This window comes from Scomber scombrus, chromosome 5 (assembly GCF_963691925.1).
Source record: "Scomber scombrus chromosome 5, fScoSco1.1, whole genome shotgun sequence".
NCBI lineage: Eukaryota > Metazoa > Chordata > Actinopteri > Scombriformes > Scombridae > Scomber > Scomber scombrus.
The window spans coordinates 15,182,145-15,468,069 of record NC_084974.1 but is presented as its reverse complement, the minus strand read 5'-3'; the positions used below and the strand labels follow the sequence as shown (position 1 = coordinate 15,468,069).

Here is a 285,925-nt window from a genome sequence, read left to right as displayed (position 1 = left end):
GTGAGAGACAGCATGGCAGGCTGTAAGACACGCCTCTCTAACCACACACACTCTCTCTCTCACACACACACACACACACACACACACACACACACACACACACACACACACACACACACACACACACACACACACACACTCACTCACTTGGCAGGGCTGGGTTGTCTCCCTCCAGGCCAATTCATAGCTAGATCTTCACTAAAAACTGAGGAGCTGTAAATTGTTTCCCCTCTCTCTCCTCAACTTAACTGCCAATTACCCAGATCTGACAATAGACACTTTACCAACACACACACACACACACACACACACACACACACACACACACACACACACACACACACACACACACACACACACACAATGTGTGTGATCAATTAATCATGATCTAATTACATCCCAAAATTTAAATGAGAAATAAATATAAATGTGTTCCTCTATGACTATCTTGATTTAAGGTATATAAATATGAGAATATTGAGGCTGTCAGGTCAAATTTTCATGAATAGAGGATTCAGGATTGAGGTGTGGAGATTGTTGGTGCGCACCTAGCCTTCTGCAAAATCTGTTATGACACAATGAACTCCGGTTTCTCTCTTACATACATGCACAGAAACTTACAATAAGTGCAACACATTTGCTGGTAACGGACTGGGTGTGGATGGTTCAGAAGATTTTTTTGAGATTAGACCTCTAACAGGTGAAATGGGAGAGCTGGGACCAATTTCCCACTCTAGTCACATACCCATAATTGGCCAGATCGATGAAAACAACACACACACACACACACACACACACACACACACACACACACACACACACACACACACACACACACACACACACACAATAATTCAATCCACTAGTCGTACATTTCCTCATATGCAACATGTAACCTCTCCCTTTCAGGATAACTGTACACATTTGGATATACCACATAAATACGGTAGAATTTAACACTGAACTTTAAATGAATGACACTATCTAGGTTAAATACTAGAAAGCACACGATGTCTTAACTATAAACTCCCTTCAGTACAACAGACATCCTCTGAAAGCCTATAAATTGATGAGGAATATAAGCAGCAAGATGTAAGTGTGTTTTTGGTGGGAGATTTAGGCAAAAACGTGACTTTCACTTTGATTAAAAAACTGAAATCACTTCATCCGACCTGCGCCTTATATTGCTTTTGACACAAACAGTAAACCTTGGTGGCTATGAGCGTCTGTTACCAAAAATAAAGCACACGATTTCAGGCTCCACCAGACGCCCCGAGAGTCACAACTGTTGCTCAATGAGCGCAGCCGGAGCTGTGGCGCTGCCCTCTCCGACACCACTTTCACACCATCTAAAAAAGCGAATCTAAAAGCCATTTCTTCCCAGATCAGGTGGATGCTGACCATTTTAAAGAATCATACAGTAACTTACATGTTTAAGTTCTTGCATGCGGTCTTTCATGGTGCGTTATTTCGCCGCTGAATCACTCTTAATCCGATAGTTGACGTTTTTCTTCTGGATGTGTTTGATGATGGAGAGGAGGGGCGGAGACCGACAGGATGATGGGAGAACAACCGAGGCGAGGACGTGCGTCTGACGGCTATAGAGGCGGTGATATCCCCCCCACCCCCTCCTCGGTTTGGATGCTGGGTGGTGGGATCACTTGATCACTTCACAGAGCTGGGTGACGCGCACAAAGGTGAGTCGAGGCCTTCCGCCGTTAACCCATTACACTCCCGCAACTTCCTCAATCCGCACTAATTGCCACTTTAAAAAAAAAAAGTACTGTGTCCTCCAGGTGTCTTTTTTTGCTCCGTTAACGTCAGTCTGGCAGCATGTAGCTCACTTTCACAGAGAAATGACCACCACAGAGAGGCTGGCTGAGTGGTGAAATTGTGTTGAATTTGATTATCGATTGGACACGTTCATAGATAACGCCCAGGTGGATTGCACTGTGCCAAAGCACACAGCGACCTCTGTCGGCCACACGATGTGCAAAGATAGCGTCAGAAATCTTCAGCATGAATTGGACTTTTCTTACATTGTGTAAAGGCTTTGCATAAGAAAATATAGCCTATTAATCCATTTGTTGTTTTATTGGTGAGATACTTTCATAATCCCCTTTTGTTTTGTTTTACCAGCACATTCCTATTTTTAAACCATGTATAAAAACTAAAGATTAATGTCAAATTCCCTCTCAATAGCATAAACCACCACATATTTTTCACATTTACTGTCATTTTTTATTTAATTCACTTACATTTCCTCCTGAGGTCCATTTAAACAAACTGACTCCCCCAGTCTGTAATCCTTATAAACTGAATTAAGTTTTCTCATACACATCTGCATATGTAATGAATGTGTTATTCCATATTGTATGCAGGGAAGTATTTGTAACATAGTATTGTGACACTGAAGTTTTGTCAATTTTTTCTATATTCTGGAAAAATAAACAGCAAATACAATGAAGATTTTATATTTTTGTTTAATTTCGATTGTTAAAATATTGCAGATAATACAATAAACAGCTGATCAGAGACAGAAGATGTAACATTTGATCGTTTCAATTTAATTCTGTGACACCATTGTTGCCAAGTCTGTCTCCACTGTGTTTTTTCACAGCAGTGCACAGTACAGATGTATGTCCATGCATTTGGTTCCATCCTCATCGCCATATGTCAGAGAAATTGCCAAACACTCGACCAGATATAAAAACAATTGGCCATAATAGCATTTCGCTCTTGCGTCTCATCCACTTGAATTAAAGAGCTCCATTAATTGAGTCCAAACACTGTGCAGCTCCAGAGGTGATTGTGTGTGTGTGTGTGTGTGTGTGTGTGTGTGTGTGTGTGTGTGTGTGTGTGTGTGTGTGTGTGTGTGTGTGTGTGAGCACAGACAAGAGCTAATCAAGGCATGAGTCAGAGCTAGAAATGAGGTCTTCTCTGACGTCCGGTGTATTTTGTGTCGGCTCGAACCTCCCTGTAGGACCACAAAACACACAGCAGAGAGAGAAGAGCTGTCAGCAAATGTTACAGACACAACCCCTAAAAATAAAAGCCAATTTAAAACACAGTCATGTAACATACCGCCCCTGTCTCCTCCTCCTCTCCTTTTTCTCCAGGATCCAATCTCGTCCCTTCTTCAACGATTTCCCCTTCATGTTTTTGAAACGGCATCTTCACAAAGACAAAGTGTGGCTTATTTAAAATGTACCACATCCAAATCTGTGCCTACATGTGAAAGTGTCTTGTGTTACAAGGAGAAGAGACTTACACATTATTATTATGTCAAAGGGAGGAAAACCCACCTGAGAGGGTTTCACCTCAGGCAGGACGACAACCTTTAGTAAGATTTCTCTCGGTCTTTTGGCTTCATCAGTCCAGGTATGACTGAACCTGTACGTATGAATGCCAAGACCTGTTTCCTATCCTAACAGCTGGCAATAAACAGGAATGTTTTTATCTTTTAATACTTTGGATTTACTTAATTGGGTACATTTTATAGCCTGTTATGAATTCTTTTCTTTAACAAGCAATTATTCAGTAAAGGTCACAGACAATGCTGACGTAGACAGCAGTAGTGTGTTTGTGAACATAACTGATCCATTTGCAACCAAAAAAACTACAAAAACATTTGTGGCAATTCTTTCATTTCAGTAGGAAAATAAATAACCACTGTGCCAAAATCTGTTGTTAACACATTAACAAACTAAAAATAAATTAAAAAAATATCTTAATATGTTTCATTTGATGCACACAGGGCCCCAGGCTGCATCTAATCACATCACATCTCTCTCCAGATAATATAAACCAACAAATAAATCTCTATAATTTCTGGTTATTTGCACTAACTTTGCGTCAAACTGTGTGTGAACAGTTTCATTAAACTATCACAATCATCCTGGTATCATATCCATATAAACACAACCAGTCTCTGTATCTTTACCTCTGTCCCGAGAACTGAACCTGGTTTGAAACAGCTCTGTCTGATGTTTCTGATCCCAAACCCTGAAATGAAAAAAAAAAAAATCACAGCCACCATAAAGTGACTAATACGACAGGTAATATCTACAGCGAATGCCTTTGTTTCTTACTTTAGGAAGGACTCCTGATATTCCAGCAAACAAACACAGGAAGAACCTGTAAAAACCAAACCAAAAAAAAAAGAAATGGAAAAGGTGCATGAGAGGGTAAATCATTCTAATGTGTGACAATTTATCACAAGGCTAATGTGCCAAACAGTTGTGTCAATATTAATGTCATCCTGTTCTAATTAGCCCTGTGTTGCGAGTACACTGCTACTAATTTCACAGGCTGTTAAGAAGCAATTAATTGCAGACGGCTGCAGCTGAACATGTGAGAATGAAAGCGCCACTTCAGAGAGCAACTGACTTTTTAGCCTTGCTGCTGTTGGGGTAATCCACCACCATCCCTCCACTGAAGCCCGCCCTCATGGCCTGCGACGTGATCAGCTCAAGCTTTAGAGAGGGGAAGAGGAAGACTGGAGGTGAGTGAAGGAATTCTGACATCAGATTGTAAACACATCAATACACAACCATCATAAAACAAAGAATGACACCATTTTTTTTTCACCTGTTCTGAGTTCTCTGGATAAAGCTGAAAAACAGCACGTGCGCCTCTTGACTGGAAGACAAAGAGCGAATTGAAGTGAGTAAAGGTCTTCATTGTAAAATGTGGAATCTGGATATTTTTAATTATATCAACAAGATTCATAAAATCTCACCAGAGAAGAGTAAAGGGTAGTAAAGAAGGTGTAGAGTCTCTTGGGAGGACTGTGTGACCTCTTGTCAGCATTGCAGAGCCACTGCAGGGCAGAGATACTGACGAGCAATAAAACATAAGATCAATGGAAAAACTCAGAAATGACTGCAGTGATAGTTTTTTGTTGTTTTTTTTAAACATAAGTTCGCTATGTTCTTTACCTGATGCAACCGTCAAAGGTGCCCGGTCGGAAAGGCATCCCCTGCCCCATGTCACCCACTAAAAGGTCTCCGTCTACTTCTCTGTCGAGTGCAACATCTGTCACAGAAAAGACATTTGATCACTGTCTCAGCAATTTACTCACATCACCTTCACAAATAAATGCGCAAACAAACAAATCCTAAATATATATAAGAAATAATAGGTATTTTTGCATAATGTCACTCTCCAATTTGATCAGTGTGTATTATTCAAACTATCATCAAACTTTTTGTAAAAACTATTTTAAGAGTATGATGTTGATGTTATTTTGTGTACTTGTGATTCTTAGTCATCTATAAGTAACACAACTGATCACTGGACTTTGGATAAGGAAACAACCTCAGACAAGTCTCATCAAGTGCCTAGAGTGTTATCTTTTTAAAAATACATAATAAAGTTGGTTTAACATCTGGATTAAACTATCTGGGAAACACTCTTCTATCACAATATTTTAAGAAAACTATGAATGTTTTCACACAATATCAATAATCATAATAAGTGATATGATAACACAGCAGGTAGAGGCATTAACTGTTCATTTCCCTCAGCTAAGTTTTTCAGAAAGTGAATTCATTTAACTGTGATTTAACTTTTATGACCACAACATATAAATGATATCACAATATTAAGATCTCACATGATATCATGAGTAATAGCACAATATTGATATTACATTGCTACATCATCCAGCTCTACTTTCACTAACCCAGCATCGCAGTGCTGATGTCGACTCCGACCCAGTAGTGTCCTTCCTCTGACAGATAGTCTCCACTGAGCCCTGAACCACACCTGAGAGACAAATGACAGACTGAGTTCTTCACATCACAAACACACATGATCATTATTCTGGATCTGACAAGTTTATACAGTTTACTGGTTTACCAGTGTGTTTATCTTTGTGTTGATTTAGCAAAACATCTGTACCGGAAGAAGTTGTTTTTGCAGCTATAATTAACATTCAGAATGCATGTTTCTTTTTGTAATGTAAAATGTGTAAACACGTCTAAACTTCCCTTCCCAACTTCCCACCCTTCATGAGAATACAGCATGTACATCTTAATGTGACTCTGATCAGGTTCAAACATTTCTCTTAGCATGGATATTTCATCCTAATTTTGCATTAATCAGGTTCATAGTGGAATAGAGAAGTTCATGTAAACATAAGACTTTGTCACACGCTCACCCCACATCCAGCAGGTAGCACGGCTGTCCCTCTGGCAGGCTCAAAAGCTCTACGGCTCTCTCCGACATCTGAGTCTGAATCTCAATCATACGAGAGCTGTGAGGCAATACAACACACAGACATCTTCACATGTGACTTTTGAGAATAGAAACATATTGTAAGACAACCTCACAACAAGATGCCACTAAATCCTACACACTGGTCCTCTGAAACTAATTTGGGCAAAATAAACATTTTAAGCGGTCATTTAAAATCCAGACTCACTTCTGGGAGTATTTCTTGGCCTCCTCTTCATTGTAGAACTGTGGAGAAGAAAGAATATCAAATTATCAAAAGAATATCACCTCAAGAAAACTGTCCTTGACACCAGCTGATTCTTTCTACTCCACTACATTTATTTGACAGCTTTAGTTCATTTTCAGATGAATATTTGACACATCTTACAAAAGGCAGTGTGTAGTCAGGGTCACATTTCAGATGTCTATGAGTTGTTAACAGCTCCACCAAATAGTGATTTTTTTCCTCTAAACTTCTAACATAAATATTCAAACGATCCAATATTTCACCAAAAATCAAAGATTAGAGAAAAAGTCCAAAAACTGGAAACAGATTTATGTATCAGAACTTTGCTTTTTCTTCATTTTTCTCCCATAAATCATCTTACTTCCCCTCACATTTATCTGGTGACCCTTGGGAAGGGCCTGACCCCTAGGTTGGGAACCACTGGACTACACTAGTTCCACCTCCAGCAGCTACAACAGTAATATGCTGCTTACACACTGATGCTACAATATTAATAATCTAATGATGTCATATATAATAATATATCAGTCAGGGGGACCAAACCACTGCTAAATCCACAGCTGTAGCTCTATTTGTACCCACTGTGTATTATCATTATGCGCCACTAGTAGAAGAAGTATTCAGATCCTTAAGTTAAAGTACCAACAGTAATGTAAAAAAAAATCATTACAAGTAATAGTCCTGCATGAAAAATCTGACGTAAAATGACAACAATATTAGCAGCAAAATACACTTATAATATTTAAGTTAAAGTAGTCGTTTCATTTTTATGACTGACTTTTATAAATTCTTTGGGTTAATGTTACATTAGACACTGTTAGCATAGCAGCTACAAAAAGGACTAAACCGAGTCACTGACCACATCTGGAGGAGCCGAGTGCTCCGGCCGTCTACAGCTGGATGCCATGCTTCCCCTTGTGTTTATGTACTGGTTTCTGGAGAATTAAAGATGAAATCGGTCCAGTAAAGAGATAAAATGTTGTGGTAGCAAACCACATGTGTAACACAACTTCTTCTCCCTCTTTTATTGTTTATTTGTAAACAGCTTCTAGGTGCAATACCGCCATCTTCTGGATTGGAGGAGGTTGTGACTCAGAACCATTTATATACCGTTTCTACAATACTACTAAATTAACCTTTAACAACGTTTCCCCCCAACTTTTTCCATTCAATAAAAACAAAATAACACACACGAGGCAGGGAAAATAAGTTTATAAAATAATAATAAAGGGGTGCAAATTAGTATTTTTATTTTATAGTATTTATCAAAAAGTTATATTCAGAAGATTGCACTTTTCACCAAAAGTTTAAAAAAAAAAGAAAAACTGAGCGAGCAAATAACAATACCAAAAAACAAATAAAAAAACCACAAAAGGTCAGTCAGGAATCAATGTACAGGTATTCATACAGATACAGGGCTTTTTTCATTTTACATTTTACATATTTTTTATAAAATGATATTTCATTTAGATATGCGTCAAATATAGGAGTAGTTTTTTTTTTTTTTTAAAGACAATGTTTGAGTATAAAATATTTTGCTAAAATAATTAAATTATTATTCCCAAATTCTATTTGCTTGTCCTCTGATTGTAGACCAAATGTTATATTTGTATGTGCTAAAATCAAAGTATTTTGAGCATTATAGTTATTATCCAATATTAAAAAGTCTCCCAAGGTCCTGATAATCTACCAGAGAAAAAAATATGTTCTATTGTTTTAATGTCTGAGTTGCAAAAAGTAAAGATATTTAAATCTAGATGAAACCTTTGGTGTGAGAAGTCATTACAGGTCTCCTTCATCATTTTAAAAATGAACTTTAGTTTTAGGTGGAACTGGAAAGGAAAGATAACTGCTTCTTGTCTTATTTACATGCTTATTTATAACACTGGGTGCAGATTTATATTAAAATGAGTTCCTTCATATAGAACTTTTTTTTCTTTCATAACATCTTTTTTCTTTCATATATAACATCCACTGAGGTATATCACAGGAGATGACGTAACCGTTTATGGTCGATGTTTCTGCTCAATGATTGGTCGGCTGTGATAAGTACTTCCTGTAAACAATGGTTCTGATTGGTTCTCCGCTGTGTGACGCCGCCGGATGCTGCAGCTGTTTTCCGGCTTGTCTGCTCACCGGGTCCGCTCTGGGTAAGATGGCAGAGGTCGGTCAGAGGCTGGGCAGCGGGGTTTACCGGCTGACAGCTCTCAGAAACAGCCAGAGTAGACCGGTCTGCTCTGGAGAACGTCCCGGATCCCTGCTGGTCACCTGCACCGTGACTGACAGCCGGATAAAAGAGGAGTCTGCTCCGGATGATCACCCAGAGTCAAAAAGAGCAACACGACGCAAATCAGAGAAACTTTACAGAGTGAGAAAAGGTAAAAGTGGACAGCTAAATGGGACCTTCGGCTCTTTGGACCTGGATTGCCCTCGTTTTATTGGATTTGTTAAAACCAGAGAGAGCTTGCAGGACTATAAGGCTACTCTGTACCTTTCATCAACAAGACTGCCTCCTCTCCTGCAGGAGACCCTGGTGCCTGTCAGGATGACACCATGGACCAGAGGAGCTGTCTCCAACCACCCTGATGCCTTCAGGTCCCCTCAGCAGCTCCGAGCTTTCTGCATGGTGGTCTTCATCCTGGCAGAGCAGGGATCAGGGCAGACCAGATGTGGACTGAGGCGTCTGAACCTACATCCTAGTACTCTGCCCTCATCCACAACAGTGAGAGGCTACAGCTGGAGGGCTGGTGGCACCTCAGGAGATGGTCTTCTGCTGTACAAAAGCAGGACGGCCTATTATGACATCCTCAAAGTGACCCCCAATGCCACTCAGTCCCAGATCAAGACTGCTTACTACAAGCAGTCCTTCATCTACCACCCTGACAAGAACCCGGGAAACAAAGAGGCCACGCAGCGCTTCTCTGAGATCAGCGAAGCCTACACGGTCCTGGGCAACATCAGCCTGAGGAGGAAGTACGACCGGGGCATCCTGAGCCAGTCAGACGTCCAAAATGCAGGAAGGCCCTCCTCCAAAGAGGCCTCAAGTAAATCCTCAGGATCTCCACAGCAGCAGCAGCAGCAGCAGCAGCATCAACAGAGGTCCAGGAGGTTCTCCCAAGCTGGGGGAAAGACCATGTTTGATTTTGATGCCTTTTATCAGGCTCACTATGGGGAGCAGCTGCAGAGAGAGAGGGAACTGAAAGCCAGGAAGCAGCGCATGCAGGAGAAGCAGAAGGAGAACTACAGAAAGTGGGCAGATGGTAAACTAATGGAGATGACTGTGATGGTGATGCTGGTCACTGGAGGGCTGCTTTTAGTCAATATCACCAAGTCCTGAAATAGAAGCAGCAGCAGCAACCGGACGCTTCCCCTTCTGGGGTTACATGTCAGGACTCCCAGGGCGAAGGAGGTGGAGGTGTTAGGGGTGCTACCTTGGACTGTTTTTGCAAGTGTTTGCACAGTTTCTGACAGTTGAAGGTGATGATTATTTTAGTGTGTTGCAGACATAAATATAATGCCTGCTTACTGAGTCCCAAGCCATAGGTAGGCTTATGTTTCATTAAAATAATCCACACACATGACGATTAAATGAGCAACTGAACACAAAATGTCTTTGTGTATATACACACCAACACTTACCTGGAAATGAATGCTGGATCAAAAACAGTCATTTCAAGTAGAAACTGGAAATGTGGGATTATTTATTGCTGCAAAGTTTTCAGCATGTTGCTCTTCCAAAGATCTCAAAAGCACCTGATGTAAGAAATGTTTCACAATTGAAGGCTTTGTAACATTTTCAGCTGAAATAATTAATAGATGAGTCCCTTGACAGAAAATGAATAAGCAGCTATTTTGGTCATTTTTCACAATTTAATTGGCTCTAGCGTCTAAGTTGTGACGATTAACTCCTTCTTTTTGTTTCGTGTGATAGCAAACTGAATATTTTGAGGATTTAGACTGTTGAGCAAAAGATGCTATCTGAAGTCATCACCTCGGGACTTTAGAAAACTGTAATGGGCATTTCTTTGCCATTTTTTGAGATTTTATAACCAAACAATTAACCGATCAGTTGAGAAAATAGTCAGAAGATGAATCAATAATGAAAACCTAATCAAATTAGATGCAGCCTTAAACATTTCATTCATTATAAAACTGTTTTAAAGACTGTTATACTTGAATGTTCATGCTGGTGTCAGAGTCACATCATCACAGAAGTGTGAAGCTTTATGTGTTTTCAGATGTAACAAAACCTGAAAACATTTGTGTACATTGGAGGTTCAGTCTTTGTACACCAACAGTTTGTTTTGTCATTTCTAAAGATGTACTGTGACCCATGTCATTTATTTAGCTTTATTATTAAGTCAGAAGCCAAACAACTTTTGACAACTTAAAAGGGTATTTGTCCATCCAAAGACTGCGAGTGGAAAAACGGATGGAACAAATGTAATTATTAATGCTGAACGATCCACAATTCCTCTTTAACTATACACTGGCTCTGTAATGTAGAAAATGACTTTGAAGTGTAGAGTTATAATTTATTAGAATATTGGTGCAGATTGCAGGTGCTGAAATGTGTATATGTGTATGTATTGTACATATGGGATGGTACATTATGTAATGTGTCATAAAAGATGTCAAAATGGTTTATTTTGTTTAATAGAAACTGTATTAAGCAGATACAATAAAACAGTTTGATTGTTGTTGTTGTTGTTTTTTGTATTCTCTGACCTGTAGAGGGCATCTGAATACATCACTGAAGTGACTCAGTGAGTTTAAACTCTATGGGTCAATACTAATGCTCGTTATGGAGGTCTTGGCCTGCAGAAGGTTGCTGTAGACAATAACATATCTCATCTATTTCACCCGGTTTCCTCACAAATCGACACATTTATGAATGAAAAAAGGAAAAACAGTTTGTTCACATTTTATTCACAGAAATATAAAGTAGTATGTCAAGTACATCACTTTGTACAAAATTGCACAGACTCTTCAAAACTCAGTCAGACAACAGAAAGTCAGCTTTAAGAAGTGATAAGAAAATAAAAAGGGAGACATGAGCAATCTATGATATGTGAGATGGGCTCCTGCAACAAGCGGGTTCCACTGAGGATGTTTCATCAAGAAGAATCAATCAATTGTACATAAATAAGACTCGATAGGAAAAACGTAATTTACAACGGCTGTGAATAAATATGTTTCAAAAAATAGGATTCAAATTGGCACATGAACTGCTCTGCCCGCTCCTCCACTCAAACTGAACTTTCACCTTTGCAGCTAAATGGCCGTGCTTGAAAAGACAAACGTTGGTGGCTTCTCGATATGTTTATTTCAACTGAACAAAAGGAAATACTATACATAGTAGCTGCTTTCTTAGTGGCTAGGTTTATGGTTCTTAAGTGGGTTTTACATGCTTTGAGGGGCAATGTTATATGCCAATGAATGTCCTGGAATGAATTATTTTTATTGTAAATATTTGGAGGTGTGACAATTAGGTTTGAATGTCTTTTTGAATAGCTAACTTAAAAGCCTAAGCACAATACTAAGTCAGCATAAAGTAAAGCATCAACATCACATCTTTCCATTCAAACATGGCCATTTAGTACCTTTTATTTCACTGCTTGTACCGTTCCAGTTTACACAAGTTCACCTGCAGGCCGTGCAAACAACACGCAATACTGCCACTGTTCTAAAATTCAAGTCCCAAGTCCCTCCGATAAATGCTGGATTTAGTTTAAGAATAATCTTCAAGGCATTACGTCAAACTGAGCTCCTATAATAACAGTATATCTAATCTACAGGTTATCGATATGATGAGCTTGAATACAGAACCAGCACCAGACAGAGGGACCTTGAAAACCATGTTTTAGAAACACTACTGTAGCACACTGATCATTGAAAAATACTTGGACTCTAATACACCACCACACACTCATAGAAATAACCCAGCATGACACCAAAATGGGAGCCCACCCGCCATTTCCATACAGACTGAACAGAATCTTTAACGTTCGGTTTAACATTTTGAAACTGATGTTTTGTGTTGATGTTGCAGCCATCAATAAATGTGTGAGAACAAAACCGTGTCAGTATGCATGTTCAGTGTGTTTTAAACAGAAACCGACAGTAAAAAGAGTCACCTGCATTTAGTTTTTGGGCTGTTGTGATTATGCAAGATCCTCCTCCTCCCCGACATCGTCACTGACAGTAGCTTTCTGTGTCGCTATGGGCAACAGTCCGTTCGCGTCCAAGGTAATTGTCAGGCACTAAGACCCTTTAGGCTGTACACGTTTAAGAAAAACATCTCCGAGCTAACACTAACACACCCATGATTGCTGTGCTGATGTTAGAGTAGAGCAGACCCAGAGCAGGACTTTGTAGGGAAACCCCACAGGGACAGTGAGGATATCCGGAACAGACTCAAAGCAGCTTTACAAACATTAACTGGATGCTCTCGGGAGCTCGGAGGAGCTCAGAGGGGAAAGAGTGCTTCTTTGGGGTCATTTCAAACCTCTCGATCCGTCAGCGGGGTAGTGACACAGGCCCTGCTCCCAGGGAACTACGAGTTAGATGAACAGAAAGTGGTCAGATGAGGTGAATCAAAGCCATATGACTTGACTGGATGACTTCCTCTTGCTTTCTGCACCTACACCCATCTTCACTGCTGTGTTTTCTACATCTAGGTCTCAACACGTCCTTTTTTTTTTACCTGTAGCACACTCTTTCTTTGTTCACAATGCCTTGACAGTTTTGTTTTGAATTTCAGCTGCACATCCTGAGGGATTTATCAGTGTGAACACAGTGCTCCTTCATGATCTCACCTCCCAAATCAGAGAAACAGGAAATTGCCTTGACAACTAAAACAAACAAACAGAACAATGTGTGTTCCAGTGATTTGGACCACTTTCACCATCAGCAGAGCGTCCCGTGTCACCTCCAACTTTCTGTGTCTCATCCAATCAGAACCTACGACTTAAGCCTGCCCTGGGTCATTTAGTAGAAAGAGTACTGGTTCTCTACTGCTCGGGCCCTGCGAGTCCCATCAGCATCGTGGTAGTCCTCAGATGCACCACTAGAGGCCTCCAGTAGGCGTTCAGAGCTGTTGCTCCGACTCTGTAACCCTCCTCCAGTGCCTGGGTCACTGCGGGAGAGGGAGGGGAGGGCAGTGGGTGAGGAGGAGGTGCTTGAGGAGAGGGGGGTATCAGGAGGAGGCCCTGTGGAGGCTGTGATCCCAGGGGGGTGGAGAGCTGGCTGAGCTGAATCTGTCCGGCAGCCTGCATCTCTGGGTGGAGTGAGGACTGGAGGCACAGTCACATCTGTAGCAGATTCAGGGAGAGTTTGTGGGAAGAAGAAATCTTTTAACATGAGAAATATCAATAATATAGATTTATCTGTGCTGCTGATAAAAGATCATCGGTTTAGCTGAGAAATTAGTGAGTAAAAGGCTCCTTCATAGAGCAGCATGTAAACACAAGCAGGCTTGGCTTCCTTTATTATCTTTTCTCTTGGTGGGCAATAACACCAAAAACACTGGTGCCAAACACACGTCTGACCAGTGTATCAATAAAGCCTTTTACACCCTGAATCAAACACTCACTCTATGTAAGTGTGTGCATGGGAATGAGTGTGTGTAGGTCCAGCATTTGGCGAAACAGAGGGCGTCTTTGTGACAACGAGGGTGGGTTGGGGCCGGAGTCTCGGCCTGCATGCAAAACTCCTGCGGTATAATCGGCCCCTCACTCTCCTGTACAGGATGGCATTCATCCCATGCCAAGAGAGTGGAGGGCAGGAGCAGTGTTAGCATGGAGGAGGGGGGGGCAGGTTCAGTGAGTTTCAGCTCAACCTCCTTCTCTAAGGATCCATCAACACATCCAACTTTCCAGAAGTTTCCAATCACCCTCCATTATCCTGGTGACCTGAGAGGGCGATTGTCAAGCTGAGATGCTTAAAAAAAACATGGTTTCATATAAGTCCTTACTTGTGTCATCTCGCTTTTCATTTAAATCATGAACTTATTTTACAGGTCTGCAAGTCAAAAGCTTGAATATCCTGTGTTTTAGCGTTTTTGGTTAAAGTGACTCTTTGTGACGCAGCCACAAAATTAAACATTTGTCTTACAATTCATGACAGCACTGCTGGATTTTAAAAGTCTAACAGATCTTTAGTTCATCCACACAGGGATTTTTATTGAATTGCCTGATTGCACATTTTAGATGAACCTAAGACTTTACCATTAGTGTAGGACTTTGGTGACCTCAGGTACCTCCCATCACAACTCCACCAAACTTCCACACGAGACCTAATCAGCCAGAAAACATCTCTGTCTTTAAAGGAGGAGTTCACAAGTTTTAAGTCTGTTTTAGAACAACAGTCAGGTGCCAAAGTGAACACTGAAATAGGTTATTCTTGCTATAATCATTCCTCCTGTTCAAACTAACCATTAGAAGATCCCTTATTAAGGGCCAAAATTTAGTCCTCCTTCTGTGCAAAAATGTACTTAAAAGTTTATTTGAAGTTAAAATGAAGCTTCAGCCATCCAAATGAGTCAAATCAAGTAAATATCTTTCAATGTTACAGGCTTATTAGTGCTAGTCCCTCTTTTTGTTACTGTACTTCAACCACAGCTCAAGAGGGAGACATTTTATGCTAAAAAGACTGTAAATGAGCCAGATATCCACTTGATATGATTAACTCAGACAGCTAAAGCCTAAAGCCTCAAATTAAAAGTCTATCTATTAGGATCTGAGAATTTTCCAACAGGTCCTTACCTACAAATATTAGGCCAATGTGTAACAGTTTAAAAAGAAAACTCTGAAAATGTCTTGTGTATGTTTAAGAATTTCTAGAACAATCAAAATCAAGGACATTTCCAGTTAGATCAATTATTTTAAGTTTGCGTGTTGTGTACCTGTGGTAGAGCTTCTCTGCACTTGTACATAGGAGCGTAATGTGATGTCAGCTGAACCTCCAGATTCGAGGGGGATGGGATGGGCATGGAAGTGTCTCAACATGTCCGACACGGTGTGGAACCACAAGTGGTGGACGTGGCACTGCCCGTTCTCATTCACCGACAAACGCAAATGCTGGGAGGGAGAAGAAAGGACGGAGGGGGAGACAAGAAATCGACAGGAGAAAGTCAGTTGATTACAAGCAGTGAAGGAGAAAAAGGTGGTGAAAATGAAATGAGGGAAAGTGAGAGACCAAAGAAAGAAAGGTAGAGAATTAAAGAGGGAGACAAAGTGAACATCTGAAACAGACAGACCAAGACAGAGGTCAGGACATTATCTGAGAGGCGTCTTGCTGTGGGAGCAGCGTGACAGAATGCCAAGACTGACACCAGAGGAAGAGGCGGCAGCTGACACTTCCTCAACACTGCCGGCTGGCAGGATGTGATGTGCAGGGATCGTGTTACATAAGAGGACACAAAGTGTTGACATTACTGCATCTTTCCAGGGCCTGGGCAGCTTGGTCTACTACAAGCTACAGCCTCAAATGTCACACTGTAATACTCCTGAAAACCAAGACAATAGGTGGGACATGGAAATGATGTATTCTAGTGTGGAAATTATATGTAATCTAATTATTTAGAGTTCTGAATAATTTTCAAGTACCAATACCAAAACTTTGCTGGTTTGTGCTTCTCAAATGTGAATATTTCCTGATTTTCTTGACTTTATATGACTTCTTATTGACTAGCTTTGGGATTTTTCACTGTTGTTGGATATAATAAGCAAATCTAAGACACAGATTTGGTTTCTGATAACTTGTAATAATCATTTGCTGTAATATGTCCAAAGACTCAATCACATACTGTAACAAGCTGCTACTAAACAGTTTTGTTCACTCTCTTCTTTCTGCTTTCTCTAATCTCCTCACCTTGGCTTTGCCCTGGAAGTTGAAGGTCAGGACGTACTCGCCCGGCCGCGTTTCACTCTGGCGAATCACAAAGAGCCCGTGGCTCCTGGCCCCCCCTGCAAGCACCAGCTGAGCAGCACGCACACGGGACAGTGTGCCATGGAACCATGGGTAACCCGCCAGGCTGGCATCACCATCTGAGTCTTTCGCACCTTCACTGCCACCTGAGTAGAGCCACACACAAATTCATGTTTCTTTTCTTTACTTGTAATCCTTTTCTGTTTTCCTGATAATTCACTAACTTTGATATCGAGTTTCTGGAAAGAAAAAAACAAATGTATGTGTGATTACCTGCTGCAGTGTTGGAGCCCTGGGCCTCTGGGGCCTGGAGGAAACGTTCTAAAGGCATGTGGGATGGGTGCTGGGTGAATGGAGGTTCCCTGCAACGCACTGAGGGGGCACTGTAATGTTCTGCTGCTGCTGCTATAGGACATGACCTCTCTGGAGCACGGTGCACACCTAAACATGTTTTTCAATATATTTGAACACATTCATCTGGATCCAAATATTTGAATGTTATGTAACATGAAGGTGCTGCTGGAGAAAAAGTCTTTCTCACCCTCAGACAGCAGCTCACAGCTGCAAGAGGCCACCATGGAGCAATCTTTGGAGGCCTGACCATGAGGACATGACGCCAACTCAATGTCATCACCGCTGTCACTGTACACAAGCGGGCAGGTCAGGAGAACCGCAAGAACGTATATACAACGCACACACACGTACAAACAAACACCACTACGCCCTAACACACAACTCAACACACATCCACATCCTACAAACACGGACACAAATAATCTCTCTGTTTACGTCCTGAGCTGCTCTGACAAGCGTCCTCTAACCCGGGGAACTGAGGAGGAATGTCAGCTGTGTGAGTGTGTGTGTGTGTATGTGTGAGAGTGCAAGCTTGCCCATGTTTGTGCTAAGGAAACCTGTCAAAAAACTCCACTAATTGAATGATTAATGACTGTGTGTGTTACCCCTCCCTTCCCCCTTCCCATCCACCCTTTCCCCTTCTCTCCATCCCTCTGTCCCTGTCTTCTCTCCACCTTCAGCCAATAGCAAATATTTATCTGGTGGTTTACCCAGGGTCTAAGCAGTCCTGGATGTCAGCAACCCAGGAGTTTTTCTGCAGCGAGTCGATGGTTTCCAGGATGTACTCACCCCCGTTTTCCACCTGTGGAAGCAGCCAAACACTGTGATCACACACTGAGCTCTGTTTGAGGGACTGCATCAGGGTACAGAACAGGGCAAATCCAATGTTAACTCAGCAGAGGCTAACTTATTTTCCAACAACTTGTTCTTTCAACAAACTATGTTTTCAAGTACATCTATGTAGCTTTTTTTCATCAAAATGGAGTATTACCAAGCACTTAGATCTGAAACTGAGTCAGATTCAGTTATGTACATGTGGCTGTAAAATGGAGCAGCTTCTACCTTAAGAACAAAAGTGTTGTCCTTGTCTGGCATCTCAAGCGGCATGGTGGTCCTCACCTCCACGATGGCTGATAAAGGAATGCTCACCTTTGGTTTTGAGGACTGGAACAAACATGCAAACAGACTCATATTAATTGGGTTTTTTCTACTTTTCTAGTAACAACATGGACATAAAGAATCAAATTCACAACTGCAGTATGTTGCTCTTAAGATCAGTGGTTTCTTGGATGGGAGGAAATTGGGTCGGAGTTCTCTGATGGTACTCGTATATTTGTTTATCTCTTTATTATGTCCCTTCTAAGTCTCTTTAACCTGGATATTCTGCATCTGGAGCAGGCTATTGGTGAAGGTGGGGTAAGGTGACTGTGAAATGTCAACAGGGCAGGTACAGGTACCATGCACTCTTTATGGTACACACAATATATACAGTGTGCTGCAGATGTTGTGGTTATACTGTATTGTCTCACTGCATCTTCGCAGTATGTGTGTTTCAAGTACTTTGTAAAAGCAAAATTTGATCAGTGGTTTCCATGCTGAGAGTGGATCACTTACAAGGTTAGATGAATCTGAGATTGATCAAAGGGTCGCTATTTCCAAGATTATAACCAAGGAAGAAACCCAAATTCAGCTGCACAACAGTACATTTATTTTCTGACATGTCTCTAATATTTGTTTTTTTCTTAGTGTGGCATTTTATAATATGTATTTTAATACCAACAGACCTCCAAAATGTATCAAATTAAACCATTTTACAGGAAACAGGAAAATGTGCTTGATTTTAACTGCTGAACACTTACAGACAAGCAAACTGTGACAAGAGGTCACAGTTAGAGTATGCTGTATGCTTCATATTGAAGCATCACATGCAGAAAGGGTTGGGAAACACTGCTTTAGATGACATTAAAAAATAACTAACTATTTGCTGCCAGAGTGGATCAAGAAACACCTGCATCGGCATGACTTCTAATCATCTATGTCGCTGGATGGTAGTACAATTTTGTTCCTGTGTACTTTCACCAAAAAACAGCACAAGCAATTATGAAGGGTCCAAAGTTAAAATAACTCCTTCATTACATCCTGTCAGAGGTAACTTGTAAAAGTTGGACCTTTATATTTCACTACAAAAAAAATCCCCATTTAGAACTTTAAATTAGTGGTGTAGTTTTAAACAGTGCCTCTACATCCCCTGTCTCTAGTTTGAACTGCACCCAACCCTCTAAATTGTCCCTCACACATGATAATTAAGGGGTAACAAGCAGTCTGAGTTATTGCTACAGCCTTGCCAGCAATGAGCTACACGTCCTGTCAGGTGGCCTGAGATCAAACAACCCCTCCCAAACATATATGAATATAAAAGAGAAGTAAGAGTTTACAGAAGACTGCACAATTTGCAAAATTACTCTGCAGCTCTCTTATTTCTCCCTGCACCCCTCAGCGATTATTCCTGCTGACTGACTATAACAAACATAACACAGGAAGAGTTTACAAGAGGGTGATCACAGAAAACAGCCTGGCCTCAGTTTGCCCTCTGCAGAGAGTTGGATCCAGACGATAATCCTAACAGATCCAATGAGTGTGTTCGAAGTGGTGAGCTGTGTGTGCGTGTGTGTGCGTGTGTGTGCGTGTGTGTGTGTGTTCGTGTGTGTTTGTTTGTGTGTGTGTGTGTGTGTGTGTGTGTGTGTGTGTGTGTGTGTGTGTGTGTGTGTGTGTGTGTGTGTCAGGAGAGGCGAGAGAGCGAGAGAGAGGCTGACTGATGGTCTGGCAGAGGCTTATCAGCTGATCTGTCTGGAGTAACACTGTTCTCATCTTGATATGCCTGTGCAACTGGCTGCCGTCCACGCCCGCAATTCCTTACTGAGGATCGGATGTCAAAAAACCACTTCCTGTATTAAACCGTTTGACCATTTCCTGTACCCCTACAGTGGACAGTGCACGCCTGATCTCTGTGGCTATTGTCTGTTGAAATGTGTAGTTGATGCAAGCCAGTGTTAACCAGTGACCATGACGATGTTTGCTCCACCACAGAGCATTTATAGTCTCACAGGAAATGAAGTTTGTAGACAGTGTTAGCTGTAAGCAAAAAGGAAAATCAGATATCCACTGTTAAACATCAATCTTGATCTTCTCAATTTAAAAAAAAGTTGGTTTGTCCAAGTTACAAAAAATCATTTCATTCTCCCTCATCTCCAGTGGTATTTAGTCATACTGACAGTTTTGCATTTATTTGTCCATGTTTAGAGATATTTGTCATTGTAGTGGTAGTTGCAGTAGTAATTGTGTGTCTAGCCATCACACAAATGTAAATCCAATCTGCCTTTGATCTCTACTAACTCCTCAGAGAATATTTTGCTCTTTAGCTGCTAAATGCTCCACTATGTTCACCAGATAGTCACTAGTTTGGTGCTGGGCAGGTAGCAGTCAGCTTTCGGACCTTTTTTTCTGAGCAGCTGCCAGCTGCATCCAGAAGTAACACTGACAAAAGTGGTGAGACTAAACCAAAGCAAGAAGGTTTAGGGGTGTAAAACCAAAACAAGCTAAAAGACACTATAAAGCTCCAGAGATCAGAGGGAAACTGCATAGTTGGACGGTAATTGTCGGTTTCATCACTATGAGTGACCCCTCTCAGATTACTCATATTATGTGAATCATTATTCATATAAAAATATTGATTAGTGCAGCTTTAAGTTCAGTATTTCAATTAAAACAAGGTGAAAATCTCTGAGAGGATGTTTCAAAACTCACTTCAGCTGAGGAAACCAAAACTGTCTGCATGATTAAATACCACAAGAAATATATTTTCCTGCAAGTTGGCCGAACCTACCCTTAAAACAAACAAAACCGACAACACTAACCAAATGAGGGCCAAGTTTTCTTCACAGCCAGTATGGAGAGGAGGAACAATAACAGCTAGCAGTAACTCTTCCAAAGTGCATTTAGGCATGTGAGGATTGTTTTATGACAGACTATCCTTTAATACGTATAACAGTTACGATTGTCACATCCACAGTAATGGGTTTCCATTTCATTTGGGCCAATTATCAATAAAAATAAGACAAGCTCTTCAGCAAACAGAAGAAGACAGTTTTTAGTTTGTCTTTACTTGGAGCGGTTGGGTGCTCTCAGGGCCTGCTGCTGTGTCATAATGCAGGCAGTTAGCGTGCTGCAGTGTGCTGTCTCTGCCACACAGAGCAGCCGGCAGATTGATGGCCCTGACGGGGACGGAGCCAGAGCTAGTCAGCCAGGAGCAGGCAGGAGTGAGATTTTATGAGTCAGTTTATCTTTCCAACACTGTTGTCTCTGCATTGTTATGATTGGTAAGACCTGAATAGGACAGCAGTGATAAAACAACTTGGAGAGTGTCTGTGGGGCATGCCGCTCTAGATGTGTGTGTTAAATTTATGTGTCAACAAGGCTGTAACCGCTGATCTGAAGTCTCTCCTAATCTCAGTCTTATCCGTAGCTGATAATAATTTTCCCACGTGTGGACGTTAATAGAACGGAACAGATGAAACTGCTGAAGCACAATTATTAAGTTTCATTTTATATGTTCCCCTTGTGGCTCTCACTTGGCAGAGTTTTGAGTGACTCACAAACTATTTCGGTTCCTCTTCAGTTTGTCACCGCGGCCAGTTCGCCAGAGACGGAGAACCAATCAATATTTATTTTTTGCACATGTAAGGGAAACTTTTGCGATCCGTTACGCTTACTGAAATCAATGTAACAGCTTCCTCTCTCTCTCTCGGCAGCGTCCTCTCTCTCTCTCTCTCTCTCTCTCTCACTCTCTCTCTCACACACACACACACACACACACACACACACACACACACACACACACACACACACACACACACACACACACACACACACACACACACACACACACACACACACACACACACACACTGTCTCTGGATCTCTATCAGCTCTTCCAACCCCCTCCCATGCCTGCCTCCCACCTGTCCTTACACCCCCCCCTCTCTCCACAGCCTTATCCCCACATTCCCACCAGCCATGATCAAAGGACAGTGGCAGATTTACACACACTCAGCTGCACAGCCTCATGGCCTTCTTAAGGTCAGGGGCAATGATCTGGAAATCCCATATAGACAAATGTGAAGCGTGCATGCATGCATGTGAGTGTATGTGTGTGTTTCGGCTTCAGGCTGTGTCACTCAGGGTCAAGAGGAGGCTGGATTATCAGGCTGAATTTATGTCTTTCCATGTTATTTTCATTAATAATTAACGTGTTGATCATTTTTTCAATTAATCTTTAAATCTAATCCTCAATTAGAAATTGACAAACTGGGAATCCGCTTGTCTGTCTGGTTTGACACAGAACCTGGAGGAAATTACTTTCTCCCATACCTGGAAAATGTTCACTCTAATGTAACTGGCCCTGTTGAAAAGTTTAACAAGTTTGGGGACCATTTTTAATTTCTCTTAATATAACATGGACCCCAAAGGTAACATTTTACTTGAAATCCCTGTTTAGTATTTATAAGCAATACATAAACCTTTTGTAAATAGGTTATAGCACATTATAATACAGTTGTGAGCAGATATAAAGACATACATAGATATAAGTATATAAGTTTTCTTAATGTACAATGTTATGCAGATGAATGAATGAGTAACATATTTTATATTAAATCATCTCAGGACTATATCCATGTTCCCTAACTGTTCTCAATGTCTGTATGTGTTTCTGTACCTTGGGTGGTACGTAGAACTCCAGCAGGAATCTATCCCCTCCTTCCTCCCTCTTGGTCTTCCTCAGCAGCAGGCGGCATTTCTGCCACTGTGCAGCACCCATACAGTTTGTGTCATCGGCCACCATGTACCTCAGCGCTCCCTCTCTCTGGATTTCCAGCAGTTCGGCCTTGTGGCCCTGGGAACCCCTGGGAAGGCGCAACTTTTGAGACCACCTCTCTCCCCCTGCTGCCTCCCCTCCTCCTCCTGCCACGTTAGCTCTCCTGGCCCCGGAGGGAGCGTCAGGTTCAGGGGAGGCCCGTCGGTGCCACATCTCCTTCACGCCGTCCACCACACACAAGCTCATGTTCCTCAGGGAGAAGCCCTTCTTGAAGCGAGCTTTGGGATGACTTACAGACACATCCTCTGAACTGCGGGACTGTCCCAGAGCAGACACCTTGTGGGCCGGCTGGGGGCCTCGGGAAGCGGCAGTGCCACTACCTCCCCCATCTATCCCTCCCCCTCCGCTGTCCATACTGTCCAGGGATTCACTTGAAGCCCCAGCGTCCTTGCGTCTCTGGTAGAGGTCGTGGCCGTAGGACAGTGGGCAGCCCTGGATTCCCAGGAAAGGAACGATGCTGTACTTTGGTGCTGCGCTGGAGCCGTCCTCCCCCGGTGAGGATGCCTGGTTCTCCCGGGCCTGGGTCAGCGCTGCAGAGAAGCACCCCAAGAAATGGTGGGCAAAGTGCTGTGAGAAGCTGGAATCAGCACCGGGCGAGTCGTAGCACGGGTTCTCAGACAGGAACCGCTGGAACTTGTCAGCAAAGTCTGCAGCTGAGGCTTGAGCATGGAGCTCACAGAACTCTCGCCAGTCAGGCAGTGGGCACGAGGAAGAGAGCTCTGGGCTACCGGGCACCACCGCTCCGTTCATCACTGGGCCATGCCAATCCACCGAGGAGAGGCTGGACAGAGAGAGAGAGAGTACAGAGTTAGTGTGGATGCAAGAAAAAGATTGCAGTATGTATTTGTGTAACTCCTGGCTTTAGATGAGACAGCCTGCATGTGTGATGACGGAAAGAATAAGGCTGTGTGAATGAAGCAGGCTGCTGAACCAGCTTGTGTCTGTCATTATAATATTTATATCATGACAGACTGCACTTAGGCTTAGTTTGCTTTGAGCTAAATGCTAACATTAGCATGCTAACATAGTGTACTGTTAACATACTGATGTTTAGCATGTGTCTTCTGGGGACCAAATATATCTGTATTAAATCTCACTGCAATCCATCCGTAATCATGTAATCACAACATCCCTGGTTTGAGTCTGGCTACAAGTAATCTCTGTTTGCTTATTTCCTGTCATCTCTTTGCTATCCCTGTCTAATAAAAGCAAAAGTGGCCCCAAAACTGTTGATTGAATTGAAAATTGATCATTTTTGACAAGCACTCAGATTATCTGAATTATCTAGAAGTGTATTCTGTCAGAGCAGGTTAACAGCGACATGGATTTAACAAAGAGTGATCGTATGGTTCCTTTTTATGTCCCGTCTGTCTCACTCACTGTTGTTTCTCTAAATAATGAATATTTTTTCAGACTATAGTTGCTCTCCTCAAATCATCCTTACATTCTTCTATTACTCTTTGTGTGTAGGCTTCCCTCTCTGGGCCACATCGGGGCCAAGTAGTGCCAAACCACATCACATCACTGAAAAAATTCCTCTTTCTCTGGTCTGCGGTGGGGATTTAACACAGAGTCATACCACCACTGTGTCAGTAGCAATATCCAACGCCAGTTTTACCCCCTTCCTCTCTCTCTCTCTCTCTCTCTCTGCCTCAGCACATCAGTGACTAATACAGCTGCAGATCAGCGTCACACAATCAAACACATGTTGGTTTTATTATTGTCGTTTGTAAATACTGCACATAAAAGGAAATTGTCTGAGTGGGCAGGCTGGGCGACATACGCACGGGGATGGCCAACACTCCCCAAGCTGTGAAAGCTTATTCTCAGAGCTGCTGGGCTCCTCTTGGCAGCTCACTCACAAAATGTTTGCTTCTGAAATTGCACTCTTAAACCAAATCATGCAAGCATACACGCTGACAACACTGCAGAGTTTCCTGGAATTTCTCCTGCAAGCAGCTTTATTTTCATTTTCAAAAGCATCCGTGTGGGTTGTCTTTTCATAAAGGATTAGCTCAAAACTCTCCGGTCTCCACTGGAATTAAGTCTGACACACACATTCAACTATAAGCCAATCTCTCTCACTCATTCCCTCTTCTGCTTCCCTCTCCCCTTCAAAAATCATAGATCTGAAACAAACAATATGCCAGATCAGAGGCAGGATATGATAAGGGAAAGTACACAGGAGTCCCTGCTCTTTGAAGGACTATCTCTTAGCTCATCTCGTAGAAACTCCTGGATGCTTAAACCCGGTGTTAGACTTTCAGAGGAATGTGGCGATGGATTGAGAAAGTAAAGAAGTGGGTGAGATTAGAGAATAATAAAAAAAATTTGAAAAACAGAGAGGGAAATGTCACCCTTATCTATGTCCCAGTGGAATCTTAAATGCAAATTTAAGCCGAGTCCTGCATCATGTTGCTGTATGACTTTAAATGTTGTGCAGAGGTGGGTGGCCGAGGGTCCTGATTTGGGCTGTTTTGATGGGACGTGTGACATTTCTGAGATTCTTTCACTGTTTGAGTTGTCTGAACATTGGAGGAGCATGCATGAGCTGTATTGTGTTGTTGTTTTTCTCCCACGTTCAAGCATTCTAGCCCCGAGCTGAATCACAACCAAAGGTCCCGAGATGGGAGTTCTTTCATAACCTGTCATCAGGCGACAGAAATACATCTTAACAGGTTTCAGAGACTTGCTGCACAGAGACAAAGGGAGAAGTTTGAATTTGTGACAGAGAGAAAGAGGAAAGAAAGGAAAAGAAATATACTAACATTTGTGGTTGAGTTTGGGGTTCTACTATCTAATAATGTAACAAAATGCTTTATTAATGGTTAATAAAGCTCAATAGTAATATGTTGGGTTGCCGGGACATGAAAAAGTCTCTTTGATTGGTTAGAAAGTTTGACCACCATGAAAGCAAAGAAAGGACAGGATTTTATGAGCAGCTAATTATGAAGTCAAACCGCTACTCAATACCTCATGTTGAAATTTGAATACCATTGAATTTATAGCACTAAATTGAATTTAACGGAATCTGAAAAAATTTGAATATCTGTGCCACCAAGGACAAGATAACCATGGATTAGACTTCTGATCTATCGGGTTATGTTAAGTGATTATTTTAAAGAGGGGAATTTAAACCACATACATTGAGACAGCGGGTAAAACTGTACATTCAGTCATATCTAATATCCAGTAGTGGTTCGGTTTAACAATTAGGTATTTGATTGCTCATAAAATTCAAATAATTATGTCCCCTTTTAGTTACCATAGGCCATTTACCTTCAGGAAAAGGGCTGCAGAAGATGTGAACTGAAATCCATTTATTAATGATTCATACAAGTGCAGACTAGATGTATTAAGAACCCTTTATTAACAACATAAAAACATTCATAAATAGATTGTGGACATTTAAAACTGTGTTATTGACCAATAGAAAGTATAGAGGTATTTTTCACAACCTGGCAATCAATGGCATGTAAATGTTTTATTAACCATTAATAAACCAGCTAGTTACAACTTATAAAACCCTTTTTAAAGGGTGCCTTATTAGAAAGCAGTACCGAGCTGATAAATGTATGGAAGAAAAGGTAAGATCACTTTCCACTTTAAGGACTTCATTCATGAATCCATTACTTCATTCATCCAAACATTCACCCATTCAGTCATTCAAGCCTCATGAGATGTGTAAACTAAACTGCTAATCACCAAGTGTTGTAATAATTATCTAGCTCCCCATGTGAGTTTGTGTGTGTGTGTGTGTGTGTGTGTGTGTGTGTGTGTGTGTGTGTGTGTGTGTGTGTGTGTGTGTGTGTGTGTGTGTGTGTGTGTGTGTGTGTGTGTGTGTGTGTGTGTTATCACTGGCTGCGAGGAAGTCAATACCCATTCAGCTATTTAAAAACCTGCACAGGGCTAACTTTCTACTCATTCAGCAGAAAAACAACAACACACACTGAGGTGCATTTCTCAAACTCTTGCCCTTCCGCAAAGATGAGGATGTGCTTCTCTCAAGGATACTGAACTGACTGTACACCGCGCCCACACACACACACTCACACACACACACACTCGCTCACCGAGTCAGCATGAAACTCAAGCCATGAGGCGCTGGAGGAAGTGGACAGCATTAGGGTTTTTCAGAGGCTCAGCAGACTACATGCTGCAAAGGCACACAGGGGTATAAAGCAAAAATGATTGGCAGAGACAGCGAAAACAGGAATTGTGTGTTGGGACTGACTGAAAGAACGAGCAGCAGAGGAGAAAGAGAGGAGGGAGGATTCAGGGAGTGGGGAGGGGGCATGTTTTTGCTCCTTAGGACAGCTGCTAAAACAATCAAGGAGTGTGTTGAAGGGGGACAAGGGGATCATAAAGGGAGACGAAGAGGCATCCCCACGACTCCCCTTTGCTTCAGGTCCAATCAGAGCGATTTTCACCTCCATCCTTCATCCCTCAGAAGCCTTTTCCCCTTCCTGTATCTCTTACCTATCTGTTGTAAAAATCTACCACTACTGTGCCCCCTCCAGCTGCTCCTTTACCCAAGGGAGCGAGGCTGATGTCTCTGTCAGATGGTTGGGAGTTCTGACTGTAACAGTAAACTGACTGAGGAGGAGAGGAAAGAGACATTACAGCGCAGGGAGAAGCTATCAACTGCAGCCTGCAAAACACATTGTACAAGATCCGTTCACTTGGTGTACTTTGTAGAGCCCTCACAGGACTGAACTGTGCAGAGCCAGGAATTACATATGCCTGATTAATACTGCGGTGTTGTGGGCAGTACTATAGAGCTACTGAGGAAATGGTACTCTAGCCAAGCATAACGGATGTACGAGGACTGTGTTTTTAAAGCTGTGTGTACACATACTGTACCTCCATGTCCTCGCTGGGATAAACATGTACTTTAATGTGTACTAGACTGTTATTCCCAAACACACATGTTGCTGCGAGCGGTTTCATGTCAGCAGCACACCCTCCGTGATTGGCTGATGAGGATGATTGGTGATGTTGTGCTCCCACCCCGGGGGAGTTTTGGTCCAGCCATGTTTTCTAAGATTAGCCTGCTCCACAGCACAGCACAGCACAGCACAGCACAGCACAGCACAGCACAGCACAGCACAGCACAGCACAGCACAGCACAGCACAGCACAGCACAGCACAGCACACAGCTAGCAGCACACTCAGTACAGTGCAGCGCCGCACATACACAACGTACAACGTCTCCAACGCCACGTGAATACGTTAATTATGTTTTCTTATATAAGATGTAAATATTGCAGCAGTTAAATGTGGAATGAGGACATTTGAACATGTACAAGCTGTTATATCAGTCACCCTCCTTTTTTTGATGGATCAAATAACCTAAAAAAAAATCACAAAAGTTGATTTATTTTCTGTCAATTGACAAAGCAAAATTGATTAATCAGTCATTTTTCAGGCAAACACCAACCACCTCCTTATTCATGCCTCTCAATTAGGAGGATGTGCTGCTTTACTTTGTCTTATGTGAAACTAATCTGAATATATTTAGGTTGTAAACTGTTGGTCAGACAAAAAATATTTTGAACTGGTCACTTTGAGCTTCAAGTAGCTGCAATAGACATTTATAGGCCAAATGAATAATTGATTAATTGAGAATAAGAAATTGCTCAGTCACAAATATTACTTGCAGTCGTAATAATAAGGTACCTCAGCACATTAAATATGTGACATAGACAGGATCAGGGCTGCAAGAAGTATCAAATCTGCTACTAGAACTAAAATTAAGATACATTTTGCAGCACAAACTTTTATATGACAGTGATGCAGATATCAGCACGCAAATGTCTGGTTTTGTTTTGTTTCTGTGTACTCTCGCAGAAGGAGGAGCTGCACTCCAGCTACAGACACAAAACCAGACACTGACACTGGAGGGAAATCACACACTGACTCACCTCCAGTCAAGTCAAAAGACAGATTATTACAGTAGACATCCAGGTGTGTGTGTGTGTGTGTGTGTGTGTGTGTGTGTGTGTGTGTGTGTGTGTGTGTGTGTGTGTGTGTGTGTGTGTGTAAGAAGGGGAAGTATGTAAACTGGCTGCATGAAGAGAAGGATGTTGGAGGTGGAACGAGAAACAGAGGAGATGTAGACGGGAGATAAAAATCCCATGAGGGGTGAGATAGCAGATAAAAGGGTCGGATAAGGGAGGAGATGAGAAAAAGCAGAAGTAGGGGTCAGCAGTAATAGACCCCTCCTTTACCTATATTGGGATTTGTGCATACGGTCACCGACCTTTGACCTGGCAGCTGATGACCTCGTCCCTCCCTGATGTAACTGAATGTTGTATGGAATGTTTCTATCAGTACAAACGCAGCACACGACCACCAGAGAGGAGAGCATATACCTCCGCTGTGAGACTAAAGGATATGACGTGCACACAGGCAGACATTATGAAAGGTAGACAGTCCTGATCCCGACACTGATACACCCAGCTACATAAAGGTATCAGTGTGTGTGTGTGTGTGTGTGTGTGTCTGCGTGTGTGTGTGTGTGTGTGTGTGTGTGTGTATGTGTCCCTGTGTGGGCAGATCGAGACAGATGCAACCAGTGATAACAAACCAGATGTGATGAGAAGACGAAGAACATTCACTCCTGAGCATCACATCACCAAAAACATAACACACATAAACAAACTGATCAGTGCACAGCCGTCTCCCTTTGGGTTTTTCAGCCCCTTCTAATGATGTCGGTAGCCGGGCCTCATCACATAGATATTAAACACATTAATTAGCGTGTCCTCTACCAGCAGGCTCTCTCTCCTTCTCTCTCTGGCGAGCAGTGACAATGTAAATATTGAGTGAGCTCAGGCATCCATATGGCAGCCAGTGATAAAGGATGGAGCGCGTGGGAGACGCACATTCCGCTACGGACTTCCATTTCCTGTCTCTCACCCACCAGGGTCTAACTAATTTCACAGATGACCACAGTCCTCTCGCACAGACGAGAAATACAGCAGAACCTGTGTGAGCGTCAAGTGTGTCGCTCACTGAAATAGATGAGTTTTTAATTCAGTGTCACAGAGTGGAGCTGATATAATAAACAGCTTGATGACGGTCCCAAGAGGGGTGGACAAAATAGTATGTATGCCTCTATGTAAGTATAGGATGTAACTACATAACTAGTAGGGCTTACAATTAGTCACTTACTTTATCAACAGAAAGATAGAAAGTATTTTGATAATCAATTCATTGTTTAAGACTTTTCTCAGGCAAAAAGACCAGACTTTTCCTGGTTCCAGCATCTGGATTTCACTATCAGTCATTAGTTGCAAACCATGGAGGATAATTTTCATTATTGATTAATTTATTGGTTATTACTAATATTAATCGATTCATTGTTAGGTTGATGAAATGTCGGAAAATTGTTCATGAATCCCAAGATGCCACAGTCTAAAGATAGTCAATGAAATAAAACAGAAAAAACAACAGTTATTAAAATTGTAGTAAATTGATTTTCTGTTTATCACCTAATTGACATAAACTGACTGTTTCTGCAGTAAAATCAATCCACTATTTTCTTTTTCTTTTTAATTCATTTAATACATACAAGCACAGTTGGAAAAAATACACAGTTGTTTCAGCTATGCCTTCTTCAGGGTGCAACAGAGGGGGAAAGCAAAGATTTTTGTGGTGCTGTTTGTATTAGATTGTATCATAATATTGTAAGGTGTTCTTATTATTCTGTCCACCCCTCTGCAGGATATATAGCCCTCACCTGAATGGAGTGACATCACTTGGCATCAGCTCTGAAAAGCTTAAGTTTCAGTGAAAGAAGTGTTGCATCTTTGTGACATTTGAGTTTTAGAGAGATGCAAAACAACAATAGAACTGAATCCAATAACAAATGTCTAATTAACACCTGCCTAGACTCAATACTGCCTCATTTGAGTATTATCATGATACAACAGTGCTGTAAACGCCTTTATACTGTTAAGATCAGATTTATTAGGCTTCATATTAACTGACTCGTGTAGCCTATAAAAAGATACATGAGAGAAAGTCAATAGCAGGCCTAAAACAGGCCTACTGCAGGCCCAGCGAGCCTATTTAAAGCCAACAGAGGGTCGTTGTGCAGGCTGCGTATACTGGACTTCATGAATGGGAAGCCTCCTGCTGAATGGCTGACAGATCCGGGTCCAGAAAGAAGGCGATGAATGGGAGGCTGCGTGCGTTGGAGTCACGAGTCGGTACACTGATTTTTTTGGATAATCTGGAGCGGGCATATAGATCACATCACATCAGTTCACATCACATCAGGCCCCTTGATCCGAGCCGTCCCTGTCACTGACCAGACTTTTTTCCCCTAAAGGCTATTAAATGGATTATCGGAGAAGCCCCCTTTCACCACGACCCCCCCTCAAAAGTCTCACACGAGAGTCTCAGCGCACTGCACTTGTTCTCCACCGTCTAATAAACGCAGATCTGGTTTAACACCGACACACTCTCCTCTGTCCTCCTCAGCACCTGGATGCGTATTGTGATCATCACTTAAATATGAGCCTGTTTCTCCTCACATCAGCTGCACATGAAAACAGAGGCTCTATAATAAAAACACATCTCACCTCAATACAGGACTGGTTTCATGACGCTGGTGAGGTCTGAGACGATCCTGGCTTTGCTGTGAAGATGCTTTTCTATTCAGAATCAAACATGGTTATCTCCTCTCTTCATCTGCTGTCCTCCTCTCCGGTTTACGCGAGCTCGCCGCCGGCCAGCTCTCCCTCCATCTCTCCGATCGACGCACTGTGCCTCAGCCGTACCTCTGCCTCTGCTGCCCACCGACCACCGTCAAGTCACCAAGAGTCACATTACGCGCTACTTCCGGCCGGTTCTTTCCGAATAAGCTTCCAATTTTGCCCAGTGGCCACTCGAGGTATTGAAATGAAGAATCCCTCTGCAGCCCCAAAAACCAAAGCCTGTAAAAATATACTGCACGGTGCCACCTTGACGTCTTCCGTTATTTTTGTGGACTCCATGTTTGAAGCTTAAAGTTTGAACTTTGATTGTTGCCTAGGATTTTTGGAGGCAGAAGTGATCATGGCTGTGTGGACTTCACTCCCTTTTAATTCAATAGTACACCACATTTACCCTCAGGGGAGGATCTACGAGATGACAAGATCAGGGATAAGCCCAGGGAACCCAGAACCAGGTACAATTTTTTTAGATGGTTCAGATGCACAAAATGTAATTGTACTGCATTGTATGACAACTGCAAACAATAGTCGTAGTATTAGTCATTTATTTTGGTCCTTATGACCTATCTTCCAAAAAGAAAGCACATAGAAATGAATACATAACAATACAAAAGGACAAAACAACAAAAAGGAAAATAAAAATATTACATTAATTCTTAACTACTTGATTTTTTTTTTTTTAATAGAGAATGAGAAAACATTCAGGGCTGTAGCCCCAAAAGCCAACCCATAACTTCACCCCTGTTTACCCTCTGCCATTGTATTCGAGTCTTCAACTGCTGAGTGTGTAAATATGTCCACAATATAGTGCCCCAAAATTCTACAGTCGTGCAAAAAAAAGGAGTGTCATGGATGTATTATAAGAGCTGGATACCACACCAAAAATGGTGCCCATTCAATGTGGCGCATACGCCAAAAAAAGATTCAAGCTCCCCGGTTTGCTTCTGCATTGTACGGCCCACTGAATATGCACAGTAGAGTTTCCCCCACTGGACCTGCTCATGGGTTCGTGCTCGGCCCATAGACTTTGCATTGTAATGACATCATAGATTTTTTAAATCGCTTTTCTCTGCTCAAGGAAGGTTTTACAAATATAAAACCTCCATGGATCACGAAATCATAAATCACTGCATTTTTGCAGTTTGAGGTGTCCTGTCACTGTCTCTTTTTCAATGGTGGTCTATGGGGAAAAGGATTTTTGGGATGCTTTTTTTTTGCTGCAATACCCCAAGTGACCACTGGAAACATTTGGCTGATAGGCTGAGTGGCAGTGCCCTATCCAGCTCTTAAAATACATCCATAAGATCCACACTGTCTGCTAACAATCCCACAATGTTTTACTACACATTTTAAAGATGTGACAGCTATTTTCACACTACTCTACAGCTGATGGTGATGACACAAAATGACGACTATTAATTAATGTCCAAAATCTTGATTTGTTCCTCACTATGGAGTAAAGTATCAAGTGTCTATTACATAGCGAGTAGTAAATGAATAAGGTTAATAAGGGAGTGATTTCAGACACAGACCATATTTGGATGAGAGGTTGGAGCTGACCCTAACGCTACCTGAAAGATTGGTTAGCATGGTGCATTTACAGTCTATGGTTACCTCATAATGCTAATGCTATCCAACATCCAACTAAAACATTTTTAGGCAACAAAAATGTTCCAATGAAGTATCATGAGATGAAAACACATTGGAATACCGACAGCTATGAATACACCTGTTGTTGAGGTAACGTAACCATGGTGTAATCCCATGGTTACACCACTGTCACCGTGGTAGTCACTTACCAGTGACGTTATCAACCTGTCAATCAAAGTGGCCACACTCTTAATTAATATGTATAACTTTAAGCCTTAATACATTTTAAACACTTGAATTATATATATAAAAAAATCACCACTGTACAGTTGTCATGAAGGGTGAAATTGGCTGTAAACATGTTTATTTCTAATGTAAAGTTGAGCATTTCTATATGATGGTCTATGGGGATTAACTCACATTTGGAGCCAGACTTAAGTGCTACTCTTTCTAACAAGAACCATAATGAAAATTAATCTTTAACTTTACTGTAAAAACAGCATTTTTAATTGTATGCCAAAGTGGGTTTTTTGTCATGTGTTTATTACTGCAAAATATCTCTAAAAATTGATTAATCAAATGAATTTGCACAAATATCAAATGCAAAATCATCATGTCAGTAGTCATTGTTGGGATAACTGTAACAGCTGATTCTTTCATCCATCTACAGTAACAACGAGTTCAGTATGATTCAAAGCAGGAATTTAAGGAAATGCAATGTTTTAATACAAAGGTCTACAGTATATATATAAAGGTGCAACACTGATTGTTAGGCCCTGTGCTCTAAACATAAAACGTAATCATTTTTAATTAGGGTAAAGGAAATAATATATTTGTAATTACCTATGAACAAGGACATTGTTGAACATTTTTAAGAAAAACAAGAATAATGTAAACAAGTCAAGTCTATAGTTTGTGTTACTTTAGTCCTGATTGACAGGTTCAAAAAGTAACAACATTCAGAGTCAATTTACACTGAAGTTGTTCCACATTTATACAAAATAGCACCTAGTACTGACAGAACATGTTATTTATTTATCTCAACAAAATGTAGTTTCTGTCACATTATCCTTTAAAATGTTTATCTGAAAAGTGTGACTTTTGTCCCAGTTTTCCCCTTCTCCAGTGTAGGAGGCTTTCATGTTTTAATTTCACTTCAGGGATGAATGACAAATAGAAAGTGGCATTTTTTGTGAGTGTGGATATAGTGAAGTGAAAATATTTTTGAAGAAAGCATACAAGTGATTCATTCACACAGCCCTCTTTGTTTCACAATCGTCAACTGACATGGTTTGACGTTTTATTTCCTGAAATGCAAAGCACTGATTCTGCTGGCTTTATTTTGAAGGAACTGGCATATTGTGTGTGTGTGCATGTGTCTTTGGCTGAATTGACCTCAGCTTCCTTCACTGGTGTGTGTGTGTGTGTGTGTGTGTGTGTGTGTGTGTGTGTGTGTGTGTGTGTGTGTGTGTGTGTGTGTGTGTGTGTGTGTGTGTGTGTGTTTCACTGATCTATTTAACAGCCACCGATGACTGCCCTTAAAGGAGCCACGCCCTTTTATTGTTGCCATACTCACCACTGACACAATAATGGAAGACGTGTGTGTGTGTACTAGTGAATGAATGAGTGAATTTAACCTAATAAAACACAAACAAACAAACAAACACACACACACAGTAGCAGTATTGACTTAATGAATGAGCCAGTAAGGCTGCTCATTGTGTGTTCTCACTAATATTGTTTCAGACTGAAAACAGCTCACTGGGGGCTTCTGGGAGGAGGGTCGGGCCAGCTGGACCAGGAGGGTCTGTCATCGTCACACACACACACACACACACACACACACACACACACACACACACACACACACACACACACACACACACACACACACACACACACACACACACACACACACACACGATTACACTCTCTTCTGTGTGTGCTGTGTGGTCAGAGTTGACGTTGTTGATCGGAGAGATGCAGATTGGTGACTTCTAATGTTCAACTTACAAGCCAGACCACAACTGAAACCAAAATGTTTGTTTCTAATGAAGAGGTGACTTAACCATGAAGTCATGCATACATGTCAGATCCACTGTGCTTACAACACTGCTGCTCTGAAGACCACAATAACATCGGACAGTAACAAAGAAATATTCAGCTCATATTTGACTGAACTGCCTAAACAACCACATTTATATCTTATGATATGATGTATATAGGGTAGTCAAGAGGTTTAGTATTCATTATTAGATCTTTAAAAAAAGAATCTTTAAAACTCATAATGCAAGTAAATATCCTGTTTGAATAGACCTTTCCTACCTAGTAAATGCACATATCAACTCCACACCTCCATAAGCATAACAGAGATATAGATGCACAAACATATAAAACATAACAGAAAACAATTAGGAACCACCCTAAAACTGTCCCCAAAATTGTATTGTCACAGCTAATATAACTTTTGTTTAAACTTCAGAAAGGTCATTTAGTGCCTCAGTACTTATGTGACTGAGCAGTAAGAAGAACACATATTTACAGAATCAGCCCCATTTGTTATAATATTTTTTAATATATTTATTAATGACCTCACTTTGAATATTCAAATGTTGTAATTATTGGCTATAGTGCAGCCACGTGCCTCGCAGGGTGTTCAGAGTGACATCATCACAAACACTTTGTTTATCTCTGTGACAGCTTGTTGATGTCTACCACTTGGTTCATGGCACAGAGACTCCAGCGTAGCACACCTTCACTACTAATCCTTTCTGAGAGGATTTACTCTGTGGCTTCATGGTGGGGTTAAGGGCTAAAATAATAACCTTGGTCAGGCTGAGGACAGGTGGTAGTAGATCACATTTAAACCACAGACCCCCCTCAGATAACATAGCCCAAAGTCCAAATAAATATTATCCGAATGTTTTATTGGCTGTTTTATGAAACGTCTCTCTAGTAGAGAGTTATCAGGAAGACCTTGTAAAATCTTAATAAATCATCATTAATCATAAATGAATACTTCCTCTTACTAATTCTTTATTTCCCTGGTAACCCCTTATAACCTTTTCAAGGGCTAATGTTGTTCTACAGACCAGAACTACTAGTTTACTTTTCAGGGTCTTTCCTGAATGAAAATGTGTTTTGTTTGCTCTTGTTTGGTGAAGGAAGAGTTTAAAGTTGCAGTCTGAAATATATAGGCCCTCCACATGATAAAAAATATACTTGTGTAACTTCTGTAATGCATTACACATTTATTTGACTAATATACTTATATTATCCTGCTTCAAAACCTCCTTATTTCAGCCAGATTTATAATTTTTTTCTCTGTTTTTCTTTAAAGCACTTTCTAAATGTACCATAATCATTATTAAACAATTAAAACATGTTTCATTTTAAGCTAATAAAACCAGATTTCAGGTTGTTGGGAAATTAAATGTTTCGGAGGAGGAGGCACTATGATGTTTGTATTTTCATTGCTGACTGATGCTGATGACGAAGCCTTTAAGCTCATAATTCTCATTTCCAACCCAGAATAGAGCGAGGAGCTGCTTAATGAAGCAAAAAGAGACCTGGGCTGGGCGAGGGCTCTCTCTCTGCCTCTCTCCAGAGACCCTCGCTTCTTATTGATCCTCGCACACTTCCTGCCGGAAGGATGAATCGACGGGAGCCTCGAGGGATGCAGGGGCCGTTTCAACCTCCTGCTTATCTACAAGCACTGTCTCTCCCACATCACCTCTGTTTTAGTCCCTTACATGTCTCAATCCCTCCAATCAACTAACAATGTATCACACTGTTTCTTTTTAATTCCTCACCAGTAAAAGTCACAGTTTTCAGTCCTTCAGAGAAACTTTTCTATCCCTCCCTCTGTTCAGGCGTACAGTACAGTTCGATGGCAGAGCAGAAAACCATAACATAACACTGCACACAAACAACACGGACTCCTTGGTAGGCGCCATCGATCAGGAGTTCAAATATATACCACATTTAGACTTCAGAGGGGTGAGACAGGGGCGGTTGGATGGGCTGAAAGACAAAAGAGGAGGAAAAAACAGAGATGCTTTTGAGGTGATTTCCTGTGAAAGCATCTGAAGTGGTTGAGATGGAGATTGGCCTCCTGGGGCTGTTTGAGAATCAATGTGTCCGCAGGCTTTAATAAGAACTGCCCTTCATTGTCTCCTGACTAGGAAAACACAGCAATGAAGTACTCAGCATTGTCTGCTCACCTTTGAAGACGACATTGTATCCAACATGGCATAAACGCCACACTTCACCTGGACCCAGCATTGGCAGAAACGTGTGAATACTTGAATGCATGCTTTAATTGCTCATGGGAAGTGTTGAAATGCTTTAACCTGGAGCTCCTTTGACAGAATCCCACATGGTTCATCACTTGAGCTTACTTTAATAACATGATTTGATCCTCAGATGTTCATCAGGCAATTTCACACAGTCCAAATTAACCTGACAGGAGGTACCATCTCTGACAATAGGACTTTTCTTTCATTCATAAATACCAGGTATACCCCATCTTGTTGTTGGAGCTCTCTGACTCCCCCAACTCTTTGATTTAACATTTATACAGAGGAGTGTAACCCTTGCTAACTGTTTTTTTGCAAAGGTTTGTGCGTGTCAAATACTCAGAAGTATTTCACATAATTTGTGACTATGACCCTGTTTTCAACACAGTTCTCTCTGAGTTACCTGCTGGGTCAAAATATGTTGCTGCTGTGGGTGTCTGGGTGGCTTAGTGGTTAAGACGTGTATCATATATTGTAACTGCAACTTTACCCCCATTTGGTTACAGCAGAGCACATTTAACGCTTTAACATCACAGGTCACATTCACCCATTCACACACACATTCATACGCTGATTGCAGGGGCTGCTAACCTTTTGCCAAGCACAAATATGTAACTTTGGATAATTTTCCTCAATAAAAAAATAAACAGTGTACGTTTTTCGACTCATTTGTTTAATTGACATCTCTATCTAGTTTTAGGACTGGGATGGAAATCTGATCATGTTTTAGGTCATATTGCAGAAATAGAGAAAACTGTAAAGTGTTCACAAACTTTCAAGCAGCACTGTATGTTGTGATTTGTAGCACGAGCTCTCCAAGCTCTGTAAACAGTAGCACGTTCCCGCACATGTGCAGTGCCGTCTGCCAAACAAGGTACTAACCATCAAGAGACATAAAATGGTTGCTGTTATTAGTATTTGGAGCCATTTCTAAACAAAGCTAGGATAAAAATATTTTTAAGCTTTTGGGATTACAAACTTATTCACCCTTCATTTTTCTACCTTTTATACATTGATTTACATGAATTTGCATTTGACCAATAAACAAAATATATTATATTGTGGAGAGCGACTTTTAAAAAAAGCAGCTCAAATTTTGTGAAACTGGAAACACTGAATGTGTTGTTTGAATATGTTAATTATTTTGTAATGGCTGCACACTTTCATCTATTGTCTGTGAATTAACATGATCTGAAGTGTCACTTCTCATCGCCTTCCCTAGTAGAGGTGAGAAGACGACAGGGTGGGGATGACGGGGGGGGGGGGGGGGGGCTGAGAGACTGGAGACTGGCTGAGCCATGATCACGTGGGCCAAGTGATTCAGCCAGGCGATGTCAGAGCAAATCAGAGCGGGGAGCATTAGCATGGAGCCACCTGACAGAGGAGGTCTGTTTCCATAGCAACACCCATGGGGAGGGGGTATGGGGGGGGCGGCGGGAAGGGAGAAAGAGAAAAAAGGAACAGACATGGTTTTGTGGGTTAATGCATAACATGAACACACACACACACACACACACACACACACACACACACACACACACACACACACACACACACACACACACACACACACACACACACACACACACACACACACACACACACACACAAGTTTGCATAGCTATGGTTAGGATTGCATTGACTTCCATTCATTGTGGACAGTCCAATCAAAACCAATTCATGCCTAACCCTAAGGTCAACCTGACCTCAATTTACACCATACCCCTAACCCTGAACAGAATCCCAGATATGATGTGTTGTCTCGATAGGACTGGGCTTTGGGCCCCACGGGGACTCCTGGTCCCAGCAAGGTTGGTTTTTATACCAGAAAAGCTCCCAATGAGGTAACAAAAACACAAACACACAGACAGACAGGCAGACAGACAGACAGACAGACAGGCAGGCAGGCAGACAGACAGACAGACAGACAGACAGGCAGGCAGACAGACAGACAGACAGACAGACAGACAGACAGACAGACAGACAGACAGACAGACAGACAGACAGACAGACACACACACTCTTTGTATCCATGCAACAGTCCTCAGCAGTTTATGATCTCAGCTACTTAGCGACACAAAGAGAAAAATCCTGAATGTGTGTGTTAGTTCAGTGAATGCACTGAATGAGATTTTCACAGCCACCGAGAAATGAATGAAGAGAATGCCTCTGAATGGGAGGGATGTCTAGGTGGAGGAAAAAAAACCTCTTACCTGCCAAGATGAAGCCGATTCATTCTGTTTACATAATTCCTCTCTCACCAGGACTGATCTGCAGCCTCAAACTCTCCACCAAAAACAGCTGGTTCCTCTTCACTCATTCAGCGATATCAGAGCAATTTATTTACATAAGGTGCCAAACAACTGTAGGCTCAAAACCTACAGCTGATATGTACAAGTCTAATCCAAACATGCTTTATAAAACCCATTTGCTCATCAAAAATGTTTGCAAAATTTCAGAAACACTCAATGATTCCAGTTCCTTAAAAATATAAAAATGTGCCGTTTTTCTCTGGCTTAAATTCTAAGGTCAAGTATTCATATTTCACCTGCCTAAGAAATTGTTCACAACTCTATAAAATGTTGTGAGTATTGTTGTAGTATAAATCAATGTTGTTGAAAGTCTCCTCTACACTACCAAAGCCTATTTCAGATTAATCTAATTGTTAATGAATTCGTTTGGTGCCTTAACTGTCAAATTTGAAGATATTCAGTCTAAAAATGATAAGAATCTTCTTTAAGGGATGCTGTAGGTTCACATTTGTCTCTCCTGCCCATTTGTTCACTGAAACAGGTTTCGGTGGATGTGATTGCTCTTCCTGTCCAAAGTAGCTGTGAAAACACAAACCTAAGTAATAAGTGACAAATTATGTGTAAAAATGAATTCTTACGTTTAGCTGAAGTTAATATGAGTCCTCAGCAGTTTGAGTTTGACAAATTGAGTAAGTCTGTGTTACTCTCCCTCCAACGCAGCTCCTGTCTGGGAGAGAAGGAATCTGGCTCTAAAAAAACAGAAACTTTGGATGATCCACATGAGATTTGACTAATTCAGGCTGCCGAAGCCTCATTTCAGTTTTGGCTAAACTTTTAGAAAGTATTTTTCACAGGGATCTTAGATTATGTCCCCCCCTAACCCCCACACTTTAACTGCACTATAGGAAGTGATCTTTTCACAGCCAATATCAACAGGAGAATTGATTATAGTGGCTGCTACCTATTTAAATATACATATCTGTATGTTCCTTTAAGGAAAAATAAGTGTAAACATACATAAACTCTCTGTAAAATTCCCAGAAATATTACAGAGGAAATGATCTGAGTGTCCTCAGTGGAAGCGACAGCCCTGATTGGTGGGACAAAACAAACAATTTGAAGAAGACATCTTTGGAAAAAACTATAAATCAATGAATTGCACAGAAGATGAACTAATAATGAAAACAATTGTTGGATGCAAACCTAAACAGTTCCTTGTTTACAAAGCCATCATTGGAGCCAGAAGTGTCACAACCTAATGCTGAAGATATATAACAGGAATATCCAGTAAGTATGTCCCATTAAGACAGTAAATAGCCTTTTCTTTCTTTTTCATTGCTCAAGGGGACAAAGCTGTGAGCAGAGACAGACAGGAGGGACTGGAGTCCGGAAAAGTCAGCTAAATAATTCATATTCATAATAAAACATAACTTTACGGCTCTCTGCTGAACCCACAGCGGAGATGAAAAATTCAGACCATGACACAAATGAAATAACCCAATATTCTCCTCTGCTTTCTCCTCTAACAGTCAGTCTCGCTCACCGCAGGATGACATTTGCTCCTTGGAGCAGTCTCAAGACAAACATGACATGGCAAAAATTTAAAAATAAATAAATAAATAAATCGCTGACCCATCAGTGTGCTGTCATCAAAGAAAACTCTCTGACCGAGGATCAGCTCATGTGAAATGACCCCACTGCGGTAAAAATAACATCGAGCCATTAGGCTTACTTAAGACCTTTGTTATTCCACAGATGGAGGTTGTTAATATTTATGGGGCTGTCGGAGCTGGGGTGAAGGATGTGGAGCGAGACAGTAAAAAGGTGTGTGAGTGGTAACATTCCCAAGTTTGGGGTGAAAGGTGAATGGCGATCTGGAGGGCAGAATGAGGCTGTAATTGTGCTGATAGCTCAGGGTCTGCTCTGATTGATGAACAAAAACAGGCTTAAGATGGAGGTAAAAGTGCACGTGTGTGTGTGTGTGTGTGTGTCTGGCTGTGGTCTGGCAGTCTCTTTAGTCTTTAATGGCTGTGAGCTGAGGTAGTCTTTAAGAGGAGGCCTCTCATGAATAATGCAGTCTAATTCAGTCATACTAAGATGCAGGCAGCTATCAGTGGGGCTGCTGAGGCTCAACTCACTGATCAGCACATTCATTCCCTCCGTGTGTGTGTGAGCTTCAGTGCAGACATTAGTCAGCCCCCTCCTTCTACTCCTGGGTCAGCTGTTCACCAGACCTTTCCTCGCTGAGTGCTCGCTATCAGCCCACATTTGTATCTTTATTATCACGACTTAAGTCAGAGAGAATATTTCATTTTATCATCGAAGTAGGTTATGAGTCAAACTCTCAGGAAAAGACCAAAACAAACACTATTTTAAGTTCATCTCCCAACACTTTGACTTCTTTATAAACACATCATGAACACTTCTTTTTAAAAAAAAAAAAAAAAAAAGGTTTAGCCATTTCTGTAGTTTTCAGCAAATGTTACCCACATGGTAGTGAGTGGTGCATATGTTGGGGGCTACAGTCCACACAGCAAGTATTTGGACACTTCAACACTTTTAGTGTTGCTGCACCTCATTCCATTTGAAATAAAATAATAATGGATACTTACATCAAAATGCCAAGTCTCATTTGAGTAGGTTTACATTAATATTGAAAGGACTGTGTGGCTTGTAGATATTTTTAGATAACGATGTGCATTTAAATATACAAATCAATGGTGAAATGGGTGATGGCTAAATCACACGGAAAACTAAATCCATCCTATCATCTTTATTTGCCCCAGGGACAGTAAGTGTTCCCAATTCTAATACATTACAAATGATCATTTATTCTTTTAGTTATGGTTTGCTCTTGTTTTTCCAGATGTTATTTCACTTATTATTTATTATGTTTATATTGTATGTGTTTGTGTTTCTTTATGCTGCAAAAAAGGAACTTCCTCTTGTGGGACAATAAAGATCGGAACTGATATGATGGAGGTCTGTTGCAATGAGGAATCAGTGAAATCAGGCTTTATTTGGGTTTTTTTCATGGGATTTGTTGACAGTTGGGGAAAAAAAGAATTCATCCATTTATAACTAAAACTTCAAATGTCTTTACTGCAAAGTGTAAACCTATTCTCACTGAACCAAACATTCACCCTAAAACAAAAAAAGTCTAAATGTCGATGACACAAGACAAATTGCTGCATAGTCTTTATTTGAAATTTTTCCACAAGCCCAGCCAGAAAATGATTGAATAAGTAGTTAAACATGCAAGATAATATATGTAAAAGAATATCAGGGTTCACACTTAGTAACCATTAGTGTGTTACTGCTTTCATCTGTATCATCCATCAGCTGAGAAGCAAACGGTCTCTTTAATAGCGCGTTACAGTAACCAGGTGTTTTCGGCACTAAAGACACAAATCATTAAAAACTCATTTCTTACTTAGATATACTGCTATACTTACCGATCCATCATTATGATCTAGTAAAGTAAACTCATGACTACTGTATATAATTTCCACCACCATAATCTCACCTTTTCCTCAGTAAACCACCTTCATAGTGCACTTTCCAACCAAATATAAAATAATATTGCTTACCATAATCACCTGTAATCTTATATCAACTACTTCTTAACTAATTCAACTCCCAAATTATTTTGTTTCCAGTTTAAGTTAGAAAAAAATGAGTGGTCCCTTTGGTACAATAAAATCTTAACTTCATTAAAGTTTTGCTACACCAGCACACACAACATAAACTATTAATGATTGCTTTTTCAGTATTGTGTTAATATAGATGTTAGTCTTTGCTAAACTTATATTAATTGTAATTTAATTAGGATAAAGTAAAATAACCCATTTTGGAATCACTAAACCCCTTTGATTTACAGTTAACAGCCCAAAGCTGCCCCCTGGTGGAGATGTTAGCTTCTGCAAGAGCAAAAGCAAAGCTACATCTCACAAGGAGCCTAAATAGAAGTAAAGTTAAAGTGTTATCCATGCATGTTGTTGAATGTTTAATCAGCCCCGTCTCACTGGGATGTGATGACATCACTGTGGGACAGCTTAGAGGTTTTGGTCGTTCTCATGGAAACGGTGGAGATGGTCCTGGTACCTAGGAGCGGCAGAGAAAAGGAGAAAATTAGGAGCTAATTCTCACACTTAGGGCAAGAACCATAAAAAAGAAACTGTACTAGTAGCTCCCGACAATTTAAATTGTGCAATGTTTCGATCTAACAGAGATTGTGAATGACAATGCCTAAAGAAGATGCCTGACTCTTTTGTTTGATTCTTACCTTTAGTGTGAATTTTTGATTCAGCACTTGCAAAAGTGTTATTTGGAGGTGTGAGCTCTACACCTTGTTTGTCACCATGATAAAAAAAACTGCACTAATCTGAAACATTACTCACTTTTTAGCGCAGAAAACTGAGCAGTCTCTGCCGATACTCTCGCTCCAAGCGGTCTTGTACAACACCTGAAAAACCCCAGTGAACAGGTCAGATCTGTTTCACTGAAACTGACGACACAGAGACACTAACATCAGACCTACCAGGAAAACCAAGCAATGCAGTAACAAGGTGTAGAAGAAAGCAATGGTCCTGGCCATCTTATTGGAGAGAATCACACGTCCCTGAGAGACAAATAAAACCATAAGGGTTACAACAGCAGTGTGTGTGTGTGTGTGTGTGTGTGTGTGTGTGTGTGTGTGTGTGTGTGTGTGTGTGTGTGTGTGTGTGTTTGAGGCTTACCAGGCTCAGAGTTGCTTTATCCCAGGGGCTGAGGCTCAGGTATCGACGCTGACGCTCCTGTAAACAAAATAACAGCATAGTAAGCCTCAACAAAAAGTATGTTGTTTTTTTTTTAATCTAATGTTTAGGTATGTCATTTAATTATTTTTCACTATTAAAAACTGTTTCAGGTGCTTTTACATTTGACACACTGGCAGTCTGCAATCTTCAGTGCATCTGACAAGCTATTTTGAGGTGTAATTATTCTCTGCGGAGCCTCTACCTCTACTCCAACGTTTTCCGAAAGAGAGTTGAGACAAAGCTCTGAAAATGAGCAGCAGCTCATTATCATCATTTGTGTGACAGTAAAACAGTAAAAAATAGCAATGGCAAAACTAGAGCTTTTTCCAGTTGGCTGCTTACTGGAAACACATACGAGTGCAGAAACTGGCGTTATATCACAGATTATTTCTGGATGAATGTTGGTGCAAAAATGGTGCATCTACAAATTAGAATTTAGCCTTTGATTATGTAGGAAATCAAACTGTATAGTGTGTCAACAAGATGACACATCAACCATGTTTGTTCAGTTATCAGAATGAGAGAAAAGTAGAATAAACTGCAAAAAATAGCAGCAAGAAGTCTCATTTGATGTGTGTGTAGTGAAGCTTTGCGTGTTGTACCTTCTTGCTGAAGGAGGCAAAAGGATCCAGTCTCTCCTCATACTGAGAGGAGTAACGCATCACTGTGTCGTCACTACCTCCAGCCTGCAGCACAAAGACAAACAGAAGAGTCAACAGACAGATTTGACTCTGAAGACTTCAGTTTCCACCAAAGCAAAACTTCAAATTTAGAGCACATTCATTCATTAATTCACACACACGCACTCTTCCAGGGTAGCTCTGCAGGAATTTGATTTTCTCGTAGAGTTTGATGTTGTCTGCTCTCAGGCTGTCCAGCTCGCTCCGCAGAGCCTGCATGGTCTGCTGCATGGAGCGGTTCTCCTGCAGGGGACACAGGAAACAAATGGATTAGTTCTCCTACAGAAAGACAATGCAATATGTGTAAATGCATGTGAATGTGTGTGTCTCTCTCTCTGTGTGTGTGTGTGTGTGTGTGTGTGTGTGTGTGTGTGTGTGTGTGTGTGTGTGTGTGTGTGTGTGCGTGCGTGCGTGTCTGTGTGTGTGTGAGAGAGAGAGAGAGAGAGAGAGAGACCGTGACTCACAGCTTCCAGCTCCTGGTTGCGGGAGCGGAACCTCTCCCTTTGGCTGGAGATGATGGAGAGCAGAGAGTCCATCTGGCCTTGAGGCAGCTCAGGATGGGGGCCCACGCCTGAACCTGGAGATGACACAGAGAGGACAAATACAACAACACTTTAATGACTTCAAGATACATGTTACAAGATAGTAACTTTTTTTAAAATCAGTCAGTGTCAGTCTAACAGTAGTGAACACCTCAATGAGTGGCACTTAAACCTCTCTGATCAGGCTAGTTTGAAGTATCTAAACAGACAAGCCCCCTGCAGAGCCTCCACTCAGCAGGTTTACTCCATTTCAATTAGAGAAGTTGTGCTGTCAGCAAGTCAGACTTCAGTATTTTTACTGTTGTGCCAGTGAGGACTGACACTGCATTCATGTGCTACCACCTCCATCAGAAGAAAGACTTTCCAACATTCACACAACGTCAAAGCTGGCTGATGAATTCAGAGGGTTTGTCTTAGTTTTAGAGTTAATACACACTGAGGAGCTTAGAGGGTCAGAACTGAAATGTGAATAAAATTATAATTAATATGAATATGTTAGTTTTGGAAAGAAATACATGCTGTGCCATTAAATGAAATGCTGCAGATACTTTCAACCAGCATATGAATGTGCATTTATTGTTTAATATAACATGAAACATATTTTCTGTCTTTGCTCTTCTCACTGGTTTGAAGGGGCTAGAATCAGAATTTGATGATGGTTGTGAGTTTGTTATTACAGTTCAGTCAAATGTGATCCAACCACATCCACATAGCCAGTGTTTAAGCAGAAAGCAGAACTAGATTACAGCACATAATGTGTGCCAAAAAAATGAATATTTCAAAAAGGTGAAATCAACACCTCTATTAATAAAGAATATTTAATGAGAAAAACACTACTTTTTAAAATGTTTTTCAATAATTTTGGCACTAAATTCGCTTGTATTGTGTGAATTGGGGGAATGTGTGAAAATTATTATTCCATTAACACTTGCGGTTAAAATTAATTATAAAATAAGATCTCAAATTCTCTGTGCAGTTGTAGTAACGTTCAGCCCTCCTCACTGCCCAAATCATTTTTACACCCTCCGTTATTGCTATTCAGGCGTTTTAAAATTCATACAATGACCACCTGTTCAACTTCGTAAATTCAGGGACGTACCAGCAAACATTGCAGTGGCCTCTTTGATCGGGTCTGGGATGTTCCCCATGTTGCCGACCTCAGAGCCGTCTGCGTCTGGGCGCGGCAGGGAGGACATGGCCTGGATGGTGCTCAAGTCATGCTCCAGCTTTAGGATGAGCTCCTTCTGCTCCGCACTGTTCCGCACGGCAGCTGAAAACTCCACCTGCAGCTCTGTGTAGCGGCCTGTCAAGGAAGGCAGAGAGGAAAGAAAGATTATTTTTCAATCAAATTCATCATTTGTCTTTAGATTTATTTAGATGTATGACTCTCAAAAGGACTCACCTGTGGCAGCTGTAAATGGCAGAAGCAGTCCAAAATCCCCAAACATCTCTGAAAACCCCTTCTAGATTCTTTAGACTCCCTTTTATACCCCAAATCCTTACTTTCTGAGCCTTCCCTGTTTTTCTAACCACCTGAACAGACCTCTTTCTCTGAGAATACTTATTTCACAGAACAATCCACATGTTCAATAACAATACATTTCCAACAAGAAAAAAAAAACAAAAACTAACACAGCACACTTTTAGTATTTGTATAAAAGAGATTTACTTCAATTATCACACCTAGGGTGCATGTGAATAATAATGATGATGAATCAAATGTCAATCATAACAAATACATTGTGAACGTTTCATACAGTGATATTGCTTTTCAATGTTGTAGAAGGGACTGTTTTACAGTGCTGAGAACAAACAACATGATACGTTTAGTAAATAGAAAGATAAAGAAACAATGATACATGAGGAAAAACGAAAGGGAGGGAGACCCCAAAGGAGAATAAAAGCATCTCAGGAGTGACAGAAGTGCTAGGGGGAGGGGGAAACAACTTTCAAAAAAGCATCTTAACCATCCCTTTACAGTCATGCAGCCTTTTGTACTACAACACACACGTATGCGCACACACACACTCGCAAAAGAAGCAGTGGGAAAAGTTATGAGAGTTATTACTTCCACGTTGTTGACAGGTTGGAAAATCATCTAAAAACACTCTGAACTTGCTAAAGTCTCAACAAGCATCTTAAAGCTTTCCAAAGCGGGGGGTGAAGATCTCCCCGGGTCATTTGGTTGTCAGACTACACTGTGGTTTAAGCTATGGGTGAACTGAAGCGACGACACTAGGTAGCAACATACAGAAAACTGTCAGCAACCTTTCAACAGAGGTGGATAACTACTTCACTATTTGGCTTTTTGCTTCCTCTTTTAAGTCTTGCGAGTTATCGTTGAAATGTTTATTTTTCCAGAGTTGATCTCTGGGTGTTAATTGTACAGTTAAGCGTGAAAATAAATTGAGAAGATATATGAAGAAATGGCTTAAGACTTAAAATATGCTGAAGCCAATGTGAGAGGTGATTGAAGAAAAAAACCAAAAAAAACAATAAAAAGCACGCAAGTAAAGTGGGTGGGGTTGGGAGGGGGGTTTAAAGGATGAGTGTATTGTGCTGTATTGTGTGTGTATGTACTACTGAGTGTGCTATGCATACAGCACCACTGATTCGGAAAGTGTTTCCTTACAAAACCCACTTCATAAGATATATTCTAAAAGTATTACAAAAAACATCTGAGGTTTTTCTTTCTTTCTTTCTTTTTTTTTTTCCTGAATATGGTGACCAGTGCTGCTGTTCGGGCTTCCATTACAACTAATATGTCAAATGAATAACCACTACTTCAACAGATCATACAGTAAAGCTTTACGACTTCAGAAAACATGATATGATATACAGCATCTGTTACACCTTTACAATGTTATTCAACAGTGTATAGAATCATCTGATTTAAATTTGTAGAAAAATATCTGTGGATCATGGAAAAGTCCTGAATCGTCCCTTCTCTCCTCCTGCCTTCAAACAAAAGCATACTGTGACAATAGTGAATCAATAGCTACTTGATCGACTGTATTTACACGTCTCTTTTCCAAATAACCATTAGAATTGGCACACGTCATTATCAATACCTGTAGTGCCGTTATTAATGTCACAGCAAACCTGACACAAACAGAAAAATACAAAATGCCCTATGAATAAATTCAGTGTTATTACAGTGTACGCTGTTTCTGCATGCTTCCTCCTTCATTCAATGCTCTGGCCTTTCGCTGCTAGTAAGGTATGTACAACGTAAGAAATGCATTGTGGGAAAACATGTCTGAAATAAGACCCGGACCCAAACACGTCTGCAGGTCAGTCATAAGAATACACAAGTTCGTTCATCTTCTCTTTCTTTCTTTTTTTTTTTTTTTTTTACTGTTTCACTGCACTCCAGCAATTAAACAGTATACAACCCTCTCAAGAGAGCTGAGAAAAGTCAACTTTTAAGTACCAACATGAGGTGTATGAGAAATAAATTCTGGATCAGGATGTGGGAAATATTATGAAGAAATCAGGTGAAATCGTCAACATCTAATGACATCACTAGTTTGGTGCCCTGCTTGGCAGTTAAAGGCACAAATCTGATGATCTCACATGGTTCAGGTGAGTTGATGGATCTGGCTATAAAATGGCTAATGGGTTAAGTGCTTATACTTTACAGTAGCTATTCATCACCATAAAACATACTGTGGTTGTCCAGTCCAAGCAGTCCAAAAGAAGGCAACAGGCCTTCAGTATTCTGCAGAGAGACAGATGTTTTACATCGGTCATCCACAGGAAAAGCCAATGTTTGAGGAATTTTACAATTGCTAGATACATTAGAAAATCCAATTTTAACTAATGAATCTTAATGCAGTGCAATGAGGTTATCAGTATCTTTTGACAGGCTGCAAATATATCTGGATGTACATTCAAGGGAAATGGGAGGTTTAAGGATGGACTGGATTTGGGATAGAAACCAAAACAGGAGGTTATTAATAATATCTACAACTGTACAGGACAATGGCCCGTTCTGTCACACAGTTATCTGCAGTTTGAAATACGGGGGTTACTGTATAAGAATACAGTTCATCATATAGAAAACATGGATTCAGCTATCTTATGCTTGAATTTTAGTGTTAGCATGCGGATGAGAGTCTGTGCTTGGTTCACAACCACTTTTTAAAAAAGGCATACATTTCCCAGGATCCTGGGATCGTACTTGTGTTGTAGTGTTTGCAGACCCTGTCCTAGGTTAAGTCTTCAAAAAAGATCCTAATAAGTGCTTTGCTATGGACTGCTATAGAAATTCTGCATAATCATAGGCTGGCTATCTGTTCAATCTGACATAGCACACCTGCTAGCTGGTACACTTCTCTAATCTCAATTTGGCAGATATGACCTCTGTCAAGTTAACATGTATTCTCAAGTTTAGGTAATTTCATTTGACCTATTTGACAAAGTGTATACATTTGGACCTGATAATTATGTTGATGTGATTAACGAGTGGGCGAAATCTATCTAAAAGAAGCTGCATGCCCTGCCGAGCGTTAGTGTTGGGCTTGCCCAAGAAACAGCTGAACAAAAAAAAAAAAAAAAAAAAAAAAAAAACATTATTGGAGATAGAAAACAGGAAAAGAGATATGCTATCATATATTCACCGATCTTGATATGTCCTTTGATTCTCTAGCTAGCAATTTAAGAGCATAACTGTTGTGGTAAAAGCTTTATGCTTACGGGAGCATGAACTGTAGCAAACACATTTTTCAAAGCTATTGAAATGACACTAAACTTTAGGATTCATGAATATACAAACAAATGAGAACTAGTACATCTTTGTAAATATTAACCAATACTGCCGGCAGTCTATACGTCTAATAAAAATGTTACTTGCCCTCAGGAACAGTATAATCCCTTAAAAAATAGACAACTCAAATGATAAGACATTAAATGAAAAATACAGCACCTATAAATAAGCAGAATAAAAACCAAACTATAAATGCAAAATAGCAATAAAACCAAGCTACAGTAAATCATAGTATTACACTACTTTGTGAGAAGATTAATGTAATGGTAACGCATCAAACAGCTTAAAAAGAAGGGTGTCAGTTGTGCACTAGTAGTGTGTGCAAGTAGATACGAAATATGACCCCACTCATTGGAAACACTGAACACTCCTCAAACGCACACGCTTGTGCACACGCATGTATTGACTGGCATACGTGTACATGCACCCACGCAAACACACACACACACACACACACACACACACACACACACACACACACACACACACACACACACACACACACACACATACACACACGCACACACAAAGGGGAGGCAGTGGGCTGACAGGCACTGAGGGCTTGTGTGGGACAGGGAGGAAGTGATATGCCTTATAATTTTGTAGTGTATACAGTAGAATTCAATGCAAAAGACTTATATCCCTGGATACAGGATAGACTGGAGGAGAGTGGTAACTACTCACACCAGGGTTGGGGTGAATTCACTTTCATGGCGATCAACAGGAAGTACAGATTAATCAAACACTGTACATTGCAATTCATTCGCCCTTTTTTTTTTAAGTCAAGAATTTCATTTCAATTTAATCTTAAATTTAATTCGGAGTGAATTGACCTCGACCCTGACTTACATGCAGGCAAGTACAAATGCACACGAGACACACAAACACACAGACAAACAAACACACACACACACACACACTCTTCCTGATTTTGGCCTATAAAAAGATGTGTGTTTGTGAACAGAGAAAATTAATTGGTGGTGCAGACACACAAACACCCAGCAGGTCCAGTGCCAGGTAAAGCTGTGACGTGCACAACCTAAAAACAACAAGAGACACGTATAGTATCACCATGTCAGACAGCTACAGTACTACGTGAATTCATTGTATCGTATTTCAACAATGCAACATTATTCCATTCTAATTTGTTTTTTTTTTAAAAACAGTAACTCATTATTCTCTTATTTTCGTTTCTTATTTCGTACTAATTAAAAATGCTTCCTAAAATTCCCTATTTTGTACTCTTTAGAGTCAATAGACTGTGCAATCTCTTATTGGCAACCAAATTGCAATATCAAAAAAAGAGATCATCCTTCATCCTTAAAAGAAGGGTTTAAGGAGGCAAAAAGAGGGTTCCTTCCTTCCTTCCTCTTCAGATGAGTGCGTGTGTTTGTGAGGAATTAAGAGATCCTTCTGGCCATCACATGGCTGTCAGCAGGATAGGATATGGGACACAACAGGTCAAAGTTTATCTTTCTTACATCAGTAACCATGGCAGCTCAGCCGGCAGGCCTTCCACTACCCTCTTAAGAGTGTAGGAGTGAGATAAAAAGAAAACATGCTGCCATTGAGAAGAGAACACACACACACACGTTCACACGTGCACACACACACACAAACAAACAGGTACACACACACACACACACACACACACACACACACACACACACACACACACACACACACACACACACACACACACACACACACACACACACACACGCAGTGAGTGAAAAAGGCAAAGGGTTTGTAACAGTCACTCTACAGTGTGAAAAATGAGGCGTCTCACTGAGTGAGGGGAGGTTTGTGGACACTTGGGAGGTGAGAAGAAGAGCGGAAAAAATCTCCTTTAAGAAAGTGAGAGTTCTTGTAAGAGAGTTCCTGTCTCTATCTATCATCTATCAGTGTCTATCACTGTGACAGCTGCTGTGTCAGGCCTTGCCTGTGTTACTGAGTCCAGGTTTCAACCCCAGCTGTGGGTCAGACCCCAGCTCAGGACTAACCAGTCTGGTGCACCAGTGGCTGGTGATAGGGGGAGGTACAGCAGGGCCGGAGGCCAGCAGGACGGCTAAGTGCTTTTCTCAGTACAAAAACAAAACTCAGTTAAAAAAAAAGGAGAGACACTTAAGTTCTCTTATTTTGTTCTTCTAGGTATTCAGTAAATCTTCTTTTAAGGGTTTTGCCAACCACTCTTTGTTTCTTTCCTCTTTCCGGAAAGCTTCTATGTAACAAAAATGGCTGCTGAGCTTGACTTTGGCTGTGTCCACTCTCCAACTGGAACAGAGCAGGAGGGGTCCAAGGTTAGAGGTCGTGAGGTTATGAGACAAGAGGGATGAAAGATGGTCAGGGGGAGCTAGAACTCCCACTCTGAGGGATCCTCTTTGCTGGCAGCCTTCTCCAGCCTGTGGATGATGTTATTGAGATTGGCTGCTTTCTTCTTGCGCAGATTGTTGTCCCTGGGGTTTCTGGCAGGGCCAGAGGATGGGATGTTATTACTAGAGGCAGAGCTACTGGAGGATGCCTCTGTGAGGCTGAAGAGCCCCAGTCCTCCCTGTCCACAGCTGGAGCCTGGCCCGGCTAAGCCTGAGGTGGTGCAGTCTATCTGAGCAGGGGAGTTATTAGAGCCCCCTGCCTCAGACTCAGCCTCCATGTCGTGGTCTTTGCATGCTCCTCTGTGATCCTCCAGGCCGATGCCCAGTCCCTGGCGTGTCTCCACTGTGCCTTCAGATTCTGTCCCATCACAGCTGTCCCCCTCTCCTGATTTGGACCCGCGGAGAGAAGGGGAGCCCCCCTCACTGCCAGGCCCCATCCCTCCAGCTGCCTGGATCTCCTCTATGAAGAGCTCTCGCCGGATACGTGACCTGGTAGAGACACATGAGTTCAGTCACGCTACTCAAATCCTGAAATTCAATTTGTCAGAAATAACACATCCTAACACTGAAAATACTGTGTACTGCTGTCCTCATAAGGGGAACAGGCTGGTAACTGAAGGCCATGCTGGTTGTGGCTTTTTTTAAAAACATTTAACAATACAACAAGATTTCTCAAATGCAAAAAGATAATAGAGTAGGAATTTAATTTAACAAAGTGAAGTAATAAACTGCATCAAAGCTATTTTTGTATAGAAATACAATAGCTGTCATGTAAGTTAGACTAACACAAATGATATCAAATCGCTTTTAAAAAACAGTCCTGTCTCACTCAACTTTTACAGCAAACACTAGAGGACAATGTAATGGTGTCATTTTTCCCAAATGCTGACCTATAATTATGGAACCAGTTGATGACAGTACTGGTCTTCAGGTTAAGCTGGGAGGCTAGTTCCTCAATGGTTTTGGGGGAGGGATAGGGCTTCTGCTGGTACGCCCTTTTCAGGGCCTCCTTCTCCTCGGGGCCCAACACCACCCTGGGCTTCTTCAGATGCTGCTGTCCCGGGCTCTGGGAGCCCTGGACGTAATCTGGCCCGATTAAACCCACGTCCACAGAATGGTTATCACTCAAGGAGCTCAGCCGCCTCTTCATGTAAGCTGAACAGTCACAAAAAAACAAGGTGGTCAGTAGTAAAACACATTTATGTAATAAACAAGTATTGAGAATTTCAATGATAAAATTATATATGTAGCAGGCTGGTGATCTATATTAAAATATCCTATTTTAGTCAATCATTCAAACTTGATGTAGGAAACATAGGCTGGTATCTTCACAGATGTGCATGCAATTTGTCAAGCAATATTTATATATTTTTTGCCTGTATTGTTATAAGCATCAACACAAGTGTCCTGGGCTCGATTTCAGTGCTTAGCAGACTGCAGGTGGGTCACAAAAAGTCTATAAGGTGTGGGTCAGAGTGTATTAGTCAGCAGCATGTCATCACAGTGCATATTTCCTCTCTGACAAATGCGTGCCACCTGTGCATCTGACAGTGCTGAGAAACAGAATCCTGTCGGTGTCAGTAAATGACACTAGGGGGTGCTATAGTCTTTCTCACAAATCCTAACAATGAAAGCATCTCTTCCATTTTATAGCAAACAAGTAACACCATTCACTTCGGGCACCAACGGCTGAAAATGAACAGCTCATGGCAGCTACGCATTGAGGTTGACATTTTCTCAACCCCAATACATGCTGCGAGATATATTAGTGTTGCAGGGGGAAAAAACCCTCAGAGCAAGGTTAGACCACTCTGAAAGTTGTGTGCTACCTCGCAGGCTTGTACCACGAGGGTGAGAGGTCAAATGTGGTTACTCTAGACTAGGTCCATGTCTTTCCTCTGGGCTCTGCTGTTGGCCAGGACTATTCCCTCGTTGCTATTTGGATGCATTACTTTGGGGTCAATAATCTAAAATGAAGTTGAATGGAGAGTAACCCCACTCGTCCACCCCCCAAAACACACTGGCGTGAGGTCGGTTATGTTTTTTGCCCTTGTGTGTAGTTTGCGTTATCAGGAGGGTAAACCGATCCTGGATGCTTGTGCCTACTGGCAGGCTCGAATATGTGTATCCTGTCTCCACAGAGAGGGCTTCAAGTGGGCAGTCAGGGGGTCACTGAGGCCGCTAGGAGGCCTGTTGGCTTTGCTGATTCTTTAACGCATCATGCAAACAGAAGGACAAAAACAGAATGATGGAGTGATAGAGTGGGCTATGGGCGAACAAATGATAAAAATACAAGTTTATAGACACTGATGATTATTATGATGATGACGATGATGAAGAGGAGTGCTGATGACTGTGAGTAAGCAGGCCCCCGGCAGTCCCCGAGCTGTCACATCTAATACAGTATGTGATGTCTGCAGTCCTGATTGGTACTGACATCACACCAAGATGACTGTGATCTGCACAACATGCTCTGCTGTCCTGCACAAAGGATATTGTGTGTGCAGATGTGCATGTGTAATTCAAAGGCTGCTGCTTGTGTTTTTATATGAGTGTATTCATAAAATAAATGCATGCTTAAGCACATGCCATGAAGGTTCTTCTGTTTTTCATGTCTGATGGCATGCTGGTCTGTAGTGTGCATTTATTTCTCCTCATTGAGCTTTCACTACACACCTTTCTTCTCCAAGCGTTTCATGTCCATGAGTTTCTCCACACTGTGTGGGTCTTGGAGCCAGAGCTGCATGCGGACGAAGGGCTCCCTGCCCTTCAGACTGAGCTTGTGCCAGGGTTTGGGCCTGGCCAGCAGGTCTGAGACAGAACCCTGAGTCAGACCCAGGATAGTCTCCCCAAACAAACGCTGACCTGATTAGGAAAGAGACAAGAGAAACAGTCATTTTCAGGAAACAGGAAACGGAATCGTTGGCTGTGCCAAAGTTACAACAAATAAATCAATAAGGAGGAGACGGAAAAGGGAGGGAGCAACCAAACTGCACATTGCTGCATTTCTTACCAAGGTTATTATCAGTCAGCACCTCCTTAACCTTCTTAGTGATGGCGTAAGTATCAAGCTCAGGAGACATTGCAACCATCTCCTGGATGCTGAGACCCGAGTGACCAGGCAGAGGCAGCGGGGTGCCGGGCTGAGACTCCCCACCTGAGGGATCCTCAGAATGAGTTTTGAGACCCGAGGACTGTGAAGCGAGTGGATCGCCTGTTAGACCGTTGACAGACTCCTCAGCTGAACTGAGGGGCGACTCTGGAGCAGGGCTGCAGCTTGCTGATGTCTTGGGAGTACCCTCTGCTTGAGGAGAACAGACAGGGCAAGTAAGATCATGCAGGTTAGGAGACATGTTACTATGTGAGAAAACAAGAGTTTTATCTCCTCTCCCTGCTGGGTTTGGGAATGACTTCACTCATACTACATCAACTAATTTAATTCCTGTTGAACAAATAGCAAAGGTGCTTAAGTTTTCAGTTTGAAGCTTTTTTGGCTTTCTCCTCCTATTCCTTCATCTCCCTGTCTCTGTCTGTGTAGTACTGCTGTGCAGCTCAGCAGGCTGGAAGAGAGCAGTCATGAGGAGCTGTCAGTGTACATTAGCTGCTGTTTACACCCCCAGAGAGAAAGAGAGACACGCACACGCACGCACACACAAACACACACACGCACGCACAGAGCTGCCATCTGGCGCTGCAACACTAACTTGTCTATGACATGACAAACCAGCAGCTTGCTGGCTGACACTGCCACAGCACTGGGGATGGGGGGATGGTGGGAGGAGTAGGGACAGAGGGGGTGGAGGGGTAGGAGAGAGAGAGGGAGGGAGGGAGGGAGGGAGGGAGGGAGGGAGGGAGGGATGAGTGACAGACTGACAGTAACAACTAGCCACTAGCTCTAATCAGGCTTTCAGAGTAATGGTCTAGCCCAAGGAGCCTGGTTGTGTGAATCCATATACTCGATGTGCTGAAGCGCGTGTGTGCATGTGATCTGTTTACCTTGGTTCTGAGCTTGCTGGATGTGTGAGTTTTGCCCCTGGTCTCCATTGAGCCATGGCTGCATGCGGAGGTATGGCTCCCTGCTCCTCTGGTTCAGCTTGTTCCACGGTTTGTGTCGAGACAGACTGTCACTCAATATTCCCTAAAACACACAACGGGAGAATAGGTCAGACATTTGACTGCTGTAGAGTGAAAACAGAGAAATAAAAGCAGAAAAACCAAACACAAAAGCTTTTAGTTTTGCCTCCTCTCACCTCTTTGGAGTCCTCCAGGTTGTGGTTTTCCTCTCCTATCTGGTTGGATATAGTCCTGCGGGGGTCTGTCTGCATGTTGCTCCACCACTGCTCTCTCCAGTAGCCCACTCCTCCAGCGCTTCCAGAGCGGCCCAGCCCCTCAGAGCTCCGACCCAGCCTGAGAGCTCCGTCAATTGACAAGTCCATCCCTGAAGAAGCCCTGCCCTCTCTCTTCACACTGGAGCTGAAGTCCAGGATCGGAGACGGGGAGGAGGGGGAGGACAAGAGGGAGCTTAGAGGCTTTTTGAGGGAGAGTGACAGGGGGTTGTAAGGGGGGAGGGGAGCGGTGAGCGGAGAGCTCAGGACGTTCCTATGAGATAGTGATGCTAGGGAGGACGAGGAAGACGAAGCTTTGAGGATGGGCTCCAGTGCAGCTTGTTGGGCCTCCATCTCTCTCCTAGCTTGCTCTAGGATGGAGCGGATAGCCTCGTCTGATCCGCTGCCCCCTCCACCTACACATCCGCCTCCACCCCCTCCTTTCAATCCTGCATATGAGGGTTGAGCGTGGGACAAGTCTGTTGAAGGAGGAGAAAAAGGGCTGTCATGGGACACCGACAAACACACAGCCACAATGCATCAACTTCACAGCCTTGAGTCCTCTGGAGATGAGAGATATGCACTCACCAGCTTTCTGCACCTGCAGCTCTCTTTTGGCCTGCTCCAGAATGGATTTGATAGCCTCGTCTGAGCCTGCCTCTGGGGTGCGGACGCGGGCGGTAATGTTACCTGGAGGGAGAGAAAGAGGTAAAGGGAGGAGGTGAAAAATCTCATCAGAATAAAAAGCAGAGCAGGTAAAGAGAACAATAACCGAGCCTATAAGGACGTCAGGTAATTACACCATAGCACAGCACAAAGAACAACATTCCCAACACTGAGCTACAAGGCAACTATACTGAAGGGACTGCTGTAATTTCTCTAGTCCCTTTGGAGCTCACACATGCATACATGCTACAGGGTTTGTACAGTAAACACTCCCTAAATACACATGCTGGCTTTTCCTTTGACGCAAGTCACTGTAACTGTGCGGCTACCTTCAAGGCACATTTATATCTGCGTGCTTGCCCGAAAAATGAATAAACGCCACACACACGCACACGCACACGCACACACACACACACACACCATAGATACAGTTCACCCCGACACAAACATGCCACACAGACAGAACGTGCTAGAATCTCTGTGTGTGAAGGGGACAGACCTGTGTGTGAAGCTGTATTGGAGAGGGCTCTCCGCTTCGGAACATCCTGAAACATTCGGCTAAGCTGGGGCTGGCCTGAGCCCTCTGTTAAAAACAATATACCACACACTATGTTACAGCACTTGTGTGTTTTGTTTCTTTTCTTAAAGCTAGACTATATGGTGCCCTTTAATGCTCTGCAAATATATGGAATGCATTGTACATCCAAAGCATATTATAGTACCATAAATGCATTGATCTTCAGCATCTGTGGCCCCAGTAGGAATCAAACCTCTACCTCTAACAGGAATATTAAACCACTACTAAAATAGAGTAGTGTGGAATCAAATATTTAAAAGTATATATTAAACAGGAGCATACTAACTGCAGCCTTATTTTTAACAGTGTCTAGAACTAGGTGGTAAACTTTCTGTGTACCACTGAGACCACCTTCAATCAGAAATGTCCTGATGCGTTAACAAAAGCAGGCCCAAGCTAATCGAATCTACCCGTAGTTAACAGTACCCCTGCCTTCCTCCTAGTTCACACCGATCAATAATATTGATGTGTGAAAGGTTTCTGTATTGACCACGATAGCTAAGCGAGGCTCTTGGGATCAGTGCGTGACTAGGAACTCACTCAAAACACACAGGTGTGGCACAGGATGGGAGTAAGGAAAGAGAAAGAAAAATAAAAAGCTAGTCCATATTGACAAGCTAATCAATGGCTCTGTGCAGGGCTGTTCACATACACACACATGCTACACACACACACACACACACACACACACACACACACACACACACTGAAGATGCACAAACTCACCTCTTTGCCGTCCCTGGATGCTGCGCAGCGCGAGGATGTTCTGCTCATCGGCGAGGAACTGCCTCATCTTGTGGAAAGGCTCCTTCCCTCGGATGGTTAGCTTGTTCCACGGCTTTGGTCTGGCCAAGATTTCGCTGACTGAACCCTGGGACAGTCCCAGCACATAGTGGCCGAACACACGCTGACCAATGTTATGCTTGATCAGCTGCTCTTTCACCTGTCGGGCAATCTCTGCTGTGTCCATGTCCTCCCCGTCCAAAACGCTTCCTGTGGTAGCATCAGAGTGGCTGGGTGATGGGGACGGGGCGCTGCCAGCAGTGCTGCTCCCATTAACGGGAGCCATGTCTGGGCTGGCTGGAGGTGGCTGTGGGCTGCTGGCTGCCAGAGGGATAGCAGCAGACCCAGAGCCAGGGGTGGAGGTAGGGATGGAGCTGAGGGTTGGAGTGAAGGGGGTGAACAGTAGGGCCCCACTGGGGATTCCAGACGACTCCTGCAAGGCTTTGGAGTAGAAGGTCTGGAGCAGCTGCCGCTGGATCAAGGAGTTCAAAGCCATCTTACCACCCACCATAGGGAACACAGGGGAGTAGAAGTCCTGTCCAATGCCCGTAGGAGTGAAAGGGTGCGTTTCGCTGCTGCTGGTGGTGGTGGTGGTGGCAGTGTTGAGGGGATCCGTATAAGTGCGAGACAGGGGGAGCTGGGAGGAGGAAGGAAGAGAGGGAGGGGGAGGAGGGGGTGAAGAAGAGGGGTCGCTGGGCATGGTCTCCTCCTTCGGTGTGGACTCTTCTGTCCCTTTTTGACCGGCTGGCCCTACAAGAAAGGTCAAACACACCATGCATTATGGGGGAGCCAACAAAAAAGGGGTTCCAAAAAGAGAGAGAAAAAAATAAACAAAAGTTGAAAGTTATCTTAATCAAGTCTTTTTCCAAATTAGTGAACTTTGTTTTCCTTTTTTGCCAACCCCCCCAGACAAAATGCCCATGCATTTGTGATTTCAACCTTTCTTGTAAGCCACAGCCTGGAAGAAAAAAGGACAACAAAACAATTGACACTGTGCCACTTAGGCAGATTAGCTTGGCCCAGGGCTCAGTCTCTCTCTCTCGCAGGCAAAGTGGAAGTAACTGGACAAAATGATGTCCACAGATAGCCAATACACCATGTGGGTCCTCCTCCATGCTGCTGCAGTGAGTTCCTAAACACTGCATTATTCCATTATTCCATTGTGGACGCAGTACCATAGTCTTTAGTTCATAAAAAAATACATCCAGGAAAAAAATTAAAATAAATAAAACGCAAACACTGTTTATGGCTGAACAGAAAACAGATGCACCAAAAACAGACTGCACAGCTCTGCTGGCTCCGAGTAAAGGCCTAATTTCACTTTTTTTCCCCCAAATAGAAACTTGGTCTGATTCAATTTGTACATTCACCAAAACAAATATAGATAGAAACTATATTTTTTTCAGTATTGTAACTACTAGAATCCATCTTGATGATAAGTGCTTCGAGAAATATTATTCTAATGCATAACCATTGAGACTTAACATGATTGAATAAGACAGTAAGCTCCTCTTACTGTGAATGTTAATCAATTCAAAGCTATTCAGCTATTCAAGCCTAAAGCCATGACATTTCAAACCCATAAACACTGTTGCAGAGGGCAGGAGTCCTGATGTAGGGGACATTGTATGGTGTCCTCATTTTTTTTGTACTGCAACTTTGTTACTGTTCAGGTTGACCTCATGCTGAGGTATTCAAAGACACCACAGATACCATCCTTTCTTCTCTATGAGGACTAAAGCAACAATATTTCTGTTACATTTGCATTTTCAAACCATTTTCGTTTTGAAAGTCATCCCAATAACATGTGTAAGTGGTTAAGTATTCTCAGAGAAAAATAATCTATAATGCATTTATGTCCACATGCATATCTATACAGTCTCTACATTGCTATCCCTGCACAGTCTTACCTGCAGCTGAGCCCTCACCTAGCCTCTCATGAACACTGGACTCAACCTCTAAGGGGCTTTTTCCCCCACTTTTGTTATGACTGCAGGTTTTATGAAGGTGGAGCCGGGTCTGACCAATGTTGATGAACCCAGCCCTTACTAAAACCTTACATTTCATGCAGACTTACCGCTGAGCTCAGTATTGGAGATACGCAGAGCGGCGCTCTCAGATTGTAGACTACGGTTCCTCTCTAGCAGCAGCACCTCTAGAGGTTTGGATGAATCCTGAATGAGTGAAAGAGGGGCAGGTGGAGAAATAGAACAGAAATTCAAGATTTTATGTCTCTGCCTTCCTCTTTAAATGTACATTTTTACTGTTATAATTGTATAATCTTGTTTTTATCAATAACTTAATTATTGTATCAGGTACATTGCTACACACAGCTCCCGTCTGTAAAGACTGTCACTGTAACTTTTACCTGCACAGAGTCAGAAGTTCCAAACTCCATAGACTTGAGGATACTGTGGATAAAGAGAGAGAAGAAAAAAGAGGGAAAAAACAATTTATTTCTACATTTGAACACCCCGCAAAGACACACAAACCCGCATTCACACATACAACTACGCTGTGGCATACTGGCTTTTATTTCTGTCTCTGTAAGGACAAAGAAAGGATAGACAGGCAGTGAGAGAGTGAGAGAGAGTGAGAGAGAGAGAGAGAGAGAGAGAGAGAGAGAGAGAGAGAGAGAGAGAGAGAGAGAGAGAGAGAGAGAGAGAGAGAGAGAGAGAGAGAGAGAGAGACAATATAAAGCTACAGACATACAAGCTTCACCTGCATAAGGGCACTCAATTGAGTTACACATCTTAAATGAAGACACGCATCTTGTTTAACATCATTTAAGACATTAAATGCATGCAATAAATAGATCTGTGCTGGACACACACACCCACACACATATATACACACACACACACACACACACACACACACACACACACACTTTTACTGTATTTGCTCCTCACCTCAACTCCTTCTTTACCTCCTCATAGTCAGCTTGCTTCTGCAGTTTTTCCTCCAGTTCCTGCAGATTACAAAGAGATGAAATGGCATGAAAAATAGATGAAATAATAAAAGCAATCCTTGGATCTTTAGATGTCATGCACTGATTTCAGTGATTTAACTCTGATTAAAGAAGATGTTACATGTGAGAAGATAGTTACAGGTGTGACCAGAATACACAACAAAGCAACACAAATAAGATGAAGACAGAAATAGTCCTATTAAGAAGATTAATGGCTAAAATTGTACAAATTAAATGTAAAAACTGCAGCAATATGTTCTTTTGGTACCTTGAGAACGGCAGTCTTGCTGCTGAGCTGCTGCTCCAGCTGTGTGATCTGGGAGCTGGTGGTCTCTCTGAGTTTGGTCAGGCTGGCCTGCAGTCTCTGGACGTCCTCCACCAGCTGTGCAGTCTCCCTTTCTTTGGCCCTGAGCTCTGCCTCCAGACTTGAGTGGGATGCCACCTCCACAGCCTGTTCCTGAAGGCCAAATAGGACACCAGTTTAATCCAAGAGCAAACCGAAACCATACAAGTATTCATTAAACTACCCATCAACAGCACTGCAGAGACGACTGCAATCAGTATTTGTATTCCAGAAAGACGCTGATTATGAGGTCAAACGGTCTGCTCCTTTAGACCAATAGTCAGTAATTCATCAACCAATCACAACCCTGATCAATGAAGCAGATACTTTTGTGTAGCAGTCAGTCTCCAAGTTAAAACTAAGTCCTAGATCTGCCAGATAGGTCCATTAAATCAATACAGTTAATCAATGCACCAATTATCTATTGATGCCATGGCAACCTTTCTTTGAAAATCAATAGATTACTCAACAAATCAATGCATTACTGGCGACTGACCTTGAAGATTAATGACAACATTGATCAATAAATTGTAGCTTTAATCAGCTGATCACCTTTGATGTAAGAAGGCCAAGCTGATCTTTAGCCTATCAATACCTCTTTGTCAGCCGTGCAGTAAACGGGTGAAGCTGTGAAATGTCTTACCGTGTCGGGGTCAGCCTTGGTCGGGCTGCCAAGCTGCTGGGATTGGTTACTCAAGGACATCTGCTCTCTGAGCGACTCCGCCTCTCTCTGAGCTGCTTCTGCTCGCTGGAAGAAGAAGAAGAAGAAGAAACGCTGAAGGAAAATCCACCAGTGGAGATTCATACATTGTCAAACATGATCAACCTAATGTTCAATTCAGTGCTGCTGTGTAATGTCTTTTTCTAGTATAAAAACTTTTCTTCAATTTGTCTTGAGTTTTCCACTTGAGACCTTATTTAATACATGTAGACGAACAGAAAGAGCAGAGTAAAACCAAGAAAGCAAGAGTTCTCTCTCTTATTAAGTGCCTGCATGCCCTTTACTTAACATATAATCTGTCTTTTGAGGATGGAGTTGGTGCAGAGAAGGTTGGTGATAAAACATTAACAATAATTATCATTATCGTGTTCTTCATATTGATTTCTTTTTGTAAAAGTACCCAGCAGAATCCCTCAATATTGTATCAGAAATAGAACAACTGGGCAAGTCGCGCTCCAAAAAGACACTCAAATTTAAATAATTAAGTTTTCCAGCATAAACAAATATAAACTACTGCGTGGAGGATGGCAGGGAGAAACGCTAAGTAAAAGTATGGCATGACGGCTGAGGGTGGATTTTTCCTCCAAGTAGAGTCTGTGAAAAAATTAAATTAGCTCTGAGAATTGAGATGATACTGGCTGCCTTGTATTTATGGCCAAACTGCCATGCTCCAGTTGGGAATCATCTGCAACACAAGCCAACTTGCCATCATTAGAAGTTACAGAGAGCCGATTCCATAGTGTTCCTAATTGCAACCATATTGAGAGCTGTTATTGACTGTGTGGGAGTTGGACTGCTAGTCGCAAAAGAAAAATCCTGTTTTCCATTTTCTCCTTATAAAAGCGTATAAAAAGTCTGTGACTGAGCTGGAGGCCATGCTGTCATCCTCTGTAAACCTCAAATCAGAAGTGTGAATAGTGTGTGTGTGTGTGTGTGTGTGTGTGTGTGTGTGTGTGTGTGTGTGTGTGTGTGTGTGTGTGTGTGTGTGGCATTATAGTTGGAGCGCTAACCTTTAGGCTAATATTAACATTACATGCCTATGCTACCCCTTTAGCCACAAATCATACTCTTGGGCTAATAATGAAAGTTAACAACAATGACATTAACAGATACCACAGGAATATTTACAACACAAGGGCAGAGGGCGTGCCAGGGGGCTTATTTCAGCTGGATGGGTTTAGTAGGTGTGTAATAAATGTAAAACAAACAGCAGCCTGCACAGTGATGAAGCCATTCTTTGTTCATATAAGCTATGTCATTGATTTTGTGCAGATAAGAAGATTTTTTACTGTAAACCATACGATTGGTGATGTTCTATATTTTTCTCAAAGTCAACTAATCTTAAGAGAAGACCAAATCCACCTCAAAATACTTTCTAACTTCCCCAGCTTCAAAACGGGTCATGAATATGTGTTCATTTTTAAAAAAAACAGGGTAAATAATTTCCTAAATGAGCTGGGCAGTGTGGTTTTCAGCTAACATTACAAATCAGGAGTAAAGAGTACATTTTTTAAGAACTATTTTCAGCCGTAATGAAGGAAAATTGTCACCAAGTGTGACCATGTGGCTCCCTGATATCTATTTAGAGGAATTTGGACAACAGTGCTTTATGGGACAGAGGAATAAGCTGTATCAGGCCTAAGATGCATATGCAATACTTCTAACAAGTATTAATTAGTGGTTGGTTTTGGCTTTTATGAGACATTTGTTGACAAGGTAAAATATTAAATATCATCAGCCTAATTTTGAAGAAAATTTCCAGTGGTCACATATCTCTTTTTATCCTATATTAAAAATAAAATTCGCTGATTGAAGCTGATGTGATGGGAAGTTTGCACAATGCTAGGTAAAAAAAAAAACAGTAAAGAATTGTGGCAGTGGGGTTACCTGATTGGCTCTTTCCAGGTCTGTCATCACCATCTCAATCTCATCGGCTCTGAGGAAGACATACAGTTACTACAGAGACAAAACCATAACGCCATTTACAAGAGACTCGCTGAAAAAAAACATCACACAAATAGAAACAAGGAATGGATAAATGCGGATGATTCCCAGAAAGAAAAGTACACTCTGCACTCATCACGTGTGTGTGTGTTTGTTCGGAGAACATGCATTTTAGAGAATGCTGGAGTCGTGTCCATTAAGCTACTGTCTAAATTTCACCTTAATCCATTGATTGTGAACTCCATAACCCAAACAGCTTGTATGTGTGTGTGCATACATGTATTTAAGTGTGTGTGTGTGTGTTTCTATGTGTGTGGGTGTGCACATGTAAGCCCCTAAACCCAGGCCACACTAAAACAGAGGGATTACATTAATAGAGCTCTAAGTCCTAATACAGCAGACTAATCTGCTATGAAGCTGTGTGATTGTGTCTGACTAATGGTCTGGATGGAGGCCATGGTTCACCTCTCACTTGCTAGAGGTCAGACAGCAGGAATACATCCCCATGATACCACCTCTCATTGGACTTTTGAAAAAGTGTTTAATAATTCTCTTTCATGAGCGACATGTTTACCTGTCACTGTCCTGCAAAGACTGACAGATATCAAAGTAACTTCAGGGACAAGGCTGAAAACAACACTCAACACAGATACACAATGAATTTATTTGCATTAAAGTTTAGATTATAAACCATGAACTCTTTAATTGTCTAAATATGATTACACTCTGTGTTAATTAGTTGCAAGTGTGTGTGTTTATGTGCACTTCACGGTATGGTGGAGGACTTAAAATAAAGAAATACAATAAACATGCTGACAAAATTCCACAACTAGTGTTCACTGTGGTGCAAAGGCACAGAGTGTGTGAGTGTGTGTGAGTGTGTGTGAGTGTGTGTGTGTGTGTGGGTGTGTGTGTGTGTGTGTGTGTGTGTGTGTGTGTGTGTGTGTGTGTGTGTGTGTGTGTGTGTGTGTGCGTGTGCGCGCGCACGCATGTTTATTTAAGACATTATTTACTGATAAAAATACACGGGCGGCATTGAGTGCAAAGATGTGAGAGCGTATGCACACTGCTGTGTCCATTAAGACCTTTTGATTTCACTGCAATCTTTTGATAGGGAACCCAATAACCCACACTGCTTTTGTATTTGTGTGTCACAGTATGAGAAACAGTGTTATGTCCCATAGGCTTGAGTACTACTGATTTGAATGTGTTTAACAAAACAGACACAGTTGATATTAGGTCAACATTGTGCCACAGGCGATGCAGCAAAAAGAATCAGATGTGGGTGGGAGAGCTTTTCACTCTCCGCTTTTATACTTTACCTAACAGTTAAAAGGATCTAGTATGCATTTAACCAACATAATAGTACACTACCTTACCAGCTTTTATCCTGTCTTAAGCTATAGTGTGCGGGACCCGCGTGCGCGCTCAATCGCGCTCCCACACACACAAGTGTAAGGTCAGAGAGCCAACAAGCCAGAAAAGCTTGTAATGGAGAGCGTTTATGGGTAGTAATGCAACCCAAATACACCACCGCTCCTGCTCCAAATGTGATCATTTAATCAAAGTACAGATGCACAAAGTCTTCTTAAATAACCTTTGGATTTGGCTGTATTTGGGAATTATAAAGGCAAAGCTAGAGGCTGAGGGCCAAAGCAGATCACAGGGAAGGGATTTTCTGCATATCCTGATACAGTCAGTCACTGGGCAGAGTAGGAACTGTCCATGGCCAGCCGACGTACCCGTTGGAATTAATTCATCAAACAGTAAAGGGAGGGTCATCTGTAATAGTAAAGCCTGATTTTTTGTTGCCACCAAAACTTAATCTATAAACATCTATATAGCAGCCACAGGGAGGAGCTATAGAGTAGATGTACAGCCGCACTGGAAAACGTAACATGCATATGTACATGTACACACTTACACACACACACTCTCTCTCTCTTTTGTACCATGAAAGCCATTGGGTGAACCCAGTGACATCAGTGAGTACTGTAGGACTTCTGAAACAAGCCCAGAGCCTCTAAGCTCCTACTATATACTTCCTCCATCTCAGACAGGCCTTTTCATCTCTTATCATCTTCTCTCTCTTTCTCCTCAGTCAACCGCCCCTTTTCTTTTTTTCACCCTCTGCCTGCTTCTATCCTTTCCCCTCAACCCCGTTCCCTTCCCATTGCCCTCCGCTTTCCTCCTTTCATCTTTCTTCCTTTCCACCTCCCCTCTCTCATCTTTCACCCTCTCTTCCTCGGCCTCTGTCCTCGGTGCCAGCAGGATATTCCCCTGATTTAGATTTTCATTTCCCTCCTCTATCACACTCTTATCCCTTCTTCCTCACTGTAGCCTCCAGCCCCTGGCTTGCTTTTTGCCCTCCAGCTTTCATCACTCCATTCCTTTTCTTTCCTTAGCCTTCTCCACATTGCATTTTCACAGCGTGTTACCTTGGGGATTTCAAGGAGGCTTAAAAAGAAGCTAGCTGTGAGAGTGTGTCTGTGTGTGTATAGTATGCGCCATTTTGTGTGTGTGTGTGCTCGAGATGGACACAGGAAAGAAGAGCCTATTGACTGTTGCCTAATTATAACCAATTAAATGTGTTTTTCCCCCCAAAATAGTATCATGCCTTTACACTCAGTAAGAGTACTCACAAGCAAACGGAGGCATGTACACACACACACACACACACACACATACAAAGCATCCTGTGGGGCTTGGGATCAATATATCATTAATCTTTAACAGGGACTAAATGGTAAAACGTGGCCAGCCAGACCCTCACAGCGCTAACACAGAGAGGGGGCTACGCTACATCTGCAGCACCTCCCGCTGAAGCTCACACACTCCGGGCACTGCAACATCGACCAAATTCTCAGGGAGTGTGTGTATGTCCCTGTGTGTGTGTTACTGTGTGTGTGCGTGTGTGTGTGTTAGTGTGTGTTTTAAAAGGCAGATTACCCAAATGCAGCAAGAGGATGGGGGATTTGTCACGCAATGTCCTCCTTAGTGGAAAGTTTAGAGCAAGTGTGTGTGTGTATGTGTCGGTGCGAAAAAGCCTGCGATATGTATGCTTTTGTGATTCTGCAGTGCCAAAATATATGCAGTCAAAGGGTTAAAAGTTGTGTTCAGCCAAACACTGGCGATTTGCTCAGCCAAGCAGTAAACGGGGGAAGGACTCCAAGGACTGGGAGGGTGCAGGGTTAGAGAGGGTTTGTGTGTGCTTTAAAGCGTTGCATTAAAATTTCAGATCACAGCACGCCACATAGTCAAGGACCCTGACTGCCTCAGGCTCACGAGTGAGTGAGCGAGTGTGTGCATTTGTATGTGAGCATGTGTGTGGATGTGGGCGGGCATGTGTTTATTAGCTTCTGTAAGCAAATGGGGCCTACTATATGTGTCTTTTCAAAACGTGTTTTCTTCCTACATGAAAGAGGCAGACAAGGATGGAAAAAGGAAGAAGGAAGTCTAAAGAATTGGGAGAAAGTAGAGGAGAGGTGCAATGTAATCATGGGGGGAGGGTGGGCTTCAGATGGTCTATGAAACCTATTGATTAATGCCATTACACTGCGTGCAATGTCTTCCTGTGGCGTTTTCTCTTACACTCAAAAATGTACAACGAAGGAGATAAAAGACAAAGTGTGGGAGTGAGGGAGGTAGAAAAGAGGGGGGGGGGGGGGAAGTATTGTGCGGAAGAGAAGAGAAGAGGGATCGATCTGTTTTTAACAGCCAATCAATTTAACAACTCTGTTAATGGAGACGGTGAGTTTGGGGCATGTTGAGTGGGGTGAGGGAAACCTTAAAAGCCAAGTTGATACACTGGCGTACTTTGTGAACATGGTGTATGCAGGGTGCCCTTGACTATTTTATAAAAAGTCCTGTATTCAAAGAAAGAGTTCATGTTTTAACTAATCACTAAAACAACATTAAAGCATTTGTTTTTCTTCTCAGAATTTTGGGATATTTTCCGAATGTGGTTCGGTTGTGGTACTGGATGCTCGAGTGGTTCTGGTTCCTACTACAAACCCGAGGGAACGAGGAGTGTGAATGTCATAAAGTGCCACTTCTTGGTGTGGAGTGCTGACATGGAAAAGCTTCTGTTCTCATCCCCGCCACCACTATAAGATCAATAATGATAGATGCCCACAGCTCTAGTAATTGAAGCCACCTTATCTTACAGGTCCTGTTAGAAGGCTGTGTGGCTTTAAGTCTGACATCTCAAAGTGACCCTCATCGGCCTTGCTTCTCTGTCATGACCCTGATGAATCAGAGAGCGCTTTAACCTACACTACGAGGAAATCTCTATTTTTGTGCTCGCTGCGGCTGCAGAATGCATTACAATCCCTTTCAGTATTTACAGTGTGAGGGTAATGCTGGGATTTGGAGGCTGCTGAGTGTTGTGGGAGACAATCCAGCTGTTAGGAGAGCAGGGGGGAGTTTCCAGGCAAGGAGATTCACTAAGCAGGATGATTATGTCAGGAACAGACTATGGAGGAGCCAGAAGGGAGAAGTCACCCACAAAACACACACATAGATCAGCGAGACACATACTTCGCTGTGGACTCCTCGTCATACTTTGTCTTCAAATCAAAGAGCTCGGCCTGAGTTGTTTCAAGTGCTGTAAAAGAGAGGGGGGGAAGTCAGTTTACCCATTACAACAGTTTTGAAATAAATGTGTAATTTTGTTAACAATACTTTTTTTTTTAAAAGCCATTTTATTGGAGCTCATTAAACAGTTCCCTGGTCTGTCAGACTAAGTAGGCTGGTACCTGTCTGAAGGGACTGGGCCTTGTGTTCGGCCTCTTCCAACCTTGAGGACATGGAGTCTTGGCTCTCCTGGAGTTTCCTACAGAGGCAGACAGAAGGCAAGAAACAAGAGAGCAGGGAGCAGAAAGTCACACATAGAGATACTGAGTCAGTAAATCTTGGGTTCACACTTTGTGGCAACTGCAACTATTCTCTATTTTCCCACCATTTCTGAAGTGTTTTCCCCACTAAAATCCTCCCAACACAACCCACTCCTCATTAAGCAGCCCTATTAGGCAGGAATGTCTGGCCACTGGGGCACACAGCACCAGGGGGGGGGGGGAGAGAGAGAGAGAGAGAGAGAGAGAGAGAGAGAGAGAGAGAGAGAGAGAGAGAGAGAGAGAGAGAGAGAGAGAGAGAGAGAGAGAGCAAGAGTTGAGTAAGAGAGGGGGAGGGGGCTAGAGAAACCACAAGGATAAAATAGATTCATTCTTAGCATATAAAAAGTTGGGCTCTGCTGAGAAATTGCCACTGCGTGTAAAAACATCAATAATCTAGCACAAAGACGGTCTTTATGGCACTCTTTGATGCCCCCCTTCTCCGCCAATCTGTCTCTCCTGTCATCTCTATTTTTCTGCCCTCTACTTCATCCTTTCATCTCTCTCGCTCTCCCTCCTTCCCTCACTCCTTGCAGGGTAAAATGTATCAGAGGTGCCATCCATTTACTGCCCCTCTCAGACACAGGAAGTCAGCACTCTGCAGACAGGAAGGGGCCTATAAAACACTGACGTACAGGAAATACAGTTGGACAATTGATCTTCTACTGTACATTTGAAAGGGGCAAAGAGCGTCAACAGGGCTTTGCACAGTAAACATTATGATTGACACTTAAGAAAATATCGTCTTTTTGTGTGTGTGTGTGTGTAATGTCACACACAACTCTTATTGGTTCTCAGCTTTTTAAGGGAAGCCTGAGACTTTAATCAATATGATCACTAATAATGATTCTTTACAAAGTGCTTAAACTGTAAGTTTGATGTTTGTTGAAAATCAGTAGCATTTGTTTACAATGTTTGGTATCTTGAAACTAAAGCAGGGCATAATGCAACTGTTACTAAGTAAACTAAGTAGCTGACAGACAAAGTTGATTAAAAAAATACATGATTAACCACAAATGAGGACATCGCTTCATGTGTAAACAAATGAACTGCCACAGTGGAAAAATGGGAGAATATTTTCCACTCTACTTTTCCACTCTCTCTCTCTCTCTCTTTTTCTTAAAAAAAGGGACATATGTAGCCTTCCATGTTCTTCTTTAGTTTTTCGGTGATGGAGAAATGAGTCACCATCACTTAAGATTACAGCTGAAATCTGTAATGGGTTTGAGTTAATACATCATTATTATATCTGCATGGAGGAGTCTCAGACACTAAAAAATACCCATTAACAAGGTTGGAGGCGCTCTTCATACTGTGCCGTTGAGTACTTTTACTGACATACTGAATTTAATATGTTGCTTTGGAGTCTAGTATTTCATTTCCTACTTAAGATTACATTTTTAAATTTGATACATCCACCCTAGCCTTTACCTCCTGCTCACCCACAGTGAAAATATGCTGACTCTTTAAGCCCTGAGGCTGCACCAGCTAATCATACGAGTGCTCATCATTTTGACTCTTCACATATGTTTATTTATCCCTTTAATTCAAAATAGGAGCACATAGTTATCCAGGATAACTACATTTAAGAGTGGCAGGTTAACTCTCCATCTGCACTTGAAAAACTAAACTGAACGTGAATTCACAAGATAATTTGAACTGGCTACCATCATATTACTGGAGTAACGTAGGAGGAAAGGAGCACAAGTCTGTTGTTAAGTGAAACTGTATTATGGCTGGCCGTATCTGAGGCAATTAGTTTAATTGTCTTTATGTTGAATGGGCTCCTTCCTGAGAAAGGACAGTATCAGAGTGACTCTTAAGACATTCAAGCCTTTGTGAAAGGTGATTTAATTTCAGTAGTCAGAATCATTTTTTATGTTCCTAAAATATCTGGCAGCAATTCTGAGTTTATTTATTACCGCCACAAGCTTCCTGTTTGACTGAAAAACACTTTAAAATGCACACTTGGAAATGGGTTTACGAAGGAAGTAGCCCATTAAATTGAAAAGAATTATAAAGCTATATTCAACTATACTAAAATAAAATAACACCTACACTATGTGTAGCTTTTGTTATTGTAGTTATTTTGGAGTTTATTTAGTTCCACGTTCATAAACAGAAGAGGCCGGTAGGGGCAATGAGTCCAAACAAAATGGCTGAAATATATCTTGGTGAAGACAGAAAATAGTAGTCTGAGGTGCTGATTCCGATCAAAGAAAGAATGGCAAGCACCCACATGACAAAAAATGCTGGCATTGTCTTTTATGTAAGTTATTTTCCATTCCTGCATTCATCTGCAGGAGGAAGGCAATGTGGGGGGAAGCAATAAGCAACAATTTGTTGATTAAACTGATAACTACTAAATAAAGTCCCAGGACTATTAGCTAAACAGAAATGATTAAGTCGTGAATAGCTCTGCTAAATAAAGTTAAAAAACGTAATCCTTATCGTTCAAAGATTAGAATCGCAACAGTTCTGCATGAGGGCAAAATGACCTGAAGTTTTAAAATGGCAAAATAATGCAGAGGTTTTTACTTGAAACACAGCTGCAGGCGCACACACACACACACAGGCACACACACACACACACACACACACACCTCTCCTTCTCTGCATAGTCGTTGTGTAGCTGGAGCTGCTTTTCTTGCGCCAGGTTCTCAGCTTGATTCTTCAGAGACTGTTCGTACTCACGGATCTTCTCCTTCAAGGCCTTAATGGTCACCTCTGGAGAAGGCATTGAGACAAAAGGAAGGAAGAGTTAAAATATGTGTAATTAGCAGAAACGTATAGAAAACAGACCACAGAGCCGTCCTAGTTGTGATATATGGCAGTGATGACGATAATGTTTTCGGCTGGGTATTTGACCTTTGCTTAAAGGAACTGTGTTTCATATCCCACATTCTTCCTTTGTCAGCACAGGCGGAGGACTTGGCCCCTATGGCTCCCGCCTAATCTTTACATCCACCACTGGTATAGAATATTCAACATTCGCCAACGGTAGATATGCTGTATTCATTAGGACTGCATTAGTGCTGAAACCCCATAACCTGCTGACGGCTAAGCTCTGTATGGGGCAGCCTGAAATAAATCTAACACATAACTGGGGTAATAAATAGGCCTCTGTCCGTGTATGTGTGTGTGTATGTGTGTGTGTGTGTGTGTTTCTCAGAGAAAGATATAAGTGAGTGAGACAATGATAAAGAGCATTGCTGCTTGCTGCCTTTGACTGAGGGCTCTTAGCACTTTGTGGACGTGTGTGTGTGCGTGTGATTTAAACTCCAGTCTCACTGCTCTGACACATAATCAATAAAGGAGAGTCCCCTCAGAGCCCTCTTACCCCTTAACTGCTTAACTGAACTTTAAACATTTAGGTTGCAGGGATCAATGGCCCCTGCACTCTTTATATGTGTGTGGGTGTACGCGCGCGTGTACGCAAGTGTGCAGGCGGGTCCATGTGTGTGTTTAACAGGAGTGGGAGTTCCACAGTGTGTTTTGGGGTTTAAATATCCCCCATCTATTGAGGCGGTAAGGAGGGATAAAGGATGAGGGAACAGGAAAATCAATGGCAGAATGGAACCCTGCCGCTATCGAGCTGTTCCAATTAACTCTCACTGAGGAAAGGGGGGATTCCAAAACATTCCCCGCTCGCTCACTCCTCCTTTTCGACTGAAATTACACCACTTTTATTACTCCTTCTCACTCATCTCTCTGCTTTTGTCAGTTTTTCCATCTTTCTTTACCCCGAGGTAGCCTGTCGTTTTTTATTCATGACACTGTGCCTCATGGTTTTTTTTCTTCTCTCCCCTGAAAACCTATTTTAAAATGTAAAACCTTGTACATTTTTTGTGTTTTTTTAAAAATTCATGAGGCATTAAAATATGTTCAAATGTGGCCTCTTACTTTTGAAAAGGGTCTTCTAAATATGTTCTGTTGACCCTTTCATATCATCAATAAACAGACAACTTGTGGAATCTCAACATTTTAGTACTTTTTCTCAGTTTTACACAAAATAGTTAAATTTCTCACTTGAACATTTTCATCATGTTATGCATTTTTACTGTTAACCATCTTTACTATTATCAGTGCAAACTCTCTCAAAGTTAAAGCAGTTAAAAAATCTCACACAGTACTACTTTAGGTGTAGCTAGTGGTACACAAACTGCCAGTTTCTTGTCATCATGCTGTAGAGTCACATTACTTCCAAAATAAAACACTGATCAACTAAAACCATGTTCCTGTTCATACATTGACTCTATGTCACTGAGTAGGTTTTCTCTTTTCACCATCTCAGTTTTTGTTTTAGTGACAAACATTAACTCTGTACACTTAATGGTTCTAACTACCGCAATGGGATGCTGGATTGAGACTACACAACTCATTACGTGCGATTATCTATGATTAACTGTGTAGCCCCACATCTGTGCCTCTCCGGAAGTCCTAAATGTGTGTGTCTGCATGTATCCAGTCTCTAACCTTGGTTCTTGACCTCTGCAAACTCTTTGTTGTAGTCCTCCAGTGTCTCTCGAAGTTTGGTGTTCTCTGTCTCAATGTCGTGCATCCTCTGGAGCTTCAGCTGCAGCTGCTGAGCCAGCTCCAGCACAGGTACAGGATCTGGCAGAAGACAACACACCACGTTAACACAGTGCGAAGCAGATTACACAAACAAGGGTGTCGATATGGCGCGGGGAGCTCGGAATAAACGCATTCAAGGCCTTGTGAGAACAAGCGTTTGCCCTGGTGAAGTGTCCTTGAGCAAGGCAATGAATCTCTAACAACACCAGGAGCGCTGTTCTGGAGCTGACCCTGACCTTTGCTCTCCCTAAGGAGAACGACGAGTGCCAGCAAGGACCAAAAAATATCACAATTGCTTGAAATATTATGATAAGGTTCCATGTACAGTCACTGATGCATCAGACTGCTGTGGACTAGAGTTTGACTGTATCTGTATATGTGAAATAGGCCATCGTTTTTCAACCGGGGGTCCGCACATCCTTGTTGGTCCATGGTGTAATTACAAAGGGTTGATGAAATAATAAAATATATATATTAAAAACATCTCATGGTTTTTACAAACCTACTGTATTTCCTCATATAGTGACCTTTATTCACCTCCACTGACAGGCCTTTATGTCTAATTCCTTTGGTTCAATGAGTATAATTGGTCATATTTTAATATGAAACCTTGTTTTGATCAGCTCCTGTTAAAGTTGCTGCATTACACTATTAATACAAACTCAATGCTTCCTGTATCCATTTCAAAATAAAAGCCCTATAGTCTTTCAATGGACAGAAACCCTTCATTTCTTAACAAGACATTTTTTGGTGAGACATTTGCAGGAACATGTTGTGTTAAACTTGTTGACTTGTCGGTTCAGAAAGGCACTTGAACTGTAGCTACAAGCAAACATATGAACACAAAGAGGAAAGCGTAGCATTAGCAATATGTACAAATGACTACAACTCCACAAACGGTGTCTGTTTTGGACCCTGATCAAACAGACTAGTCCACAGGAGAAGAAAACCAAGACAGAGAGAGCAACAAGAGTCAAAGAGGGATAAATCATGTTCATTGTGCTTTTTCATGCAGTTGTTTTACAATAGAGCAATGTAGATTTTTCCCTACAATTATGTCAGGGGTCCAGTACCCAAAACAGGTTGAGAACCACTGATAATCACTTCATTATCAGCTCATACTGGATTATGACGGTTGTATACAATCTGTGTATGTTTTAAGAAAATAACAACAACAACAAAGCAGCAGTGCAATGAACTGCAGCAATAACTATTTATCCTTGACTTGTATTTTCATTATTTTAAAATCAATATTTGTATTGAAAGTTGTTCAAATTATATATGCGCTAGGTATGGACGCTTATCGTGATCTTGAACAACCAAATTTCCAAACTGGTTGTATATATTGTTCAATAATACTGTTATCAGCTTCCAAACTCCAGTATCAGTCAGGCTCTACTGTAAATACTTACAAAAAGTTTGAGCACTTCACTGATTAGGAAGAAAAGAACAGAACAAAGATTTGGCTTGTTACAACAGTTCACATCACACAGCGCAGGAAAGGTCACGGTTAAGTTTTCACATTCTCCATCAACAACACTTTATCCATAAACGCTATTGAATGTTACACTATCAGCCATTGTATCAACAGAGACTATTGCTGGGGTATGAGATAAACTTTGGTTTAGTAGGAGGGGGAAAAAAACTAATGTGTCAACTGCTGACACAGCGAGAGAAATGGATACCCAGAGAGAGACACAGATAGAAACATAGATGAGACACATGTACAACAGAGATTACTAGGCTATGATCGGTTAAAGTGTTTCCTATGATGCAGCTTGAAAGCAATAAAAAAAACAGAGAAACATGGGAGCAGACAGATGGACAAAGCAGAGCTGTAGAGTAGGTAAATAAGAGATCAAAGAAACAGAGACAGAAGGAAGAAAGACAACTTTCTGGAGGCATTTTACAAACATCTCTGTGAACACACAGCAGGGTTAACTGTCAGTGTGATGAAGAGAGCCCCGTCAGTCAGGCCAATCACATCTGATTGGTGCTCATGGGTGGCAGACTGGTGACAGGCAGCCAAGAGACGCAGGCGACGCTCATCAGCATGCCAGCTAAAAGAGCAGTTTGTGTATGTGTGTGTCTGTGTCTGTGTGTGTTTATGTGTGTGTTGTACAGATAAGAGGAACTGACAGCTTACAGCTGGGGGTAAGGGGTGTGTGTGTGTGTGTGTGTGTGTGTGTGTGTGTGTGTGTGTGTGTGTGTGTGTGTGTGTGTGTGTGTGTATGTGTGTGTGTGTGTGTGTGCGTGTGCGTCTGTGTCTCATGTCTGACGCAGTTAGATATCTTAACTATGCTAATGAGAGATCAGCAGAGAACGATTGGGGAATTTCATGCTGATTTTGTGCTGTCAAGGTGACACACCATGCAGGGCGTAGCTCAGACACACACACACACACACACATAGACACAAACACACACATATGTTCACTTACAGGGTCTCACACAAATACACACAAGTACAAACAAACACCGTGTAACATAGCTGTATGCCCTGAATTTGGTCTCCTATCTACGTTGGCGCCCTTGAAAAGCAACTTTCTCTCCCTCTTATCAAACCTTTGTCCTTCACATAGGCCCCCCTCCAAATCAACTCTACGGCCTGTTAAAAGCAGTTTGACTTGTGGGCCACTGGTGCTGAATGCTCTTGCCAGACACCTTTAATCTAAAGCAGAGCACACTGGGCTGACTAACCAGGCCTTCAGCTGATAGAAGACAGAACAAAACACACTGTTTCCTCTTTCAAGACTGCTGCATTAGTCAGGCTGGTCTGTGTCTGCGTGTGTGTGTGCATCAGGCATTACATCATTGTCTCGCTGCAAGTTAAGAATAGACCCGTCAGAGCTGGTGCTGACTTATTGGGAGCAGTACAATCCAAAGATATTACTGTAGGTCTATCCATGTGGGAATATGATGACCTCCTTATGCTATAGATGAACTCAACTCCTCGTTCCAACGCACACGGCCCCATCAGGGCTCCCATACAGCTGAAAACCTCTAACCAGTAGCGCTGTTACTGTGTGTGTGTTCTGCAACGCTCTGTGCTGCGTGTCCCTCCTCGGCCTCAGTGTGCTGAACGTGACTGCTCATGTGTGCACTTCGCGGCAACCAATCACGGGCGCACTTGTCATCCGTATCAGGGCACACCTTCTGTTAAGGCCCTCTCTAAAGGCTACACTAGTGGGGATGAGACCTCATGGGGACATATTAAGGCGTCGCACACGCCTGGATGGACAGTGAAGGAGCACCAGAGGGACGGTGTCATGCTTTTTTTTCTTCCCCTGTTGGTGCTGTCTGCATGGATAAAGGGGTCTCCTGATAATGTTTTCTGGACTGGGGAGGCATCCGGACCAACACACTGACACACACACACACACACACACGGCTACACACACACACACATCAAACATAGTCTTACCTGGGACATCGATTATTTTCTTGTAGACGTTCAAGAAGGCGGCCTCTGCTTCTTTACTTCTCTTACTCAAAGCGTCAATCTGCAGGGAGAATAAAAAAAAATAAAAAAATGTTAATTGTCAGTTACACCAACCACATCTGAGTGTCACATCCACACACTGTAAAAGGTAGGCCTGTTTATTTCCACAGTGATAGACACAGACTCGTCTACATATCCGTCTATCCTCACTATGTGTCGGTATGTTGCATGCGATCGCGGTTGTCTTGACAGCGCCTCCGTTGGTGTTTCCTTCCCGTGAAGTCGGTTCAGCTGTTCAGCTGATGACGGATGCATTTCGTTTGCCGCGTGCCCGTGCCTGTCCGCGTCTGTCTGTCCCTCGAGTGAGTGCGCCCAAGTCCGTCAGTCGGTCAGTGTGTGTGTGTGTGTGTGTGTGTGCGTGCGTGCGTGCGTGTGTGTGTGTGTGTGTTCGTTTCCCCTCCAGCACGCTGACATCATTAAACAGCTGGCTCAGTCTTTCCAGCCACAGCAGGGGCAGATTATTCAGTCAGCTCTTAGCAGCAATACAGTGTGGATCCATTACTGATGCAGCCATTAACACAAGAAGGCACGGCATGCATTCCATCACCGATATTATTGAAATGGACAGCATTAGAAAGGATCCATAAGAGATTAATTCTAAAATCATACAGGAAGAACTTTAAATGCTGTTGTCAATGCTGAACCACGAGGCAAAAAAGCTTTACTATAGTCTCTGTGTCACACTTCCAATATGAGAAGCAGACAGAGTAGGCGAAAACGCATCTGAAATCAAGTCTAAATCGAGGGAAACAGATGCCAAATAAAGACATTCAGATGGTGCTACTGTACTGGGCAGAGCTACAGCTGACTACTCTGGCTCACGCACTCAGACTAAACAGCCGTGTGTTTCTCTTCCAACTCCTCCAGCACATTCACTGAGAGAAAAGGAATAAAGACAAAAGCCTATATAAGTCCAAATATAAAGTCTTCACATTCCCAGCCAACCCAGTAGTATAGTTGATGGGTGGTTTAGGGGTTCTTGCCACTGTAAACAGAGCGGGCTACATGTAATACTGCCTGGGCTCCTATGGGAACCTAATAAATCTCTTCACATGGCTTTGATTCATCTCTAGTTTTTTAGCCGCAAAACATCTGGCCCTGAGTAGGCTGGTGCCAGCACCCCTCCCTCTTTTCCCCCTTTTTATTTCTCTCTGTCTTTCTCTCTCTCGAATTCTCCCTCCTGTCACTTCCATGTTCTCTGACTCATTTTTTTTTCTTTCCTCTCAATCTTTTTCAGTGTCTGTCTTTCTCACATGTTTCTCTGTCACACTCATGTCTCTCTGGCGTGCACTGGGCTTCCGTCTCGCCCTCTCTCTCTCCTCCCTCACATGAGACACTGCTATTAGATCTCATTCTCGCATCAAGCTGCATCATGTACTTTACCCTCTTCATGTGCTGTGTGACATTGAGCAGTCAGGATCCTCAACTGCAGGGCCACTAATGGCAGATTACTGATGCTGAGTACTAATACCTCTCACACACCAACACCAAACCTGTTCACCAGCGTTGATATGTGTGTTTATGTGTGTATATATAGATATAAAGTATGTGATCAAAGGTTTCAGAGCACCACAACGCAATCTCATGATAAAGAATAAACACGCACACATGCTCACGAACCAACGCAAAAAATGATCTGCCGATGGCAGTGAAGGAAGCCAGCTGCGTGACTGTACAATGACTGGGCCAAGGTCAGTGGTACAGCAGCTTTATATAGCCCAACATGGGAGGCAGGAAATAGACATTTAATGTAGGACACACCCTACAGTTAGAGGCAGGTTAACTGCAGGACCAGAGCCATTAGAAGACCACCCAGGATTTGCAAATACAACCCTGCTGTTCCCAACTGCAGCTCTTTCAACCAATCCCAATGACATCTGCTATTACATGCTCCCCTGCCCCCATCCCACACACACACAGATACACAGACCAAGCAAAACAAATGAAGTGACACAAATGATTCCTCACCAGTATCAGTAGGTTACCGATGAGAAGTGCTTGCAATTGCAAAAGGTATCCCTGACACATCCACACACACAAACACATACGTACATACGTCAGCACCTTGTGCCACCATCACTCAGCACTGCCTCGCTCCCCTATCTAACCCATAGTGTGTGAAGGGCATCAGGCTGACCTGTGTGTGTGTGTGTGTGTGTGTGTGTGTGTGTGTGTGTGTGTGTGTGTGTGTGTGTGTGTGTGTGTGTGTGTGTGTGTGTGTGTGTGTGTGTGTGTGTGTGTGTGTCTGTCTGTCTGTGTGTGTGTTTGTGTGTGTGGCCCCAGTGGAGTCTGATAAGGGGAGGCTATGGGAAGCAGAGACTGAAGCCTTGGATAATGGAAAAGCTTATCTGATCGATGGACCAACAAGGAACACTGAGCATGCAACATACACACACAAACACACGTACACAGACACACACACAACACGCGCACATAACCCGTTTACCAAACTGAGGCCTTGTGGAAACAGTACTGTTATTGGTAATAATTATGACCCGAGGGCATCCACCTTTCAATGACAAAGATTAAACAGTACCAAGACCTCCAAGTTCTTGGGCGAAAACTTTTTATTGTTCTGTCTGGATTCTACATTCACTTAGTAAAGATTCAAGCTGCCAGGCAAAATGCTTAAGGATGAGATACTGTGGCGCTTCAACAGGAAGACCCCTCTGCTTTCTGGTGCTGTCTTGTCCTTGATCAAAGGATCGAGGGGTAAGCAAACAAAGCCAGGCTAAAATTACACATTCTCAGAGCCGCTCATGTTGTGGCATGCAAGTGCGCAGAATAGTCGACTGATTGATGGGCTGCTCTAAGACTGGCGCGGGTGTACAGTATTATCTCAATAATCATAAGATAATGTCTTTCTCAGTTCCGCGACCACCCACTATGCGTCTCAGCGTGTTCTGGTGTGCACGCCGTCGAGGTGTGTCAACATGAGGACGGTGGAAACAGCTGACAAAGCCCCAATTATATTGCTGCCGTTTCTATTCTCTAAATAGACTGTGGATCATCAGCAGAACATGGTGGAACCACTATAAATTACAGCATTTTTACATAACCACTGGCTGTGGTTGCTGCTCTAACACAAGAATATGGAAACTAACCCAGTGTTAAACTGTTATATTCTATGGCCAGTAGCAAAGCAGCCCTGTCACTATCTATTCAGATTATTTTGTTGTGTGTGTGTGTGTGTGTGTGTGTGTGTGTGTGTGTGTGTGTGTGTGTGTGTGTGTGTGTGTGTGTGTGTGTGTCTGTGTGTGTGTTCGTATGCTAGGGCTGAATGCCCACCAACTCTAACCCCAAATAACGCCTCAGTCTAAACCAGCCGCTTCCACTCCTACCCTCTGACTTTCACATATGGGAGTGAACTGGAAATGCATGACTGCCAGAGAGGAGGAGTCATGATGGAAATAGGCCAAAATGATGGAGGAGGAGATAGAGGGAAAAGGTGGGAGTATGATATAGCGCACGCACACACACACACAGAAGTCACCTCTTATAGGTCAAGGTACATAAAAACTTGAGGCGCACCATTAAATTGAAAGTCAATAAATGTATGAACTAAATGGACTAAAATGTCTCCCGATTCACCTGATCAACTAAAAGCAACAAATAACCCCACCGAATCATGCAGACAAACAAAGTCTGAGGAAATAGCATTTGCTGAGTTGTGACTGGCTACAGCCAGGGCTTTGTGGTGCCTTTTTTTGCAGGATGCAATTTAAACACACCCTCAGGCTACAGGACTTCATGAATAGGACATAAAATCAAGAGCAGAGCAGAGAGAAGAAAAGAGGGAGAGGAAAGAGGGGAAATTAGATAGTGGCAAGAGAGAAAGAACAGGAGATGGCGGAGAGAAGAGGGGAGAGAGGGAGAAGTGAGAGGGAAAGAGAAGACGATTTAAGAGGAAAGACAAAAGCAGGAAAAAAAAAGGAGAGGATGGCACTGAAAGAAGGAGCCAGGCCGGTTAACGAACGTCACACCAGCTTTTAAAATACATTTTCCAAACAAGTGCTTTATCATGTATGTCAATATAAATCCCCAATAACACTCACCTCTCCTTGGAAGCTCTTGAGCAAAGGGGCAACCTGTTTCCGTAAATCCTGAAAAATGAAATAAGGAAGAGGTTAGTATATGTGTGTGTGTGAAATGACAATCTTCATTCATTTGAATCCTGAACATTAAACTTAGAAAGGAATGTGTGGCAGGCATGTTCAGAAACACTGAAAGGTTTTATATTAGCAGAACATGTTGTGATCAAATAAGTCACTCATTGAAATCAAGCAGCGACCAATTTAGCCACTACCAATGAATAATGAGTGGTGCGTGAGTGAGTGATGAACATGAGGGTAGGGAGGAGGCCAGGTTTGTACCCTGAGGTGCTCTGGCGGACTATGTTTCTCATAAGAACAGGTGCAGCACCACCTGGGCCACCCAGAGGCACCACTAGTGCGTGTGAGACAGGGAGTGAATGAGCCACTGAGTAGGCCTACCGTTAATGCAAATTGTCTCCACGCACAACGTTTTTACTATAAAGCAAACGCTTTTCATCCTGTAAGTCCCATTGCATGACTTTCCAGTACGAGTCAGCGGTTTCAGATTAGATAGCCAGTTGAGTATGTATCAGGGGAACATGCAAATCACCATGCTGTTAGCTGAGCCTACATCCTGACAAACTGAACTGGAGCGTACGGTAAAAAGCACAGCAGAATAGGACATTCTGTACAGGAACATATGATTTGCACAGTTTGTGGGCACACACATACTCACAAAACTGCCTAATGAAGATGTGAAGTAGGGCAACAACAGATGTGTGCTCGAGAGATTCTACGCCTTTTAGAAACCTCTGTTTAAAAGACCTAACCAATGCTGTGGGGAGTTTTGCATCCCTAACTGACCTGGGACCAGTGTCTGGGGCCGGCCTAATCTGAGGTTGGTCCAGACAGGCCGCTTGTCTGGGGCTGAGGACAGGTCGTGACCTCACTGACCCTGCCCCATTGTTACCTCATCAGGGGTCGTTGTGGCTGTTTGTCTGGGCCAATTCAATATTCCCCTGCTGGGGATAATGACCTCCGCTCCGCCCCTGCCCCCAACCTCTTCCACCCCCTCCCTGCTCTGGCTCTCCCTTTCACACACACACACACACACACACACACACACACACACACACACACACACACACACACACACACACACACACACACACACACACACACACACACACACACACACACACACACACACACACACACACACACACACACACACACACACACACACACACACACACACACACACACGATAAGCATGTACACAAAAAAACACAAGAGAAGTGTCAGTTCTATCATTTGCATTAGATTCTGATTATACTCCCAATTTTCCATTTATGAAGCCAGTTTCCTTTCAGTCAGTTTTTAAACTGTGGCTTTAAATTTGTGTAATAATATTTATATATCCACAGACCATAAAAATAGAAATCCCTGTATAATGTAATGCAATCCAGACTAGTAGTGCTGTCATAACCTTTGTTCAAATTATAATGTTCAACTTTTGTTGAGACTGTGTCTGCAAAAAAGAACCGACTCAACAGTACCATCACTTTACACAATAGACTGAGCTGGTGTTGTAATCATCATATTGAGTTTTAAAAGCACAGTGTATTAAATTTTTAATGCTATTTAAGTTCAGATGTTTATCTTATCATCTTGCATTTTTGTAGTTTTAAGTTTTGGAGGTGACTAAATACTGCAGCAATTCTGATGAGCAAGCACAAACACAAACACACACACACTCTTTTTCCAAAATGCACACTGAACTCACTAAAACAAACACATTCAAATAACATGCAGAGACAAGCTACTGCTTCTGCTCAACCCCTTTGGTCCACTCTTCAGTGCTCAGCCCCCTGCCCCCTGCCCCCTCCACTTCCAAAGATTTATGACCATATAACATAACAATGCAAAATGCATAACAATCTGTGTGTGTGTGTGTGTGTGTGTGTGTGTGTGTGTGTGTGTGTGTGTGTGTGTGTGTGTGTGTGTGTGTGTGTGTGTGTGTGTGTGTGTGTGTGTGTGTGTGTGTGTGTGGAGGGAGCCCGGCAGCAGGAGATGGATGGCTGGTGTGTGAGCTGCCGGCAGACAGCAGACAGGCCAGCCCGAGGAATCCTCCAGGGAGTATGGAACTCCCATTCGCTGTCTGTCTGCCCTGCAGCTAAACACAAACGTGTGTATGTGTTTGCGTGCGCACACCAACACACACACACACACACACACAAAGTTGTTTTACTACCACTGCCTCTGGCTAGCAATCTTTGGGACATTTTACAACCATTCCCACCCTTGCCTTTATAACAGTGTAGTAGAGGAGTCTTGACTAACTAAAAGGAAATTAAGAACTGGATGAATAATTCAGGCAACTTAGGAAGCACACTGAGATGTAGTCTCAAAAAAAAAAATTTCAACAGTGTGTCAGTCCTAATGAATTATGAAAACTTTGTTTTCACGCTGCATTTCTTTGCACTACTTTCAAATGCTACAAAAGCCTGTGTGTGTGTGTGTGCATGTGTGTTATTATGCAGACCATGAGTGCAATTCACGCCAGTACAGCTCAGCAGACTAGACACAGTCAACGTGGGCCGGTCTCCTGGTTGTTGAATAATGGATCAGAGACGGACTCCCGCTCAGCCTAATGCAGTCTGATCTGATGTGACTGTGATCTCCGCTGACTGGTGCGGACCACAGAGAGCTGACAGCCTGCTCTATAGACTGGTCAACCACACGCAGCCACACACGAGACGGAAAAACACAGCTCCGCAAACAAGACGATCTGGGCATTTTTAATCAAGTGTGGGCCATCACGCGTTATGAGGCAGCCTGTTTGGTAGGCAGTCGTGATGCTTATGCGCTTCCAAACGCCAGGAGTTTTTAGGGCTGATTCCTATTGAGCCTGTTACAGCCCTGTAATGAATCCTGTCGCTCGTCTGGCCTGGCTCAGATTCCTCCTCCACATACCAGGGAGATGCCAGGGGCCACACAGACGCCAGAGGAGCCTTCCTAAATCACAGCCTTGTTACACTGATGAATGTGTGTGTCCTGTTCTGTGATCTAGGCTATCTGCCTCTGTGTGTTTGTGTGTGCGCGCCTCTGCTTCTCAGCATGTTTTCTTTGTGTGCATGTCTCACTCTGCCACTGTGTGTGTGTGTGTGTGTGTGTGTGTGTGTGTGTGTGTGTGTGTGTGTGTGTGTGTGTGTGTGTATGTGTATGTGTATGTGTGTCTCTCTCTTGCCTCCCTGTGTGTGCTGCTAGTTATGTGGTTATACTTGAAAATGAGATTAGAGATGAATGTGTAGGGTGAAGTGAAATTAGTGTCTTTTGTATGAAGGTACGGTTTCCTCTGGTGTATATCCGTCTGCACCGGGTGGGCTACACGCTCAAGTCAATAGTCACAATCCTCATCCTGTGGTAACTATAATAGGCCTACTGTCAACTCCGTGGAGAGTTGACAATTTTCTATCCACCGTCTACTCCATTCATACATAATTCATACTACCATCAATAATTCACCATGGTGACATTACCAATAATAACACAACAATACTTTGTTTTCGCTGTGTGGTTTAAAACGAGTTGCCATGGTAACAGAGATGAAACAAATAATCCCAGGAGGAGTGAAGGGAACACAGGAACAGGACAGAATTCCCTCCTGATCCCACTTAGTAGTGTTGTCACACTCTTTCTTTCTCTCCCTCCTGCTCTGCCTCTCTCCCTTCCTCCCTCTCTCTCCGTCTTTCTCCCTCTCACATACACACTCACGGACCACACTTTCTGCACGCATAAAAAACTAGGTCAGATAATACAAACTCCTGAGGGGTTTTCTGTTTTGTCTCTTTAGGATTTCAGGGAAACTAATGGAGAGACTATTTTTGGGAGCCAAGCCATCTCTGCTCCGTCTCCTCCTCCCCTGCTTTCTCAGTAAATAATCACTGCTACATTTATGAAGAGGAGAGAAGATGCAGTGAAACTCGGAGGCAAACAATGATTGTCAAAAGAATTGCGGGATGTGTATGTAGTTGTGTGTTGGTGCGTGTCTGTGAATATCTGATTCTCTCACCTCTGGTGTGTTCTTCTTGAACTCGCGGCTCAGGTCGATTAGTTTCTTCCTGGACTGTTCACTCTCGTCCTGTCTGTTGGCAAGCTGTGTGGCGGTGGCGTCTAGTTCTTTCTGCAACATAAACACACAACTTTAGGTTCATAAGAGGAGAGCCACACATATTTTATTGCTCTTATCGTCAGTGTTACTGTCATTATAATCATTATCTTTGTTATCACTCATGATAAAAAAGACAGTAGCAGGTTTCTGACTAGACGGCAGACTCCTTGACCCATCTGGCATGCTGCTGACTACTGGTCCTGCCTCAGCTGAACTTGGCCAGTATGTTGCAGCAGCAGAGGCAGAGAACAGAACCACAACACCGATGTCCCGCCAAGGAAAACCCGTCTACACCAGCAGTTTGATCTGCTACCAGCACGAGCAATATCACAGCCATTCAGCCTGTCAGTCAATCAGTAACCACTGTGTCGGGCATGACGACGTCTGTAGCAATAGACTACACGCGCAGTTCACAACAATTATTGACTGTCTGGCCCAGACGACCCCTCCCCTCCGTGCATAACAACAGCACAATTAACAACAGCGGTGTTGTCAAGGCTGAGGCAAAGCCTGCCTTTATCCACATGCATTTTGCATTGTTATTAATAGCTATTTATGGGACTTGTTCCAGATGATGGGCCAAGTACTGACATTAACAAGACGTTCAGGCCTTGTAAAGATTGTATCTCTCTCTGCTGAGTGTGTGAGTGTTGCTGGATTATGTTTCTGTTGGATTCCTGCCCTCTTGTCACACTCACTCCTTTTTTTTTTTTTCCTCCCGCATTTTTCCACTCTTTACAGATCATCCACTCGCTCATTCAACCAGCAGTACCTTCTCCTCCATTTAAATCGCTCTCTTCTCCCATCACTCTGCCTCTCCCTCCCCCTCCCCTCCCCCCCATCAACCTCCTGTGAGGCCGCCCACCCCTGAGAGTGATTAAACGCTGCTGAAGGGCCGTTATGCTAACTAACACACTAATCATTTAATACACACATTACCACAGGGGCCCTTGTTGCTCAGTCTGCTGACAAGGTCCCAAAACACACTCACGCAAACATGCCCACCTCCCCATATTGCCTGCACCCCCGCCCCCCCAAAACGCACAAGAAAATACAATCCTCTAAAGAAATAGTGTGATCAAGTACTAATTAGGAGGTCGTCGTCCCCCCCCCCCCCATCAGCTTTAAATTTAATTCCCTGACCAGCCATGATCTCGTTTTATCCACAAACCATAAAAAAACAAAACAACATTTTAAACAAATTTTGCGCAGTAGCACAGGACGAAAAAAAAAGACAAGGAAAAAAAAACACTGCTCACTTGCTTACATGCCATCTTGCTCTCGCTGCCCATGGAGCAGTTGATGTAGCAGCCTGTCTGCCCATGGCCATGGAGCAGCTGCACTATCTGTTAGTGAATTCGAGCGTGCGCAGAAGCTTGTGCAACGCTTGATGAAAGGAGGAACCTAATAAATTTCAATCATGTTAAATTAATTGTCAAAAAAATGAATGCTCAGTTCGTGAACAGAGGTGTAATTATTATATTGGTAAAGATTAGCTACAGGAGCAAGAATACACGGGACCCAGTTGGTTCGAGATACTAGCATAAAACAAGCAGATATTAATCACAATATGACGCGCTGGGCCTTGCGGCTTTCTTTTCGGTGGGGTGGGGCACATCAAAACCATTTAAACATAACAACTCAGTGGAAGCCTGATTTGAATTCAGAAGACACGAGGATCATTTGAGGTATATCCCAAAAGCAAAGAGATAACGCAGTTAAGCATCCAAGCTGCCCCATTAAACAGTAGGAATAAGTTTGGAGAATATTGACTCTCCCGGGGAATAAGTTTTGTAAATATTGAATGTCCCTGTGAGAGTACATGGTCTGAATTACGACAGCAGTAACATGCCATAAAAGACCAGTACTGTACAGGTTTTCTATTACGAGGAGAGAGTGTGTGTTACGCACCTCAGGACACAATTAATCAACCATTAAAAACACTAAACTTTGAGTAGCTTCATTAAAACTAAATATAGTAAGATGAAGTCTGGTTAGGGAAGGTGTCTGCACTATTCTTTTACATTTGTGCTATAACATAATATTATAACTGGTCACACATTGTACACACTAAATGCCAACAGATTCCACTTACCAACAAAATACTGTCTAGATCTTTTATTATTTAATCTTATTTTGAGTACAAGTGTTTAGAAATAAGGGACAAGCCTTCAAGCTACACTACTATTAAATAATAAACTGTTTTGTTCCAACGTGTGCTGTCATTTTAAAACACAGTAGATGCAGTCTTTGAAATAATAACATGAAAATGAGTCCACACTTACTTAAGGTGACTTTATTTTCAATGCTCGCTCACTAGAATTATCTGAATGTCAGAGGAATTAAATACAGTGAGCCAAATTGATCGTATATCCATATAAAATCATTAATAAGCTCAGTTTATGAGAAAAAAAGGGGGAAAAAAACAGTCTTCCACTAGGCCTCTGCTTTAGGAGGTCATGTGCCAATCCCTGACGCCCTTGATTCTGTCCAATCCCTTTTCAATACCCTGCACATATCCCAATGTGTTACCAAATCCCCCTTCCTAAAAAAGAAAAAAAAAGAAAAAAATCTCACTGCTAAGCTAAATAAACATCACACATGAAAGAGGATTGATTCAATGCCAAGTGGGCAAGTAATTATGGGCATGGTCTCACTTAAACATTTTTTTTTTTAAAAAGACCCTCAGACTCAGTCAGGTTTTGACTATGCAGCAAACTCTCTGCCCACATCAGCAGACACAGGCAGACTTTACACTCATCTTGCTGATAGAGCGTAACATCCGAAAGTGCACAATCCCCCACAGCTACACACACACACACACACCAAATCTTACTGACCATTAGGGAGACCGACACTATTCCCAGTTTAAGCTATACATTATTTTGCATGATAAGTTGTCATATTTAAAAGGCTGTAAGTTAAATAATGAGCAAATATGTTTTTATGGTTATTTGCTCTGCTGGTTGCTGCTTTTTTTAAAGTGTGTTCGGTACTGAAATGTGGTCTTATTATTATTAAATGCTGCTAAAGTGCATCTTTAACCCAAAACACACCAGAGCCAGATGTCCTTTAAAAAAAAAAAAAACATCATAAAAAGCACATTGGTGCAAACGTTGGGCTGATTTTTCAGTGGATGACAAACTCGAACTTCCGAAGTGTTTCATACGGCAGAAGTGGAGAACTCAAGGTGTCAAATTGACTTTCTACATTTGCTCTTAAGCTGGTTTCATTATAAGAACATTTAAAAGACAAACAAATCTAACATTGTCCTTTTTCTCACAAGGTGATATTCTCAAGTTCATAATATTGCACTGACATCGTCCCACGATTAAAATCAGTTGATATTTACTTTAATACAAGACTGCAGCATGTCAATATTATTTTCTAAACACTGATAAGGATAACCGTTTGAATTCATTGAAGTGACGACTGTCAGTGCCCAATCTGTCCAGCTACCTGATCCCTGCTCTCACCGACATCACAGTTTATATTACTGACATGACTAAAGGCAGCAGCTAGCTACATTAATAGATAGCTAAACAGGAAGATGAAGACCTTTCGTTTTCATAGTGACCAGAATGGTGACATCTGTCGCTATCTATCTAAAGTCGTGACAGGGGACGCAAACGGCAACACGGCGTGCAGACTGAGCACGCTTAAGTTTGAACAAAGCTGTGCAAACGTGTCCTGCAGACTATTGTGTCTTGTGTGTTGTTTCAGAACAAGACTCAAAAGTACAAATCAAAACATCCTTAAATAATACGTTATGTTGCATATTTTTAACTATATGACCTATCTGGTGTCATTTATTACAGGATGTCTTCAACTAAATAGCTCCCCTGTAAGGCTTTATTAAACTCCAAACTTTTGGAGGGGAACACTGTTAGCGTTAGCGTACGCTGCTCTACAGGGGTTCAAGCCATCTGGCATACTGCTGTGTTTCCACTCTGTCATGTTCGGCATAAATGATTGACATAATGCTACTTTGATAAACCTTATAAAATGATGTGTTTGACAAGGAGCCAAGACAGGAATAAAAAAAACAAACTCTAATTAACAAATGAAAAAAAACATGCATACCACATTATGAGGCTGAATTATGATGAAATTGCCAGTGCTTGTGTTGATGCTTCAATATGACGCCTGCAGTGCAGCACAGAGCAGCAAACAACATGCATGAAAAAAAACAAACTTGTGTCCAGTCTGTTAAGAGCTTTCAGGCTCAGTCTGCGAGGTCAACGCTCTCTGGCTGTCCTTGGCCTGACTTTGCACATTCTTTTTTTTTTTTTTTTTAAATCTGAAAAACAGTTTAATTTGCTGGTGAATTAATTAAATCGTTAACTCCAGCACTATTTTTAAATCTAGCTCTGGCTGGTTAGGGCTGCACTGTGTAGTTTAGCAGAGGATGGAACATGGTGTGTGCAGGGGAGCATTAAGTGGGCTGTAATGTCTATGTGATTGCTGTAACAGCCCTGCTTGGCTTGGCTGGACTGGCCCACAGCAGCAGTCCCTGTCCTGGTTCATTTGGTCGTCTGGTCAGCTGTAAAGACGATTGGAACAGATTGCCAACACTCCCTAGAGAGACTTCAACACCGACTTGGCCAAGAAGCCTCCCGCACACTGCTCCACACGCGTGTGCTCTCACATGAATGCACAGACGGGCCGCTGCAGTAACTTGGGGAGCCCAGTCTTTCCACATTCTTTTGAACTCTGTTTCAAAAGAGGAAGCCTGCTAACATGTTCGCCCAGCAAAAATTTGGCACGGTGAGCCATGTTCGCGCTGGGAGGGGAGGTCGGGCCAAACGGAAATGAGTATCTCTCCATCCTACCACTGTGGTAATAACACTAATCACCGATAACAGTCACGGGTAAACAAATCCTATTACCACTGGCCATCAGACCCAAGGTGTATGTGTGTGTGTGTTCATCTCTCCTAATGAAATTCCTTCCACTCGTCTACAGGCAGAAAGAGAGGCCTTCTATCTGACTAATTGGCTCTAATTACTCTAATGAGCCACAGGTGATGATACAGTGAGACTGATTAATTAAATGGGAGGCACCAATCAGGCATGTCTGATTATGCCAATAATATCGACTACAGACTAAATGAGATAACAGGAGACAGATGCACTTTAATTGAGGTATCAAAACTTCATGGAATTTCTTCTGCCCTCACGCTCCGACGATGCCGAGACAGATAGGCCGGTGGAATGACAACAAAGTTATTGTTATGTACACAGTATGAAGTCAATCTGCAGCTGCCGTCTGCGCCGCCACGGTGACCAGGAGTGCACACAGAGGAGAGCACACCACACATGGATCAGCCTCAGATCTCATTCTCTGTAGAATAATTGGGACTGTAACAGCTAGAAGCACTTTGTTTACACCTAGTCTGCAGTCAGACAAGCCGAACAGTCTGCCACTCCTGCTTTAGTCCAAACACAATGTAGGTTAACTGCTCCACATTCAGTGCATGTTTTACACATTAATCTAATGAAGTGCCTCTTTTGAATCCGAGCCAGGCATAGAAAGAGACAGACAAAAATACTTCTTCTCAGTAATACCAACACCATATTAGTCACGCTACAAAGAGGCTAATATTTTTAAAATAAAACTTTTCTGTGTGCATTACAAAGTGGAAAGCCTTTAACAGCCTCTGCACTTGGCAACATGACACAGATGTTTAAGAGATGAAGTTTTCTGTCCTGCCAGTGCAGTCACTAATCTTTCCTTTTATCTCCGACAAGTCTGAGGCTGTTATGTGGTTATGATAGTAAACAGTAAAAGGCGTCTGGAAAGATGTCTTATCTGAAATCTACGAGGCCTACCTTTCAAACTCCCCCTCCATCTCCCCTCGCAGCGTTCCACCTCCAATGCGGCTGACTGTTTTGTATGCCAAACCTACTGTGTGGGGGTGGAGTCGTGGGGTGGCGGCTCAGTCGGGAGCGACAGCCACGCTTGCTACAACGACACGGTACATGATCACAGATCACAGGCACGCCCCCTCAAAACACAGCAGCGCAGATAAGAGACTACAATCCCGGCTGCCTGTCTGCCTTCCTACCTTTGACATAGCAGGGTGCAGCACTTTAAATGTGCCAGCAGACGCAGTTTTCAGAAACCACACAGGGTTTGAAGACGCAAGTCATATCCTCCTGAATCTCCGTCTTTTGCTTTTCCTCTCACCCATTTGGAGTCAAAGCCACAAAGTTTTCTTTTACCACAAACTAACACAATAGTTTCACTGTGACAACTGAGCTCTAAACACCTTTTTTGTGTGTGTAAGTGCTCCTGTGTATGTGTATGTGTATGTGTATGTGTGTGTGTGTGTGTGTGTGTGTGTATGTGTGTGTGTGTGTATGTGTGTGTGTGTGTGTGTGTGTGTGTGTGTGTGTGTGTGTGTGTGTGTGTGTGTGTGTGTGTGTGTGTGTGTGTGTGTGTGTGTGTGTGTGTGTGTGTGTGCGCGCAGAGCATTTGGGGGCGTGGGTCAGCCTACCACTCTCTACAGTCTAACAAGACGCTTGTGGTCCCTGAGCGTTTTGCTCCTTTTTTTGAACACAGATCCATATCTACCAACAGCACAGGAGCTGTCAAGACTCACCTCACTGACGCTGACGCAAGCCTGGATCAAAAACAGCCTTTTCACACCGCAGCCTTGTTCGTATTGATCCATGTTTCTCTGCTGAGAGACTGGTTGTTGTTTTATCTCCCCAACATCCAAGCCTTAACTCTCCTGAAGCTTACTGAGAGCTAGTCATTATTTTGCTCGACCTATTGTCTGACAAGGGGTTTCAGAGGCCAGGCCTGATCCTAAATACAAATATAATGAGACTAAGATGGTTTCTGGCATGGAGGAAGTGCAGCTCACTTGGTATCATTTTGCGGAGTTCAAATTTAGCTGGAGGCCTGTGTCACAAAGGGTGAGTGGTGTGGAGTGTGCAATGGGAGGAGAGAGGGGTATGGCGATATGCTAGGGTGTAATGCATTGGTGAAAGGGCAAGATTTTTCATCCCTGCGTTTACAGGGTGGAACGGCTAGGATATTGAGATCTGAGATAGGATCAGAGGGTAGTGAGCTGTTTCAGCTACGATAAAGGCCACGCATTACAAACAGAGCACAGATAGAGAGAGGGAGAGAGAGAGAAGGAGAGAGAGAGAGAGGGAGAGAGAGAGAATCACACCTCTCATCCCTGAATTAATGCCTCCATTCTGCCAGGAAGCCATTCTGTGCCAGTGAGAGGAGATTGGGGAGGGGATGAGTGCACAGATACGGACTAAAAAATGGAAACTGCGATCATGGAGAGGGGCGATAGGGATTAATCAAGTCTGGAAGAGGAGTGGGGCTCTCCAGGCCCTGAAGCACACATACAAGCCTGGGACTCTGGCAAAGCAACTGACATCGCCGCTATTAGTTTATATGATATCAAATGCACATACAAGTAACCATCGGTGGATAGTGACAGGGTCACAGGTGCAGGCTAGCTACACAGCGATGCTGAAGACATCCACTCATCATCCCACACTTGTATGCGAGCGAGTCTGTTTGGCCTATAAAGACTATGACCCCTTCACAATGAAGCAGTGTTCAAAGTTGCTCTAACTTAGTTGAGATTTGATCTGTTCTCAGTTCGTTAACCTATTTGATTTGTTGTAATTCACTTAGACTTCCATTTAAGGACGACTAGCAGCTTCATGCTATTAGCACAGTTATACAGGACGCTCAGAAAGATCTGCATCACTCTCATGTGCCTCTACCACATTAAATCCCTGATTTGCATGACGCCCTTTTTCCACGTTTTAATTTAGCCTCGTCTATCTGTTGTATCCAGTAATTTTCTCGACGCCCTATTATGATACATCAGCATGAGCTGTGGCGCAGCCTGTAAACACAGCATGTTGACTTGTGAGCATAAATTAAAAGCATATATCAAAATGCCCCATTAGCTTAGATGCATACACTCTTTAATGTGTCCAGCTCATACTGTCACTATTTTCTAGCGTGGACTGGACTTCTGACTGAGTTTGACACCCGTGGTATATACGATCAACGTCAACAGAGCGTGTCCTGGGGCTAAGTCTTACTCAGCCTTTATGAGTAAGAGTTTTCTGCTCTGCTTGCACAACTTTGGCGAGTAAACGGCAGAGAAACACAGTGAGAAAGAGAGAATGAGCATAGCTAATCCTTACAGTAATGACAGAATAATTAGCTTGCGTTAGGCTAAGTAATGGGTTGTAATTATATCATTTATTCTGTGTTGAAAGAATGTGATATAAAGCCTGCACAATGAAGGAAGAGGAATTGAGCTCAGTGGGAAGTAGGATGGAGCATGTGTAAGAGCTCAGGCTCTTTCTATTGATTGATCCAAACATCAAACGAACCACTGGAGTAATGGGGGAGTGAAGGACAGCTAAAAGCTATTTGGAGCCTTCACTGCATAAAAGACTTGACCTGTTCCGCGCAGCCTACATATCAAAACCATCAAACAGCAATCAATAGACCAAAGCGGTCAACTCAACAAACCGTCACCCTACTAAAACATCAAACCCCCGGCCCAAGCGTCAGATGATAGGCTACACTCAGCTTATCCATTACCATCAGATAAAGAGGAGATAAAACACAGAGCCTAATCCTTTCATGTGTCGTGACAGCCACAGCAGCCTCCAAGGCATTCCTTCAGTCTGGGTCTCAAATAGTTTTATGGCGGAAGGCAGCCATTCAGTCAGCCAGCCAGCCAGTCAGGGCTGTTCTGGTGTGTTTGTCTTATTTCACAGTTTACACGCTGTTTTATAGGTAGTTATTATGGTCACCATGGTGATGCCATACGTTTTTATGGTCTTTTGGTCTGAGGGCAGAGAGTGTAATAAACGAAAAAAACACACACACACATGAAAACAAAGACTCACAAAACACACTCCTGCTGTGGAAAGGTCTCCTGTCCCTCCCTCCCTCCCCCCCTTCCTCCCTCCCTCCCTCCCTCCCTCCCTCCCTCCCTCTCTCTTTATCAGTCTCACCAAATGCCTATCTCCCTACTCTCCACTTCATGTGAAACATGGATAGGCTAACTCAGAATTGTCCTCTCTCATTCCACATCTGGAGCTGATCAGAGGGCCTCCTGGAAGTTGAGGCCTCTGGGCCTATTAATAACCATACCGCTGAACTCAGGGTCAGACAGCAGTCAGCGGATGAGCCTGTGTCTACCAAACACATAGCCCCTTCCCCCCTTCCCCTTTCCTCAAGAGGACAACTCTCACTTTTAAAAATGTGACGGCAGGCTACAGAGGTTACCGATGTGCATCCAGTTTCATGCTTTTGAATTGGAGCGTACAGTGACTCTTCCAAGTCAAGCAGCAGCTCACTAATAAGTAAACAAAGACTTAAGTGTAAAGTCTTCTGAAACCCCAAACGCAGGTTGGTCATACTTTAAAAATAAGACTAATACATAGGCATAGGAAAAACAGCCCGCGCTAATTGTTCCACTATTTTCTTGAGGTTTTTATTTTTTCTTCTTTCCACGTCCACACAGCAAGTTCAAGTTCAAGGAGGCTAGACCTGTTAAAAGGCAAGACAGATGGTGAAGTCATCATCTGTTAGCTCTAAAGGTTACGCCATTCAGACAGCCCAGGTCATACTGAGGTCTGCAGGGTCAGACCACCTCTGCACCCTGGCTCCAGTCTGACAGCTGCTCGGGTCAAAGGTCAGGGAAAGGTTGAGGTACCGTCTGAGGACATTCAATGAATTTAACAGATACAGGACAGCGTCACTTGAATAAAATCCACCATGTTCCAGTAGACAAAGGCCTGGGCCAGCAATGAGTATTTTAATCTAGCATTAGGCAAAGCCTGCACAGTAATAAGCAGGGTGTGAGTAGTTAAAAAGATCTAATCTGATGCCTGCTACCATTTAAATTGGTATGAGCAGACAGGCTTTTTTTTTTTTCCTTAAATGATTATACCTCAAAAACTGAAAATACCCAGAAGCAGTGCCTTCAGTTTCTCAACCATTTCTAACTTCCTCTGACTGGACAAAGTTTCGCCTGCAAACATAAAACTAAACTAACGAATAGCTGAACGCAGAAGAACAATTTGTTAAGCATAAACCACCCCTATCCTACACACACACACACACACACACACACACACACACACACACACACACACACACACACACACACACACACACACACACACACACACACACACACACACACACACACACACACACACACACACACACACACCTGTAAATACAGGGTAGTTGAATCATCATAATCGGTGGTAGTTTTCTGCTGAGCCCAGCCAGCAGTCTGTGTTATTTTTAGAGGGCTGACACAGAAGCAGGCCGTCCATTTACTCTGTGAGCTGGCAGGAGGACCATCACAGCTCTGGTTGCTTTTAAACTACCAAAATGGGAATGAGCTCAACATAAACACTGAAAAGGTGTGGACACTTACAGAAATGTAGTTAGCTAAGATCCAGAGCCATCACGGTTCCATTACTTTAACATTAGGCTCCTTATAACAAAAGCTTGTGTATGAAAATGCCAAATCCACTCACAATTACTGACTGGCCCACTGAACAAAGGCCAGACAATCAATAAAACTCTTTACCTAATCTTACATCTATAAACTGGTGTTAGGTTGTCATTAAACCATCCAACATTTCTTCCTTTTATAAACTCTGATGATAAATGTTTTACTTTATAGGGGGAAAAAATGACAGCTGCTACATTAATTCCCAGCAGTATGATTTAAAGCATAATAGTAGGATATGTGAAAGTTTGTTACATATACACGAGAGGTAAGACGTAGATTTGCAAGGTGATGTGACAACATAAACCACAAGCTGCTCACCATTGCATTATTTTCACATAGTCTTTGTTTTTAGAATTTTTTTTTTTTTTTTTTTTTTTTTTTAAATCACATGGTGCAAATCGTAAACTCCTGAATAGACAAAATTAAGTGGCTACAAGACAAAAGAAAAAAGGAGAGAGCGACAGAAACTGAATGGACAACTAAGGCTAAAGATTGAAGGCTGCTCATATCTGATGTGACTGATGGATTGAGCCTGAAGGCCGGCTATGGATCCAGCAATTGAAGCCATGATTGACACTGAAAATTACACAGAGTGAGCTATTAGCAGATAGCAAGCCATATCATAATTCAATCCTTACACCATCAAAGTGCACCAATATCATAATTCAATACCAAGAACCATTAGCCTGCAGCATGCACCAATATCATAATTCAATCCTGAGGCCATCAGCCTTTGCCAATATCATAATTCAATACTTGGACCATTAGGACACGCCAATAGGCCTATTAGAATTCAATACCTATGGTCAATGATCTAGCAGGACACTGATACGGGAGTCATGGGTTGACATGGGATAAGGTCTGCAACTAAGGATCCTCAGGCCTTATTTAGCCCTGACTCCTTGATAACAGTGAGATAAACAACACTAAAATTAGGTAGGGCAAGTGGTTCGCCAATAGCTTGGCTACACCAGACGCTCAAAACCACAACGTATTTGCTGTAGAAACACATTTCGGCAGTCTCATACAGCCGAACACATTTTGTGGAACAAAATGAAGCACTGCATTAGCTTCAAACTCAGCAGTGCGCTCAGCCAAACTTGTCAAAAAATGTTCAAACACTGGCCTCCAGTGTGTGACCGTCTGCAATTGGTCTAAATTATCACATTGTGGTACCTTGTGGAAATGGGACTCCGTTTCATTTTATGGTCCATTGCCTCTGTTTATATTTCCATGTTAACATCTTGTTTAACTCTTCAAAATACTGTAAATCTAACCGAGGCTCTGCCTCCTGGGTCATCAGAAAGCTGCACCTTAACAACCAATCAAATGGGGTCAAAAAGCTCGGATTTCCTCAGCTGCTTGAAGACAATTTTTCAACAAAGTTGTCATTTTGCAAAGTTATTCTCACCACACGTTTCTCTGGTTTCCTCACTTAACTCTAATCCTCATGTACGGCATGTGAAGTGTAAAATAACTCTGGGGAATGGAAAATACAATTAAGTATTATGTATTTCCTGAAAAATACAATCGAATACTTGAATTAATTAATCTGCCACTATTTTGACAACTGATAAAAAGTTTATGCAAATCTGCCCAACAGTCGATTGCTCCAGCTCTTACTTTGTAAACTGAAAATCTGATATGATATTTTCACTGTTGGTCAGACAAAAAGAATTGTTATAGGCATTTTTCACTATTTAAGATATTTTTAAAAAGGACCCATCGATCATTTATCAATCAAGAAAATAACAGGCAGATCAGTCAACAGTGAAAATAATCTCTTCAGCTGCAGTTCTACTTTTTTTACACAGTACAACCCATGTTGTATATGATAAAAAAAAATATATCTGTAAAGTTTAATTATTTGTACCTCAGTTGGCATTTTAATAGAATAACTAAAATATGTGGTTGACAAGTAAAAAAGTAACAGGACTGACAGGATGGTTTTGCTGCACAGGAGACCGGATCCAGGCCCGCTGCCTGCCTGCATCTCGCTGTGTGTGCATTCATACTTTACCAGTCAACTATGGACAAGAACAGACATCTTTTCCCTTGAGAATGCAAGATTTCTGTTGACTGAAAACCTTAATATTACAACACGAACAACAGTCAATACGAGATTACATCAGCCTTGAAGGCACCATTTCGAGTGATTTTTAAATAAACGTGGGCATCGTCCTCAAACTCACAAGTGGTAACGGCCAGTGTATTCGAAAGTGAGCCTGAAGAGAAGTGTCCAGTCACTGAAGACCACGCTCTCTCTGCTGGAATACAGAGCAGCCGAATAATGGATGCTTCTGTCATGAGATACGGTGAAACTCTATGATACTAGGTGAGAGAGACTCCAAGTGGGTCTGTAAATAATGCCTGCCACTTGAAAACAGGTCTCTGGAAACTGCCCCCTGTGCTCTTGTTGCTGGTTGTTGGGTGGATGGGTCTGTATATTACCACAACTAAAAAGGGCTGCATCGGGATGGGTGTGGGTTACTGATTCCACCTGGTAAAAAAAAATACCGTACACACTCAGCAGTTTTACAGTCCAACAGAAACAAACCAGGCTTTCATTTAAAAGGCGCATTGGTCATGCCAAGACATAAAATATTTATAAAATATTGGCTGTCTCACCCCTCAAAAAATAGTTATTTTATGGTTTCTTTATGGGTATTATTAGCCTGTGTGAGTGGAACGCATATTTCTACTAATTTGACATAAACATACATAGGAATAAATGTTCGGAAACGCAATATTTTTGGGAAGATTAAACTTAAATGTGGTCACTTACTCATAATCTTAAACTAAGATGTCTGAAAGGACCATTTTCTGTCACCTCTCTGCCATGTTTTAGAGCAGTAGGACAATTAACAAGTAAAACGTTAGGAAACTGGCTAAAAGCAGTAAATATGACTTAATTTTAAGTGCGTTATCCACTAGGGATGTCCCGATCCAGCTTTTTGCACTTCCGATCCGATACCGATATTGTAGCTTTTAGCATAGGCCGATACCGATACCGGCCGATCCAAGCATGTATTAAAGATTAAAGATATTTACTTATTTTGTTGTTATACTCATGTTGAAAAGGGTTTTGCTCTTAAGAACAACTAGCCAACTTAATTAGGTTAGTTTGAATAATCCACAATGGTTGGTAATGAGAAGCTGACCAGTTTATTCTTAACAGGGTTAAATAAACACAAAATAGACAAAATAATAAATAGTCAATTAACCACACAAACTGAATTGGCATCAATGCTCTGCTCTTGAACAACAAGAGTGTAAACCAAGGCTTAAAAAGCCATCAGTGCAAACAATATTGTAAACTGTATTAAAAAAGCAAAACACACAAAAAAGCTGAGTAGAAAATAAATAGTGGGATGCTGGACAGGTCGCTAGGTGTGCTGAAAAACGCGGACTGGATTTGGGGGGAAAAGCTGAAAAAAACTGGAATGGATTACCTACATCGGTGCGCTGGAAAACACGGACCGGAGTTTTGAAAACAAACTGGATCGGGAGTCCGGATCGGGATTTTCCCGTGCAGGCCGATCCGATATTGATATGCATTTTCTGCTAATATCGGCGGCCGATCCGATCCAAATATCGGATCGGGACATCCCTATTATCCACCACTGTGCTCCCATTATATCTCTCTGAGGTGAAATCAGTTGTGTTAAAACAGTTTTAAACGGTTGAACAGTAACTGTACTGACGATCTTTGTGGCATCAGTTGAGACAGACTAAAAAACTTGGACACCATAACAGTAATTAAATAATAATATTACAAGTATTCTAACCAGGATTATTATTAAGTCTTATATTAACATCTGGACCACGTTAAACTACAGGTGTTTAAAAAAAAAAAAAAAAAAGCAAAAACATGAAATGTTTCAGTGTTTCTAATGATAACATTGAAACATTTGCACATTGCTCTCAGTCAATCAAAAATGGTATTTAACCTTAAACCTGAGTGTTTAATCAAAGGAAAAGTAAGTTTTGTCTTTCAAGTGAGAAAATTCAAATGTGCAGAATTATAATTTTCCCATCATTTTTTAAATTCTCCTTTTTTTTTTAAACAGACTAAGTCTAACAAATAACACAAATTACATTTTTGGCCTTTCAGAAATATTCAGTCCCTTCTTTTCAAACACTGCCATGAGCCTTTCATCCACGGAGTCTGTCGGGTTTCTTGGTCTGTTCACGATCAACTTTCGCTGAAGCAGCAACCACAGCCTCCCAGATGCTGTTCACAGAGGTGTATTGTCTTCCCTCACCGTAAATCTCATGTTTGAGAACGGCCAACCAGTTCTCAATAGGATTTAAATCAGGTGAGGAAGGGGAACAGGTGATTATTTGATCATATTTGACGCTGGCAATCCAAGCAGTGGAGTGTTTGGATGCATCTGATGGAGCATTGTGGCCTTCCTGAATGCTGAGGACTTGAAGAAAACATCTTTCAGAAACTGGCAGTAGGTTTTGGGGGTTGATTTTCAGTCCATCTTAAACCTGAACACTTCCCTGTTTCCATAAGTGATCGACCCGAGGCCCAGCTGGTCTGTCTGATCCATCAAGAGTCACTCTCATTTCATCTGTCCATAAAACCCTTTCTTGGCCCAATCTTGACGCTTTAACCTGTGAATCTTATTCAGCGGTGGTCTATTCTTGAACTCTTTGAGGACTTGACATCTTGTACTTCTGGACACTTCAGGTAGGTTGCAGTTGTGGATTATGATGATACTGGAGAATAATGGGCTCCTAGTAGCTTCACATTTAAATATTCTTTTGCAGTTAATTTTGCACATTTTCTTCTCATGTGCATTTTTTGTTTTTGCAACCCTGTTAACTATTCGCAAAAAAACCCAAAACACTGAGTCACACCTCAACAGTTTAGCTATTTCAAGACTGCTGCATCCGTCTGACAGGCATTTTCCGGTTTTTGAATTTCAGTGTCAGTTAAATCTCTTTTTTTGGCCAATTTTAACTGAGGTAATGAAGCTGTCTAATAATTATGCACACCTGAATATGAGGTGGTAATCACTTTAGGCCACACCCTGCCACATTACACAAATGTATCACCTGAAAATGATTTAATCCAATAAGAATTCAAGTTTATATGGCATAGAAGTAATGATGAGGTTAATAGTTGTGCACACAGTGTGTTTCTACTGTGAACAGAGACTTGCACTCACATCCACACCTTCAAGTTTCATAAGGAAGCGTGTCTGCTTGTCACAGACTTTTGCATAAAGCCAGCATTGAGAGCGGCTGATTCAATCTGTTTGGTTACCCCTATTTTTAGTCTTCTATTAGGTGCTTTTTATCTTTTCTTCGAACATCAGATAACACTGGTCAAAATTAATTTCATTTATTTTACCACACCACCGTAAAAACTGTTTAAAAGAAAAGTCAAATTATGGCTCTTGCGCAGTGTAAAATTCACTTTTTGTGTTAAATCGGGTGAGCTGAGTCTCGTGTAGACACTCCCTAAAGCAGGGAGAGGGCGAAGAAACTGAGCCCAAGTGTGACGTACATTGAACCGTTGAGGAGTTAGGGAGTATGGGCCTCCACTGAGAATTAGTCACTGATAACGTGTATGAGGAGAAGTTTTTTTTTCAGTTTTTGAGTGCTTCACATTCCTCTCCATCGTACGGAGCGTGTCCTTCGAACGGATACACTATCGCCTCTTAGAAAGTACGATGACATGGCCCCAACCAAAGTAGACCGAGGGCAGACCAGAGACCTGACATGCACTCGTCCCTCTCTCTCTGACTCATGCTTAGTCGCTCAACACCCACCAACACACAGTGAAACCTCAGTCCCAATGCCAGGTTTTGTCACTGGGCAGAGAACCGGTTGGCTACAGTAAAAGCATGACGTGATGCCCCTTCCTCTATGCTCCCCCAGCCTGTGCAGCAACAGAGGGGTAAAAATATCCCACCAGTGAGTTCAGACAACCAGCTCATAAATTAACACTAAAACTCCTGCAGACAACAGCGGGCCAGTCGCTGAGAGATTTAAACCACTCAGGTTGCCACTGACCACAGCTCTGGGATCAGCTTACAAACCCCTTTTCCTAAATTAACCCATTAGGAGGTGGTGAATAAGAACAGGCTCTAGATCAGTTTTCATCTAAGTCACTATTTAGCCATCCGCTAACATAGTGAACTATTTTTCAAACTGGCTCTAGGGTGCTTTGTTCCTGGAAATGTTATGAGGTGAGATGAAGGCTATTAGGCCTAAATTGGGAATTGTGTATAACGGAAAGGTCTGTTCCTAATTTTCCAAGCTTACACAAAAAAATATAAAGTATAGGTTTAGGCTCAGCTATTCGCTCATGTCTTATTAAGGCTTGCCTGTAATGAAGCGCATCTCTCATCGCTCTCAAGTCGAAACACAATGTTCCAGCAAACTGCTTCACTGGGTCAAAAAAAAGAAAAAAGGGAAAAAGAAAAAAACAACAGGAGAGAAGAGTGATGATCCCCTCTAAAGAAATTCAACTCTGTAATGGACGGACAGGGATTACAGACGTTAAAACCTCCTCCATCTGTAATTCACTGTCACCCTGCCATCTCTGAATCACTGATCCATTTTGCAAGTGTGCGAGACCTTGCTAAAAGCATCACTGTTGCACCCATTTGTGTTTGTAGTCGTGGTGGGGGGGTGGGGGGTGGAGGGGAAAAAAAGACAAGTTAACAGCTCGCTGTGCTGTTTCAAAGCACTCTCTGTCCTGTAACAACCACCTAGCTAGTTTCTCACACTGGGAATGGGACACACTGATCAAATAGGATTTTAATGAACATCAGCAGTTGGAGCCTGAGGAATAGACGCTATGATGGCTTAAAGCTACTGACATCTAGGTTGGGTTGGATTTTCATCATCAAAAGAAATGTGCGCACGCACACACATACACACACACACACACAAGAAAAAACATTTCTTTACTGGTGCCTCTCACGCAGACAAAACAGACTGCGAATCCAAGTGCACACTGTCCATTCGATCACAAGGAGGAAGAAAAAGAGAAAGCAATCGGCTGACAAGGCCATGTGTAGACCATGATCATATCATACTAACCCCACATTATCCTCAGAAAACGGATAAGGAAAAAAAAAAGTTTCTTCTCTGAAGGCTTTCCTCTAGGAGCCTCTCAGTGGGAGGGAGAGTAAATAAGATGTCATCAATAATAGACAGTGAATGTTCTGAGCAGTCCTGCACACACACACACAGACACACTCACACACACACCAGCTCCGACTGATTCCTATCCTGCAGACAGGCCTGCCAACCGCCAGCCTTTTTGCACACGCTCAGATTCACTGTCCTGACTAATCGCTTGTGATAGGGGCCTTTGCCATAATTACCCAGGGCCTTATCACAAACTTATGCGATGCATTTTTCATGTCCTGGCTGCTGGCAGTGCCTTCACTGTCCGTGCTGGCAGTCAATCTACGAAAAAGACTGATCTCAGACAAATTCACACACACACACACACACACACACACACACACACACACACACACACATACACACACCAGTTCAAACAGGGAGAAATGGGTGAAAGCAGGGTGAAGGGCCAGAGAAGAGGAACAAAATTAAAAAGGAGGGGGGGGGTGAGAGAGGGAGAGAGAAAGATTGAGGCAGGAAGGGGGTGGGAGATAGATAGTGAGGAAAGAAAAGAGAAAGCAGTCTCAAATTTTTTTACATAATGCATGAACAAGGGGGCACGAGTAGGAGGACCAAACAGGATCAAATAAATAGGAGAAGTGAAGCCTTGATGATGTGGCATAAGTGCAACACAAAGCCCGCTGGGAAGACTTGTTCACTGTCCTTTTGTCTACACAGTCATAGGGGCATCATGACCTAAATAAAAGTTTAAATCCCAAGCCTTGTGCAATTTCGTAAACTAATGTATGAACAATTGGGGCTAGCCTACATAATGCAATCTTATGTTAATGACGACGGCGACTGGGCTAACTAATATTCATAAATTGTGATTTGAAATTCAGCAATGCACGTTAAATGCCACGGGAAAACACAACAGTGCCATTGTCTACATGTCTTGTGATAGGTCAAACACGCTCTAATATACACAGGCTATATTCACTCACTGAATAGGCCCAATATTTTCCTCATATCCTTTTACAGTGCCATGGCATGGATCTCCTCCGTGCACGCACAGATTAGTGGTGTGCGTGAAGAGGACTGTGGAGGGGGGGGGGGGCATTTCTGAAGTTCATCACAATCAACAAGGTTAACCATCATACATCATAATATATGTAATTATACGATTATATAATGTAAGTATTATAGCAAATATATATATAAACATTTTTTTGCACCGCGTCAACAAACTGTCCCGTCCACTTTCTTTCACAGACGTGGCAATGTCTGTTTAAAAAAAAAAAACTCACTGTGTATAATTGCCGTCAGGGGAAACCAAAAAAAAAAAAAAAAAATCAACCACACAAGAGGAGAGACGACTTCAATATAAACTGCTTCAAACACCGTTAGCTGTTAAAGGTTTGCTAATGTTTTCATTCGCCTTCAAGCACCAAAAATTAAAACTTACCGATTTGACACTTAAAGCTGGAGACACACAAAAAAAACACACAACAGGCAAAAAGCGCTGTTGTGTGTGTGTGTGTGTGTGTGTGTCTGTGCTCTCTCCCGTCTCCGTGGCTGGTGTCACCACAGCGCCACCGTACACCGAGTCGCACTTATTTTTCTCCCCCAAATTATCCAACCTCACCTCGGCTACAGCGTCGTGGCTAACTACGGCTACTCGCTCCGGTAAAAGTTGAAGAAACACACCATAAAGACAGCCAAGCTCTCCGCCAAATTGCCTTGCCTGTGTTTTTTGTTGTTATTTCGGGTGCATCCCCCAGCGGCGTAGCCCCGGCTTTGCCCAGTCGCAGTGTCCGATCGATGTTGAATTGAACAAAGAGGATCAATTTCTGATCAGCGAGAGAGGAGCCACTTTCATCAATGTGAGGAAGAGGTCTTGAATTCTCTTTCCCGAAACACCTACGAGGCGGCCGCCGACAAAAACACACAAAACACACAGCCTCCCCCTCCCTCCCAAAAGACACAAGACAGCCGAAGCGACTACAGAGGTAGACGGTTTAAACAGAGGTTGAACTGACCTGTAGTTGTTGTAAGTCAAAGCGCTTCCAATATTGAAACATCGATCCTGCATTGGCCGCCATCTTGAGACATATTGAGACAGGAATGAGATGCTGATAGAGAGCGCGGGGGTTGGAGTTCAGTGGAGAGGAGCGGCAGGCTGGAAAACCCGGAGTGGATCACCGCCGCCAATGACTCCGGTAACAGCGGGAATATGGAACGGAGTCACCGCGCAGGAGTGTTGCCTTAATAACGCCATTATAATTGCTTAAATAGCATTTTATCAACATTCAAGATATTACAGGTAAACAACCGAGCTGACATTAAAAAAAATTAGCGTTAATTTCTCCATGTAAAGAAATAGGGATGAATTGCAAACGTCAGATGAGTTCACACACGTTTTTATCTTTGTTGGTTTTTGTTTTTATCATTGTGACAAAGAGAGCAAAGATCATACAAAAATATTGTCAAGAGGCTACTTGGAAGCCATAGCTACAAAATATAAAAAAATTAAAAAAGAAGATGATGATGAAAAAAATCCCACCCGGAGAGCATTCAAACCAATGTTTCCTCTGAGCTGTGTGTGGCTGTGAAATCATATGATTTAATGAAAAGCATCCAATAATCTGTTTCACCATGACAGTACTCCTCTAATAGCACCATGACTGGCAGATTTTGTAATAAGAAGTCGATTGGTAAGAAACATATCTTTTCCTCATGCAACTTTTGATATTGGCTAAATAAATGAGCAGATAGTGCTACTTTACAACATTCATTTTTCTTTTATAGCTGCTTATATTTAATAAAAAGAAAACTTCAATTGAAATTATGATAGCGGCAGTGCTTGTATTTTATACTTGTTAAAAGTGATCACAATGAAAAGCTTTTGTTCCAAATTTATGAAAGACATTTGTACAAAATAAAGTTTTATCTGTAAATTTAAAACACATTTTTATTAGTTGGATCTTGTTGAAAATAGGAAATAGGCTACAAGTATTTGCCTAAATAGTTAAAACAACACATTTACCTCTAATCAGAGATAAAGATTTAATTTTTTTTAAAAACTACTAACTCCAATTTTATGGATGCATTTTCTTTTCTTTCATTAAAAGGGTGGATCTAGTGTAGAAACTCTGCATGTGCAACAAAGCAAGGTTGGTGAGGACCTGCTGAACTTGGCCATTTAAGAATTGGTAAAAGATGGAGTGGACTTCAACTTGGCACAAGGTACATCCAAGTTCATGATTTGCTCAGATACACAATGATATTTAAAACCAACCCGACATTCTCATATAAAGCACTCATTCACAGCACAGATATTAACCAGATTAGTTCATCAAATATGATTTGTTGTTAATCCAGTAATGCAGCAAGGCAGGCCAGTGGTTAAAGTGCCAATGTGCATATACAGTATATTTGTTGTTGAAGTGACCTTGAGCAAAACACTGAACCCCGGCTGCTCCTGAGGCGTCACTCCTGCTGACCACGTCCTCTGACCCGCTCAGTGTGTAGATGTGCCTGAAAGGGATATGCAAAGAATTTCTAATTATTCCGTACGTATGGAGTGCCCTAAATTCCTGTGTCAAACTGCCTTAAAGTCCCCCTCCACTTAAAAAGGTGTTTTTCTTCTTATTCCTACAGATTAATGTTCGAGCTCCTCTACGCAGAATGATTTACATGCAGAGTTTGACGCTTGAAGACTGTTTTCACATTTATCTGCTGAAAGTGGAAAGTTTCTCTGCTCTCATTGAAAATCCCATTTTAGGAGGCGGGCCTCCGGGCATGATTTGTGACATCACTAATAGTTCGGACATCAAACCAGGTCCATTATTCAACTTTCACAAGTGTGATGTGGAGACTTGAAGCCTCCAGTGTGCAAACACAGAGAATGAACTCTGCAGTGATGTAGGAAGCCTCCCTTATATATTCATAAAATCTGGATTTTTTTTTTAATAAGCAAGAAGGAGTAGATGTAACTTTAAGGATTTTAAGATCATTTAACTGTTCTGTTGACATACCCTATCAGTCACAAATTATTATTCAAAGCAGAGTATTTTATATGCACCTTAAATATGACCGGAAGGGATTTTAAAATCACATCACACCTCAGCCTCCAGTTGCTCTGCTCAGGAGGGCACAACAAACAGGAGACTATAGCCAGTTCATCAGGGTAACACATCTGTTGTACACATTGTTTTCATTTTTAGCATTTTGTGGGTTACAAAGTTTGACTTGTCGGTGTGTCGAGGGTGTTGCGAGGCCTGGCTTTGTGGAAAATTCTCGCCTGCATTCACGATGATGAATGCAGGCAGTTTTTTTTTCTTTTTTCTTTTTCTTTTTTTACTTGAATGCTCAGCTCAGTCTTTAACAAAAATATTTATAGCTTTATTTTCTTTCTCTCCAATCATTTTCATTTTTTCACAGCCGTTGCACTTTAATTCCGTTCACTAAAAATAACACGAGAATTTGCCATAGATAATAACGCCTCTTTCACTGCATTTGTGTGGATACAAAGGTGGCCATTTTTGTACTTTGGATTAGCTCAACTTTCAGGTCATTACTTGATTTGATTTGAAGCTGTTTGTGTCTCCCTCCTTCCACAGCATGAATAGTGCTCAGTGCTCAACTGATATGTAACCCAAATAGCTTTTCCTTATTTTATACTTCATTTATAGACATAATATAGTGAATTAAAGGTTAGCGCTGGCTTGCCTATCACACCCAGTCATATGCCTTTAATAAGATGTACTGACTCACACTCAGGATTCAATCACACTGTAGCGTATATAACGAATAGAAGCAGCTCATTTAAAATAATCACTATGAATAATGAAGTAGTAGCAGCATGACTCATATAATGATTGTCTCTTTAGAAGACTACATACAAGCATTTGATCTGCACTATATGTAACGTATGCTCTGCTGAAAAGATGTGTTTAGTTTTTACACGAAATACTGCACATGAACTGATGAATCTTTCTTTTAATCCCCTCATTTCTTTCAGTCTCCGCCCATGATAATCAGCATTTCCTTGGCTTGGCCTGCATGACTTGTGATGCTACCTATCATTAAGCCAAACCAGAAATACAGGTCTGAGATAATCCGTACAGGTTTAGTAGCTCTGCAGTGTGTCCATTATGTCCTGTTTGTGTAGTTATCTCTCACTGTCACACAAAGGAAACGCGTAACTAAAAGGAACATGATATATTTTTAAGCCACTGACATAACAGTTACTAAAACAATAAACAGTTCAACAATATTTTATTAATCTCTAATAACAATTGAATGGAACCCCGTACAATGCATTTGTATTGAGACATTATTAATAATGATATATTTTATTTGTATAGGAAAGACAAAGTTTCAAATTTGTTTATATAATTAATTTTTTTAAGTTGACTTTTTACTGTGGACATTAAATAACAAAATCACTCTTTGTTTATATATGTAGACTGTAAGTGATATAGTCATTTAGATATTTATTGTTTCATGCACATATGAATGAGCAGCCCACAAAACACCAAAAATACTGTTAGAGTGGTGAAACAACATTAATATAAAGGATATTTTATAATGATCCATTCAGAAGAACTCAATGGAAATAAAGGACATTTTGCTAAAAACATGTAGCCCTTAAATCATTATAAACAACAAAACATGAAATGGACTTTCATCTTCAGGGAAACTGTTAAACCTGCCTGTTTCTATCTGTATCTAATGATATACTTGAACATCACTGTACACAAATAGACGTGTAGTTAAATTGCGCCTCACATAACGCTGTAACAATAAAGTACAGCATTTTTATACACAGTCCTTTTATGTTTTGATGTAAAATTGCATTCAGCAAAGCAGTAATTTAATTATCTATCTAAAATCGTTAGTGCAAACTGTGCTCTAAAATTCTACAAGCCATGAACATTAGAAATCAGTTGATTTTTTCCTGTCTTGTCTTCCCTCTGAAAACTCTCTGCATTTCAACATGCAGTATCTTCATAAGGATTTGGCTGAATCTTCACTCGGCTCTGGATTACTTTGAAGCAGTAGGGGGTACGCAGTGTAAGTCGGAACAAGTAAGAGTCTGAGTTACCTACAAATTATCATGTTCCTGCTGCAGAGGCTCATGTCTGGCATGGGGCTTTTTTTCCCTTGCTTGTGTTTTTATTACACTCTGTGGTAAAATTAGAGAGGAGGGAAAAAACTGCGTAAATTGTTCTTGACAAGGACGACAGAGGGAATGTGTTGGGGCCCACAAATTTAGCCTCTGAAAAGCCTCATCAGTTCATGTGCATTTGGTTAAAGTTTAAATATAGAGGAATAAACACACATTCTTTGTGTCATTGCCATTATACAGCTAGATCTTGGACCCCGACGGAGCTGCGGGGTATGAAATAAAACAGCCTTTCTGTCTTTCAGCTTTCCCACTTTTCTCTGTTTGTGTCCCTTTTTCCTCCTGCTCATTGACTCTGCCTGTAAGGTGCTTTTAGCAGACCTTGTGTGGCTGGGTTAGAGATGGATGTGTGGCCCTCGGGAGCCGCAGGCAGAGAGAAACACTGATCATGTCAGACAGGCTGGGGAGGCTGCATAAGATCATCATCACCCAGCAGTGGAGTGAATCGCCGCAGTGGCACTTTCACACAACCTCTGACCTCTGGGGTAACCTCTGAGGTCATGATCAAGGTCAGGGGTCAGTGAGGGGCCTCTGTGATCAGGGAGCTCGCGGGCCCCTCCTGCTTCTTCCTCCTCTTTTTCCTCTATGTTCTCTCCCTTCGTTTTTTTTCTTCTTCTTCTTTGCCTCATCTTCTATCTGTTTCTCTACCGCTCACACTCTCCTACACTGGCCGGGACCAATTGAGACATCCCCTCCCCTGGGAGCGCAAAAAGGAAAGCAAGAGAAAATCAATAGGGAAGATGAGTGAAGACCTGGGGGTCCCATCAAAAACTGAATGCTTCTCTCCGAGCTGGTATGATTCACACACACATACACATACAGAGTCATATAACTTCTGACACACTGGAAGACAGCAGTAAACTCAATGTAGAAAACTACAGAAAAAGATACATAAAGTCTGCAGAATCTGTAGGTGTGTTGTGTGTGTGTTCTTTTCTGTCTTTCTGCATGCGTCACATCCGTGTACACATGTGGCCCGTTGCTGCAGTGATGTTTGAACAGAGACAGACGCAATATATTGATCACTCGGTGGAGATTCAAAGTCTGCCACAGAGACTGAATAAGCTTAATGACACAAAAGTTCTTTTCTAACAATAAATGAGCGGAGAGAGAAAACATAAAGCAAACATAAATGCCACGCTTTGTATAACACTGCTGTAATTTGAGCTGAAGCACACAGGAGGAAAATGTCACCATATCACCAATCAGTTCAACTTTAATTATAGTATATTTTCAGCAACATTTACATGAGTTGTGCCAAATAAAGAAGGATTCCAATAAACTAAAAACTGTAGAAAGACTGTTTATGTGTCAGTAACTGACCTCGGCCACATCAGCTATTTCTGTGGGACGTGTGTTTATAATGCCGTGCCTCGCGATGTATCCATAACTTATGAGATTGCTGTTTCTTCTGAACTCAAGATGACCTCGGGCAGGACATTAAATGATTGGCTGAAAATAGAACCGTTCACATGAAAGGAAGGATAAATAATGCAGAAAGAATACAAAACCTCTTATGAGGATAACTAGTAACACACACACACACACGCACACACTTGCAAGCACAAAAACACACAAAGGGATTTTTTTTTTCTTTTGCTCCACAGTGGAGAAAAGTGAATGGATGTAACAGGAAGGAGGAGGACCCAGTGGAGACACACATGCTTCTTGCTTCATCTCCTCCCACTCCTCCTTGTCTGCCATTTTTCCCCCCTCGCTTACATTCAGACTTCATGACATACTCTGTGTCTGTGGGGAGGAATAATGTTGTCCCAGTCACAGCATGTTTTTCCTGCCCACCAGAGCTCAGACACAACACTGTACAGGGTTTCCGACCCCGCCGTCTCATCATTTTTTCACAGGCTTTCGATCAGAATGCCTCCACGACCTGGACAGTTGATCCTTTCACACCGAGAGCGAACGTGCCAGTACAAAGAGGGTGTTTTGTTTAAGGCAGATCATCAAATTAAAACTGTGAGTCAGTCAGTTTATTCAGATTTCTGGTTAGAGGGTTGTTGCAACGCTGGGTCATAACTAATAAATAAAACATCCAAGACAAACCTTTTCAAAGCCCCGCTGCTGCATGCCTAATTTGCAGATGAAATGTTTATTCATTGGCTAAATTAAACATGCATGTTTTGAGATAAATCCCAGTGTCACTGCACTTCCCAGGCTGAACAGCATGCATCACAGGGCAGCTTTGTGCTTGTGTAGGGAGACACCTAGTGTTAAATGGACTGTACTGGTTTCAATGGGGATACATGAGGCCCCTTACAAGGTTTATTATCTGGGGGAAAAGTTCGCATTAGTCAACCCATAAGATCTAAAGCGTTATTTTATTACCACCAAATATAACTTTAGTGGCCAGAAATCTGAAATTAGGCTCCAGTGTTGACATTTCGCCACACCCCACACTTCTGATTTGACCCCTGACCTCCATCCTAAAATAAAACGCTTGTCACTAACAGGTAATTTACACGCTAAATGACAAATATGCCCTGTTATTTTTTATTTTCTTTAAAAAAAATGACGCATGCTTATTTCATCAGCAGGACACCGCGCCCTGGGCCAAAGTGTTTACCCAATCTAAAAGTGCCTGGGAGGCCGACCGACAGTCAGCAGGCCGCACAAAAGCGCCATTCATCGGTAGGAACCCAGACCAAGGCTGCCACGTCAAAATGTTTGAGCATACAGCACTGCTTCAAGTGTTTTTTCTCTGTTTGGGCCAAAAAGACAGCGTGAAATGTCATACCACCACCCGGCAGAGCAGGTAGGACAGACGACAGCAATGAAGGAAGACGCCAAATGGTATTGTGGACTGTTGCAGGTTTAATTGTGTTGCGCACCTTATCTGCCCTCCTTCTTATCACCTGAGACCACAATGACTTTAAAGTAGGGCACTTGGTTGTGCCAGCAGGTTGCAGTGAACGCAGTGATTGGTTTTTTTCCCCTTCTTTCTTCTAATCTACTTTTCCTTAAAAGGTTTACAGATAGGCTACTAGTTTGTGGACAAAGGAAACAGTTTTGATTGTGTGTGATAAGAGGTTTTGTAAACTTCGTGGGAACTTCATGGTGAAGGGGCGTCGATGGGAGTTGGGGTTCAGTGGAGAGCAGCGGGCCGCTCGATCTCATCTCTCAGAGCAAACAGGAGCTCTGGTTTGTCCCACAGCCACAAATGTTGCGTGTGTGCTCTCAGCAGGACACGCGCCTCTGCGTGCGTGGCCACCGCCGGTTTCTTGCTGATCCTGGGAGTTTGTCTCCTCTACTTACCGGACCCGTTAACGTTTGATCCGTCTGCGTCTGTCTCTGAGGAAGATCACGCGGTTATACTCTTGATCTGGACTCATCCGTTTGGTCGGTACCGCAAACTACCGGACTGCTTTGAGCTCTATCAGGTTGGCGGGTGCACGCTCACCGACGACGCCCGCGTGTACGCGCATTCCGACGCCGTGATCATTCATCACCGGGACGTTGCCACCGGCACCGCTGAGCTGCCACCGGAACCTCGGCCAGGTGCGCAGAAGTGGATATGGATGAACTACGAGTCTCCCACGCACACGACCGGTCTGTGGCGTTTCGAGGATGTTTTCAACCTCACCATGAGCTACCGGACAGACTCGGACATTTTCCTGCCCTACGGGTATCTGATACCCCGTGTGCGCACAGCCGAGGGTCTCCGGAACCCCAATGTACACCCTCTACGGGGACCCTCGCGCGCAGACCGCCCCCGGCCCCGCCTTGTTGCGTGGGTCGTGAGCAATTGGTCTGAGTCTCATGAGCGCGTGGCCTTCTACCACAAGCTGAGCCGGTACGTCCAGGTTGATGTGTTTGGCCGCGCGGGTCGCCCATTACCGGAGGACAGCGGGAAGGGCAGCGTGGTGCGGCTGGTGGGACGGTACCAGTTCTACCTGGCGTTGGAGAACTCACAGCATACCGACTACATCACGGAGAAGCTGTGGCACGCCGTACTGGCCGGTGCCGTGCCGGTGGTCCTGGGTCCGTCTAGGAGGAACTATGAGCGCTTCCTTCCCCCAGAGGCCTTCATCCACGTGGACGATTTCCCCACAGTCCGAGGGCTGGCCCGGTACCTGCTGATGCTGAGGCGCAACCCGGCCCGGTTGAGACGGCACCTTGACTGGAGGGGGAGCTACAGTGTGCACCAACCCTCCTTCTGGGCTGAACACTACTGCACGGCCTGCAGGGCTGTGAGGAAGACCAGAGGCAGTACTGATGTGGTTCAACATATAACACGCTGGTTTCACTCTGAGAACAGCATCACAACGTTGAGAGATTATCATGAGGGCCACTTGTAAACACACTAATAATAAGAGAGAGAAATCTCTTTAACAACATAAATCTATTTATCATTAAACATGAAGAAGACTCACAGTTGCATGGACACTTTTATCCCTGACAAAAATCTGTTATATTTGGTTTTAAAATATATTTGAGTGTAGCCTAAAGCTACAGTCTGTAGACACCCTCTGCCCTTAGACTCATAATCTTAACTATTTAGCAAAGTATTTCTTGTTCCAGACAGCTGCTGGTTTGAAAGAACTTCATTACAAAATCAACTTGCAGAGACAAGACTTGCTGTGGATGATTCATGACTGTAAACAAGACCTTTATTGTTGCCAGGGTTGTCAAACAGTTGTTTCAGCTGTAATATCAAGCACCATTAACTGTATGGTAGGCTATTACATGCTACCGACTTCAAAAGATGGCTGATAAAATATATGAAGGTGAATAAATAAAGAGCTGTGATATTTATCTTGTGCGGGTTTTACATCACAGTTTAGAAAAAGGGGGTTGCTGTTGTAATTTAGATGGTTAATCTTGGAAAAAAGAAGTATAAAATTAGGATTAGGTTATTGTCTAGTTAATGAGCGTGTGTGTGTGTGTGCGTGAATGTACAAATCAGTTGTGCATGTGCTTGATTCAGGGAGGCACTAAAGTTATAAATAGAGACCATCTCTGCTTTACATGTCTTGTACATGTGTACCTGAGGGGTTAGCACTAAATCAAGATATAGCATCTCTGCATCTGATCCACTATTAGCTTAACGCCATACATGGCTGATGATCATGTTAAAATAGTCCAACCCGCTACTAAAAATAACCCTGCACATCATCCACTTTTCGATTGTAATACTGCTCCCAGTTTTGTCGTTAAGCCCAAACTTTCATATTTTAGTGCTGTTCATATCTCTGACATGGCCCCATTTTTACTGATGTTTTTACATACCGCCATAGCCTAAAGCGATAAGGCAGGAAAAAACATGAAATTGTGAGGTTGAAGGAGAAGGTGAACATGTGCTTCAGGAGTCACTTGATAGGAGTCAGAAGCCGCGATGTGGATCATTTAAATTTACACCTCTGTGTTAGTGCCTCGACACAGAATTAACACTTTACACTGTCAAATGAGACATTTCCTCAGGCCCAGGCGCAGCGAATAATGTTGTTCCCCATAATGAGCTGAATGCCTCAGCAGCTGTTGAAACCACTGACGTCTATCAGCAATAATGCTTTCAGACGGCCAGAACAGCCAGACCCCCTCATCCCTGTCATAATCCCCTTCATGCACAACAGGGAATTCTTTGCATATCTGGTTACTGTAAGTTAAATCATTGTCACTTGTTCAAATATAGATCTGCTAAATGTCCTGCCCTCATCTCCTTGAAGCTATATAACGTGCCCTTATTCTAAAAATCCTTCACATGGTCTGCCATAGCTCTCTACTGCAGGAAGCGTATACAGCAAGGCCTCTATTGTTTTCACAGAACAGGTGCTGGACAAATGACCCAGTAGTACATAAAGGAAAGGCACTCCTCTTATCTGATCACAAAGAAGACTGCAAGACGATCTGCACGGTGATAAGAGGCCGAGCAGGATGTCTGGCATGCTCATTGTGCTCACTTACCTTCAAATGTTGTGCCCGCTTAACAGCTCTCCATATGTAATTCTTGACGTTTTCATCATCTTTATCAAACTTTGCAGCACAGAAGAGAAATGCAGAAGAAAAATATAAATATTATCAAACCAGAATACATACAAAAAAACAACAAATCCTCTTAAATAAGACCGAAGGTAAAGCTTGTGGTGCCTGCCCTTCTACCTTCTGCTTCTACTCTTCTGAAAATAAATCAGTAAATAACTAGAGATAATACTATTTTGCTGAACAATGTAATATCCATAAGTACCATGTTAGACCATATTCTTCTACTTATCCATTCGCTACATTAAACATAATAATAATAATAATAATATAATAATTCATCTGTTTTTCAGATTTGCTGTGGCTCTGGTTCTCTTCAACATACTATTTCATTTAAGGTTATATCAACTCCTTTTAAGTGTGTTTTGTACATTATTGGGAAGTAACTTATTGTGAGCTTTATACAATTTGAGCAATTTTATCCTCTACAATATCAATAGAATACATTTCAATATCTGTAACATAAGAGGGTTCGAGGATTCTCCATAAGTACATGGGTTGATCAATCTTACAGCTCTCTTCTGTAGGATGAAAACCTGATTAGTGAGAGTTTTACATGCATTTCCTTAAACTTCTATACAATTGGAGATGTATGGAACTATAACTGAGCAGTACAAAATATACAGTGTATTCTCATATAGCAGCTCCTCAGCTTTACACAAATGTGCAGTTGTGCAAAAGTGCGTTTTTTAACTGCAGTGTATAGTAATTAACAGTATAACGAATCAGTTTAATCAACTGGATATCAAAAGCTGCTCAGTGAAATGCAGTAATACAACAGAAAAGTCTATAAAAGACACTCCAACATTTTTGGCTTTAGACGTCTTACAAAAAGCAGTGTGTAGTCGGGCTCACATTTCAGATGTCTATGAGTTGTTAACAGCTCCACCAAAAAGTGATTTTCCCCTCTAAACTTCTCACATGGTTTCATTTCAATAAATATTCAAATGAATATTTAATAAAAAAATCAAAGATTAGAGAAAAAGTCCAAAAACTGAAAACAGATTTGTGTATCAGAACTTTTTTTCTTCTCTCCTCTCCCATTTATCATCTCACAACTCCTCAGATTTATCTGGTGACTCTTTGTAGCGGCCTGACCCCTAAGTTGGGAACCACTGAACTAAACTAGCTAACTGTAAATAAAGCTGAAACTAGCTCCACCTCCAGCAGCTACAACAGTAACATGCTATTTACACACTGATGCTTCAGTATTAATAATCTAATGATCTCATAATATATCAGTCAGAGGAACTTAACCACTACTTGTACTGCAATACTTTAAGTATATTTTGGTGAATTGGTACTTTTACTTAAGTAAAGGATCTGAATACTTCTCCCAGCACTGACTACATGGCTGCCTGTAACTGGGCAAAATCCCTTCAGCATCCCCACATTGTTTGATTCCAGGAAGTGAAGCTCTTTGAGGTTTCTGCTGACTGAGGCTGATTCCTACCACCATGGACCCTCCTCTCTCATCGGACACACAAGTCTCCTCTGTTACAGGCACCCAAAAAGGCCAAAAAAGGAGGGCGGAGGCTGTAGTGTCGTCAGTATGTTTGAGCAAAACCAGATCTAAGAGTTCAAAGAGGTTAGAGGACAGATGCTGTGGTAAAAGTACATCTGAATGTGTGTATGTGTGTGAGTGTCTCTCCGTCCAGCTCCCAGAAGCTGCACTGCCTCTTCTGGTAAGCTGTTTAGCTCCTCAGCTTGCGGGCGTTCACGATCATGGACCAGAACAGTGATGGTATTATTGATAAAAGCAACCTGAGGGACACTTTTGCAGCTCTGGAGAAGTATCTGTCAGCCATCATTTGTAAGAGCACAGATTTGGAGAGCAGTCACATTGTAGATAATGTCAGTTTTATGTTTCAAATAATCACATTTACTTGTAATTGTCTTTATTATCTCCTTACTAAGCTTCACATAAAAAGTATGATGTGTTTGATGGCAGGTCGCCTTCATGTTAGTAATAATGAGCTTGATGAGATGATGAAGACACCTCCTCAGACACCGCCAACTTCACTTTATCCCTTAACATGTTTGTAGAAAAACTCAAAGGTCAGTCAACACCGTCATACTGTTTCCAGTTTTTTAACCTTTTTTCCCTTAAGTCAGGGTTTGAGTTTAGTTTACTTCTCATTTACTAATTTGAGATGTTAATATTTAATATTTATTTAGTTTATTTCTTAACTATACCCTCTTATTGTTTTTGATTTTTAATGTATACAGAGCTGAAAAAAGGAAGGGACATGTATACAAAAAGGGAGAAATAATCATAGATTGAGTACTCTGCATTCTGCACTCATTTTTTATATACACTAGTCTCCACACCAACTTGGCTGTGATCCGAAAAACTTCAACAGAAATTAATATTTGTTTTTGTTGGCATTGTTTCAATTGAACTGATTTTATTTATGTTTTGTTTTAGTCAAGGGTTTAAGTTGTGCAACCTTTTTTTTGTAGTTCTTGTTTCAGCATTTTGCCAAAAAAACCCACAATCATAGACAAGCCCATGAATGACACATAACATATTATCTGACACTGAGTCAGTGCGTTGTGCATAATCTCTGCACACATGCACAACTCTTACATGCAGCTTTACCTGTGTTTTGTCAGGAACTGACCCAGAGGAGACAATTCTCAGCCTCTTCAAGGTTTTTGACCCGAAAGAAGCAAGAGTCCTCAGTGGGGATGGATGAGTGTGATTTTCTTCGCTGTCTACACAGACACAGCAGAGATGACTCTGTGGCCTCTCTCAGGAATTTATCACACAGATAACTTTGAATTAGTGTAATAAAAAAAACCTGTAAATCATTAACAGAGTCCAGGCTCTAGATAATGCATATCTCAGTCAGTGAAATACAGAGCACAGTTCATTTCAAGTCAAAATGAGGGAAACAGTAATTCTTCTTTCTTGTTCCTCTCCTGCAGGATTAAATATTACCTCATGTCAAAGGCTGACAAGTTTACAGAGGATGAGGTGAGTTGTTGCTTAGCAACAAGGTGAAATAGTGAATGTATCAATATGAGATAGTGATTCAAAGGTACAGGCGGTGGCAATACTGTTGAACAAGTTGAAGGTGAGTGCTGATGAATACCCAGAATTTGCAGTTTAATTTGATTTAAACCCTTTAACTACCAGCTAGAGCTTATTACAAAGATCCTTCTCAGCTCTCCTCCAGACCCCCTCGTCAGTAACAGTGCCATTCATAACCTGCGTGGCCCCTGGCTAGAGACACAGTAATCTCATTTGTACAGGAACAGATGTTTCTCTTAAAAACATCTGTTGACTGGGGAGTGAAAAGGCTGCCTCAAATTCTCTCAAGGGATCAAAGAGACCAGTTTAATCGCTATGAAATCTGTCACATTTGTACTGGTTTGAAGAGACATATTGACTTACAGTAGGCTTACTATGTTGTGAAACGTAAACATTCTCCTTTGCCGTCCCTCCCTCACTCACACACTCAGCCTGCACATATTTTATGAGGAAGCTTTCATGTTCTGTACATCAAAAGGCGGCGCAGAGGGGAGAAAAGAGGGAAGCAAATGCATATGAAACAACAAAACCCCCAGACAAATAAACAGCACAGTGTTCCCATGGCAGCGCAGTGCAGTAATCTGACGGCTGGTTTCCCATGGCTGTGTCTCACTGCCCCATAGACCTCCACTCTGTCTCACTGATGGCTCCTGTGATTGCAATCATCCATCTTACTGTCAGAGGCACAAAAAAAAGGGCAAGAAAGGGGAAATCACACTCACCATCTCTCTCTCGCTCCCTTGTGTCCAGCAAACAAGCCACCCCACTGTGAGCAGAGGCAGCACATGGACAGTAGGCCTTCTCAATTGGGTTAGATAGAAGTGTGTGTGTTTGTATGACTGTGTACCCATGCTTGTATGATCTACAGAGAGAACATGTGTGGGTGTGCATCTTTGGCTGTCTGTGCCTGCCCATTATACTGCATGATCAGTCACTGGAGTGTACACGGGGGAGCGGTGGACATGTCTGATCTTGCAGCTGATCAAAAGCACCAGAGACTTGTTCCCTTGTGGCCGTGCAAGCGGGGCCTCATATCAACATGTCTCTGTTCAGTAGACAGGAAAAACAAGAGGAGAGAGAGACAGACAGAGGAGGGGAAGGCAGTAGGAGAAAGACAGAAACAGGCAGGCATAGCACAGATGAAAGGATGCATAGAGAGGCCAGAGTGGAATATATGACAATGATACATAACTGCACTTATCTCTCCTTTCTGATGAGCTAATTGAACAGCAAAAGCCAGCCGTGTATTTTGTCTGTAGATGTAATAGTGTGTGTGATCCCTCTCTTTAAACCTGACTGCTCCCTTTGTTGAAAAATTGGTGGATTTAAAAAAAAAAAAAAAAAAGTTCAATCCTTTTACCTTGTTACCTACAGGTGAATCAGATGTTCATAAACTTCTTTGTGGATGTCGCAGGTAACCTTGACTACAAAACGTTTTGTTATGTGATCACCCAGAGAGAGGACAAAGAGCAAAAGGAGGAAAAGAAAAAGAAAAAGACAGATGAAAGAAAGAGGAGGAGGAGCTGCAGTGAAGCTTCTGCCTGTAAAAAGTCTGGCCATGCTGTGAAGTTGTGGCGTACAGTTTGTGTGTAAATGTAATTAAGTGCAATAAAGCGGTGACTCTACAAAAATGAATCCCTTTGTTGTTGTGCGCTTTAATCTTACTTCAATAATCAACACGTATACATATCTGCTGAGTACAATGTCTAGAAAATGAAACAACAAAGCACACGTCAACAATATTGAATATAAAAGATAATTAAACATGCACAAGACAAAACAAATCAACTAAATGACTGCATTTTCTATGTACTATGTCTTGACCTCTGGTGGAAGAAGGACTCAGATTCTTTACTTAAGTAAAGTAGTAGTACTTTAAGTAAAAGTAGCAAGAAAAGTCCTGACTTCAAAATCCTACTTCATATCATATCAGCCAAATGTACTAAAAGTACCCAAAATGTTATATAGTAATATTTTATTAATGGATTATTATAACTGATGCCTTAAAGGATAGCCTCATAATTTAACAAGAGTCTTTTCAACAGTCATGTGCTCACTGTAGTCATTCCTCCTGTTCATACTGACTGTTAGAAAATCCTCCCCAAATGTGCTTATAATGTAAGTGATTGGGGCCAAAATCCACAGTCTGGATCAAAGACCACAGTCTTTGATCAAAATTGAATTTAAATTCAGTTAAATAAAGTGCATATCTTGCACAGTTACAGTGTCTTTAGTAAAAAATCATCAGTGTTTTCCTGTTCGGCGCAAGGATATTAACCAAAAAAGGGACTTTGGCACTACAAAGGCTGTAACTCTGAAAGATATTGACTTGATCTGACTTACTTGGACAGCCGATGCTTCATATTACCTTCAGATAAACTTTTAAATACTTTTTTTACTCTCGAAACAAAGATGCATTTTGACCTCCATCATGTACATCACAAGCCCATTTGGAGGGGATCTTTTCATGATCAGTATGAACAGGAAGAATGATTACAAAAGGAAAAACGTGTCAATGTTCATTGGGCACCTGACAGTTGTTTTAAGACAGGCTTGAAAAATTGTGAACCTATCCTTTAATGTGCAAACAGAATTTTACTAATATTTATTATAAATATTTCATTTTGTACAATGTAATGTTTTAAAATGCTTTTAATTTTATATGATGTAATATTTATTCTGTGTACATCTGTTTGAATTATAACATTTGATGCCATAATTCTTTAGTAGATTTGCGAGCCCAGTGACTGCCGATGAACTTTAGCTATCTAACTAAGTCTGGGAGTTAAATTGTTAACAATACATCATATTTTATTTGCTTTTTATGTAAAATCTTAATCTGCAAATAAACTAGTAACTACAACTGTCTTATAAATGTAGTTAAGTTAAAAAGTACAATATTTACCTCTAAAAGAAGTTGTAGAAAGTAGTATATGGTACAATACTCGAGTTAATGTACTTCCACCACTGGTCTTGATCCTATTACAGCTGTATTTTAAAGGTACATCAGTAGACTGAACCCTCTGTAATGCATAATATCATAAACTGAGCAACCAAAGATACAGACATATCCATCAAAGGTGGTTAACATTATGACTTTTGTAATGGAGAAAACAAAGATTGCACCAAACAAAGTCGAAGTTTTATCTGGAGACACATTGCTCTGTCTTTCAGAGATTTATTATAAAATAATCAAATCTCTGAGGCAGTCATGAAGAAGTCAGTGTAATCCTGTCCGGTCGCATGAAGTTCCACTGGACTCGAGCAAAGTTTGTAGAGTTTGGGCCAAGACTCAACTGTAGCAGCATCTCTTCCTTTTTTGCTTCCCAGATGTGTGTGCTTTCCAGATGCTATTCATTTCACCAAACTTATTTTAAGCAGATATTCTTGGCAGCTTGTCATGTCTTACCTCAGATTTAACAAGGCAGAGCACTCAGAGAGATACAGAAAGAAGAGAAAAGAAGAAATATGCTTGACAGGCTAACACGAGATGAACCCCCGAGGTCATTCCAAGAATATGTTTGACACTAAATAGTACGTTTTGGGTCCAGCTCTTGGGGAAGCTTGCATCACGGCTTGGAGAGGTTTGTAACATCGGCCAGGAAACTGACGTGTTTACTAGGCAGTCTTTTATCTGAGGAAAGAAAGATGCCAAAACCCTCATAACACTTTATGAGATTATATTTCATTGTAAGACACCATGTAAGTGCTGCTACTAAGGTTATGTAGACATGCAGCAACAGGGTCAAAAAGGAACTACAAGCCTTTCATGCGGATGAAATGCTCAACATCTCATGTCTGTCTCATACAGCTTAACTCATCTGTGACACAAAAAAAAGACAATAAATTCAAATAATAAAAGTATGAGAAAAATGTAAGGTCCAGTCAACATCCTACTATTATACACACACATACAAAAATAAACAGTTAAAGGGGAGCTCGTCTTTGTCTCTCCCCGAGTGTATGAAGAGGGATTTGAACAGGCTGCAGGCGTTTGGTCTTTATGGCGGTGAAGGACAGGGGGTCCAAAATGTTGCCAAATCCAGATCCCTCAGAGTTCTCTGTGCAACGACAAAGAAGACAATAAAACAGTCAGCCACAAATACCCCTCTAAAGGAATAGTTTGACATTTTGGGAACAATGCTTTTTAGATTTCTGGCTGACTTCAGGTTTTCCTGTTTCCCCAGTTTGCAGTTTTGAGCAAAGGTAAGCTAATCGCATGCATTTCAAAGTTTATCAGAAGATTATATGAACCTTCAGCTGTCCATATTTACAGTCTTTTTAGTAAAAATAATCCCTCCATTCACTCTTTTATCTTGAAGGAAAGTGTTTCCATGTTGAGCTGCAGTGGAAGTATAGTTACACAAAAAGAGACTTTGGCACTTAAAAAAAACTGTAACTTTGAAAGATATTGAATTGATTTGACCAATTTGAATGAATGAAGCTTCATATTAATATACATTTATGCACAAAACGAGGACTGTGGATTTGGCCTCCATCACTTAAACTTACACTGAAAGCGCATTTGAAAGGGATATTTTAATAGCCAGTGTGAACAGGAGGAATGAAAACTCTTTCACTGTTCAGCATCTGACCGTTGTAGGACAGGCTTGAAAAAACACAACTTTAACACAAAAATATGAAAGTAGTATCGATTTTCTTGTTTAACTCTCAGCCAGGCACTTGCAAGCCTATTTCCCAAAATGTCAAATTATTCCTTTAACATAATCACTCTGAGAAATGGATTTTCTGTTTTTCTCCTCACCATGAACACCAATCATGTGCTCCAGGATCAGCACCCTCTCAGCCAGGATCTTTAGGGCCTCCCTGAGCTGCTGCACGGCTTCACCCTGAACAGCAATGTCACATTTACTGAAGAACGCTTTTCTAATGAGCTCAAGAGGAGAAGACTCTTGACATCTCTTACCTCATTCAAGCCTTCTCCTGGCTCTCCTTTTGGCCCCGGTGCCCCCTGTGAACACAGAGGAGAAGAAGAATCTTATCATCTCTGTGTTTAGTGTGTGCTTTTTATGAAAAACGAGCTTATACTCACAGGTAGGCCATGTTCGCCTGTTATACCTGGAAACCCCTGAATGAGGAAAAACAGAGAAAAAATATTCAGCGCTTTTGCTCAAACACATTTCTCCGGCTTGCATTCTTTATCCCCCTGTGCTAATCTGCCTCTTCACCAAATCTCCAATCTTAAATCATGCTAGTAGAGGAAGGGGATCAGGTTTAAAAGCAGAGGCCCACTAGAGAGCCGACTACAGAGGGGACCCGACATGGCTGCCCTGATTAGTGAGGTCTGGCCTTGGACGAGAGAGAGAGAGGGGGGATTAGTCACGGCTTGGAGTAAGTCTTTGAAGAAAAGCTTGTTCACCTTTAATGTGTTTAAGATTGCATGACAGCTAGGACCACTTACAAAACGTAGAACAAAAAGCATTTTGATAGTTCATCAGAATCGAATATGTTCAGCCAGCCTGCTAATCCAATAACAAGGGCGATTTTTAAAGCGGCCTCACCCTTTCCCCTGGATCTCCTTTAGGCCCAAGATCCCCAGGCTTGCCTTGGAGGCCTTCCTCGCCCTTGTGTCAGCAAAACAGAAGGACATGTGTTAATGACGGTCGTCGTATTTTTATTGATCCACAATCAGCTCTCGGTGAAAGATACTCACATCTCGTCCCGGCAGGCCTGGAATCCCTGCAGGTCCTCTCAGTCCTTGAGGGCCTGTTGTTGTTGTGTTATTCACGAAAAACACCACACAGTGAGGGCGATGAATGTCAAAATGTGTAAGTCTAGCACTCACTATTGTGCAATATCAAAATTCAATTTCAGTCAATTTAACGATCTAATTTAATTCAGACATTATTTTGTCCCGTGAGAGAGATTTGTTTTACAAAATAAACACATCATTAACCACTTAAACCAACATTGCCTCAATGTTTTCTTAAAATCTTCCAGAAGTAGATGTAACAATTACATAAAAAGTTGCATGTATATTGCACCAGTGTTAATTCAACCTACATTACAACATTTGAACCCAAAACACAATTTCTTTATTTCTCCACAAAAGGGAAATTGATGTTTTTTGTGTTAAAGTGCATCTCTTCTTACACATTATCTGCTAAACTGTCATGACTTGTTTGTTATCTTAGGGGGTTTTGTGGTTTTCAATAGTGCTTGTCTGCACAATACCCCTTTGTAATGATGGACCCGCCCAAGCACCCACATGATGAGAGGTCAAACCTCGATCATGACATATGATATGATAGACACACATGTTTCATGAACTGTGTGTTCTCTAACAACCGGTTGGATTGAAATATTGATTATGTTTGTACCTGAGGGGCCAGTCGGACCTGTGGGACCGGTAGGGCCGACAATGATCTGTGAAGCAGAAAGAGCTGTACGGACGGGGTTCTCCTCTGGGGGGAAAAATACACAAACAGAAATTTAAACAGAAAGATCATAGAGCTTGTAAGAAGAAGAAATGAACACTTGACTGAGAGCAGGTGAAAAGCATGCAGGTTTACATTTAAAGCTTATCATTTAAATGTGGGATCTGAGACTTGCAATTTTGTATTTTAATGTAGTAAATAGCCTGTTAATGTGCCGTTACCTGAAATATTTTTACTGCAAGCAAAGTGAACATTTTAATGATGTGGGCTCACATTTGTCCTTAAGTGCTCAATTTTCTGTTGTAAAGGACATCAAATAAAACTACATTTTTATTTATACCTTCACTGATCAAAAGTGTGCTGAGTTTTTGAGGATGCAACACAACGACCAACCAATTAATCATTAAAATGGCCAAACTCTCATGTAATTCTGCAGGATATTAAAAAACGAACACTGGAAATCTGTGCTCTAAAGACAGAAACATTAATGGCATCATTCAGTTCTTCAAGTTCCTTACGACCTAACCATCGCAGACTGATGAAGTTTGACCCCAAACATTTAGCATTAGTTAATGTTTAATTTTTTTTTATATGTTTCAAAAGATTATACTGCACTGCTAGTAGGCTAGTAGCACACACTCCTTCTCTCACACTCCTTCTCACACAAACAGGATCCAGGTGCAACATATCCCATCCCAGGAGACCTCAGCATCCCCCACTCTGCTGTTGTGCAACCTACAAGCTCCTTTATACTCTTGCAACACCTGTACTTGCCCCCTCCCCCATTTGGGTGAGATGATCAGCTCTGAAATGCATATTGGGCAATCTAACAACACACAAATAGCTCTAAATACAGATATGAGTGCTGCCAAAAGGAAATAAGAACCTGCTGTAACCCAATTATGTAGGTCAAATTGAAGAGTGTTTTGGATGCATGTGACTATGTATTGTATGTACTGTGAATGCAGGACTGTTTTGCCATCCTTCTCTGCAGTGAGATATCAAACACTCAATGCAAAACATGTTTGTTTGTTTTTTGTGAAACAGCAATCAGAGTTTCCCCATTGATAAAATCAGACCCACAAAGAAGCAAAATCCAATCACATGTGGTCAATTGTCATGCATTTGACCCATTTGTGGTGTCAATTGTGAACTAGACAAAATCTGGTTGTATCTAAAGATGTCTCATCTGTCCCTGCTGTTGTTGATCTGCAGTTACAGGGTTTGTGTTTGCTTTGTGTTATACATCTTTTTTTTTCCAAATGTAATCATCAATTCCTCACAAAGATCAACAAAGAAGGCAAACAATTGATAATAGTTTATTTTACAGGGACCATAAATCTACATCTGCCAGTTAATAGGTAAAGTCTTATAAAAAAAAAAAGTGACTAATAAATTCATGATGCACTGGAGAACGCAAGTGAAAAACAGTTTCTTATCCAGCCCTGTCTGACTGATTATGTTTCGTTTATTATTCTTCCTAACTAAGAAAAAAAAACGTAATAAAAAGAAAACAAGTCTAATGAAGTCAAAATCTTAGGAGGTAGAGTCCTTTTTTCAACCTAACAGAGGAGTTAAGACATCAAGGGTCAACATTCAGGCTACAGGGTTTCATCAGCAGTAGGATTAAATCTGATGTGACAGTGATCGACAGGAACAGCTGGTCAATCTAAGAGAGGTCCCATTTATTGGAGCAGTAAATGCTTGGACATAATCTTTCCTCATAGAAAACATGCATGAGGTGGAAGTCATGCCTTGTTCACAGCGTGTAGGATATTTCAAGGTTTGCTTGTAAGTATAAATTTTGTTTGAAACCAAGCCACACTTCCACTTCCTCTCCACTTTAACATATGCTCAGAGTCAGTCTTCCCTCGTGTTGAGACAGCGCTGTTACATTGTGGCTGCCGTCCACAAAAAGGGTCTAGAAGGAGCAGATTTCCCTCTGGAACTAATTTTCTAATGTTACAGTCTCCTCGAGCCTGGCTGCCTCCCCAAGAAACTCTACAAGAGTGGCAGACTATCTCCTCCCTTGTTCGTAGCCAGCCCAGCTTTTGGCTGCGGGCCGTGGCCTGTTCCCCAAAACGCAGACTGTTGTGCTGACAGCTAACAAATTAGGCCTGGTTTATAGCCAGTTGGCCCCCCTCAGCTAACATGGTCCCACAGACCCAGATCTACATAGTTCCAGACCCGCAGACACAGTCCTGGGCTCAGAAAGGCAGACGAAGCCAAAAGCCTAATCGGAGCCAGCAGTCTTCATGAGGTAGGCCTAATGATTATACCATGGATGTCTTCTGCCTCCCTGTGGTGAAACTCTAAATCTGAGAGATGTACATGAGCTTTATCCTTCTATTGTCTATATTTCAAAAGATTTAAAGTTTTCACTGTTTCAAACCATAAGAAATCAATTATTTTCATAGTTAACCTTCTCTGTATATTGTACAGATTGTACAGATTTCTTTGGGCAAGTTGTATTTAATTACATAAGATGAATGAAATATATTTTTCTAATTGATTCAAACTTTTTAAAAACCCCTCCTGAGCTAATCTTGTGATTTATAAGCTTGTATTCTGCTCCATTGTTGGTGGTAGTGTTAAATGAGGTTGTTGTAAACAGTGGCTCACCAGCAGCAAAACACAAGGAAACAATTAAACTAAATCTAAACCAGCCCTCCTCTGGAAAAGAAACAATGCTCTCCCCATTTAGTTTTGATTTAAACCCTTTGCTAAAAGCTAAAGGGCACACATTGCTCACTTAAACACTTGCAGTTTTAGTCTCTATGCTTCCACCTCACCTGTGCCCCATTTTAAACTGTTTTCCATACATGCAGACCAATTTGGCCAACGTTCATGTTCAGCCTGATGAAATGATTGCAAGGGAACATATGCATGAGATGTGTGAATGTTTGAATCTGGTGAAGCGAATGACTCATTGCAGGATGAACTGTGAAAGTGGACCCGTGGTTTTGGCATAATTTCAAACTGTCCAAAAACTGAACGCTCAAATGGTTTCACAACCATATTTGATTCAGAATTCGCCCATGTGTCCAAGATCTGCTTCTATTATACTCCAATTCAAGTCCAGATCTAAAAGAGAGAAGAGTGGACTGCTCACCTTGGTTGTCCACTTGAAAAACATCACCCCTCATCGGGACAGGGAGAGAGCGTAGCCCAGGAGTACCTGGTGGACCAGGAGGGCCGGGGAGACCTATTTCCCCTGGTAGACCTCTTTCCCCCTTTGGTCCTGAGCACCAAAAATGAATCCATCAAATATTCACTTTGATTAAATTATTATTATGGCACACGATCATATTAAAGTGAGAACATGAGAAAAGAAGGTCTGATGATAGTTTACCAATGGGTCCTGGAAGGCCTGCTCTTCCATCCAGACCTGTTGGTCCAGCAGAACCAGGAAGCCCTGGTGGTCCAACGGGCCCTGGAGGTCCGAAGGGCCCTGGAGCTCCGACGGACCCTGGAGTTCCGACAGGCCCTGGAGGTCCGACAGGCCCTGATACCCCCAGAAAACAGACAGTCAAACTCAAACGTAGAGTTCAGAGTTCACTCAAAATGATTTAAAGAGGAGCTTCACTGATATTACACATAAAGTTCAGTTGTTAAAACTGTTGTATCATGTCGTCTGTAGCTGTGGACGAGTTTTCCAAAGTTTAAAACAAAACCCCAGATGATGTCGTAAGCGTTCTCTTGGATCATGCAACAAAAAGCCTGCATTAAAAAATGGAGGTGTCGGCTTTGAAAGAAGTTGGAATTTACGACAGGGCGGGGATCTATGACAGAGTATTGATTTGTAATATGGGAGATGTAGGATATCGGGTTTTCAGAGCTTAACTCACAGGAGGGATTTAAGGGTGCTTTCAAACCTATATAGTTTGTTCTGGTACGAATTAGCAGGTGAGTTCTGTGATCTTTTTGTGTTCCTCTTGGTTTATCAACAAGGCAACAAGGCAATATCTAATTCATTTCTGACTGAAACCTTTTCCTCTAAAAGGTCCTCATGCGATTGTGTCGGACCGCACCTGAGCACAACTGCTGTGTTCACATCTGCCCAAATGAATCATATCAAGAAAACAAAGCAGAGGCTTATTCAACCGGACTAAATAATAACAGGTTTGAAAACGCCCTACCACGCACAGACATCTCAGCCTTTACTGCTTATTGCTTTGACCGTCCCCAAACGTTATGGAATTACAACACTGGATTAATAACTGAATTACCCCTTTAACATATTTGCTGCATCTCACCACCCTCTCACTAAAGTACTGAAGATGGTCAGATAAAATTATGAATATTACATTTCCAAACATCTATCAAAAAACCAGAGCAGCCAAATATAATAATCTGTTATCCACCTAATCTATGCTGTATCTGTAGCCAAGTGGATGCACTGCAGGCCAAAGAGCATAAAATGTGATGTGTGTTAACACCTTGCACAGCCAATCACCAGTCAAGCATATATTGGTAATAATGAGGTCAGGGTTTGGCTTTTTAGGTCCACGGTGCTTATAATTTGGTTATAAAACCAACAGCAAACCTATGACTAAATGTTGTTAATCACTGTGTGCTTGTTGTTCCAAAAACCTCCACTGGAGACTGGAGACAGAAATATTGAATTAAATACTCAATAATGTGCAATTCTTGTACAGCAAGTTGACTGATTCAAATCAACAGCTCCTCAACATCTCTTCTGCAGCTGTCAGAAAGCATGTTTTTAATGAGGCATTGACACCTGGCGGCAGGTAAGATGGCGGTCCAATAGGAGTGGGTTTGGGTGTGTCCACCTCATTGTCTGTTGAACCCTCTGGTAAATTGCTGACTGTTGGCAGCGAGGAGCGTCCTTCTTCAAGCAGCTTAATCTACAACAAGAGTAGCAGAGATCAAAGTAATCTCGATACAAATGGTAACAAACTCTTTAAAAGTTTTCAAATTATTAACAGGATTGCCCAGTAGAGGTATATATTTGGAAAAACAGAGAGATCCTCTTTACCTTTGATTCAATGGCGTTTATTCTGCTGTTCATGTCGGTGAAGCTGGTGCAGTTCAGACACTCTGCAAAAAGAAAAACAGACAAGGATGAGTTTAGTTTTCCGATTACAGGCAGACATACATTCTGGTTCTCCCCCATCTGTCTCTCCTTTTTCATTCCTATTACTTTTTTTCATCCTGGCACAACCTCTAGTATCTCTCTATCTCACAATGAGAGGGTCAAGCCAAAATATACAGGAACAATGCCCATCAAACTACACCCAAGAATTCACTCACCCACAGAATAAATATTATTTTATTAGACCGCTCTTGAAATTCTCTCTCTCTTTCTCAAACACACACACATACATACACACACTTACACCCAGCACACACCTGCTCGCCTCCTCCTGAGTCTGCATGTTTTCTGTCTGTCTGCCCATGTGCAGTGATGATGACCTATATGCACACACACACACACACACACACACACACACACACACACACACACACACACACACACACACACACACACACACTTGCACACATCCACCTTCAGATACCAAAACCAAAACCACTCACTGTGTGTAGCACATGGAAACGCAAACAAACACACATTACACACACAAAAAGCCACATACTTTCACTGACATTTCCACATTCAAAACTGTAATTTTATAACATTTTAAAACAATTATAGTAACAGCATTGAAATAGCTTTTAAAGGAGAAGGGTGGCATTATTATTTATAGTCTTATTGTCAACAAATCTCAAAGGACCAAAGCCAAAAATGAACTGATCTCACTAACAAATATTGCCTGTGTATCCAGAGCCTGAGTGTTTTTCTCTGAGCTATACACTCCCTGTTGCCCAAAAACTTTTAAAAACACATCAGTGAGCATCACTCTTGTAATGGGTGAAATGTGATTTCATTATCATGAACAAGAGCACTGATGTTGTTTTTTGTTTTTTTTCAACCAACCTCACAAACATTATCCTGCTGCTGTAAATACTCACAAGTGTGTGAAATGGGCATTAATCCGCAGCTGTAAATAGTCCCGGACAAATGCAGTGTTTACTCTTGTTAACTTTGTTAAAACACTCGCACCATCTGTTTAAGGAAATCATTTACACTTATTTAGCCAGGCTAGCAGCTGGCTCTGGGGATGGAAATGTCGATCGGTCTGTCAACACCACTTAAGTCCAGGCTGAAATATCTCAACAACTATTGGATGGATAGCCATGAAATTATGTTCAGACATTCTTGGTGCCCAGATAATGTTTCTTAATGACTTAAGGGATCAGCCAACTTTTTCTCATGTTGGGTAAAACAAAACATGATCTAAAAACTTGAATGATCTATTCAGAATCAGCACACAGACATTCATTCACATGAATGAGGTAAATGACTTCTGCTTGATGGGCTTTCAGGTTGTTTTTCGGATTCAGTATCTGAGCACTTTAATGATTGCTGCCTTTTGTTATATGACTTATGTTTAGTGAGATTTCTTTTGTTGTTGCAAGCCCCCTCTTTGAATGAGTGTTGTTTAGAAAACGAGTCCCCCTATTGGCTACAATGCACATGATTATGTTATACTGGACAGGTTACCTGTGCTTAATTGTAACACTATTACCAATTTTTCCACGCTTAGTAAGGACGTCTACTTAAAATACACATGCAATACATTTTAATGATTTAAACAATTTAGGTCTAGTGCTGTCCTACTCTGATTTTTACCCTATAAGGATTCATCACCCATCTATACATACTGCAGCTGAGCACATTGGTTCATTATTTAACATTTTCGTCTCAGGCCACCACGAGGAGGAAAGTATTGGGATTGCATGGTTTGTTTTGATCTTATAATTGATTTTGTTGACAATATGTGAAATGTTGAACAATGCTGCACATATCCTCGAAGAACAAAAAAGGCAGATTTGTTTCTTTTCTCAGGTTTCTTTTGTTCACTTTTGCTGTCAGAATGTACAAATTATTCATGAATGTGCATGTGCTTTATTGAAATTCTTGTTTGTTAGTAACTTTCTATATTATCTTCAGCCTGTTTTAGTTACTTTTCTGTCCATTTACACCAGCTACCAAATCTAGTTCCACTGAATCACAGATACCACATTTATTACCGTGTTGCAATTTTGGATCATTTACATGAGCTGTAGCCCAAAACACAGAATGGCACTGTTTTGTTAAAAAAAAAAACCCCAAAAAACCTATTTGTTCTAAATGCTTGCCTTCCTCTGGTCTAAAGCTCATAAGAAGTCAGGAATGTCAGCTGTCAGTCCCACAGATGGGACCCACCCACATTGTGGTCATAGCAGGGGAACCTAGAACAAGGAACAACTGGTGCTCATAAATAAGTAACAACACAAATGACCCAAACTGCTCTGGTGTGCCTAAATGGTCGTCTCCGACAGCAGCACTCAGGGCACTGACAGCAGCCGCTGAGGTTTCTGTTTCACTGAAAAAGTACAGGGTGCATGTCTATACCATGTCTATGTGTCTGCTATCCAATACATCCAGTCCAGTGGTGTATCTGACTGCGTGGGCGTGGTTTCTGTTTCTCAAAGTTTCATTTCAACTTCTTGAATCTCGCTCTGGAGCACGGCCACAAACGGAAACAACAATCAACAGCTCAACTCAAAACACATTCCTCAAGATTCATCAACCCAAATACTGAGCACTTTTCAACCGCCGGGACCAGAATGACCCCACATGAGCTGTTTTCTGCATGCGACATCAAAGCCACATGCAGCATAACAGCAAGAATGTGGGCAATCATGGGCTCCACTATGTGAGAAGGCTGATGAGTTGATATGCCTTCATCTCCTCCACAGTTATTCATCATCAGCCCAGAGGAAATCTCCACCCTCTGACACTCTTTCACTGTTATATACACAAAATCAATCTGTGAGGCATTCCAAGAGTTATTTTGCAATGAAGTGTCGGTCGGTTGGTCCACCATTTAGGTCCTGACTGAAACACTTCCAACAACTATTAGATGGATTTACATGAAATTGTGTACAGACATTCATGGTCCTCAGAGATGAATTCCTAAAGACTTTGGTGATCCCTGACTTTTCCTTTAACGCCACCACAAGGTTTACATTTTTAGGTTTTGAGTGAAATGTCTCAACCACTGGTCCGTGAACTTTGGTACACATTTCATTGTCCTTCTCAGGATTAATCGTAATGACTTTGGTGATACCTTAAAGGGGACATACTGTGCAAATGTACAGGCTTATATTTCTAATGTGGGGCTCTATAAGGATTAGGCTTTGCATGATTTACAGTAAAAAGAAATTTTAAAAAAAATCGTATTCATCTTATTCTGGCTCTTTATGTAGCCCCTTAGTTCAGCTCCTTTCTCTTTAAGACCCCCCTTGTTCTTATTGGCTGGCTTTTATAAGTTGCCCCCTGACCATCTTCTGGCTGTACCGGAGGCCACATCAACAAACCATGAAACAAACTATAGTTGCAAGATTTCAATACATTCTGTCACTCTTTACTAGAAAATTCAGCTTCTCTAATACTGCTACATCCGTACAGGTTTGAGCCACGATATTATCAGAAATATGAGAGTGAACAACATGAGCACGTGGCCTTAGCAACGAAGGCTACTGAACAGACGGCCGTTGTTGGGCACGCACAATAAGCTGACATAGGGTCGTCCCAAGGTAGGAAAAACATTGCAAACGAAGCATTCAGAGCAGGTTGAAGGCCTGGGTTTTCACTTGTTTCACAGTTCTACACAGCCTGTGTTAACCTCAAGTACACTATGTGCCCTTTAAGTTTTCCCATAACACCACCAGCAGGTCAAAATATCACTTTTTTATGTTTATAATGGCTGTAAAACTATTGACTTTCCCATCATTCTTAGCTGTACTTTGTGTTTTGTGCTCATTAGCAAATGTTAACATGCTAAACTAACATGGTGAATATGATCAACATTATACCTGTTAAACATCAGCACATTTACATTGTCCTTGCAAGTATGTTTACATGTGCTGATGTTAGCGTTATCTCACTGCACTGCTATGCAGCCTCAAGAAGCTACTATCATTTTCTTTACCAACTTTCACTCAACATTTTATGACTCATGTCTTTATGGTCTGCTGAGTCTTCTGTCAGCAGAAAGAAAAGCATCTCTGCCTCACCCAGTGGTGGAAGAAGTGCTCAGATCCTTTACAAAGTAAAAGTACCAACAGCAATGTAAAAATACTCTATTACAAGTAAAAGTCCTGCAAAAAAAATCCTACTAAATCCTAAAAGTACAAAAGTATTACCAGCAAAAAAGGGTCACCAGATAAATCTGAGGGGTATTGAGATGATTAATGGTAGAGGAAAGAAGAAAAAATAAAGTTCTGATAAACAAATCTGTTTTCAGTTTTTGAGCTTTTTATCTGATCTTTGATTTTTTTGGTGAAATTTTTGATCATTTGACCATTTATTGAAATGGAACCATGTGAGAAGTTTAGAGGGAAAATCACTATTTAGTGGAGCTGTTAACAACTCATAGACATTTGAAATGTGAGACCGACTACACAGCTGCTTTTTGTAAGATGTCAAATTCCCAAAATGTATTTTAAAAGCTTGTTATATTATCCATTGTGTCAAATCTTCATCTGAAATGTAACTAAAGCTGTCAAATAAATGTAGTGCAGTAGAAAGTACAATATTTCCCTCTGAAATGTAGTGTAAGTGTAAAGTAGCATTAAATGGAAATACTCAAGTAAAGTACATGCACCTCAACACTGTACTTAACTACAGTACTTGAGTAAATGTACTTAATTACTTTCCACCACTGGCCTCGTCCACAATGTATTTCTGCTCCTCAGGTCTGAAAGTGACTTGTTTAGCTCCATTCTTCATTGCTAATGATCTTACTTGTCTAGTCCTCATCTCTTGTCTACAGCGAGCCAAGAATAATCCAGCCATATCTTATTATGTCATAAACACACACCACAGGAAAACACCAGAACTGAGTTAATGTACCATAAATGTAAGCCAGAGGAAAACAACTGCATTTTTTCTGAGGGTGGCGGGCAGGATTTTCTAGAGTTGGAATTTAATTATGTTGGGTTAGAAAACCAAACTTCCGTTGTGTTCGAGCTGATGTTTAGAGCGGGACCACAGCTATAGAGTCTGTTTGGATCTATAATTACACCATGGCAACATAAGAGAGGGTTACTTTTCTTGGATTATATTCAGCTCATGGGAAAGATTCAGAATCATGTTGTCTTTAGTGGGAAGCGAAATAAACAGAAACCTATAGGGAACGTTTTTTTTGCTGCAAAGACAAGGAAGGATTTGTATGTTTGTGCAGTATCTGTAAATATTCAGATACTACTGTCTTGCCAGATATTCATGAAACTCTCTGAAAATTATAAAAGGTTAACATTTCATCATTTATAGGAACCTTTAAACTTTATTTAATTTTTTTATTCTTCATTCCCAGGAAAGACTTAGCAAGTGTAAAATTACAAGACAAACAAATGAATGTTTGATTCAAAATGACCACAGGCACAGTTTACTTTAATTACAGAAAATGCCATTAATAAACATATCAGATTGATGGGTAATGCACCATGCAAGTGAATTATTTGTCCATAAATAACATGGGATGGAAGCAAAGCTGATGTCTGTCTTATATGATAAGCTCAACTGTTAAGTGTGGTGATGAGAGACGAGAGAACAGATTGGCGGCTTGAATCAAATTCCCTCTGGGCAAAGCACTAATGTGCAAATAAGATTAGAAACTCTTGAAAGATAAGTCTTAATTTCAGCATCTGAACAACCTAAACAAAGGCCATATTTCATCTCAGCAATCTACAAAAACACCAACCCATTTAATGAATCATACCTGTCATTATTGTGTGATCTATAGTACAAGACAGCACAGGATATTTTGGCAAGAGTGTAAGTCAGACTGCGGGCATACTGTGTTGAGACATTTCCTACATTAGAGCTGGATATAGATCAAAGAAGTCAATCTCTTTTTTTGACATTCACACAGACAAACCTTAACCACAAAACAAACCATGACGCACACAGTTGGAGGCGATAATTTTCAGAGCTACTAAACAGTTGCTCTGTCTGTATGTGTGAGGAGGACGAAAGGATGATGTATTGAAACATCTCCTTGGACCATCTAAAGAGTCGCTGTCATGTCCCCAAGATACACAGACAAATGTGTGCCCAGTCTGTGAGCTGTGTGCGCGTGCGTGCGTGCGTGTGTGTGTGTGTGTGTGTGTGTGTGTGTATGTGTGTGTGTGTGTGTGCAGACCACAGACAGCCTCCAAGAAAAACTGGCTAAATCCCAGGAGCCTCTTGTGTGTCTGCCCCAGCCAGCAAGTGGTCAGCTATTGCTGGCATGAAGAACAGCTGGCACAAAACACACACCCACACACACACGCACAAAGAGAGACACAGACACACATTTGTACTGTCACAAACTCTCTCACTCACTAAATCACACACCCACTTTGACTGCGGTGGCTGATGGAGGACGTTTTTGTTTTTCTATGAAAACCAAGATGCCTAGTATTCCACAGTGGGACCATTTAGCATGTTTCACCATGATGCCATCTGACAGGCCACACACCATTTCTTTAAAATGAGGCTTTGCAACATTTTGGGAATCAAAAATACTTGGCAATTAACAGGATTTCCCATTACATTTGATGCGTGGTGCCATTAATTCATGCAGAACAAGATATGGTCAATGATTAAATAATGGGCTTCTAAACCACAATGAGGCACACTCATTAATCTGACATTCCCCCCTAACAAAATGATGCCGTTCTACAGACGTAGTAATGACACAACGACAAACTGAATCTTTCCAAACTGAGAATACACCTAATTTCTCTGGTAGTCCCTCATGCTGCCAAAATGCGTCCACTCATCCCATCATGCTGCACCGTCCAGCCCTTCAGCCAAGTCAGCACACATGGCTCTGTTGCAGAAGCACAAGTAACACATTGGTTAGAGATGGAAGGGCCTGCTGGTGAACAGACATTCAGTCATCGTCATGCTATGAGATGATGTGGTGTGAATCTGGCGAGGAGAGTCGATCGCGTGGTGATCGGCTGAAATTGAGGGCAACATTTTTGAGGTTCAAATGATTTTACAGCAGCGTCTCAAAGTTTGGAGACAGAGAGAAAGGAGGAATGTCTCCTTTCAAGTCATATTGGAAATATTGTGATTAAGAAATAACACATTAATGAATCCAAATGAATGGTAACGACGAGGTTGGATCAGCCGGAGGGAAGAACTCTAGAGTCAGGGTTAGGGTTAGGTCACAATGAAGAAACAATCCGTACAAATCTCATGAGATTTTCACAAATTGTCCCTGCTGCTGATCCAATCTGGCACCAACCAAAAAATTAATCTCCTGACTTTTCCTCTAACACCGCCAGCAAGTTTATATTTTCATGTTCATTTTAATGTCTCGACCACTAATAAATGGATGATCACGAAATTTGTTGCAGACATTCACATCCCTATCAGGATGAATTGTAATCTCAGGTAAAATGTGTCCAAACTAGTAGCATTCAGCCTCAACCGCTAGCATTGCTGTAGACTTTTAGCCTTGTTATGTAATTTGTGCACAACATAGTGGTAGTATTGATAAGAGCACGCCGACACAAATAATAGTGGTTCGTGTATTGGCAAAAAAAAAAAAAAAAGTCCAATTTCCAAACTTGTAAGGAGGAATTTTCCTGGGGGACTTGAAGGCTGTAGAAATATAGATGTATGGATTCTCACACATTAACATGCAGATATCTCGGCCTGTCCTGACTATAAACAGCAGAAACCTGCAGATTTCATCGACCATAATGGACACATATGGTTCTTATCAATGTCAGAAACTTTTCCAGGAACCATCTTTATGAACTCAAGAACTTTACCTGCTTAACTCTGCAACAGCAGATGCATAAACGTGCAGACAGATGGAGGGACAAATGGAAGGATGTCATTAGGAGGCAGGAAGACTCAATGAGAGGCTGGTGAAAGAAACGAAAAACTACAGAAGGAGCATGGACGGGGCATCATCCATCAGGCAGACCAGACCAGGAGCAGGAACAGCTGAGCTATCCCGTTGCTCCCAGCAGGTCAAAGGTTACTGCCTGACCTATATTTGAGCACAACCAGGGATGTAACAGAGACATCAGTCATATCCTCGCACTGCAGAGGTTGCAGCAGAGAAGAACATGTGGGATACGGTTCTGTTTTATCACTTTACTCCAAGGAGAGGAGAGGGAGAGATCTAAAGGACATAGGAAGTTAGATAAGTGGAAAGCAGCGAGGATGGAAGATAAAGAAACCAGCAGTGGCAAGAAAAAGCAAGGCAAGGGCAAAGGCTTGCAGGGGGATGAGAGCGGATGATAAAATGGAAGAACTCAAAGGTGTATTTGAGTGAAGTAATATAACTGGCGTTCAAGATAATCCCTCCAACAATGGGGTTTAACACAACTCCCCCACTTCCTCCTCAACCAGCTGCAGAGGGGAAACAGTGACTTGAGCAGCTTAACAGCTATAGCATTTACAAATTAACACATTTGACATCCTAAGCTTTCACACAACTTTTCACGACTTAAATGAAATTCATGGTTAACTTTACTGAAAAAACCTCCTCAGCGAGCACAACTGGCTTTAAACTTTGCTTAACTTCTTTTCCTGAGCTTTCGCTTGAGATCAAAGGTGACTGCTCTCATTGGGGGAGGTCTTGGCTTTAATTCTTTTTAGATTATGTTCTCCTGTACACAGACATTACCCACAATCTCTACTGTTAATGTGATCATGTGTGCAGATAGTGCTGCTGTGACAGAGGGGGGGAGGGGGGCAGAGGCCAACAGCAAGGAAATTACGACCACATTTCTCCCAAATGTGTTCCATGCCGTCATGTGTTAGTACAACTCTACTGAAAGCAAAATGTAAATCTTCAGATGCACTGTACACAGCCAGCCCAGACTACACTGTCAAAAATATTGACGGGTCAGGGTGTCAACGAAGTGTATTCATGAAACACCCACTTTCCATTAGCAAGCACAAAAAAATTCATGCTTTGCAACCAGCTCTGCCTTTGAGCTCAGCCTCAACTCCGAGATATTACAGTGTTTTAAGGTTAAAAGAGAAGACAAAATAAATGAGTGTCACTCATCCTGGAAGCACACTGGAAGACTATTTAATGACTAAAGTATCATATTTTTAATATTTGTGACTGAATGTGAAACTAATGATTGTTTATATTGTTGATTAATCTGCCTTTTACTTTATCAATTAATCATTTGTCTATAAAAGGTCAGAAAAAAAGATAGATGTGACTAATCTTTACAGCTCTAAACACTTTGATAACACAGGTTTTTGTGTTATTCTGAGCGTTATTACTAGATCCCAGATTCTTAAATTTCAACAAGAAACATCTTTTGTAAGAACAGCATATCTCTTCACAACCATATAAACCAGTAACATCCCCTTTTTTTGCTGATGTAAGCTAAATATCGTCTTTTTGGGCATTGAGCGAATCTTTTTCTTGTTTTAAAGATATATGGAAGATTTTTTGTTAGAGCAACTTACCAACGTATCATGTTATGACAAGAAAAATGAGTTCTAATGAGATATATTCAATCTGTGAAATGTTTCTTGTTAAAACTGAATAATTTAATATCTACTAACAGTGAGAAAACTATCTTGTTAAAATGAGAAAAGTCCCTTGTCATATCAAGAAACTCAGTATATATTTTTATGTCAACAAAACAGATTCATGGTTGAGAAGTTAAAAACAAGATCATGTGTTAAGGTGAGAAGAACAAGCATCTCCTCAGCTTACACAGACTAAACCCCAACTCTACCCCTCTTTATGTGCCCTGTTTCTACATCTCTGAGGGCCTCCGGGGCCTCTGAAGTGGAGCCAGAACCCCATCAAACTAAAACCAGAAGTGATGTCATGTTCATTGGTTTAGGCTGTCCTCTCTCACTCTGATAAAACATCTGGCTCAAAGCCCCAATGCAGCAGTTTTGTGCTACACAGAGCTGCATGTACAGGGCTGGTGTGGTGACATAAAGACCCAAGACACACACAGAACACACATTTCAAGATAATTTCAACACAATTAGTTTTTCATGGTGATGCTGCAGAGGCAATATAAGAGTAAATCTTTTACTCACTGCGAGAGGAAAAGTCAAAAAAGGAAATGTTTCAAGTTAAAGTTAAGTTTCAGTTGAGTTAGAGTTTCCTGCATGGCATTATTATGAAGAAACACCAATATTTTAAAGGTTGTAATCGTGATCTCCACAGAGATTTATGCTGCAAGCTGAATCACTGACTTCTTTTTGTTGCACAGATGTTCATCTACATGGGGGAACAAGTTTCGGTTTCAGAGCTGTAGCCTGATCTTAGCACGGTCACGTATGTTACAAAGACCTGGTGGAGGAGTGTCATGCTCATTAATCTCAGCGGGACTACTTTCCCACAGAACCGGCTCTCTGCTCTGCTGCCGTCTGGCCAGCTTGCAGCAGCTGGAGCACTGTGAGACAGAAACACTCAGTTACAGTCTTTTCGTCTCTGCGTTCCTCTTCTCCTCTCTTCTCTTTTCTTCTTTTCTCTCCTCTCCTCTTCTCTGTCTATGCTTTGCCAAGTCTAACATCTTCTTGTTTCCTCTGTGATAGTCCTCCAAATTTCCCCTCACTGTTCTCTCCTTCTCTACCTTCGACACACTGGCCCCTGCCAGCTCTCCCTCCACCCCTCAGTGTGATGCAGACTGTCAGTATGTGACATTAGCCTCCATCTTTAAGGTGTCCTCACCGACTCAAACCTGGCCCTCCATCTCTCCATATGGAGACGATTTTCTCTTTGCACTACAGCCATTTAGTGTGTGCAAATACATCTCCGCAAACGTTAAATAAACAGCCGAATTACTTCTTCACACTCCTGCAACCACTTTGGTTTCAAGTGAACCATAATCTCTGGCATTACAGACTCAGCGGATATGGCTATGTGTTAATCTCTATGTGGAATAATATCCACGGCCGGGTAAATAATCGTTTCCAAAGGCTTTGTAAAAATGTCTGTGTTTATTCCATTAGTATTAATGTGTGTTTTCTTACCTCATGGTAAATCCTGGCTATCCAAGTGCAACAATGAATAATTTTGCAAAATGGAACAAGGTGTGGTAATTATGACCAATAAGCAAAACTGGCTCATTGAGGTAAATGTTAATCTTGGACCAATGCTGACAGGCCATGCCAGTGTTTTTCAATGGCATTTTAATTACTGTATTGCAGAAAAAAAATTAAAAAAAAAAATTTCTGCTACTAAATAATTTTAATTGAAAACTGTTAAAATAACGAACTGCATCTCAGTCGGTGCAGCCTCAAGCATCCTTTTACAGGACTCCATAATGTATGTGTTGAAAATACAGTATGTGAAAACATGTGTGTCAGTGTGGCTGTGAGCAGTGTAATTTACATATAAATGTACATATATATAACACCAGAGTTAAGGAAGCCCTACATTAGACCTTCATCTACTCTTCTACTCTGTTTCTTCAGGCTGACTGCGGTGGTTCGCCACTGGGTGAAAAATGTTGCTCTTTACTGGGCTTGGAGTCTGCGGTCTGTGGTATGTAGAAGCAGCGCTGCCCATCACCGAAACCCTGACTACCTCCCACTTTACAAGCTGTTCTGCTGGACGTTCCTCTGAGATCTTTTCATTAATTTTTTTGACTGTAATAGCCATGATGATATTCGTAGAGACAGGCAAAACTGCCTCTGTGCTGTCTACAGTTAATAGAGCAATATGAGCATGTGTATGCTCTCACATATGCACAGAAAGAGAGAAATACAGAAGGAGAGAGATTGTGAATCCAGGCACAGAAGCATCTTGAATGCAAAGCTATAAAAGAAAAGGTACACAACCACAGAGCGCAGCATCTCCTTCAACTCTCATTTTACTGCAGTCTTTGTTCCCAAAAGTAATCCAAAACAGACTTTTAATCTATATCCAAAACAACTTTACAGTCATATCAAGAGACCAACAGCCACACAGTAGCACGATTAACAATCTACCCGACTACACACCACCAAAACATAAAAAAGGCACTGATGTGGGTAAGGTTGCCTGGTGCTGCTAAAAAGACACAGATGGATCCGTGCAAAACATATGGACTTTATTTAGTCTTTGAGAGCCATGTTGTCCTTTGCAATCACCTTCATCTAACTTTTGTGGAAGTAGCATCAAGGGAGAGACGAAAAAACACATATAAGAAACTCACCTTCACGACACTCTTCTCCTACAAACCCTGGACAGCATCTCCACTCCAGTGCAGTGACCTGCTTGTAGGTAACCCTGAAAGATGGCCTGATGACCGTCCTGTAGCTGGAGGAAAGCACACAGTGACTGACTTCAGGGACACACACCGTACATTTTATTTAGTATTTTGGGGCATTTTATTTGACAATGGACAGCAGCATGAGGGACAGGAATCAGGGGAGATAGAGGAGTGAAAGACAAGCAATAAAGATCCCCAGCTGGAGTCGAAAACTGAAACGTTTACTTGAATATTTCAATTTTATGCAACTCTACACTTTCTCAAGTAGAGAAAAGTGAAAATAAGGCACAATGGAGACCCCCAAATCACTAAAACCACCCCTGCCACCATGCAGAACACCCCGTATTCATGCCTTATTATCAGCATCACAACTAAAAGAGATTATGAGAAAAGAGGAGGACTGAAGGGACTCTGAGGGTACCTGATGACACTGGAGCAAGGTCCGGGCCATCTGCAGCCCTGATACACTCTCTGCACTGTGGTTTCTGTCCCATTATGCACCTGACAGGACACTGTCCTGGAAACAGTGTACTGACACCAGTTCCTAAAACACAGTATGAGACAGATGATATCCATAGAAAGAAAAAACTGAATGAACACTTTAAGAAACTAATGTGATATTTTAACAGAGCCTCAACATTAATCATGCAGCAAAATTTACTGCTTAAGATACAAAATTCGTATTTTGGTGTAAATTTTCGCAACATTTCCAGTGCGCAAATGGACTCACCTGAGTTGGGTACTGGACCTGGTACCCGGTGGTCCAGCAGTGCTCCCGCTCTGTTCCGATTTGATGCGCTGCCGCTGCACATTGATACCTGGAAAGTGATAAACAAACCCGGTTCCCAGCGAAGGACAGACTAAACTTATCCACATGCATAGCGCGTAGAGAAACGATAAAGCCATCATCTCCTTTTGAGTTGTCCCTGATAAAGTTTTCCGCGGATGCCTACAATCCTGAAGTTATAAATCCCTCTAAGGCAGATCTACAGTATCTGGAGTGGAATAGAGATGGCAAACCTAAGCAAACTCGATGTAGTCAGTTTATCATTGTGTCTTCCAAACGAGGAAACAAACTGTTCCTCTCAAGATCCCGAGATGAATGACACACAGCCTCTTCCTATAGAATAATGTGGTTTTCTGACGTTTGACATCGTGCCGAGGAGTGAGGAGTCAAATATCCACTGAGGGTAAAAAGCGCACTGAGTGTGAGGGCTGGAGACAGAGTGCGTAAAAGCGCATCTGGTCCCGATCATAAAAATCACGAGCCTTCAGTCCTCATATATGAACTATAATGTGAATGTTATGTCCAATAGTGAATTCCCAGTCAGGCATTTTATCCAATGTTATGTCTGTTGTGTCGTTTACCCTCTGGACCCAACAGGGATTTATTTTTAGCCCATTCTTTAAGCTTACATACTGTAAAAGCAGAAGTAACGAAGACAGATATGAGCGATGACAGTGTAATCTTACAAAAATCTAATGGAATGATAAAGAGGTCTCTGTTCATTTTCAACACTTTGTCAAAGTGTTATTTTCCTTTTGGAGACTGAAAAAACCTCTGAGACTCGAGCCTGCAGATATAATATGTAATTGCAGCTCGTTTAATTCTTTTAATGACACTTAATCAGCCAAACAGAGTCCAGAAAGTTTTTTTTCGTTACCAGAATAATATAGCCAACAATCTACTTTCTACACCAAAACAGACAAACTACAAACGTTTTAGTGACCAATGTCAGTCAATGTCAGTGAAATGTCTGTTACAATGAGCTAAATATGAGACTCCAAACAAGAAATGCCTTTTTTTGTGAAGAAACGTAAAACATACATTAATAAGCCTTCCAATGTTTGCCTACAATCACACAATTTTGAGCAAAGTGAAACTTTTGACTAATCGTCTCATCATTTTTGACTTTGTATGGAAAATTTTGATTTATTGCTTCATAGTTTTGAGTAAATAAGTGAACATTTGGATTTAACATCCATAATCTTGACTTGATGCACCACAATTTTGCTTTATTACCTCATAATTTTTAGTTAGTAGCCAAGGTCAAATATCAGATTTATTATCTCATAGCTTTGGCTTGACTGAGTATGTTTGTATAACATTTCATCTGCTTTTTCTATTGAAAGTGGAGGTTATGACTGCTGGATTGGAGATCACAGGAGCGCACAGCAGGACCAGGTGTGCACAGGTGCATTTTAGTGTCCTGAGCTCACGTCATTCACTGTTTGCACCTCAGATGAAGAAGTCATCTTTTTCCTTAGTTCTTTGCTCCTGAGTACGTTGAAAAATGAATCCACTCGAACGCTTTACTGTGACTGAAGTAAGGGAGAATAAATGCTTTGAAATGGAGCCCGCTGACTGTTTTTCCTGTGTTCATATTCATTAAGTCAAGTCCAGTGTATTCTTACAAAACATTTTCTTTTCCAGCTAAGATTGAGTTCCACAATTTAACAACTACTGAGAATGCCAATAAATAGAAGTGAACTATTATCATACTGGTTTTGTTGATGGCCCCTGACTGGCCCCTGTACTGTACAAGTTAAAGGACGGATCCACAGATTTTCAAGTCTGTCTTAAAACAACAATCAGTTGCCCAAATGGACACTGAAATAAGTTTGTTTCTTGCTGTTATCATTCCTCCATTCATGCTGACCATTAGAAGTTCTCTGTATGCTGCCCGATATAAGTGACGGGGGCCAAAGTCCACAGTCCTCCTTCTGAGAAAGAAGTTAATATGAGAAGAGAAGTTAATATGAAGCTTACGTCCAAATTAGTCAAAACAAGTAGAGTTACAGTCCTTTTTAGTGTCAAAGTATCTCTGTTTGTTACCATACTTACCACAGCACAACAGAGAAACACTGTCAGAGGGAATTTAATGCTAAAAAGATGTGGCAGATATCCACTTGATATGACTGATTCAGACTGCTGAAGCCTCATACACTGTAGATTGTGTCCCCCATCACTTACATTAAAAGCACATTTGAAGGGGCTCTTTTAACAGGAGGAATGATTACAGGGAAGAAGACCTCTTTCAGTGGTCAAGATTCAAGATTCAAGATTCAAGATTTATTTTATTGTCATTCAAACGCCATTTCAAGCAGGGATACAGTGGAAGACTAAAATACGTTGCATAGGCTTCACCATAAAACAAGAAAATATAAAAACACCTTCAAGTGATCAAGTAAAGTGCAGCAGTTTTGAGAATAAAATTGTATAAAAGATATAAAAGGGCAACAACATGTAAAAGGAATATAAATATTTTAAGTAATGATAAAAAAAAAAAAGATATATTGCACATATAAAAAGTTCTGTATTGCACTCAAACAGTTTTCTGTTTTCACTTGGGTACCTGACTGTTGTTTTAAGACTTGAAACATTGTGAACCTATCCTTTAAGACACCCCAGTGGCAGTGAGGTAGCGCACCCTGTCGACTCGCCGGCCTCTGTACAGGTTTGCAGAAGGAGACGTGTCCCACTCCTTCGTGTCTGAATGGTAACCCTAGATATGCGAAATGTTCAAAAACATACTTATTTTTCTGTTTTATGATATGATAATGCAAATATTACGATTGGTTATGTTTAAACACACAAGCACTTGGTTAGGGTTAGGGTAAAATCATGTTTTGGGGTTAAAATGAACAATTGAAACGTGGCATTGGTTGAAGTTACTATGGCTACCATGCAAATCTCGCGATAGTTTCGGCTAATTTAGGGTTACCATTTCGACACTCTCAGTTAGCATGGAGGCACGGATGGAGGCGGACAACACCGTCAACATGGAGGGGAAAGCAGACGTGGAAATGGATGAAAACCCGTTTGAACCTTACATTGAATCTCTTCGGCAGCAGCTGGAAGACCAGGACCCGGTTTTCCTGATCGGAGTTATCGTCGCTTTGGCTGTCATTGTTATCACCTGCGGTAAGAAAGTCTCAATTACAGGCCTCATGTTAACATGGAGCTAAGTGTAGTTAGCCACTGACTGTGTGCTTATTGTAAAGAGGTTTAGTCAGCTCTGCAGAATTAACATTTAATCCTTAATGTTGATTTTATAAATGTAATGTGAGCTTCAAAGCATTTCACAGGAGTTAGCAAGGCAAGGCAGTTTATATATATATAATATATATATATATATATATAGAGCATTTTATACCCATAAAAACAAACATTTAACAGTAAGAATTGGAAACAAAAACATAAAAACATACAATTTAAAAATAATACAATAAAACCCAATAATAGTAATACATTGGAAACATTAAAACATACAATTAAAAACAACAAACCCCCACTAATAATAATAATAATAATACTACAAAACAAAAACAAAGTACAGAAGAATAGAAAGAGAGAAAAATATAGAATAAAAACTAGACCAGAATAGAGCATTAAATATAAGTTTGCAGCGTAAAATAATGATTTGCTTTAAAGTCATTAAAAGGACAGACAGTGCAAATGAAAGATTAAGCAGGCTAGGAAGCTAAATGCTAAGCTAAAGCAGAAGTCAACAGCTGTCAGTGCTTATGAGCCTTTAGTTAAAGGAAAGAGTCACAGTTTTTCAAAGGTTTAAGTTTCCTAAAATGACAGTCAGAGGTCCATATGAACACTGAAAGAGGTTGTCTTACTGTAATCATTCTTATGTTTCATACTGGCTGTTCAAAGAGCCCCTTCAAATGTAAGTGATGGGGCATAAAACCCAAAGTGTGTCCACACAGTCATTCAGTGTAGAAATGAGCTTAAAAGTTTATCTAAAGCTTATATGAGGATTCAACAGTCTGAGTGAGTCATATCAAATGGATATCTGCCAAATTTAAAGTCTATTTAGCATCAGATTTCCTCTTTGTGTTTCCCTGTAGAGCTACGGTGGAAGTGTAGTAACAAAAAGAGGAACTTCGGCGCTAAAAAGACACTTGCATTGAAAGTGCATTATGAAAGAAAGGATCCTCTAATGCTCAGGAGGAATGAATAGGGCAAGAATAATCTATTTCAGTGTTCATTTTTGACACACTTGACAAACTGCGAACTAGTCCTTGAATAGACATGAAATGTTTTTAAGTGTTTGAGGATAAACCAGTAACCAGCCTTCCTGTTTTCTCTCTTCAGTTTTTCTGAAATACTTTCTCACCAGCAAAACAGTCAGAAGTGCTGTGCTGCTGGTCGGACTGTGTGACTCGGGGAAAACCCTTCTTTTCAGCCGGGTGAGTGGATGTAAAACGTGGTTACCAGCGCCATGATGCCTGTTACAGGATGTTTGGCTGACATGAGACGGATGCATTACTCATATTGTGCTTTTTCATGTTTTTGGTAGCTGCTGTCAGGAAAGTTCAAGCGGACACAGACCTCCATCACAGACAGCAGTGCTCCATACAAAGCCAAAAATGACAAGGTAGATTAAAAGAAAGATTATTAGTGTTCTCATTTTTTCATGATGAGCATGGTTTATATTTTATTCTCACTCCCTGTGTTCAGGGCAGCACCTGGACTCTGATAGACCTGCCAGGACACGACAGTCTGCGCCCCCAGTATTTGGAGAAGTTCAAGTCTGCAGCCAGGTGAGAGCAAGAAAAAACCGTCTGTATTTCAGTATTTGTCTTGATATTGAGGTAAAGTAACCTGGACCTGATTGATTCAATATTCTTCACTGGGGCTGTAAGTAACGATTTCCAATGTAGATTAATCTGTTGATTACTTTTCTTGATTAGTCATTGGTCTATAAAATAGCATGAAATTATGAAAAATGAATCTTTGTTTCACTAAGCCAGAGGTGATATCATCAAATGTCTTCTTTTGTCGTGACCAACACTTCACAACCCAAAGACATCCGATCTACCAGCATAAAAAACTAAAGAAATAATCACATTTGAAAAGCTTGAATCAGAAAATTTTGCCTATTTTCTTTCAAAAATGACTCAAAATGATTATAAAAACAGTTAGCAATTCATTTTCAGATGATTGAGTTACTGTTGCAGCTCAATACTTTGTAATCACATATTTCTCATCTGTCCATTTCCGTCTTCTCCGTCTATTCAGAGCGATTGTGTTTGTGGTGGACAGCGCTATCTTCCAGAAGGAAGTGAGAGACGTGGCAGAGTTCCTGTACGTCCTGTTGACGGACACTGTGATCTCCAGGAACTCTCCATCTCTCCTGGTGGCATGCAACAAACAAGGTGAAACCTGCTGCTCAAAATGTTCCTGTTCATTCATCCACAACTCCCTTTGTACATCTGCTGCATGTTTGTTGCACAGTGCAGTAATTCACTGCTCTTTTACTCTGTAGATATCACCATGGCAAAATCAGCCAAACTGATTCAACAGCAGCTGGAAAAAGAAATGTGAGTAACAAAGTATTTTCTTTATTTTGGATCTTTTACACTTTGGTCATGATTTTTGTTCAGTTTTAATCATTTAAGATCATTGTAGGGCTGTAACTAACTATTTCTATTACAAATTAATCTGATTTTTTCTCAATTAATCAATCAATTGTTGTTGTTGTTAGTATGAGTAAAAATTTTAAATGTCATACCAGTGAAGAAGATTGTAGTGATATCAGTCTATTGGAGGCACATTATAAATCACTTTATTTTAAGACTCTTCATGTGTCATTCTGAACATGTCAGTCACTTTGAAGCTAAAGAAAAAAACAGAATAAGTGAAGTTAAAGTTGCATCATTCAACATTTTTATAATAATATTGGATCAAATGACTGTAATGTGAAAGGCGTTGCAGACAGAGAATAATTGCTGTGAACTCTTCAGGCTGTTAGAGGCAACTTTGTTTCCAGCTGCAGCAGGCTGCTGTTTTCACCATAAAATCAGATAAACAGACTGTACACTACACTGTACACTGCTGGTGAACATATTGAAGCATTTAGTGACTTAAGAGCCAGATATTTTTCTAAGGAGTGGCTGTAAAACCGAAACAGAGCTCAAAGGAGAGTGAATATGGGACTTGAATCCGTCTGGTGGCTACAAACATGAATTTGTTTGACACTTACGGATTTACCATATGAAATATATACGGTCGTAATATTTCAGATCTTGTTCCACTGCTCCCAATTGGTCAAAGAAGATATTACTGTTGTTGCTGCTGACTAATGTTACAGAGAGTTGAACTGGTTTATTCATGAAGTGTTGTGTTCAGGCTTTTAATCTAACAGTAACCTAGAAGATTGTTTTTAGAATATCAGCAAATGAAGATACGTCAACACCGACTCTTCTTGTCTCATAGGAACACCTTGAGAGTGACACGCTCAGCGGCCCTCAGCTCTCAGGATGGCTCTGTGGGCGGCAGCGTGTATCTGGGGAAGAAAGGCAAGGACTTTGAGTTCAGCCAGCTGCCCATGAAGGTGAAGTTCCTGGAGTGCAGCGCCCGCGGTGGCAAGGGTGAGGACGGGGACGCAGACATTGAGAGCCTGGAGAAAAGCCTGGCCAAACTGTAGAACAGCAGAATTTGCCTCAAGGGCACGGACCTTGGATCACATCACCTCAGTAATCAAAGGAGTTAGCAGATGCATCTCAGCTGGGTATCTGTGTTACTTCACCCTTTTACTCCAAACAAACAATCCCATGTGTGTCGACTACAGAAGAACATTTGCAATATATCCAATCAAAAACAAGCAAACAGACTATGAAAGTAATTGTGGACGTCATAGAAATGGAAAAATGATGTAGCAGATGGTAAGGTTGCTTTGCAGTGCTGGGAAATAACTGTGCTTAAATCTTACTGTGAACAACCTTAAAGCGCTTGATTTGGCTTAATTAGAAAATGCATAGCTGCAGGACTTTTTGGTTAACTAGAAAATATGTTGCTTTATTGGTCATTTAAAGAAAGTATAATACGCTGTCAGATTTTGAACTGTCTCGCCTGCAGATTTGTGAAACATTTATTTAGGACCTGTGCCTTTTTTTCCCTGATATTCTTGTGATGTGCTTGTTTGCAAAAAGAATGAAGTTTACTTGTGTTGGAGTGTTGAATACAGTGCATTTGCAATGAATGTATGAATTTATAGTCATACAAAAATGAGATTTTGTCTGTCGTCTGGCTTCTTAAAAAAAAAAAAAAAAAATTGACAAAGTTCCTTGGAGCTTGACAGTGATTTAAGTGAACGCAGGCTAATAGGAAAAACTGTTTCAGCAGGAGGTCAAATTATCGGAGCTTTATATAGATCAAAAATGTGAAACAGATTCAGCCTGTAATTATGTTCATTCATAAGCAGCAAACAGGTTTTAATCACAGGAGAAAAAAATAACATAGTTACAAGATTGTTTGCAGGCTGTTGCTGCTTAACATCCATTTTACAAAAACACCACTTTTGCCTTAAGGACAAGGTCATGTGACAGATCACAGGATCCCACGCAATTATTCAGAGTGGCTGTTTTTTGTTTTTTTTAAAGCTCTGCAGTCTGATAAAGAGCAATATGTTTGAAATATGACATCTTGGGAACAACATTCACTTAGCTTTGTTTCTTCTGTCTGGCACCTGGTTTGGATTGAAAGTGTTTATTCTATAAAAGCACTGCAGACTCATTTAAACATGAAAAGCTCATTGCTGTTGTCTAATGTGGTATTTTTTTAACAGTCCACAAGAATGCAAATCTTGTTTACGAAAATAAAATAAATCGCGTGTCAGACAGCAAAACAGAGGACATTGTTATAGGACCACACACAGACAAACCACCCACCAAAACAGATCCACAGAGTGAAGCTTACATTAAACAAAACCTGTAAAAGAACCACATTATTTCTGTGAGAGTTGTGTGAAACCTCAAACTCGATTTAATATGTGCTTGCTGTTTCCAGATTTAGCTTTACATTGTTCAGTGCTTTGGGGAACTCCAGTGATGTTTGGCTTCAGCCCACAGTTCAGGCTTTAATAAAAGGAAAGCAAGAGAAGGACCGACACAAAAATGACGCCGTCAGCTGCTAACAACAACAAACGCAGGAGTGTATGCTGTGAAATTGTTTTTAAATCACTTGTAAACTAAAAACAGTGTGATGCTATGACTCAAACAACAAGAATAAAGTGCACAAATCTATAGTGGAGACAGAGGATAAACTGTTAGATTAGAGCTCTGATCTGCGACCACCACGCTGGGCTCTCCTTTCAGCACAGCAGGGCAAAGCCAGTTCACCTTGTCTCCATGACTGATGCTCAGCTTGGGCCCCGGCTTCTCCTCCGTCACCTCCTCTGCACCTGCTGCTGCTGCTCCTTCCTCCTCGCCCTCCGCCTCTTCTTTTTCAGCTTCAGCCTTCGGTGGCGTCTTTGCTTTGTTCTGGGTCTGTTCTTTTCTCTTTGCCTTGCTCTTCCCTTTCCTACGTGGAGCCGCAGTCCCTCCGGGTTTGGCCTTTCCCTCTGGAGTCACCACTGGGTGCTTGCTGATGTCCCACAGGGCCACCTGGCCGTCGTTCCCCCCGGTGGCGAGCCAGTACGGGTGGGACAGGAAATTGATAAAGTGGGCTTGCGAGGCTCCCTGACTGTGTGCCTTGACTGCTCCCTGCTGTTCCAGTTTAGAGCCGCTGCCGATCCGCATCAGATGCACCCGCCCGTCCTCTGCCGCACATCCCAAAATGTTCCCGCAACTCGCCACGGAAACGCAGTGAGCCAGCGGAGGGTTGAAAAGCTGACCGGGACGCTGCTGGTGGTCGTCTTCTTCCTCAGCTACATCCTGGAGGTTGAGGGTCCAAAGAGGACGAGTCTTCTGCAGACCCCAAAGCATCACCTGAACACGAAAAGGTTAAACATTGATTACATGAAAAAAATTTAGTGTTGTGTATGTAATGTTTAGTAGTCTTCTTTCCCTCACCTGCATGTCCAGTCCAGCAGACAGCAGGTTGTTGGGCCTGTGAGGCCGAAAAGCCACAGAGGAGCAGATGTTAGTGTGTCTGCGAAGAGTCCTGAAAACTTTCCCCCCAGGAAGCTCCAGCACCCGGACCGCCCCGGAGTCATCAGCCACCGCCAGAGCTGAACCCTTCTCGTTCAGCGCCAAAGCATTGATCTCCTCTTCCCCTGCACCCTGAAACTCCTCCACGGTGCCCTTCAGGTTTCGGGGGTCGAGTGTACTCACTGTGTCTCCGTGGGACACATACAGCAGGCCCGCAGCTGCAGGTGAGAAGGCGACACCAGTATTGTCCTCTTCACCAGAGAGGGTGAGGCGGCCTATGATGGTTCCTTCTTGGCTCCAAACAGCAACCTCTCCGCCCTCAGAGCCTGAAGCTAGGAGACCTTCGGGGCCAGGGGACGCCCCGACGCACAGGATGGATGTGGAGTGGCCGTCACACCACTGCCTGGCCATGGTGACCCTGAGACCAGAGAAGAGATGTGAGCTTGTGCATCTTATATGCTCCTAACTGGTTACTACTTTAAAGAGCAGAGCCAAAGGTCTGGTCATGTTTTTATATGCACTTCAAGACTTACAGGAACATAATATTAAATGAACACCTCTCTAATACATATTCACAAAATCTGATCATTATGTTGTATCAGACTGTATTATTTTTATTATTGTCCAGGTGAACCTAATAAGACAAGACATAACCAAACTTAATTTATAAATCATGTTTAAATAGGAAGGAAAATAGGAGTTAAAAGTGTTTTACAGGCATATTTAACAAGGTGAGATAAGTATTTACACATTTACATCATGTAAAAGCTAGAAAATCAAGAAAAAACCACCCAGAGAAAATAAATAATAAAGAATAAATATTCAGAGTTGAGGAGCAACATCAGCACTCAGTTAACAGTAAGGCTAAATGTAAAGTAAAACTTATTATGTTTATAATAGTTTCACCTGTCGATTATTTACTCAATTAGTTGTTTGGACCATAAAATGCCAGAAAACTGTTTTCCAAAGCCCAAGGTTCATGTCTTCTCTAGTCTACAACGCAAAGATATTCAGTTTATTATCACAGAAAACTGAAGAAACCAGAAATGATTCACATTTGAGAAGTAAGAATCAGAGAATTTTGACATTTTAATAGATGGCAACTAATTGACTAAACAACTACTCATTGCAGCTCTACAGTCAACTAAACATAATAATGAGCATTAAACTAGGATTTATTACAAGCTGTTGCATTAGACTATATTATATCAGTTTCGGTTAGGTTTTACCTGAGAAACTGAAAGCAAACTTAATTTATAAAGCACTTTTCAAAACTGAGGATTAAAGTGAGATAAAATAAAGACAAAAATAGGATAAAATAAATAAAATACTATATAAATTAAATATATAAATAAATCTGCAATATGTAAATGTACAATATGCAGAAGTTCCTGAGATTATATACATGTGAATGTTCCTGAGAGTTACATACAGAATATACCCTCATACAGATTAAAAATAAATGTTTATTGTGCAGAAAATCTGAGATATATATAGGTGTTACACAGAAGATACAGAGAACAAAATATATTCATCAAGGAAAATAAGTATATTTACATCAAGTTAAAGCTGTAACAGAGTCCAGAAATAACAGCATCATTCGGCTGCTTGTCTGGTTTGTTTTGTTTAAAAAAAATAGTTTTATTATAATGTGAATAATAAATATCATCAATATTTACATTCATCAAGTGTGATGGTCAGGTGTTATAAACGAATGTAATACTTGCAGTATAATCAGATTGATTAAAATCTAATAAATAATCTCTATTTGTGTTCAAGTAAAGAAAGAGAGTTTAAGAACAGTTTGGTGTGAAGTTAACTTTAAATGTACTTTAATATTTAGAGAATTTGACTCAAAGTCACGTAAAGACTTCAATATGTGCTCTTCTGTCTCTTTTGATTGAAATTCACTCACATATAAAGTGAATATCTTTCATTTTAATTACCATGGTAACACATTTAATGAAAACGTCGAACATTTAAACCCAGAAATTCAAACAGCTTTAGCCCTGTTGGATCGCATAAACATGCTGCTGTGTAGAAAGCGATTAAATGTCATTATAACACTGCTGTGTTATTAATAATAACCTCACAATCACAGTTACTCTACCTTACCGAGGGACGTCAAACTTCAGCAGGCTGCCATGTGGGGCTCAGTCGCTGGTTGATGACATCATGAAATGCAGTATTGGATCGTTTTCCCTCAGTCGAGTCTGACAGGCGGATCAATAATCAATCAATTAATCAGACCGGTGGATCAATAATCAATGAATTAATCAGACAGGCGGATTTATAATCAATCAATTAAATAATCAGACATGCAGATTTATAATAAAGCAAATAATTAGATTGTCATAGTTGAAGTGTTTCACAGGTGACTGACAGGCCAATAATAAGACAGAAGAAATTTAAAATGTGAAACAATTTGAGAATAATGCACACCAGAAATTAAAATGAAAACAGATTTAAATTTAAAAAAAATTAGATAAAAGGAATATATAAACAGTATAAAAATGTATAAAGCAATGACAACATCAATAAGAGGGAAAAGTAATAAAATATAAATGTATTTGAACAAGCTGTATATACTGTATATAACCACCTACTACATTATTATAAAGTAACATGTCATTCTTTTACCATTTATCATACATTTTATACATTTATCTCAACACTCTATTGTTGAGATACTGTTGTGTTGTTATTCTGTGTAAGTACACTGAGAGCCACTAAACCAGAGTCAAATTCCTATTATGATTCTGATAAGTGAATAAATTAAATAATATCTATAAATATTTCCTCATCAAAAGCCAGGCTATAAGTTTTAAGTTAAAGGTATTCACACTTCAGCTGCTCTCAGATTTTCGGGCAAGCTGTTCCAGACAATGACGAGAAAAACTAATTTGTAAGATATTTTTAAGATATTGAAATTACTTTTCGAGTTTATATTAAGTTTGAATAGAATTGAATTGAAAACCCCAAACTGTATCCTTGTATTTCAAATTTAAAGAATTTATTTGGTGGGGGATGTTGCTTGTTCGTACAAATTAGAGAGAAAATTCTGCCTGTGAGGATAAATTCAGGGCATAATTTCGTGTGCTTTCTATAAAGCTTTATGAAGGTTTACACAATTTCCCTGTGAATCATAGAAAACATGCAGAAATCCATGCACTCATATTTTTAAACTAAATCAGCTCACTTATATAAAACACAGTTTAACATCTGTAATACTACATATTTTCTACAGCAACCTAACAAATTGTAACTATAGCAATGGTTTGTGTTTAGATTTAAAGCAGCAAAGCAATGATTCAAAGCAATGATTCAAAGACACTTTGCACAGAATGAGAAAGAAAAGCACTCATCAAATCACCGTCCAGCGTGTCCCCCCCACCCGGCCTTCTGTCCACAATGGCTTCTCCCCGCTGATTCATCCAAAGCTGTAGATGTGATGAGTGTGGTCCATTTCTGGGTCAGTGAGCAGCATGCCACGCTGCCACACTGAATGGGGAACAGAGAGGAGAGGCCATAGCTTTCAGACCCTCAACCAGGAAAACACACAAACCAACTACACAACACTCATTACACTGTCAAACCCCACGTTCAAATGCTGACACATACTGTATGTTCTCACAAAGCAGCAGCAGTTCTCACAGAGCACTGTACATGTAAGTACTCTGAGTTAGATACTACTTCCTCTTTATGATGCTGTTACTGACACATTTCAGTTGGCAGATGGCTGTGTGGGTGTTTTAACTGTGAAAATGTAGCTGTTAAAACATACGAAGTGTGAATTTCTCAGCAAATGCAGTAAAACTCCTCACAGATGACATGATAAGAGGATTTCTTTTTGTGACTTTTTAAAATCAAGTTTGTTACTGTTGCAACGATTGAAGTCTAAGGTGAAGTATTCGAAAGGTAAGACTTTGTATTTGAATTAAAAATGTTTGTGGGGCTTTTTTAAATGTGTAAAGAAAAACACTAAAAATGAAAATTCAGGTTTGAAGATGTTAACTGGGGCTCCAGGAGCAGGCGAAACAATTGTGTGACAGATCAGATAGCAAACAGAATTCACATTAATTTACCTTCTTCTGAAACTTTTTCTAGAGATTGTCTTGTGGAAAAATGATTACTTTCTCCATTTTTAACCAGACTGTGAAGCAGCATCTGTCCAGAGGATTTTCACTTACTCAGAAAACACAACAGAGGACACACCTGAGAGAGTATGAGGTCACCATATTTCCCAGCAAGGTCAGTGCTTTTCCGCAAGGAGCCCAACGGAGTGACGTACAGAGTCCCGGCGCTGCTCTACCTGCCCCGCTCCAGCTGCTTCCTGGCCTTCTGTGAGGAGAGACTCAGCCCTTCCGACTCTCAGGCTCACCTGCTGGTCATGAGGAAAGGCACTTTCTACAGGAACTATGTGGAGGTCAGTGCTGTCTGCTGGGTGTGGACTCTCTTTAGGGTCCAGTAGATTTAAGGCTGTCACCAGTGATTGTAAGACCATGTATAGATAGTGTCACTTTACACATATTTTACTCAATAGAAGCAAAATAACTTAAAAAAAGCTACTTAAGTGTAGTTATAAAGTACTTCACAGCTCACAGTTAAAGTTGCTCACTCAAGACTAGTCCATTACATATTCAGTACATCTGTAAATACACAAAGTGCAAGATAACTACAATAATTACATTTTTAATGGCTCATAATGAAACAAATATTATCTTAATGGATCCCTATTTGGCATGAATAAGCAGTATACTATTTGTACAGTTAATAGATCATTTACAACACAATATAATTGTAGTTGTAAGTAAATGTAAATGTTTATTAATGTATGTAACGATTATAACTCCTCCTTTGGACACTCATATGTGCAGGCTGGTGTATAAACAGTTACTGAATGGCAATATAGTAAAATACAGATGTAATAATACAACATACAGTTTGTCTTCATAGAAGAAGTTATAATTGTTGACAAATACAGTACATTATTAAACACTTACTACTTATAAATGTGAATTAATTCTAAGAAGGGGAACTCAGAGCAAGGTGTTACTAATACCAAGATCATGTTAGAAAGACTTCAGATGAGGATGAGGTGCTTCTGCATTTGAAATATATTTCCATTGATATTTTAATAAAGAACAGTGCCATCAAAGAACATGCACAGACAACAACAAATAAACAATAATAGTGGTAAAATAACATAAGAAGAAATGATTTTTAAATGTGAAAGCTAATTCTTCACCTGCAGACCATCAATAGATTGTTAGATGTGGTTGAGAGCTAGTAAGTGGTCTCTGAGTTAAGATTATTTTGTCAAAACCAAAATTATCTGCATGGACAAATATACGATGTGTTTTATAATTTGGTTGAAATGACCCTTTAAGGTGAAAGACCTTTTTCTTTTGCTGACTGGTTTGTTTTCTCTTATTCTTCCTTATTACTCACACATCCTTTCTTATCTCTTCACTGTGTTCCTCTTGCTGCTCCAGTGGGAGGACATGCGTGTTCTGGGTTCCGCTTTCCTGCCAGGCCACCGCTCCATGAACCCGTGCCCGGTGTACGATGAGTTCACAGGCACTCTCTTTCTGTTCTTCATCGCTGTTCTGGGTCACACGTCAGAGTCCTATCAGCTGGTGACAGGGAAGAATGTCACCCGCCTCTGCTACGTCTCCAGCACCGACAACGGAGACACCTGGAGTCCTGTCACCGACCTCACCAAGAGGGTCATAGGAGACACTATCAAAGGTCAGGAAAAGGGACAAAAAGTGAAAATCTACCTTTGTTATTCTATTCAAGACTTAATATTACGGCACTTTTTTTGTGAATACTGGAAATCTGAAATGTATTTCCTGGGATCTGATCCAATATCATGTGTTCATGGAGAATGGACAGGATCTGTCTCTGGCTCCTAACATGAGCTTGGGTCCCCCACAAGGGGTCGCCAGGTGATTACACAGTTAAATACAAAATCACTTGGTTAAAATTTTACCCAGTTTGGGTCAATATAGAAACAACACTAAACTGACTTAATGTTACCCAGAAAGCTATTCAAGGAGTCATTTTGACTGAGTTATAGTGTTATATTTTTATTTAACTGCTGGGTTATTTACCCAAACTGAAGTTTGTTACAGTCTAATCTACTCTTTTAACTTTCATACTATGAGTTTATCATTTGGGAAATTATAGAAAAGAAAATTCTGCTGCACTAAATTAGGAGTCTTGTCTCTTATTTCTGCTTTTTCCCTTTGAAGTTCAGTATAGTTTTACCTCTAAAAAGGTTTGTAAACAAAAAATCTGAGAAGGAAAACCTCTCCTCAATTGAACACACACGCAACCTGTGATGTGGTTTCATCACAAGTAAAAAAGGTTGCAAAAGTTTTTTTCCCTAATGTTCAGATTTGAGAAACATATTCAAATCAACAATTAAAACTGAGCTGTGCAATTTTTATATCATGAATTCTACTGAGTTTTTGGGTGTATTTTCCCTTTACGAGTTGTTTTATCAGTACCACTACATCTCTTAACCTGTATATAATAACATCTGTGTGTTACTTTCTGCTCCTTCCTTGCAGAATGGGCCACTTTCGCCCTCGGTCCAGGACACGGCATCCAGCTGAAATCAGGACGTTTGCTGATTCCTGCCTACGCTTACCACATCGAGTGCAAAGAGTGTTTCGGACAGCTCTGCCAGACCAGTCCTCATGCCTTCTGCTTCCTCAGTGACACCCATGGGCAGACCTGGCGTTTCGGAGAGGCGGTGCCGGGCCCAGAGAGCGTGGAGTGTCAGATGGCGTCAGTGGATGAAGAGGATGGGACAAACATCTTGTACTGTAACGCCCGAAGCCCCCTCGGCTACAGGGTGCAGGCCCTCAGTCTGGATGATGGAGCGGTGTTTCAAGAGGGGCAGCTGGTGCAGCGGCTGGTTGAGCCTCGAAATGGTTGTCACGGTAGCATAGTAGGATTCCCAGCTCCGTTACATGTGTGTCAAAATCTTAACCATCACTTACACCAACCTACACATCACTCCAAACACTGGACTCACTCAAATCACACCACCTCCCCCTTCCCAAACATCACTCCTGTCTCCACCAGCCCCTCTTCACCCAATCAAAGTGCCCCTTCCAATTTCCTTACTCCTACATGGGTGGTGTACTCCCACCCAACATGGACCACAGCACGCAAGGATCTAGGTGTTTCTCTCAGCTTATTTCCCCGGGATCCAGACAGCTGGCGGGGCCCCTGGGTGATCTATGAGGGTCCCAGTGCCTATTCAGACCTGGCATACCTGGAGCTGCCACCCTCACCTGGCACCCCACCCGCTGTGGCCTTCGCCTGCCTGTTTGAATGCGGGACCAGAACAGCCTACGATGAAATCTGCTTTAGCATTTTCACCCTCTATGAGCTTATTGACAATCTACCGAGGGATGAGCAGTTCAGAAGGGACGCTGGTGAATATAAACCACAGCAGAATCACAATCAAGTGCTTAAGACAGGCCGGGGGTGTACGAGTAGACATGATGCTCAAAAAACATGTGTTCATGTGAAGAAAAGGAGGAAGAAGAGCAAGCTGAGAGAGCTGTGCTCCGTCTCTTAAATTTAGTTTTTAAATCTTGCATTCAATGAAGTTTTCCATCCAAGTCCATCCATGTTTTATAGAATATTGTACCTCTTATTGACGAGACTGATTGTGTGTTGTGTTACACAGTGGACAGTTACATTATCTGCAACACTGTGTGACTCAGTGATGATTTCAGTTCACTATGTGGACTTTTTGCTTTGATGTTGCTCACGTGTTCATTTTGTAAAGCACATTTAGTGTCATTAAAGTTTTCTCGACCTTTGAGTTTTTCCTTGAATATTTTCTGGCTAGTAATGATTCAAATACCAAATAGAAAAGACAAAACAGAAGCTACTGAATAATATCAGAGTTAGAATTATGACTCTAGAATTATGAATTTAAGGGTTTGGATCTCTAAAGTCTTAACACATTTCGTAATAATCAGTTTTAATGTCAGCCAGGGTCTCGCAGCTAAACTTTGACCCTGTTTACACCTTACATTAACAAGTGGGCAGCACTAAATACAAGTGTAAACAACCACATTGTCAGTGCAGGACGTAGTGTTTGTTTTGGTGAACAGCTGAAAGAATGGAGATGAGCACAGATAAACTTGTTGGAGTAGTAATCTGAACAGTTGGAATAACCCATATATGTATATTAGTTCTTGAAACATTTTTCTTCTCTCTTTAGCCTGAACTAAAAACAAATGTGATGCTTGTCTGGCTGACGTACTAACTGTGAGCTTGGCCCTCTGACCTTTTAGCAGAAGTAACGTAGGCAGCAACATAATCTGGACATAAGTGGTCAGCTCGACACACATAATAGAGACAGATGTGAACAACAACGTATCTCTGATGTCCACTTATGATCGGATCACCCAGGATGCGTGTTAATGCCAGGTATAAACAGGGTCAAGGAGAATGACACTTGACGAAAACAATCTCTCCACAAGGTCCATTAGTAGCACTTCGAATACAAAGCTCCAAAACAGCTATACTGATGAACCTTGTGGTGAGATTGTTTTGGTTAACTACTGTTTCTCTGTTCTCTAAAGGTTTTTATAAACTGGTGGCAGTATTTCCTGTGTGAATATGTAGTTATGGTCTCTGTCTATCCCTCAATCTGTCTCTCTCTCTCTTTCTCTCACTCCTCTCTCAACCCAACCGGTCAAGGCAGATGGCCGCCCACCTAGAGCCCAGTTCTGCCTGATGTTTCTTTCCATTAACAAGGACAGTTTTTCCCTGCCGCTGTTGCCAAGTACTTGCTCATAAAGGAAATATTGGGTAGAATAAAAGAGTACGTGCTAGATCTGCTTTATGTGAAAAGTGCCTTGAGATTTGGCACCATGTAAATAAAATTGAATTGAATTGAAATGGTCTTTTTACCTTATAATGAACTTACTTTTCTGGTTATCATCTTGGTGTTGCCTAACTTCAATAATCAGCAAAATCTTTCACTGTGTAGATGTTTCTGTTTTAATTGCCAGGACATGTTGAATTTGGCTCAGTGAATGTCTTACATTCATTCTCTGTGTACCAAGAGAGGCTGCAACCAATCAAATTCACATATTAGTCACACCTGTGTTTCCAGCAGCAGCTCTAATTGGATAACTACTCCTAAACTAATCAATTCTTCTCGTGGATGGTGTTGAAACATTTAGCGGCTGACAGTTTAAGTGAGTTGCATCAGAGCAAATGAAGAACAGACCCAGATAGAGTGGAGCAGTTTGTTTAGTTAAAGGGAGAAAAATCATAAACAGATCGTGCCAGGAAGACAGCAGGATCTGGACAATCTCTTCTCTCTGCCTCCCCTCCCCTTCTCCTCCGTTACATAAGTCCACACTGGCAGGAGGGGTCATTTCCCTGCCTGAACTCCTTGACAGAAGCGGTCGCTGCTTTCCTTTTCTCCAGCATCTGTATTTTTTACGGCACACTACAATGAGGATCATCATTGCTCTGATTCTGTTAACCGCAGTAAATAGGAGCCTCAACGCAATAATCCGACCTGAAGCTGACTCAGCAGACAAGTCAGCTCATCCCACCAGCATTCCAGTGACGACAGATGAATCTTGGATCAATGAGGTGAGAGGAGGTGCAAGGTGAGAGGAAACACTAATCCACTAACCATGTGTTTCATATTAGGTGGGAAAATTATTGAAAAAGAACTAGACACTAAAAGATAACAGATAATATATCATCTTTGTTGCAGTCATTGTTACAAGATCATTCTGTACATAGTACAAAAGCCATTATCCGCTCAAGTCAAAACACTGAGCTTGCTGTACGTTTTCACTCTAGGAGCATAGAGGTCAAATGGTGCTAAAATCAAGGTAATAAATATGTTTTTCACAGGGATCGAACAATACAAAGGAAGGTTACACTACAAAGGTATCCACAACGTAAATGGAATCTGTCTCCAAGTTACAGAATTATTGCAAAGCCATGACTGAGGATGGGCAGAAAAGAGCGTGTGTAAAGATGAGGGACGGTGGTCATGTCAGAGTCCAATGTACAGTTTGACAGTTTTCAGTTCTTCCACTTGTTCTTCTTTGCGGGAAGCTGGCCTGTAGCCTCTAAGTGTTTGTGCATGAGTTCTTCTTGTGTGGCTGGTAGGCAGGGCTGGTATCTGCTGTACTCCATGGTGTACTCGCCTTTTCCCTGAATAAACAAAAAAAAGGTTATCTTTCATTACCAAGCTAGTGGTAACTTCAGTCTGTCAATTTGGTCCAAATTGAAGTATCTCAGCAATTATTGGATGGACTGCCATGATATTTTGTACAGACATTAAAACCCAGTGGATAAAATCTAATGACTATGCTGATCCGCTAACTTTTCATAGAGCTTCATCACTGGGTCAGAATTTCAGTTTGTCCAATACTGTGGTTTATGTACCATAAAAACTCCATTAGCTTCAGCTGCTCAGTGCTAATTACAACATATTAGCATAGTAACAAGATGGTAAACATGGTAAACATTAAACCTGCACGATGTTAGCATGCCAACATTAGCATTTAGGTCAAAGCACAGACTTCCAGAGCTGCTGGCATGGTTGTAGACTCTGACATGCTTTTTGTGATTGATCTGTCATTTATTGTTCTGATGTTAAACATGGTCAAAGTTCATATTTAAAAAAACGCTACCTGACTGTTTGCACATGCCCACAAACGGCAGTCAAAAAATAAGTGAAATCCTGCTACAATTGTTTATGTACCCTCCCAGAAGTCTGCCGAGAGTCAGACTCTGGCAGCTAACCAATCAGAACAGAGTGGGTTTTTTGGGAGGGGGGCCTTCAGAGGCTGAGCTGAGGGGCTGCATTTAGGACCATTATTAAATATTAAGATACTTAAGGAATTTTTGAACTGTCAAACAAAAGTACTTCAGTAGAGCCCAGGAATGTAAATATAGATCTGGAAATGTGCATGATGTGTCCCCTTTAAATACATAAGCTGTTTGCATACTAGAACTCTGAATAGGCTCGGCATGTTTTGGACTAGAACAGGTCAGAGTTTTAGGCTGTTTAGTTTGAACTTACTTCAGTGCAGGAGCGTAGCTCTGTGGCGTAGCCGAACATGTCGTTTAGTGGAATCTGTTGGGTGAAACATGTAATTATGTCAAATGTAAATACACCAAGGAATATTAAAATAAGATGTGTTGCTATGTGTGCTGAATGTGAAGAATGACAAACTTGACTCACATCAGCATACAGAGTGAAGTATCCTTCAGCCCCATCCTGTCCTGAAATGACACCATGGCGACGGTTTACTCCAGAAATAACTGTTCCCTGAAACTCCTGAGGTGCAACAATTTCCACAGACATGATGGGCTCCAGGATGGCCGCGGTGGCTTTTTCCATAGCTGCAGACAAAACATCAAAATCAGCATAAAAATACACTCACAGCAACGTGGAATAAAATAAATAAAAATTACATATGTGATCAGAGCTAACCCTCATCTGACCCTCACCTTGCTTTAGAGCGCCCTCTCCTGCACGGATGAAGGAGAGCTCATTGGAGTCCACCATGTGATGTGCTCCGTCCTCCAGGAGGAATCTGACTCCTGAGATTTTGTGGCCGCTCAGGGGTCCTTTCTCACAGGCGTCCCTGTAACCCTGTAGCACGATGGTGGGAAAACAGAAAAAGTGAGGCGAGAAAGATGATTTTAAAACATACTTACTTAGCTTCGCTTTACCAACATGCACAACAGCTGCACTTTGACAACATTAAAGTGAGGAAAAGAAACATTTGTGCATACCTTTTCTATAGCTGGTACAAACTGCTTCGGGACGTTGGTTCCCATTGTCTGGTCATCAAACTCCAATTTGGTGTAATCTTCTGCTTCCAGCGGCTCGAGGACTCCAATAACCTTACCGTACTGCCCAGAACCACCACTCTGCTTCTTATGAGTGAAGTCAAACCTGAAGAAAACATCAGAAAAATCCACATTTTGAACAGGGGAAGAAAAATTGCAACTTCCCCCAATCACTTGAGAAATTTGCCAGTAATAGATATCAATTGACAATTTAGAAAGAAAAATCAAGATTATCATGTAATTCGTTGATAAAGTTACCTAAAGTGGGGCATGTACCTGTAAGACTATTGTAGGAATTAGAAGCAAATTTGAGGGATCCAGGTCTATTTTCTTGCATTGCATTTTATTTCAAGTTGATTTGATAGCAAATATGAAGAGCAAGAAAAGAGCTATGTCTCTTTAAAAGGGGGAAGTCCTGAAAGAGGTATGGCGTAGAAGGAAGTAGGAAGTAATTGTTCCGCTTCCATGAGGAGCAGCTGACTCTGAAACAAAACTTTCAACCTGCCAAGTAACAGACAGTCTCAGTGTTCCAGTAACAGGCAAGATCACACTCCCTTATTTGACTCAGTATTCATCACATTCTTCACCTCTACACTCTTGATAACACTTTGTTTCTATATGTATTTACTGCCCTTCCCATCCTGGTCCCATTCTGGACAGGAGCTGCACCCTGAGGATCAAAGTCCTTCAGCAACAGGAGCCCATCCCTGCTCCCTGCAGGTGCTTCTTTTCTATTTTTCACTCCTTCCATACTCTGTTTCTTTGTGGAATAACAGATATTAATGAATGGGGCGGTGGAAGAGGATATGAAGGAGACCGGAGAGCTAAACCCAAATTACTATCCTGCTCAGATGGCAGCCAAGGTGGTCGAACACTACCTCAACACCCGCTATGGCTCACCGTCCAAGCTGTTCTTACTGCACGACGTCCACAAAGCAAACGCGGAGGTCAGCTAAACACGAGGAAGCCTTTAACTTTTATCAACGCTGGTGTCAACTATGATTAATTTCTGATTTCTCTTTTAGGATGTGGCAGACTCTGGAAGAAAGTATCAGCTGGAGATCTCAATGCAGGAGATCATAGGGAATGTAAGTGTACATGGAAGTGGCTACTGTACCTTTTTTAAATTTGGTTTAATTTCTAAATTTTGTGTAATTTTGTTGGGAACTCACTGATCAACAGAAAGGAAACAGCTGTGAATGAGCCTGAGTTAACACAGAAAGCTATTTTCCATCTGTAATCCCTGCCCAGATGTTAAAAATATCCTAAAAACAGAATAAAGCTACATGTCTCATTTCAAACGTCATTCCTGATTCAGATATTTTAAAACATTTAACCACAGATCATTGAAAGATTTAATTTAATGCTCATTTGAGTTTGTCTGTTTGTTTCTAAAAGGATTCATAGTAATTGGCATAATCCTTGTTTAACTTGCTTCATTTATCCTCGGTGTCAAACATGTTATAATTAATGGTACTGCATTCATTTTGTGCTTGTTGGAAATGTAGAACATGAAAAGAATTAAACAAATCAGAGTTTCTGTTTAAAGTACACAGCTGAATAATCTATGGCTTTAGAGTAAACAGGTCTGACCAGGTTTGACAAGATTTATAAAACAGCAGATAAAAGGAGGCTCACATGAGATTGTATATTTTAACAGTGTGTTTGCAACCTTGACTCACTGGCTGCCGTGGTAACATCTGGACTACGCCTTTGCTCTGTCAACTCCCCTCCACTTCTTCTTTTATACACTATTCTGTCTTCACTTGTGCTTCATGCCTGTTTTTTGTTAAATTCCTCCAGACTACATGGACTTGCTCTGCAGAAGTTTTGTTCCCAAGAGGTGAACAGCAGCGTTCACCTCAGGTTAAGGCCTCATGTGAAGAGCTCTTAAAAATCAACACTACAGCTCAAGACGAGGCCTTGTACCAGCAGTACAAGATGAACCAGAGTCTGCTGTCGGTACAACATTTACCTGGTAAATGCAATAAAACTAAGTCTGCATACTGTTGCAACTGATCGACACAGAAAAGTCCATATTGCCCAACATCAGCAGTTTAAAATGAGTGTTTCAACATTGTTAGTGGTTTCTAAGAGAACTCCATGTTCCTCTTAATAGTGATAACGCAACACGCATGACTCATCTCTGACCCTATCTCTGTAATATCCTGAACAACATAAATACCCAAAGTATGTTTAGATGATAAGATTTTTATTTTTTTCTTTGATTATACTGATACTCTGATCAACAGATAGCTACGGTAATATCGAACCTGGCATGAAACCTTTCTGGCACCTGGGAGCTGTGGCCTCCAGTTTTGTCATGTTGAATGAATCCACTGAAGACACTAAATACAACATGGCTCAGGTGGCCAACGTCACACAAATGGTAGGTGTTTTTCTGCAGGTAAAAGTGACTTTCAGATCTGTTAAAAAATCCTCAATAGATAAGTAGGTCTAATTTTTGACTGAATTTAGCCTTTAAACAACAGTAATGAAAGCAGGATTTTTTTAATGAATGTAGCACCTTAGAAATGTTATTTTATTTTGTAACAAAAGCCTAAAAGTGTCTCAGTCAATCTTAACATGTATTTTTAAATCAATCCAGTCTGTGATGAAGACAGCACATTTCCTGCATCAACCATGAGAGGGTACAACTTCACACTGTCTGACAAGTAGCTCAGTTGGAAGGCAGACAACACACACATAACCTCTACACTGAACTAATTTGGATTCATTTGTCCCCTTTTCTCCTGCAGGCAACTGAGAACGACCAGCTGAAGTTCGACTATGACGTACTGCTGCATGATATGGTGTCCCAGGTAATCCCTTAAATCATTAATATCCTGCAATATTATTCATTCGTTAATAAATGCAGCTATTATTCTCAATCAATTAGTCAAGTATTTCAATTTGTTAATCAAGCTATGAAATTATCTTATTCAAACTAAGGTACAACTAAGAAAATAAATCCCCAATAAATCATTTCATGATATGAACCAGAAAACTGATCATAGCTGTCAACAGTAAATGTTTGTGTATGTCCTTGGTAAACTGATTAATTGCTTATCATAATGACCACTCGATAAAGCAGACAGTGGTCTGGGGACCACAATCAGATGTGCAGAGTACTAACACGTCCTATCTTTCTATAATATATATATAAAATGCCATTTTACTGATGACTTTTATGTGGTATTTTTTTGCAGGAAATCATTCACTGGAAACTGCTGATCACATGGTCTCCTCCAGAGGGAGTTAAAGTGCTGCAGATGACAATGCTGCCCCGCTGCTTTGAGTGTGAAAAACCTCATTAATATTGAAACATTAATGCAAAGTACATACATACAAAGTAGAACAGCAAGTATGAAGTTTTTATTTGCTGTTGATGCTTGCAGTATTCACTTTTGTAACTTTATTCTATCAAAAAACAAATGAATCTATCATACATAATGATGATATCCTTACACTCTGCTACTTTACTAGTACCTCTGATTGCTAGCGTCAATACAGTCAAAATAAACTGTTTATACAGAGTATTGCCTCAGTTTATCTGTGTTCAGTGTGTGTGTTTGTGTTGGAGATAAACACTTACGGTACAGGACTGGTGATCGTCTCTCTGAAAGCCACTTTGGGCTTTCCCATCACACAGGGACAGCCATATTCTCTCTCCATCCTCTATAATGCAGAACCCAAACAAAAACAGGTCAGATATAGGTTACGTTTAAAAGGGAGAAATTAGGAAAACCTGGTTTATTATGCAGTTCTATCCATTAAATGTCTGATTTCCTGAAGTTTGGAGATATTGACTACAGTTCACTACTGTACCATTCAGTTTATGGTGTGTTTGGTTTCATCTCTCAAACCTATCTACAGACATTTTTTCCTTGTCATGGAGTCTTTTAGTAGAAAGCATTAAGAATAATGTGTCAAATTTTCAGAGAGCTCAGTTTTTAAAAAATGTAACCTAGATGGCTGAATGAGTATCAGTTATATCAAGACATCTTATATTTACCACGCAGTGCATATCTGACGTGTACCTGGGAGTAGATTTCCAGATGCAGCTCGCCCATGCCTGAGATGATGGTTTCTTTGCTCTCTGTGTCATAATGAACTCTAAACGTCGGATCCTCTCTGGTGAAACGGTTGATACCTTTGGAGAATTTATCCAGGTCATTCTGGTTGAAAGGAAGATGGTTAAAAATTAAAGAATGGTGCAATTTAGGCTCCTGAAGTCCTTTTTAAAAAGGTACATTTAAGTCTGTATTTATTTACCTTGTTGGAAGGCTTCATTGCCATGGAAATGACAGGCTCTGGGACGTGAATAGACTCCTGTGGGACAAATAACATAATAAATAAGCACAGAGACGCTAGTTATATCTTAGAATAAAGAATGACAACAAGAATATGCAAAAACCAGTTTATATCGATTGGTTTTAATATGAAAACACTCAAATATCTCACCATAGAGAGGTTAGCGCTGGCCTTAGATGTGAAAGTATCTCCACTTGCACAGTCAACCCCAAACAGAGCACAAATATCTCCTGCATACACCTCATCAACATCCTGAAAAGGCGCAGATAGAAGGGGAATAATGGATATATGAGGGTGAGGTAACAACCGAGTTAGTCTATATGTGTGATTTTATTTTTTAACATACGAATGAATATTAAACAGTTTAATGTCTTGTTTTGATGCAAGACAGTTGGAAACATGTTACTCTGGTGTCACAAGGGATGTGGTCGTTATCTACACACTTCACTGCAACCAAAAGAGGAACTTAAAGCATTTTGGCCATGTCATGTTTGTTTTTGCTGTTAAAAATGGAAACTGCAGATGGAAACCTGTGACAGCCTGCTGACATGTACTGGCTTGTTCTCACCTCCATCTGGTCAGCGTGGAGACGCACAAGCCTCTGCACTCTGACTTTCTTGCTCGTGCGCGTGTTGTAGATGTACTCCCCCTTCTTCAGACAGCCCTGGTACACACGCACATACGTCAGCTGACCGAATCTCCCTGCCTGTTAATGAGAAAGACCACAAGAAAACAGTAAAGCATGAGAAAGTTAATCAGAGTAGTGGAAATAAAGAATAAACTATGGGGATGTATGAAAGAGAAAAACAACTTTAGTTCTTAGGGCTTTTTACCTCCAGTTTGAAGGCCAGACCAACATAAGGGTTTGCAGAATCTCTTGTGGGATCCATGAGAATCTTTGATGATTCACTGGAACCTCTAATACATTGAAAAAAAACAGCTGATGTAACATTTTCCGAGGAAAGACTATCAGAAAATTCAGTTCCTCTTCTCACGGTGAGCAACGAGACACTACTCCATACTTACTCTTCATTGAGGATGCCGTAGTTGTTGATTTCTGTGGGGTTTGGCAGGTATTCCAGCACAGCATCCAGTAGAGGTTGGACGCCCTTGTTCTTCAGCGCTGTTCCCACCAGCACTGGGGAGAAGAGACGCTGTACTGTGGCTCTGCGGATTGCAGCCTGGGAGACAGTGAGAGGAGATGAAGTGTTAAGCACATTTTTATTCATCAGTCACACACTCATGGTTCACATCCCAGTTTTGATTTAGATTTTTCATTTGAGGAGTTTTGACAGACTGAATTTCAATTAATACTACAGACTTGTCATTAATAGGTCTCAAAGATGCCATACTGTTATCAGCTGTACTAGGTGGCAATGTCACTCTGTCAGTCCACCACTTTAGTCTCTAGTGGATGGATTGGCCTTTTGGTTTTGGTTGAATTGTACATTTTCATTAAGGGCACGATAGTATGCTGATGTTAGCATTTAAATCAAAGTGTCGCTGTGCCTAAGTGAAGACTCACAGAGATGCTGGAGTGGCTTTGGACCCTTATTCTTGTTAAGCAATAATAGTCAAATCAGTTATTTCAAAACTAATTTTGAAGCAACTATATGTCATAGTTTTAGACAAAAGGGAAGATACTGAAAGACAGTTGATGAAGATACACTTGTACAGTTGAGGAGTACTTTTATGGTCTTCCATTCATTCTTTAAGAAACTTGAAAACCTTGCAAATTCTTAAATCCCAAAGATTTCATATACGTTGGCGCACATGTCCTCTCTTTCACACACAAACATATATATCATACACATATCGACCATGGGTAAGTCACTTTTGGGGATTTACATTCCTTGTGTCCTTACATGTCCTTAACCACTGACCCAAAAATCAGTTTCTACCCCAATTGTGGATACAGCTTTTGCCCCCAATTGGACAAGCTGTCCTCAATTAACTGAAGTCTGAGATTTGTCCCCAAAAGTAGCCTATGACAGATCTCACACACACACCTTCAGGTCATCGTTGGTTGGAATTTTTTCCTCCAAGAACACCTCTCCCAAAATTTCATCAGCGTTAGCTACACACTCCACCAGTTCCTGTCTCCGGTCGGCAGCCTCTGCACGAAAATCAGCTGGGATCTCATCATAGCGGATATCTTTACTGCAGGGAGGAAAAAATAAACATTTGAGTCAGCTTTTGAGTGCCCAGGATATGGAAAAGAAGCTGGGCAGTGGTGAATCAGAGCTTGAAATTAATACTTGCTATCTGACAAATGCTGATAAGTCATATTAGTCACTGATGCCTAACGCTCTTTCTAAATGATTCACATTAGGCCAATAATTAAAAATCATTACACTGTAGCAGAAACAGATCTCCTTATCATCAAGCTTCCCTTACCCAAATGGTCCATCAAAATACATGGTTCGCTCCCCTATGAGGTCAATCAGGCCACGTATGTCTCCCTCCAGGCCGATGGGGATGTTCACGAAGGCTGCATTTTGGTTCAGTTTGGTTCTGAAGAAAAACATTTTAAGAGGTTTGCGTAAGAAACTTAGGAAAACTGTGGTAACCAAATACAGGAAGTAAAACCTTGATAATTTTTAGGGCTGTGTCCAAAATACTCCTGATGATTTCATGTCAGCCAGTGAATGCAGCGGATAGAGGAATAAAAGGGGTTCAGTTTGCTCCTGTTTGTACCAAAATATCACAGTTTTCCTGCTTCAGTGTCCACTGTTTCGTTTAATGAATGTTAATCAATTCTCAGCAGCTCATGAGAAAGCATTAATGTAAGCTGCCAGAGTTTACAGTTCAACATTTTAAATAGAAAAATTGGTGCATTTTGGATAACATGCCCTTATATTGATTTATATTTAGATCAGATGTGTAGAATTTCTATTTAAATATCATGATGACACAGCTTTAATATTTTCTTTTCCCCTCATCTTACCAACTGTATTATTATCATTATTTGTATCATTATTATTATTATTATTATTATTATTATTATTAAATACTAGCATATTATATTATGATTTACAACATTTACAAAACATTTGACTGTTTCAGCCGAGTGAAATGAACAATGTAATTTTAGCTAACATATAAGATCATACCAGCCACCTGGTTGTAATAAAATATCACCAGAGAACACACATTATTATACAACCACATTATTATTACATCAACTATCAATATAAAAATTCAGATTTCTTTCTTTACTCTGATTTATCTGACGGATCTTTCACATCTTTCATTAACTGAAAAACCCTGCTGTAGTTATTCAGTCATTAATATATTGATTATATGGATCATAGTAATCAAGAATACAATTAAAAAATAAATAAATATATATATATATATATTGTGATGTGTGATTCTGCTTGGAATCAGCAGTCTGGTTTGTGTGCATGGCGTACCTCATCTGCTGCAGGGCTCGGTTGGGGTTGGCACCCAAGCGGTCCAGCTTGTTGATGAAGGTGAGGAAGGGGACGTTGTAGCGTTTCATCTGTCTGTTAACGGTCATCGTCTGACACTGGACGCCCCCCACCGCACACAGCACCAGCACGGCTCCATCCAGCACACGCAGCGCTCGCTCCACTTCGATGGTGAAGTCCACGTGACCTGTTTAACCAAAATGAAATGGAAGCTTAGACTCTCATGTTATTGTCTTATGATTATGTTACATTGCCATTATACCACTGACCAACCAATACCAACACTGAGCTTCATACAGTATCTCTTTCAACCTTTAAGTGTGCAATAAAACTTGTGATCTCTGTGAATTCATCTTTAGATTTCCACCACACAAAACAAAGGAGGTACAGAGAGATGTGAAAAATGCAGATTAGAAAGTGATGCCTGCTTTGACTCATTTGGTTGAAGCATCATAATTAGCCCGCAGGCTCCCGTCATTTATATTGAAAGTACATTGTGAAGGGATTATAGAGGGGTAAATAAAGAAAAACATGTTTCAGTGTTCATTTGGGCTCCTGACTGTTGTTTTTAGACTTGAAAAACCCTTCCTTTTATTTTCCATGTTTACTCAAGTAACATGTTTAGTGCCTGGGGGTAACTGATTTGATTTATTTAGATGGCTGAAGCATCATATTAAATGGTAAATGGATTGTACTTATATAGCGCTTTTCTAGTATATTTGACCACTCAAAGTGCTTTTACACTAAATGTCACATTCACAAACTGATGACAGGGGCTACCACGCAGGGAACCAACCTGCTCATCAGAGGGAAACTAACATTCATAAACCATTAACGCAGCCATGGAAACATTGACATGTGGACTGGAGGAGCTGGGAATCGAACCACCGATCTTCTGAATGGTGGACGAGCTGCTGTACCTCCTGAGCCACAGCCGATTGCAGACTCCCATCATTTATACTGAAAGTGCATTATAAAGTGATCTTTTAATGGACAGTATGAACAGGGGGAATGATTATGGCAAGAACAATATGTTTCAGTGTTCATTTGGGCTCCTGGCTGTTGTTTTTAAGACTAGAAATCTGTGAACCTGTCCTTGAGTATCCTTTTAGCTTTAAGTTAACATTTTTTAGTACCTGGGGTGTCAATAATATTGATGTTATGATCCTTATACTCGGTGTAAGTGGCAGCAGACTGGATGGTGATGCCTCTCTGCCTCTCCAGCTCCATTGAGTCCATAGTGGCTCCAACACCGTCCTTCCCTTTCACCTGGAGGAGAGAAGGAGCCCGTCAATACAAAATATACACACACATGCAATCATCATCTAACCATAACACCACTGATTAATGCACCTCGTGTATCTCTGCTATCCTGCCGGTGTAATAGAGGACGCGCTCGGTCAGGGTTGTCTTCCCGGAGTCGATGTGCGCTGAGATGCCTATGTTTCGGATCCTCTGGTTGGGAAACACACCAGAGGAACATGACCGACAGCTGTTGATGAGCACCTGTGGGGGAAGATCGATAATCAGACCGGGTTTGTGTGTGTTTACTGACTGACGGTGTCAATCACCTCTGGTTACCTAATCTTACCTTTTTGATAGTGACGCTGCTCGGAGCTACAAGACGCGTTTTGGCCAAACACAATCCCGCTTTTAGTACTCTCATATTGGCTACAGCTCGGTAGGATACACGGGGTGGTCGTTATTCAACCCAGTGAATGTCACGCCGGCGTCCTGATGGTTGTGAAACGCTGCTTCCGGGTCTACGGAAACGCAGATGTACCAAAAAAAACAAAGCAATTGCGCTTTTGAAAAGAAAGAGCGCATGGGTTAATTTGGGTTGTAAGATATTTGTGAATAACGTCAAAGACACAAAATAATAAAGAAAATAAAAATATAAAGAAAATACGAAAAGGCAAAAAAAAGGCACATGCTGCGTTCAAACGCTTTCAGACAACTCTGATTTTTTATTTATTACATTTTTTCCTGTAAGTTTTATCTTCTTATCGGTTTTATTCGGCTGTTTATTTTCTCTTTTAATCTCTCCTTAACCTAGTTTTACTTAAGCTTTTTATTCAACTTAATCTCTTTTATTTTATTTTTCTTTTTTTTTGCTTTTTTAATAAACATTTTCTCCTATTCTCTCTTATTTTATTTATTTATAAATGTGCCAAATATATAAACATTTATGTAATTAAATCAAAACGAACTCCAATAAAAAAAACTGAAGATCATGAAAAATAAAGCTGAATAATAAGTTTTCATAATATCCTCAAATAATTGTTTGTTCATGTATTATATTATATTCTTATGCAGCAATTGTCTTCTTCTCTTCAAATGCAAATTCTGAGTTTATTGTCAAATGTAGACTTTTTGTAATGATGTGACAAATAAGCTGACAGGTATAATATATTCAAATTGTGTTGGTCTAGAGTAAATGCAGTTAGTGTTGCAACAGTCACCAAGAGGTCATGGAGATAGTCATTTAACCACAAAATGTGTAAGACGTGTTTAGAAAGGGAGAAAAAAATGCAGCAACAAGGGACTCAGGGGAAGGAGTTTTGTTCAGCTGTACATGACTAATAAACAATCTCTATGAATAATAGAGGCTTTGTAGAGGAAACTGCTTCCTACTAAGCAAAAAATAGAAGTGCAGATGCAGTAAATGAGTTTTATTGTTATATAGGATGCAAATATACAGACTATGGGCATGTTTTTACTGATGGATCAAAGGATCCAACAACAGATAGCCACAAAGTTGAAATATGTAAACATACAAGATACATAATACAGAAATGAAGAAGGAAAAATGAATATAACCTTTAAAATGTGTATAAGCAATATTGCAAACCGACCTAAAGGACCAGTGCGTAAGATTTAGTGGCATCTAATGAAAGGGGCTTATTTGAAATGAAATGAAATATTAAAAGTATGTTTAAATGAGTGTATAATCACCTGAAAATAAGAATAGTTGTGTTTTGGATAGCTTAGAATGAGGCCTTTCTACATATGTAACCAGTGGTGGTTGACATTATGTGCGTTGTGTAAGATGCAGAGACTCAGACCAGGATGTCTTTGGAGGCGATCACCATTTATTCTGACAACAGAAATGAACGACAAAATCCTCTGGTCCATTAGTTACACACACGAGCCCCTCTCTCCCTCTCTCTAGTGACAAAAAGGGGAGAGGCAGAGAGACGTGACTTATAGAGGGGACCCACAAAAGTGAACGTCGAGATACAGAGACTAACACGTTCCACTTGACTGGAGGAGTAGCATGTCAGCTGTGCAGAAATGTTAATATATGTAATTATAACACATAACTAATTAATATTGAACTCAACACATATCTCATTACTGTATAATTTACTCTGTTACACAAAGCTCACACAGGTCCTCTGCCATGTTGCCCCGCCATGTTTCTACAGTAGCTGATAAACCCAGAAATCTGATTTTACTTGTTCTTGCTTGTCTGTCTTTGTGTATGCTATTAAAATGTTTTGTTGCCTGACCTGCCTTAGTGTTATATTTATCATGTTTCTTGCACTTGTTTTTCTTATGTCTGTCCCTGTTTATGCAGTTGAATTGCCCTGTTGTGTTACTGTTATCCTGCTTCTTGTTTGAAGTGTTATGCTGTCTATTTTTGCTCACATTTGTTCTTGCTTATGTCTGCTCCTGTCAAGCTGTTCTGTAACTGTTTGCTTGTTGCTTTGTTCAGATGTAGTTTGCTTTTCTTTTAATGTGTGCTGCTTATGTCACTCTGTGTTTTATACTTATTGTACCTAATTTGTCTTAGAATGTTTTAAATCTGTTTTTTTGATTTTAGGCTTCCAACTCACACCTGGCCAGGGACAACAGATGAAAACTAGCCTTTGGGCTAATTCTGGCATATTTACAGATATGTTTATTAATATGCACTGTCCCTGACAAATAAACTAATAAAATAAAAATAAAATAAGAACAAACCAAACTCTGGCTTTAGAGAGGGCCTTTTGTGTTTTTTTGTGAGGGCAGTAGCTCTCCAGGAACAGAGTTGGTGACCACTGCCATACATGACTGAGTGTATTCAGTCGGTTGCAATCTGCACCCTAACCACTAGATGGCTCTAAATCCTGCACACTGATCTTTGAACCCTCATAGAAGAAGAAGAAGGAGGAGAAGCGGACATTTCGGGGAGCATGTGAAGGCAGCACATTTAAATCCCACTGTCAGGCTTTCTAACATTAGATTCAATGTAAAAAACTTGTAATTTAGGTGTTAACATTTTACTCAGTTGTGTTTCAGTCACTTTTCTAATAACTATATTTTAAGGACAACGTTGTTCTGCCCGAGTTGAGTTTGTTTCAGCTGAGAAAAAGTAACGGAGCTGGTGAGTTTAAAGAGCTGCTCCTATTTTGACAAGCGTTTCCTCTTTCACATAAAACCACAGTACACACAGCAGCAGCAGCAGCAGCAGCAGCATTGCACACTGATAAGCCACAGGCACATCCCCTTCACGCCCTGCTGTAAGTTATAAACCTTTCACATCATTGCCAAACCTTCAAACAGCTGCCTTTAACTCACAGCAGAGGAGCAACACAGGATCCGTGTGGTAGGTGTTTGGAAAATCTTCTTTTTATCTCCATTTTTTGTTATATTTTTTTGCTGTTGTTGTTGTGTGTGTGTGTGTGTGTGTGTGTGTGTGTGTGTGTGTGTGTGTGTGTGTGTGTGTGTGTGTGTGTGTGTGTGTGTGTGTGTGTGTGTGTGTGTGCGCGCGCGCTAGTTCCATTATTGATCAGGTTAGTTGTCAAAAGCTTTCTTCAAAGTCAAAGATACTGAAAGTTAAGTCACACTCAGTTGTTTTTAGTGGAAACTTAGTATCATCTTTAAATATTTAAGTCAATCTGGAATAATATAACTGTTTAGTGTCTCATCTAGGATTAAAGTTTCACTAAATGTATATACATGTAAGCCAAAAATGAAGAGTATCGACTTTTTACAGCAACATTAGGTGTGAACTCAGAGATGATTAATTTCCAAAGTAAGCCATGTTGTATTGTGGGTGTTATTTTCTTTCAAACAAAATGGTAATGCATATTTTATATAACTCTTCTCAGTAATGTGTTTTACTGTGTGCGACTGATTGGTGGATTTTTACTTTGGTTTACTGTTCTAACTCATTTTTTAGTGTTTTTTTATATCAGTTTGGCATGAAGTGATTTTCCATAAAGCGTGTGTCACTGTTTCACTGTGTGTAAAATAATCCGTTCAATGTCTGCATGACTTTCTGTCATTCAGCTCCGTTGTGAGTCATGATGTATAATTATTTTTGATCATTTTTGATTACACCAGAGTGCATTCAAGTGTGAGTGTGTGTCGTACTCGATGAGTTGTTCTTTCCATTGTTGTCCTTCCTGTCTCATTTCCTTTCTGTAAGCATTCCTTCCAGACAGCAGGGTTACTGCTGCTGTCAAACACTACACTCAGCAGTTCACTGTGTCTTATGGAAAACACTGAATTCTTCTAGGATGTGTGTTTAAAATGAGGAAATGTGTGTTTCATAGGAGAAAAGACATTGATGTGAAAGTAGTGATTTGGGCAGAGTTGGTTATTTCTCATTTATCTAACATGTTGTACCTCCAAAGAGACCAAACCTAAAAGCTAAAGCCTAAATCCTGTGTGTTGCTGTGTTTTGACATGCTTGTATGTGCAGGACACATATAGTGCAAACACTATTTGATTAATTTGATCATTTATCTGTTAAAATGATTGAATTAAAATTATTAAACATTTTTCTGATAGTTGATGTATCATTCAGGCATTAACTTAGCTGGTTCTAGCCTCTGAAACATGAGGATTTTCTTATTTCCCCTTTCGTTTATCATTGTACATTCAGTTTTGGTCTTAACAAATGAGCAATTTGAAGTCATCACCCTGGGCTCAAGTGATACTTTTTACTATTTTCTGTCTCTAGACCCAGTAATCCATTGAAAAAATAATCAACAGATTAATTGATTATAAGGCTGAAACTAACAAATATTTTAATTATCAACTAATTTGCCAATTGTTTTGTCTATTAATCTTTAAAAGGAGTTTAAAATGGCATTAATAATTTGTCAGAGCTCTCAGTGATGTCAATAGCAGCCCCTGCTTATTGTAAAGGACTGGCTGAAACCAGTGTTGTAAATATATTTTACTCAACATATTGTTCTCTCGGGACACATTTCAGCTTTCTTCTCTGACACAGTTATTGCTTTTCAAGTTGACTTTTTGGCATTTCTTATGAAACGAGACATTTAGCGGGTAGCCATTTAGATCTGAATTTAAGTGTTGTAATGATGTTGTGATGCAATGAAACAAACCAGCTGCTGAAGGACAGTGTCCAGACACAGGAGGGCAGTGTTACACTGGTGAAAATGAATCTGAAACTCAGTGAAACTTTGAATTACTTTGCAATCATCTCTTAGATAAATGCTGTTAAATTTCCCTATAAATACAGTCCGCTATAAAAAATTTAACTTGACTTTCCTCTGTTAGTTTTGTATGTCCTTTCACCTGCTCTGGAAATACTCAGTGTCAGTCAGAGCTGTTTATTCACAGATTCATTGTCATTGTTGAGCACAGACATTGTGATTAATGAGGCATGGCCTTTTACTGGAGCTGTTTACATTGTCCAGGAGCTTTGTGTTTGCTGTTAATGATTACAGTATCAGTGTTGATTCATGGCGTTAAAGGTAAAAGGGGTATTGTCTATTGTTCCTGTGGTTAATGTGTTCATTACATTACTCACAGCTTGTTTTTTCTTACAGATATGACCAATCCTCACACGCAGGGAAGGGGTGGATCAATTTAAGATTTCCCAGGCTTATTAATGGATTTTTATGACGAATGACTTACTGTACACTGTAGGAGTCACTGCTTAAATGGTTTCAAGTTTTTTTTTTTTTTTTTTTAAATCAACTGAGGGTGTGTCTTGTCTCTTGTCCATGGTGTGTGTGCAGCCTACTACTACTACGGCATGCGGGATGGGCCAAACTCGCTCGGATCTATCGCGCAGCACCTCCACACCAGGAGCAGCGAAATGGAAAGCAGGCGAGACAGCTCAGCGGCTCCGGATCAGCCGACGATTTAGGAGCGGAGAAAAGCGACGTGGTGACCAGCTGAACAGGAATCCGATGAAAAACAAAGTGCTGTCGTGTCTGGGAAGGAGAAAGCGAGACCCCAGTCAAAGTGAGGGAGATTTAGGTTGCGGAAACGGAGCCGGCGGAGATCCTGCAACGAGCCGCGATCACCGTGCAGGAAAGTTACCCCGGGACGAGGTTGCATCTGCGGGCGGGGAGCACCGAGGAGCCCCGGGTTGTTGTTTTGAGACACCGTCCGGCCTTCATGTCAATACTACCGAGGCTCATGTCTCCAAACGCGCCGTGAACCGAGAGGCGACGGCCAGCTCGTCCGATGCTGCGGGCTGCGAGGAGCCGACACCCGGCCGAGAGGACTATGCCTCGGACCCCCCAACGAGGGCAATGGATGATCAGCCACTGGGGGGAAACGAGCAGGGTGGGGTTGGGTGTGAGGTTGGGCAATTAACAGGAGAGAGGCAGAGATCAGCCCCGGTGCTGCTCACCTCTGACCCGGACGCGCAGCGCACTTTGTCCAGCAGCGTGTCCTCGGATAAACCTCTGGATAGTGGACTGCCAGATCATGCTGTTGATGAAATTACTAAAACAGACTGTAATACCGTTTCTTGTTCCTCCAAACAGACTGGTGACCAAAATAATTGTTATGAGGTTGAAACTGAGATCCCTTTGGACTCTGATCATGCGCTCCAGAATCCTCCAGGAGGCCAAAGTTACCCGGGCACCATCCCCAAACTCATCATAACCAGAGACCCCAGCCCCAGCCGGTCTCCCACCCAGCTGACCGGGGGGACGGAGCTCAACACCGGGTCGTGTTTGGATCCTCACCCCGATGATGAGTCTCCTTGCTCGGACAGCGGCTGCGGAGGCTCTCCAGCTCTGATGCGCTCACCGAGGAAGCTGTCCAACTCGTCCTCCATCGGCTTGTCCTCCGCCTCCTCCTTCGAGGAGTCCGAGGACGACTTCACCGGGAGCGACATCGAGTCCAGTCTGTCTCCGGCCCGGTCTCTGTGCAGCCCGGACGATGGTGCAGGGGTGAGTGTCAACTTTTCTCTCTCAACTGTTCAGTTTGTTAAAATGCTCTGTGCAGCTCAGTTATTAACAATCACATGAATGCTGTTGATTGGAAGTGTTTCTTTAATAGTTTTTAGTAAAAACACTCACAGCTGTACTCCTACACACCTAACACAAACCGGTTTTACTCATTTGCCTACAATAAAATGGCAAATGGTGATATTGTGAAATTGACAGTAAACCAGGGCAGACATGTGATTAAGGGCCATTCATCAACTGAACAAACCTTGTAGCCACATGCAAAAGTACTTAACAGCTTCAAAAGAAGTAGTCAGGTAATATAAAGGATGTTAACTATACAAATCCATGCACACACTTTAACACTGCATGCAAGGCGAGTGCAGGTCACCAAGCCTGAACCATGTGAGAGCTTTCACCACAGCCATTTGTTCATCAGATGGCTCAAAGGAGTATGAACACACCAAGTATTTCCATATTTTCCTCAGGCGTTCACCCAGACGCTGTGCACAAGTACATATATTACACAATGACGGTCACACCGGTCACTGTCAGTGGGTTTACACTTCCACATGTCACGTTCGTCACATTGCAGTTAAAGTCACAGGTTTGAAGTGCATGTCAGGGTTAAGCAGCTGTTCAAACTATGCCACACTATTCATTTCCACAATATGAACACTGTTTGAACTACGTTGCACTGATCACAACATGATGATGCCTGAAGTGTCATTGTCCAAATAAGACACACACAAAAAAAACCCTCAGTGAGTCAGAAACGTGAGTCTTCCTTATTTGGTGTCTGTATTTGTTTATTTGAAAGGACTGAGAAAATTTGAATATTATGAAATGTTGTATGTTTTTTTTCATTTGAAGTCATTTTTATCAAATGTGTTAATAAAATTAAGTCTCACACTTGGGTTTGCACCGCCCTGATAAGTGAAACATGACTCTGACAAATTTGAACCAAAGAAGAGGAAACTGGCTCTTATCTCCAACGCCCAACGCCTCCGTCTCTCAGCTCCCATTGCTTTTGCTGAGCTCAGCCGTGAGACCATTTAAAAACAGTCTGGGTGCATGTTTGAAAAAATTTGTCACCGTATTACAGTTGCCACTTCAGCAATGTTAATGTAAGTAGACGGTAGACTAAACAACTTCTATCAAAGTGATCTTGGAAGTTAATTCTGCCTCAAAAGGTGCAGGGATTTTCCTCTCTTCCACACAAGATGCAATTTAAAGTTTCCAAGTAGGAAGTTACAATGTTTCCCCCACTGAGTCAGGAGGCTTTGATGCACTCTTGACTATAAATGCTTGGAATGATACTCATCTAAACACAAAAAAACAGGACGTGACTGCTGGAGACTGTCTTCCAGTATGTCCACCTCTATTCCTGGCAGCGTGTGAATCCTGAATGTCAAGGTGCCCCATTTGGGCCACGTCACCCAGTGCACTCGATGAGAGATGAGCTGACTGCATGCTAATAAGCACGTCGCTCTGCCCCAAAACCTGGAAACATGGAAGAAGTTGGGCTCATATTTTTTTAATGATATAGACCCAGTTTGTTTTGTTTTTTTCACATTAAACAGTCCGCCCTTTTCTGGTCTTTAATTACTTTTCTTTTCCCCCCCAGCGAGAGGGAAATCCTATTCTCAAGTGTGTACACGTGTGTGTCAGAGTAAGCGTGCTCAGGTCTACATATGTCTAAAAATACAGTCAGCAGTGTAGATTTAGTAGAGCTTTCTTTTTTTAATGTAAGATTTCATTTAAATTTATCCTGAATTTATCTCTTATCAACAAAAACAATCTCATCATCTTAATATCTTGTTAGCTTAATTGATGAGACAGACTTAAATTTTCCTCACACAGGCTGCAACTAACAATTGTTTTCATTATCAATTTGTCACTTTGTCTGTTTGATCTTTTTGTCCTAATTCAATTGGTTTAGATTTGGTTTGGTCTATATAATGTCAGAAAATGGTAAAAAATGTTCATCACTGTTTCCAGAAGCTGAAACTGTCCCGTTGTGTCTCAATCGACAGTCCACAACCCCAAAGATATTCAGTTTATTCTCATAGAGGACTAACAAAACAGTAAATTTAAACATTTAAGTAGCTGGAATGAGTTAATTTTTGTATTTTTTGTTCTTACAAAATGACTCAAAACAATGAATCAATTATCAAAATAGGTGGCAATTCATTCACTGTTGATTGACTAATGGATTAATCAACTAATTACTGCAGCTCTATTAAACATTTTGATCAGCTTAAACAAATTCTGGCTTTGTTATTGTCCTATTTTACACCCTAAAGCCTCAGATTACTGATTTACTGTCTGGGGTTCTTACTTATTATTTCTTTATTTTTTTCTGACCCCTTTTCATATTAAAATAATAATACATTCCTTTAATCCGATGTTGTAATGTCAATTACAATTACCAAACAAAGGATAATCCTGCTTTCCCATCAATGACTCTCTTTTATGTTTTCTGTCCATGTGTCATGAGTTCAGTACATCATGTTCAAACACACACATTTCTCCACGCGGTTTGTCTACAATTTACAGTAAAGGTTATTAGTGGACAGCGTAACTTCCTGGCTATTACACCAACAGCCAGGAAATGAGCAACGTGAGGAGTTGCACTTGAGTTAATGTAAGAAACAGGATGACGCTGGCCAGTGGTTTGTGATAAGAACGGAGTTTTTTAACGGGCATGTTTTGCCCTCTTGTAGTTGAGTAAAAGCTCTGCCGGCAGTTGCACTGCAAGTAAGAGAACGAGGGCGTGTGTTGTTGTTGTTGTCGTTGGCTATAAAAAGGCTGCGTCCATGCTGTCAACTCCCAGCCAAACCAGTTGCATTCGGTACACTGGGTGACGTGAGCAAATACTTGCACACGCATGCATACCCAGAGACACACACTCTCGCAGCGATGCCGCACTTGCATTCAGAGTTCAACGCGCGTGTGTGTATGTGTCATGGAAAAATGGGTTGAAGGCTGAGCGGGTTGCTAGGCGACGTTTTTGCCATATATGGTACTTTTTTTTTCTCTCCTTGCCTCGTTCTGTTTCACACCGTCAGTATCTACTCTGTCCCTGACGTTTGAATGTTATTAAATGCCTACAATACTTTTACAATCATCTTGCTCGTCTCTCCCATATATGAGACACAGTTTCTCCCCCCACATTCTTGCACAAAAAGCTTAATAATTTCCCCCGAAAATCACCATGAGGCACACAGTGGAACAGAAAACGAGGAAAATTAGTGTAAGTTGAGTAAAGGTGGAACACAAACAACTTTGAACATGTGGCCTACACGTGATGATGATTCGTCTTTATTTATGCATGCTTATTCACACGAGCCACAATTGTGGAATTGTTTTCCGTGGTGCTCATTATACTGAAGACCCACACATCTCTCCCACAGCAGCTCATATACATGCTGGTGCGTAAGCAACATTTGAATCCACGCAGCAAATGTCAAAAAAGAAAAAGAAAATACACTCTGTGCAATTTGTGCTTCTTTTCGGATCCCTGTAGCTGTCGTATCATATGAGCTGTTCCTAAAAAAAATACAGCATGACACACAACATAAAGAGCCACACTCATGTCGACATTAACATTAGCAGATATCTGTTACTTTTTTATCAATAAATTGCATAAATGAGTACTCGATTGTTGAGGATTAATTCTTTCAGCAGTGATAAACATTAAATTTAACATTTCATATATCATCAGATATAACAAGAAGACACGTAGACAAGCTCCAAGATTAATCTGTAATAATCAGCACTGTCACAAAGGCAAACGTTTTTTTTTAACTTAATCTGGAGACTCTTTTTACATTTTTTTTAAAATTATGTTTAAAACTGTGCTGTATGTTCAAGGATTCGCCATCGCCACACAGCTGAGCTGCTTCAACACAGAAGAATCAGGGGAAGGGGATGTGGTTTGATATAAACTCGTTTTGAGAAAAGTTCTCTCGACAGTACCTGGAAACACCCGCATTCAGTGTGTGTGTGTGTGTATATACAGTACATATATGTATGTACTATAGCTGATGGTAGTTGTCTGACAGGTTCGGCTTTGCCTGCACACACACACACACCTCTGTAGGTTACATAGTGTTGTGGAATTTGTCACGCAGACAAAAGGAAAGCGCTGGGAGCGTATAGGAAGGCCTGTTGTCCCTACCCCCCCCCCTGCCGCCAGTCGGTCATGACTCTGGCAGGAGATTGGCTCAGCATGGGGCTCAGGATAGGCCATGTGAGGATTAGGGGATAGAGAGAGAGAGAGAGAGAGAGAGAAAAGGAGAAAGAGGGAGAGAGAGGAGAAGAACAAAGGTTATGGAGAGAAAGAGAAGACAGTTCAGTATGTGAAGGTTAGTACCTCCAGGGAGAGAGGGTGAATGATTTAGGGGGAGGATAACAAGGAAAGGAGAGTAGTTCAAGCAGGCACAAGGCTTTGACATAAAAAAGAGAGGGGGAAAAAAGAGCTTTAAATTGACAACAGAGAAGATATCAAGCATTGAGAAAGTCTAAAGAGAGGAAGGGAGGAGTGTCAGGATGTTGAAACAGGAGAAATTTTGAATAGGTCTGACAGTAAAGAGAGGTTGTATAGACGGAGAGGGGATCAGTGTGAGCTTATATCAGAGGAGGATTATTTACCAGGCGACACAAGCCCATACAAGTTTACAGCAAGGTTAAGAGTCCGACTGAAGCTAAAGTCACTGGAGTTAGACAGAGCGTTAGCCAAGAGCTAACGGCACACTTGGTGGTAGGAGGTAATAGATGCTTGTGAAGGGTCCAATGACTACAGAGAGGCACAGGGCCCTGCCAGGGCTGGTTCGCGGAGACCCCGTGCTGATGGTGCAGGGTATTTTGTGCTGGCTACGTTCTCGCTTCGTCTCCGGGGCCGTGTGTGCCTCTGTCAGCGCCTTTCTCCTCCTACACTACTGCTCTGTTTGCCAGGTAAGAAATGGAAAGCGACAAATTTATCCAGAGATTTGAATACAGACGGCTCTGTGTATCTGCTAATGCTTTCTGTAGAAATATGACACGAGGGCTGATTCAAATGCAGAAGATAGGCTTGGGTAATCAAATGTAATGTTATTGATAGGCCCGGCCTCTTGCAGGTACAGTATGTGACTGTTGTCAGGCGCGCTCATGTGTAGCTGTGAAGATCTTTCTTAGAAGTCAGTAAACCAGCTGGCAGGAGCAGGCTGTAATACTCTTGGGGTAATTTATGCAATCAGCCCAAATTTCCTGCCAGGTTATTAGGTACACCTAGCTTAAACTAATCATTTATATTGAGAGGTGTTTTAAGATTTGGTTTACACCACGTACAGTTATGAGGGTAAACTAAATGTTAGGAACACCTCTCACTATATTGCAAAGGTAGATTGCATTACCTTTTGTTTGGTGTATCTAATAAACTGACAACTATGTGCAGTTTTTTCCTCCTTACCTTTTTTTACAAGGCTTTAGATGTTTTCTTGAGGAATAAAATGTACATCTAACTTTAAAACTAACCCACCAAACATAGGCAACTATAAGCAATATTTATGTGTGCTAATATTAAATTAATATAAAGACACTTTTACTTTATACTCCTATATCTTGTTTGGGAACCAGATTAGTTGACAACACTATGAGTCATGATGAAGACTGCCTTCAGCAGTAAAATAACTCTAAAGTCATGATGATGTCCTTGTTTTTCACCAAGGCGCGTCATGCTTAAACGTGTATGTGTGTTAAAGTTGAAGAGGGTGAAGAGGAAGGATGAAGGCTGTAAAGGAACATTCTTGTCAATAGTGTGACTTCTCCCAGTATGTCCATTGTCATGTGAAAACAGGTGGTGTGTGTGTGTGTGTGTGTGTGTGTGTGTGTGTGTGTGTGTGTGTGTGTGTGTGTGTGTGTGTGTGTGTGTGTGTGTGTGTGTGTGTGTGTGTGTGTGTGTGTGTGTGTGTACGTGTGTGTACGTGTGTGTACGTGTGTGTACGTGTGTGTACGTGTGTGTACGTGTGTGTGTGTACGTACTGCCCATTTTACAGTCCATGATGGACGGTGAGTCAAAGTCGGCCAGCAGGTCATCCATCAGGTTATAGTCCTGCTCATCTCAAAAATGTAGGAAACAATAGAGGCTTACAAATATCAGGGAAAACGACTGTGACGAGAGTAAAGAAATGATTAGAGCACCATTTGGAGGACAAATTGTTGAAAATCCAAAAATAACTGGAAAAAAGAGGAGAAATAGGTTGACGCAGCACATTGATCAGCACTGAAGCTTTGGGGAATGAGAAGGAAGCTTATGAAACTGTTATGTGTGTGTATATATATATAGGTGAGTTTATATAACTGTGGACAGGAATGCACAAGGAGAAAGCGGAGATGGTGGAGGTTGGACTGCGGGTGGTGAAATGTAACCTCTGTGTGGGATGCAGAGACAAAGTGAGCAGAACAGTTTAAACTGAAGTAACAGTCAAGGCTTTTTACATATAATCTGAAGGGCTTCTCAACATCTATCAAAACCTTACTTTAAAGAAACAAAACCCCCACCTTTATGCAGAACATTAGCTGCGTTAGCTCTCACAGCGTCGGGTAATATTAGCCAGATACATTTGACCCCACAGAAGCAACACATTAACCTGTCAGCTCGAAGCAATTAGACAGAGAGCCTGATGACATGTGGATAAGAGAAGTGAAAGAGGAGAGGCTGGAGATATCCTCTCCTGTCTCCCCCCTCCTGCACTTTCATCTGTCACTAAGGTCTTCTTCAGTAACAGACAAAATATAAAGAAGTCGAGGTAATCTGCTGATTAAACGTAATGTTTTGTCCACAAACAGATGCTATTTCAGCGGATTATTTTTAGTCTGCAGTGCTTTATAAAGCGGATCTCAGTCTGTTTACAGTAACTACTTAATGTTGGTCAAGCAGGGAGAAAATATCAATCTTTGACAGCTAAATCACAAACAACGTGAGCGTATATGAAGTTGATTTAAATATAATTTAACCAAGCAAAAAACAGATCTACAGACATCAACAAAGTCAAAAATGTCTTTAAATTATTAGCTTGAATATGTCCTGAAAGGGTTTGATCTATACATGTATGTCCGTTGCCCCCTTTAAACAGACACGTAGACTTGTGTTTTGAACTTTACACAACAGGTTCATAATTATCCCTGACAGCAGCACTTTGGAGGCCAATGGCTGGCGACAGTTTTACTGTACTGGCTGGGTGGAGCGCCTGAAGGTGGACCATGTATTGTGTTTTTATATGCGTTAAGGTTGTTAAGGGTTAGTTGCTGTACAGCGCACATTTTTTCTCTCCAGTTTGAACACAACTGTTCTGCTGGAAACATTGAAAAGAGGATAAATACGGGAAACACTAGTAGGTGTTTTTTTTCTTTCTTTCTTTTTACATTTATTTTTAGCCCCTCAAGAGTTTCAGGTTGGATACTGGTGTGTTTACTGGTGTGACTACCTCTATCTGGGGGAGATAATGATTTGAACTCAAGGAGAAAAAACACTGTCAGGAAGTAAAGACATGAGTGTGTGTCAGAGGAGGCATATTGTAGTTTACACCCTCGCTGAAGCAGGGAGAGGACTATGGAAAGAGAGGAGGAATGAGAAGTTAGAAATGGTGTTGTATACTTGTAGAAAACGTACTAAACGTGATCAGGGTCATTTTGAAAGTGATTTGCGAGTTCTGTTTAGTGGCAGTGTCATGTTTCATGAATCATTTTTAATGACAATCTGCAGAAACATGTGAAAGGAAATCATCTCATGTTGAAAGAATTTGATGAAGTTGGCTTACTTGTGTTTTATCACCGTTCTTTGGCCCGATGCAGCAGAGGTTATATCAGAGTTAATCTGTTGATGTGATTGGAGGCTCAGGTCACAGGTGTCCAAGTTCACTGTCGCTACTCCTCTTTTACTCGTCTTTGTGTCTTACTGAACTCCTGACATTGACCGGCCGTCTGATGGAGCACAAATCTGTTGTACACAACCGCCCCCATCATTTATTACATGTTTATATACTGTGTACAAATGCTATATAGGGGGATTTTAAGTATTCAGTGTTATTATTTATGTTGGCTTATTCATCTTGTAGTTGCAAATTTTCAATTACATGAAATATTCACAGTAAATAAATTATTTTGCTGTTCATGTCGGACTCCGCCGCTCATAGTAGGAAGATTTTTAAACTTTAGAGGCTACAAAACAGCGCTGTTTTAACTCAAATAAAGCCTGTTTTTTTCAGGTAAACACAGATCTGCCGTTTCCGCAGTGTGTGTATATTCCTGTTATATTGTGACAGAGTTTCAACACAGCAGCTGTGGAAAGAATGCATGAGAGGACGGCAGAGATAGGCTGACATGTAAACATGGCAGAGATACTGTTGGCCGGGCAGGGAGAAGCGCAGTCGTTGACAGAAATTATGCAGCTATAAAAAGGTTAATTTTTGGATTACTGCCCCTCATTTCTGCACTTTATTACCCACATTAACCTGTGTGTTTCTCATTCTCTGTCTTTTGATCATCATGTTTTTCCGTTAAACATTTATTTGAATACGGTACACATAAAAAAGTACAGGAATGATGAAAGAAATCTGACGCAATGTGTAACACACACACACACACACACACACACACACACACACATACACACACACACACACACACACACACACACACACACACACACACACACACACTTAGATTATGGTCACTTTTGGGGACATTACATCAACTTATATTCATTTCCTGGAGACTTAACTTCGCCATAACCTTAACCTTAACAACTGACCGCGGATACAGCTTGTCCCCAGTTGGACAAGCTGTCTCAAATTAACTGGTTTTAAGTCTAAAATGTGTCCCTGAAAGTAGCCTATGACAGACACACACACACCCACACACCCTAAACTGGCTGTGGGTTTGTTGTGATTTCCCACACACACATGTTCTAATCAATCGATGTCAGATTGCTTGCGTCAAAGCTCCTGTTGCACACTGTCCTTGCTCCGGTGTTTCCCAACACAGATAACCATTATGAACACACACAGACACACTCACCAACACACACACACACACACACTATGGTTCTGTTTTACGACACCACAGTGCAGGCTTTGGTAAATGTTTTATGAATGGGCTTTGTCATGTTGTGCACCTGGCCTTGACTAAAGGGGAGGATCTGTCCAATGTCTACTGAGGTGTGTGTGTGTGTGTGTGTGTGTGTGTGTGTGTGTGTGTGTGTGTGTGTGTGTGTGTGTGTGTGTGTGTGTGTGTGTGTGTGTGTGTGTGTGTGTGTGTGTGTGTGTGTGTGTGTGTGTGTGTGTGTGTGTGTGTGTGTGTGTTTTCCTTTAACAGATAATCATTCTACTTGCCTCTATTTAAGTCAGTGCTTTGTTTGAAACCACGCAGATTAGTCACCATTTCAGATTCATCATTTGTGTGACCACCAACGTCTTTGTTTAACAAGAGGATGAATTTTGTTTTTTCCAGAATAAGTCCTGGCAGAAGTTGAAGACCATGGTTCACTGGTCCCCCTTTGTCGTGTCCTTCAAGAAGCGTTACCCATGGGTGCAGCTAGCTGGCCATGCAGGTATGCAGAAATACACAGTCTGTGCATAACATCCCTGCACATGCACTCTTATATTACCGTCTTTAATCTAATTGGTCCGTCTGTCTCCTTGGTTAAGGTAACTTCCAGGCTGGGGAATTTGGTCGCTTGTTGAAGCGATACTGCGAGTGTGAGCAGCAGTGCCTACAGAAGCTGATGAAGGACACTCTGCGCCCTTATGTGCCTGGTTATTATGGTGTAGTGCAGAGAGATGAGCAGGACTATAACCTGATGGATGACCTGCTGGCCGACTTTGACTCACCGTCCATCATGGACTGTAAGATGGGAAGCAGGTAAGCGTCTACACAGGACAAAGAAATGAGTGTGACAGACATTTTTCCTCATGATGTTGACCGCCAACGCCAAATTATCAGAGCAGATACTGTGAGCCTTGAATAATAACCTTTATACACATAGAAGCTCAGTGTACTCCCAGCAGTTATCTGCTTTGTCTATTTGTATAGCATTTTTTTTACAACATGAAGTCAACTAAATGCTTCACAGGATTAAAATAAGAGAACATAGTGATACTAAAACAATAAAGAAAAAATATAGATATAATTCACAGTATAAATCTCAACAAAGACAAAAAAAAAAGTCAATACAGGAAAAAATGTATTTGAATAGAGAGGGGAAAGAAAATAAAATACACAGAAGCATAAAACTTGATTAAATAAAAGTTTTAAATTTTAAGCCTTTCTTTTTCTCACTTCAGGACGTATTTGGAAGAAGAACTGATAAAAGCCAGAGAGCGTCCACGTTTGCGGAAGGACATGTATGATAAGATGGTGGCAGTGGACCCCGGGGCCCCGACAGAGCAGGAGAGGACCCAGCAGGGCGTCCTAAAACCCAGATACATGCAGTGGAGGGAGACGCTCAGCTCCACGGCCACTCTGGGCTTCCGCATCGAAGGCATTAAGGTCAGACATCGTCCGGCGCTTTGAACACGCCTGGCAACATTCAAAGCTGTCAACGTTAGCAAAAAGGACACATAGTTTGTACAGGAAGTAAACTAATGAATGGGAGTAAATATTTATGAGGGTGTTCACAGCAAAGAACACACACTGAAGTGGAATTTGAAAACAAGAGTCTGTTAAAGGTTTTGGCTAGATGTGATACGGGACTGTTTGTTCTTTTGAAATGAATCCAAGGCTGGTTATCGTCTTAATCATAATAACGGTAATCTGAATGTTACTCGGTTATGACAGAAAGCAGCCGATGTGGAGAAAAAAAGGAGAACTGTATCTTATGATTTCTTTCTTTTTTCTGCAGAAAGCTGACGGGACCTGCAACACCAACTTCAAGAAGACAAAATACAAAGAGCAAGTGATGAAGGCTTTGGAGGATTTTGTTGATGGAAACACTCAGATTCTGGTATGTTACCAGTTCACTGCAAGTGAATGATGTTAATTCAGTGATATTTTTGTCTTTAGATATGAGGTACAACTTCCTTTCTGTTTCTGTTCACACATGCCCAACACTAATTTCCCTGAGGGAGATAATAAAGGCTTATCTTATCTTATCCGATCTGATCTTATCTTACATTCTGCTGCTCTACATTTCTAACTTTTAAACACATTTTTCTTTTAGAAACTCTACCTGCAGCGGCTGGAGGAGCTTCGCTCAGCGCTGGAGCAGTCACATTTCTTCAGCACACACGAGGTGAGACACACTCACAGTTTTCATGGTTTCTAAACAAACCTGTTGGCCGAGTTGAAGTTTGGTGATCTCATCCCACTTCAGCTTCTGTACTGAATCGCTCGCATGCCTCAACTCACCCGTCTCACCGGTTTGTCATCACAGGTTGTGGGCAGCTCTCTTCTGTTTGTGCACGACGCTTCGGGGAAGGCTAGAGTGTGGATGATCGACTTTGGGAAGACGGTTCCCCTGCCGGCACCTCGCACCCTGGACCACAGGACTCCCTGGATGGAGGGCAACAGGGAGGACGGTTACCTGTGGGGACTGGACAATCTCATAGACATCTTAAGCAGTATGCTCCCACAGACACCCTGAGAGGGAGACAGGAGGACTTCAGTGAAAGTTGAACCCCGAGTCTTGATGGTAGAAGAGATGCAGGAACAGAAAAATTTGAAGAAAAGGGTGGAATCATTACAAGATCAATTTGATTACTTCTTCAAACGCAACATGTTCAAGAAGAGGAAACGAGACTATCAGAACGTTTATTGCAAAGTGGAATTTGCCAAAGGCCAACATCGTGCATCATGCTCCATTTGTCTCCGAGACTCCTTTTGACAGTCTGAGTTTATGAACTTCTGACTCACTTTTGCCTGCAAAAGGGACACATGTGAAGTATCTCACCTCCCTCATCACCACCTCCCCCTGCTGGTTAGAGGTGCACATAGCTCTCTGACAACCATGAACTTCATGCAGAGGTGCTTTACATGGCCTTCGAGGAACTGGGTTAATGGGAGTTTTATCTTCTGTCATGGACCACTTTTGAACTTTTGATGTTTAAGTGCAAGTATACAACAACACTAAAACACTGGTCAAACCATGTGTTAACTAACTCAAGTGTGTAAATACAATTTAATTTAATTTTCCCCCTTTTTTTGGCCTTGGTATAACCTGCTTACCTTGTTTGTACAATTTATGTGCCTAGCATTTTGAAAGGAAGAGCTGTGTGATCATTCCAGTGCAAGTGGACTCCTGCTATTTTTCTTCCAAAGAGTTCACCCAAGTATTAACTGATTTACATTTAATCCCAAAGTTGAACTTCAGATAGAAACTGAAAAGTTTTTTCTAAATTGGATTTTCTTATGATAATGCAGTGAAAGTGTGTGAGATACAATTTTTTTCCCATTTAGCTGTACATTAGCGGTTTGTCTGGAATTTGTTGCACTATGGATCCTCACAAAGCCATTGAACAAAACAAGCGGTGCCTCTGTGTGTTAAGATGGGAAGCAGCACTCGAGCACTGAGTTTACAGACGCTCAATTCTCTCTGATCAGTGTCGCTCTTAAATTTCCAGGGAGGCTACAGAGTTTTACACTTAAATGGTGTAAAAGGGTGAAATGAAACTGGAATTACCTGATTAAACTGATCAGTCTTAGTCTGGGCTTTTGTGAGGTTTCACCTATGTATCAATTTACATGTGATCTTGAAACTGGAAAATTTGAACGTCTCATGATGGGGGAGGGATGACGCATAATCGAGTATGAGAGTATCGCTGTAAAACATGACGACGATGCTTTAAACCTCATTTAGCTACACTAAAAGGTTTCAATTTTTGAGGGTTTACAAAGAAAACAGCAACAAGAGCATGTACCATTGTTATATTTAAATATAAAGGAAGTGCTTATGACCATATTTGATGTTCCCTGTTCGTAGGTCAGCGAACATAGCAGCTGTGCGTCTTCCAGACATCAGTTGGCAGTGTCGGGAAGCGGTGTGTGTGTGGGGGTGTGTATGCGTGCGTGTATGTATGTGTGTGGATGGCTCACCCAGTACCGACAAGCTTTCTAAATGAGTGCTGCAAACATCAGACTTCATGAAATTGGAATTCTACTTCAGGACTTCAGTCTTTCCATCTCTGAACAGTAAACCCGGGAGAAGAATAAATAATGTTGTGTTTACAGAGTATTATATTTTGCCCACAAATTCTCTATATTTGTAATGTGGCAGCAAACTATCAGGTTTTCAAACTGGGTGCTTTCTATGTAAGAAAACTGGATTCATAACCACACTTTGTATTTTTAAAGGCAGTGTGACTGGTGATAATTGACATTAAAACCATGCTTTGTCCAGAAGGTCATGGATTGCAATAAACTGGAAATAAGCGTTTTCAGAGTTTGAATTCTTTTTACTTCTTCAAACATCAGATTCATAATTTATTTGTCCATTACACACTTCTGCTGCTCTCAAATCCAAACTGCTCTGAACCCACTGTGAATATATTCCTTTAGGGCAATGACTAACATGCCTTCCTTTCTGATTAGTCTGCTGATTCATTTCTTGATTAATCATGTCTAAAAAAAATGTCAGAAAATGGCGAAAATATTCTAGCTATAATTTCCCAGAGTCAAAGGTGATATCTTCATTATCTTTTTTTGTTGTCCAACAGTCCCAAACCCAAAAATAATCAGTTTACTATCATATATGACAAAGAAAAACATTCAATCATTACATATGAAAAACTGAAACCTGCAAACCTTTTTACACTTTTGATTATCTTAAAAAAATAATCAGTGTTTAATTTTCTGTTGATTAATTAATCAACTAATTGTTGCAGATAAATCTTCTTTTTTACTAAATAACCAAAAACATTCAAAGAATCACAATGACAAAATGTCACATCAGGAATCTGAACAATTAATTATATAATCGATTGTAAGTGATTAAAATGCATCATATTGTAAACATGAAAGACAAAAACAAACAGCACACAGCTTCTCAGTTTAAATAAAGCAATGATAGGATCTGAACATTTTGACAATGCATTAATACTGTGATAATTGTGTATTTTCTTAGAAATTCAATGGAAGAACTGTTTATCAACAAAATAACCAAGTGGGATATTTAATTCTATCTGGTTTATCCAGTGAATTAAATAAAAATCAACATTTTTCATTTTTTTTCACATTGATGCAACAACTCTTCAAATCCTTGTTAGGATAACATCGCCTGCAAAGGCTTACGACTGCTGGACATATTAAAGGCATAGTTACCTGAGTAGTAAGGCTACAACTATTAGTTCATTAAACAATTTGTTGATCAACAAAATGAATCTTAACTATCAAACTTTTTCAGATATTGATTTATTTTGAGTCATTAAGTCAAAAAAAGAAAGAGAGATAATTATCTGGTTTCAGTTTCTTTAGTCCTCTATGACAGTAAACTGAATATTTTCAGGGTGTTGACTGTTGGTCGGGACAGAAAAAGAGTTTTAGGGTGCATGTTTGGGTTGTGCAGCGATGGACATTTTCTGACATTTTAAAGACCAAACAACTAATTGATTAATTGATAAAATAATCAACAGAGTAATCGATAACTAAAAACAATCTAATTGCAGCCTTACTCAGTATAACAAAATCTTTAGAAAATGTTTTTATTGTGTCAGATTGTCATGTCGCTTGTCCCTGACGGGATCCACAAAACATCCCAACTGAGGCACACAGTATCATTACAGGTAAAAACTTTGGTTTATGAAGTCTTTTTCAAAGCCCTGTGGGAGGAACTCACACATGTGGTAGTCAAGCTGAGATAGATCCACATCACACATGGGTTATTCTGCAGTATCATTCACGTCACATCATAACAATTCATTGCAACAAATAAACATTGTGTTCTCTCCGTCCATCGTTTACTGCACAGCTGGTTTCTGTGAACCAGTGTCAGCCTCGTCACTGCTTCTGTGCCCGTGTGTGGAGTAGCACCACCTGGCCAGCCAGTCCAGCTTCCACCCCTCCTTGAGGAACCACATACTGCGTCCCGTCATTGGCTCTCTGAGGGTCCATTGTCCTCAGCTGCTCGTTGCTCTGAGTGACGCTATCCAAACTCCACAGCTGGTAACGCAGGCTTTTACCCTGTTTAGCCAGGATGTAAACCTCTCTGAGGCCGACAGGACAAGGTGAGATGGTGTCACTAGGCAGGTGGAGCCAAGGCAGAGTGGGATCAGGCTCAGTGTGCGCTGTGCTCAGGCTACCCTGGTCCACACCGAGGAGGACACCTGGAAGAGGTGGATGTGGTAAATGTGTGGCATGTTGACTGGCTGAATGAGCAGGTGACTCAGCTACTTGGTCTTACCTGAAGCGACAGCCCAGTGCGCCCTGTGGCCGCTACGCTGGCACGGCTCATGGTTGTAATCCTCATCATATCTGTACATACTGTCAAGGCACTTTTTTTTAATCATTGTTTTCTGCAGTGTTCAAACAACTTAAATTTAAGACTTTAATTTCGCACAGAATGCAATTTATTACTTGTTTGACGATCATATTTTCCAAAGTATGCAATCCAGCTGCGACGATGTGACCCACATTTATTTATTATATCACATTTTTTTCAATGCTGTACTTCCAAACAGTAACAATAATTCCCAATGATATAATCAATTGAATTAATGTGACCTGGACTTGGAAAACAGATGGATTAATCAATAAAATATTATTAAACACTTGCACATGAGTGGATGAGCATCCTCTCCAGTGTACTTCGCTGTGGTGACAGTGTTCACTACAGGTCTGATGGTACTGACTGAAACCTCACAAAAAAGGGTTTAAATGGCTTCCTGCAGCACAATCTACTGTCGTAACAATAACATTTTTAGTTTGTATATGTGTAACTTCTCCTGACAGCCTACAACCACATACAATCCCAAGCAGTAAAAAAAACAAACACATAATAACATTCTTCCTGACAGAAAAACCCTCATACTACTTCTCTTTGAGTCTTGGATACGGGATGAGAACAGGCTGTCTTCCCCACAGGTGTCTGATGATGGTTTCAGCGTTTTTACCACTTAAACCACCTGACAGCAGCTCTGCCTTACAGCCACAAACCTCCTCTGCCAGCAGTGCCATGTTGTTAGCTGACAAAACAAAAATCTTAATGAGTACATAATGAAACCCATGAAATCAAAACATTGCGTTTAGATGCTTGAGAAACACAAAAGACTGAATCACCAATAAAACAAACTTGGTCATCTGGTTATGTAACTCCCATATTTCCACATTTAAGAATCTTGCTGCCGAGTCACTGTTGCAGCTCTAGCAACACCCAGTGGTGTCAACATACGTATTCTGCCTTTGAAACACACTGAATATTTCCCCACGCAATCAGAAAACTTTCACTGCCCACAAATTTCATACATATTTCAAAACTGTGCACTTTGTAGTGACAAACTCCAACAGTTCATATCCTTTGTTACCTGAAAACATTTCACCCTGCGCTGTGTATCCCCTGCTCAGCGCTGTCTGAACAATTGTGTCCATGTCAATACTCAGCTGTGGCTGTCGCAGGTGAGCGGCCATCCACAAAGCCACCAGACCACACCTAAAGGTAAATTAATAACACACACAGTCAAACCCTGGCAAAATATGTCAGGTTTACTGACTTAAAGCATTCAGATCAAATCCATCACACTCCCTGTCACCTAGTGAGCTGGGTCGTAACAACATACATAGGTTGTGGGCAAAGTTTTATTTATGTTATGTAAGTGTTTAAACGTAAGTGTAAAAACATAGATCAACGTGTTACTCAACAAGTATTCGACAAAGCTTCCTCACTTACTGTGGACCATCTTGGATTAGGGAAGGCACATATGTGTTCATCAGTATCCACTGCAGATCTTTTCTGAAACTGAAGCACAAAGAAACAACACACTTCATAACATAATGATAATAATAATAATAATAATAATAATAATAATAATAATAATAATAATAATAATAATAATAACTTCCATACAATAAATTCAGCTCAAAGTGCATTACAACAATAAATTACATACACTAAGTGCTTCACATAAAAAGGACCATAGAGCAATGTTTTAAAAAATAATATCATATTATACATTATTCTATCCTTTCACTCAGTTGCCAGTTTGTTAGATATAATGGTGAAATCTATTACTTCAATATATCTCATCTGTATCAGAGAGGTGTGTTCAATTTTTAAAGAGATAAAGATTTGTGTTAGTTCTGCATTACTTCACCATATGTTGAGAGGTGTTTATAATATTTTGTTGACCTTACATATAAGAATGTGGTGGACAAATTATAATGGACACTTTACAATATAAAACAGCCCAGTACAACACTACAACAGCTGCATATAATAATACATTATCTCAAACAACTGCTGAACAGTTCTGATCTACAAAATGTTCAGAAAATGTCCATTTAAATTTCAAATAGCATGTTTTGTCCATGTAAAAGTGAAAAGTATTATAGGCCTGCTACTAACAATTATTTTATTTATAATCTGTTTATTATTTTCCCAACTAATCAATAAATCTTTTGGTGCATAAAATGTCAGAAAATTGTGAGAAATGTTGATCACTGTTTCCCAAAACCCTTCAAAATGTATCAAGCAGTTGTTTAAGCTCTAAACACCAACCAAACGATGACCTCTGTGACACAAACGTTTCAAAAAAGTGAGGTTTTATTGCAGGGCTTTTGAATTGGGTTGTCATAGATTGTACAAGTGAATGTAATTAACTGAAAACTATGTATGTGTGTTTTCTCCCTGACAATGTGTGTGTGTGTGTGTGTGTGTGTGTGTGTGTGTGTGTGTGTGTGTGTGTGTGTGTGTGTGTGTGTGTGTGTGTGTGTGTGTGTGTGTGTGTGTGTGTGTGTGTGTCAAATGTGGAATATGAAATAAACCATAAAATGTACACACACACCTGCTCTCTCTCTGACTGAGCAGTAACAGAGCCTCTGTGTGGTCCCCTTCAACAGGACTCCTGCTGCTGGCTATAGTCTGATACAGCTTCTTCTTCGGGTCTGAAGCAGGAGGAGGTGGTGGTCCTGGAGCAGGAGGAGCAGGAGGAGGAGGAGGAGAAGATGGTAGTCCTGCAGCAGGAGAAGGAAGAGGAGGGGGAGGAGGAGGAGGTGGTGACAGGGAGCACTCCATTGACATTTCCTCTGAGCTCCTGACAGAAAATTAAGCTTAGTTAGTATTATAAACATCTTTTCAAGCAAGTTGTAGCTGCTCTTCAAAACACTCAACAAACACAAACTATTGACTTAAGTAACAAAGGAGGTGTTAACTCACTTTATCTAAACTCGCAAGTTCGGTGCCAAAATCTCCTGTTATCACTTAGTAACAATTACAAGCTTATAATATTTCACATAATGGTTCCTACATACACTTTTAAGAGTAGCACCACCAGCTAACAACACCGGTGTTTTATCCATATTTGGCAGCTGCTTCTTCGTGTTTGTTGACGGAAGGTAGAGACGACGCCGAAGTCAGCTTCCGGTTGGAGGTTAAGGGGAAAGTTAAGGGAAACATAAATAGTTATATTTAGAGGCTGATCCTTCGTTTTTTTCACCTTTTACACGATTGAAAAAGTGTAAGACATCGTAGAAAAGCCTTAACGCTGTTTAAACCCACTTTCAGATCGGTTAAACCTTTATTTTGAAAACAGGAAAAATTATGATTTCACTGCATTTTCTCCATCCAGACCACATTAGACCAGGTCCAGATAGAAAACCATTATATTTAGACCTGTCAAATCTGGACTAGATCAACAAATAGACTACAGGGACTCAAAAAAATTAAAAAACAGTTTCAGATTTGTGAAACCTTCATTCTATTTGTTAAAAATGAATAGAAGGGTGATTTAATTGACATTTCTGGTCAGTTTGAGAAAAAGTAAGAGAATAACAACAAACAAGAAAAATGAGAAGAGTGAGTAATGAAACATTATGATTTTAAAAAATCTATAAAACACAGTTTCTACAATTGTTTTCATGTGAAAAAGAGAAGCTCTACGTGGCCATAACCAACAACATGGAGACAACTGGAATCATGCTGCCACAGGATCAGTGAAATCACCCTTCTTTTCATTTTATACAAACTAAATAAAAGCTTTCACAAATCTCAAAATGTGTTTTAAGTAATCTAGTCCAGATTTAACAGGTTTAAGTATAGTGTTTTTTAACCTGGATCTGGGCGAATGTGGTCTGGATGGAGAAAAAGCTATACAGTCTATGAGAAAAAGCAGTGAAATCTCTCTTTTTCCTGTTCTTCATGAGCACAATAAAGTTTAAACAAGTCTGAAAGTGAGTTTTAACAGCAGTAAGGCTTTTGCTACAATGTCTTACACTATCCAATAGTGTAAAGGGTGAAAAAAACATGAAAAAAACCAAAGAATCAGCCTCTAAATACCAATATTTATGTTTCCCTTAACTTTTCTCTTAAACCCCGAATCGGTAGCTTACTTCAGCTCGTTGAGCTTCACATCGCTTCCGCTGCGTCCACTGACTGTGGGTGAAAGATAGCTCAAAGTTACGGCACTAAATCATTACATTGTCGGCTTTACGGTCGACTACTTTCAGTTGGAGTAACTACCATCTGATAGACATAATAGCTATGAATAAATCTTTAAAAGAAGAGCGCTAAACCAATCTGAACATGAACAGGTGTTACGAAAAATTCTGTGACCCATCGGAACTTGACTCTCTGTTCCTGTAGGGTTGCTATGCAACTCAATCTAAATATTACGGTTAAATAATGTTTTGTAAGAGCTACTAATACAAATAATAATTACAATAATATTATTAATATTAAACGTGTTAAAGTCAAAATAATAAGAAGTTTGTAGTGTTTAGAAAAAATCTACCGGGTCACAAAATTTGTTGTAACACCGACCGGAAACCACGTTGCTGTTTTACTCAACGCGAGATTACAGAGAGTGGGATTTGTATCCATCGCTTCGAGGTGAGTTTTTCTTCTTCGTCGACTTTAACATTTCAGTCATTTCTTTTAAGCTATATCAGGATCAAGAAGTACAAATGCAAATCATCAGTGAATGTAGATGATCCAGTTGGAAGTGATGTGTAAATGGTGAATGAATCAGGACTATATATAGATGAATCTAGCGCGACAAACTGGGTTAGCTCTGAAGCTAACCTTTACCCCACGCTACTCACGTTGCATGAGCCGGTGTTGTGCTTCTATCTGGCTTTGAATGTACATTTCTGGTCGTATAAATTGAACTACTCACCCTCGGCAGGTTTTAAAGATGGCCACTGCGGACGTGCGTCTCAATCATACAATCTACATCAACAATTTGAATGAGAAGATCAAGAAAGATGGTGAGTTTTTCCTCAGCTCTTCCTGTCTTAAACACTCACGCCTCCAAATCTAAACAACTCTTGTTTTTTCGCAGAGTTGAAGAAGTCCCTGTACGCCATCTTCTCACAGTTTGGACAGATTTTGGACATCTTGGTCGCACGAAACCTGAAGATGAAGGGTCAGGCCTTTGTCATCTTTAAGGAGGTTAACAGCGCCTCCAATGCTCTCAGATCCATGCAGGGTTTCCCTTTCTATGACAAACCTATGGTGAGTTCATCACAGTGAAAACCACATCACTGTGAAGCTTTTTAAAAATACTTTTATTTACTCACCATTACAACTCATATTGACTTATATTTACACTACTGGAGCTTCCTAGGTTCATGTAACCTATTTTTCTCTTCTTCCCTCAGCGTATCCAATACGCCAAGATAGACTCGGACATCATAGCTAAAATGAAGGGAACTTATGTGGAACGTGACCGTAAAAAAGAGAAGAAGAAGCCCAAAGTCGATACAGCTGGAGCCAAGAAAGGAGTGCCAGGAGCTGCTGCTCCCATGGTCGCCGGAGTGCCTGCAGCCATACCTGTAAGTGAGGGAGGGGGATCAATATCATCAAATAGTTTGATGATATTGATATTGTTTTCCCACTTTAACTATTGGAAAATATTTTATTGCTTTTGTTTTAATGGTAATCACCAAAGTATCAAGTATTCGATGGAAGTAGCTGTTTTCTTTGCAACAGAAATCATGAAACTGAAGTGAAACGGCTTGCTTAACGTTATTGTTCTTGACTCTTTAGGGAATGCCTCCCATGACCCAGGCCCCGCGCATGATGCACATGCCAGGCCAGCCACCCTACATGCCCCCTCCAGGCATGATGCCTCCTCCTGGGATGGCACCTGGTCAGATGCCTCCTGGTGCGATGCCTCCTGGTCAGATGATGCCTGGACAGATGCCCCAGCAGGTAGTGTTTGTCTTGCCAGCTGGAAGTCGGGGAGCACATAGTTATCGTTATATATTTTGCAGCTAATGTCTCCATTCTGACCTCCTTTTATTTTTTTCTAAATCCTTCCAGGTCGCAGAAAATCCTCCCAATCACATCCTCTTCCTCACCAACCTGCCCGAGGAAACCAACGAGCTCATGCTGTCTATGCTCTTCAACCAGTCAGTAACAAGTCTTTTTTTTCTGGTTTCAGTTATGCATATTTGTCTATTTGTTGAAAACAGAGCCTGACCTTTTTTATTTTGTTTTTGTGAATCCAGGTTCCCAGGGTTCAAGGAGGTGCGTCTTGTCCCCGGTCGCCACGACATCGCCTTTGTGGAGTTTGAGAATGATGTGCAGGCAGGCGCTGCACGAGATGCACTACAAGGCTTTAAGATCACACAAACTAATGCTATGAAGATCTCTTTTGCCAAGAAGTAACACTTCCACCAAGACCAGTCTTCTCTCATGCACACACACAAACACACTGGTAGTCTTTTTTTCTTTTAAACGTACAGCAGTCAGCAGGGACCCAAACTGAGGAAACGTTTTAGAAATGAACAGTTGAACAGTACAGCATTGCTCTTTTTTCCCTTCATCCAGGATAACATGTAAGTATACTTTGAGTTCACATCTAAGTATGCGTTCTTTGCATCAAGTTGCTGTTTTATCGTGCCACACTGACAAAACTGTACATAACTTTGACAGGAAATAATTGATGGGTAAATTATATGTTGAATATGGAAGTTAGTAAGTCTGCATCACAGATTTCAGATTTTGTCAGTCTCTCCTTCTGTCTTCACACTCAAATCCATAAGCAACTTGATGGGTTGTTTTATTTTTTGTTTTACTGTTTGTACTAAAGCATTGCACCCAGGGTCTGGTCCACCAGACATTGTACCTGGAGCTTTTTTCTTTTTCTAATTAAAACTTTATTTGATATAATGTTCTGCCTCACTTCTTTGGATGTGTGTTAATGTTGGGGTTGGATAGATGGTGCTATGGACCTACTTTTGTCTGCTGATGTTGAGGTGATGTGAACAAAGGCTGCAGCCTCCCTGTGACTTTAAATAGGAGAAAGTGGCTACAAGAATTGAAATAAAGTATTATAGTTTACAAGTCGCCTGATCCTAATTGCCCATTACTCCTTCAGTCTCTTTCCTGGTGTTGTGGATTTTGCTGAAACCTTTAAAGTTCAATGATTATTTGTGAACACAGAGGTATCAAACCATTTCCTACAGAAGATTGGTGATCTCATCTTAGTACATCTTCAGCCACAGAGGAAGGAATATTTGGTGAAATCACTGGTGGTTTAGGTTTTGCTGTTAAAAAAAAATCACTGTTGGACAGAACAGATAATTGTGTCAGCAGGGGAGCTCTAAACAAGATGTTTTTTTCTGGGAGGGCTCAGATGCAATCTCAAGATGCTGAGGTTATGTGGTGCGCACTTGAGACCGAAGGCCACCCACACTCTGCACGAAATTGATGCTTTGCAGAAAATTGAATTTTTTAGGAACAGAAAAAATCAGTCAGTTTGGTTTTATTGGAACTTTGATAGTTTGTTCAAAGCATGAATTCACTTACTATAGATCATCATTTGCTGCTAGCTTTTACAGAAAACCATGTGCAACTGCATTCGGTTTGCGCTTTGAGGTAGACATTACATGTCCGAACAAACCATTTTTATCTTTATATGGCCTTTTTGCTTCAGTGTAATAAACCAGAGGGATTCATTTCTAAATTCTCAATTAGATTACATCATGCACTGGCTGGTCTTGGGCCATGGTGCTTTGCAATTTTAAATATAGTTCTTCCTGCATCTGTCTCTGTTTTGAGGCTTAATAGCCTTTTCCCCCCAGCAGTAATCCTGAAACCGGAAAGCAAATTACATTTTGGCATTTTTTAGTGTGTTTGTCATTAGTCTGTATATTCTGGAGAAACTCCACTGACAAAATGAGTCTCTGCTGTTGTGTTAGTCTGTGGTTTCTGTTTATGAGAGTTCATGTTAAACATATTTATCTGACATGCAGAACATTACAGAAGAAAGGAATTAAGCTGAGTTACTCTAATCTCTTATCACAACAACATGCTGTTTTTAATTTTTGCAAATGTTGTGGGCGTCCTTTTAAAAGGACTTACTGTAAGTAACTTGAGCTCTCAACAAACATCTCATGAATGCCAATCGTTACTCACATGTTCACAATTGTCTCACAGTGTGCCAATTAGCAAATGCCAACTGTATGTTTTGCAGCAAAGCCCCCCACTCTCACCATGCTTCAGCCTTCATATACTGTATGTTTGCAGAGTAATTACCAATAAGGACCACTTTCTCCTCTCAAAGGCTGGATTCATTACGGTTGGGTGGAATGATGTGTGAATTAGGCCTGAAAAGCTTAATTTAGGCTCGCACTATCATCTGTGCCCAGTGAATACAGGGCCTCCCCTGTTGTGGATTTAAACTGTGCCCTGAGTAATTGTTTTCAGGTCAGCTCAACAGTGTACGCAGACATGCACATTCTTCTGCAGTTTCCCAAGCCTTTCCACACTCCCTTATTTTGCCTTGAGAAAGCACTGACCTTAGCCACCAGGGCGCCGTTTATGTGTGTGTGTGTGTGTCGCATGTTCTTGGCAACATGCCTACCACTTTCCCATTCACCAGCACAGTGATCTTTCAGTAGCAAGGACTGACTTATACTTATCTGGTGGGTTATGCGTGGGAGTTGTCTGACTGACACTCTAGAGTAAGATTTTTTTTAAATCATCTGAAGATAATATCAGTGCGTGACAGTTCATATCTAAATCTGTGGCCTCTATGATACAGTACGTTGGGATGAATGTTGTATTTCTTGACATCTAAGGGCTTCTGTGTGTGGGAGATGGTCATAGTTCACATGTAAACCTGCTTGTATTATGTGTGTAATGTCAGCATTTGTATCAGAGGTGAGGAGAAACAACCGTTGTTTGGATGTTAAAAAATATTCGGCACATTAAAGATTATTTTTGCTTTCTTGCCTATTGTGGATATAGCAGAGTTTTCCTTCCAAGATGGACAGACATGCAATAGCTAGATGTAGACAGAAATAAAAATAGTCAAATTTAAATATTTGAAAACAGTGGCAAAATTAGGTAAGCTGCAAAAAAAATATGAGAGATTTAGTTTGGATCCGTATTTTAGGGTCACAAATTAGGGATGTGGCATTTTCATGTGTCGAAAACTTGGCTTCAGAGACGCTCACTTTTCAAGATTCACATAAAGAATACATACAATTATAGTGCAGTAACAGACATAAAGTGCAGTCACATACGTGCAGCATAGCCCCAATTTCACACCCTCCTTATGTCCTGAGAGATGTCCTCTGAAGACTTTAGTTGTGATCAATAAGTCATGCATCTTAAGGGACAGTTCCACATTTTTCTGTCTTAAACCACAGTCAGGTGCCCAAATGAACACTGAAAGAGGTTTTGCTCGCTATAATCATTCTTCCTGTTCATACTGACCATTAGAAGATCCCCGTCCATCAATGTAAGCGATGGAAACAAAATCCACAGTCCCCATTATGTGTCAAAATGTATTACAACATTTATTTGAGGCTACTATGAAGCTTCAGCCTTCCAAATTAGTGAAGCTACTATACAGTGTCTGCCAAAGTTACTGCCTGTTTAGGGCTTCTTTTTATTACGATTCTCTACTACAGCTCAAGAGGGAAATACTGTCCAGACAAACACAAAGAGTGAATTTTGTACTAAAACGTGAGAGATATCGGCTTGATTTGACTAATTGGGTTCCCAAAGCTTCAGATAAACTTTTAAATATGTGTTTGTGTATTTGTTGGTTTCAGTTTGAAAGCACATTTGGATCTTCTAATGGTCAGTGTAATTGAGAGAAAATATTACAGCAAGCAAAAACTCTGACTCTTGTTTTAAGACAGACCTGAAAAATTGATAACCTATAGTTGAAAATTTTGCCCAAAAGTGACACGTGTGACCATTAGATGGTGCCAAATACACAACTCATAATACTTCAATTTAAGCAGAAGGAGTTATAGTGGAGGGGTTGCAGATTTTTTTGGTGACACCTCCTCAGGTGAGCCGCACACAGCCGCCCTGAGAGCAGACTTATTTATGTCAGTGTGTTTCTGGATGGTCGGTTAGCATTCAGCTCATGCTCGGAGGTCATTGCTCCTCTATGCAAATCACCGTTGTGCTCCTCAAGAGCCCTCTGTTCTGCTCCGGGGTCACTGCAGAGCGCTGGTCCACGGAAACACAAGCGGTTGTCAGGGAAGCTCTTGAGCAACAAGCCCGTGATAGACCTTAAGGAGGAGGAGGAGGAGGAGGAGGGAGTGAGAATCTCATTAGATTTCTTCTGATAAAGAAGGTACATTGTGTGGAGGTCTCGGGTCCAACAAGACGAGCACTGGAAGTCAGATGTGGAAAATATGCCATGTGACCGGTGCCAATATTCAAAAGATGCCCATAGCCTACAATTCTCTTTTATATTTATGCGCTCACCCGGTTAGTATTTGCAGCCTGCGGCGTCATTGAGCTACGGCATGTGCGTATAGTACACAGGCCGGCAGCTGTCGGAGCAAGTTTACTCATAAATGTGGGTAGGATTATCACATTTCACAAGAAATCAGTCGGCAGTTACGTGATAGGTGCGTTTGGTCTCCAGTGCCATTCGCTCTGCGCAATAGCCAATTAGCCAATCTTTAGGAGAAAACGCCTAACGAAACTACTGGTGTCAACAAATATAGTCTGTTTCCTCCTTTTTTTGTACACTCTATTTTTTTCTCGCCCTTTTTTGTACCTTCTTTTTTATTTAATAACTTGAGTTGCATCATCCACAGAAAGAGAGGTATTTTAATTACGCAGGGCTACAGCATCAAAGCCTATAGAAATGTTCTAATTCAGAGGCCACCCGACCCGAGCCCGAGCAAAACTGTGAAAAACAGTTAATTGGCTCCGCGGAGCTTTGATGTGCGCCGGGGACAGCGGAGGCCTGAAACTGGAGGAGACGAGCCTGTGAAGTGCCACAAAGGTAAAGAAGAAAACGGAAAGAAAAATGAGACACGTATTTAGGATAAGCCCATGCGTAAATGTGACATACTTGGAGTACAAAAAAAAAAGTTTGGGTTTGGTCTCAGAGTGTAGGTTTGGCTACAGAGAGAGGACGGGATGAGGGCATTGGTGCGCGCTGGGAACAATCCGGACAAGAACTGAAAGACGGATATTCCCTGCCTCAGGACACACCCTCCATGCTCTCTCACTCTCACTCTCTCTGCCCCTCATTGTTTCCCACACTGACGCTGTAGCCACCGGGCTTCGTATCGGGTTGACAAATCACCAGCTAGCCGTTTGGATGAAGAACAGCGCAAAGTGAAATCATTCCTGCCGGAGAGACACAACTTTGGCTGCTTCTTTCACACATCCGTCACGATAGGTGTATTTGCCATATATAAATGTTATTAGGCTTTTTTATGTTTTTTGTGTTCATGGAGCAGGCTTGGAGACAGACAGCATAGGAAGAGAGAGAGTGTCAGCTAATTGGGATGAGAGTTCAAGTCAAGTGAGCCGGCAGATTGGACCTTTAAAGCCTCTTAACGCAGGTGGTGGGAGGAATACAGCAGCAAGGGGAGTGTGTTTATGTGTCTCGTGTGTGCGTGTTTGTGTGAGTGAGTCGCTCCCAGTGGAGAGATCCACCCTGGACACGGTGGCAAAGGGGTGATCAGGTGTGAGTGTGAGTGTGGGGTGGGTGGCGGATCAATCCAAGCGGAGACAGAGGTAGGCTAGATATGGTTTCTCTCAACTGGACGCGATGAAGTGGCTCTGCGGGAGTTTCAGGGTTTAGACCGGCGAGGAGGAGAGGGCGGACGGACGGACGGATTGGAGGGAGGAGGAGAAGGAGGAGGAGGAGGAGGGGGGACACACACACTACCACCGCCAAAGCGCACAGCACCGTCCCCAATCCCCTGACGCAGGGATGGAGAGTACAAGAGCGCACAGGATAACGCGGCTCGATCCCACAAACGGGAACGTAAAGATCACCGGGAAGCCAGACATGAGGGCTGACCGACACCGGGGACACCTCCACCTGCAGCGGACTGTGATTTTTCTCTTTGCGCTCACGATACAACTGCAGGTAAGCCACCGATTAAGTGCTATTTCGGGCGGCACTTAAACCACCGAAGCTGACTTTTAACTGGTTTATCCGGCTGCATTTCTTATAACAGCTGTGTGAAAACAGTCAATAATGGAGTCCACACACACTGTCCCTTTACCCTTTGTACTGCCCTCATTCCCGGCTCTGCTCTGCTCCTATATGGCGCTGTGCCCACCTGTTGTTTCAACCCTCTGGTGTCTATTATCCAACGCAACAGAGAACTACAGTAATCATGTTTTAAAAGCACGGGATGCAACATCACAGCGAAAATATGTGTCGGTTTAAGAACATTAAATCAACATATTTTTAGGATTACTAAAAAAAAGTCACATTTTATGAAGCCAATGTTTGTATGCCACACAAAGACTAAAGGGTAATAAACCAAGCAGAATAGACTACAGCTGCTGCATGTAATGTATTTTGGGAATTCCAGTGGTAAATAACACTCTGGATCATTTTTGTGGGAACTGTATTACTCACTCAGTGTAAAAGCTAACACTTTCATCACCAGCAACACACCCTCTGTTCAGCATCCAGTCCTTATTGAATGGTTAATAAAGGAGTATTTGCATCTGCATTTCTCTGCATCTCCATCTTGAGCACGTTGGTGGTGCATTGTCTGTTTTTTTAATTTATTTTTAACACATTATTTACTATTCTACCCCCTCTGTCTTTACACATAATAGGATACATGGGTGGAGACTTTCTTTGGTGTGTTACAGAGTGTTATAACAGTCATGTGTTATAATAGCTGCAATAACTTGTATAAATGATTCTAACAAGTTCCTCCAAGCATTGTGGGCATTGTTTGGGCAATATAAAAAGCTTTGGTTTAATGCCAACAGAATATAGGGCATGGAGGTGCAACACCAGCAAGGTATATTTTTAACTTTTCCCCCCTGTGAGCTGTCAGTGAAGCTGGCAGTCTGATCAGGATGCCTATGATGTGTGACAGGACTCAGCAGTAGTGAGAAGAGGCCCGGAGGTGCTCTGAAGTGTGTGCGCACATGTGTGTATGATTGTGAGCATGTTTTCTCTAAACACCAAGCTCACATCCAGCATCTGTGTCTTGGGTGTGTGTGTAAAGTCTGGGGCCACAGCCCAATAAAGTCTGGGGCGTGTGAATGTTGAACGTTTCAGGCAGCTCTGCATGTCTTTCTCCGCACCTCTGCAGCCCCCTCACAGCTGAGGAACAACACACTCCACTCCCTCCATTCTCTGTATGCACTGCAGTGTGAAACACACACTCAGGATCTGCTGCCGCTGGTGACCATTTATAATGCAGGAAACATAACAGTATGATCCTCTGAAGATGCCCAGACCTGTTTGAATAGAGTGATTCATAAATGAAGCCTCCTGACAGTCCAGCACTTACTGCATGTTGTGTTTTGTCCAGTTTTATTGCTGCACTGTGGTGATTCTAGCTGTGTCTTCGGAAAATTGGGATCAGACAATTTTCAGTTGCTTGAATTCAAAAGGTAAATAAGCGGAAATTTTCAGATTAGTTTACACTAGATTTATCTCTTAGATTTGTCTTCCATCAAAAGAAAAATATTTTAATAATCTTAATTAGACAGCAGAAGAATCTCACAAAGAAAATGAGTTCTAGTTGAAGAAATACACACACACACACACACACACACACACACACACACACACACACACACACACACACACACACACACACACACACACACACACACACATAAACACACACACACACACAAAAGCCTAATAAAAACATGTTCATCCCTGAAACACAGTTTGATCCATCCAGATAGTTACAGTGAAGTTTGATGGTAATTAAAGTGCCACAAAAATCATATTTGAAAATCTCAATCAACAATAATGTTGTTTTGAAAATAATAACATTGAATATATGTGATATGTCAAAATAAAGTTTCAATGAAACAGTTCACTACAACATTTTTGACTTACTGTGGGGAACTGTGTAACTTGAATTTGAACTTGATACCATTTTGGTTTGAACCAAATTCAATATTACAAACCTCAGCACTTTGTTCAAGAGGAAAAATCATGTTTTGTGTTTTGTGGGCTTTTCTTTTTTTGCTGAATTGTCCATTTAACCCTGTTCAAACAGTTGTAACAGCTTATAACAGTTAGCTAGTCTCACCTTGCACAGTTTAATAGAGTTCAGCTACTGAGCCATGAACATCAGTCTTTGGATGGAGGAGATTTGTTGTGACCTACCCTGAATTTTAGTGCAGTGAGCCTTTAACTGCTAAAAGCTCTCCTGGAGAGATGGTCTGAGCCTCGCTGTGATCTCTCTGTCTCTCTCTCTCTGGTGAGATTGAGCGCTGAAACGCTGGTATGCAGGGAATGGCTCAGGCACAGAGAGGAGGAGAGGAAGAAAGGAGGATGTGGAGTGATGAGCGCCACTGTATCTCCACAAGCCTTTTGATGTAGACAAGTTTACCCTCCTGCCCCCCTCCCACCTTGCCCCCTCAACCCCTGTCGGCTCAGGGACAGGGGCGGCAGAAGGACACGCAACCAATAACAATGGGCGACTGAGATTCTGGTTCTAGTGTTGGGCAGGTCTTCATGGGAGCTTGGCTAAAATACAGCCGATGCATTAGATCTTGCTGTGATTTCTGTTAATATTTCTGTTTGTTTTCCTCAGGGGATACATTATTCTAATTCTTGGATTTAATGAGCTATCATTAGTTCAGTGTTTTTGCAAGAATGCCAAAAGTACTGTGCATTATTCAGATTGATTCACCCAAGGAGGTTTCATGGCAAACCAAGATAACAGTGGCTTTATTTTTATGTTTACAGTTGCCAAATCCATTTTTTCAGTCTGCTACAGTGACATACAGACAGACAGGGGCACACACACACACACACACACACACACACACACACACACACACACACACACACACACACACACAGGCACAGACACACACAAATGTATGCACGCACATACCTGACCCTGGTGCTCCGAGACTCTCAGGGGGTCTTGTTAACTCTAGAGTGTGCGTGGCATTGATTGTGTGTGTGTGTCTGTCCCCTCCACCCATCTCTAAACAGGGGGGGGGGGGGGGGCACACAGAGAGAAAAGAAAAGGAAAGGCAGATGAAAGGAGAATGGCAACAATGCAGAAAAAGAGCTGATAGCTACAGAAAGAGAAATGACAAGAGCGTTACAGCTTGTTCCCAGATAGAGAAAGAAGGGAGGAAGAGGAGTTGGTGGAGGAGGAGGAGGAGGAGGAGGAGGAGGAGGAGGAAGAGAGTGTGAGCAGGTTCCCAGTGTCACTGTCCCCTGGGGAGAGACATTGAGAAATAAGAAGGGAGTGGTACCAGTGACATACACAAATAGTAAAGAAAGAAAGAGTGAGAGAAAGGAAGAGGTGACTGAGATAGATGTAGAGATAAACAGGATTGTATGGCAGGGGTTCCATGCCAGTTTTCGGGGGGGGGGGGGGGGGGGGGGGGGGGGGGGTTCAGATGAAGTTGTGGGAATCAAAGTTATGTCCTTCTATCTTTCCTTCTAACTTGCTGTCTGATGGCTGTTGTCTTGAAACTGATAAACAGATGATACAAGAGGCAACAAACAGCCCACCGCACATTCCCAGAAGTAGCGAGACAGGAAACATAAAATCTTGTAGCAAGCTTATCTGTTGTTCTCGATAACACTTTCTGAATAGGAATGAGAAAGCCTGCTCATTGTTGGTCACTTGGTGAGATTTTTTTTAACCTGTTATATCCATCTTATCTGTTGGAAGTTTTAACAATTGATACATAACAGCTAAATGAAGTGAGTAAAAGTGGCCAACAGTGTGCAGGGTTTCTGCACTTTCTAATGGATAAGAAATGTGCTTCTTTTACAAGTTTTCTTTAAACAAATAGCACAAGATTTTCAGAGATTAGTTGATTTGATGTTTTTCTGACAGTGAGCAGAGCTGTTCGTTATCAATCTTATATACAGTCACCGGCCTCTTCATCAGGTACATCTGTGCAATCTAATGCAATCCAATACAACAGCTCTGCTTTAAATTCTACATTTATGAAGTTTATACATTTTCAGTTTTTGTTGATATTATCAAAAAAAGTGATAATTTAACATAATAATATAATATTTATAATATTTTGCTCCTTTAATGTATGTTAATGGAGTGGACAAAATATTAGGAACACCAGTCAATATAATGTACCCTAATACACCACCATCACCCACTAGGACCTTAATAGAATTATCACCTTCCTTGAAAATGTATAAACTTCATAAATGTAGAATTTAAAGCAGAACTGTTGTATTGGATTGCATTAGCTTGCACATGTGTACCTAATAAAGTGGCCAGTAAGTGTAAATGTGTTAAGTATGGAGCAGGAGTTGAGGCGAGTTTAGCCTAGATTACCTAAAGACTGGAAAACTGGGGAAAAAAACAAACCAACATTCAAAAATACACCAACCAATACCTCTAAAAAATCACACTGAACAGTTTGTCCATTTTTTAAAGTTTTCAACATGAGTAGCCAGTTGTTTAGTATTTACTGCTATGTAGCCTGAACACCTCTTATAGGTTTTGTGAAAGGAAAACTAGCCTATGAACAGCCTCAGACTTATACCGCAGTCTGCTTACTTAAGGCAGGATGTGAGTGTGAAGAGAAACAGTCCAGTAAAGCGGGAACACCTGTCTGTGTTTGACCTGGCTGTCAGTGTTAACAAAGACACAGACAGCAGACGCGAGTCGCAAACACTGACACGACTTTACAGAAGAAACAACATGTATTTTAATGCAACATCAAACTATATCAATACAAACTGTTGTCCTGTCTTTCAGGGATCAGGGATAACTGTGATAATGGTAATGCTAAGTTTTGCTAATGAAGAGTATGTTTAAACCATTAAGACAAATTAGGAATAATCTGAACATCCGACTCCCTTAGAGGCTCTTTAAGTACACCCAAAAGACACTTATGGCTTTTCGAGGGGAACAAACTGTTTACAAGTAACTTCCATGATCTGAAAACACACTGAAATTACTCTCAATGTGTCATTCAAAGCGGCCACAATCTTAATTAATAACCCCCCTGTACAGTTGTCATAAACAAATTAGAGAGAGACCAAAACAGTTTTTTGTTGCTGTAAACCTATTTTATTTCTGCTTTAAATTGGGCTATTTCAACATGGGGTTTGTGTGGACTCCTCTTTATGGAACCAAGTAGCCATTAGAGGAAGTGCAGTTTTTGGCACTTCCACATTGGCTTCACCTTGCCGCCCCAGAGGTTGGCTATTGGAACCAGCATCTTGTAGCTATTGTGGTAGTTGCAGCTTGGTGATGACAAGGATCCAGTAGGTTGCACACCGCCACCCTGCACCCTGCTGCCTGACTAAGCTTTTGTTCTACCAGCCTCAGTGTAATTTCTCATAGAGGGCTTCTTTCATCTGTGTCTCTTAAGGTAAACATAAAAGATAAAACTCATGCCACCTATGACTCTGCAGCAGCCACACCCTTATCTTCCTCAGCAGAGTTCAATGCCCTGAAATAACACTGAAACTCAACGAAAACCTCCATACTGTGTAATGTTTTTTGTCCTGTACTATGTGTTCATTGCTGTAGAAGAAAATATATTTATATAATTCTCTTCTTTCTCTCCCCCTCACTTCCTCCTCTCCCTGCTCTCCTCTCTCTCTGGACTCAGTCTGTGTGCGCGGTCGGGATGTTCGAGCTTCAAATCCGGCACTTCCAGAACCTGCACGGACATCTGCAGACCGGACACTGCTGCGATCTCCAGTCCATCGGGGGGCCGGGTGGTTCCTGCTCTGCAAGGGACCAGTGTGACACTTTCTTTCAAGCCTGTCTCAAGGAGTACCAGGCCCGAGTTGCCCCAGCTGGAGCCTGTACCTTTGGGTCAGGCACAACAGGGATCCTAGGTGGAAACTCCCATTCGCTCCACCACCGGGGTCAAGATGGAGGAGGAGGAGGAGCAGAGGATGGATCTAATGGGCATATTGTCATTCCCTTCAAATACGCCTGGCCAGTAAGTACAGGAGCAGAGCTGGTTATCAGTTTGGTTACCAAGGGAACAGCCTTAGCTTCAAGTACAACAATACACTCAAACCGAGGCTACAGTGGAATAACAATGACACTCTTCACATTCACATGCTTTTACACATTTACTTTCCTTCTGGTGAAAATCACAATAACCAAATCATTTTTTAAATTGCCTCGTTGATGTCCATTACATTGGACTGCCTAATAATAGAAAGTCAGATTTCAGGAATCATTCTGGGAGAAATTGTACAAACCTCAATCAAAATTTCAGGGTTTCCCACAGTGACGTACTGTTCACTCTCTTCACTCACCTTTATTTAATGAGTGTGGTTATTGGTCAGACCAGTTGTTTCCAATTTGGGGTTTGAGGCCTTCACGCAGGGTCCAAAAGTAACTCTGAGAAATCACAAGATTATAGATTATATTTCTATAAGGCATTTTTTTTCTTACTTTTTAGTTCAGTTAGTGGTGTGACTCAAGGGTTGGCAGTGTTGGTCTCTCTGGCCAAGACTGAAATATCTCAACAACCATTAGATGATTACCATGACTTTTTTTTTTTTTTACAAACATGATTGGTCTCCAGAGGTAGCATCTCTCTGACTTTGGTGATCCACTAATTTTTCCTCTAACACCACCACAAAGTTCACATTTGTGGGGCTGAGTGAAACATCTATAACAGTTACCATGATATTTAATTCAGACATTCATGTTTCCCTCAGGATACATTTTTATAACTTTATGACCATAAACCTGCAAAACTAATAACATTCCCATCAGCCTTACCAAATGCTAAAATGCTAAACTAAGATGGTAAACATAAGTGTTAAACATTTTACCTGCTAAACATCAACATGTTAGCATTTAGCTCAAAACAGTTTTGCCTACAGCTTCACAGAGCTGTAGTCTTTTAGTCTTGCTGTATTTAACATTTGCTTTTTTTGAAATATTGCACATTTTCACACCTTAAGGTCTCTAAAAATCCTACAAATCAAACAACCTGAGAAAGAAACTCATTGAACTGATGATATATTGGTGTGGAGAGGTCAGAAGTCGACTCTGCTTTGTTGAAAGGGTCTCAAGTCATGATGGTTGGCAGCTACTGATTTAGACCATCGTCAGCTAACTAAAACCACAAACATACCACCTCAATTAAATATTATTTAGGTTTCATAATAAAAAGAAGCTCAACATACAGCCGTGGGTGGTAGAAAACACCCAGTGCATTGTTTAGATTTAATTTAAATGTGTGATAAACTTACTCCACAACACCATAAAGCCTAAATTTCAGTGTTGAGAAGCCGTGTTTCGTATAGAATAGTTTTACGCATTGATCTCCACTGTGTCGAATCTTTACCTTCCTCTGTGACATTCTGTCTTCTCTTTCCGTCCTTTCCTCCTGCTCCCTCGCTCCTCCTCACCTCCCTCCTCAAACCGCTACTCTTGTGTTAAAACTTTTGGTATTTTACTTGCTCTCTTCACGGAGTATCGAACAATTTGCGTCTGGATCTGACATCGCCCTGCTGGCTGCTCCATCCTGTGTCCTCATTCAAGAGCAGAGCAATTAATCAGCCATTAGCACAACAGTAGACAAGTGTGGACATATCGATTTTCCAATACACCTTTCTTTTTCCTCCAACCATCCCTCCTTCTCCAGTTTTCTTTCTATTAATTACAGCAAGAAGCTAAAAATTGATTATTATGCCCTGATATAACTTCTGTTATGATATAAATAAATAGGTATTATGCCACATATTGCTCACTACATATTATCGTCACACATTAGTTTGCACATCTGTTCTTTTCATGTTGTTTTATTGGTTTGCTTGAAATCTCTACAACCCCACATGGAAAGACACTAATATTCTCAATTGGACTCTCTTATTTCCTCCAGTCAAACGCTTCTCTAAATCCATCAATCCATCAATCTGCTGCGAACCATTAGGAGCTTCTTTCCTGGTCTCCTCAGCAATTTCAGCAATTAATACTTGTTTATCAATCAAATGAGAGCCTGAGAGAATCCCTTTAAAATGACTTGGCAAAGACACAGAGGAGTGAGACAATCTGAGAGGTTTCTTCGCTGTTCTCTTTCAGAGAGAGGAATGCTCCAGCTGTCTTTTCTTACTTTCTTTGCATGACTTTGATCGCTCCAAGCATGGATGACTTCTTTGTAATAATGAAAGAATTACAGAAATGGCAACAGGAGGCCATGTGGTTCTAAGTCTGATCATATTGTGCTGTAATAACGTTTCCAATATTGCACGAAGCCCAGGTGAGGCTTCAGTTGGGTCTCCAGCTCTGTGCCATTTCACACACTGAGCGTGACACACACAAATCCCTCATGTATCCACAATGACCTGCTTGCACACACAAATGCTTCCACGCATGCTTCCACACACACACCAGAATGTTTTACAGAGTTGGCTTCGGTTTCTTCTTCTTGATTAGTATCAGCCCATTTACCTGTGAGACTCACTGTCCCAGAGTCAATTATCTTCCCTTATCTGTATATAGTTTGCTTTTGTGTGCGACTGTGTGTCTGTGCTGTATGCATATTGCGTGTGTCACACTTTCCTCTTTTTTTTCTTCTTTTTTTTTGTTCTCTCCTGCACGTTGGGAAGGTCTGTGATTGGCAGTTGCGAGTGTGAGAAAGTTCTCTGTCAGAAAGCCTACCTGGATCAGTTTCAGGGCCGGGCCGTGGGGCGGGCTGGGCTACAGGGGAGAGAGAGCCGGGACACACAGTGGCAGCATCAGTGCATTTCAACTGAAAGACTTGCTTTATCTGGCCATCTCTGGTTGGTGGATGGTGGTGGGGTGTGGGGAGGAAGAGGGGGTCAGGCTCAGGCAGGAGAGTGATCCTGCTGCCCCAGGTGAGGGGATGAACAGGTGAGCATACTCATTATGAGGAAAGGTGAGCTCTCTCTGTCCCCTGCCCTCCCTCATCAGTTCAGCCTTTCTTTCTTTCTGCCACTAATCTCCTCAGGGAAATATGTGTGTGAACAGTCATGTGTGTGTCTGTATTTGTTGATGTATGTGCATGTTGCTGTAATTTGTTGTTATTGGGATTGCCTAGAGGTTTTTTTAATCTCTGTTAGGCTGCTGTAAGTCTATGTTATGATTATTCTGGTGAAAGCTGTGGCCTTGATGTCTCATTTTCAACAGCCATTTTAAATAACTAGATCTATCCCAGCATTTTTAACATGTGGGTCCCACATAAAGGCTTGATAAGAGAATATATAACAAGTTCAAACAACACACATAAGATCCAGTTGGCTACCTTTTTTAAGGCAAAGGGAGGATTTACTATAAGGACCGGAGGGCAATAATATACACCGACAGACGTTGAAGCTAATATATTTATGTCAAAAATACTTTATGTTAAATATTATGAATGCATTGGATAATTATCGATAAAATGATTCAGAATCTGCTGGTAAATTTGCTCTGCTCTCTATGAGTACACACTAAAAATAACTGAGTTCAAATTTTACTCAGTTTGAATGTCATACGCATTGTTTTGTACAAGAAACAATACATTTGTGTCATTTTTTAGCTAAAACTTGGGTGTAACAGTGTTGTATTGGTGCTATATTGACCCAAATTGGGTAACATTTTAATCCAGTGATTTTTAGTGTGTAAAAAACACAAAATGTCCTCACACTAATAGCTCACTATAAATTTAATAAAGCAACATTTTGATCTAATGAAAGATCTTTGTGAGACTTTATCAGGAAAACATCACAGAATAGGCAAAATGTACACAACACACTGCCATCATTGCAATCTGAACAGTTCAAATGTTTTAGTTTGTTTTTAAGCTGCACCTGTAAAAGTTAATTGGATGTGTGTGCTCTATATTGTAGTTGAACATGCCCAAATGTTACTGCACTCTCTCTCAATCGCCTCTTGGACTCAGGTTTAAAATATTAGTTTGTCATTCTGGTAAATATTCAGATTTATTATCTTGCAGAGAGTAAAATTAGAGTATTAATACCACTATCATGTCACTGTGTCAAGTATGAAGCTAAAGCTAGCAACAGGTTAATCAGTTATAGGGTGACCATAAATGTACTGCACGTTCATGCAGGTGCACATGTATGCGTTTCTATATTCTAAAAATGCACCATAGCTGTTTTCATGAGGATGAGGGACAATTATTTCAGTACTTAGAACACCTACAGAGTGCACCTCTCAACACCATGGATAGCACCTCAGCAGATGGAAAGTTATGTTTTGTCTCCCAAAATCCACCAAGGTATTTGTCAGTGTGCAGAAGTGCAGGATGCTGGTTAAAGGTTTGACTGTGAGTCATTCTCCACCAGCTTTTGTGGTGCAGGTAAAAGCATTTCTCAGCTGTTCGACCTGTCTGGTTTCAAATGTTAAAACCAGATTTAGCTCTGCCTCCTCCTCGTCTGTAATCTTACTGATAGGTTGAGAGACGTGGCCTCATTTTGACCCCAGCATTATATTCACAGAAACTCAGCGGTCTGGGATGTTTTAGCTGCGGTGCCTCCGCAGTGATGAGAAAAGTTCAAAAACTTCATAACTGCGAGGTCATTTCTAAAACCCATTTCTCCCTTGGCGGTTTCACTGTTGAATCTGTTTGGACGACGAAGGGAAACAGAGCGAGCTGCCAAGGAAGAGTTCAGTTTGTTCCCGATGACTTTGTTTATCTGAAAGAGGAGGGAACAAATCAGTGAATGAATCAGGACGATGAATGAAAAGGTAAAACTAAGGCTAGTTGGCAGCTACACAAAGTAATGACCAGCTGGTGATAGTATAAAAGAAAAAGCTTCAGTAGATGTGCGTTCTTTGTGCTTACTCCTCAACATAGGCTATATGTGTTGATACAGCGTGAAACCACCTCTTACTTTACATCATGGAAACTGAATCTGATCTTTCCTGAACCTTTGTTATTAAGAACTAGCTAATCAAAGTCTGGTTATGGCCTTTTCTTTTGTTAAAATGAGCTGTGACAAATGACAATGTAATAGGTGCTACAGAAATACTGCTAAGATGAAGTGACTGGTGTTAAGTCCCCACCGTTTATAATCCTCATGTCAAGTGTTAAAGCTCATTCATGGTCAGATTCACTGCCAGGGGCCATACTGCCTGTTCCTGGGAAAGACTCACATTCGGCTAACAGTGTGTGTGCGTTTTGTGTGGTCCTCTCATCTTGTCTCTTGTCTCTGTTCATGGGAAATGTATCTTGTGTGTTTGCATAGATATGAGTCTTATAGTCTATGTTTGTATAATTACAAACTGAGCTAAATGCCAATTCATGCAGTGCTTTTGGAAAAATACAGTCAACAGATACTTCAGGTTGTCCTGTTTTAACCCTGTTGCCTAGAAATTATGTTCATATACAACAAAGTTAAGACAGTAAATACATTTAGCTAGAAATGTAATCCTGACTGAATTACTAGTCACTTAACAAAATGAGAAACATATTTGGTGAGTTGAAAAATGAATGAGTGAGTGAAATTGCAGTACAATATCCACTAGTAAAAAAAAACAGAATTAAACTTTTTATTATCATGTTTAGGCAATGGCAGCACTATCACTGGGATATTATTAGTGATGCATGAACATGGTGCTAATTTTAGTACTTTACATACTGTTTAATCTAAAGTAAAGCATCATATGTATGCATATTATACAGTATAACTTTATCTGAGAAGTAAGTAGCTGTCAAAAGTTGAATAAAAAGTATATCCGAAAAATAGAAGAAAAATATAACTTAATATAATAATAATAGAATATATAATCAAGGACTGCTGTGTACAGTTTTCATTGGAAAAGCTTTTTTCCAGACATACAGTGTAGTGATGCCTGTTGAATATCCATTATTGTCAGGACATTGTTTCTGAAAAGACACATTGTTGTTGAGTTTCTCAAATTTTTGCTTCAGGGGCAGATATCTGAAAACCTCCAAACCAAAATGCTCAACACCAGGAGATGAAAGGAAATATGTTTTTTCTTTTGTAAAAAGGATGAATTTATTCAGTCTTGCATTTAGTTGAATGAAGAACATCCTCTCCATTGATGGCAGCTTCTCATCTCAAAGAGGACTGAGTTCAACATGCAAATTGAAGCCATCATGCAAATATGTTCAGGTGTAGCCGCTGCTGCTCTATCCGCTCTTCTGTTATTCTGATGTCTTTGTGTTACTTTGTGAATGTTGCGTAGAAAAGCTGAAGTGAAGTCATTCAAACTGAACAGCGGTGGAAGGAGTTCTCAGATCCTTTATGAGTAAAAGTAACAATACAAGAATGTAGCAAGAGAGTCTACAGTCTGCAGCTCTGGAAGGCTGAACTGAGACTCAGCAGTGCTCTGAATTAATGGTTAATGTCTGCATGCTAACATGCTCACGATAACAATGAAAACATGCTGATGTGAAGCAGGTATCATGTTGACAGTGTTCACCATCTTAGTACATTTGTAAAATACAGCAGAGGCTCTACTTGGTTTGGCAGCCATTTGGTTGTAAACTAAAGTATTGGACAAAATATACATTTGAGTTGATAATAGTGCTAGATTTAAGGTCAGAGGATCACTAAAGTGATTACTATAGAGCCATGTTGGTAGCATGTGTAAAAGCAGTCCATTAAAAGTACAATTTCTGCCTTCAAAATCCTACTGGTTGTCGTAAAATTATTATTATTAATAATAATAATGATAATAATACTAATAATAATATTAACAGAAATAATATCAACAAGAATGAACAACAAAGTATGAAAAGTAAATGTTCTTGTTTTTGCAGAAAAGTGTACCTTTTCATTGATATATCTATCATTATTCATTTGTTAAGTATTTTACTCCTAAAACTGGTTGAGTTGTAGGTAGTTTTAAGTAGTTTCGTCCAGTGGTTCATAATGTGGAGGCCGGCCCGTCCAGTGGGTCACAAGATAAATCTGAAGGGCTCTTAGATGATTATTAGGGTTGAAGAAACAATTAAGTTCTGTCACAAACATTTATACATAAGTTTCAGACTTTTCTTTAATCATAATCAGTTATTTTAATTAAACCATATAAGAAGATTAGAGGGAAAATCTCCTCAGTGAAAATGTAAAAAAGTCATAGAATCCCAACTACCCTGTTTTTTGGAAGGGCAACACACCAAAAAGGCTGGAAATTTCGGGTTAATCTTTAGCAGTGCACAGTATCTTAAAAGCTTATGATATTCTTTGGGGTTTTTTTTACTGTAAAATCTTAATCGGAAATGTAACAAATTAATGTGAAGTATAAAGTAGCATAAAATAGAAATTAAGTACAAGAACCTCAAAATTGCACTTGATTATCACACTTACTAATGAAATTACTTTTTACCTCTGAAATTGAACTGAAGCGACCTACAGGCTACCATCTCATGTATACATTTAATCTCATACAAACACACAGAGCGTTGTAACGTGCATTCCTGCTGTGTGGCAGCCGAGCAGGGGAATTCAGCGGAGGGAAACGAAAAGAGAGCAGCATAGTTGGAGCTTTCTTTCTCTCCTGAGTCTCTCTTTCACTCTTTCTCCTCCTGTCGTTTGTGCCCTCCTCTCTTTTGTCCCCTAATTGACTCTCCTACGCAGCCTCGCATACCTGCGTGTACGCTGATACTGTTGAGCTTGTGGTTTGTACATACACACCTGCAGGCATGTGCATAGACACACACATTTCTCCTTAAAACCTCTTCGGTTTTCCCTCTGTGGACACACCCAAACACACAGATCATGAATTCATCAGCCGACACACACACACACACACACACAAAACACAAAGGAGGTTAATTCCTTCAGGATTTGGAGCTTGTGTTTTTTAGAGATAAGTTAATAACTCGGGGGTAAACGTCTCCAGGGAAACGTGTTTTAATGATTTCATTTGTGTGCAAATTGGATTGAGAGTAGGAGTCTCTTTATTAGAGACGAAAAGAGGCAAAATAACCTTGATTTACATGATCGCTGTGAAATTACAGTGTGCGCCTGTCTCTGCATGTCATTGTGTGTCATTGAATGGAGATTGCAGATACACAATCTTTTAAATGGATACACAGGTGTAATGACAGCAAATAGTTTCCTTTCAGTGCCATCAATTTATTTGTCTTTCTTGTCATAGCTCCTTCCTCCACCTATCCTGCCTCCAAAGTCTCTCAGTCGTCATCTCTCTCTCCCACACACACCCTCCCTCTCTCCCTTATTGTAAAACCTTTTGTTCTCAGTATCATTGCTCTCCAGTGATGTTCGGCCACATCTTGTCCCCATGGATTAGAAAGAGCAGGGCAAGGAGTTACAGTATATCTGTCATAAATCCTCCTTTTCTCCCTGCGGTTGTTCGTGTTTCTGGAGCTCAACAAGAGCAACCGCAAACATGTTTGAGCTGTCACGAGTCGATGTGAAACATCTGAGTCTGACCAGAGTCCTCAGTATGATTTCAGCCCTCAGTCTGTCTGACTTACATCATGTCTCATTGTCGCGTTGTAATCCCCTGCAAACATTTAGTCCATCTGATGGGTTTCATCTATCTGATTCACCTGTCATGTCAGATCACTGTAAAGCTATGTAATGCTCTAATAATACTAGATTTGTGGAATCCTGAGACTGTATCTACTTTAAATGAGTGGCATTTTCACGTACGTTATATTTTTGTGCATTCTTCAACTGAAACAATACGCAAAGTTACTTAACGTCACCATTCATTATGTTACTTTGACAGAGACGTTTCAGACTGTGGATGGTAAAAGTATCAGGCTTATATTTCATATTGTACGTGGTTAAGAGTTTTTCTATTCACAAAACCAAAATTATTGGATCAAATCAACATATTTGGAAGTCACTATGGCATCATATCATAAGACGACACAAGTACGCATTGTGATCTTTAGTGACGTTTTAATTGGATGATCCCTTCTTGCTTCTTCCAGGATGTGTTTGTTTCTGTTTTTGCTACACAAAATCCCATAGTCATTTCCACTGCCACAGTTATTTAATGTCACAACACAATGCATTGTGGGTTATTCTTCTGAGCAAAGACTGCAGACTTTTGTGCCCATAAAGGTCATAAAAGTCAACCAGTCGGAAATTTTCGAGCACAGAGTCGTCTGGACTCTGGAACGCAACTTAAGTAATTCATGATTTTTATGAACCTCTTTAGGAGACAGAGACAAACCGACAACGCCTGTAATAGACACAAATAACACAGTTGTTTTCACTTATTCTGGCTGATTAGACCTTTGCTAAAGTCAAAGTTTAGTGGAGCTACGCAGGAAATGACTTGATGTACTAAAACAATGATAAAGCTCAACACTCATAACTCTGATATAATAATGTATTTCAGCCTGTAAAGAATAACATTTTGGCAAACTTAATAAGGTAGTTTGCTTTTATAAGTGGAAATAAATGAAAGCATGAGGAGTGAGAGAGATGTCTATCAAGCACAGATTGTACACGCCCACACAGTCCTGAGTAAAGGTCTAATGAGGCCTAATAAGTTTTGCTTAAAATGACTGAAGATTGTTTGACTGTAATTATTATACAACAACACACTGCAAGATCTCAATGTAATGATAAAATGTGCTCAAGCCAAAGTTTATAAGTTTAAGGAGTATAGCAGTAAGACAGTGTTTTCTAAGGGTGTGTCCTGGGGCGCCTCGCTCTGCATGTTTTAGATATTTCCCTCTTCCTGATCAGTTCGTCATCAAGCTCTGCAGGAACCTGATAACGAGCCATTCATTTGAATCAGGTGTGCTGTATATAAAGATGAGGGAGGTCTGATGTCATCCATTGGTTTGTATTGGAGCCTGTTTGAAGCACAGAGTTGCCTCTTATTGTTGGCACCATTTTTTTCTTTTGGAGCCAAGACCTTCCAAACACTAGCTTTGGCTAACTTTAACTAATTTATCATGACACATAATACATAGTAGTCTGAATCAGTGTGAGTCCCAGAGCTGGGGAGGGCAGCAGGTAAGCAAACTGTCAATCAACACCCACACAGCAGACATCAAAGCTACAATCAGTATTCAAATCTTATTAACGAAGCGATAGCTGCCATCGGTATCGATGCACTTTAAAGTACTCCCACACTGGCTTCAGCCTCAAGCTGTGGTAGTTTCCGCTTGTTTCCTGCTTCTAGCATCACACTCTGAACAGTAGAGTTCATTCAGTCCAGTTGCATTGTGGGTAATGTTGGCACCAGGTTTTGACAGGAATGGGAATATATGAAATTGAAAAGACGATATCTCTGGATCTGTGAATTGATTTTGATCCTTTTAAAAACAGTTTTAAACACTGATGTGCTAATAAACACAATATGACCTGAAAGGAGAGTCAGAAGTGTCGTTGCCTAGTGATACAATCTGTGGCTCTTATAAATTTCCTGCTTATGTGCAGAAGTATTATGGTCATTTTGTGCAGTGGTACAATGGAGGTTTTACATATTACACTGTTCTTAATACTAATTGTAACCATAAAGTCCAGAAAATGCCAGTCAGCATTCACCTAGATCAGCTCTTAAAGTAGAAAAGTCCTGTAAAATATCCCCTTTTAAGACCACTACACTTCCCAATTTTTTATATTTTTTCAAAGCGCTTACTTTATCAAGACTTTAGTAAAAAACACACACAATGCTGTAGACACACACACCACACCACCCCCCATCTTGTTGTATTTTCTCTCTTGTAATGCCTCTTTCTAAGTGCAGCCGATGATGTGAAGCGTTCAGCGGCTAGACAAGGTAATTTCCTGCGGACGTCGGAGAGGAGGAGGGGGTTTTCGGTGGGTTGAGGGGCAGTCAGTCTGGGTTAAGAATGGGGGATGTGAGGGAGGGAGGGTGATAGAGCAAGTTTAGATTAATGGGCAAAAGGGTAAAGTTTGTGTAAGCGCTGCGGAGGGGAGAACGAGTAAAGAAGACGGAAGTGAGCGTTAGATAAGGGAGAAGAGGAAGCAGGGCGGACTGCGGATGATCTCAGAGTGGGACACAGGTGTTTTGGGTGGGGGTGTAGATGTAGACAGGGAGTTGTGTGTGTCATAACAGCTTACTCACACCGTTGAGTGAATCATAAGCAGCAGGAGGTAAAGCAGGAGTAGAGATGACGGGAGACAGGATGGAGATGGGCGAGAGCGACACGGAGGACAGGGGGCACCTCATGTCAAGAGGCCTCTGTTGTTTCACTACGTTGGAAGTGGCCGCATAGTTTAGTTTAAGCCAATTAACCCTGCAGGAATGTGACTGTCAGACAGTGAGGGAGGGAACAAGGGATGCAAAGAGGGACAGACAGCAGTGAAAAGAACATTTACTCAACTACTGTTCTTGTATGATTGATTTAATATTTGGAAACTAATTGATTAATCATCTAATTGTTGAAGCTCTAATAAAATGATTAAATATTTAACAAAAATGGAAAATATTAAAGAAAAATCTCCAAAATTGAAGACAAATTTGTGTAACAGAACATAGTTTTTTCTTCTTTCCTGCCTCATTAATCATCTCACGACCCCTCAGATTTATCTTGTGACCCTTTGGAGGGGGCCTGACCTCTAGATTGGGAACTGTTTTGAAAGTAGCTCCACCACGATCTGCAGTGCTAGTTATGAACTGATGCAGCACTAACAATCTAAAAATGTAATAATATACCAGTCACAGGGCCATTTATATGCAGAACCAGTACTCTCTACTTTCAATGCTTCATTTTACTATAAATTGAACTCATTTGAGTGGGATTTTGAATGCAGGACTTTCACTTGTAACAGCATATTTTTACATAACTTGAATAAAGGATCTGAGTACTTCTCCTGCCTCTGGAAAGAGAGCGAGACTTTGCAGGAAGAGAAGATAAGGTGGTGTGTAGAGGGCAAGTGAGCGAGTGTGGAGTATAGTGAAGGTAAAGTATGATGCTAATTATGAAAGAAAAACAGAGGAAACAGAAAGAATGCAAGAAGAGAGACGTGTTATTATAGGGACGGGGTCATGGGAGCAAGGTGGGGTGGAAGGCTGCACACCGGGGGGTCTAATACCATGTCTCATACACTGTGTGTGTTTGTGTGTGTGTGTTTTCCACCTGCGGGCTGGGTGATGGCTGGCATTCATTAATACCCTCAGTGACTTTTAAAAATCACAAATTAGCCACAGTAACATCATCTTTCCTTTCTCTCCTGTGCACTAGCCACTTTTTGATCCAGAGAGATTGATTTTTTTTCCTTTGCTATTGTAAGCTAAGAATCAATCAATACTACAATAATTATGTTGACAAGAAGCTGCTTGGATTCTGAGTCCTTTGGGGGGCGGGGTGGGGTCTCCGTGGCCAGATAACATTTTATTTTAGTCTTCAGTGGAGTGAAAATCAATCTGAAGTCCAGTACCTTCTCAGATTTTCACACTCTTAAACAGATAACATAAAACTGACGACGGGTTGCAGCATCCACAGACGTTCATTTTTACTGTTTATACGTGTTTTGACATGATGTAAACTCTGAGCTTTGCCGCTGGAATAGTAATAGCATTGTTACTGTGCTTACCTCCACTACTAATTTGTAGTGCAGGTGAGGTGTGAGCCATCCGAACCGCCTGAGGCACAGCTGCTGTCATGACAACCGTTTGCATGTTTGTGTGTGTGTGTGTGTATGTGAGAGAGTGTGTGTGAGATGTGTCCACTGTGTTTGTACATGTGTGTGTCTGTAGTTGTCTAAGCCCTCTGATACTGAGGGTGAGAGTTGGCAGGTGTGTGACAAACGGCGAATGTTCAGCTGCAGATCAGATTATGAATATTAAAAGTTGAGGGAAACATTTAGTGTTGATTCAATTTTCTGCATTATGTGCACGGCGCGTGTTAAATTGTCAATTAGTCTCCCGCATGCAGTGCTGATGGATGTTTCATATGTGTGGAAAGGCTTAAGTGCATTTGTTTAATTATGTAGGCTGTATTTGACGTTTTTCTTTGTGGCAACCTGTGAAATAAACACTAGTGTTTGTGGCAAGGAGTGAGAGATTTTGTTGTGTTTGAATATTTACAGAGCTCCAAAACAGACAAAAGTCAGTATAAGACAATAGGCAAGTTTATTTGTTTACTACATTTAATATAGAAATGCTTTACATAACGCAATGAAAAATGAAAACAGAAGATTAGAAGGTAACTGCTTACATAAATCAATAATAAATGGACACGCCCATCTCACTCTATCTTAAAAAATAGTCATACAAATTTTTGATTTCTTCTTTAATGTAGAAACAAATTGATTAAAAATAAAACAAGGGAGTGAAAGATAAAGAGAAGAGAAAATGAATTCTCTTCTAATTTATTTCATCAATTGATCGGTGGTTAAAAAAGAAAATAAAGAGCTTTTTCTTTCTTTTTACCAACTGATTGAATGTTAAAGGAAAAGTATAAAGCTTTATTTATGTTTTTGAACTCTATCTCAGTTACTTAACTACAAAATTATTTATTGATGTATATTTTTGACTTCACTGCATTTTGTCAGTTTTGGGCCCCCATAGCAGGCAGATATCTTGACTAAAGTCAATTAAAGCAAACTGTCGTCTAAAATGATGAATGACATGTTTCGTTTCTATTGTTTCAGAGCTGAATCAGGTAGTTGTACTGTCCATGAAAAAATAAAGACTGCCACCAGTTTAATATTGGATGCCTGTGTGTGAGCATGCGTGTGTCTGCTTGTGTGTGTGTGTGTGTGTTTGTAAGTATCTTTGCATTAGTGTGTGAGCTCTGAGGGGAAATTCCTCTCTCAGGGCTGGGAGTTCTTCCTGTCATAGAGCTGTGTTTGTACAGCCTGGCTTTGTCGGGATATCCTACCCTGCCCATGTCTGAATGAGAGAGAGAAAGGGGGAGAGATGGAGGGAGGGAGGGATGACAGGGGGAGAGACAGGGGCACTGATAGAGTAAGGGGTGAATCAGAGCAATGGCAGGATTTTTGAGGATAGTAAACAAAGTTGATTACTTTAAACCTTAATTTAATAGAATTTGGCATGCCATCACAAATGTCTGCACAGTGGTTTGAATTAGCATCTTCCGACCGTTCAAATCCTGAGCTTCGCTGCCGCTAGACTGGTGTGAGGCTGGAGGTGGAGGGACAGGGCGAGAAGACCAGACAGCCCACAGCCTGAGGGGAGGGTTGATTTATAATTCTGTTGTTTTGATGTCTTGTTGTTTTCCTTTTTTTGGGAAATCCCTGTTCTCTCCATGGGGCTCAGACTGTCAGTGCAGGTCATCATGACTGACAACAATCAGAGCGAGATCTGACTGATAATGACTTTCTGTACAGGAGACACAGTCACTGACCTGAACCTGCAGAGGTATTGGGCTCGGATGTTGCAGAGAAAAACAATCAATAATGCTGCAGAGTGGAAGTGATTCAGATTCACAGTAGTTGATTCTTGATATTCTTTGGATGCAGATAACATAAAACATGCACTTTCAAATTGAAAAATGTACTTTCACATTTGGTGATTAAACCAGTGTTTTTTTTTCCCATTACTTGTCTGTTTATATGTATCTGATCATCTGTGACAAGATTCATATTTGGACACACCTAAAAGGAAAAGACAATAAAGTGTGTTATCTTAGCACATTGATATACTGATAAATTTCAGATCTCAATTACGTAAATTGTAAACAGTTTTTGGCAGACTGTGCTGTTTAAACAGGAAGGAGGAGGAGTTCTCTTGTTCAGTTTATATTTATTTCCCAAGCAAATAATTAAACCATCTAAATATGTACCCCAGAATTTAATCCATGGTCCAGCATCACACAGCAGCTCTAACTGTGCAGCTTTTTCAGGGTTCAGGATACAATGCCACTGTGCTGATGTGGAGTTTCAGTTTCTGTCGCGAGAACATACACTCATCGTTCTCAAAGGACCATAAGGCAATAGCGAGAAGTGAAACTAAAATTTAAAACTGTCACAGCAGATATTTTGACCTGATAGACATAAGTGTAAATAAGAAATAAGAAATTGCTGCATTGTATTGCATTATTTGCTGGAGAAGGGACATCCTTAATTATTAGTTCCGCCTGTGCTTTTTCGTATAACATGTCAAAATGTCTACAGTAAAAAAAGGCCTGTGAGTGTGATTCATTTTGGGACAATAAAGAAACGTCAATGCAGTTTTAGGTTATCAAGATTTAATTAGAAAGCACAGATGGGGGGATTTTTGATTGAGAAGAAAAACAGGAGATGCTTTTGACTAAATTAGTCTCAGCCTAGGTACTGTCTTCAGTGCTTACAGACAAATACTAACACGGTAAATGAAGATGGTGAACACACGTGCTAAACATCAGCATGTTAAATTTGTAATTGTGTGCGTTTGGTAGAAGCACTGCTATGCTCAAAGGGGGCATATCATCCATTTTGGGATTTACTGCTGTTTTTATTCCGTTATGGTCTCGAATATCTATGTTAGAAATAGTCAAATGTCCAAATTTTGAGATTAATGTCCAAAATTGCTCCCTGCAAGTCAAAAGTTCAGACTTCAATCTGCTCTGCACCCTCGTTTTGTAATGCTACCTCTACTCCCTCGGGATGACATCAGATAGTTCACACGTGCCGACAAACAGCCGTCTGTTCTGCAGCCTTTCTTGCTAAGTTTACATTGTCCACTCGCATATTTCTGATCAGATACAGGCTCAAACATGTACATGTATTTGAGAAGTTGCCTTTTGAGTAAAGAATAAGAAAAACAAATGAAATCCTACTACCGTGGTTCATTTATGTACGAGCTGGCCAATCAGAACAGAGTGGGCTTCTTGGGAGAGGGCAAAGACAAGGCTGAACTGAGGGGCTGCATAACCAGTATAAAGGTAAATCATGCAAAGATATTTCAGTTGAGCCTGAAAATATAAATACAGACCTTGAAATGTAATGTCTTTAAGCACAGCTTGATAGACTCTTGTTGAGATTTTACTTTTTCAAGTAGTCGCTCATTTCAGCTGTCAACAGCGAGATGACAAAATAATACTTGTCATTTTTTAATATGCTTGTCATCACTGACTTGTTGTCTTCTAAAGTGATCAATACAAACACACACACACACACACACACACACACACACACACACACACACACACACACACACACACACACACACACACACACACACACACACACACACACAGCTCAGGGGCATTGGTGACTGTTAACAGTCAGGGACTGAGCCCAGATTCTTGTCCATCAAAATACTTCGAAAATGTACTTCTAAACAAACTGTTTCTTTGCATTTTGCTCAAGTTTATTTCAGGTGTTTGGGGCATAATAACGAAAAACTTGTTTTAGTTGCAGTATCTTAGCTGTTTGTAGGACTACCATGATGATAATATATCAAACTTTTTTGGCTTTTTAACATGAGAGCAGGCTAGTTTGATGTTGCTATCACTGCTAACATTTCAACTAGCTACAGCACAATGCAAATTACGTTAGCTGTATGTGACTTATGCTCTGCTCATATCATATTATATCGTATCATATATCATTTATCATGTTCCTGGCTCAGCTTGACATGATTTTTATGCAACTGCTTTAGCTTCAACCTCTTTAGCACTGAAAAAAACCCTTTGAATATCCATTTTTTTCCTCACACTGACTGACTGACTGACTGACTTTGTGAGCTAACATTTGGTAGTAACTCCATCAATTGAAGAACTGAGACACATGTCAGCCAATAAGAGACAAGTATTTCCACATATCTTCCTGTGAACCATCTCTGATTGGTTTTGCCTCCCTTCTTTCGACTGAAGATACAAAATTACAACGCTGTCATCTTCATTACTGACAAACCCGCTAACCTGCTCAAAGTGGTGAATTATTCAGGCCTGTAGCTCCTAATGTTCAGGCCAGGCGACGCCTTTGATTGAGCTGTCCCATTATGTCATTTTCCTGTTGTCATCGCTTTGGCCAGCATCACAACAAAGGCACAAATAATACTTGGATGTTGTTTGTGTCTGAACGAGGTAAAAATATCCCTTCATGGCTGGCTGTGATCCCATCAGCCTCTACTTTGTGATGTTTACTGTTTTCTTTTCCTCTCTGTACGTGTTGTTTTTTTCTTAAACTGACTAATCGCTAATGGCCACCGGCAGTGGCGTGCACAGATGGACACTAGGTGGTATATAGCACCTGCCCTTTGCCCTCTGGACCAAGCAAGTGCCCTTTTGAAAGTTCCTTTTTTTAAATTTTTTAAACAGTGTACTGTATGTGGCCCATATTGACATGATAATCTATAAATGCTCGACGATTAAAAGCGTGTGATAATAATGCCCCAATATGCGCCCCCCCCTCCCTCCTCCGCACACACCTCTCTTTCTTTGTCAACCTGATTGGCAGAGCGGACACAAACAGAGGCGCGTTGCAGCAGCAGTGCACAGCTGCAGCCCACACACACCTCCTCCTCTGCCCCACCAACCAGGTAACACATAAATGAATCGAGTCGAGAGTATTGTTTGCCCCCTAAGCCTCAGTTGCCAAGCTATAGCGAAGCTAGCCCAAATCAATAATAGATATGACATGATGACCACAGAGGAGGATGCTGCTTTAGAGAATGGTAATGCTCACTATTCACTCCTCACTTCAAAATGACACTTTGTACACTTCTTTTGTTCTGACAGGAAAAAACATGTTTCTTATTTTGCAACCAGTACACTGATCTATCATTGTAGCTGCCTAACTTGCTAAAAACCTCTCCATGTGTGTATATTCCAGAGAAATAAGACAACAGTGATTGATTGATCAGTGCTAAAGTCATATTAACATATTGACATAAATAAATATGCAATTACATTCAACATGTGCCTGTAATGTTTTTTTGTGTCTCACACTGCTAAAATAAGGCAGCCGGCAATCCACATGCCGCACAAAGTGCCCTTATTTTTCACTGAGCACCTGCCCCCCCCAAATGTGCACGCCACTGGCCACCAGTCTCCTTGACGTCATAAGCTTTGTGATTGTTAAAAAACTTGCTGTGGTTTCCATGTAAGCTTGTGTGTGTGTGTGTGTGTGTGTGTTTTGGAAAGCTGGTCAGGAAGAGCTCACTGTAGCGGATTGCCTTAAACTTTTTTAACACACATGCTCCGAGTCTTATCAGCTGTTGTTAATGTGGTTTTAACTCGGTAACCATGGTCAGTGTGACCCCTCTAGGCTTCCATATAGGAGCCTGAACTTAGCAACAGGGCTGACCGCAGATACACCCTTCCTGTATCAATGACTTACCTGGCTGTGTGCGTCTGTGGGTGAGGAGGTGAGGGTGTGGGGGATAAAAGGCTCTGGACTTCCCACAGGTCTTAACCTGCCGTATCAGTTGGCAGACTGAAAAAGGGAGAGGCGCATACAGTGGATGGAAGAAAGGGAGGGTGATCAGTGAGATGATAAGGCTGGAGGTCTGCGAGCAGGCCAACAGTGAGGTAACGCTGTGTGTGCATTTTGTATTAGTGAGCATCTACATCTGCTGCAGGAGAGACATGAAGTAATGTTAACTCTGTGCAGTGGTGAAAAGAAACTAAGTACATTTGCCTTCTTCAGTACAATTTTCAAGCACTTTACTGTATGTTACTCCACTATATTTTTTGAGAGCATTTATCTGTTACTTTTCAGATTTTGCATAAAAAATACACATGATCACCTCATAAAATAGAATACATTATTCCTTTTTTAAAATGTAATCTTAATCTATTTAATTGGGTAGTCTCATTGAGATTGAGATCTCTTTTTCAAGAAACATTCATAATCAGACAAACAGAAATGAAGGCCAAACGGCCACAATCAACAAAGAATGAATGAAAATAGTTACAAGAGTCATAAAAACATCAGAAAATAAAGCTTTATATCATTTAAGATTGTAGTTTGGGGTAGTTTAAGTTAATATTTATTTAAAGGTGCATACCTGAAACCAGTTTTTACTGGATCGTATACTGCAAGATTAAAATGAGGAGAGCTGTGGGGTAGTTTGAACTGTAGAGGTTTATAGATGAATATCATGAGATGATTATCTCTTCTTGTCTGTAAGAAAGTCTAACAAGCCTTGTGATACAGAGATTATACCAGTGGTTCCCATTATATTTGGCTTGAGACAAAATAAGCAGTTTCTGGTTGGGGTCCTGTTTCACATTGCAGTTGTCTATGAGAGCTTTCCCCTTTAAACTTCAGATGGTTTCATTTAAATAACGATTTGAGGTCAAGAGGTAAAATTATTCAATAATTCACTAAACCGGTAACAATTTGCATTAAAAAGTGAATGCAAATTAATGTAGCAGAACTTGGTTTTTTCTTCTATTTTACTCCATAAATCACCTCACCACCCATTTATCTTGTGAACCTTTTGACGGGGAACAACCAGACTAAACTACTAAGTGATTATTCCTCCACTTTGACCAGCTACTGCAATAAAGTGCTACTTAGACACATCCACATCAGTATTCTCCATTACTTGTATTACATGTAATAGTGTGTTTTCACATTATTGTAATCTGAGTATTTCTTCCACCCTGATTCTGTATAGAACTAATTTAAATATATTCGACTGTATATAATTTAATATATTCTTGCAGTGTGAAGATGTACATCATGAATTATAAACATTACTTCAGGTGAGAGTTTTAAGCCAAAGCTTAATGACTCCAGCTGGTCCATCTGTGGACTACCTGCTATCTGCCGGCCATAATGAACTGGCTCAGGCCACCCAGCACATCTCATTAGCACCATGACTTCTAAGTATTGCATGTGTGTGTGTATGTGTGTGATCCTCCGCCTCCTCTACTACCCTTTTTTCTTATCTTATCGCTTGTCTTTTTTCTCCTTTCCTTAAATCTTTTGATTCTCTTCTATCTCATCATCCTTTTGTTTCACCTCCCTCTGACCTCTTTGTTCTCTTCTTCTATCATATATCTGAAAATCTAACAAACCCTCAGGAGTCCTACAAATTACTTTGCCATATCTTCCAATGTTGCATTTCTTTTCTACCTTTTTTATGCTTTTCTCTTTGAATAATTATCCTTCCTTTCTTTTAACCTAGTTATTTTCTCCTCCTGTACTATTTCCTCGCTCACCTTTTCCTCCCCTCCATATATTCCATCTCCACCCTTGTAGCACTACAGATAGATGTACCATCACTGGAAGCAATTCCCTGACTCAGTGTTTTCTGCCACACCAATTTTCACCTCCCTAACATTTTGCGCCTTCGCCTTCTACTCTGTACGTGTCACCTCTTTTCGCCTCTAGCTATCGTTACCATTGCTGCAGACCCCCTGCACTTAACCTCCCTCCCAGCCCTCTCTCACATCACACCTCGCTCACCTCCTGCGCCCGTCACTTGCCTCCCATCTTTTTTTCTTCTCCCTCAGCACCTTGCCTCCTATCCTCCCACTCACCCTGCCTCTGGCTCTCACAGCAAAGACGTGACTACACATCTATGTAGCCCTATAAGAGAAACCGCAACCAAAATGCACAGGGTGGAGCGATTTGCATGACGAGCGCTGGTGCGTTTCACAGACGGCGGGATGGATGGATGGGGAGAGATACAGGAAGTTAGAGGAGTCGCAGGGGAAAGGGTCGGATTGAATTATTCTTTGTGGGTCTATAGGATGAACGGATGCTTCCAAAAAGAGGGAGACAGAAGAAAAAAACACCTGCCCTCTGTTATCTTTCCAAAGTGTGATATCTCTTTAAGCTCAAAGTCACCATTTGAAGATGTCCAGCATATGCCCGAGTCCCCTGCCACTGTTTTGCAGGATAACCTCGTATAGGCTGACTTTGTCTCTGAATAAAGCTCTTTGTTTAATAAATCTAGTTTTAGTAAGAGAGACTGATGCATACAAATGCATACCACAATCTGCACATCTCAGTAGAGGCTGCAAGGACTTGTCAGAGAGTAAAGAAGGGCACAGTAAAGTGTGAGACTTGGCCAAGAACTGTGTTCATTAAATTGAACAGGGGTTTTTGGACCTCCTCCCACACCACACTGTGTAACAGCCGCCAGGTCTCTTTCTGCGGGGCTGCAGGTCGAGGTTTTCTTGAATCAGCACGCAGCTGCAGCCTTGGCTTGTCAGGGCAGGGAATCATTTCTGATGCTTTCCCTTTTATTTCAAGGCTCAGAGCAAGGATGGAAACACATGCAGACATTGTAAATGCTTTACAACAAGAATACATGATTCAAATACCGACAGAGGTTACATTCATTCTTTGACACTAAAGTACAGAGAAAACTCTGTCTGCATGGAATCAAATAAAGGTCAATAACACTTTCCTTTGTAAATTCAAGTTTGTGAATGTGTAGAAAAGATTTATGATTGTTGAAAATGTGGCTTTGCCTCCAGATTTATTTCAGGACAGTACAGTACAGTACACTTTAAAAACTCCAGATTTGAAATGATGGATTGTTGCTGAGTCAGCAATTAAATGTGTTCTTGTAACTTTTGTGTGTGTGTGTGCACGTTTAACTTTAGTGCCACAGAGCATGTATGAAATGTTGGTTCAGTTTTCTGCTTCGAACCTGTGACATGACGTTCACAAAAGCGTTTTTGTGCCACCTAAATTTTTAATTCGGATTTTATTCTCATCTATTGTGTGTGTTCTTTGTTTTTTTTAAAATATATATATGATGGTAAGCCTGACAATCTTAATCAATTTTTGTTTTTTTTGAACATGCTCTAGGCTGCCAAAAATCAGAATCACTAATGTATATTCACATCTAAGCACACTGATATTTATGATTGGTAAATTTGCACAGTTTATTAAAAAAAAGCTTCCTTCATCTCTAAGATTTAAACTTCTCTTCAGCCTTCATAAGAACAACATCAAGAATGTTAGAGATACTGCAAAACAGATCATGAGAGATATTTAATTAAAATGTTAAACACATGTGGTTACCAGGCACATGTACACCAATAGGGTCCAAAATCAACCACACACTGCACACAGAACAATAGTGAGACAGCAGGAGAGACTGAAACAGAGGACAGAATTCATCTTGTTGTTTTATGTGATTTTAATGTCAGATATGTATGTTTTTGGCCCATTTTGATTGTTTCTTCTTTCTGTTTGCTCCACAGAAGTCCTTCTCTCTGGTGTTGGAGGCTCTGGACTACGACAATGACACATCAGAATCAGGTGAAGCCTTATCGTCCATGTGTACACAGGAATGTAAAAGAAAAGGGAAAACATTTTCCCACAGGAAAGCAACATAAAAAAAGAGAAATATGTGGCTGTGTACAAGATTTCAACATGGGGGGCGACACATGAGTGCTTGTTTAAAAGTACATGTGGTTTAACATGGTACAACAATTGTAAAATATCCTTTGTGTCTTTGTGTGTGTGAGACTGCGAGGTTAGAGGGTCTCTTATCCAGACCCTTTAATTTCCTGCTCGTCTCTTTGTTGTTTCTCTTCATAACCGGGGAAAGCTCCATGACAGGGAATGTGAGCTGCATGCTAAAAAAAAGTATAACAGACATACACACTCACATGGAGACAGATGTTCCTATGCCTTCCTCATTCCTGTCATACCACAGACTTCCCTTTCATCCCACCATCCTCTTCCTCCCTCTCAGGCAGTGGAAGCAACGCAGCCTTGTCCAAAAGATGGCTTATAATGCGAAACTGGGAACTGCACCAGTGATCTTTCTCTGCGTTCCTCTCTGCTGTCCTCCTCCATCTCTCCTTCCCACTGCCCTCCAGCGCTCCTCTTACATTTTGTTTGCATTATCTTCCCTTTCCACCTGAGCTCCTGACAGCATTTACATTGGGTCTAAAGCCGTTCACTAGGCCGTCAGCTTAGCTCAGCCCAAACACAGGTGTCCTACAGCAGTCTGAATGGACTTACAGAGCCCTGCTGCTAATCAGAAAGGATTACCGAACACGTTTGTATCTCTGAAACAGTCCTTGGGAATAGTGAGAAAACATTGTGTTCGCTTACTTCCACTATAACCTTCACTGAGTTTTGTTTAAATGAAATGTAGCTAGTGTTAATGCATTCTGGTTTATCGCAATTCGGGTCTTCATTTCTATCGGTTTGAATATTTTACACAGCAAAGGAGCTGCTGAGATCTGGGAACATGCCAAGATGGTTTGCAAATGGGTTATTGGGTCAATTAGTGAAACTGCCACACGACCTCACTGCCCTACAAAGACAGAGAGCAGCAGCTAAAGAAAAAATGGGAGAAAAAGCGGATTCTAAAATTTTCAGGCTTCAACTGTGCAACAAAAGAAAGGATGCACATTTTCATTGTAGCATAAACCATCATTTCAAAGGGAAAACAACTTTTCTTCAGCTTTCTTGTCATTCAGAGCCAATTAGTTTGACTTTTTATTTTATTTGTTAATAGCTTATAGTTATTAAATATATTCTATTACAGTAAAAAGCCACTGCTCTGCTAAACTAGTTAGCTGGTAGCATGATGGATTTATCCATCATGATTAGGTTTAGATTGTGCCTCATCTAGTTTTACGAGATAACAAATGAGTTATCAAGATTTAGAAAACAAAACAGAAAGAAGAAAGAATTGCAGGTTACAGCTTTAAAAAAAAAAAAGAAGAATAATATAGTTTTAGCTGAGGCTTGCCATGGTGCTCTAGCCAGCTATCTTTTATTTGATACAGCGCTCTTATTGGCCGTCTAGCTGGCTGTTAATGCAGTTTTATTTGGCTGTTAGCTTTGTTTTGAAGTTACCACTTATATACTGTTTTCACAGAGATTTTATATTTGTGTATATTTCCATGTGGTAAAACAGATGTCAGAAAGTCCTATTCTGGTTTTTACTCAATTTAAACTAAATATAGTATTAGTTTAAATGGTGGTTTTCATGGGTTTTGGTTGAAAGCCACCACTGAATTTTCTTCTTAGTCAGAAAATTAAAGTCTTTTAATGTATAGATTTAGGGGTGGCCATTTCATTCATTTCATGGTTTTGCACCATTTTAAGAGGGTTTTACCCCTCAAACCCAAATAAACTCCCCAAATAATCCACTAAAAATACATTAGTTTATCTAGTCATGGCAATATTTTTTATTGTATAAAACACATTTAAAAACAACAGTTGACCAAAGTGCTGTACAATCAAAATAGCAAAAGTTATAAAACAACGCAATAAAAACACAAAGACCAGACAGAAAGACAAAGGAAAAGCAACTTTCATACTGAGCTAAAAAAGATGTCTTTTGAGACGAGATTTAACAGGCTGTGTGGCAACCAGCCGAACATGCAGAGGCAACTCCTTCTAGAGTTTGGGGGCTACAACTAACTCCTCTGTGCCTCAACCCCAATCTTGTCTTATCTGAATCCTTTAATCTATCTATTAATTATCTCCATGTTTGGTATAAACACCTGAATTTGAAATCTAATTCCTTCTCTAAGGTACAGATTTTTTTGTACATTTAATGTGTTTTCTACAAAGTTTAAACAATGCAACCATGCATATAAATACTTAAAAATACCTTAATGTACTGAAATCCATGAATTTACTCAACATTCACTCAATCCCAAATTGGACACATAAATGGACGTCGCTCCCAAAAGGGAGATAAATTTAGGAGTCCCTCAGGGCTCTCGCATGCAAGTATGGTGATTGTTTTGAGCAGTTTGCATGTTGCAAATGTTTTGAAACAATGTTGCCTTGTTTCCCAGATTTGAGTGACTAAATCTGTGAACACACTGCTGTAATAAAACTGGAATTAACAGCATCAGTTTCTCTTTTTTTCTTCTTTCTGTCTCTGCATATTTTGCTGCTGTGTTCACCCGTGTTTCAACTGTATTGAAATAGCGCTCACAGCCACAAAACTGCCACCACCGCTGGAGAGAGAAAGCGAAATTCAATATTAGAAGCGTTCTAATCCAAACCAGCTCGTCTATAAAATTCAAGACACATGTTTAAACTTAGTGCTTTTATCCAAATGAGAGTAAGTTCATTGGGACTGAAAAAAGAAAAAACCTACCCTGAGAATCACCCGCATACATCAAATATTAGGGAGGCATGAATCTGTTGGTTTCCATAAGTCTATTGATTTGTTGGCTCTGGTGATGTCAAATAGAAAGTCAAAAGGAGGTGTTTTCTCTCCTGCTGTGTTTTCTCAGCCACTGTCAAGGGCGAGCACTTCACAGCTAATACCAGTCAGTGGGGGACAATCACCAGAGGCCAGAAAAAGAGATTTAAGTGTTCTTGCTACCTGCAGATAGAATCCCTGTGTGTCTGCTGCTCAATGTGTGTTTGTTTTTCTCTAAAGTGTGATTTCAAAAGCAGCTTAAGGCATCTTCTTTAGTTGCTGCTGTTTTTGTCGTCTAATATTTGAGCTTTTCCCTCTCTCTCTCTTTCTCTGTGTGTGCTCACTTGTTACTGTGCCATCCCATCTAATCACATTAGAGAGGAAATCAGACGCTGTTATACACCTTCCCCGCTGCTCTGGATGATAATGTGGTTATATTTCACCACTCTCCTCTCGCCTCTTATGTTCTTCTTTTCTGGCAGAGAAATGGTGATGATGAAATTAGCCCTTTGACTCGCCAGAGTCATGAAAATAATGAAAAACTCACAATGCGCTGCAGTAGCGTGATGAGTGTTTGAAAAACAAACCCTCAGCTTTGAGTACAGGCGGAGGCCGATAGAGGAATGGGGCAACGGCTGAGCTAACAGGGCGCTCCGTGTCCGCTCTGTTCCCATTCCCCTTAAAAACACACACACATACACACACACACGGGCCAATATGTGCCCCTGTTTTCATTCCTTTGTGCAAACCACGGTGATCTCATCTCTCCATCAGGCGGGTTGTTATGTGTGTGCACTAATAGCTGCTTCCCTTCCTCTTTGGCTCTGTTTGCCTCTGTCTCTTTTTCTCTCTACGCACACACACACACACACACACACACACACACACACACACACACACACACACACACACACACACACACACACACACACACACACACACTGTACAGTACATCCTCCATCCCTCCATCACTCTCTCCATTCGACAAAGTTCCCTTTCTGCATTGTTATCTTTGACTCTCCCTTTATCTCGGCCACCATCACTTAAATACATCCATGCATACATTGAGACACACACACACATATTCTCAGTTCTTTGTGTGTGTTAATACCCTGTCAGCGAGGATTATAACTGAGTTGGGGATGACAGAGCCTCTGGGAAATCCCCTGCGGGGGTTAGGAGCAGCAGCCACTGGTCCAACGCTGCCCTGGGCCTCGTCTGGACCGCTCTGGTGTTCACGCTGCCCCCTCACCTCTCCATAGACCCCTTTTCTGTAGTCTACTGCTACCACTACTTGTCCCTTGTGTCTGTATATATGCATTTAAACTGTAACAGATTTTCAGTTCTCTGCTCGGATCCTTGTTGTCCGATCAAATGCTGTGATGTTGATGAATGCACCTAAGAAATTTTGGTCCATCTGTAGATTAAAAGATATTTGGTATCTCAAAATTGCTCACTTACGTAATGTGCATATGCTAATCGGCTGTACTAATCAATGTTTTTATGTTAACAAGGGATCAAACAGCTACATGTAATGTAAAAAAGGTTCCTCATAGTAAGTTCTCACAGGATTATTTAATGCTACAGTTACCCACAGCTCTGCAGAGCTTTTTGGTATCTCTCAACTTTTGGTTTTTACCACCTGCTACTTCAGTCGTCTGGTTCAGTCTCATTGACCTTGTTTCCAGTGGCAGGCAGCTGGGGAGAAAAAAATAGCTGCGATAAATCCACTGTACATACCCAAGACAAAAAGGCAAACAAAGTTAATGGCTAACTGGTGAGCACAGTGGAGCATTAATGCTTAATGTAGCAGATAAAAATGTTCTCAGGTGTTACTGGAGACCAAACGAGAGCTGAAAGGAGCATTAATATTTGACTTAAATTCATAATTTGTAAGAAAAACAACTTCCAGATGAATGCCAGTGTTGTTTAACCCGCATTCCCAATCAATGAATGCGGGTTAAATGATTCCTCAGTTTCTATAAATTGTGTGGACAGAATGGTAGATCGTGTGCTCTAATGGAAATCTTGTCTTCTTTACTCCCTCAGGTCAGTTGATCGAGCGTGTCCTCCTCTCCTCAATGTTGAACCCTGGTGAACAGTGGCAGACGCATCGTTACCATGGGCGGACTCTCAGCCTGGAGTACCGGCTCCGCTTCCGCTGCGACTCCAACTACTACGGACCTTTCTGTAACAAGTTCTGCCGGGCCCGCAACGACTTCTTCGGTCACTTCAGCTGTGACCCCAGTGGCTCCAAGGTCTGCCTGGATGGATGGATGGGATCAGAGTGCAAAGATGGTGAGAGAGCATTTAAATGTGCCGCATGTTAGAGTACATCACACTAAATGTCCTGTGTACGTTTGGAAGAAGAAAAATCATGAATACAATGAGTTCAAGTCCTTAGTTTTTATTGGCTTAGTCACATTTAAAGCTGTGAAATACTCAAGAACTACACACAGCATAACAATTATTAAAACAAAAACCAGGATCACTTGTCTCATTAATACCTACAGAACCAGAACAGTATTACATTTTACATTTCAGGAAACCACTTTTACCATTCATTTCTGTGTGGCATTAAAATTAATTAGCAGACTATTGAAACCTGCTTGAGTTGTGTAATTTACCACAGCTAATCAAATTTGCATTAAAATTGGTCAATATTACATTAGGGTTACATGTTAATTGCTCTTTAACAATTGTGTAAATCTGACTAAAATAAATTAAGTTTCACTGTTAAAATTGACGTTCACTGTGGTCAATTACACCACTTAAACATGTTTCACAAGTCTACTAATCATACAGTATGAATTAAATGAGATGCCAGAAATGAATGCATTAAACTCTGATACACAACAGCATGGTTTGCAAAATGATGAGCTATGATGTGAAATGTGAGAATGATTTCACTTGTCCTATAACCCAGTTTACTCATCATTTATGTCCCCGGTGTCTTTTTGCACTGTTTACACATCTGTTTCAGAATTCATACTGGCCTTTCAGAAGTCAATAATATTTTATAATCATTCGCCTCAAGATGTTTTTCTTTTTTTTACCCATTTGTCCTGGAAGGGGGTTTCCTCTTTAGTGATCCTCTCCAAGATTTCTGAAAGAGTTTTTCCATGAGAGTGTCCTTGTTTTCCTGTCTTATGTTGCCCTCTGAAGCCTTTTGAAACTGTTATGATAAAGAGCTTTCCCAAAAAACTTGACTGAACTTCATAAGAAAAATATCGATCAGTGTCGTCTTTGTTAATTGGTGGTTGTATTGTTTAAAATCTAACTACATACATGCATGCACTTCCTCACTTTTCAAAACTTTTCACAGTTTTGGCAGCTTACTGTATAAGCTGAGCAGTTATCACAAAGGCAAAGAATAAGCATGTATGTACACACATCTACGATGATACTGACAGCCCTCGAGATACTGACCCACTTCTATAAATTCACATCAACGAACTTCACTGGACAGCGTGTGAGGATTATTCAGCGTCTGTCTGTGACTCATCAGCTGGATGACCTCACTGTGCGACCTCGGAGCGCTGCCATCATGTTGCGATGGTAAAAGTGAACGGAGGAAACCAGAGTGGAAACCATGGGAACCCTGAAGGACACGCAGCTAGTTTTAGGACATCCTGCAGTCCTGCCCACCCCGCCTGTGTCTCACTTCATCCGACTTCCTCCGCAGCAGGTTGCTGATTGGACTGAAGAAATGCAGGAAGTCTGAAAATTAGCCAGGGTCCCTCCTTTACCCCCCTGCAAGTTACTGATCATGATGAAGTTCAGAGAGTTTTCAGTTTGAGTTTAAATAACTCGACTGCTCAAACTTAAATACAGACTGAACAGCCTTTCAGATTTTGCGGTTTTATCTGCGTGACAGTTCCCAATTTATCTGTTTTACATCATCAGTACTGAAGCCCAATTTGTGTGTTTGTGTATGCAGTGATGTGGCAGTCATTCAGATGTATTAATATACAGATTGCAGGTGTTTATGGTCAGTGGCTCATCAATAAAGGTAATCTGTGTGTCATAGGTACTGTTTTAATAGCTCTCTCTCTCTGTGTGTGTGTGTTTTCACAGCGGTGTGCAGGCAGGGATGTCACCAGGCCCACGGCTCCTGTACTGAACCTGGAGAATGCAAGTGAGTCCAAGACACACTTTAGAACTTTTTGTAGGGTGGAAGAACCAAGCAGGCACCAACACTGTATATTTTATATGAAATTTGAACACAACTTAACAGCTTCATAAGTGTAATGCTTTAAAGGGGACATATCGTGCTTTTTAAATTTTCTGTTATTTTTATACTGTTATGATGTTGGATGTCTGCGGTCAAAACATGTTCAAACTTCCACAACATGAGGTGAATAGATGAAGAAATGCTCCCTGAGAGTCAAAGCCCAGGCTTCAGCCTCTGTGATTCATTTGCATAGTTACCTCAACTTCCTCCTCAATGTGAGATTGATCAGGCATTCCCAAAAATGGGCGTCTATTCTGTAGTCTTTGCTGCTAGGGTAATTTCATTGGTTGTTCATACTGCATAAAGAAGTGAAATCCACCTGCTGTTTGTTTACGGAGCCAAGGGGCAGCTTCCAGGAGCTAAACTATCAGGACAGAGTGGGTTCATTGGGAGGGGGGCTTAAAGAGACAGGAGCTAAATCGGCCTGTTTAAGACAGAGGCTGAACTGAAGAGCTGCCTGAGGAGCCAGTTTAAAATATAAAGGAGTTTTATTGGACTGTAAATCATGCACAGATATTCCAGTGGAGCCCCAGCATATAAACATAGACCTGGAGATGTGCATGTGACAGAGATGTGAAGGCTGCTATAATTTCTTGAACTTTTATAGAGACGTCTTTTCTTTTGGTCATTTACAGATGAGCCTTCTTCTTTTAGCCAAAATCAGTTCTGTTAATGTGACATTGACAAAACATCTCTCTGCTCATCTCCCTCCTCAGGTGTCATTATGGCTGGATGGGTCCTCTGTGTGACCAGTGTGTGACGTTTCCCGGCTGTGTGTACGGGAGCTGCAATGAGCCCTGGCAGTGTGTGTGCGACGTCAACTGGGGCGGACTGCTGTGTGACAAAGGTCAGATATGTAACCTGTCATGTTTGGATGTACTGCAGCGAGGATGTAGGAAATGGTGTAGGGTAACACATGCAGGCTCTGCTAAATATGCGATTTCATTTGTATTGGATTGTATTTCACTAGAAACACAATGTTTTTATTTGTTTGCAATGTATTGTAATTTCTATTCAAAATATGATTTGATTTGCACATAAATGACATATAAAACACACTTTAACCTACATGTACTCAAGTAAACATGTATATAAAAATAACAAATACTTGTGCTGGAGCAGTAGGAAGTTAAAAGCTCATAAACAGAATTACAGTAAAAGAAAATAATAATGCTTATACCAAATAAAGAAAAAAAGTTTCCCATAAAAGATTATGAGTTAAAATAAAAGTTAATTCAAAACCAGATTGTAAGGTTGAATCTGTTTCATTTAAAAACCTTCAATTTATAACTGTGTGTCCCTAAAAGTTAAATTACTCCTTGAGCCAGACACAACGTAAATAAACTGTATACAATGAAAGTGCCTATACAGTATAGCAGGCTGATATTAGTGTATTTATTGCTTCTTGTCTTTGGGAACAGTATTGTGTATAGTATAAACTTTAATATGAGCTTAGAAGATTTCCCACAGCTACACTCAAGAAATACAGAAATTTATTGTAGCACATTGGATTTTGGTCAAGGTGTGTGTGTGTGTGTGTGTGTGTGTGTGTGTGTGTGTGTGTGTGTGTGTGTGTGTGTGTGTGTGTGTGTGTGTGTGTGTGTGTGTGTGTGTGTGTGTGTTTATCAGATGTGGTTCTTCACACACCTTCACACACCTTCTTAGGGATGTCGCACTGATCTTATGTATAAGATAAGGTGAGGCTCCCTCAGGGCTTCACCCTCCTCTCTTATAACTTTTCCCACCACACTTTGGAAAAGTTCCTCCAACATTATCTCACTTTATACCCCACCTCCCACTCTCTGTCCCAGTGTGGGAGCTGAGATCCAGGAGCCAAATGAGTGCCCACGGGACGGTGCTTTGTGCAGAGGAAAGGCGATAGCCTTGGGTAAGGTGAATGTGAGCAGGGCTGGGCTGGGTGCGCTTAGCTAGGTGGGGTCCTGAGCTGTTTCTGTGCATTCAGAAAGACTCTGTGAAGAGTGGTGAGACAAAGAGACTGTGGGCACGGAAGAGATCATTAGAGAAAGCAAAGCTTTTAATCAGCCTCAACAGTGGAGACAACGGGCCCTGCAGCTACTGGCCTGCAGTCAGCACACCAAGACCTGGATACACTACAGCTGCTGTGTGTGTGTGTGTGTGTGTGTGTGTGTGTGTGTGTGTGTGTGTGTGTGTGTGTGTGTGTGTGTGTGTGTGTGTGTGTGTGTGTGTGTGTGTGTGTACCATATGATTATCTTTTCTTTTCTGTACAGGTTCTTTAAATGTTCTTTCTCTGCTGTTTTGTACTGTGAACTAAAATATAAACTCATTCTTTTGCTTCAGATCTGAATTACTGTGGGACCCACCAGCCCTGTAAGAACAGCGGGACCTGCACCAACACAGAGCCGAACGAGTACCAGTGTGAATGCCAGGAAGGCTTCAGAGGACGCAACTGTGACATTGGTGAGTGCAGCTTCACCATCCAGGCAGCTGAATGTCAGTTTATTTGAACTTAACATGTTCATAGAGGTCACTTGGCAGAAAGAGCAAAATGGATGGAAGTTTTTATTATCAATATTTCACAAATTATGGATAGGACAATATGATAAATAGTAGTATGATAATAGAAGTAACCTTTTAGATAATACAGTGATTCATCTTTAAGATGAATTTAAACAGTATAAATACATATAATATATAAATCATATCAATATAAATCAATACACAAACAAGAGAAAGGAAGAATATAAATATGTTCGAGGGAGCACAACAAATCCATTACTTAAATATATAAATAATTTGAAACCCATCAACAATTAATTTTTTCGTGTTCAAAATAAACACACACAGGTGTGAAGTCAGGGGACGAGACGAGCAGAAAGAAACATCCTCTTTGCTACAGTGTTAGAAGGAATTTGTCTTAATTATTTGTCTTGTCTTTATCCTCCTGTTTTCTCTACTCTGCCTCCGTCTCTCCTCTCATCAGTGGAGCATGCATGTTTGTCATCCCCGTGTGCGAACGGAGCCACCTGTGTGGAAGACCCAACGGGCTTCAGCTGCATCTGCTCTGACAGCTGGACCGGACCCACCTGCACAGACGGTGATTGTCAATGCTACACACACACACACACACACACACACACACACACACACACACACACACACACACACACACACACACACACACACACACACACACACACACACACACACAGTTTGAGCTGAGGGACCGGGCAGTGTGAGATTGTCTGTGATTGGTTGTTATTGGATCAAAGCCAGTGAGTGACTTAATCAATCCTCCGGCGGAAGCTAAATTAGTCCAAACACAAACACTATCTACAGCAATCAGTGATCTGTCTCGCCCTCTATTTGGCTTTGTGTGTGTGTGTGTGTTTGTGTGTGTTTGTGTGTGCATGCATTTCCACATATTTGCATTGCCAATAAAAGCAGCAGGCTAAGATGGAAGATCTCTGATCAGCTCTGTTGATTTAATGTAAACAGAAGTGACACTGTGACTTAAGTACATTGTTATTGCTGGCAGCGGATCAAAGGTTTATTGTCTTGTTTCGGGCTCTCATATCTAACATCAAATATATCCAGACAGTGTCTATATTCAGATGAGGTGGAGTCCAGAGCTGCAACAATTAGCCGATTAATCTGTTTTGATAATCGATTGATTATTTTGAGTCATTTTTTAAAAGAAATTAGTCAAAATGATTGGATTCCAGCTTCTCAAATGTCAAAATTTTCTGGTCTTATGTGAGAGTAAAGTGAATGTCTTTGGGTTGTGGACTCTTGGTTGGAACAAAAAAGATATTTGAGGATTACCTTGGGCTCTGGGAAGAAGTGAGTCACATTTTTCACCATTTTTGGACATTTTATAGACAAAGCAACTCATTGATTAATCAGGAAAATGGACAGATGAATCTAGTGAAAACAATAGTTAGTTGCAGCCCTGGGTACAGATCATGAATGCTACCAGTGTCTGTTATAAGCACATCTGGAGTGACCACTCAAACAGATGTGGCTGATGTTTAGGTCTTAGAGCAGGTTAGGTTAGTGTGATTCCAGCTTCTCCTCTGGTTCTTCTGTCTCCATGCAAGAATTGAGCAAAACAAAAAAAACAATGAGCAACACTTTCCTCTAATATAATTTAAACTAATGGAGGAGGCTAAACTTGGATCAGACAGCAATGAAACACTGCTGATAAATGCACTACTGGTGGGTTATTTCTCAAACTTTAGAAAGCTCACTCCAGATCTACACAAAACACTAAACAGCACTTTTTACCAGTTGAGTGGTACTCTTCATGATGCGTAAAGTGATCTTTTAGTGCAAAATTGGTGGTGTTCACCTTTTAAAATGAAGTTAATGCACTGTTCATGTCATGTAACAGTTTCCGACTTGTAAATAGCATTCCACCTCCCAATCTGTAATTATGAATGGGAAACTGGGATTTTTCTTAAAGCTCTGACACATCCGACTTGGACAACATGGACACCTCATATCAGCCAAAGTCTGTCATTTAGTGTAATAGTGTAGTGTTAAATTCAAATTTATATGGATGGATATAATGTAATGTAATTTTGTCAGTACACAGTATTTTAAACCATCAATGTAATAATGTAATGTAAATTTCCCCATTGTGGGACTAATAAAGGAATATCTTATCTTCTCTTATCTCACCTCACCTTACTGATTTGTCAGATGTCATAAACGCCAGCAATTCCAATACAGCGTGAACGCAGGATTAGTGGCCTCCAGAGCTGTAAATATAAATACTATTTGTAATAGAGATTAGACATTTGCAAAAAAACATCCACCAGCCTCAAATACACTGAAATGTAAAAAAATTAATAGAAAGATTGAAGTTGACAGGACAGCTTGATGTTTGATCCTTTGTGTACACTTCTCTCTGCTGCCGCTGTCTTATAGTAGCCTTCACACCTACTGAGATCTTGCATTTCCATGTTATGAATTGTGGATAAAGGTCAAATGTGCTTTTGACCGTGTAACAACTGAGCTGACACATCAGTCTGTCTTGTGCTCTGACTGCGTGTACAGCCGGTTTGAGCTCATGTTATGTGTGCGCGGGCGCAGGAGAGATTGGATCATACAGGTTATGGTCTGTCAGAGCTGTGAGTGTAAACAAGCAGCGTTCCACATCCTCTACTTTCACCTCCATCAGGATAAACAGCGCTGCAGGTCAGCCAGTAGCGTGTAAACACAGCAACAAAAAGCATTTTCATCCAAGAGAGAGAGAGAGAGTGAATAAGAGGAAGAGAAAGACAAACAGAGGAATAAAGGAATAGTTTATTTTTGCTTTGGTTAGTCACTCTTGTTATTTGTTGTTCGAATGGCGGCCTATCTCTGTCTCTGTATGTGTTGTGGGGGGCTCTCCAGGGAATATGCAGCAAGAGGATTGTCAGGCTTGCAGGGAATGACAACCATAACCACAACACAGCTCTGCTTTCAGACTAGATTTATATATATAACCAATATTAATTAAAGGATTCTTTGTTTGTTATGAATTCTCTGTCTAGTTTTGGGAGAGGTGCCGCTAGCTCGGATGGGTTATTATTGCGCTGGGTTGGAGTCAGGGTCAGGACGATGGAAAATGGTTGTTCTGCAGGAAGGTTATGAGAGAGACAAAGAGTTCTTAAGTGAAGGATGTATACCACAGAGACATGCATGGGAAAAGCTGTGATGCCACTACTGCACAAACATGTCATGTATTAAGTTATTCATGGTTAACCCCCAATGCGAGGGCCTTTTTCTGTCCTCTCTGTCTCTGTCTTGTTTGTGCGTTTTAACTAATTCCTCCACGTTTCTTATCTGTTTTGAATTCCTTTTCACATGAGCGGAGACTCACAAGACTCCATTTTTCTATTTCTCTTTAACCCCCTGCCTCTCTCTCTTCCTTTATTCAAATTCCTCCTCCTCCTCCACCTCCTCCTCCTCTCTCTCCCTCTCTCTGTGATGTTAGGTGTCAGCCCTGTACATGCAGCAGATTATTGCATTTATCACCATTTGTGCAGAAACCAGAGCAGCATAAAAGAGAATCAAAACACAGGCCGCCAAAGCATCCGCATACCAATGCTACAGTTCAGATCCCACATGTCCACATGGTGGCGTCGCACATACACACTCACAATGTGTTTGATATTCACACACAAACACACATTCCCATTACACAGACCAGCAGTTCATGTATGATATATTCTCTCTGTGTCTCCTTGCAGCGGTGAGGCAGTGTGATCGGAGTCCCTGCGGACGTGGAGCGACGTGTCAGGAGGCTCCTGGAGGATACCGGTGCCTCTGCCCGCCTGGATGGACCGGCAGGACGTGCCAGCTGGGTTAGTGTGTCAGGATTACATACGGGCATATATGTATATACTCCTGCTCAAGGTTTAATTAATTTTTCCATAAAAAACACTCGCATACTAATCAACCATCACTGATTACAAAAAACAGGATAAATACAATACTCCACAAAAATATTCCACAAGGCAATTAAAGAAGTGTTTGAAATGAACTATAACCAAAATAACAAATATAACATTAAAAACGAATTTGTACTCTCTAATCAAGCGTTGTAAGTAGCAATTATTTTCGTTATCGATTAAACTGATGATGAAAAATTAAACTTTCCCAGAGCCAAAAAAGACATCCTCAAATGCCTTGTTTGTCCAACCAAAAGGCAAAAACCCAAAGATGTTATTTGCAGTGAAGAGAACAGATTAAAAGAGGAAATGCTTGATGCTTTTGTTTGAAAAATGACATAGGATTGATTTACAATCAAAATGGCGACTTATTTTCTATCAGTCAATTAATAAATTAATCAACGAATTGTTTTAGCTCTAGTTAAATCCCCTGGGAGATCAAATGTGCTCCTGCATTTAATAAATAATATTTTGACATAACTTTCCAATACAGCATCTATTTGAAAATATAGCTTAAATATACAGTAAAGACTCACATTACTAGTAAGTATACTAATGCACAAAGGATTAAATCAACATTAAAACAAAACAGCGCAACAAAGAAACCGTAATCTTAGATTAAAGAGGGGCGACAGAGAAGGTTATTCATACAATTGTTTAATTAAAAGATTAGCAAAGAAGAATACGACAATTAATGTTGGTTTTAATCAATATTTTAGGAGGAAACTGATGCTAAATCTATCAGAAATCGTTGCTCAAAGGCTGCAGGATGCAACTTTGCTTAATTGAGGTTAACAGATGTGTGATATACCTGTAGTGGTTTGGTGCTAAAAATAAAAAAAATTGAATATCAAATTTAGATAGAAACCTGACAAATGACCGGAGCAAAGAGACTGACAGTGGTGCAAAGTGATTTTATCTGTGGGTTTTTTTAATGGTGGTCTGTTAATGAGAAATCTGATATTTATTGTCTTCTTTCTGTCATCTTTTCGTAGGATTTATACCACATATCCTCTAACAAGCTAAATCAATCAGAGCCGTAATGCCCAAGTGGTTTCTAAAGCTTCAAAACCTGCGCTTCAGTGGGCAATATGTGATTATAGTATGTGCTCCGTTTGAACTGAAATATGCATTTGAAGCTCAAATTAAAGAAGGAGAAGAAGCCAGTGGCATGTTAATTTTCCCATTAAGCTGTCCTGGCTGTGAATCAGTATTCTCTAAATGCACTGTCACGTCTCTTTGGGCTGCATTCGCCCATATTGACAAGTATGCTCCCCGAGGGTGGCTGTGTTAGATGGTACAGCAGAGGGAATACTGCACAGAATCAGGTTATACACACACACACACACACACACACACACACACACACACACACACACACACACACACACACACACACACACACACACACACACACACACACACACACACACACACACAGGCTCTATATACACACATATAGAGGCTTGGGGGTTATGAAGCACAAACTGAGACATATTTCAGTATGACAGCCTCTCCTACCACTCTGCGTTACAGTGATATGTCATTCTGACACTTGATAATCCACCGTAGTTCCACATCACAGGTCAGTCTCTCACAGTATATAACTCTCACACACACACATACGCAGTGTTCAAACACAAGTGATAAAACTGTTCATAGCCTGAGGCGATACGCGGAGCATCAGTAAAGGCCCAAATGGTGAAAAGCAATTATACTTGGTATCAGTTTCACTCTTTTATTAGCTGACTTCTGTCCCAGCATTTCCTCAAAAGGATCAGTGTGAATCCTCCCGCTGCTCCTATAGATAACACATAAGCACACACACACACACACATAACCATCGCTAAATCCTAATAGGTCTCTCAGTCACGGTAACAGGTTTACATTACTTATAGCTGAATGACTACTTCCTCTTTATTCATTCAGCGTTTCTTTGTAATCCTTCTCTTCCTCTGCTATCAGAGCCAAACCCCCCCAGGCGTTCCTGGATTTGACACTCCCTGAATGAGAGGGTGGGAATGGGCACACATAAATTTAACAGACACAGTGGCACAGTGGTGGGATCTGTGTATAAACAGAGAAAGGGCTGTAATGATGTACTCTGAATGTGTAAACATGATATTAAATGGGCGTTAATAACCATGAACTTTGTGTTTGAGTTGTGGTGGTGTGCGTCCTGCTGGCTGCTGCCCAGCAGTTCTCCCCACTTCACATTTCAATTCAAGCATCCACTTCAAAATGTTATTTTACTATGGTTTAACTGGTGGCTTAAGATCAGTTCTCAGTGGGAGATACACAGGACTAGTTTGGGTAGATTTTACGGTATCTGTGTCTCTTAGATGAAGAGATTTATGACATCTTTTATCTAATTTCACTGAATAGTTTAATTAGTGTTGTGCACTTTGTCCGTTACGCAACAAGATTAGGCTGATATTTTAGTGGGGTATTACATTTCCAGTCCTCTGTGGACTAAGTTCTTCCTGTGTTTATCCCAAAACCTTTCAAGTTTACTAAGGCATTGGCTGCAGAACTTAATAATATCAGACTGAATTGTTGACCAAATTGGAGATGTAGACAACAATTTAGAGGACTCAAGAACAACCAATCGGACACATTTCTGCAATGGGATTAATAAAAATGTATTTAAAAAACACATATTGCAGCACTAAAATCACTTTTAGTGTTTTTTTTTTTTTTAGAGGGATGTAATGTCAAATTTGATAAAATCCAGTTCTATCAAGTTAGTATGGGCTTTTTTGTATACAGTCTACGTGTAAGTCAACAAAATATATAATGAAACTTCCCTCATCTCATTAACTGAACTACAGATTTAATTTCAAAGAATTTCTCTTTCAGATTCTGTTTCTCATTAACATAAATGTTGTGTGTGTGATTTTTATGCTCCATACTGACCAGATTTTGAGTGTATAGTATGTGTATAGGGTGTTAAAAGAGTAAAAGTAACAAAATCAGGTGTACTCAAATATGACATTGTGCAACTAACTCAACTCAGTGAGTGTTGTGTTAATGGACATTGTTGTCTTACAATTAAAATGGACTAGAATAAATGTTCAAGCTCTGAACAGAAGTTAGAAAGATCCAACCAGGTTTAGATTATTTTCTTTTGTCTAAACGTCTATGTTCAGAAATGATTTAAATAAATAAGGAACTTTTCCTAAATATTCTCTTTCTCCCTTTAGACACCAACGAGTGTGAAAGGAATATATGCGTCCATGGCCGCTCTTGTCGCAACCTGATCGGTGGATACCTGTGTGACTGCCTTCCTGGATGGACAGGGTCAAACTGTGACATCAGTGAGTAGAGGAGGCGAGGGGAGGAGGAGGAGAGAGGAGGGGAAAGAATAAAAGGAAATAATAGAGAGGAGAGGAGAGGAGAGTAAAGGAAAGGAAAGGAAAGGAAAGGAAAGGAAAGGAAAGGAAAGGAAAGGAAAGGAAAGGAAAGGAGAGGAGAGGAGTGATAGTCGTGTGGCAGGTTATGAAACATGAAGAGCTTCAGTGGATTGTGTTTGGACAGAAATTTTCCTGCAGCCCAAAGTCTTTGAGGGCCAGCGATCATTTTACTCTGACTCCAGTTCTATCAATCATCTTTCACAGGATATCTCTGAAATACATTCAAAATGTAACACTAACCAATAAGCTCTGATTCACTTTGCTCTGACTTATTGCTTATGGAGGACACAACGTTATGATTCAGATTTGGCTTATTCAGTGTGTCAGTCTCTTTTTTAACTTTGTATTTTGCTGTTTACGGCATCATAGATGTACAAATTTCTCTGTGTGACAGACTCATATTGGTTTCTCTGATTTCTAGGGAACAGTAGCTGTCAGGGTTTGTGTCTGAACGGCGGACGTTGTGAGGTAAGAGTCCTGACTAAGATGGCCTTCTCTCTCTGTCTCATTTGCCTGTCATCGCTGCATATCAGTTGCTACACAGACCTGCTTGTCTTCCTCTCACGCTCTGTATCCATTGTGTCGGCCTCATTTAATCATTCCCATATCTGATTAGTAAAATGAGAAAATTATCAAACAACTTTGGACACTATGTTTTATTTCCTGTTCAGGAAATAAAACCTGACATTTAAAATAATTATTCCCCTGAGATGTGAGCAGAATTTAAGATCCAATGACCAAATTTGTCCTTTCCTCTGGCCTTTCTGGACATAATAAAATGTATAAATTACTCATTCTCACATAGGACCTGATATCAGGATCCAGATGCTTGTGCCCACCTGGTTTCTCTGGAAAATACTGTCAAATCGGCCCGAGTCCTTGTGATAGCGCCCCCTGCCTGCACGGAGGACAGTGTGTGGAGAAAGATGGACTGACGATTACCTGCAACTGTCCCAAGGGATATTCAGGAATCTTTTGTGAGGTTGGAGAACCTTAGATGTTATGTTAGCTTAAGGCGAGACAATTAAAACATCATGGTGAATCATACACTTATAAAACTAATTAGGTATGAGGAGGCAGAGGAAGGATGCCAAGAGGGATATGAAAAGTCTTCCCAGATATTAAAAGAGAAGGAAAAGATAAACAACGAATTATTTCTTTTAATGAGATGGTTTTTTTAGTCAGATCTTGATGACACATAACAACTGATTTCACTGTATGTTTGATTTCAAGGTGTTATAGAGAGAGCGAGACCTTTATATTTAATGGTATATTGATTTTTTGGGTTCTCCTAGTAAAATAAATTAAAGCTTTTTTAAAGGACTTAGAAGAAGGAGAGTAAAATAATGATTGGAAGATGTCAGGGAGATTATTCGGTGCATACAGATACTTAAACATAAAGTAAGGTGTGAAAAAATATATTCAAACCTAAAATAAGTATAACAAATAAGAAACAGTGAATAGTTTTAAAAAAAAACTAAAGAAACCAACTAGGGGTAATGGATTAGTTATGAATTGTAGTGAAGAAAGCATCAAAGACTGAGCTGTAAACTACTGGATAACAATAAATGTTTGCATAAGCAGCATGTTTTTTTCCCATTATTTCAGGTGGTGTTGGATCTGTGCAATCCCAACCCTTGCCAGCAGGGGGTTACCTGTCACAGCATAGAGGGCAGATACATGTGTGCCTGTCCTGAGGGTTACTATGGCAACGAGTGCATTAGCCTCAAAAACCCCTGCATTGGTCCACACTGTCCAGGTAGGAGGAATAAGTTTGTGTCTGAAAGAACGGACAAAATCTTAGTGAAATTATGTCTGAACTCTTTATTTTTACCTCCTCGTCTCTAGGCGCAATGTCTGACACGACTCATGGGGGCGTCAGCTTCTACATGGTGCTGGTGGGAGTTTTGGCTTTAGTGACAGTCTGCGGGTGTGCGGCCTGCGCCTTCATCCTCTCCCACCTCCATCAAAAGCGGAAAAAGCAGCAGGCCGTCCCACAGGAAGAAGGCATCAACAACCAGAGGGAGTTTGTAAATCTCATCAGAAACGTGGACCGTCCCGTGCCCCTCCTGCCTCCCGCCGCCCCACTCACTCACACACCAGCCCCCGCCCCTGTCTCACGTTGCTACGAGGAGATTGAACTCACCCTGCCGCCCTCCCCAGCCCCCTCGCATCCCTCCCCGGCACTAAAGCCAGCCCATGCCCCCAAATTGGACATTTCAAACCGGGAGAGGGAGAAGTTGAACCGCTTCCACCACACAGACAACCAGGAACTGGAGGTCTGACCCCTGAACTCTCGGGCCTCGGATGAGTTTTGTCTTATATTATTTTGCGTCCTTAACACTCTCTCGCCCAAAGGGCCGTGTTTCCAGTTTCTGGCACTGTTGTTATTAAAATGGGCTGATCCTGTGTGACCTTTATATGCTCAGATCAGTAGAAACCTGAGGAGCAAAGGCTGCTACACTAACTACGACCCTGTTTTTGAAGACTGATATGAGCAACAATGAGAAGCAGCAGGCACATAATGTTTGACTGAAAGACTCCTCATGACTCTTGAATGAATCTGGAGACTTAAAGACTTGCCTTGGAGTGCCTGAGATACTGTCAGAGAGGAAAACGAATCGTAGACGATCGCCTCGCTCAGACTTCCTTTTTCCATTTCAGGCTGAACTCTGACTGACAGATCGATGAACGGATGCATATTTAACCCTCGGTGTGTTTCTTGTGTTTGTGTTTGTATGTATGTGTGAGAGACTGAAAGAGAGAGAATGTATATTAAGAGTATGTGGAGGCTAAAAGAAATTACAGAAACAAACTTTACTGAACCACTTAGTTTGTCCTTTTGAGAAAAGAAAAAGAAAAGAGTGAACACTCCTGATCGAAAGGCTTTTGAGCCTTATAAAAAACTGATTCTAAACTAAACACTGTTGCCTGTACTGTCTCTGTAATACTACAGTTTGTCAAAGATGTATGATTTTTTTTTCATACCTGCGTGTAAAATAACTTTTTTTTTGTACATAAATATACTGTACATATTGATGCCCTTTTTGTACTGTGGTTTGGTCTGAGAATATAACTGTATTACTTTGCTCTGTTTGTCTCATTTCACTTTCCATTTGGAGCAACCAGCACATGTGGATTGTAATAAAAGTGCATTTACCAAGTGTATTTAAATGTATTATTGCCTATAATCATAAATCAGCAGCGCTAGGGCATCAGGTCTTCCAGTGGCTGCTAAAGGGAGGTGTCAGGGCTGCCACACAGAGATTAATAATTACGGTCTTTGCAAGAGAGAGTAAAGCTATGACGAGCATTCATGTTAATATAAGTTAATAAATCATTGTCAGGAGCTTGAGCAAGAGTATTCATGAAGGAACTACAAGGAAAAAGTGTTTAAAAGTTCTCATTAGTTCATCATTAGTAATTTATTACAAACTCAAAGATCTTTTGCTTTTTCAGTGTGCAGGCTCAAATGTCCACAGTCCAGCCTCCTTCTACCTCCAAGGTGCCCACACCGGGGATCCATCTTTTCATGTGTGCATTAACAAAGAGAGGGAATTTGGCACTAAAAAGGACTTACAAACAAATATATCTACTTAATTTGATTGATTTGGACGGCTGAAACTTCATATTAGCTTCAAATAAACTTTTAAACCATTTTTGCACAGAAAAAACCTTGTAGATTTTGCCCCCCATCGCTTACATTGTAAGTGCATTATGACGCGATCTTCTAATGTGTAGTATGAACAGGAAGAATGATTATGGCGAAAAAAACAACAAACTGGTCAATGTTCATTTGGGCAGACGAATATTGTTTTAGGACAGACTGCAAAACTTGAACTCGCCCTTTAAAGCAAATTAAGAGACAATTTAGACTTTAATCAAGGTTTAAATGGTTAATCAGGTAGTGTCAGGTTCACATAGTTAAGAAAAGGTTTGGCAGTACAGAGTACGTAATGGAGATATAAAAAATCAAGATCACATGTCAAAAGAAAAATAAATACATGAATAAGAGTTATCTTAAAAATGTAAATGGTGAATAAAAGTGGTCTTTGCAAGAGTGAGTGAATAATTTCTCCCCCTTTGTGTTTGTTATGACAAGTTTTCTTCTTCGAATCATTGTCAGAGACCCAGCGGAGGATATTTCATGATGGAGCACATCAGGACTGGGTCAGTGGGTCACTGTATGCACATGGTTTCTCACTCTCACTCACTCACTCACTCACTCACTCACTCACTCACTCACTCACTCACTCACTCACTCACTCACTCACTCACTCACTCACTCACTCACTCTCTCTCTCTCTCTCTCTCTCCCTCTCTCTCTGACACACATCCACAAACAATAATGCTAACAGTGCCACGGAAAGCCACCTGACTGACCCCAGCCTTCCTTAAGAGGAGCTGGTCTCCAAGGACAATATACTGTGGTGTAAATTAACTGTAAACACCAATTTTTAGCTTGTAATTTAACTAAAACTAATCAAATATATCTGTTATTGTATGCCAGCTTAAACCCATTGTATCCATTCATGTCTTTAAATGATAAATTCAGACAGTCTGTGAAAGGAAGACGTTTGTGTGTCGGGGCAGTGTAAAGTGACTGCAAGGTCACAGCAGCGACAGTTTATGGGCAAATGCATGTGACAAATGTGACCTTTGGCACATGTGAACAGTGACTGACTGGAAATGAAGGCTGGCTTCCTGTCACCACCCTGGTCAGGAGGAAATGTAGGAAATAGAGTATACACACACTCATGCACACACACACACTGCTATATGTACACCTGCTTTGCGCCCCAGGATGTTGGACCTCAGCCCGCAGTTTATGAAGTTTACATTGAGACAGGAGGCTGATGTCCAAAGACCATCAAATTCCTAACATATATATATATATTAGTAGGAAGAAAAAGCTGTCATTTTACCTTCTGTTATATCCAAAGTGTCGACAGTGATGCAGCTCATGCTTGCATGTGTTTGTTCCCTCCAGGTTTGAAGCCATGACCTCGGGTCAAGGCTGGACCTGCAGAGGCTAGTTTTTATGTTTCTGCCAGTTCCTCTATGAGGCTTTCAGCAGCTTGAAAAGAAACTCATTCTGATTTCTGTCCTGAACTCTTCTGACAGCCAGTGAGTAATAGTACAAATATAAGATAATCTGGGGTTTAAGCAATATTTGACTTGTCAGTCGGGACAAAGCTTTCAACATGTAAACAAGTCCAACAGTATATGAAACATAAGTCTGTGATGAATCCTCCTTTGCAAGGGCGGGATGTTTTGAGTTAGTTCAGTTAATCTGGGGTGACACAATACATTCAGTCATAAAATATAGTTTTAAGATACAGTATTAAAGTGTATTTAAAAGCTGTGCACATCTATCCGGTCTTACAGAGACATCTTGTGGCTACAGCAGGTACAAAAACAGTGAGTGTAGGTAATTGTTACTCTAGTGAAATAATGAAAAATAACTAAGGACAGTAACTGTAGTACTTAATTACAGTTTTTAGGTACATTCAGAGGAAATATTGTATTTTCTACTCCACGTTTATTTAACAGCCTAAGTTACTTTTCAGATGAATATGACACAATGGATAATATAACAAGGTTTTAAAATACAATATATTGTTAAAAATGAAACCAGTGGTTTCAAACATTTTGGCTTTTGACGTCTTACAAAAAGCAGTGTGTAGTTGGGCTACAACAGTAAAAAATGCTGCTCTAACATTGATGCTTCAGTATTAATAATCTAATGATGTAGTTTATAGTACTATATCAGTCAGAGGGACGAAATGAGAACTTTAACCTCAACACCTCTGGTATATTTTGCTGCTAATACTTACTTATCTTTGTACTTGAGTCAGATTTGTCATGCAGGACATTTCCTTGTAGTTGTTGTCTTGGTACTTTTACTTACGTATAAAGGATCTGAATACATATTCCACCACTGCTTTAGTATCTCTCATCAGCTCAACAGGGAAACACAAACAGGGAATTTGATGCTAAAAAGACTGTAAATGAGGCAGATATTCACTTGATATGATTAACTCAGATTGCTTAAGCCTCATTGAAGCGTCAGATAACATTTTAAATGTATTTTTGCATCCCCCCTTTCATTAGTATTATACAACAAGTATATCTGACAGGACAATATTTATTGATTAACACAAGTGAAAAAACAGACAAGTACTTCCCAATCCAATCCAGCAGGGGGCGCGTTGAAACTACCGATAAAAGACCCGAAGAAGAAGAAGAAGAAGAAGAAGGCGTGCAGTGTCTCGTATCGCCTTTAGCTGATCGATAACAACCCCGGTGTGTGTTGGTGGTTAGTAAAACAGGTACACAATTTAATTTATAATGAGCTATATTTTGGCCAGTTGCATTAAAATTTGATGTGAATGAAGCCGCTGTTAACGCGTTGTTTGTATTGTCGAAGCTTGGCCATGCTAGGCTAGGCTAGGCTAGGTTAGCTTAGCTTAGCATAGAGGCCCCTAGACTGCGCATCAGGCCGGCACTGCTAACACACATCTTAGATCTAAACTTGTTAATGCCAAAAAGCTGCAAAAGTATTGTGCAAATTATTAGATGCAGTGTATTTCTAGTTAGTGACACACTTGTCTTGGTAATGTCGGTAGCATAAGTTAGCTTCAGCTGCTGATATTATCACAGCGTTAAAAAAACACAGATGTCTCTGATGAGATGCTGCTGAAGTCCACAGTCTCAACTCTGATCATTTATTTGGAGACACTAAAAGCTTTTATAGTAATCAGCAGACTGCAAAGATGTTGTATTTCTTAATGTCACGTCTGTAACGTTGTTGGTTTCTTGCAGCTCCTGCAACACAAATGACTGTTTTGTTAACATCAGGTCAGCCTGAAAGTGTCAAATGTGTGACTAAAAACATTAATTCACATGTTGCCAATATAAACATATTAGGAAATATCAGAGGTTTATTGCCAAGTAGGATTGCACATTAAAGGAATTTTCTCTTGGGGTTTTGTTGCATAGTGTTAGGGTCAAAATATACACTAAAGTAAATAATCCTTGATAGTATCCATCTACAATTAAAGATTAAAATTATTTCCAAAAAAAAACAAAACATGAAAAAAGGGACAAGAGCTGTAATTTTTTTTTTTTTAAGAGAATTATATGTTTTGACAATATTGACTAAACAGTACATGTAGTGTTTAATTAATAATAATATTATAATATAGTTGTATTAATGTAACACACCTTGTTAGACCAAAGATCACAGATGTGCAAATATAAGTAGTAGTACTAGGAGTCAGGTCTGAGCGACAATAAAAAGTAGATAATTAAAATTTAATCAGGTTAAGTTACAGAAGTATAATATGATTCACCATGTTAATACATAAACATAAATTATGTATTCAACTAATAAAACCACAGACAAATGGTTTACTATCACTGAGCACTTTATTAGGAACACCATACTAATGCTGATAGGAGGGGAAATCAAACGTGTCCAAATTGCTTCGCTCAAAGGAAGAGTGAAGAGCTGTTCGGCATAAATGGTCAGCAACAAGACAAAAAATATCTGTGGCCTCGCTGATCGGTATTAAGTGACCCACAGTGTGCAATGAAAACAGCGTATACATCCGCAGCCTGGAGTGTGAACACGAGGCAGGTCGGGTCCATAAATTCATGCTGTGGACGCCAAATTCTGACCATGCTGCCTCTGCATAAATCCAGACCAGGCTACGTTGTCCAATTTTGGTGAGCGTGAGCCCACTGCAGCCTCACATTTCTGTTCTTGGTTGACAGGAGTGAATCTCGTCGTGGTCTCTGCTGTTGTAGCCTCAAGGCTCGACGTGTTCACCACATGTGTACAGAGGGGTTATTTGGGTTATCGCAGTCTGTCTGTCAGCTCCTCTCCCCTGACCTCTGTCATCAGAAACGCTTCTCCGTCCAAAGAAACTGCCACTCGTTTAATGTTTTTTGTTTTTCACAGTAAAATTAGTTTTTCTGACTAAACTCTGGAGACTGTTTCATGTAAAAGGAGATCAACAGGTTCAGAAATACTCAAACTAGCCCGTCAGTAGCAAATTTAGAAACAGTTTCTCCATCACTACAGTAGCTTGTCCACCAGACAGGAGCACAAAATTATTAACTGAACAAATTTAAGGGATTTAAGGACTTATAAAAATGTTTGTCAAATAACTGCTGTTGACAGCGTTGGAGTTATTTTTTTATCTATTTGGAAGAAATGATGTGGAACTAGTGAGAAGTTATGTGCCGCAGTTTCTCAGATCAGCTGTTTGTGAGGCCCAGTTGTTCCAGTTTAAAATTAGTTAAATACTTTTTTTCTGTTTCCTCTGCTGCCTCCTTCACAACTTCATGATGCTTGATTTCTATTTCTCATGCCTTTTTTGGGCTCTCTCTCTCCCTCGTGTCTTTTCTCTTTGACTCTCTGCAGCAGCCGTGCCCCGTCGCGCCCCCACCCCCAGCGGAGCCGTCATGTGGCAGGAGGCCCGCAAACACGAGCGGAAGCTCCGTGGCATGATGGTAGACTACAAGCGGCGAGGCGAGCGCCGGCGAGAGTACTACGAGAAGATTGTAAGAGAGACTTTAATATACATGTGGACTGTATGGATTGTTTCTCACATTGTTGCTGCAACAAGCCTCAAATCTCGTCTTGGTTTAAAGTTAGTTGTTGTATTAGCGATGTAATTGGAGGCTAACTTAACCTAAGAAGACAGATTAATGCAGTTAACTCTGACACCAGCAGCAGCATTCACCAGCACCGGCAGTGAAGTTCTGCTTCACCTCACAACACACTCACATGCATGTTGCCTAAATTGTCCTTCTAGTCTGAACAGAAGATAAAAGAGTTAAAGTTTGAAATGATAAATTGGTAATTAAATTAGTAAGTTATTTTTAGTTAAGGGATTCCACACATCAGTTAACAACAGGATGAACAGCATGATAGTAAAAAGCTGTGTTGTAGTTTGTTGTTGTTCTCGTCTTTCACTGCCCTCCTTTTGTCTCCACAGAAAAAAGATCCAGCTCAGTTTCTTCAGGTTCATGGCCGAGCCTACAAGATCCACCTGGATCCTGCAGTGGCTATGGCTGCAGAGAGTCCCATCAACATGTGAGGACCCAGAAACACACACACACACACACACACTACACACACTACACACACTACACATACAATGCACATGGGAATCTGTGGGTATCTCATGATTGTAATGTTGTACTGTCGCAGGTCTGTAAGAATGAAACTATGGATTTATTTATTTTCTTCACCCGATCAAAGTTGGCTGGCAGTGTGTTTATTACTGCTGTAGTTTCTGCGCTTGCACTGATTTTTGGAATCGGAGAATCAGTTCAGAATCGTTGGACATTTCTGACTTTTATGTCAACTGTTTTTTTCTTCGTTTTTTCCCCAGCCACATAAACACACTACAGATACAAGCAGTCACACAAATCAGATGCTAAGTGAATGTGAGATCTTCCTGATCATAATCTCCCTCTTCCTGTTGTCTAAAGGATGCCATGGCAAGGTGATGCCAACAACATGATTGACAGGTTTGATGTAAGGGCTCACCTGGACTACATCCCCACCTACACCCCCCCACTGCTCAGCACATCGTAAGTCTGAAAGTTGTTTAGTTACGATTAATCCTTGACCCTGTCTCCTCTGACTGTTCGTTAATGTTGAATTTATTATTGAACTCTTTGGAGAACAGTCATATGTCCTCCATAGATTATTTAACATTTTCATATTTGAGGTTTCCTATGTAGATATAAAGGGCTTTGCAGGTGATTACACACTAATTAAAACATACTTATGAATATTTAATTTCTGCCAAGTCCTTTCCACTAGACACCAATTGTAAAAAAAAAAAGAACATTATAACTTTATAAAGGCAGGATTGATTGCAGGGTTGTTGTATTAGACTGCTATAGTTTAAGGTATGTGTACCTTATACCCTGATAACTGAGAGTGATTTTATAGTTTCTTTTTAGTTTCTCTTTCTACATCACTTCTTCTCAGTTAGAAGCCGCAACTGTTAAACGCAGTGAGATCGAGGTGTTCACCGAGGTGTTAAATGTGAAAATCTTCTACTATTTGTTTCATACAGATCTCCAGAGCAGGAGATGGAAGAGAGGAAGTCCAATTATGAGCGCTACAGAGGCCTTGTGCAGAATGACTTTGCCAACAGTGAGTATTTTATTCAAAGAATTTCATGTCAGCAGTGAATTACAAACATTACCAAATGGCTGCGCGCTGCAACACTGTCAAACCCTGATTTAACCACAGTTACTACATTTTACGGTTGCACAGTGTTCATGTGTACTTAATGTGTCTGTAATGGTCTGCTAACTTACTCTCAGTGGGTATATTTTGAAGTCGTGTTGTGCTCTTAAATTCCCCGCTGTCCCTTTGCAGTCTCCGAGGAGCAGTGTTTATACCAGATCTACCTGGATGAGCTCTACGGTGGCCTGCAGAAACCAAATGAGGAGGAAAAGAAAAAGTATGTCATGTAAAAGTTAAAGTCACTGTTTCATATCTACTGTGAATTTAAATTCCTGACTCTTACAGTTAGTTTGTTCACTGGAGCATTAACAGCAGCTATGTGTTGATAAATCGTTGTCTTTGTGCAGGCTGGCTGAGAAAAAGGCCACTATTGGTTACACCTATGAAGACAGCACTGTGGCAGAGCCCGAGCCCCAGTCGGACAAAGATGATGAAGACAATTCAGAGAACAGTGAATCTGAAGAGGATGAGGGCATCCCAGATATTGGTGAGGAAATGGGTTTTGTACTAATGAGATTTATACATTAAAAATTATAAAAGCCAACACAACCTCTGATGTTGGAAGAAGGACACAATGCAGAAATATGCACCAATGTATGAGGAGTAGCTTTTATAGATCTCCATTGGTTTTAAAGCAAACACACACGTCCAGCTTGGTAGATGTAGACATAATTATATATTCATCATGATGACTAGTTTTTTTCCCCCTGTTAACATTACACCTTTTAACTTAAAATGCAAATCAAATAATAGGTAAATATGAGGTGTATGAGGGTGCATATTTCCTTCATGTAGATGTGTTAAAAAGTTCAGCATCGTGTTGCCTTTTTGCAGATGTGGAGGTCGATGTTGATGAGCTGAACCAGGAACAGGTGTTGGACCTCAACAAAATGGCAACACCATATGGAATGGCTGAAGGAGACTTTGTCAGGTAACATTTCAGTGCGTTGCATCAGCGTGTCCCTAATGTCAAACAGAGAAACGCCTGATTTACTTGATTTTAAGTGGAATCAACTTCTCAGGTTTGTTAGTAGTAATGTGTAGATGATGTGAAGACAGGCGGGTGGTGCTTGTAGCTTGTTCTGCTTTTTAAGTTTTAACACCCAGCAGATAGCAAAGCTAAAAAAGTATTTGGTGAACGCCTCTTACCAACTCAACGATCTGCATAAATGACTTGGCGTCATATTATGTATTTTATGAATATTAACAGATCTGTGAAAAAAACAACAATAAATTAAAACTGCAAGCAGTGTCGAAGGGCCCTCGCGCATCCACGCACGTCGGACTGTGGCGCAGTCGGAGGGCGCGCAGGTAGAGGTCTTCTTACGCAGGAACGTCAGTGCTTGTCGCAGTCGCAGGGCATTGACAGCAGCCATGTAAAGGTCTTTGCTCCTGCTGCTTTAATGGAACATTGTGTGAAGGGGGGTTAATGTCTCCACTAGATGGCAGACCAAGACCAGAAATGAAAGGGGATAAGGTATTCATATAATGGTTAAACTTTGAAATCTTCCAGGGGGCGCTGTGGAGTCATTTCCTCACTTAAAAATCCCAAACTTTGTCAGTAGGCAATATGTGTGACTGTTGACGTATGTGTACAATTTGGTGATTCTGTGAAGACGGGAAAGTCCTCTAAAGGCAGAGGGAAAAATGGAAAATTGACGCAGGAAATGCACAATAACTCACTTCTTGTAAGAGCGAAAATTTTGAAAAAAATAATTTGGGGGTTTACCCATGAGTGCTATGAGTCCTGTAAATTTCACGAAGATCAGACAAAGTTTGTGGTCACATGACCTGCTGTTAGGGGGCGCTATGGAGACCCCTTGCCACATCCACCCCCAATGATGTTGAAATTGAAACGGCTTGAACAGGTGTGACATTTTACGCACTGCATGTATAAACATCCGACAAAGTATTGAGGAGTTATAAGGAGTTGTTTGTTTATACAAACAAACGACTGCCACGCCCACCTGGTATAACGTAGGGAAAATCTGTTATCAAGTTTACATCATCAAGGTCTGAGGATGATACAGTTCGAATCTGAAGTCACTGCAGTTAAAACTGCAGGAGGAGTTCGTTATAGTACGAGGGCTGGAAATGGGGAAAATGGCGGCAAAAATTCACCTGTGATCCAAGATGGCCGACTTCCTGTTGGACTTAGGGTATGGGTCCAAGAGGCTTTTTTGTGCGTCTGGTCATGATATATATGAATCCTAAATTTCGTGCATGTACGTGCATGTAGAAGGCGGGGCTTCAACTTTTAATGTTCTAGGGGGCGCTGTAGAGTCATTTTGCCACTTAAAAAGTTGCGGTTATACCAAAAAATAATATTCGTGAGTCTTGACAAGTGTGTCCAATTTGGTGAGTTTGAGAGCTTGTCAGTACATCCTAGGTGGGAAAAGGCATTAGGGGGCGCTACTGAGCTGTTGGGGCAAAATATTAGGCAAATGTGGTATCAGATGAAAGAGCTCATGATTTGAAACCTACGTGGTAGGTTTCATGATTCTGTGAACATCATAAAGTCCTCAAAGCGGTATTCGAAAAATGAAAATCGCTGCACGCCACGCCGCGTGCACAACTTCCTGTTTGGTAAAAAACTTCCACAAAATTAATATCTACATGATCCGATGACAGCTGTAACATACTTAAATTTCATGCTGATCCGAGAGTATTTTTGGACACATGACCCGACGTTAGGGGGCGCTAGCGAGTCCCCTTACCACGCTTGCGTCCAATCACGTTGAATTAAATAAATTTACACCAGCTGCGACGTGTGTGCAGAATTTCATGAGTTTTCATGCATGTTCAGGCCACGAAAAATGCAATTCATTATGCGTCTCTTGAATAATAATAATAATAATAATTAAAACTGCAAGCAGTGTCGAAGGGCCCTCGCACCCCCCCGTTTACCCCCCCAATTGTAACGCCGTACGTGCACGTCGGTGCGTGCGGCGGTCGCAGGGCTGTCAAAACTGGCATGTAGATGTCTTTGCTCCTGTGCCTTTAATTGAACATTGTGTGCAGCTGTTAATGTCTCCACTAGATGGCAGTCTAAGACCACAAATGAGTCTGAGTGACTTCTAAGCAATAAGGAATGTGGGTGAAGGGTCAAAAAATCATTAAGATTGAGCATTTTTGCCTAGATGGCCGACTTCCTGTTGGACTTAGGCTATGGCTCCAAGAGGCTTTTTTGTGCGTCTTTACACGATACATGTGTTTCCCGAATTTGGTTTGTTTACGTCAATCTGAGTGGAGGGGCTTGATTTTTTAAATTTTCTAGGGGGCGCTATTAATCAATTTTTGCGTCGGCCATTTCCCCGCTCCTTAAAATATCAAAGTGTTCTCCGGATCGGACATGATTGCAAGTTTTGGTGAGTTTTGGGGCATGTTTAGGCTGTCAAAAAGGCGTACAACTATAATAATAATAAAAATTATCCAGATTGAAAATTTTAGCCTGGATGGCCGACTTCCTGTTGGACTTAGGGTATGGGTCCAAGAGGCTTTTTTGTGCGTCTGGACATAATACATAGGCCTTGTCGATTTCATTTTTCTATGTCAATGTGGAAGGCGGGGCTTAAACTTTGAAATCTTCCAGGGGGCGCTGTGGAGTCATCTTCTCACTTAAAAATCCCAAACTTTGTCAGTAGTCAATATGTGTGACTGTTGACGTATGTGTACAATTTGGTGAGTGTAGGAGTTTGGAAAAATGTACAAAATGGATAAAGGCATTAGGGGGCGCTATTGAGCTGTTGTGCCACGCCCAGAGGCAGTTATGGTCTCAAATTAAAGTGCGCCTGAGTGTGAACCTATGTGGGCAATTTGGTGATTCTGTGAAGATGGGAAAGTCCTCTAAACGCAGAGGGAAAAACGGAAAATTGACGCAGGAAATGCACAATAACTCACTTCCTGTTAGAGCGAAAAATTTGAAAAAAATAATTTGAGGGTTTACCCATGAGTGCTATGAGACCTGTAAATTTCACGAAGATCAGACAAAGTTTGTGGTCACATGACCTGCTGTTAGGGGGCGCTATGGAGACCCCTTGCCACATCCACCCCCAATGATGTTGAAATTAAAACGGCGTCACCAGGTGTGACATTTTACGCAGTGCATGTATAAACATCCGACAATGTATGGAGGAGTTATAAGGAGTTGTTTGTTTATACAAACAAACGACTGCCACGCCCACCTGGTATAACGTAGGAAAAATCTGTCGTCAAGTTTACATCATCAAGGTCTGAGGATGATACAATGCCAATCTGAAGTCTGTGGAGTCAAAACTGCAGGAGGAGTTCGTTAAAGTGCAAGGCCTGGAAATGGGGAAAATGGCGGAAAAAATGCACCTGTGATCCAAGATGGCCGACTTCCTGTTGGACTTAGGGTATGGGTCCAAGAGGCTTTTTTGTGCGTGTGGTCATGATATATATGAATCCTAAATTTTGTTCATGTACGTGCATGTAGAAGGCGGGGCTTCATTTTTTAATGTTCTAGGGGGCGCTGTAGAGTCATTTTGCCACTTAAAAGGTTGCGGTTATACCAAAAAATAATATTTGTGAGTCTTGATGAGTGTGTCCAATTTGGTGAGTTTTAGAGCTTGTCAGTACATGCTAAGTGGGAAAAGGCATTAGGGGGCGCTACTGAGCTGTTGGGGCAAAATATTGGGCAAATGTGATATCAGATGAAAGAGCTCATGATTTGAAACCTACGTGGCAGGTTTCATGATTCTGTGAACATCATAAAGTCCTCAAAGCGTTGTTCGAAAAATGAAAATCGGTGCACGCCACGCCACGTGGGCGACTTCCTGTTTGGTAAAAAAATTCCACAAAATTAATTTCCTGATGATCCGATGAGACCTATGACATATGTAAATTTCATGCAGATCCAAGAAGATTTGTGGTCACATGACCCGACGTGTGGGGGCGCTAGCGAGTCCCCTTACCACGTTTGCGTCCAATCACGTTAAATTAAATAAATTTTCACCAGCTGCGACGTGTGTGCAGAATTTCATGAGTTTTCATGCATGTTCAGGCCACCAAAAATGCGCCCAAAGTGGCGGACAAAGAGCGTGAAAAATAATAATAAGAATCCTGGCAATAGCAATAGGTCCCTCACTGACTTGTCAGTGCTCGGGCCCTAATAATTCCGGCAATTACAATAGGTCCCTCACTGACTTGTCAGTGCTCGGGCCCTAATTAGTATTGTAGCTAAAAAGTTTTTGGTGTTTTTTCTTAATTTGATGAACTGAGTGGAATAAAGGGATTGTCGCCCAGATTTAAATGTATGGCTCTGTTGTATATTTTTGTCTTTTAGTGTTGATCTTTTAATAAGCGGTTGTAATAAAAATGTCACAATGTAAATATAAGGGTTGGGTTAATTATTTTAACGCTAACGACATGTTACCTGTTTATCAGGATGCTGAGAAAAGACAAGGAGGAAGTGGAGGCCATCAAACACGCCAAGGCCCTGGAGGCGGAAAAGGCCATGTACTCTGTAAGAATACATCCGTTGATGAATCTGTGTGTGTCTCGTTTGGTGTGTGTTCTCAACTTTGTAAATTACATGTTTGATTATCGCAGGGCCGCCGTTCTCGCAGGCAAAGGAGAGAGTTCAGAGAGAAGAGACTAAAAGGACGACAGATCAGCCCGCCCAGGTAAGTTTCTGTTGTTGTTTGAAGGTTATTTTTTCTCCACCAACAGTCCACATAGCTCATATTTACTCATTATTCTGTTTTTTAGCTATGCAAGGCGAGACAGCCCAACATACGATCCCTACAAACGGTGAGTCAACCCTCATTATTTTCCTTTATTCCCTCATCTATTGCCCGTTTGCGTGTTTTGACCTGTACTTTTCTCTCAGGCCAGATTCAGAATCCAGCTCTGAGTCACGGTCACGATCTCGGTCTCCGGGTCCGGAGAAGATCACCTTCATCACCAGCTTCGGAGGCAGCGATGAGGAATCTGCAGCAGCAGCAGCAGCAGCAGCAGCAGCACAAGCCGCCGCTCCTCACTCTGGCCACGCCCCCTCCAACTTGCAGCACCCTGCAGGTCATAGCAGGGGTTCCCGGTCGGTAACTTTCCCTCTTCCTGGCTTTTATTTTCCTCTTGCAGTCATTTTGTTGACCGTTGAAATGACCACAGTCAGACAGAATACTGATGATGAAGTACTGATGTTTACTGGTAGGCGAGGTGGATCAATACATTTAAAAAAAGAAAAAAAAGTTGTACAAAGAGTTGCTGTTAAATAACTAATTGACCTATTCAGCTGTGCATGTGCATAGAGAAAATGTGTGTGATTGGGTAGATTTGAAGCTTTAAACATACGTTGTGCATGTCAGATTACGATTACAGGCTTTACAAATAAATGCAAAACACACATCTGAAAAATTATTTATGCTTCTATATGAATTTCATGAGGTAGTAAGATTTCTTAAAGCAAGAAAGTATTCTGAAGATAGGCTAGGTGCTGGGTTGGTGTTGTTACTAAAACGTTGCGTCTCTGTTTGTCCAGGAGACGAAGGTCCTCCTCCAGTCGCTCCCCTTCCTCGTCCTCCCGCTCCTCATCTCACTCCTCCTCTCGCTCCTCTTCCCGTTCACACCGTACCCGGCGAGGACGGGGCGGGAGGGACGGCCGTCGTTCCCGGACCCGCTCGCGGTCGAGACGGCGCTCCAGATCTTACTCCAGAGGCCGAGGAGGGAACGGAGGGGCAGCGTCCTGGAGGAGACGTGAGCGCTCGCGGTCCAACGACAGAGACAGAGAGCGAGAGAGAGACCGAGACAGGGACAGACGACGATACACTGCACGAAGACGAACGAGGTAACACTCCTACATGTCCCGCAACGGCGCTTTAGTTGCCGTTTTAATGCACGTGAGAGTGACACAGGCCCTCTTCTTCTCTGCCAGATCGCGTTCTAGCTCGCGACAGGGGGGCAGCTCGAGGCGAGGGGGTCGGAGCAGTGGAGGACACCGGCGGGGAGACAGCGGCAGCCGCAGTCCCTCTCAGTCTCCCAGCCGGCTCAACCACAGTCCTTCCCCTGCTCACAGAGGATCCCAGCCCTCTTCCACCACCGTCTGTGACAAGCTAAGAAAGTAAGAACAACATCGAAATGTTACCACAGAACTTTTAACTCCTGAAGAGAAGCAAAGAGAGAAAGGATGGTCATAAAAGATGATCTAAATAAATAAGCAGAGATTCGCTTCAGACCATTTTACCCAGCAAGTCATGGCAGTTATATTTAGCATTTAGTCAGCATTTCAGGAACTTAGCTTGAAACTGGATTTCATCAGAGTCTCATTTATAAACCCAAAATATAGAGACTAAGAACTGGAAAGCTTTAATAAGCATTATCTTGAGTTTCTTCAAAAAAGGCCTTTAAAGGTATTAAAAAGTATCTTATGTTAGTCATGAAATGCTTTAGGTTAGGGTTTACTTGCTGACAACAGATGTCACATCTAGAACTTAAAAGAGAAAATAATAATCAGATAAATGAAAATAATTGTTGGTTGCAGCTCTAACCGTTTAGTAGTTTCTGAAGTGGATGTGATATTCTTCATGAGTTTTTGGTCATTTTTTTCGTTAAAGTCTGCTTTGTGTGAGTCTGTGCTATTTATGTTTTGGTAAACAAACATTTTATTTAAACACAATCAGTGCAGCAATGTCATAAAGCTGTTTTTCTGGTCAATAAGGCTTTTGATACATTATGTTCATGTGACATGACGTATAAAGGGTTTTTTCAACATGTCTTAAGGCAAGGCAAGGCAGCTTTATTTATGTAGCGCATTTCTTACACAATGGCAACTCAATGTGCTTTACATAAAACAAACATTTAACAGTAAGAATTGGAAATAAAAAAACATGCAATTTGAGAAATAAAAATAAAACCCAGTAATAGTAAAAACATGGAAACATTAAACATGGAAGCATCCAGCTAGGGTGTGTCCATCGGTGATGGCTGTCAGACATCGCCGATGGACGATGGCATCGTCCATCGGACCAACCCTACATCCAGCGTTCCCTCTTTTTTAAGAGTGGCTTAATGGCAGCTACTTTTAGGGGTTTAGGAACGTGCCTGATTGAAGTGAACTATTTATTATTCGTCGCAAATCTGTTTGGACAGAGTTCACAATAGTTTTAAATAAGTCTGATGGCATTGTGTCAAGACAGCATGTTGATGGTTTTAGATGCTGAACTGTTTCCTCTATGGTTTTTTGGTCAACTGTATTAAATTCTGACATCGCAGTTGAGTTATTCCTGGGAGGTCTTAGGGATTGCGTCTTTTTATTGTTTTGTTGATTTGTGTTGATATTTAACCTTATGGACTGGATTTTTTCACTGAAAAAGCAAATTCTTTGCTTTTTTCTGGAAATATCTGTTTAGGGGGGTTTGTAAGCTTATCAACCATAGCAAACAGAGTGCGAGTATTGTTGATGTTCTTATTAATTATTAATAATTTCAGAAAAGTGTCGCTGTCTAGCTTTGAGTAACTCATAGTTAAAATTACAAAGACTTTGTTTGTAGAGGTCAAGGTGAATTCGAAGTTTAGTTTTTCTCCACTTACGCTCTGCTTTCCTGCATTCTGTTTTCAAAGCGTTCACCATCATAGTGTTCCTCCATGGTGTTTTCTTTCTGATCAATGTTGTGCAACAGCATCCATGACATTTGAGATTTTCCAGTTAAATGTATCCAGGAGTTCATCAACTGACTCTGCACTCACAGTTGGTGACATAGCCATAGCCTCCATAAACTTTGCACTGGTATTCTCATTTATGTACCTTCTCCTAACAGACACAGAGGTTAAGTGAACATTTGGAATGATCTGTAAGTCAAATAACACACAGAAATGATCAGAAAGAGCCAAGTCCTTAACATCAACAGAAGAAATGTCAACACCTTTAGAGATATCCAGATCCAAAGTGTGGCCTCGAGTGTGTGTGGGCCCTTTCACATGTTGCAAGAGGCCAAAAGTGTCAAGTAGAGCATAGAGTTCTTTGGCATTACTGTCCATGTTATTGTCTACGTGAATGTTAAAATCCCCTGAGTATCTTGGAGGTCTATAAATGATTAAAAAAAGGAACTTTTGGATCACCTTTTAATAAAAAACAGAGATATTCAAAAGAGCTAAAATCACCTAATGTAATTTCCTTGCACTGAAATACAGATTTAAAGATGGCAGCAACTCCCCCGCCTTTCTTAACAGTTCGACACTTGTTCATAAAACTAAAATTTGTTGGTGCTGCCTCATTGAGAATAACACAACAACTACATTCAGTCAGCCATGTTTCACTAAGAAGTATAAAATCTAGATCATAGTTCATAATGACATCGTTAAATCATGTGAATGTCATTCATAATTGTTTTCTTCTCTTTCCAGGCCTGATACTGCGGGTGGTAAAGAGACGGGAGCTGCCAAAGTCAGTAAGAATTTGATCTAACTGGGTTTCTTGCTAAAGCCTACGCCTCCCTCATCCCTGACAGGCTGACATGGTTGTCCTCCAGACTGGGATGTAAAAGCCATTGTTGCCCACAGAGAATAAAATCATGTGATTTTTCCTTCTTTTTTCTCCCTCCCTTCCCCAAAAAAGTGGACATACTCTGCAGCCAAAGCCCCTCATCTATTTTGAAATTACCATTACAGTATACTCCATCTCCTCAGTATTTTGATCGAAGGAATGTGAATTTTGCTGAAAAATGACTGAAAACGCGAGTGAACATTTAGACACCCTGTGACATGATTACTGTCTCTTTTTGTGCTTTTAGTCTGGGTGGTGCGTGCATGTATACATATACATGTGGGTGTGAGAGCGTTTTTTATATCTGTTTATAGTCTTAAACATACTGCAGTGTTTCACATATTTGTGGCCCTAAGAGGAAGTCCATTTCCTCTTATGACCCTGTGTCTTGTTTTAACTAACGAGTCAGTTTTGGCCAAGTGATCTTTTAAGAACAGAAGCTTTTTGGTTAGTTTTTGATGGAAAAAGAAGGTGTGTGCACTCTGGACAGCCAAATGTGGGCTTGTTTTAACAAGCAGCAGGGCACACGCTGATGTCTTTATATGAATGTTTCATATCCCACACACACACATTGAAGACTAATGATGAAGTAGTAGTTTATTGTCTGTCATTCTAGACCGTTTAGTTTTCTATCCAGTATGATTTGAATAAACTCCGAGCAGTCAAACATGCAAATAATGAAGATTATGTTAAACTTGCCTGCAGTGTTGTGACCTGCAGTTTTTCTTGCCTGGCCAGGTTTTAACAACCCATTGATGGGTGTGTCGGTGTCAAAATGCCACTGGCTCTTTCTGAACTTTCTGAACTCGCTGGTCCTGAACTGGCCCGTCATAATTATCTTTTTTTTTTAAACACATATGTGAAGGTTTATGTAACTAGATCCTGTCCTGCTTCCACACATACACTGATGCATATCCTGTTCGGCTGGGCGTCCTTGTTGACTCAACAAACATCACATGTAATTAATGTTTCTGTGGCCTTTTTATCTCCACCAGCTACTGTACATAAAGGTGATACTATCAATTGTGCAACAGCACGGTACCTTTTGATCTCTCACTCTCACACACACACACTCACTCACTCACTCACACACACACACACACACACACACACACACACACACACACACACACAAACACACACAAACACACACTGACACATTTGTGAGGCTGTGAAAGTTGTGCTAACACAAGTGTGTCACCTGCAGCCCAAGATGACCCCTCAGGAGCGTCTGAAGATACGCATGCAGAAGGCGCTCAACAAGCAGTGTGAGTGTTTGTGGTTTGTCACACAAGTTCAGAGACAGTACAGTACCGACCGCTGTGTAGTTTTGTTTTTTACCTCAACTTTACATAATGCAAAAACATTCACAACACTAATTATTATTTTTTCTGTCTCACTCATTTTCATGTGTTTTTTTTCCCCATCTTGCAGCCAAGGCGGATAAGAAAGCCGCTGCGGTGAAGATCCAACTGCAGGAACACAAACGACAGGTGTGTGTTCATTGTTTTGTTTTTTTTTGGCAAAAGCAGACTCTCCTATCTTCTATTTCCCCTCATTGCTTTATGTGTATTTTCCAGGAGAGAGAGGGAGAACTACGAGCCATGGCACGCAAGATTCGCATGAAGTAAGGCCCCGTATGTGTGTGTGCTCAAGCGGACAGTTTGGTATGTGTGTGTCGCAATTGTCTCACCCAAAGGCTCTGTGTTTAGGGAGCGCGAGCGCCGTGAGAAAGAGAGGGATGAATGGGAAAGACAGTATGGGCGGCAAAGCCACTCGCCTTCCCCTTCCAAATATGGTAAGAATTTAAGATGTCTGATTGAAGACAGCCATAATGTAACAATGATTTAGATCAGAGCATCAAGTGTTTACTGTGTGCAGACTTTCATGCTCAAACAGAAGTAACCAAAATATTTAATCAACTGAGCCTCTGTCTGATTTGCTGGCGTCAGACAGTTTTATAGGCTTTAAGATGTTGTGGCATGCTGTTGTGTTGACGGTGGCTCTGTGTCCTCTGTCCCTCAGGCCGAGAATCCAGCTCATACAGAAGGTATGTGAGAAGCCGCAAGAATCCGCACAGCTCCGATGAAACCGAATGAATTATGGGTTATTGTTTCTTTGCACAAACACTATCTCAGAAGCTAATTGTATGGACTTCATTGATAATACTCAAGCTGCGTTATCTTCATGTAAATCCAGTGTTAGCGTTTAAGTCTGAGGCCCAGACCTGAGAATCACACCATAACAAACAAAGATCATTTTGTCCTTACATAAACATGAACTGCAATTTGTTTGTCACTCAATAAGTTAATTTACTTATAAAAAAAGTTTAGAAATGTTTTTTATTGATTAGGGTGCAAGTCAACTCTCAAATATAGCCCAACCAATTTTGGATTATTCATATGAGGGGTTGTTATTTTAATCGAGGTTCTACAGGATGTTGTACTGCTGTACAGACTGTAAAGCCTCCTGAGGCAAATTTGTGATTTGTGATATTTGGGAAGAAAATTGCCCTGACTCGATTTTATCTGGCTCAAGTAAATGAAATTGTGTTTTAGGGCAACACCTCTGATTTACTTTAACCCCAAAAATGATTTTAATTTTCAATATCAGTAAAGCAACAATTTATCATCTCAATATGAACAACATTTTAAATGGAGGATTGTAAGCGCTCACAAACATATTATTAAAAAAGACTATCAAAACTTTGTGGGTGATGGTTTGTGGGGATGATAACGGTGTGTTTACATCAGTAACCTTTGTAAAAACTGAAATATGTCAAGTCTATTTTTATTTGTTCAGTAGACCAGTTTCACAAATTTGCCTCAGGGGCAAATAAAACATCCGTTATCCTTAGACCCTCAATTTGAATGAGGAAAAACTTCAATGAAGATCTATGCAGGTCCCGCCTTTTTATCCACCCTTCATCCTCCTCTTTTTTTTTTTTTCCTTTTTTTCTTTTTTTTTTAAAAAATGTTTCCAGGAGGTCACGGTCTCGATCGCGGAGTCCATACTACAGACACTAAGCTGACCTGTGGAAAGCTTCCTCATGCAGCACAGCGCCCTTACATTGGCACACACACAAACTGTCCAACAATGAAACTATTAAAGGTTAAAGAGATGAATTGGCTGTTGGTAACGGACCGACACATCTACACCTGAACACGCATGTTCCCTCGTCCTGTACATTGACGGAGACACTTCAGTTTCACTAATTACGCTGCTGATTGGTTCAGCCAAGCTGAGATTGAGTTTTCATTTTGGATTCATCTTGTAAAGATACTGCAGGTTATTAAATTGGTTTCTTCACTTCTGCATGCTTTTTTTTTTGTTTTCTTTCTGGACACATCTTAATGTAGACTCGTATTTCAAATGTATGAAGCAATACTTTTCCTTACATCATCTTCCTCGTTTTATGATCTCAGCCACAGTTTTACTTTTCTCTAACAAGAAACACTCAACAATATTGAACAACTCTGTTGAACTAACGCACAGGATACTTCTTTACACATCCTTTTGAAACCAGTGTATGAAATCTGATGGGGAAAAAAAAGTTTCTGCATTTATGAAACCTTACAGACCGCTTTAAAAAAAATATAAAGTCTACCCTCTGCCAACAAAATAAACAGCAGCAAATGTCTTTTTTTTGTTCTGGGAAATGTGGAATGTTAAAATCCAAATAATAAAAGTGATTTTGAAATGATTTGCTCATTTTTCTTTTTTGCTTTTGTCTAAAATGTTTAATTGCATCTACAGGTAATACACGTAGAGATGGACACAGGTGTCTCCACTCAATTGGGTTTTTTTTGGCACTTAGGTGCTGCATTTGATCCACATACCTTAAATATTCAATAAAAGGTTAATCACAAAAATATTATTTTAGAAGTAGAAGCTCTTACTGAAACACCTAATTAAATGCAATTATTTATATTTCAGCTTGAAGTTCAAAGAGGGCTGCAGCTCGTTATTTCTGTCAGCAGGTGGCGACAAATCTCGGTATTCTTTTTTAAATAATCCTCTGCAGCCTGGCAGTCAATCCGTAAACTTCACTTACATTTTTCTTTTTGCTGTATGTTTATGTCTGTCCAGCAGTCACAACTGCTGAACAAGAAAAAGGGAGAAGTGCATGTTGTTGTGCTTTGGTTTAGTTTTGGAGACACCTGTGGGAAAATCAACGAGGTAGTTCCTCGGAGCTGCTGATGAGGAACTACACGCCGTGTGAAAGCCAGCAAAGTGTGCGTAAAAGAGAAAGAGCTTTAATGTGACACAAGAGCGTGTTTATGGAGTGTGTTACTACCCGAGGAGGGCGGGGTCAGGGTCGGCGGCGGGGCGGGCGGGCGGTGCCTACAGTCGCCCATGCCCCCTTTTGCCCTCCGCTCGCTGCGGGGGAAGAAGCGTGAACTTGAACGCCGCCTTCAGTGCTCAGTGCGAGTCCAGGCAGAGAGCGAGAGAGAGGCCAGCCACCTTTATCAGTCTGTCTGTCCCCACAGCTCGGGTTTTCGGTCAATTTATCAAAGAAGGAGCAGCTGGAGGGATTTTCTTTTTTTTTTGGTTTGGGAGGGTTTGCTGTTTGGGACCCAGAAAGGTGCCAAACGCGTAACGCTAGACGCGATGTCCAGACGCAAACTTGGAAGCAGACCGCAGCACCTGAGTGCAATTCAAGGTAAGCCGAGGGGGAGAGCAACGATGTGTGGACATGTTGAAAGTATTGGGGATGTTTCTCAAGACGAACTAAAAGAAATTAAGGTCACAGTTTTATTGTCAGCTCTGCGCGCATGGGTTGGATGTGCGCTGCCACCGGTTACACAGATTAATGGCCAGGTGATGGATGAATGTTCATTTTTCAGGCGTGGAAAGAGGATTTAAAGTATCTGCTGTGTTTACTTTGACCCTAATCAAAACATCACGATTGTGTTTTTAATCTCTTATGTGGACTTCATGCGCAAATATTGAAATAAGGGCTATTTTTTTTTCTCTTTCGTCGTGTTTGTCCTGCTGTGTATTGTCGCTGCGGTTGTTTTCATAGAGGAAGGACCGGTTTATTGGCACGCTGTTTTCAGAGGCTACAGGTCCAAACACGATTAATATTTCCAGGTTAGACTATGATCAAGTTTCTTCACGGTCGGTTTCTTGACGGGGACAGTTTGCCTTTCTTCAGGTTTTGAGAAATAACACCTGTTTAAAGCCAAGAAACTGGATCCAGCTTGCTTCATATCATGATTGACTTTTTAATTATTAGTCAATTAAATAATAGGCCTACTCTCAGTTGATTATTTGTCACTTATTTGTTTTGATCTCATTCATGTTGTTCAAACATAAAGGCGACGCTGCAAAGAAAGAGATATGACGTTTGAAAGGAAATAAGACAGAAACTTGAACTCCATTTGTTTTTTACAGTTCTCTACTGGAGACCAGTGGTGCGTGTCTGGTGTGGCCACAGGCCCTGACTCAACCCAGTGTGTGTGTGCGTGTGTGTGTGCGTGCGTGTGCGTGTGTGTGTGTGACCGCGCCTTGCAAGTCTGCACAAACAGCGCAGCCCTGAAACAGGAAAGGTGACATTTTTGAGTAACAACTGGCGAGATCCAACTTCAGACTGTACTGTCTGTACCTGTCCTGTATCCTGTAGCTGGCCTAGCCCGGGCAGGTGGATCCAGTCCAGGCATCAAGGTGTGCCCATGACCGTTGAGCAATAGTCTACTGACCCCTCCTCCTCCTCTTTAAGAGCCCTACCTGCCTGAGCTGAGATGATAAGAAATACCCAAAGTTTACTCATACTCTTAAGAGGTTTGTTTCAGGCTGGAGGTTTGTGTTGCAGACTGGTCCTCCTCTGCTGCATGCATTTCAAAGTGCTGGTTGCAAACCACATGAGATTTGTCAGGTTTGTTAAGGCTGGATCAGATGAGTTGCCCTGTACATGGCTGTGAACAACACACACGCACACACTCACACACACACACACAAACACCAAGGGCTCTTATCTCAAACACCTTCAGTCATTTTTTTTCTTCTTTTATTGCAATCCACTTCCTGTTGAGAAACTCCCGCTGCTTGTGGCTGGCAGGGCAAGTTGTAATAGTGAGTGAAAGGTGGAAGCCTCGGTCATAATGTTGCATGTCTTCAAATCAATCATTTCAACTGTCAGCACATCCAGGCTGTTGTGTTAGTGGAGGTTGAGGTTACAGATGAAACGGACAGTTGGGCTTCTGTCTGCAGCTTCAGTCAGAACGAGCAAGATCTGTTTTGGGTTGGTTAAAGGAAGTGGTCAGTATTGGCTGAGCAGATTGGCCTCATTTTGTTAAAGCCTACAACTGAAACTAGCTGTCAATCACCACGCCTGTTTGTCGTTCCACTGAGGTCTAACAGCACTTCTGCCACTTTATTACTGGTCTTTTTTGGCTGTTTAATTTAGATGAGGACAGTCTCAGACGCTCCCTGCGCAGTAATCCAAATTTACTGGAACCCAGTAAAAGTGGATTAGCACTGGTGGATCATGCCCTCATATTTTGGTATTGTCCATATGTGCAGCCTTTTTGGGACGAAGTGGGATGTTTAATGTCAAGGATATTGTTGTCAATTTCTCTCTCTGATCTCTGTATTTTGGAAAAGTGCCTGAAAGGTTTGTGTAAAAGTAATATGAAGATCTTAATGGCTTTGACCTTTCATAGAAACTGTGAACTATATCTATAGAAATATGACCTAAAGCCTTTGAATACAGAAAGAGAGGCAGGGGGGAGAATTGAATGAAATGGCAAAGTGGAAACAGACACTGATTAATACTCTTCTTAAAAAACACTCTTGTTTATTTCTCATTTTTGTTTTCAATACTAAGGGACAATCCCTTACTCATAAATCCTTTTTTTGTTCATGTGTTTCATTTCACTTTCATGTTTAAATGTTAAAAAGAATTAAAAGTGATCTCTGTATTTTTTATTTTTCCCCATGCACTCTCTCTCATCTCCTGCCTGTCCTGTTTCTCAGTTGCCACTGATACAGCGGATGGCACCAGTACATCAGAGGAGCAGCCTCCCGCTCCACAGGTCAGAGCTGCTGACGAGGGTCGTGATCTTCTGACCTGCGGCCAGTGCAGCAGGGCCTTCCCCCTCGCCCACATACTGGCGTTCATCCAGCACAAACAGGGTGGCTGCAGGTCCCAAAACCAAGCCCCTAACGCCAGCACCACACCCCCCTCGCCAGCCAACCAAGCCCAGCAGCGTGTCCTGGGTGCCGAGCTGGGGCCGGGGTTCATCGAGCTGAGGAGAGGGGCCGCCAGGAACAGAGCCGCCGCCTGGGGGGTGGAGCCCGGCGTAAAGGTGAAGGCGGAGCTCGGTAAAGCAGGTGAGTGCTTGAGGAAGCAGAAGAAGGCAGGTTGCTAATTAGTGACTCTGTTTTTTTGTTTTATGTTTTTCTTTCTTTCTTTTTTTACCGCCCTCCTCTTCTAACAACTGCCCCCCTCCCCCCAGTCCAGCTCATTAGCTAGCCGTTGCCATTAGCAGACCTGCGTGAGTTAGTGACGCACAGGCTAATTGTGTGGAAAGGATAGGCTTCAGGAGCGTTCAGAGGGCAGCGAGGGTCCCAGGGGGCTCCACACTGAGCACCTGAGCTCCTTCCCATCTCCCTGACTGTCAGTCTCTGAGGTGGAGTGGCCAGGTAAACATGTTTCTACTTCTGTCATCTAGTGCGCCCTGGACAACAGAGACCGATGCCACATTCTGTAAAAAAAACAAAGTGTGAAGTGTGTTTCAGTGTTTTTTTTTTGTTTTTTTTTAAAGCCATCCGGTTTCTTTCAGTAAACAGTTTGATGGTCGCTACCATGCACCGCAGTGTGAAACGGTCAGAGGAGTGGATATGAGGCTGTTCGTGCAGCACTCTTCGCTGTCATGACACTGTAATGGAGGACGTTGCATCATGTGCAGCTCCTCTGCCATCTCCCACTGTTCTGCCCCGGGCCGAGCCACCTGAACTCCTGGGAATCTCCTCCTTTTTCTTCATCATGTGCATCTCCTTCTCACTCTTCACCCTCTTCTTCCTCCTGTTTTTAAAAAAATATTTTCTGTGTCTTGAGTCATCTCTCTCTATTCTCATTCTGCTCAAATTTCATACATTAGTTCTGATTTAACTAAAGGTCTTTCTCTTCACACCTCCTCCACAGCTGTTTTTCTTTTTGAGAGTGGAGAAAATGTGACCGCGGACACCTTGTTGGTCGTGTCAAATACGATATGTCATGAATTCTCATTAAACTCATTGTTGTGAAATTTCATATCCAGTGGCAAACAATGTGTTTGAGACAGAGGGGAGTTATTGTGTTGTCTCCTGCAAAGGTCAAATGTATTTGAAAGTCCTACTGTAACTAAAAAGTGAAAAAGGAGCATGTAGGATGTTGCAAACAACTGCAAATGGACACAGCATCTTACTACATGCTTGCAGAAGGTATGAGTGCCCCTTTGCACATTTTGAAACCCTCTCTGTCATGTACACACACGTTAGCAGTTCCTTCCTTTGTGTAACGCTCGGGAGACTGGTGCACGCATCGTTTCCGTTTGTCCACAACCTCTCTTGTTTTTCTGTTTCAGTCTGTTTTTCATCTCTTGCTCTGTATCTAACTCTCAGTTAGAACACAGGAGTTTGGTAAATTGGTGCCTGCAGGATTATACAACAAACCTAACACGTGCACGTCGTGAGGGGGAAAGAGCATGACGGCCTGTAAATAATGCAAAAGTGGATAAGTTTGGATTAAAGTTTTATTAGTAAAAGTAGGTTGCATTTGTTGTGGAGTTCATAATTGTAATTCTACGCAGCTTTTAGTGTTTTTACCTCCTCAGATTATTACGACTGAATTATGAGTTGTGACATAAAGTTTGAGTTCCTGCATGTTTGAGTAGTAGAGGACAGTTGTAGTTGGTCTTGAAGTAATAGGAAGTCTTGTTTCACTCTGTTTTGTGAGGGGGAAACTGAACATCTGAGGCTGCATGAGATGACTGAAAGTGAAAGAGCAGTTATCCCACAACAGGCAGGTCCTGCGTCTATTTTTCTGTATTCATGAGAGAAGCGGCGAGGATGGAGGAGAGAGGGGGTAGAGTGGGATGGATTACTGAAGAGCCGCTCGCATCTGTCTCATTCCTTTTTATTTATTCTCCTTGTTTGTTTTTTTTCCCTCATCTCCAACCACCACCCCCCTCCTTATTTCTTCCCCCCATCTTCAACACACTTTCGTTTGCCCTCATTCAATTTCTAGCCCCCCCACTCCCTCCCTCCCCTCTCTTTTCTCCTCCCTCTGCCTCCCAAGGGAAAAGAGATTCTGCCGGCTGCTCGTTAGTGCTCCCAGCCAATCTGCATTTTTAATTAGTAGTTATTGCTTCTGCTTAATATTCAAGTGCTACCCCGGGCCAAATGGGAATCCTTACAAAAAAAAAAATCAAGTGAGAGGGGAGAGAGCGGAGGAAAGAGAAACCGGCTGGGTATTGTGCTTCACTCCAGGACCACGAGACAAAAGCCCCCCCCTCAGGGAAAGATTTGGAGGGTTTGGGGGCGGAGGGGTGAGGAGAGCTGGGTGTTGGAGGATGGGTCTCAAGTACAATCCAAAGGGGTGACATATTTTCGTGGTGTCTCTTGGCCCCCCGTACTACATTATAATCTTTTTATCTCATTTTCTTTTTATCTCCTGAGCCCTGACCTACCTACCTCTCTCTTTTTTTCCCTGCTCTCACTCTTCACCCTATTTTTAAAAGAAGTATCTCAACTTCTCCTGGGTTTCTCCTCAGGCTAGGTTAAAGGACATGAACACCACAGCTCCTCTCGTCTCCAGACAGAGGGAGGGCGGGAAAGGAGGAAAAAGAGAAAGAAACAGTTGCTCTCTTTTTCATCTTTACTCTCCTCCCCCCTCCAGTAAAATACAGAAGGATTTGACTTGAGGAAACATGAAAGAGGCTTATATCAGAGTCGGCTTTGAACCTCTCCAAAAAAGAGGAAAAAAAGAACTGTTTTTCCCCTCAATTTGGGGATCTTCTCTCCAATTTTGATTTATGCAGAAAGGCCTCATTTGTCAAGCAGGCTGAGTCAGTGCCTGATTTGCATAAAGCGTTCGTTTTCTACGTTCTGCTAATTAGCAATTTGCAGCTTAATTGGAGAGCGACTCTCGGTTAGGAGACAAAGCTATCCACATATAAAAATATCTCTAGATATAACACTGCTCTCCTCTCTGTTGGCCTTTCAGTTTCTGGAGCTCCATCACTCTCTTCTGCTTTGGATCTGACTATCACAACTCTCTTGTTGAGGCCTCTACACTCACTTTTTAATCATTTTGTTCTTATCTAGGTCTTACTTTTACATCATCTGGCCTTCTCTTCAATGTATGATCATTTGATTGAATGTCTGCCTGAACCATTCTTCTTTTAGATTTGACGAGTATCATGCTGCTACTTTTGTCCCTAATCAGATTTTTTTTCAACTCTAAAGCTCCTTTGATCAATACTTATTAACAAGGGCTCACATGAGTAATGTGTGAGAGCGGTCACTCGTAGTGACAAAACCACAGAGTTAATCACCTGACTCTGCAGGGCTGTGTAGCATTTTTAAATCATTGTTTTGGTTTAGAAAGGTCAGCCCACAACTTTCGCTTTGGTTCAGTTTCACTGTTCTAATTTTGGGAGTTGTTTCAAGCAAAAAAGCTTTCATATGTCCACTGTACAGACACATTTAGTGACTAGCTGGTGAACAGTGGAGCATTTAGCAGTAAAAGAGTCAGATATATCCCCCCGGAGTTGGTGTCCAAAAAAAGATATAAATGAGAGTGAATATTGACCGTACATTCATCAGTTTACAGGAAACATGACTGCAAATGAATGCTGATGTGTCTCATATCTTCTAGATATTTAAAAAGGTTTCCGTTGCCCCAAGTTGTCAAAAAAAAATCAGTTATTGTAGGTTTAATATACCTAACCTCTTCTCAAGTCATTTCAAAAGAGCAGACTATATTTTATTCATTTTATTTATTTTGTCCATCTTTGTCTTCCAGTGCCCGGCGAGCCCTCCTATTTTACCTGCCAGCAGTGTGAAGGTGTGTTTCCATCTGCATGGGCGCTCTTACAGCACGCTCAATACATACACTCCTTCAGCATCTACCAAGAAGATGAGGAGGATGACATGGACATGAGAGGAGGAGAAAGAGGAGGTCTTAAAGACAACAAACCTGCTGCAGCCACTCTGGACCCGCGCCACCTGGGCCAAGCACTTGCCTCTGCCTTCCAGCCCTCGGCCATGCGCCTTGGTCGCTCCCGTCAGACACACACCAACTCCTCCTCCTCCTCCTCCTCCAGGAACCTGCAGGCTCTGAACTTTTCAGTGCGGCTCAGGGAGCTTGCTGAGGGGAATAATAACACCACCAGCGGCTTTCCTGGAGGCCTGGTGCTGTCTCCATCCTGTTCTCCACCAGCCGCTTCTATCTTTCCTCAGACTGGCGTCCTCCAGGACTTCCACTGTGAGCTGTGTGACATGAACTTCCAATCTATGCGTGCTCTGACCTCCCACCGCCGGACTCACGCCTGTGAGAGCCCCTATCACTGTGGAGTGTGTGGGCAGGCCTTTAACCAGAGCGGCCAGCTTGCCCGTCACATAAGGAGCCATCACAGAGAGGTTGGAGGTGGAGGGAGTGGATACGAGTTGGTGGAGATGGTGGGGATGGAGGAGGATGTAGGGAGGCAGGGAATGAGAGGGAGGTTTCAAATGCAGCCAGCTGCAATCACGGGAAAGGGGATGGTTGCTACAGATGTGAGAGCCCAGGGCCCCTCCGAGCTTGACCTGACCCTGCCCAAACACCCCTCCATAGCTTCAGGCCTGATGCTGCTGACCTCGCAGGTTAGACAGCCAGACAGAGAGCTGCTGAGGCTGTACCAGCGCCAGAGAGAAGGAGGGGAGGAGGAAGCAGAGGGGCAGGGGGAGCCCCAGCACGCCTCACCCTGCGCCAGCCCCTCTGAAGGCTCACTGGAGAGTGGAGAGACGGGGGGGAGCGGTGAGAGCGGTATTGCTAGCGGGAACTGTACACCTAAACGGCCTGAGATGGGCGACAGGGTGCGAGGAGTAGGAGAGTGGGAGAACGAAAGAGGAGAGATCATCGAGAGAGAGAAGGAGTGGACCTCTGCTAAAGTCAGCGAGGCTTTGCAGGAGTGGCAGAGAGAGAATGAGCGGAGGAGTGTGGGAGGAGGTGTCAGCAGTGGAGGAAATAATAACAATACCACCACTAATTCAGCTGGTAGGAAGAAGAAAGACGAAGCCTGTGAGTACTGTGGTAAACAGTTCCGCAACAGCAGCAACCTGACTGTGCACCGCCGCAGCCACACAGGTGAACGACCCTACCGTTGCGGCCTCTGCAACTACGCTTGCGCTCAGAGTTCAAAGTTAACACGCCACATGAAGACCCACGGGGCCCAAGGAGCCAAAGCTCCCTTCCTGTGCCAGCTCTGCGCAGTACCCTTTACTGTTTATGCCACCCTGGAGAAGCACCTGAAGAAAGTTCACGGCCTGAGCCACGCTAGCGTGGGAGCCTACGCGCAGACAATAAAGGCTGAAGAGGAAGCAGTAGTGGTGAAAATGGAGGAGGATGAAGCGAGTTTAGATCAGATAGAAATGGGGAGCAAAATGCAGGGTGATGAGGTGAACATTATGGAGGTGGAGGAAAGGCAGAGCCAAGATGATTATGTGGAGAACACAGGGAGTCCGGCTATAGTGGGCGATCTCCCGTCTGAGGGCAGCGCAGAAGTGGGCATAGCTTTGACTTCTGCACCATGAAAGCGGTTGTCATTTTCTGTTGACATTAAAATAGCACTGTATATGATTTAATAACCATTCAAGTCAAAATAATTTGTCCCACCATTGAACTGACGGTCAAGTTAAACTGGAATTTAAAGGAGAAGTTGCGGCGGCACTGTCAACAGCAGCAGGCAGTGCCGTCCTCTGCCAGCTCCGAGGCACCCAGCAGCCAGCCACATTGCTCACAATTGTATGCAAAGCTGCTGGTTAAAATGAAGTGCCTGCAGTAGTTTAAACCACAGAGCAAAACAAGGCCATGACATTCAACGGGGAGATTACCAGAGCTCTTGAACAGGAAGTGAACCACCACAGTCCACACTGACACAGGAAACTGATCACCATGTTGCAGTGCAGGATGC

At 41.2% G+C, this 285,925-nt stretch overlaps 18 protein-coding genes and 1 pseudogene across 24 annotated transcripts in view; 11 read left to right on the top strand and 8 right to left on the bottom strand.

Annotated features, from left to right (window-relative positions):
• Positions 1 to 1,876, bottom strand: part of stx1a (syntaxin 1A (brain)) — a 58,760-nt gene extending 56,884 nt beyond the window's left edge. The window contains exon 1 of one of the 3 annotated variants that reach the window (XM_062419654.1): positions 1,430 to 1,876. In XM_062419654.1, coding sequence (XP_062275638.1) covers positions 1,430 to 1,459 — 30 coding nt within the window. In that variant the 5' untranslated portion in view covers positions 1,460 to 1,876. The remainder of the gene's footprint in view (positions 1 to 1,429) is intronic. The other 2 variants (XM_062419656.1, XM_062419655.1) reach the window with 2 other exon arrangements.
• Positions 1,877 to 2,465: 589 nt separating this feature from the next.
• Positions 2,466 to 7,482, bottom strand: bud23 (BUD23 rRNA methyltransferase and ribosome maturation factor). The gene is made up of 12 exons (XM_062419657.1): positions 7,326 to 7,482; positions 6,428 to 6,465; positions 6,164 to 6,259; positions 5,687 to 5,769; positions 4,941 to 5,037; positions 4,742 to 4,838; positions 4,591 to 4,641; positions 4,390 to 4,475; positions 4,092 to 4,137; positions 3,944 to 4,005; positions 3,085 to 3,174; positions 2,466 to 2,977 (listed from the first exon to the last, which is right to left on the bottom strand). The coding sequence occupies exons 1-12, from the start codon at positions 7,371 to 7,373 to the stop codon at positions 2,923 to 2,925; spliced, it is 849 nt and encodes a 282-aa protein (XP_062275641.1). The 5' UTR covers positions 7,374 to 7,482; the 3' UTR covers positions 2,466 to 2,922.
• Positions 4,606 to 11,094, top strand: dnajc30b (DnaJ (Hsp40) homolog, subfamily C, member 30b). Its single transcript, XM_062419649.1, has 2 exons — positions 4,606 to 4,665; positions 8,579 to 11,094. Exon 2 carries the CDS (start codon positions 8,622 to 8,624, stop codon positions 9,801 to 9,803), a length of 1,182 nt encoding a protein of 393 aa, XP_062275633.1. The 5' UTR covers positions 4,606 to 4,665; positions 8,579 to 8,621; the 3' UTR covers positions 9,804 to 11,094.
• Positions 11,095 to 13,456: 2,362 nt separating this feature from the next.
• Positions 13,457 to 31,492, bottom strand: LOC133980832 (SH2B adapter protein 2). Its single transcript, XM_062419642.1, has 9 exons — positions 31,274 to 31,492; positions 22,524 to 23,463; positions 17,813 to 17,914; positions 17,461 to 17,552; positions 16,938 to 17,038; positions 16,670 to 16,837; positions 16,340 to 16,542; positions 15,372 to 15,546; positions 13,457 to 13,779 (listed from the first exon to the last, which is right to left on the bottom strand). Exons 2-9 carry the CDS (start codon positions 23,430 to 23,432, stop codon positions 13,457 to 13,459), a joined length of 2,073 nt encoding a protein of 690 aa, XP_062275626.1. The 5' UTR covers positions 23,433 to 23,463; positions 31,274 to 31,492.
• Positions 31,493 to 42,645: 11,153 nt separating this feature from the next.
• On the bottom strand, positions 42,646 to 106,004 carry cux1b (cut-like homeobox 1b). 3 transcript variants are annotated; one of them, XM_062419637.1, is made up of 22 exons: positions 105,881 to 106,004; positions 86,114 to 86,224; positions 82,060 to 82,107; positions 77,927 to 78,005; positions 74,405 to 74,542; positions 72,532 to 72,655; positions 69,794 to 69,870; positions 69,576 to 69,642; positions 64,980 to 65,028; positions 63,015 to 63,119; positions 62,297 to 62,485; positions 61,970 to 62,028; positions 61,426 to 61,468; positions 61,135 to 61,231; positions 46,666 to 46,869; positions 45,489 to 45,601; positions 45,151 to 45,267; positions 44,947 to 45,030; positions 44,285 to 44,341; positions 44,086 to 44,166; positions 43,946 to 44,010; positions 42,646 to 43,649 (listed from the first exon to the last, which is right to left on the bottom strand). In XM_062419637.1, the coding sequence occupies exons 1-22, from the start codon at positions 105,941 to 105,943 to the stop codon at positions 43,601 to 43,603; spliced, it is 2,019 nt and encodes a 672-aa protein (XP_062275621.1). In that variant the 5' UTR covers positions 105,944 to 106,004; the 3' UTR covers positions 42,646 to 43,600. The 3 variants fall into 3 exon arrangements, with proteins under 3 accessions (XP_062275621.1, XP_062275619.1, XP_062275620.1); XM_062419635.1 differs by lacking the exons at positions 42,646 to 43,649; positions 43,946 to 44,010; positions 44,086 to 44,166; ... (3 more) ...; positions 45,489 to 45,601; positions 46,666 to 46,869 and adding exons at positions 48,892 to 53,195; positions 53,597 to 53,861; positions 55,383 to 55,571; ... (3 more) ...; positions 57,620 to 57,721; positions 59,001 to 59,807; XM_062419636.1 differs by lacking the exons at positions 42,646 to 43,649; positions 43,946 to 44,010; positions 44,086 to 44,166; ... (3 more) ...; positions 45,489 to 45,601; positions 46,666 to 46,869 and adding exons at positions 48,892 to 53,195; positions 53,597 to 53,861; positions 55,383 to 55,571; ... (3 more) ...; positions 57,620 to 57,721; positions 59,001 to 59,807.
• Positions 106,005 to 113,035: 7,031 nt separating this feature from the next.
• Positions 113,036 to 114,344, top strand: LOC133980589 (alpha-(1,3)-fucosyltransferase 4-like). Its single transcript, XM_062419347.1, has one exon. The coding sequence runs from the start codon at positions 113,118 to 113,120 to the stop codon at positions 114,342 to 114,344; it is 1,227 nt and encodes a 408-aa protein (XP_062275331.1). The 5' UTR covers positions 113,036 to 113,117.
• Positions 114,345 to 115,509: 1,165 nt separating this feature from the next.
• Positions 115,510 to 120,541, top strand: LOC133980588 (myosin regulatory light chain 2B, cardiac muscle isoform-like; annotated as a pseudogene).
• A 2,448-nt stretch (positions 120,542 to 122,989) lies between these two features.
• Positions 122,990 to 143,691, bottom strand: LOC133980806 (collagen alpha-1(XXVI) chain). The gene is made up of 13 exons (XM_062419612.1): positions 143,516 to 143,691; positions 143,207 to 143,329; positions 142,729 to 142,832; positions 130,460 to 130,521; positions 130,202 to 130,328; positions 128,813 to 128,911; positions 128,573 to 128,701; positions 124,737 to 124,789; positions 124,585 to 124,647; positions 124,116 to 124,151; positions 123,990 to 124,034; positions 123,828 to 123,912; positions 122,990 to 123,123 (listed from the first exon to the last, which is right to left on the bottom strand). The coding sequence occupies exons 1-13, from the start codon at positions 143,689 to 143,691 to the stop codon at positions 122,990 to 122,992; spliced, it is 1,236 nt and encodes a 411-aa protein (XP_062275596.1).
• Positions 143,692 to 146,530: 2,839 nt separating this feature from the next.
• srprb (SRP receptor subunit beta) lies at positions 146,531 to 150,811 on the top strand. The gene is made up of 7 exons (XM_062419072.1): positions 146,531 to 146,710; positions 147,893 to 147,987; positions 148,098 to 148,175; positions 148,259 to 148,341; positions 148,820 to 148,956; positions 149,067 to 149,121; positions 150,017 to 150,811. The coding sequence occupies exons 1-7, from the start codon at positions 146,533 to 146,535 to the stop codon at positions 150,225 to 150,227; spliced, it is 837 nt and encodes a 278-aa protein (XP_062275056.1). The 5' UTR covers positions 146,531 to 146,532; the 3' UTR covers positions 150,228 to 150,811.
• Positions 150,812 to 150,962: 151 nt separating this feature from the next.
• On the bottom strand, positions 150,963 to 154,821 carry wdr53 (WD repeat domain 53). Its single transcript, XM_062419071.1, has 3 exons — positions 154,786 to 154,821; positions 152,593 to 153,088; positions 150,963 to 152,508 (listed from the first exon to the last, which is right to left on the bottom strand). Exons 2-3 carry the CDS (start codon positions 153,079 to 153,081, stop codon positions 151,822 to 151,824), a joined length of 1,176 nt encoding a protein of 391 aa, XP_062275055.1. The 5' UTR covers positions 153,082 to 153,088; positions 154,786 to 154,821; the 3' UTR covers positions 150,963 to 151,821.
• Positions 154,822 to 156,842: 2,021 nt separating this feature from the next.
• neu4 (sialidase 4) lies at positions 156,843 to 160,347 on the top strand. Its single transcript, XM_062419069.1, has 3 exons — positions 156,843 to 157,096; positions 158,166 to 158,421; positions 159,249 to 160,347. Exons 1-3 carry the CDS (start codon positions 156,896 to 156,898, stop codon positions 160,268 to 160,270), a joined length of 1,479 nt encoding a protein of 492 aa, XP_062275053.1. The 5' UTR covers positions 156,843 to 156,895; the 3' UTR covers positions 160,271 to 160,347.
• Positions 160,348 to 161,956: 1,609 nt separating this feature from the next.
• lxn (latexin) lies at positions 161,957 to 168,078 on the top strand. Of its 2 annotated transcripts, none has more exons than XM_062419132.1 (7): positions 161,957 to 162,315; positions 165,318 to 165,488; positions 165,567 to 165,629; positions 166,345 to 166,519; positions 166,794 to 166,930; positions 167,301 to 167,363; positions 167,751 to 168,078. In XM_062419132.1, the coding sequence occupies exons 1-7, from the start codon at positions 162,172 to 162,174 to the stop codon at positions 167,856 to 167,858; spliced, it is 861 nt and encodes a 286-aa protein (XP_062275116.1). In that variant the 5' UTR covers positions 161,957 to 162,171; the 3' UTR covers positions 167,859 to 168,078. The 2 variants fall into 2 exon arrangements, with proteins under 2 accessions (XP_062275116.1, XP_062275117.1); XM_062419133.1 differs by lacking the exon at positions 161,957 to 162,315 and adding an exon at positions 164,973 to 165,080.
• On the bottom strand, positions 162,416 to 174,035 carry gfm1 (G elongation factor, mitochondrial 1). The gene is made up of 18 exons (XM_062419131.1): positions 173,881 to 174,035; positions 173,643 to 173,795; positions 173,426 to 173,558; positions 172,272 to 172,476; positions 171,253 to 171,369; positions 170,865 to 171,015; positions 169,882 to 170,036; positions 169,689 to 169,773; positions 169,424 to 169,561; positions 169,006 to 169,107; positions 168,817 to 168,873; positions 168,582 to 168,719; positions 168,137 to 168,219; positions 164,485 to 164,647; positions 164,197 to 164,341; positions 163,928 to 164,088; positions 163,766 to 163,819; positions 162,416 to 162,891 (listed from the first exon to the last, which is right to left on the bottom strand). The coding sequence occupies exons 1-18, from the start codon at positions 173,953 to 173,955 to the stop codon at positions 162,760 to 162,762; spliced, it is 2,247 nt and encodes a 748-aa protein (XP_062275115.1). The 5' UTR covers positions 173,956 to 174,035; the 3' UTR covers positions 162,416 to 162,759.
• Positions 174,036 to 176,466: 2,431 nt separating this feature from the next.
• On the top strand, positions 176,467 to 193,850 carry itpkcb (inositol-trisphosphate 3-kinase Cb). Its single transcript, XM_062418910.1, has 8 exons — positions 176,467 to 176,880; positions 179,270 to 180,439; positions 189,932 to 190,031; positions 190,129 to 190,342; positions 190,765 to 190,969; positions 191,322 to 191,423; positions 191,640 to 191,711; positions 191,853 to 193,850. The coding sequence occupies exons 2-8, from the start codon at positions 179,294 to 179,296 to the stop codon at positions 192,060 to 192,062; spliced, it is 2,049 nt and encodes a 682-aa protein (XP_062274894.1). The 5' UTR covers positions 176,467 to 176,880; positions 179,270 to 179,293; the 3' UTR covers positions 192,063 to 193,850.
• Positions 193,851 to 194,820: 970 nt separating this feature from the next.
• On the bottom strand, positions 194,821 to 198,644 carry actmap (actin maturation protease). Its single transcript, XM_062418908.1, has 6 exons — positions 198,409 to 198,644; positions 197,295 to 197,363; positions 196,933 to 197,057; positions 196,464 to 196,593; positions 195,813 to 195,883; positions 194,821 to 195,735 (listed from the first exon to the last, which is right to left on the bottom strand). The coding sequence occupies exons 1-6, from the start codon at positions 198,642 to 198,644 to the stop codon at positions 195,410 to 195,412; spliced, it is 957 nt and encodes a 318-aa protein (XP_062274892.1). The 3' UTR covers positions 194,821 to 195,409.
• Positions 198,645 to 200,428: 1,784 nt separating this feature from the next.
• On the top strand, positions 200,429 to 202,747 carry snrpa (small nuclear ribonucleoprotein polypeptide A). The gene is made up of 7 exons (XM_062419130.1): positions 200,429 to 200,450; positions 200,746 to 200,827; positions 200,902 to 201,074; positions 201,221 to 201,394; positions 201,609 to 201,773; positions 201,885 to 201,973; positions 202,073 to 202,747. Exons 2-7 carry the CDS (start codon positions 200,755 to 200,757, stop codon positions 202,230 to 202,232), a joined length of 834 nt encoding a protein of 277 aa, XP_062275114.1. The 5' UTR covers positions 200,429 to 200,450; positions 200,746 to 200,754; the 3' UTR covers positions 202,233 to 202,747.
• A 4,428-nt stretch (positions 202,748 to 207,175) lies between these two features.
• Positions 207,176 to 256,218, top strand: LOC133980831 (protein jagged-2). The gene is made up of 14 exons (XM_062419640.1): positions 207,176 to 207,930; positions 213,618 to 213,956; positions 235,995 to 236,052; positions 240,968 to 241,216; positions 242,996 to 243,056; positions 243,869 to 243,999; positions 245,472 to 245,591; positions 246,115 to 246,228; positions 249,371 to 249,484; positions 252,775 to 252,888; positions 253,406 to 253,452; positions 253,790 to 253,966; positions 254,593 to 254,743; positions 254,833 to 256,218. The coding sequence occupies exons 1-14, from the start codon at positions 207,772 to 207,774 to the stop codon at positions 255,267 to 255,269; spliced, it is 2,271 nt and encodes a 756-aa protein (XP_062275624.1). The 5' UTR covers positions 207,176 to 207,771; the 3' UTR covers positions 255,270 to 256,218.
• Positions 256,219 to 259,219: 3,001 nt separating this feature from the next.
• Positions 259,220 to 276,452, top strand: clasrp (CLK4-associating serine/arginine rich protein). Of its 2 annotated transcripts, XM_062418961.1 has the most exons (21): positions 259,220 to 259,316; positions 261,416 to 261,555; positions 261,993 to 262,090; positions 262,492 to 262,593; positions 263,088 to 263,167; positions 263,396 to 263,480; positions 263,611 to 263,750; positions 264,098 to 264,194; positions 268,670 to 268,748; positions 268,835 to 268,908; positions 268,994 to 269,035; positions 269,115 to 269,321; positions 269,766 to 270,071; positions 270,159 to 270,344; positions 272,627 to 272,666; positions 273,973 to 274,033; positions 274,200 to 274,258; positions 274,346 to 274,392; positions 274,478 to 274,563; positions 274,791 to 274,815; positions 275,749 to 276,452. In XM_062418961.1, the coding sequence occupies exons 2-21, from the start codon at positions 261,457 to 261,459 to the stop codon at positions 275,789 to 275,791; spliced, it is 1,956 nt and encodes a 651-aa protein (XP_062274945.1). In that variant the 5' UTR covers positions 259,220 to 259,316; positions 261,416 to 261,456; the 3' UTR covers positions 275,792 to 276,452. The 2 variants fall into 2 exon arrangements, 1 of the variants encoding a protein (XP_062274945.1); XR_009925165.1 differs by lacking the exons at positions 274,791 to 274,815; positions 275,749 to 276,452 and having other exon boundaries at positions 272,627 to 272,670.
• Positions 276,453 to 277,376: 924 nt separating this feature from the next.
• znf296 (zinc finger protein 296) lies at positions 277,377 to 285,545 on the top strand. The gene is made up of 4 exons (XM_062419219.1): positions 277,377 to 277,455; positions 279,759 to 280,100; positions 283,777 to 284,409; positions 284,494 to 285,545. Exons 1-4 carry the CDS (start codon positions 277,377 to 277,379, stop codon positions 285,543 to 285,545), a joined length of 2,106 nt encoding a protein of 701 aa, XP_062275203.1.
• The last annotated feature ends 380 nt before the right edge of the window (positions 285,546 to 285,925 follow it).

What these genes read in the sequence shown, in the direction of transcription:
- bud23 (XM_062419657.1), bottom strand. Translation starts at nt 7,373, where the DNA reads ATGGCATCCAGCTGTAGACGGCCGGAGCACTCGGCTCCTCCAGATGTG. An exon ending in GCCAAGAAATACTCCCAGAA is followed by an intron (nt 6,260 to 6,427) that starts GTGAGTCTGGAT and finishes ATTGCCTCACAG; the next exon opens with CTCTCGTATGATTGAGATTC. An exon ending in AGGAGGAGGAGACAGGGGCG is followed by an intron (nt 2,978 to 3,084) that starts GTATGTTACATG and finishes GTGGTCCTACAG; the next exon opens with GGAGGTTCGAGCCGACACAA.
- dnajc30b (XM_062419649.1), top strand. Translation starts at nt 8,622, where the DNA reads ATGGCAGAGGTCGGTCAGAGGCTGGGCAGCGGGGTTTACCGGCTGACA.
- LOC133980832 (XM_062419642.1), bottom strand. Translation starts at nt 23,432, where the DNA reads ATGAACGGAGCGGTGGTGCCCGGTAGCCCAGAGCTCTCTTCCTCGTGC. An exon ending in ACAACACTTTTGTTCTTAAG is followed by an intron (nt 17,553 to 17,812) that starts GTAGAAGCTGCT and finishes CTGCTTCCACAG; the next exon opens with GTGGAAAACGGGGGTGAGTA. An exon ending in ACTTCCAGGGCAAAGCCAAG is followed by an intron (nt 15,547 to 16,339) that starts GTGAGGAGATTA and finishes TCTCCCTCCCAG; the next exon opens with CATTTGCGTTTGTCGGTGAA.
- cux1b (XM_062419635.1), bottom strand. Translation starts at nt 105,943, where the DNA reads ATGGCGGCCAATGCAGGATCGATGTTTCAATATTGGAAGCGCTTTGAC. An exon ending in GAACTTCTGACTCTGTGCAG is followed by an intron (nt 61,232 to 61,425) that starts GTAAAAGTTACA and finishes TCACTCATTCAG; the next exon opens with GATTCATCCAAACCTCTAGA. An exon ending in AACTGGTTCCATAATTATAG is followed by an intron (nt 53,196 to 53,596) that starts GTCAGCATTTGG and finishes TGTCTCTACCAG; the next exon opens with GTCACGTATCCGGCGAGAGC.
- LOC133980589 (XM_062419347.1), top strand. Translation starts at nt 113,118, where the DNA reads ATGGGAGTTGGGGTTCAGTGGAGAGCAGCGGGCCGCTCGATCTCATCT.
- LOC133980806 (XM_062419612.1), bottom strand. Translation starts at nt 143,691, where the DNA reads ATGGCTTTATCGTTTCTCTACGCGCTATGCATGTGGATAAGTTTAGTC. An exon ending in CAGGCCTGCCGGGACGAGAT is followed by an intron (nt 124,648 to 124,736) that starts GTGAGTATCTTT and finishes TGCTGACACAAG; the next exon opens with GGCGAGGAAGGCCTCCAAGG. An exon ending in CAGGCGAACATGGCCTACCT is followed by an intron (nt 124,035 to 124,115) that starts GTGAGTATAAGC and finishes CTGTGTTCACAG; the next exon opens with GGGGCACCGGGGCCAAAAGG.
- srprb (XM_062419072.1), top strand. Translation starts at nt 146,533, where the DNA reads ATGGAGGCACGGATGGAGGCGGACAACACCGTCAACATGGAGGGGAAA. An exon ending in AAACCCTTCTTTTCAGCCGG is followed by an intron (nt 147,988 to 148,097) that starts GTGAGTGGATGT and finishes TGTTTTTGGTAG; the next exon opens with CTGCTGTCAGGAAAGTTCAA. An exon ending in ACAAAGCCAAAAATGACAAG is followed by an intron (nt 148,176 to 148,258) that starts GTAGATTAAAAG and finishes CCCTGTGTTCAG; the next exon opens with GGCAGCACCTGGACTCTGAT.
- wdr53 (XM_062419071.1), bottom strand. Translation starts at nt 153,081, where the DNA reads ATGGCCAGGCAGTGGTGTGACGGCCACTCCACATCCATCCTGTGCGTC. An exon ending in CTGCTGGACTGGACATGCAG is followed by an intron (nt 152,509 to 152,592) that starts GTGAGGGAAAGA and finishes TTTCGTGTTCAG; the next exon opens with GTGATGCTTTGGGGTCTGCA.
- neu4 (XM_062419069.1), top strand. Translation starts at nt 156,896, where the DNA reads ATGAGGTCACCATATTTCCCAGCAAGGTCAGTGCTTTTCCGCAAGGAG. An exon ending in TCTACAGGAACTATGTGGAG is followed by an intron (nt 157,097 to 158,165) that starts GTCAGTGCTGTC and finishes TTGCTGCTCCAG; the next exon opens with TGGGAGGACATGCGTGTTCT. An exon ending in CATAGGAGACACTATCAAAG is followed by an intron (nt 158,422 to 159,248) that starts GTCAGGAAAAGG and finishes CCTTCCTTGCAG; the next exon opens with AATGGGCCACTTTCGCCCTC.
- lxn (XM_062419132.1), top strand. Translation starts at nt 162,172, where the DNA reads ATGAGGATCATCATTGCTCTGATTCTGTTAACCGCAGTAAATAGGAGC. An exon ending in ATGAATCTTGGATCAATGAG is followed by an intron (nt 162,316 to 165,317) that starts GTGAGAGGAGGT and finishes GTGGAATAACAG; the next exon opens with ATATTAATGAATGGGGCGGT. An exon ending in TGGCCAACGTCACACAAATG is followed by an intron (nt 166,931 to 167,300) that starts GTAGGTGTTTTT and finishes TTTCTCCTGCAG; the next exon opens with GCAACTGAGAACGACCAGCT.
- gfm1 (XM_062419131.1), bottom strand. Translation starts at nt 173,955, where the DNA reads ATGAGAGTACTAAAAGCGGGATTGTGTTTGGCCAAAACGCGTCTTGTA. An exon ending in ATCTGGAAATCTACTCCCAG is followed by an intron (nt 168,220 to 168,581) that starts GTACACGTCAGA and finishes TCTGCATTATAG; the next exon opens with AGGATGGAGAGAGAATATGG. An exon ending in AGAGGGCGCTCTAAAGCAAG is followed by an intron (nt 164,089 to 164,196) that starts GTGAGGGTCAGA and finishes TTTTGTCTGCAG; the next exon opens with CTATGGAAAAAGCCACCGCG.
- itpkcb (XM_062418910.1), top strand. Translation starts at nt 179,294, where the DNA reads ATGGGCCAAACTCGCTCGGATCTATCGCGCAGCACCTCCACACCAGGA. An exon ending in GCAGCTAGCTGGCCATGCAG is followed by an intron (nt 190,032 to 190,128) that starts GTATGCAGAAAT and finishes TCCTTGGTTAAG; the next exon opens with GTAACTTCCAGGCTGGGGAA. An exon ending in TCCGCATCGAAGGCATTAAG is followed by an intron (nt 190,970 to 191,321) that starts GTCAGACATCGT and finishes TTTTTTCTGCAG; the next exon opens with AAAGCTGACGGGACCTGCAA.
- actmap (XM_062418908.1), bottom strand. Translation starts at nt 198,644, where the DNA reads ATGTCAATGGAGTGCTCCCTGTCACCACCTCCTCCTCCTCCCCCTCCT. An exon ending in CTCAGTCAGAGAGAGAGCAG is followed by an intron (nt 197,364 to 198,408) that starts GTGTGTGTGTAC and finishes TTTGTGCTTCAG; the next exon opens with TTTCAGAAAAGATCTGCAGT. An exon ending in GCAGGGTGAAATGTTTTCAG is followed by an intron (nt 196,594 to 196,932) that starts GTAACAAAGGAT and finishes TTGTTTTGTCAG; the next exon opens with CTAACAACATGGCACTGCTG.
- snrpa (XM_062419130.1), top strand. Translation starts at nt 200,755, where the DNA reads ATGGCCACTGCGGACGTGCGTCTCAATCATACAATCTACATCAACAAT. An exon ending in TGAGAAGATCAAGAAAGATG is followed by an intron (nt 200,828 to 200,901) that starts GTGAGTTTTTCC and finishes GTTTTTTCGCAG; the next exon opens with AGTTGAAGAAGTCCCTGTAC. An exon ending in CTGGACAGATGCCCCAGCAG is followed by an intron (nt 201,774 to 201,884) that starts GTAGTGTTTGTC and finishes AAATCCTTCCAG; the next exon opens with GTCGCAGAAAATCCTCCCAA.
- LOC133980831 (XM_062419640.1), top strand. Translation starts at nt 207,772, where the DNA reads ATGGAGAGTACAAGAGCGCACAGGATAACGCGGCTCGATCCCACAAAC. An exon ending in AGGGTCAAACTGTGACATCA is followed by an intron (nt 252,889 to 253,405) that starts GTGAGTAGAGGA and finishes TCTGATTTCTAG; the next exon opens with GGAACAGTAGCTGTCAGGGT. An exon ending in TGAACGGCGGACGTTGTGAG is followed by an intron (nt 253,453 to 253,789) that starts GTAAGAGTCCTG and finishes ATTCTCACATAG; the next exon opens with GACCTGATATCAGGATCCAG.
- clasrp (XM_062418961.1), top strand. Translation starts at nt 261,457, where the DNA reads ATGTGGCAGGAGGCCCGCAAACACGAGCGGAAGCTCCGTGGCATGATG. An exon ending in TGAGGGCATCCCAGATATTG is followed by an intron (nt 263,751 to 264,097) that starts GTGAGGAAATGG and finishes GCCTTTTTGCAG; the next exon opens with ATGTGGAGGTCGATGTTGAT. An exon ending in GGTCATAGCAGGGGTTCCCG is followed by an intron (nt 269,322 to 269,765) that starts GTCGGTAACTTT and finishes CTGTTTGTCCAG; the next exon opens with GAGACGAAGGTCCTCCTCCA.
- znf296 (XM_062419219.1), top strand. Translation starts at nt 277,377, where the DNA reads ATGTCCAGACGCAAACTTGGAAGCAGACCGCAGCACCTGAGTGCAATT. An exon ending in GAGGGGGAGAGCAACGATGT is followed by an intron (nt 277,456 to 279,758) that starts GTGGACATGTTG and finishes CCACTGATACAG; the next exon opens with CGGATGGCACCAGTACATCA. An exon ending in GGCGGAGCTCGGTAAAGCAG is followed by an intron (nt 280,101 to 283,776) that starts GTGAGTGCTTGA and finishes TTTGTCTTCCAG; the next exon opens with TGCCCGGCGAGCCCTCCTAT.